Below are 288,358 nucleotides of genomic sequence, written 5' to 3' on the forward strand. Positions count from 1 at the left end.
GTATTTAGAATTTCCAACACCTCTGCAGCAAAAATGCAATTAAACTTCAGTCGAGGATAATATAAACTGAAAGTTGCAAATAAAATTCAACACACAAAATGAGTAACGAGCAGAGATTGCCAATCACCAGAAAGTTTCATGTTTTGTAACTTGAACCAGAACAAAGCCATGACTCAATCCTCTTCGCACAGTGACATTTCTTCTTGCTTTGATTCTGGCTGTCTGATTCACAGTTGTAGTGATAACAAAAGCTGTGCAATTTAAAAGCAATGAAATGCTCAGTTGATAGGACCTGGAAAGCAAGACCCAGCAAATCTGATTGTGCTACAAACAAGTTCACCCTCAAAAAAAGACAGCATGAGAATCAGACGCAGCTGCCCACCAGCCAAGTCACCAAGCCCACATCTGCAAAGATAATTAAACTGTAATTAAATGCTCAGTCCCACTTCAAGCTATGGATCACACAATTTAAGCACTTTTCTGAAAGGCTTCGACAGTCATGTGTCCCAGAAAAAGAAGCAACTGCAGATTGATTTTGCTTCACTGTGTAAACAAGTAAATGAAATAATCCACTTGAGAAGCAAGTGTTTGGAACAACAGGCTTGCTCCTCCCTCCCAACTCAGCCTAAGTGAAATCTGCATTGCTTGTGGCTATTCAACATCACTTCCACCAGTAAAGAAATATAGCAGAGGGAAATCACCCTGGCCAGGGAAAGGTAGAAAGGTTGAAAGGTTGGCCTGGGAACAAGCTTTCAGTTTCTCAAAATACTAAGGATCAAGGAGGAATATTTAGCAAGTAGAACACTTCAAGAGTGTACATGGGGTGGGTGTAGTGACACACAAACCCGCAAGTGGACTTCCTCTGGGCTCACAAAGCACGGGTATTGCTGTGGCTTCTCCTGCCATCACCCTACCCAGTTAGGGAATTCTGGCAATCCCATGTCCACCCAACTTGGTATTTTTGGTAACATCCATGTTCCAACAGCTCTGATTGGTCTCCATTTTGCTCCACAACTCAAGTGTTTGTTCACCGTGAGAATGGATTTGTGTCACTGATTCTCCAAGGACACACTCACAAGCCCACCATGTATGATGCACAGAGGCACTCTTCTGAAGGCTGGGAGGTCAATGAATCCCCTACATTTACAAAGCAGGTTCTGCCTAGGTTTTGCCTAAGCGTATTCTGCTTAGAGAGGTCTTCTTTCCCCACGATCAGACAGCCTACACGTGACACATGAACTTAATATTTCTGAAGAACTTATTATTCAAAATCCTAAGCTCTGCTAGAGAAATAGGATCCTGAAGCTTAAATACACATAAATGCTCTCCAAAGTACTAGAGCCCACAGCAGAGATAGGATCCAAATTTGAGTGTATCTCAATCAGGGCTTGGGTTTTTCCACCGGTATTTGAAAAACCAAAAATTCTCTAAAGACGGGGAAGGCCATATCTGCAAAGTTATACTTTTAATAAACTGGTGTGGAACTCTAGAAACAAGATTTTGAAAGGCCAGAGATCTTAAGTTCTCTACTCATCACGGTCTTGTCAACCTCAGAAGTAGACAGAAGACACACAGGTGAACAGTCAGCCCAGTAAACAACTGACATTCTTTAACCAGCTTCATCATCTGAAATCGTGATTTTGAAGACTAAAAAGCCTACTCCAACTGCAGGATGCCCATCTTTAGACTGTTTAAAGCATGTCTTCTACATGATTAATGAGCACGATGGCTCCTCCGATCACCTGTAGTACACTGACGGGTAACTGTGATAGAAGTATGAAGCCTAAAGTGAGGAGAAAAGAAACAGAACAACACTTAAGATGTGCCAAGAAATTCAGTACTTCAAGAAAGAGAAGGGCTTTTCAACATCACTGAACACACAAGTACTTCAAAACTAGGCTTAAAAAATTTCACTTACAATAAGTAAGTTCTACAGTATGATACATACAGCTAACAACTGTATATTTCAAGCTTGCTGGAGGGTAGATCTTAGGTTAAGAGTTCTTCCCAAGAGGAAAAGCAAAGCAGAACAACCAAGGAAGTGAGCTGAAATTTTGGAATATTACGTTTCAGTTCTCAATGATGATGGCTTCATAGTTGTATACTTATCCTCTAAGTTACTGAGATGTATACAAAGATACAGCTTTGTACATCAATTAAACCTCAAACAGGATGTAGCCTCCATTTGGCAACAACCTTCACCTGATGTAACTTGGCATCATATGCCAACATTTGATCATTCTAACCCTGCAGTTTCCTCTTGACTGCAAATTGTAAGATGTGTGCTCAGGAAATAGCAGAAACCATGAGATGCCCAAGCCAGGTTCTTTGTCTCCACTGTTACAATCTCCTGCTTACCTTGAGGAAAGCAGTGACCGTCTAACTGTGGAAGGGCCATTGTGGCCAGAACTTCAGGTACCTCTGGATCCTGAGAAGACAACCCAAGTCAACAGCCAACAAGAGAAGGATGTTGGTTCAATGCCTGAAGGAAAGTGGGTTCTGCCAGCAGCCTGAGCAACTAGGAAACGGATCCTTCAAGAAGAGTTGAGCCTGGGACTCAAGTCACAGCCTGGAAGATGATTTGTTTGGAACCTTATTTAAAATGTGGGGTGGGGAGGGCAGTGTGTATGTGGGTATGTGTGGGTTTGGAAAGGCAGGTTTACAGAAAGATCCATCTTCCATCCACTGCGTCACTCTTCAAAAGGCCACAACAGCCAGAGCTGCAGAGCTGAGCTCATCTAAAAACCATGAGCTTCTTCTGGGTCTGCTATGCAGGTGCAGAGTCCCAAGGTTTTGAGCCAGCCTCCACTACTTTCCCAGGCCATAAGCTGGGAGGGCCCTGACTAGAGGACATAGTTTCCACTGAGACAGGAATGATCAGAGATAATCAATGGATATTTTCAGTTGTTCTTTGTAAGCTAATTTGTTATGCAACAGAAAAAAACCTTAGGGGCCTCTACTCTGTTAACATGAAATACAAGAACATTACAATGTGTTTGTAGAAGCACCATTCGGAACAGGAAACCAAATTAGAATACACATCAATAGTGGAATGGTCGAAAATGTGATTGATTCATATTGTGGAACATGATTTTTTTAAAAAAATTGACAAGTCATCAATAAGCAATTGACCTAGATGTAAAGTCCATAATGAAATGGTTTAAAAAGAAAATTCAGAATATTTAAGGAAAAATTCATTTGCACAGAGTTAGAGAAGTATTTGACATGTTTTCTTAAGACTCCACCTGTCAATGCTGTTTACTTCACTAGAACGCAGGGAAGCAAATGCCAGTGAAGGGGCCAGCCTGTCAATGTCAGCCTGGCCTGGACTACTCCCTCATCACTTCAGCTCACAGTCACTCAATGTCCACATCCGGGCATCGTCCTGGACTACTCCCTCATCACTTCAGCTCACAGTCACTCAATGTCCACATCCGGGCATCATCCTGGACTACTCCCTCATCACTTCAGCTCACAGTTACTCAATGTCCACATCCGGGCATCGTCCTGGACTACTCCCTCATCACTTCAGCTCACAGTTACTCTGTGTCCACATCCGGGCATCGTCCTAGACACCAATGGTAGCTTTAGTTCATCTTGCCATAGAAGAGTTGGACAAACGAATCAACCAATCGAGATGTTACCTGGTAATAGTGTCTATATAGATTTTTTAAAAATAGCATGAAACAATGATTGATGGGTGTTGTCACCCATTTCAATTCTGTAATTTCTCTAGGACACTTCAAATGTCCAGCAGATATGCCACTTTGTTTCGTGTTTTTAAGTTTATTAGTTGTCATCAGCCCAATGTAGAGCTTCCCAATCAACACATACCAAGAAATGAAAACAGGATCTCATCCTGGACAAAGCTTTCCAGCGTCTTTATTAGCAGACACACACACCATAGATTCAGAAGGCCCATCTTTGGAAGAGATTGTCACTAGCTGTGATAAACATACTTTGTGTGGTTTTTACGAATGGTAATTCATAAGTGCAATGACAAAATTCTTCCCATGGACTGTTTAACCAGCTTTGTCCACCAGAATTTGCAGGACTGATGTGCAAGTCCACCCTCGCTCCCGTTTAGAGTTCAGCATGCCGCAGTCTGGGTGCCTAACACAAGGACTGCCCAGCTCACGGCCTGTGGTGGGCAGAGGCCCATTTTCTCGACCATCCCATTTGTACCACTGGATGTTTCCTACTGCATGGCTTTTCTGGGTCTAGGTTTACCACTCCCTTTATTACCCCCAGAATGCAGGCATACAGCAGAGCAAGCAAGGACCTCAAGGATCATCCTCCAAAGCTGCCTTCTGCAGAAGGCGAAAAACAAGAATCAAAAAGCAAAAATAAATAGATTAACTGCCCAAGTCTGCACTCACCTCCCCTTGACCACCCACTGCCCACACGGCACTGAGCTAGATTAACTGCCCAAGTCTGCGCTCACCTCCCCTTGACCACCCACTGCCCATAGGGCACTGAGCTAGATTAACTGCCCAAGTCTGCGCTCACCTCCCCTTGACCACCCACTGCCCACACGGCACTGAGCTAGATTAAATGCCCAAGTCTGCACTCACCTCCCCTTGACCACCCACTGCCCACACGGCACTGAGCTAGATTAACTGCCCAAGTCTGCGCTCACCTCCCCTTGACCACCCACTGCCCACACGGCACTGAGCTAGATTAACTGCCCAAGTCTGCGCTCACCTCCCCTTGACCACCCACTGCCCATAGGGCACTGAGCTAGATTAACTGCCCAAGTCTGCGCTCACCTCCCCTTGACCACCCACTGCCCATAGGGCACTGAGCTAGATTAACTGCCCAAGTCTGTGCTCACCTCCCCTTGACCACCCACTGCCCATAGGGCATTGAGCTAGATTAACTGCCCAAGTCTGCGCTCACCTCCCCTTGACCACCCACTGCCCATAGGGCACTGAGCCAATTGAGTAGACCAAGAGGACTCGGGCAGACAGGGACTCATCCAAACCACATCAAAGCAGCAGACACTCATGCCACACTGCCCTAAGAAAGGAGTTAAACTGGAGAATAAACACATCTTGCCCTTCATGCAGCTTATAATATGCCTACCACAGTATTCGTCTCTAAAAATTGATACATGGGCAAAGTACTTAAATGAGTATGATTTTGAAAAACTTGTCTCATTGTTGCCACAATAACAGCTATCCTGGGATTATGAAGATAAATTGATTGATGTAAAGTATTTCATAATAAGATACACTGAATAATTTCCGCTTATCTGTTGTCATAGATATATTTCATTTATTGTCACAATTGCTGCTAAAAAGCCAGAGAAGTTGTTACTGGCAGTACAAAGCTGAGAATTCCTACCACCTGTTCATGTGTTTTTATAAACCTCACAGCCCGTGTCACAAACATTTGATTCCTGACCATCACCCTTGGTTAGCCTTGAGCCATCAAGCCAGGTTCTCTGGGCTCAGTTCACCACAGCAGGCCCAAGACTTGCTAACTCTGTTCACTGGGGCCCCAGAATTTCAAGCCTCTAAATAGTGAGTCATTTGTGCAAACATCCTCATTTCACATACTTTCTGGAAGCTTCTGCAATGCCTGATAGCAGCTAGTTATTCTGCGTTTGTTTCAGTGAATATCTGGAGTTGCCTGGTCAACGTTCTGTATATTGCTAATTAAAACATTAGAAAAGAAAAATGCTTTGCTATGAAAGTTTGGGTCAAAAAAAAAGCAGTTGAATCCAAGGGGCTCTGATTGGAGAACCCCTGGGGTTTACTGTAAAGATTTCAAGCAGCAGCATGCTGAGCGTTCAGCACACACAGCTACGATTTCAGCTCAATCCAGTCTCAGTCCATCTCGGCTAACTCTTCCCTGACAATCCATTAAGAGATACAACACCTAGGTGTGCAGGCAGGCTTTAGAATTTTGGCCCAAGATATGGGGGAACTCTTCAGTTTGGACAAAATAGCTTCCACAGCCACTTAGAGAACAAGAATAAAACTACTTGGGTTGCAGAATATGAAAATTGATTAAGATCTTAAAAGAATTTCCAATTTTTTAGTACCACACACACGTACAACATTTTCCCACAGACATCTCATTCTCCATTTTAATCACCTTCATATTCTTCTGAACTCTCCTAAAAGTGCACACAGTACTTCTCATAGCAGCAGAAGGCTCTGGTTTTTTTTAAGAAAAAAAATGAGATTTGGAAGGCAGAATGACGGATAAGGAATAGACAAAGAGAAACCACTAGTTCACTCTCCAATTAAGCACCACCGCCGGGGCTGGACCCGTCAAAGCCAGGATCATTGGTCTGTGTCTCCCACGTGGGTGGCAGGGACTGAAGTGCTTGGGCCAATACCTGCTGCTCTCACAGGCGCATCAGCAAGAAACGGCAGCAGAATCAGCACTCCAGTGTGCAACCCAGCCACCCCAAAGGGCTGATTCAACTGCCTCTCAACACCGCCACCGCAGAAGGCGCCGAGGTATTCAGGCTGTGAAGAACAGTGACGGCCCCCTGCTTTCCCACCCATTCCTCTGATGCAATGTACTTGTCAAGGTAGTAAGGAACTTGCCCTTGTTTCACGTTCTTCAAGGTTCTCCCCCTGTGCCAGGACACTCTGGAGAGCACAGGCCACGGGGGGCTCCTGGGCTCCCATTTGCACTTCACAATAAGCGTTCTATTTTCAGAGCCAAGTTCATTGGGAAACTGGGACCTGTGTGTAGCAAACCTTAATAAAAATAGCTCATAGAAACTGAGGATTTTCAAATTATGTAACATACCTCACTTTATATACGGCTATGTGTGTGCATCTATCCATGTATTGTCTTATTTGTATACACACACCCCACCAACCCCTTTGAAGAGGAGGAACAGGAAGGCGGCTGTTAGAATGCTGAGGTCTTGTTCTAGCACACCTCCACTCAAAGCCTTCCACAAATGTTTGACAGAAATATAAATGCCTTTCTAGGGTCTGCAAGGTCCTCGATATTCACCATAACTCAACATCCTCATCAGATCTGACTTACTAGAAGTTTCTGCCAACTTCATTACAACCACACTGGATCACTTGCTGCTCTTCCAACACATTCCTCCTGGCCTCATCTTGTGCCTTTGCACTTGCTGTTAACTGCCTGCTATATTCCTCCCCCAGAGAAGCACTTGGCTCATCACTTTGGCTCTGCCAAACAGCACTTCCAGCCTACCGGCTTCCCTGGCCAACCTCCCTCCCGTGAGCTTTCCTAACCCTGCTACAACCCGACAAACTCTGGCCATTTGTTGACTGCGTCTGCCCCATTCTCGTGATCTTTAGGATTATAGGAGATTTATTTTTCTCACACCCCAAATGCCCAGAATGGGGAGGTTGCAAATATTCACTTAAGGAATGAGGCTTGTTTGATGCAGTTGGACTAGACTTGACTTGTCACCAAGCTTGGAGTTTGCAAGGTACAAGACAGAGAAGCACAGGCATGGCCCTTGCCAGCAGGAAAAACAGCATCCAATCCGCAGAGCTGACCCCCACCCATCACATTTAACTCCTGAGAAAACCCACGATCTGAGGCGACAGTCCAGGGAAACAGCCACTCGGGCTAAGCGCCATTCCAGACAGCTCATGCCAAGCTTTAGGATGCAGATGGTCACAAAGCAGGTGTGCAGTGTTCTCAGACCAGTACCATAAGCCACTGGGGCCTCAGGGACATGTGCTCTGGGGAACACTGCCTGGTTCTCAGTTTTGTTGTCTTTAAAGGTTATCGAAGCCACCACAAACTAAACCTGCTCATGAAAGGCAATCCAAAGGGGCCAATTCCTGGTGCCATGGTTCAAACTGTTGCTTGGAATGCCTACATTACATATTACCATGTGTTCATGTAAGACCCAGCTCCAATTCCAATGCCAGCTTCCGGCTAATGCCCACAGTGGGAAGTGCAAGGGATGGCTGAACTGGCCCCGTGCCAGTCCTGTACGACCTTGGGTTGAGCCCAGTTTCGCTGGCTTCTGCCTGGCCCAGCCCTGGATGCTGCAGTCATCTGGATAGTCAACTCGGGGGGGGACTGTTTTTGTCTCCCCTTTCCACTCCCTTACTTCATTTCAATTACATGGAAAGCAGCACAGAGCTGATAAACCAAGCAATAGGCTTGCACAGCTCCCTGAAATACCAGGAGCAGTCTTACAGACAGGGTCCACGGTGAAGTTATGTAGTAGGTGGCTAAAGTCGAAGTTCCCAGAGCAGAACGTGACCCAACAGAGGATGCTGGAGCCATCTGGGTACTCTGTCACTTCCCAGCACTTCTTAAAGCAAGAGATAGTAAGCAGACCGCTTGAGCTGTCTCTGCCTGCCTGGTGCTCAGGAGAGGTCACCTGCTGTTTCTTGCTGCCCCACGTCCATTTCGCTGCCTTTCACTCTAGCCAGAGTTCTACATCCAAAAAGCTATTTTCTTCTATGGTGGAAATACAGCAGGTTTGATCCTGCTTTATTGTCATGGGAGATGCAGCAGGTATGCCAGCTGCAGAAGCCCAGCATCACATCACCAAGAGGGATTAGGAGGAGAAGGCGAAGAGGACTCCAGCCAGCAAGGGACCAACAGGGAAGGGCAGAAGATTCCAAGACCAGAGCAACATGTTTCTCTGGAACAGAGGCATGGCAAGCACGCAGGAGGGACAGAGCTGGACAAAGGGGAGGAAGGGGAGGGACAGAACCGGCTGGTTAAAACCAAGGCGCCACCAGACAGGAACGAAGGTCCAGGCGAGTCCAGTGGAATCGGTCAATTGTCTCAGAGCAACGCCTGCTCTCGACACCCCAGGTGAGGATTTGCACCCTGCAGTTTTAGACATAGCATTTCCCAGGTCCCTGCCCTCCTCCTACCATGAGATGTGCGGATGTGTGTCCGGAAGATGAGCTGCACAGCTGGGCCTAAGGAAAAACTCAACTTCCCCTCCAGGAAAGCAGCCCTCTCCCCCTCATCTCTGAGAGCAACCCTGCTCCCTGAGCCTTCTCCCCTCAGCCACGTCCCAGTTTCTATTTTGTGCTGGGGAGAAGAGGTGAGGAAAACAGGTCTGCGAAACCCAAGAGGATGCTCAAGAGCCAAACAGACAATCCACTGCTCACTGCTTCCCAGAGAGGGCCAGACCAGCACCTGCACAGGCAGAACAAACAGGGGACAACAAAAATTCTAAGATGTATTTGAAAGGAAGAGTTAGAGAGGGGCAGACATATTTTCAATTCATTCGTCCACTCCCCAGATGGCCCCAACAACCAGAGCTGGGCCACACCAAAGCTAGAAGCTTCCAGGCCTCCCATGTAGGTGGCCAAAGCCCACAGACATGGGATATCCTCTTCAGCTGGTTTCCCAGGCCCTTAGCCGGGAGCTGGATGAGCAGTGAAGCAGCCAGGACACAAACTGGTGCCCATATGCAATGTCGACATTGCAGGTGACGGCTTCACGCACTCTGCCACAACCCCAGCCCCAGAAGAAACATATTTTTGAAAAGATAAAGGAATCATTGGGACTAGATCTGCTTTTGCAAGAACCACAAGGCTGGACCTGGCATTGTGGCCAGCTGGTCAGCGACCACTCAACACCAGGCTCACCCATCCGAATACTGGCTGTTCAACTCCCATATGCTCCACTTCTTATGCAGCTTCCAGCTCGCCAACTTGGGGAAGCAACAGATGATGGCTCAAACACTTGGGCCCCCGACATTCACTCTGGAGACCTGGCTCGATCCTGCTCCTGTGGCCACGTGGGGAGTAGGTCAGCAGAGGAAGAATTGGTCCTCATTTCCATAACTCTGCCTTTAAGTGTCTCGGTCTGGAGAGACAAAGAGCAATGCCCTAACCTAACATTGTCTTCATCCGAGGTGAAACTGTCCTCCAACTGTCCTCCCAGGAAGCTAACAGCTCTTCACCTCCTCCTGGGCTTTCTGGGCAAGCAGCTTCAGACGGACAGACTGAAAAACCATCTTTTTAAAGTGGTTCCCAGTTCCTTTTTTTATGATGTTTACATAGTTGATCGGGATGGGAAGGATCAGGGGTTAGGAAAAGTGGGTGTGATCATTGTTTACAAATTTTCTATTTCTTCTTCCTGGATCTGGGGAAAAGGAGAATATAAGGGGAGAAGTTATACCCAGCCTCCCTACCACCTCATACCAGGGGAAGGGAACGGCCTCCTGCTAGGAATCCAGGAGCCCCATACGGCCCCTGCTCCGGGGCCCAGCTCTATCCTCCTGCTAGGAATCCAGGAGCCCCATACGGCCCCTGCTCCGGGGCCCAGCTCTATCCTCCTGCTAGGAATCCAGGAGCCCCATACGGCCCCTGCTCCGGGGCCCAGCTCTATCCTTATGCACAGCAGAGGCCAAGATCCCCATTTCTTGGGAACTGGAATGGAAGCTGCCAGACCCAGCGCGTTCACTCCTCGCTCTCGAGTCACAGATGAGCAAGTGTGTGCTTTGCCTCTGCTAGAGAAAGTGCTTGGAATAACACAGATGTTCCCCCGGTTTACAGCAAGCGCAGCAGTCGCTGCAGAAATAAACATTATGGGCTTGGCGTGGCAGGAACTGCAGAGAAAGCCATAAGCCAAATAAGAAGAGGGTAGCATGTAAGCTATTTTGACTTTATTAGCGATAAACCCGGGCTTATGCAGGGATCAGAGAATGCAGTCAACATCTTTAAAACAAGTTGCTCATTCTTTCCTGCCTCCGTTCTTTTCCAAATGAGGAGGTTGCCACCTTGTGGCTAATGTTTCCAACCGCAGTTTCTGAAATAACAAGAGTCAGAATTGAAAGGCTGTCCTGATACAGCCGAGGTCAGCCACGGGCCGATAGAATGGACTATAGCTAATAGAATGAACTTGGATCTCAAAATTACTCACTGACCTTTCAGAATCCCTTATATGTGGTCAGCTCCTAGGAGACAAAGTCAAACAAAGCCACCACTCCTCTGTGGTCTTACATTCTGCCAGGACCACTTATTCCTGCTGGGACTCACTCCAATTTTGTGCATCATTGAATGCCTCCTACGCTACCCTTTCCCAAAGCAGGTCAAGGCCACTATCATGGCACTGATCCGCCTATTCTCTGCTCTCCAGAGGCACCAGGCCTGCCACAAGATGCACACCCAGATATCAAGAACGTCTCTGTACCAAACTCTACCTCTCCATTTCATTGCTCAGGAACTCCGGCAGGTGCTAGGTGCAATTGCCGCGTGACTACCAGGTGGCACCTGACAGGGGGGGTGAGCACTCCCGCATCTCCTAGTCGGTGCCAAGATCTCCGCTGGGATCCCTGGGAGGCAGTGCAACCTGGGGGCCTGGCCTGGCACTTGGGTACTTACTCTACAAAAATAAAGCAGCCTTTGTCTCCAAGTTGGAAAATTTAACAGCAAAGCTTACATCCTCACAGTTGCTAAAAAAAACTTATTATTTGAAGGCCGAGAGATCCTCAGCTTTAATGCATTTCATTGCATGCTGCAGTCCAGCTCAGGCCAACTGACCCCACTATCCAGCCCACACTTATCCTGGCAGGCACTACCACCTGTCCAGCCAGGCACTACCACCTGTCCAGCCACGTACTACCACCTGTCCGGCCACGTACTACCACCTGTCCGGCCAGGCACCACCACCTGTCCGGCCAGGCACCACCACCTGTCCGGCCAGGTCCACTCCCAGCCCTCGTTCTCATGCTCACTGGTGGCAGCTACAGCCCATCAGAAAGGTGCCCAAAGTTTCTCTACGGGGCCAACTCCCAGTCCCAGATCTTATACTCTCCAGGTGGTTCTGTAGTCTAGCTTGGCAAGCCTGGCTCCCAGTCCCAGTATTTGCCAGCTGATGCGATGGCAAAGCCTACACTTACTCCGGCTCAGGTATGCACCAGTAGGTACAGTCATTTAGCCCAACCTGGCTTTTCCTCTAAACCTGCTCACATGTAGACCAACGGGTGTTTTAGCCCTTCCTAGCCTGGTCTGCCCCCATCCCAGTTTTCATGCTTACCAGCAGGAATAACGGCCCAGTAGGGGCATCCTCACGGCCCAACCCCACCCCTGCGCCCATCCGGGTCTTATGTGTACTGGTGGGAGAGATGCGGCCCAGTCTGGCTTGGCCCATGTCACCTTGGCATTAGCCTGGTCCAGCCTGGCCTGGACACACAGACCATTTTTAACATCTCATTCCATGTTTAGAATACGTACTCTTATCCTGTTTTGTAAATGAGAAAACCAGGTTTCACACGGCAATACTAAACAAGTTGATGAAAGTTAAAACTCCTAAGAGATCGACATTTTTCACCTGAAGATTAACACTACCTAGGGGTCTTCGAGCCTAACCAAATTTTTAGGCTTGTAAGATCACTACTGGCCACACTTGGCCCTTCTAGTGCAAAGTCAGCCAACAAGAAAGCCATTGGCATTTTCTTGGGTGGTAGCAGGGGTGCCAAAACAGGGACCTGCCTTCTGACGAAAGCCCTCAGACACAACAGCAACTCAAGTTGTGACTTTCAATCATCAAGTATGGTTCAGCTGTGGCTGCTCCCAGGCCCCTGCAGTGTGTCACTGTGGCCATTTTGCAGTGCCAAGTGTTGCCTGGTAACCACTGGCATGCCATCTTCAGATATCCAGGGGAACAGAGTTAGAACATTAATACCAAGGGACTTTCAAAACATGCACAGAAATGGAATAAGGGTTAAGTTTGTTATTCTGAAGAATAGTTTAAAGCTACGCATACATAGGCTGTTAAGAATGCTAAATGGATATTAAGTAAAACCATGCCTGTATTTCAAAGTGGTTTTTTGTGTGTGTGTGCTCTAGTAATATTTAAGATTTATTTTTCTTGGAAAGTCAGATACACAGAGAAGAGGACAGAAAGATCCTCCATCCGATAATTCACTCCAAGTGGCCACAACAGCTGGAGCTTAGCCGATCCGAAGCCAGGAGCCAGGAGGAGCCAGAAGCCGCCTCCTCCAGGTCTCCTACAAGGGTGTAGGGTCCGAAGGCTTTGGGCCATCCTCCCATCCTCGACTGCTTTTCCAGGCCACAAGCAGGGAACTGGATGGAAGAGGGGCCACCGGGACATGAACCAACCAGCCCCCATATGGGATCCAGTGTGTCCAAGACGAGGACTTTAGCCACTAGGCTGCTGTGCTGGGCTCTGTGCCAATCATCTTTAAATTCCATTTCCCTTAACTTCAGAGCATCCGTCTATGTTCCTTGAAGAAATTTTGTTAGCTCTTTTCCCAAAAATGTTCTTTACCACTACAAAGAAATTCCTGAAGTAATTATTGCCACCTCAGAATATAACAAGTTCAATGAGCAATACTTAAGTTTTGCTTTATACCAGCACCTCCACAAAAGGTCTGACAGGATGAATCTTACAAATTGTTCTTTTAAATATTTTATTTATTATTAGAAAGATACATAGAGAGGAGGAGAGAGGAAGATCTTCTATGCACTGATTTTTTAAAATGATAGCATTTATTCGCAACAAGGAAATGACCAGGGTGATACGCACCCTAGACTCAGTGGTACCCCATCTGGGATTCTTAAACCAAGATGGGCAGGAATGAGTTCTCATTGCAATACAATTTTTTAAAGATTTTGGAAAAGGTTCAAATGTAAAAGTTATCCATTCATATGAATCACGTGTTGAAATTAACAAACCCAATGAAAAGCCCATCTCCCAAGACTCCTTAAATCTAAGCTCTCAGGGCTGGCATGGTGGCACCTAGGCTAGCCCCTGTGATGCCAGCATCCTGTACAGTTTGTGTCCTAGCTGCCGCACTTCTAACCCAGTTCCCTGTGAATAGCACAGGAAAGCAGCCGAGCACGGCCCAAGGCCTGGGGCCGCTGCACCCACGTGAGAGACCCACGGGCTCCTGGCTACCATTTCCATGCCAGCTCAGCTCTAGCTGTCACAGCTATTTGGGGAGTAAACCAGCAGCTGGGAGATCAATCATTCTCCTCTCTGCAACTCTTTAAATCTGTTTATTTTACTTGAAAAACAAAAAGCTAAGTTCTTTCAATGTCATGGACTAAACAATTGTTATTTAACTGGTATAATTTTAGTTTTTTCAACAATGGAAAACATGTATTTTCCTAGTCGCAACAAAGCAAACTGAAACGTTGAGTACAGTAGTTTCAAGTATAGCTTATGATTCCTTATTCTCATCCATGTCTATACTTAAATTTGAACAAATCCATCATTTGAAAAAACTAAAAAGCAAAGAAAAAATCCCAATTCTTTAGCTTTTAAAAACCTCTTTAAAATGCAATTCTACAACTGGCCATGGAAACAAGCAGCCCACAGGCTTACTGGCTGAAGCCATACTGTGCTGATAGAAACAAGCACCCTAAGGAATCATCCGTGGAATGGTCCCTCCAGCAATTCTGTTCCAAACACTTGACAAGAACAGAGAACAGAAGATGAAATAAGTATGTATTTAAGAGGCAAATAAAACAGCAACTCCTGGAAGGTTGAACAGTGAGATTTTCAGCTGAAAGGTACTTAGAGATTATTTGACCTGGAGTCCATGTGGAAAGCAGCTTCAAGTTCATGTCTGCCTACAAGTGCTCTGTGGTGGGCTCTGCTCTGCCGTCGCAGACCTGCCTTAGATCTCTTCAGGAGCTCCCACAGCAACGCAAACTAGCCAGACAAACCTGTGACACCTGAAAATTCAACATATTCAAACGGAAGCGTCCAAATACAAATTCTCAATTTCATGGTTTTCCAGAATATTTAGTCACTGTACTAGTAACAGACACAAGAAGTAAACTTGGGCCAATCTTTCAACCTACATGGGAGTACCAAGTTTGTTTGCTATGCGTACATTCCAAATTCCCTGCACTCCCATGGGAGACCTGGATGAAGCTCCTGGCTTCAGATCAGCTCAACTCCAGCTCTTGTGTCCCCCCTCTCCCCCCCAGGAAGTGAACTACTGAATGGAAGATCTCCTCTCCCTGTAAATCTGCCTTTTATTTAAAAAAAAAAAAAAATCTTGTTCCGGCTCCAGTATGTCTTACTCATTCTGCAGGCATCGTCTCCACCAGAAAGCCATCCCAGCCATCCCAGGCACAATTACAGTCCTCTCCTCCGGGTTTTCCAAACCTTCATGCCTCCCTTGTATTCACAACCTTACTGTCTCCAATTGCCACTCAATTAGCATCTCGGTCCTCTTGAACTCACCCACGTAGTGTTGATTTTTTCCTCAAAAATGGCTCATCCCTCGGGCTCGGCAGCGTGGCCTAGTGGCTAAGGTCCTCGCCTTGATCCCATGTGGCCGCTGGTTCTAATCCCGGCAGCTCCACTTCCTCTCTATCTCTCCTCCTCTCAGTACATCTAACTCTGTAATAAAAATAAAATAAATCTTAAAAAAAAAATGGCTCATCCCTTCAATACAGTTGTTCATACTCCCTGGGCCCCAAGGTAATGCTGGTATCAATGAAGCGGTTAGTCCCCTCAAAAAACAAAGCACACCAATGAATTTGTGCATCACATACCACGTGATTCCAGGTTTGAGAATACAAGTCACTCAAATTAGGACACCCTGCTTCCCTGGGAAAGCCCAGCCTTCAGCCAAAGCAGCAGTTGATGAGAGGAAACGACAGGAGGACATGTGAAAGATGCAAGCAGTCTCCACTGTTCGCTAGCTGCGCCCACCAGTTAGGTATTTAGTGGAAGGTGTGTGGAGCTCCCAACACCCAGACTTCTGAGCCCCAGCGCCCTGGCCACTGTGGGGTGTGCAGAGGCGATCAGGATGGCCAGGCACGAGGAGTCTGAGCAGACTGTGTCCCAGTGCTGTTGCCTCTCCAGCTACTGCATGTTCTCAGAGCATCAGTGTGGGAGAAGTGCTAATGACCATATTCATTCGCTGTGTCCACAGGCAACCTCAACAGAATGACTCCTGCTGGAATGGGACAACTGTAGCAAGTTTCTGGAAGCTGGAATTAAATGCTAGGTGCATGCTAAGAAAATTTTGACATTTATCCTCATTACATATGTGCATTTTCCATCAACATTTTGTACGTGTATTCTCTCCAGCATGTCTTTGGAATTTCTGAGCCAGGAAGGAGACTAACAGGTTAGAACAGACATATCCAACAGCAGGCAGAATGAACTTTTAAGGCTGTCCCCTGCAGAAAAGCAGCACTGGTATTTCTTATATGGAATTTGAATAAGTTGATATAAGAGAAATTTCTTCTTCCCCACTGGCCACCTTGCTCTTATCACAGCAGGATCCATGGCTGTTTGTCTCAATTCATTCGCTATATTTTTCTGCATGCAGTTGAAAAAAAAAGTAACCTTTTGTGTAGGATATTTACATACAAATTTATTTCTGACTTTCATGACATGCTACAAAATCAGTGTACTGTGATGTGCCACTGTATAAATAGGGAAATACAACTTTTTTAAAAAAAAGCAATTGGTTATTAGAAAAGTGAGGTTATAACAGAGTAGAAAGCAAATCTCAGCTAAAAAAATATACCAACCAACTCTGAAAATTCTGACACCGTCTTCCATTGAAAGCTAGTTAAATGGGTCTTTGAATTTATCTGTTTTATGATGGTTGACTGGTCATTCTGCTTAGAAGATGGGTTTTTCTAAACAGTCCTATGGAACAAAGTCATTAAATGAGGGATGCTGGCATGTCACAGGATCGACTTAGGAAAGGCCACACGGGTCTTAGCGAGATTCAAATGAAAGCAACTGCTCTTTTCTCAAAAGAGCGTGAGCTCTACCTGACAGCAGAGAGCTCGTGTTGCTGCAGCACGCTATACAAGAGAAGGCAACAGTGGATGGAACAAGCTTGGGCTGGATGCTTAGACAGCTCGAGGGCACGAACACTTTCAGTGCCAGCCATGTGCCAGACACCGGGCTTCATACCTATCAATTCCCACAGTCCTCTTTAGGACACAACCCCAGAGTCAGTGTTAGGGCACAGCAGGCCAAGTTATGGCTTGAAACACCAGCATCCCAGACCAGAGTGCCAGTTCAAATTCCCACTGCTCCTGCAACGTTCCTGGGAAAGCAGCAGAGGGTAGTCCAACTACCTGAACCCCTGCTACCCATGTCTGACACCAGGATGAAGTTCCAGGGACATAGCTATGTGAAGTACCATGGGCTACATCATTTCAATAGAAGACACAAACAAACTGGCACTCAGAGAAATCAAAGAACTTTCCTAGAATCATGTTGGGGTTCATACCTTATTCTGGTACATGCTAAGGCCTTGCCATGTCCTGCATGAATGGGAACATATATTCGTTTGTCACGGGGACTATAGCAAGAGGATCAAGAAATCAGACCAAGTCCTCCTCGTTAAGATGAGGCAATAGCCCAGGCCACATTAAAATTTTCATGGGCTATAAATACTTTTATCTTCATGTTCGTATTCCTCCATAAAAAGTATTAAAATCTTATTATATGACTGAGTTGGTATGAAGACAAATGCAATCTAAATCAGATTTTTCTTTTGATATTAAGAAACATTTGCATGAACCCCTGAAATTCAGAAGCTGCACCTTCTGCGCCTAGTGGACCAGGGAGCCCTGTCATATCATGGAACTGCCCATCAGCTAGAGATACCATGCACACACATGCCCTGTTCTAAGTCCACGTGTCGCACGTTTTCCAAATACCACTAGCGGCCTTCCTGAAGATCAGTTCTATGGGGAAACAAGATGGCTCCTCTGCCCACAGGCATCCATCCAGAGAGATGGAGGGCACCATGCTAGCAGGAGGGCTTTCTCCTCCAGGAGCTTTGCTCCACGGGGAAGGGAAGGCTTCCACACGGGCGGACAGGCTTCGGCCCAAACTTCACTGCCTGGAGCTGGGGCCCAGAACACCCCAGAGAATCTGGCAAAGGATTTCAATAGGGAGCCACTGCTTCCCCTACACAAAAATCAGGGTTGGCATCAAGCGAAATTCAAATTACAGAGGCAGTCAGCTATAATTTTTTGACTTAAATCGACTCTAATCTTAAATACTACTCAATTTAGCAAAACTTCAGCCCAAAGGAAAACGTGCTTCTTTGGGTTTTACCAGGATTATTGTGATCTCCAGCCTCTGTCAGCCCCGGAGCAGCCGATACCTAGGTGTGACTTACTTGTGCCAACCTGCATGTCCACAGCACCTACTTCCGCACTCCACGTATATTTTTACAAATTATTTTCTAGTACAAGACACTGGAGTTTTCTAGGTCAACCAAAATAGGTGTGTTGTTTGTGTCTGCTTCTGCGGCTAAATCTCATCTGCAGGCTACTTTTGGCCTTGATGTGCTGTTCTGCGAACACAGGGCTGCACGTGCCTCCTTCTCGCCTGGGAAGTGGCACTTGGCCCAGAGGCACACATCTACTCGAGCTTTCAGAACACCTTCTTGCGACCTCTGCATCCTTAGCTAAGGTCCTGGTTCCAGTCCTGGTCTCTCTACTTTAGATCCAACTTGAAGATAGAACACAGGAACCACCTGGTGAGTGTGCTGAAGAACATGATTAAAGATATCAGAGCTTTCAAGTCTCTAAACGGCTGCAGTGGGGAGGAAAGGAAAGGAAAATTACTGAATGATTCAAAGAGCAAAACCATTAAAGGAAAGCCTGCCACCTTACCCTGCCCGGGGAAATCAGTCTACTCATAGGGCTGCCACCTTGTGTCTCTCCCATTTGTAAGCTGATAACAGCAAGGGCTAACATACAATGACCATGATAGCAATCCCTTTTGATTCAGGAGATTTTTCAAACGGCAGGTGTTCTGTGAATTTTGACCCTTTTCGTGCTAGGTATTCAGATAGCCAGATACTCTAAGAAAATCTGCCAATTCTTTAGAACTGGGAAATCGTCAGCTCAAGAAATGGGAAACATCACAAATCTATGTTCTAAATTACTCAAAAAAAGACTAACTTTTGAACCCACATTCCCATGAAGCAACCATCAGCTCATCTGAAGTTGAATTCAGACTCCAGTTTTAAGTATTAGCATTAGTACCTTTCTACCCCTTACCACTGCTCACATCCAGCCCCACTGCCCAGCAAAAGGGCCAGCACCGACCCTCCAGTCTCAGTGGCTGACCTCGGTGAGCCATCAGAATGGTTCACTGTTCCTTTAGGCATGCCAAGGTCAAGGAGAACCATGTGATTCCATGTGTAGAGGGGCCTGCAGGGGTTTTAGGACTCTGGTTCAGTTCCTGGTCATTTCCTGCTTCCTGACTTTGAACACTTTTGTTCTGTGCCAGTTAAACTCAGTAACGTCTCAGTGTTAATATGCTATATCTTTAAATGTGTTTTATAGTTTTTAATAGAGCCAATGCAGGTTGCAGACATAATTGCAAGGATAAAGATATTCCCTTCCTCCCTCCCACTTTCCCTTTGTTCAGCTTTTTCAGAGGCTATCTTAAATTTCTATTATAGTCACCCACTGTAACACTAGAAGGGTAATCAATGGGGAGGGGAGGGAACTTGGGAAGGGAGACAGGAATTCCCAGAGCCCATTAAGATGAATCAATTAAAAAAATATAAATACTATGACATCTTGAAAAAACTCATATTCCAATAAATGCCTTAATGCTCCATGTAAGGGTTCAACAAGTAAAAAGAACCTTAGCGTAGAACAAATACAGGCAAGGACCATCAACATCAGAAATCACCATTTCCCCCAAGGACAGAGAATCCCACGGTAATCATTAACATGTGGTTTAACATTCTTAGCCATTGATTTGACAAAAGTATAAAACAAAGCTTAACAAAACTATACTGCAGCAAGACATATTTTTTGGTTTTGTCTTGAGTTTTTCCATTTGTATGTATAGTATCTGGTTCATTTCACTCAGCTTGATGTCCACCAATTGCATCCATTTTGCTGTAAACGGTAAGCTTTTTATAGCCCAACATTCCATTGTGTATTGTAGCACATTTGCTTTGACCACTAGTCTGATGGATACTCTACTGGAGTCCCTACATCTTTCTCTTACAACCTGGATCTCGTGAGAATCTTTATGTAGAAGTCCACAGTGTTATTTTCTGTACTTTCATGCAGCATTCATGCCATTTTATTGGCACCATTGCATCTGGGCAATTTCCCAAAGTACTTCATATTTTAATCACTTCACTATCTCCAAAGGATTTTCATGAACTGTCAATGACCACAGTAGACCTGATCAGCTCCAGGGATAAAACTGCTACTCCTGCTTTCTACTGGAGACGGTTCATGGAAACAAGCAGGCTTTGGCAAGAGCCCAAGTTTGTACCTAGGGCAGAAGGTGCGCTCTAGGCTGGGAACACACAAGCCCTTGGGAAGTGTAAATAGCCATCTAACTACTGCCCTCACCTATAACAGGCAAATAGAAGCCACAGATTTAAAGACAGTCACCACCAACTGCCCTGTTGCCTTAGTTCAGATTGCAATAAAGGCCCAATGCCTCTTCATATATGCTACATTATGTGTCCTGGACACAAGCCTCAAGGAAATCCAGCACTGAAACTCTGCTTAAGGACAGACTTTCCCCCCAGGAACCTCGAATGGCATCTCGCTAACCTCATTGGGGTGAGACCCTGGCCTGGCCTCAGCCTGATCCCAGGCTCTGGACTGACCAGACGCCTGTCTTTCTACCTTCAGAGTTCGTCCTATTGTTCTGTTCTTTTCTTCTGTCTCCGAGTAAGTCAGAGCACCGGCAGAGCCAGCACAGAAGCCTCCCCAGGACCACACTGTGATCTTGATCTTCAAAGCCGCCCGCCAGGCCTCAGTCTGGAGATTTGCATAACCGCTAAAGGAAAGTAAATTTGGGGGCTGGCTCCCTTTGATAAGCAAATGCTCCTCTGGCTTTGTTCTGAAGGCACCTCTCTGAAAGGAATTCAGTGAGGGGGAAAATAACTAGACTGCATTTAGCACAGTGCAGTCACTGTGACTGGCTTGGGGCCTTTGCTTCAAATGGAAATCGAGTGGCTTCTGTGTTCCACCCAGGTCAACTAAGTGGCTGGACTGGACTTTGGGTGTCAGTCCTGGGAGGGAGCCACCTGCAGAAGCAGGAGAGCTCAACACAAGCCAGTTCCCAACCTCACTCGGCTTTCATCCAGCACAGGGCTGGCTCCATGATCCCGGGAACCAACGCCCAAACAAAAGGAGGGCTCCTTGTTCAACATCTAGAGAAAGCACCCTCCAGAAGGGGAGGAACATGTAAAGCACCTATTCTTTGTCTCCCATTCCCCACCCCTCATATCACCCAGTTTTTGTTTGCTGCTTAACGTCATTGTCTGTATAGAGTTAGAATGTTCTTAAGTCATAAGTTGCACTGTCATCTTTGTATTGCACCACATCCACTGCAAGTGTGAATGTGAGAACACACCATCCTATGGGACACAGGGAACTCAAGGTCTGGGCCCCGAGGCAGAGGGAACTGAGGCTAGTGGGATGCTCATTGTTCCAGAAAGCCCTGCTCCTGGGGACATCCCACACTGCTAAGTCAATTCACTGGGAACTTCACAAAGGAGACTTCTGAATATCCCTACCACCTTCTCAGGGTCCCAGGGGTGCTCTGCACCTTCCTCAACAAGCCATTAAAAGGGACTCTGCTGCTCCAAGGAAGTGAAGCCCTGTTTCATAACCCCTACCCTCTTCTATCTAGACAGGCTCTACCAGCAGCCACACACACTTAATCCCCTTCGCATTCTGTTCTCTCTAAAATAAAGTCAGCTCTAATTAGTTGCCTCATCCCTGTCTTTGAACCCTAAAATCCTAAAGCCTAACACTACCTGTTAGGTTCATACACACATCTTAACAGAACAGACGGTAGCCCACAAAAGTCCATGTTTTCTTTTCTCCCTCCACCTTCGGCCAACCAATGAAAAGAAAATAACGATGGGAATGACACTCTGGTGTGCTGCATCTTTACCATGAGGTCACTTGGAGCCACAATCTGAAGGGTAAGAGTGCCCCTCCGAGCACCTGGGGCACCCTGATATAGTCTGAGGACCAGAAACATACAACTACGTCAATGTCGGAACCCAACTGTTAGGAGCAAGCTGGCTCCTAAGCCCTGGGACGGAGTCTGTTTTATATCCTGCAGGTCAAGGTTAGGAGCCAAGCAGACAGCAGTCACCTGATGGAGACAGGAGTTGCATATTACACAACATGAACGGAAGTTTAACAGGGAAACAGCACTGAAATCCCCAGCACTTCATTTCTCTGCCCTGGTCGTTTGCCATTGAAGCTCTACTGCCTTACACCACAACTTCACACACTCATTGCTTCGTCACTGTCGTTGTGCTCACTTAGGAAATGAGTATCATGGAGCACCTGCCAAGTCGCCTGAGCAGTTGCTAAGTCAAACTGAGTGCCACCCTTAGAGCTTCCAGAAGCCTGAAGAAGGTTCTCACCACACACAATGGTGATTAGGAAGTAACAGGTGCTGTGCATAAAGTGAGCAGAGTTCTTTAAAGGTTAACAGCTGAAGAGACTAAATCAGATGTTCTGAGACAACCTTCATGTAAAATACAAGATCATTAGATTACAGGCATGCATGTATATATACAGACATCCTCATAGGTAACTATACAGTGGAGACCAGCATACGGGGAAGGGACGATATGTTGCAGAATGCACCTCTACTCCCCGCAAGAGGACTTACTGGTGAAGCCATTGACAATAGGACCAGGCTATCTGCCACTGTCTATACCTACAAACCCGTGAAACATTTCCGTGGCAGAATGCTGGACTTGTGACTGATGATGTGTGGAGGAAATGGTTGAAGGAGCAAACGGGGAGGGAGGTTATTCTGTAAAGCCGTATTAGGGAAAACAGTGAATGTCAAAGCTGGCAGCTTCTGCTGGCCTGGGGGTCTCAGGCAGAACCTCTGAGCCCTTGGAATCTAAACTGAAGTCTGAAGCTGTAACACTTCCGGTAGATTGGAGAAAGGCAACGTTTTTCTAGACAACAGCAACAGAAGAAAGCAGCGACTTCTGTGGTGGGCGGCAGCAAGCCTTGCTCACAGCTAAAGCAGCCGGCCCTGGGAGACTACAAATTCCACAGCCAATACCAGCAAGACATGCAACACACTGCAGGAGCCTGCACGAGTCCCGGCCGCCAAACAGTGTCCTCCAGAGCAGGGTACCACCGACCTGCCGCGCAGACAACTAATGGTGTTTGTGGCAGTGAATGACCTCGGCTGCCACAGCACAAAAGCCATCCTAGGCAAGACAAACAGGCAGGACCAACCGTGTGCTGATAAAACATTGCTTACCAAAGCAGGAAGCAGAGTGGTTTCAGCCGCAGGACCAGCCTGAGACGTTCAGGGACTTCCCTGTTGTCTCACTATGGAGTTGGTCTAGAGACGGTGCTTACTTCCTGGGGAAGCCCGCCATTAACTGTGGTCCGGATGGGGTCTAGGCAGGCAGCTAGCTCAGGGTCCTAGTCACAGCTACACCTTCCCTGCCTGTGCAATGTTTTCTGCGCACCTGTGCACCAGGGAGGCCCCTTGGGGTCACGTGCCTCCTCAGTTATTTCTCTGCTCGCCTCCCAGCCATTAGCCTGGGCTCTTGACCGCGCCGGTCCCCACACCACGCACTCGCTTGCCTCCTGCGGACGGACTCTAGCAACAAAATAACAGCAATCTCTCCCTTCTACCCTTTGGCTTTCCATGTTTAGTTCGTGTTCCTCACGCTCTGGAGAAACTTCATCACTTGTTTAAGCTACGTTGGCGCCTTGGCTTAACATGCTTTTTAAGTAGAAGGCAAGAACCTAGGAAATACATATTTGGTCCAAACCTAGCTCGACGCTAGACCACCACAGTCCTACTGCTACGAGTTTTATTGTAAACCAGCGAATATGAACACAACAGGGAGGCCCCAAGCAAGCAGCAGAGATGACCCGTGATGGCCACCCTGCTGAAGCCACTGCCTTCCCAAGCAGACACTCGCATTTCAGCAAGTTTGGAATGCACTGTCGCGACCTAACTTTGTCTCCGTGCAAAAGGCCAGCACCCGCCATGACGATTACCCAAGCTAGTCGGCAAGCGCGTGCGTACAGCAAGGACCGCCCGTGCCACCTCCTCTTCCCCCATCTCCGGGTAAGATGTAGAAAATCCCAGTTCCACACGCTTTAGCCGGCCACCCCGCTATGTGGAAGTGGCTCCCTCCTCTAGGTCTAAGGACCTGGTCCCCAACTTATCTCCTGTTTCGGAAAGGGAGAGAACAGAGCATTTCCCAAGGCCAAAGCTAGTGGAGGTGGCGCTGCAGGGGCTGGGGAAAGCAGCCAGGACGGCAGACCCGCGGCCGGCTCCCCTCAGCATCACCGGCCTCATTAGGCAGTAGCAGCCGGCTCCCTGCTCAGTAGCTCCTGCTGCTTGTCTCTTGGAGACTGTGCTTTACGCTCACAAGCAACTCCTGCCATTAAAAAGAGCAGTGTGCGAAGCCCTTGCACTTCAGGCATCTCTGAGAAACAAGAAGGTCAAACGCAATCTCCTTATTAGTTGTTACAGTAACAACAACAACAAAAATACCTCAGACACACACACACAAAGCCAAGAGAAAACCCACTTTTGGAGCTACAGTCACACACTTTTCACCTCGAGTGTGTAATACGCAGGGTCGCGGTCTTACCTTCGTGCCAGGAAAGCGTCTGCCCCGTCCGTCTGCCGCGAACCCAGGAAGCCGGCCGGCGAGGTGCTTCCGGCCCGCGAGGTGCTTCCGGCCGGCGAGGTGCTTCCGGCCGGCATAGTGCTTCCGGCGGCCTGCCGCAGGTGTCTTATATAGAAATACGTGATGTAGCTCCAGGTGTCAACACTTACCTGAGGGGCAGGCTCCACGCCTGTTACCTCAAGGTTTCTCAGAGCGAGGTTTTGTGCCACCTACCAAACGCATTTTGAATTTACCTAGAGAATCTGATTAAACATGCAGGTCCCGAGCCCCGCCTCAGGTCTGCTGAGACAGGTGCCAACGGCGTCTGAGATCTGCGAGCCGAAGGCTAGAGGGAAGACAATGCTATCTGGCGTAGCACGCACAGGGCCCGGCCTTGGCTGAAGCAAATTAGGGTAGATTACAAGAGTTCACATTAAAAGCATCTGAGGGCTGAACTCCATCAGAAAGAGGCAGTCTGAACCACAATTTAAACTACAGAACGCAAAACTTCAATTGGAAGGGGGAGGTTTCAAATTTGCTGGCTTCACAGAAATCTGGGAACAGTTTTTTCGGGGGGGGGGGGGGGGAGGCATCAAAAGGAAAGATGATTTTCTCAAAAATCGAAACTCTCCCAAGAAGAAATAGTGAAAGCTCTTGGTTGAAGGGAATACCTCTGTTGTCCTCCTCAGCTTTGTGTTCTGGAGCAGTTGGCTGAAATACCTCGAACCTGCAGCCAGCCTTCTGAAAGGCAGGAAGGCTGCTCTTGGCATATCCGTATCTGACATGAAATACTTAGAAAATAACCACTGGGATTTCAGAACTGCAGAGGGCACTTGAGTAGCCGCTGCCCGGTTCTGCCTGGCACTGGGCCGAGATGGCACCTAGGGATATGTCGCGAGTTCATCAGCGCTTCCCAACTCACCCCCAGAGTGTGGCCTCCAGGGTCAGGCGATTTGCAGGGGTGGCACAAACGTTGAGTGTTTGGTTCAAACCATGTACAAAGCCATGGTATCTCTCACACTACGCGAGTGTTTATTGTGGAGGTTGGAGATTTGGAACAAAACATTCAAAATCGTCTCAAATCACCATTCTCTTCATTGAAGGCTGGAGATGGGAGAGCTTCCATTTCTACGTGAGACTAATATACTATTTGAGGTTCATGTAACCTAGAACAAGTATTCTAAAACCCCCCTGTGGAGGAATCCAGACTGCCATGGGTCTCTGTACATAGAGTTTTATTGAAATGTCACACCTGTCTGCTTAGGTTCCATCTGTGGCCACTCTCGTATCCCGGAGGCCACAGGACCCGCAAAGCCTTAAATATTTACATGCCGATCTTTCCACAACAAGCTTACTCTGCCCGGAGCCCTGTGTCTCACAGATTTACAGGGCAAACTGAGGAAACTGCTGCTGCCTGGGTTCAAAGGTGAATTTCCCACACAGTAGGAAACAGATGTTGTGCGTATTAATTATTCAGGGTCCTTCAGGCTGTTTCCCCATCTGTAAAATGGAGATGATACTGATACTCACTCACGGCTCCACTGTGGGAATAATGCAGCTAAAGCCCTTAGAATTGTGCTCCACAATGAACAAAAGCTGTTAGAAAATCTCACAGAACTCTTTTCTGTTATTATCTGTCTTTTCCTTAAACTCCTAAAAGAGGTTCTCACTTGTAGTTATAACTACTTTCAACATTTCTCCGCACACTCATTAGCTTGAGCAATTTTGACTTCATTAACGTTATCATTATTTCTTTAATTCCACTTCTATTTTTTTCTAACTAATCCCCCTTTTGGCTGCAAGGCTCCCAGCAACGAGGGAGCATCTCTTATGAGACAGTTTTAAAAGAGAAAGCAAATAAGAACAAGATCAAGCCTAGAAAGTGAACAGTGAGTGCACTGGCAAGTGTGCGTGGCAGAGCCAATTTCTCAGGATGAAAAGCTGCACACCTGGGGAGGCAGGGCGAATGGGGATGCCGTGAGAGCCGGCCGGGACCAAGGAGAGAAGACCTGTGCCTTGCAGCTAGGAGCGCTAGACCACTTACAAATCCCACTAATTAATTGTTAGCTGAACTTAATCCTCCTTTTTGCAGTGTGTCTCAACCCATGCATAAAAGACCTCTTGACCAACATGGTCTGTGGAATCCCAGAAGACTTGGATCCAAGCAATGGGGCTCGGCACACCTGATTTCAATCAGCTTCCATTCATTAAACACCAGGCTGTCGATCTCCATGATAATGTATGTCTATTTCTTTTTATTTATTTGAGAGGCAGAGAAAGATCTTCCACCTGCTGGTTCACCAAAGACCTAGAGCACCTGCAGCCCCAAGTCAGGAAGTCTCCCCAAGTCTTCCACATGGGTGGCAGGGACCAAAGGACTTGAGCCATTCTCTGCTGCCATCCAGGCCCATTCTGATGCTGTATTTTACCTGGCATGCTTACTGGCGACAGAGATGGACACAGCCCCTGCTCCCCGACATGGCCTTCCAGCAACTCTAACTTCAGAAGCTCACATGATTCAATTCTCATCTACACTCCCACAGTGAGAAAGCCTGGGGAGCAAGTGACCTTCCCTGTAGATATCAGCCCGCTGCCCTCGGGGCCTGTCCAGCAAGTCTCACTCTGTCCTGTAACTGCGACTCTGTCTCCTTGCACTCCTCTGCTAGGAAGGTCCTTGGCAAGCAAGGCCTGTGTCCTTTTATTCTGTGCACCGCTGGCCTCCAGCACAGCCCTGGAACTGGTAGGTGTGCATCACAGCTGGGGCTCAATGAATGAGTGAGCAAACATGGCCAAATGCTGGATTCGTGTTGGACATAATGCAGGGCCCTGCTCACAGCTCCTGAGGGGGACATTTACTCACTCTTCAGAAAGGCAGAGGTTCAGCGGGAAACCACAGTGTCAGAATCCAAAGACTGTGAGGTGAAGAATGGTGCTTTATTTTAAAACGTCTTATGAAGCTTTGTGGAACAAAAGCGCGGCTTTCCAGAGAAGGACGGGGGAGGCGGAGGATGAGGACGGTGGATGAGAGAGAGGCCGGAAGCCAGTGAGCACACCGGGAGGAGACAGGGGTCGTCTGCGGGGAGAGTTGAGAGTATTTACCAGTCAAAGTGAGTCACAGCACTGGGTGAGCTCATTGAGATAGAATCGAGGGTGATTTCTGGTAGTTAACCAGGACCAGGGGACTAATAACTGGAACAGGGTGTAAAGAAATAACCAATAATTAAGAGCCATTTTATTGTCAATACTGACTGTGGTACAGCTGAAACACTCAGAAGGAAAACCGCAAAAATCCACAAAAGGACAGAGTCCGAGCAGTGCGGGGGACACGGCATCTACAACAGAAAATCATTTTGTCGCATTGACTCCTTTCGGCCCAGCTGTAAGAGACGATCACAAAGTCAATATCTATAGAGCACGTTGCAATTACGCTAACACGTAAAAAAAAAAAACACAACAGACTGTATTGCAGTTTCCCGATGACCACACAATTAGCCAGGACTTGAGGCTGCTTCCCTCGGTCGTGGCTTCTCTTGTTGTCGCTCCGTGACCTCCGCACTAGCTGATGCACCCGAGTGCCCTGGCGCTCCTCGGCGCTGTCAGTCCTCAGATCGGTAGGCGGGGAAAGTTTCTGTTCTGTGTAGCTTCAGGGGGCTGCTGACACCTTTCCCAAAAGGAATACAAAAGCAACAGTTAACTTCCAGGAAAACCTACAAATTAGCCAAGAACGTGTTTCTAGAAAACATGGATCATTGACATACACAGGCCTTTGTCCCAAGGTCACTCCTGGAGGCAGGCCAGTGACAGCCCTGGGAACATGACGAACATGCTGTGTGCCGGTGACCGACACCCTGAGCCACGGTCCCTACTCCTTCACTGCACCAACTCCTACATTCAGGGTGTTTGGGGGAAACGAAACTGTGTAACACAAGACTAGGAGATTTTGTGGTTTGGATAGTCTTTGGAAAACGGGTCAGAACTAGGATATGTGCTTCCACTAAGCCATCTTGTTGAAACAGTAGAGGAGGATTCTCTTTCCCAAGCACTTGGGCCAGCCTGTGCTGCCCCACAGGTGTGTTAGCAGGGAGCTGGATGGCAAGCAGATAGATATGGCCTGACTGCTGCATGATGCCCACCCCAACAAGGGCTTGACAAACTCCATTTGGCACTTATTATTTCAGATTTAGCTTCCAAATCAAGCAACATCAAGAAAGTCACAAAGACAACACACAAGGACACTACTGGCCCTTTTGTGATTTAACACAGTGATTGGCAAACATTTTCTATAAGGGCCAGATACCCACTGCCTGAGGCTCAAAGCAGCCACAGGTAGTAAGTGACAAATGGGCAGGACTGTTCCAATAAAATTTTATTCAGAAACACAGCAGGCTGACTCACGCCCACAAGCCACTGTGGGTCCTCTTTGTAGAGCTGCACCGTTGATTTTATGAAACAGAGATGTATGACTGCCATCTGCTGGCTGAGTCCACAGTTGCAGCCTCCTGGATCTAATTCAGGTGGGGACATCAACTGGTCTGGGTTACCATGGCAGCTTTCCGGAGGGACTCTTTTCACTCATATTACCCCGCCCCCATTCTTTCATAACCAAATGCAAAGATCAAAGTGTGGTTGGACCTGGAGAGACACGACTGAAGCCAAGCAGAGCATGCGTGTTGGTCCACCTTCATTCCCAAGCAGGTTATTTTCAATTAGGGGACCTTGGTGGCATGGCCTATGTTGGCCTTCTCTTGTGCTATCACAAACAGCTGTGACCACAGTCCACTCCCACTTGACCTTCCTGACACAAATCAGGAACAGAAAAATGCATTGTTGACCCCTCGCCGGCTTCCACAGGATGGTGAGTAAACAGCAGCTTTCCCCTCCCGCCCTGCTGTTAGAGCCTTCAGACTGGTGTGGTCTCCCGGAAGCTACTCGGGTCCCAGACCCAAAGCAGACCACAGGGTACCCCGGGTTGGGATCGTCACAAGCCTCTAGCCCAAGCCGCAAAAAAAAAAAAAAGGAACCACCAACCGGTCACACAGGTGCCAGGCACAACTGGTCACACAGGTGCCAGGCACAGAAGCGGTGATTAGGGTTAAAAGTCTTCAACATAAAATATTCCAAGTGGCTAAAAATCATCTCTTCCAAGCTCCCAGTTTGAAGATATATCCATTCTCTGTTTAGTACGACATGCTAGTGCGCGCACACGCACACACGCACACACACACACACACACACACACACACACACTATGGGATAGAGTAGAGGTGGGGAGAGTTTTCTGTCAAGGGCCTCTGGCTATTTGAAACAGTTTTCATAGGCAACACAAAATCAACTTAAAAATGAACCTAAGGGCCTGGCGTGGTGGCCTGGCAGCTGAAGTCCTCGACTTGAACGTACTGGGATCCCGTAGGGCGCCAGTTTGTATCTGGCTGCTCCATTTCCCATCCAGCTCCCTGCTTGTGGCCACTGGGGAAGCAGTCAAGGACAGCCCAAAGCCTGGGGACCCTGCGCCCGCCTGGGAGACCTGGAAGTGCGCCTGGCCCCTGGCTTCAGATTGGCTCAGCTCCGGCCGTAGCAGTCACTTGGGGAGTGAATCGTCAGAGGGAAGGTCTTCCTCTGTCTCTCCTCTCTATCTATATCTGACTTTGCAATTATACATATATATATATATATATATATAATCTTAAAAAAACAAAAAGGAAAAGAAATGAACCTAAGTTAGTGGATTTTCCATTCCTGCTGTGATTGCCTTGGGGGCCAGACCAATGATCTTTCCAGCCTTCCACGGCCTACAGGCCAGGCATTCCGCACCCTCATATACAGAATCAGCAGTAATGGGTGGGAGTAGCCTACTAAAAAAATCCGAGCCTTTAATAAAGTTTGGTCAAATTCCCTGCAGGAAACAGAGCACAGTCGTGTCAATGCAAACCCCAAACCTTCCGTCAGGTGTACAGCAGGTGCACAGCCATCACCTGCACTTTTACAATAACTTCTTAAACTCCCCGAGTTTTCAAGAACAGCAGCTGGCTGCATCCATGGGGTGCTGACACCATGGAAACAGCTTCTGCCTTGAGGGCTGGGTGGACGGCTGTGTCGCTGAAGCACAGGACAGTAATGGAAAGACATCCCTCACACAAAGGTCGCAAGCTGGCTCTGGCGTGGGCCACACCTGCACCCTGATACTGTCTGCAAGGAGTAATGTTAGTTTCTCCAAAGTAGTCACCTGCTGCTAGAATCCTCAAACTCAACACGGAGGCTTCATGGCCTAGAGATGGATCCCGGGAGGCATTTCACTGCCAGGCCAGGCACCGTCGGACCACTTCTTGTGGGAGGGCCCAGACTTCCTCTACAGGTAAACTCATCCAATGGACCAAACAGCTCTGCACCTGGAGGCTCCTGCCCGCTGGCCTTGTGACCTTGAGCAGGCATTGCAATTCAAGGGCAACTGCCCAAATCGCTGACAAGAGAACCCATTAAGGCAAGGTGGAAGACTCCAGGCATGCGCACGCGTGCACACACACACACACACACACACACACGGTGCCCTCTCCAATTTCCTAGCTGTTTGGTGACATGGGTGCCCACTTTTCCTTGATTTTGTTTTGAAGCAAGTGATGCTACCTTTCAGAGCAATGCCAGCAGAGGACTGTGAAAGCATTGTAGCAATAGAGCATCCTGGGTAGAGGGCAAAGGTTTCTAAGATGATAACTGCACGACGGACGTCAGGGAATCAGAGCAGAGCAACGTGCTGAGGCCACACACCCAAGCTCACATGAAAAGGCCTGGGGGCTGGCCTCCTGTTCAGCTGCTTGTTCCCTTACAAACACCTGAACTGAAAGATGTCCCCAATCTGCCACTGCCAGGCTTTGGACCCCCTAGGGCTTCCGCTCACACCTCCAGCATCTGAGGCGTCCACCCTAGCTGTCTCCTCACTCCCTGCTACTTCCTCTTTGCTCCGAATGCCTCAGGACACTGCACCTGCTGACACCTCCATGGAAGTATTCCCTTCACTCTCACTACGGCTGCCTGTTCCAGACTTAAGGTCTCCGAGTAACAAGGAAGTTTCCAGCAAATGTCCCATCTAAGGAAATTCCTTTATCATCATTTTCCTAAAACCAACAGCTTGGCCCGACTTCCTCTATTATAAGCCATTTTGTCTCCAATGTTGAAATTAAGCAGATCTGCTTAACAACCGACTACACCTCTCATTCAATTGTAAAGCGTTAGGAGGGAAGAATTGCCTGATGCCTAGTCCTGTGCACGTTGGTCACCTACCAAGAGGCATAGCATAAACACTGGCCAAGAAAATGAATGAGGGGGTGGATGAAAGACAAGAGATGAAAGCGCCTTAGCTCCTTACTAAGGATCATGTAACGTAACATGTAATCAGCCCCTGAAACGTTCAGTTTCTTAGTGCAAATGAGCATGCCAGTTGTCTCAGGTAGCTGCACTGAGATCCACAGAGATCAGATAGGAGGTTCTATGCAAAATATATAGTGCATCCCATGAAAGTAGCATTTAAATGCTGTTTGTATTTAAAATGTGCGATTACTTCTGTATCTTTGAAAGGGAGGGACAGAGGTAAGGGCAGAGGCAGACAGGGAGAGATACCGTCTACTGTGCAGAGTTAAACGGGCTAATAGGTAATGAGGGTCTCTAGGTCCTAGTGAAGTCACCGTTTGAAAATGTAAAGTCTCACTTCTCTCCATTTTTTAGCACGTTGTCATCACTCTGAGTTGTTATGACAAAAACCAGGAGAGAGAGCGCACACCAACCCCAGCTCGGAGTTCCTGTCAAGGAGATGGGGCCATCAGGGGAGGAAGCCGCCAGTCCCACCCTCTGGAATCCCTTTTGTTCTGAACAAGGAGCTACACATTGCTGCCCATGGGGAAGGAGTCCTCACCTGTCACCCCCTTTTGTTTGTTTGTTTGTTTATGCTTTGATTGATTCACTTGTCCCCATCCCTGAGAGGGTGCCTAAGACTCCATGTCCACCATTTTCTCAGGTCAGTTCCTTTGGATACGCCTCCTATCACTATGACAGGAGACCTCTCTCTCTTAAATCAGTTTTGCTTTGCACAATGAAATTGTCCTCATGAAAATTCTTCTTTCCTGTGACACCAGAAATGATTTTGCTGTTTTCTTTCACGGCAAATTCCCAACACTGCCACCCTTCAAATGCCTGCAACAGCTGGGACCAGGCCAGATCAGGATGAGGCATGGCACTCAGGCCTGTCTCCCCCAGCTGGCAGGGACCCATGTACTTGAGCTGTCACTGCTGCCTCCCAGGATGCACTTGAGCAGGAAGCTGGGATCGGGAGCAGAGTTGGGGCACACGATGCCCCCATGGAAGGTATGGCCCGCCTGCAAGAGCGGCTTTATGGCAGACCCTCACTGAAGAGGCCTCCGTTTCCAGAAAGAAGCCAAGGCTCTCAGCACTTCCCCTGGAGCCTGTCATGGCACTTCTACAGAGGATGGAAGGCTCTGGGCCCAAACCAGTGGGAGGTAGACCAGAGGCAAGGCATTCTCTGCTCCAGTCACCCCAGCGCCTGCAGAAAAGATCTGCCCTCTGATTAAGGAGAGGGATTAGCATGTACCACTTCCCCAAACGTGCCTGATACATCTGTTTTCTGAGGGCAAGGAGGACATATTCTAGGAACAGCTCTCCACAGAACATGCGAGAACAACACTCTTGTTAATTTATGCAACGCATGCTGAAAAGCAGGCTATGCATAGGACAGTGTTCAACACAGCTTCCTGAACACCTCTCTGCCATCAGTTCTCCGCTTTCATGACAAATCCCCCTCGTGCTGCGGCTCTGCAGAGGGGCATCTCTATGAAAACTGGAAAGCACAGTAGAGAGATGGTGAAGGAAGATGAATGGATTCGGCAGGATAAAACTCGGCTGTCAGAGAGTGATGCCTTCACCATCAACCAGCAGGTGGCAATCTAGGACTAACTTGGAGGACATAAACTTTTTTTTTCTTTTTAAGATTTATTTTATTGGAAAATCAGATTTACAGAGAGAAGGAGATACAGACAGAAAGATTCCCCATCCACTGACTCACTCCCCAAATGGCCACAATGGCCAGAACTGAACCAATCCGGAGCCAGGAGCCTCTTCCAGGTCTCCCACGCGGGTGCAGGGTCCCAAGGTTTTGGGCCGTCCTCCACTGCTTTCCCAGGCCACAAGTAGGATGCTGGATGGGAAGTGGAGCTGCCGGGATTAGAACCGGTGCCCATATGGGATCCTGGCGTGTTCATGGCGAGGACTTTAGCCGCTAGGCCATGCAGCCAGGCCCAGGAGATACTTTTTCACCAATTAATTCAGACCACGCCTATAAGAGAATCAGTGTCATTTCTGAGGCTAACCTGCAGCACTGCCAAGAAAAGCCAGTGTGGGATCTTTCCTGGTAGTAACAGAGGCAACACCATCCATGGATACCAGCAACACAAGCACAGATCATCCAGTCCCTCCCTCCCTTCCCCGATTTCCCTGTTTCTGGGAGTAAATGAATTCACATTCCCATATTCTGGTTATGCAGACAACCAGCCTTGGTAAGGAAGATGACATTACATAGGTAGCCTGGAAACATCTTCTACCTTCCATGATTATTATTTATGTTACAGTCTATTTAAAAAGTATAACTAGTAATTAAAATAGAAGCAATGAGAAATGTTTGTATTAAACATTAATGGGGGCCATGGCTAAACCTCCGGTAAACACCAGCATCCCATATGGGCGCCGGTTCTAATCCCGGCTGCCCCACTTCCCATCCAGTTCCCTGCCTGTGGCCTGGGAAAGCAGGGGAGGATGGCCCAAAGCCTTGGGAACCTGCATCCACACGGGAGACCCTAATGGGGCTCCTGGCTCCCGGCTTTAGATCAGCTCAACTCCAGCTGGTGCGGTCACTTGGGGGAGCGAACAAACTGTCCTCTCCGCAAATCTGTGTTTCCAGTAAAAATATATAAATCTTTTAAAAGAATAAATATTTAAATAAGAGACTGAACAAAATTGAAAATTATTTAAATAATGAATATGTTATATACCTATTTCTGCAAGTAGTAATTATTACAATGAGAGTCTAAATTCTAAGTATGACAAAAATGCTATTGCAAAAATTACAACATCTTGCCACGTTGAAACAGGAACAAGTTGCATTCACAACAACCCCACCTAACCCAGCTCTTTAAGGGAAAGGTCTCTGTATCACTCATCAACTCAGCCGGGCATGAAGAGGCGTGTGCAGGGTCTGCTGCAGGCCACACGCGAACAGAGGATGGAATCAGAGCAGAATGTAAACACATTGGCACCACAGTAACACAATGCGCTCCCAGTGAACGCCAAGGGACCGGCTTTGTGCAAGGGGCGGATGGATGGCACGAATACAAGGGCCACAGCCCCAGCTCTCCTGCCCTCCTGGCTGTCACTGCTTCCTGGAAGAGCCAGGCCTCTGTGGCCACACGAGTGAGACAGGGTCCTGATCTTCACCTTGGAGGTGAGCATGATCAAGACGGCCACTTGAGAGATGAGCAAGTGTGGAGGCGAGAGGGGGAGGGGGCAGGAGTTCACTGGGCTGGGGGAGGGGGTAGGCAGCGGGCACAGCACTGTGAGCCAAGCCAGAGGAACAGAGGATCAGCAGGGGGACGAAGAGGAGGCTGCTGTGAGCAGCACGGAGGAGGCCCGGAGGCGAGGCCACTGGGTTCTGTGCTGACGCGTGCGTGCTTGTGCTTGTTGATTCAGCAAAGCTCTGCTTACAAAGAGGAGGTGCGGTGGAGTGCAGAGTCTCGACCCCCTCCACGCAAGGCCTCCCCACATGGTGCCTGCTTTATTAGTTACGGACCTATAAAGTATATACACGCTCAAGTGATTCTTTCATCAAAACATCAAAATGCACATTTTAAAAAACGAGGACAGCTTGAAAAATCATCCTCACTGCCTAGTCCTACATCCTCCTTTTGAGACTTTTTTCCTAGGCTCCCAGGGGCTTATTAATGCTTGTCTCATACAGGGAGCCTGAAGCTCAGACCCTGTCATTGAGACACAGCTTCCTAGAGGTGAGCACTCAAAAGAATTCCCTGGGGGTTTCTTCAGGCACTGCTGGCTGCCCCCACTCTCCTGGGTCTAGCTCTATGTGACTGAACAGGAGCCAGCAGGGTTCACCCTTGGCAGGCTTGCAGGTAACCCAGCTTTGACCCAGTGTTGGGTTTGCTGCGAGTGTAGGCTGCTCAGCCATCTCCTCCACGCTATGGCCCAGAATCTCTGTGACGAAGAGCCTAAGAACCTGCCTTTCCAACAACCTCCCTGGATCATGGTGACAGGTGGCTAGGTTTGAGAGTCAGACTCTAGAGAGGAGCCTGGCCTCAGGAGGAGGGGCTTGCCAGCAGGACCAGGACAGCAGCAGTCACCCAAGCTGACCCCATCCCCAGGGCTGTCCCACACTTACCCTGCAGGTGGTAGAGCTGTCCAGTGCTGTGCTGCCGCGTGATGTGCTGCCAGTAGGCACTGCGGGGCAGGGGCACCATGGTGCTCAGTGAGGCGGCTCGCTCACTCATCTTCATCTGCAGCTGCAGGCAAGGGGAAGAGAGTGGTGCATAAGTAACACTGGGCTGAGACCAACCAAGCAGACACTGGAAGAGCACAGGGCCCCAGCACCAGGGAGCTGGCCTGCCCCACAACCTCCCCCCATCCAGAAGCATTTCCAGTGGTGATGCCCAGGGCAGAATCCATTGTACATCCTGCCAGCAAAATGCCTGGAGTTTTGCCTTGGACACACCTCCTCTGATTTGGCTCTGATTTGGGGAGGAGAGGGAAGAGGAGTACTGCCCAGGCCCACAGCAGTGGGTACAGGAACAAGCACACACTGGGCACGGTTAGAATTAGAAACCTGGAGATTCAGAGTAGCAGAGAAACCCAAGATGTGGAATTAAAGCATCACATACTCTTTTACACTATTTTTTTTTTACAATAAATAACTAGAAATTGCTCCCCAGAATTGCAAAGTCAGGGCACTTCTGCTCTACTGGACACTGACCTTCCAGAAATGCCTGCTTCTCTCAAGCCATGGATAAAGTCAGGCTGTGTGAAGCCCACTCAACAAGGATGCCATGTCCACATTCATGGTTACTGTCATTGTAAGGGGTAGCCTAGAGAGCCCAGCAAGGCTGGAGGCTGGCTTGAGGTTCTCAAACAATGCAGGACAACACTTGCCTGCAATGCTGGTGGCAGGCAGGCTGGGAGGCAGAGGCAGAGCAAGGGCTCCCCAACGCACCAGAAGACATGCAGCCACAGGACTAAGCAAGACTAAGCAGGCCCCACAGGTCTGCAGCCGAGGGCCCTCCGAGGCACGTGTGTTGCTTGCCTGCCTGCACTATGGCTGGTTAGGGCCTTTCCTGGACAGAAGCTTACCAAGGGCTTGTTCCTTCCATCTTCAAGTGACTTCAGTTCTGAGAAGGTAGGCTTCCCTGGCCTAGGAAAATCCTTGCATGGGCTAACAACCTCACTGTTATACAGGATGCTCCTTGATATATCGCCTGAACTCAATGGGGGCAGAATGGCGTTATCCTGAAGCAAGCTGCACACCACACATGACCCACAATAATATCCTGCAGATCCAGAGAACAACAGCAATAAAGCTCACACATCAACTGTTTCACCTCCTGCAGGAGTCAAGCAAACCTAATAAACTCACTCATTAGAGTTGAAAGAACCATGGCCATATCAGCCCAGTCTCCTGAGTTAACCAATCAAAGAGCTAAGTATCCTCAGGCAAACAGCCACACTTGTGAGGGGATGCTCCGGCCTATTCCACATCTCAGTGTGACTGTACCACGTGGTGTGGCTGCTTCCACCTGCTCCCTGCCCAAGGACTCTCACTGCTTCTCCCCTGGTTAACACCTACCATCCCTTCAGGAGCGCACTAGGGAAGCTCCTCCTCCATACGCTCCCCTTGGATTGCTCCCTTGTCAGGAACAGGAACATCTCCCCAATACCTCACTGAACATTCTTTCTCAAACCAAGCTATTGTTCTGAGGAAAATCTAAACTAGCTGCCTCCTTACAACAGACCAGGGACTCCTGGAGAGCAGGGAGTAGATTTTTGTTTTCTGTGTCCCCCATAACAGAGCAAGAACCTCGAGAGGCTAAGTAAATATAGGATGAATGGATGAAAGGATGGAAAGAACAATGGAGAGATGGATGGATAGGTGGTTGGATGGATGAGTGGATGGATGGATGGAGGGAGGGAGAGTGGAGGGATGCATGATAGGTGGATAGGTGGTTGGGTGCATGAGTGGATGGATGGAGGGAGGGAGGGAGAGAGGATGGATGGATGGATAGGTGGATGAAAGAATGGATGGGTGGATGGATGGATGGATAGTTCCCTCTGAGAGGAGTGTCACCTCAAGAGCCCACCAAGGTAGCAAGACCAAGCTTCTGCCTTTCAATGTTCCACCTCTCCCAGTAGTAAACAGCAGGGTTACACATAAGCTTCTTTTTAACCAGGCCTACATGAGTTCTAATGCATGATTTTCAGTGGCACAAAATACTAAAAAAAAAAAAAAAATCAACCAACTTGCGTAGCTGATTGGGTTTTGAATAGACAAAAAGCATCTTGCTGCTGTGGAAGAGCAGGGACTCTCTTCATAGAGAGCTGACAGGAAACTAGGAGACCCAAGCCACAGTTTAAACTTGGTTCCACAAGAGCCATGTGCCTTGAAGGTTGTCATGGAATTGAGAGACAATAAAAATCAAGCAAAACACACACCTTTGGCACATAAGATCCATGAACCTGAAAACTGTGTGCCATGTGGAAGAAGCAATTCTACACAAGTGGTCTTGGGAGCATTTCAAGGTTTCTCTCTCACTGACAACCTCCCTTGCCTTCCACAGCCATCTTCTTGTGTGTCCAACTCACAAACAGCACCTATTTGGGGGTTCAGAGTGACCCACAGTTCCAGACATCCACTGGGGACACTGGAATGTGTCGTCCATAGATAAGGAGGAAAGACTGCATTTGGACTGGTAGAAAGAATGAATGTATTGATAAATGGATGTATTTTACATCTCATAAGCGGTCTACACTCCAGGAGGAGGCAAGTTTCTGGGAAAGCATTTCAGAGAATCTAAGCAGGGTCCTTGGGAGAGGCTGGCTTCACAGAGGGCACGCCCAGGCACTGTTAGCATTTTACACCAAGTGCAAATCAGTCTCCTTTGAAGCTCATTTTGAACGAAGCACATCTCATGTTACTATTTCCTCATCCAATGACACACCTTTGCATTCACAGCTTAAAGGCCTTTGGAACTGAGTGCAAAACATTGAGGCAATGTGAAGGATGGTACTTCAATGGGAACAGGTTTGTAACGAGGAACTATCTTCCCCCTACAACAGTTTTACATGCTCTTCCTCCCATCTTCAGTCTAACCTTCCTCCTTTTTTTTAAGACTTATCTCATTTTTGTTGGAAAGTCAGATATACAGAGAGGAGGAGAGACAGAGAGAAAGAGCCTCTGTCTGATGATTCACTCCCCAAGCGGCCATAATGGCCAGAGCTGCACCGATCCGAAGCTAGAAGCCAGGAGCCTCTTCTGGGTCTCCCACAAGGGTTTAGGGTCCCCAGGCTTTGGGCCATCCTCGACTACTTTCCAAGACCACAGGCAGGGAACTGGATGGGAAGCGGGGTCACCAGGATTAGAACCAGTGCTCATATGGGATCCTGGAGCATGCAAGGCGAGGACTTTAGTTGCTAGGCTATTGTGCCAGGCCCAACCTTTCTCCTTTTTAAGGTTTGTTTAAAAAGTAATTGAGAGTCATTCACATGTTATACACCTGCAATGGCTAACTTTGTGCCAGGGCTGAAGCTGAGAGCCAGGAACTCAATCCTGGTCTCTCAGGAGCCATCACTGCGGCTCCCTGGGGTCTGCATTAGTCAGGAACCAGAGGCGGGCATTGAACCAGGCACTCTGCTATGGGACATAACCATCTTAACCAGCAGGCAAAGGGCCAGCCCCAGCCCAAACCCCTCTGGCCTTCTCTAAAGGAAACAAAAAAATAAAAAGCAGAAGAAGTTAACAGGAGACTAGAAAACAACCCTTAAAGAAACAAAAAGAGTCACACAAATCTCTAACTAGAAAGATTTCATGGACAGTAAATATGTTTTGAACTTCACTTTTAAAATGTTAGTTTTATTTTTACAAAATCCAGACCACATGTTTTCTCTTTCAAGACAACATGGTCTGAGACAATACATTTTCCAAGAAAGACTTTTAAAAGCAAGTGTGTGTTTGCATAGCGGGCAATCTATTTCCTGAGTCTAACAAATGTCTCTTTCGGAGAACAAGCACATGGGCTTGTAAAGTTCTCACCAACGCACCTGCACGGCTTGGTAAGGGGCCTAATCTATGAAGATAAGAACGCTCGCCACACTCTCCGGGGCCCTTTCTGTTTGGTAAAGCAGATTGCTACAACCCGCACAAAAGGGTTAAAGTACTAACTGCTATGGAAGCAGCAGCATGAGTCCCTCTGCAGCGGGGCCACAGGTGATGTGGGCCAAGGCATAGTCACCGTGACGCCACTAGGCAGGTTGATGAGAAAGGAGTTACGCCCAGGGCTGTGGGGACCCGCACAGTGGTTCCTACGCACGCTCCCTTCCTCTAGCCTACTTGTTAAAGGCACAATTACTACTTTTCTCTAACAAGACAGCTTAACTTTCCATTTGCTGTTACAAAACACATGGAATCTCATAGCTAGGCCCTGTTGATGCTCTTGTAAAGACTGGCCAGCACCTACTTTGATCAGGAAAGCATGAAACTCTGTCGAAACTGATATTCTGTTCCCAACACAAGGCTGGGTATCTTACTGCAAATCTATGTAAGAATAAAGGGTGTCGATGTGCACGCTGAGCCCGCTCCGGTTCCCGCTCTAGTCCTTGTCATCCTGAGACCCTCACACATTTGGGAGCAGTGATTCCCAGCTCAGCAGCGTCAGCATCCCCTGAGCTCCTATAAAGATGCAAGTTCCTATAAAGATTCCGGTCTGGGTGCCATAGCTCACCTCCATCTCCAGGTGCCAGGATTCCACATGGGTTCATGTTCGTGTCCCTGCTGCTCCACATCCCACCCAGCTTCCTGCTTGTGGCCTGGGACAGCGGGTCCAAATGAGCTGACCTCTTCAATAACTCCCACATCTCATCAACGTGTCACGATAATCTTCATGAAGAATTTTCAGCTGGTATACTAATTTCTTCCTGTCAGTGTCCCAAACGACAGAGTTGTTCAACCCAGGCTAGTCCTTTTGTTTAGTCAGAATTACCTGTTGCTTTTATGGTATAGTCCACTTGTACTGTTAAAATACCCGAGGGCCTGGGATCCTCCACTTCCAAGTACTGGGATCTCATATGGCACTGGTTCGTGTCCTGGCTGTTCCACTTCCCATCCAGTTCCCTACTTGCGGCCTGGGAAAGCAGTAGAAGACGGCCCAAAGCCTTGGGATCCTGCACCCGCGTGGGAGACCTGGAAGAGGCTCCTGGCTCCTAGCTTCGGATCAGCTCAGCTCTAGCCGTTGTGGCCATCTGGGGAGTCAACCAGTGGATGGAGATCTTTCTCTCTCTCTCTCTCTTTTCTTTCTGTAAATTTGACTTTCTAATAAGAACAAAATAAATCTTAAAAAACAAAACATGCAAATTCCAAGGCTTCACCCTAGACCTACTGAGCAATTTGTGGCTTAACAGTCCTAGCAGGAATACACAGCCAGAAACTTTTCCCTTCCCTTTCTGACTCAGCAGCCCCTCCCCCCCACGCACACACATGCACACACACGCACACACACCCCAGGCCCTGGGAGCTCTTTGTGCTTTTGGTGTTGCAAATCTCTCCCTTGTTTCCAATTCCCACTGGGTGCAAGTTAGATTCGACTCCACTTAACTGATAGTGAAGACTTTATTCCTCCATGTAATGTCCCACTACTATCATAAATAAGATAATATCACAAATAAAAAGTACTTCAGAATTCTGGAAGAAAATAATAGTAAAATCTATTACAATAAATAAACAATTACACTCTATTTCAGCAATCCCTTTCTTGAGTTTAAAAACTTAGTTAACTGAAGTTCAGGAGCTAGGTGAGATGAAACTGACGCTGTAGAAGGATGCGGATGCATTCGTGTTTGTAGAGTCTGCTTTATCTTTTAAATCTTGCACCTTTAGAGACAGAGAGACGTAAATTCTGCTGGCTCAATCCCCAAGTACCCCTGCAGCTGGGGCAGGCCAAAGCTGGGGGCTGGGAACTCAATTCAAGTCTCACACATGTTTGGCAGACCCAAACACCAGAGTCATCAGCTGCTGCCTGGCAGGGAGCACACAGGCAGGGAGTCGGGATCCAAACCCGGGACTCAAGTCAGCCACTCCCCAGGGTGTACCCACGCAACCACTGGGCAGCAAGCACACTGTAATGGTATGACTTATTAATGGCAAAATACACCTGAGATTTCCCCCTCGTTGGGCTGAATTATGTTCTAGCAAAGCCCTGGAACGGCACTGGGGCATTACGAAGGCTCATTCAGGTTTCTGTTATGGACCAGCCAGTAAGTGGACTCGTGGATGCGTCTCCATTGGCAGCACTCAACTTCACTGTTTCAATGTGACAACCATAACAAATGTATAAATAAAGCAAGCACAGCTGGCTTCCAATAAAACTCTACTTACCAAAATAGATACAGGCTAGAGTTTGCCGACCCCTAAATTAGAACTATTCTGCATGACTTGGAAGCAGGAGTATTTCCATCAGGAATTGATTGTTGGTTGAGAAAACCAGAGCATAGCTTTGAAAAGTATAAGATGGCCACAGTTTCTTAAACTAAGGGCCCAAACACGTGTGTCTTGTATGTAAGTATGTATGTACACGTATATATACATACAAACATCCGTTTAGGATTATATGTCTACACAGAGAAGACCATGAAAGATACAAACTTCAGGCTGAAGTTGCTAATAAGGGGACAACAGGGGAGAAGAGATGTGTTCAAACAAAAAATCACAAGACCAATGCCACACTAACCACCATCTACATGACCATAATTTTGCAGTTAGTCAAATTTTACCTACATGTGCTTATGTAAAAATAAATAGGATTCCAAAGCCGGGCCTTATCTCTAAGGATAGTTGTGGAAATTAGCTGAAATGAAGCACCCAGACTTTCAGCAAAGAGCCAGATGGAGCTGCTCATTCCAACTGCAATTATCCCTCAATTAGACTAAGCCTCGGAGCTAGGTCTCTGCTCACACGCTCCCTGCCTGTCAAGCCCAGCCCCTTCCCTCATTCCTGCCGCCGAATTCCAAACTCCCTGAGCCTTGCTTGGTTCATGTATTCACTCGCTTCACCCATTTAGCACTCCAGCTACCCTTTGGAAGTCCACACTGTGCTGGACCCTAGAAACTTATAAGTGGGTAAAAGGCAGTAGCTCTGTTCCCCAGGACTTGGCGGTGCCCAGGTAGCTGCCAGTTGAAAGCCCAGCTGTGGTCCCATGGCCTCCTGCCCCCACGGCAGTGGTGCTCCTCTTGCTGTTAGACAGAGCAGACCCCACGGTCAGCAGAATTCCTGCACCAGGGTCAGAACGACTCGCATATGGTCATATGCCCAGTGCACACAGTAGGCACTGATTAAAACTCGACTGAAAGGCTGAATCACCAGAAGGACTCCTGTATAATCCACCTTCCTTCTGCCATCTTATCCTCTCACAGCCCAGGTTGCTTCTGGGCCTAGCAGGTGCCAACGTACGTGCTCAAAAATGGCTTCATCTTGTTCCACCTGTTGAGATATGAATGACTTCATTTCTGTTGGGAAAATAGCAGCAGATGACCAGCGTTTGGTCCCCTGCACTCACCTGGGAGACGAAGAAGAAGCTCCTGGCTCCTATCTTTGGCCTGGTCCAGACCAGCTTTGTAGCCATCTAGCGAGGGAATCACAGAGTGAAATTTCTCTTTCTTTAACTCTATCAAATAAATAAACGGTTTTTAAAAACAAAAGAAGACACCACGCCTGTGTTTAACACCAGGCCTCTGATCCAGGACAGCAGCTGCTAACAAAGCTATGGGTAGTCCACGTGGAAATCCTAAAGATGCGATGAAGACCCCGAAAGATGGGCTGTGTCCGTTCTGTTCACCATGAGACAAGCCCTTGAACTTCACTGCTGAAGCTTACAGAAACAGGAAGTGGCCCAAATCGCAGACTCCAGCAAGCGGGGCATGCTCCAGCATGACAGGGCAGGACATTAGAATGCCTGCCAGGCCCTCACTCTACCCTCCTCCACTCCCAAAGGCCTTCCTTCCAGCGGAAATTAAATATCTGCAAGCACGTGGTCTCTCCTCCAGCTTCTCCAGAAGCCTATCACGTGGGCTGCCTCTTCCCGATCCCAGCTCGGACAGGTGTTTGGCAGCAACCGCCTCAAGCTGTCTCCACTTTCACCAAGTCCTCTCCCCTGTTCTGACATCTGGAGGAACAGGGATGTGTTTTCCTATTATCAACACGTTACCCAGATATCACAAAACATTATTGCATTGTCAAGGAAATCAAACAAGCAGGGGCCTACTTCTCCCATGTTACAAAACAAGAAGGAAGTGGCTAGGGGAAAGACTGCTTTTCAGTAAGGAGAAAACACAGAGACTCCTCCGGGTGAGTAGACCTCTGCCTGAAACAACGCCGCCATTGAGGCTCATGCCCTCCACAAGCAGGCTGTTAGTGAAATCAACCATTTGGGACCAAGTTTCTGAGTGTGGTATTTTGCTAAGCACCAGATGCACTCAAAAGGTTATTTTCATGGGGAATGAAAGTGATTTGCATCCATTTACGCAGAGCCATCTGAATGCTCAGCCCCATGCACAAAACCACATCACTGCTCCCTTTGCTTCTACTGATCCTCTAAGCCTCCTCGCCCAGGGAATCCTCTCCCCACCTGTGCGCTCAAAGACACCCTCGAGAGACTGAGTTTCCCATGCACTTTTCAAGGAGAGTTGCTTTGAAGCTGAACTGGATTTGGTTTCACACAGAAACAAAAGCGAGACATAGAGAGATGGAAAGAGATCCTCCATCTTCTGATTTACCCCCTAGACATCCACGACAGCCAAGGATGGGCTAAACCAAAGCCAAAAGACAGGTCTCCCGTGGGGGTGAGGGGCCCCAGGATTTGAGTAATCATCTGCTGCACTCCAGGGAGCACATCAGCAGAACACCGGAATCAGAACTGAGCTGCCCGGAGAGGAACCAGGCATTCCAATACAGGATGCAGATGTTCCACGCGGTGCCCCAAGCACTGTGCCAGACACAAGTTCTCTGATGCCCATGTTTTGCCCAGAGCTTGCAGTTATGAACAGTCAGGCTGACTCAGGCACCAGGTAGAGGCCTTGACCTTCGTGTTGTTGCTTGCCTGCACTTGGCTTGGCAGAGCACGCATGACCAGCTGTAGATTCATGAAGCTCCTACTGAATGTCAGGCTCCACTCAGTAGGCAGGGACTTTTCTGCATAGCATAGTCTGATGGGACATACTTGGTCCATTATTTGATAATGCACCCATACCGTCAGCCCTATCACCCAAATTCCCAGTACTACCTGCTTCTAGCCTAATCACTTCAGGACAAACCTCTTTCTCCTGGCCCGCTGGGCACCCACTTATGTGAGCAGAAAGGGAAACATCAAAACAGCTTTCAAAGCCTCATACTTACTCTTCCTTATGTACCAGCCCGTGTGACCCACACAGCACTCACATATTGCATATGAAGTATAAAATGATAAAAAGAACCTCCAATCACAGACATACTGACTGACCCATTGCATTGTGGCCCAGTCTAAACAGAACTTTGGTACTTGTGACATTCAGGGCCAGGTTACTTTGTACGGTGAAGACCACCTTGTGTACTGGAGGACGTTAGCAGCACCTTTAGCTTCTGACCAGTGGGTGGTATAGGATCCCCAGTACCGACTACCAACAATGAGGAAAGTAGTACAAAATGCCACGTTGGAAACAACTGCTACCCAGCAAGAACCAACAGTTTGGGGTGTTCACGTTCCAGTCTGCCCGGCAGCATCGCGGTCACAGCTGCTTTCAAAGGCCAACACCCTGAGCAGTCCCACAGGGCCCAAGGATAAGCACGGTCTATGATTGGTTTGAAGATCCTAATAGTTTTGGGATAGCATTTTCATTTATACCCAAGTCTATAAAATGCCACTCAATCGGTTTTCTTCCTCATATCTTCCACTTGAACTCTCTAAGATATCCCTGCTTAGAAAAAAAAAAAAAAGCTGCCCTGAGTCACCCTTCTGATCATAGCTAACACGGCACTGAAGAGCTTCTCACACAGCTTGCACCTTACTGACTGAGATGGCCCGGTCACTGTGCTGCGGCACATGACTCAGCTGGCAGCAGGCCACAGGGACACACACGCGCCGAGCATTTGGACACACCCAGCCTGACGTATTCCTCAGTGAGAGCTGCCTTTGGTACCACCATGACAGCCACACCTTCAGCACAGACAGAAACCTTGAAAATAACACAAATCTAACGGATAGCCGATTATAAGTTGTTGCCCCTCAACCAGGGATTGCAAACTCAAGTGCCCACATGAGTCATAGAGGTAAAATCAAAACCTTGGTTATCCCACAACAAGAAGTGGAGAGAACGTCATACCACAAGAAAAGCAAATGGCAGTTGACATTACATTGTAGCTCAGGCAAGCTGCACGTTGTCAAATATCCTCTTATTTTAAAGCTAGAAATCTTTACTCCACATGGAATAGATCCCATTTTAAACACTGGGAACAAGTTTAACCAAAAAAAAAGCACCATGTAAGCCAATTCCTTAGACCAAACAAAAAACAGCCTGCCTGGGCCAGTTCAGAACCCTTTCCCTCTGATTCGGACAGTTTCATTTCTTTACCCTGGACTGGCCATTTGAGATACTGACTGATGTTTCTTTGCTGCTTGAACTTGAGCCAATGGATAACTTGCCATCTCTCCTTTGATAGCTTCATAATGGAGAAGGTATTGACAAGCAAACACATTCTTGAGCAGGGACCAATTAAGTGTCCAGTTTCCAGCTCTACAGAGACCATCAACTGGACCCCCACACACACCAGCGCACCCCCCTGTCAGATGCTGATCCCTGCCCAGCTGATGTCATCCTGGCTCCACCCTCAAAGCTCTACTCCAGGGAACATTCTGGTTGCCAACTGAAACTCCAAAATCTTGAGAAAGAGAGCCATGCAACATACTCAAGCGTGCATCTACTGGGACAGCCATACCTGGGACCTTTTCTAAATTACATTCATCATCTCTGAAAAGTGCTGATTCTGGTTTTAAAAAATCATAAATGGCTTGTGATTCCACAGATCACTTTTATGATCCTTGCCTTTGCCTTTGGCAGACTGTTGGAGTAGGGGGAGAGAGAGTGAATCCACATGGCTTAGAGGGAAGAGAGGTTTTAAATATGTCCAGTTGTATCTAATTCCCAAGAGAAAGGTTTAGAGCAGGGATTGGGGAACTACGATCTGCAGCCCATATCTTTGTTGAGTGTGGCACAAACTAAAACCAGTTTTTATCATGTTTTAAGTAACGAAGACAGGAGGCACCAACAAAGACACAGCAGCAGGGCTCTCATGGAGCCCACAAAGTCCAAGATACGTGCTACTTGGCCCCTTAGAGAAAACGCCTGCTGTGGAGAGCGGGGCTTTGCCCCAAGATGGCGCTTGTTATTGTCTTCTCAAGGCACAAAGGCAGTAAACAAGTTTTAGGAAGTTGCAGAGGATTGGTTCAAGGTCTCATGCAGTCTGCATGGTGTGCGCGTGATCAGATTTGTGATTGGTGTGTGTGTGCGTGATCAAGGCTGTGATTGGTGTGTTTGATGCATGGCCAAGCAGCCCTGTTGCAATTGGCTGTTGATAGGGTTTTAACCTAAGTTTGAGAGAGAACAAAGAAGAAGAAGAACAAAGAGGAGTAGTGGTAGAGTAGTAGTAGCAGTAGTAGAAGAGGAAGCCTGTAAATATGCTGTAGTTACTGTCCTTCTGTATTATACTTGGATTTCTTGTTTTGTTATGTTATGTAATTAGTTTGTCCTTCAATAAATCCTCATAAGAGCAAGCACCTGTGTCGGAGCTTCACTCGCTGGACGAGGGACCCCGTTAGCCTGCCAACCTCTAAAGGAAATGGATAAATTTCCTATTTCCTGACTTACATTGAGTAGATTCCATCATCCCTCACACCTCATCACTACCCCCTCTCCTCCACCATGACTAACACGGAAATAATCACAATAGTGACCACTGTCCCCGTGACCATCACATTGCCCCGTAATCCTGCGCTGTCGAGTGACAGAGAACCCCCCAGCCAGCCCACTGTTGTGCCATCATCAGACTTTCAAGAGTTGCTGTCTTGCAAAGTCACCATCTGGAACAGCAATATGATTTTTTGAGTTCATAAACAAAGCCACATCATTCATAACAGTCCATTTGTGCAGCGATGAGCTAAGCAACAACCCCAGCATGGTGACAGGAGTACGCAGCCCAGGGGAGGGACTATGTGAGGGAAGGTGACAAGTGACAAGCAGGTAAACTCACCAACGCACAGTGCAAGTTACGATATTGTTCTGAGACGGAAGCGGACGTGCTCAGGAAGTGGGGTTGTTTTCTTAATACACTGGAGCAAATTCATGGCACATTCACCCAAGTCTGAGCTTTGCCGGAACCGATCCTGTCTGAATGAAACTTAGTCTATCTCAGTATTAAGAATTTTCTCCATTTAGCTTCTTTCAGTTTCTAAATATTTCCAGCTGACTGGGACTCAATTTGGTCAATTTAGTGTTAGTGGGTGGCCCTGAAGACACTCGTGTGAGCAGCCACTCTGGTTTAAGTTTTGGCTTCACTGCTTCCTTAGCCTCAAAAATGAGATGACAGCGCCTGCATCCAGAGCGTAACGTTGAAGCTGCAATGGTAACACAGGTGGGACACGTGCGGCATGCCCGGCACCCACGTACACGCTCAGTGAAACCCAAGTGTGTTCTTCTCTTCCTCTGACTCCCCGATGCCTTAGCCCTCCCCTCCCCTCCCTTTCCCTCCCCTTCCCTCCCCTCGTCCTCCTCAGCAGCAGAAGTGCATAGCTACCGCTTAGTTATCCGATATTGAACTCAGACACCACTTCCTCCAAAATGCTCTGGACTTCCGGCACAGCCCCTATGCCTTGCCTTGCAAAGTTCCCTATAATTCTTTTTACCTGCATTTTATGCATTCACAGAGGGAGACCCTGCCCTCTCCTCTCCTCCACCAGTCACATCAGTTCCATTTGCCATATGCTGGAAATTCAACCACCCTTCCCCCCTATTTCTAGAATTATGTCTGTATGGTTTTCCAAAGTGAATTGGAGGAAAGAGACACACTGTGCTTGGATACGTGTGAGATTGCCACAACCTGCCCACTATTCTACCTTGCCTCCATTCATTTTAGGCACTTGATACTCACACACACGACTCTTCCTGCAGTCATAATTACATACAATCCTTCCATTTCTGCCTCACAGAATTCCTCACACATCACGTGCAATCATCAGTCCCCCGTTGGTGGACATGTCACCTCTTGCCAGTTATTTTTGTAAATTTATTTATTTTACTATTCCATGATACAGTCCCATAGGCTCTGGAATTTCCCTTCCTCTGTCCCCAACTCCAGCTCCCCCTCACACACACATACACACACACACACACACACACACACACACACTGATTTCCCCTATGTTATTACAATAGTATAGTCCTTCACAAGCAGTCATAATTCCATCATTGCAGCCTCTTGGGGAGAGAACCATAGGACAGAAGCTCTTCCTCTCTGTCTCTCCTTCTCTCTGTATATCCGCCTTTCCAATAAAAATAAATAAATCTTTTTTTTTAAAGGCAACCACAAAAAAAAAAAAAGCCTGTTCCGCAAAAGAAGAATGGCAGAAGAAAGAAATGGCAATCCCCCTCACCTTAATCTACTGAATATTCATGTGCATTAAACATCTACTAGCATTCATCTTCGCTGGTGCTGGTATATCCTTCTAGGAAGCACTACGGCTGGGTATAAAGATGTGTGTTTGATTTTGAGGAATAAGGACAAATAAGTCTCCAGAAAGAACACAGCAAATTGAACTCATCGAACAGTATTTTGAATGGTATAAATCAGAGCTCCTTATCTAAGCTTTAATCTCCTTTAAATTTGTAAAAGATTTCTTAATGTTATATCGTATTTTCCCCATAAGACCTACTACATCGCTTTGCAAGCAGTGCATCGGTATTCTATGTAAAAGCTGTTCCGGCAGTAGTTAATACGTCAGCATATTTAAAAAGGTTTAATTCAGGAGGGGGAAAAAAGCTCATAATTGCCTTAAGTGTATGTTTAGAAAATCCATAAGTTAACCCAATTGACTAGAAGCCATAAATAGAAGAGGAGGTGCAGACAGAGGTGGGGGGATTCGTGAAGAAAACATAATAAAAATACACCAAGCAGAGGTCAGAGTCAGGGTCTAAATAGCAATGAAATTCATTCCATGATTTCTTTGATGTCCTCTGCATGCTAAAAAAAAATACAGCTGGCAAGCTGCATCTGAAACTAGTTTGAATATAAACTGATTTGATTTCAAGAATTATGGAAGAAAGCTACTTGAATTCTACAAATTCATTAGCAATATCTATTTGTAAAATCCAGTTTAGAAGTAACTCCATCCACTGAGCAAGAGGTGGCACAGATGACACTTCATGTGCAAGTCTGTGTGTCTTCAGGGCCCAGGAGGCTGGGGGAGAATTCCCCATGGGGCCTGCCAGTCACTCCCGGGGGGACCCTCTGCAACCCCAGGAAAAACCTGTGAAATAGCAGCCATTCTTCACCCTGAGGCTCCCGCCTAGAAGGAACTTCTAAAAATGACAGATCGTGGAAGGAGGAACATCCCACACACTGCCACTCCTTGTTCCAAAATTAGACTGTGCTAGACGCTGATCTCAAAGGTGGCAAAAATAGCTGGCTGCTCAAGGGAGGACCCAAGCAGCCTTGTGGTCCCTGCTGCAGGAGCAAAGCTGCTGGCAGCTGGTGAGCAAGCAAGTCCTCTCCCCAGCTCCACCCATGCTGGCTCCTTCCCCTAACTGCACTCCGACTTTCTTCCCACGCCCCCTTTCCACTTCAGAGCAAATTACAGCGAAGCAATGAATTATGAGTCGGAAGGTAAGGGAGGAGGAATTATAAGATTGCTACTTAATACCAAAACCACTAAAAGAAATGGAATTTCTCTTAAGAGTAGTTTTTAGATGCACGCTGGTAGATGTTGCTCATATTCAAGGTGCTGGTGGTTGAGCCTGAAGTCGCCCCAGGACTCTCACAGCTGTTGAAGCTCTAATGCCTTTCTGTCTGGAGGTTGGATGAAAGGTGAAGACTTAGCCTAATTTGGCATCAGAGAGGCTGCGCCCTCTGGGAGGTCTTCGGGTCATGGGGTGTGTCCTCAGTGGACTGGTCTTGGGAGAGGTTTGATTAATAGAGCTCCAGCTCAACTTAGATTCATTCGTTCTCTCTCTCTCTCTTGCTTTCTCACTCTCTTTCCCTGGCTCACAAGAACTATGAGATAATGGACATGTGTTGTAGAATTTACATATCTTTGCTATGCAACAATGGAAAACACTTGTAGTAATACAAGTACTCATGGACCACCAAATGGGCAGCAAGATGCCAGAAGGCCTCCTTGCTGAGTGTGCCTATAGTCAGGGGTAGCGGACTGAAGATGTGCTGTCCGCACAGGGCACTGGGCAGGGCAATGCCAAACCTTTTCAAGACAAGGCAACGATCTCAATGATATAAGAACCTCATGTTCTTCTAAAGGTATTGGCCACTAAGAGAGAGTCTTTAGGGCAGCAGTGAGCTGGTCTCAGGTAGGGCAGAGATGTGTGAGGCCCTGACTTAGATACACGGTAGGAGGGCTTTATCCCTGCACATCTGCTATTTCTAAGCAAAGGCATTAAACCTTCATTCCTCAGGCCACCGTGAAAATTACAAACTGCCCAAATAATCCTTAAAATCCTTAAAATATCATATATTTTAGAGACACATCACAGGTTCTGAAGGTCAGTTTACTGGGCAATGATGCATGGCTGGATCCCTCTGGAGGCCAGGAGAATGATCCAGACAGGCAATTTCCAACTTTGGGAAGCCACTGACTTCTTCCACCTTCCAAGCCAGCCATATGATACCTTCAAGTCCTCTGTCTCGCTCCCCCATCACATCACCCTCCTTCTGACATGGACTATGTCTCATTAGAACATGTGCTGAGGCACTGGACCCACTTGAATAATGCAGGATAATCTCTGCATCTCATGAGCCTTAACTTGGTAAACTTTCGCCAAGTGCCTTTGGCCACATAAGACTGGAAGATGTCTTCGGGGAGCCATCACACCACCTGCCGTAACTGTCAGTATGATTGTCCTTCCCACTGTCTTCCACTTGATGAGCCCTGGCCCTCCAGGTCACAGGGCTGATGCAAATCCATCCATTGCAGGCTGCGACATCAGCCAGGGCAGACCCCCAGGTGCAGCACTGCAGTATGCTGTTTGGAGATGTGGTGCAGGGCGTTCCACAGCAGGAGTGGTTAACAGTGATCAGTGCTCCTGGGAATGAGGGGAAGGCCAGAGGTGAGTGGCACCACCTCTCTCCGGCGACAATTGAGGGCCACAGGGAAGCAAAGCAGCCAGGATATAGCAGGCCTGGGTGGGTCCATTCTCGCCTTGCCAGAAAACTCAAAATGCTAACCTAGGGAGGGAGGCTGGGCCAGCAATGTTGTCTTCACATCTTTCTTTTCACTGTTGTATCTCCTTCCTCCCATGGTTAGGGATTGTTTCAGTACATTGATTTTAAGCCTTGCACGATCCCTGGCTTAACTTCCTGGAGATTCAAATCCCATTTTCAAGTCTACTCATTTAAAAGAGGAAATTGTTGCCTTAAAAAATCGCATCTATTTTTGCACAACTCGTTAAGCATACGGTAAATGAAGAGCAAATGACATTATTTTCTACTTAAATCTGCAACGGGATGATCTGAACGAATTACTCATATTCTTGATTAATTTTAGCAAAAATAATGAGAAGGTAGTAAATGGAAAAACATGCGCATACAGAACCTGCCTTTCAAGCACAAAATAATTTATGCTAATTAGGGCTTTATAAATAAGGTAATCCTAAAAAAACGTCTTAGGTTGCTGAGAGGCATCTACTGGGATAGCTATATGATTCAAATGCAATCATGTGTGGCCCAATAAGTTTTAAATGACTTGAATAATACTCTATAGCTCTCTCTCCCTCTAACTCTCTCTCCTTTCATCTACGCATCAATATCCAGAATTGATAATTATTTGGGGGAAATGGATGTTGAGACTACAGTTGTTTACAAAGGAAGTATTTTCAAAAGGCTACTGGGAAGGGAACTCAAATGCTTAAAAATTAATCATAACCCTGGGGTCAATAATCGGTGTTTAGGCACTTATGCTGGGCCCCGCACGATGGCTCAGTAGCTCAATCCTCCCCTTGCAAGCACCGGGATCCCATATGAGTACCAGTTCATGTCCTGGCTGCTCCACCCCCCACCCAGGCCTCTGTTTATGGCCTAGGAAAGCATGGTAGGGTGGACTGATGCCTTGGGATGCTGCACTAGCGTAGGAGACCCAGAAGAAGATCCTAGCTACTGGCTTCAGATTGGCATTAAGCCTAAAGGTTTTGATACCCACATTGCATTTTAGACTATCTGGGTTCACACCCTTGCTTTGGCTCCTGACTTTGTTTCCTGCCAGGGCAGAAGCAGGGAAGCAGATGGTGGTGTCTCCTGTGGAAGCTCTGGATTGCAGTTGTGGCTCCAGGTGTTGGTGCAGCCCCAACCTGGCTGTTGTGGATACTTGGAGAGGGAACCAGTACACAGGCATACTGTCAGTCCTCTTGTGTCTCAAAGACTCAGAAAAGAAAGAAAAGAAAGGAAGAGAAAAGGAAAAAGAAAAGAGCTTTGCATGTGTGAGCAATGGCTGAGTTCCTGGAGGACAGGTGTATGAATGATTTGCTTTGTCCTGGCTCCATTGTGTTGTCTTCATTTTTCAAAAAAATCTGATTGCTTTTGAAAACAGAAAGTAGCAAATGCATGTTTCCAATCATTTCGTATAATGCTTTCTGATTCTCTAAAATGTGTAAATGACGTCATCCCCAACTCCGTCTTGCCTTTAAGTTTGCTCTACTCAAGAACACAGGGAAAGAAAAGTGGCAAACATGAAAATGGGTTTGATGGAGCCCTTGGTTGCTAGAAAACTCTAGAAAACCCTAGAAAAACAGGGCCATTCTCATCAACCATTGCTGAGATCAATCTGGACCCAACATTCTGCTCAGCTGCTAGTAAGGGCGGTGCTAACAGTTGCCTTCTTTCTTTCACTGCAACTTATTCTATCATAGCCTTTTGGCCGAACATATTACAGGGGCATCTCAGTTCAAGCTCACAAGAACAAGATGAGTCAAATACCCCTGCCTTTCCCATGCCGCAGAGGGGACGAGTGGAGCTTGGGGAAATGCAGAACTCGGCCCTCATACACAGGTTTGAATGTTTCAGGGTTGGCCTTAGACCAAGCTCTGGCTCCGTGGGCAGTGACCCTAAATACAACACGATGGTCATCCCTTCTCTGCTTTGAGTCTACTCCTCAATCTGTCAGATTAGTCAGGGTTTTAAAGAAAGCAGGAGAATGTATTATCCTCTCTCTAAGTGTGTGTGTGTGTGTGTGCGCACGCACACGTTCCTGTGCACATGTAAGTATATACGCATATTTATATGGGGATGGAGAGACAGCAAGGGAACATGTATCACAAGGAACTGGCCCATGCAGTGACGCAGACTGAGAAGTCCTATGGTCACTGGCTGAAGGGCTGAGAACAGAAGAGGGGCAAGTGTGAGTTCTCTCTAGAAGGCAGACGGAGATGGATGCCCCAGTTTGTGACTATCAGGCAAAGCCAGCCACTCTCCCTCACCTCCGTGGATTCTATTCAGGCATTTGGTGAGGCCCCGCCCCCAGAGGGAAAATGCTTGATTCAGCCCAAAGATGTGCTCTCAGACATACCCAAACTAAGGTTTAACCATGGATCTGGGCATCCTGCATCCTGTCAGCTTTGCAGGTGATAGGGTAATTCCAGGTGTTCACAGAAAAAAATGAAATAAAAAGTAGAAGTGCATTGACATATCAAAAGTATTTTGGTGCAAAAAAATTTTTTTTTCATATTTTGTAGGAAATGTGTATTAAACTTTTTGCACTAAAATAAATTCTAATTTTACTTAATTCCAGTCTTCTATGAATGCTGTACGGTGCCCATATGCCTACTAGTTTGCCATTACAACCCCTGACCACAGCCCAGGTCTACACGGCAAACCTATCTCGGCCACCTTGGCAGTCAGGCCTCTGTCAGCAGGTGTGAACACGTAGGCCACTTCTGGCACATGGCAAGCACTTGTTCTATTCCAATACTCAACCCAGACTGTGCCTAGTTTCCAGGGCCCATAGCAAAGGTAAAATGTAAAATAAATATATATATATATATATATATATATATATATATATTTCTAAGTAAGAAGGAAAAATTAGAACCTCGGGATAAGAGAAAAATGTCAAGATTTTGATTTCTGCACATCCACGTGTGTTCGGAGCACAGCTGTGCCCATCTGGACATGTTTGCCATGGCTGCTCCAGCTGCTTTTGTGCTGCAATGGCCTTTAGCGGTTCCAACAGAGCCCACATTAGTGCATACCGACGAAAGCATTTACCATCTGGTCCTTCACGGCGCATTTCCTGACCTTGGCTCCGACACCCAGAAGGCAGGGCAAGCGAGGCCTCAGGCTGATCCGGGGCTGCCTTGGACCAGGCTGCCCTGGCAAGCTTCCCTGCTCCTTTAATCCAGCCATCCCACAGGTTAAATCATAAAGTTTCAAACTACCCAAATTCTACCAGGAAAAACCCGGTTCCCCCCAGGTGTGCAGCTCCATGAAGCTGTTTACAACCACATGTGTGGGATTTGCTTCTTTCACATTTAAAGTTTAATGGATTCATTCTACTTAAAGAAACTTCTGAAGTATACCTCTTTGGGCAGTCCATTGCACAATCCAATTCAAGAAGAGGTGCTCTGGGGGTGGGCTAAAGCATCTTGCACATCAACACATCCGTGACAATGACTGTCAATCAACCCAAGACAGCACATGCATGGCTCTGTGTGGCAGGCAAATTGGTTCTTGTTGTCCTACAAAGTGTCATGTCTTTAATTGGAATTAATTTCCAACTGTTACTAACCAGAAAGTATTACACAGAGACACATACCCATACTTCAAAAAGTTAGTGGAAATGGAATTCAGAGATAAATTTATTGTGGTGCAAAAAAAAAAAAAACATGCATACACTGGTTTTCAAGAAATTCACAGAAATGGGCATTTCTGGGGAAAAACTATGGATGGATCTCCATTTCTACTTCTGAATTTAAAAATTTTTGTTATTTGAGAAACTCAGAGACAGAAAAGAGAGACAGAGAGAGAAATGCTCTCATCTAGTGGTTGACTCCCTAAACGACCACAACAGTTGAGCCTGGGCCAAGTTGAAAGCAGGAGTGAGGAACCCAGTGCAGATTCCCATGTGGACTGCAGAACCCCGAGCACTGAGTCATCAGAGCTGCTGCCCGAGTGTGCAGGACTCATCTGGAATGGAGACAGGAGCCTGCCCTTGAACCCGGACACTCCACATGGGATAAGAGTACCTCAAACACTGGGACGAAGTCCCACCTTCTTAACTCCACTTCCCTGAGGACCTTTTCCAAGTACACACACACACACACACACACACACACACACACACATTGTCGGTTTCCCTTGAAAAGTCCAGAGATCGACCTGTCTGGAGCTCGTAATCTCGTGTCAACAGTCATCTCAGGCGTTTCGTCTGAGTGCGCTTGTCAGCAAGCCCCTCCCCTCCGCCATCTCATTTCTGTTTTCACTCTGGACTCTTGGTATTTGAATTTATTGTCTCTATTATTTCTGATACAGCTACAAATGCACACCCACAGGCAGGTGATACACACAGCTATGTCTACTGATATCCCTACACCCACAAAATAACTTGATGTGGACATACATGCATATTCAAATCATAAAAATGCATAAACAAAGGGTCAGGGATATATATATACATATACACTTATGCTGTTACCAACTGGTCTCTCTGGAATTTCACGGATGGAACTGAATACAAAGAATACATGATTGAGTATAAGAGTAACCATGTGCTCAAATAATGCCGGCCATATTTTAGCCCAAATTTCCCAGATTGCATTCCACAGTGGCATACTCCGGGTCATAAGGAAGAAATTCCAAACATACCATTGAATTTTTCACGCTCTGTAGCAAGCGCTCATGCTGCTCGGCGATAGCCAGGGCAGCAGAGTGGACTTTCTGATAGATGGCCTCCCCGTCTCGCGTCTGAAAGATAAACAGCCCTTCGCCAGTCTCACACATCCTGTGGAAGCAAAAACAAGAGACGTCTGAAAACCCAGCTCCCAGACGTTCGAAGCACAAAGAACCCAGCATACACCAGAGGCTGCTCCCTTTGGGTATATTTTACATTAGGGCTCTAAGCTCGCATCTACTGAACAAAGTTAACTGGAATCAAAATGGTCAGAGTGTCTAGTGAATTGTTGCTAACGTGGGCAGGGAACCCATTCACTCTTCACTAACATGAGCAGACTGTGAGTTGATATTCTTTCTTGTAATTCACAAATCCAAGGAGAAGGCTAATTTTAAAAGCAGGCATCTGAGGTGGCAGTGAACACGCATGTGGGGTCTCCCCACACCCACATCAGAGCGCTCGGTTTGGATTTGGATTCCAGTTTCCTTCCAATGCCACACCCCAGGAGGCAGCAGATGTTGTCCAGGACTGAAGGTCCCTGTCACAGCTTGGGATTTACCTATGGAAGGGACAGCTTTCTCTCTCTGACTCTCTCTTCCAAATAAATGAATAAATAAAAATAAAAATACAAAATCCTAAAAATAAAACCAAGCCAGGTCTGGACAGCCAGCCTCAGGTGCATGGCTCAGAGGCCTGTGTGCAGGTGTAGTACCTGCTGCCACGCAGCACTGCATGCCAGAGAGCAGCCCGGGCCGCTCGGAGGCGGAAGGGAGCCTCCACGCTTCTCTCAGAGTCTAGCCTTCCTCACTGGTGGTGACTTTAAGGATGTTCTCATTTCCAGCATCACAGACCAAATCCTACTTCAGCTTCCATTTGGTGTGAAGAATTAAAGGCAGCTAAGAGCTATAAAAAACAACACAAAAACAGCAAACAAACAACTATGATGGGACAAGTACCATTGCATAGTTGGCTGCCTGTGATGCCAGGACCACACAGGGGTGCCTATTTTAGCCCCAGCTGTTCCAATTCCAACCTAGCTCCCTGCCAGTGCATCTTGGAAAGCGGTGGACTAGCGCACAAGTGCTTTGGCTCCTGCACCCATGTGGGAGACCCAGAAGAAGCTCCTGGCTCCTGCCTTCAGTTTGGCTGAACCTTAGACATTGTAACCATTTGGGAAATGAGCCACCAGATGGAAGATCTCCCTCCTTCTCTCTCTCTCTCTCTCGTTCTGTCTTTCAAATAATTAAAATAAAAAAAGTTTGTTTTTTAAGTTAACTTTGGGGCCAGTGTCACAGCCTAGTGTGTTAGCAACCACCTGTAACATTGGCATCACAGAGTCCCAGCTGCTCCATGCTAAAGACCTAGGAAAAGCAGCAGACTATGGTCCCTGTCACTCTTATGGAAGAACTGGAAGAAACTCCTGGGTCCTGGCTTTGACCTGGCACAACACTGACCGTTACAGGCATCAGGGGAATAAACCAGCAGACAGAAGATCTCTGTTTCTCTCTCTCCTGCTTGCTACGTAACTCTGCCTTTCAAACTAAATCTATAAATTTAAAAAAAAAAAGTTGTTTATTTTGGTGCAAAAAGTATTGAAATTTGTGCATTCTTCAGAATCCACATTTTCGGTGATCTTTATAAAGATCTCTCATATACAGATACATAGGCTATACTAAAATACATCTAATTATTGTCATTTTAAAATAACATTCACAAAATCACATATATGGGGGCTCGGCAGTGTGGCCTAGTGGCTAAGGTCCTCGCCTTGATCCCATATGGCTGCTGGTTCTAATCCCGGCAGCTCTACTTCCTCTCTATCTCTCCTCCTCTCAGTATATCTGACTTTGTAATAAAAATAAAATAAATCTTTTAAAAAAATCACATATACGGCCACTAAAAACTTCTGATTTTGAGTTGTACATATGTCAATGGTAATTTATGCAGCTGTTTTTCTTTTACAAAGCTTAATGACTCTAACACGCAAAGCCATGCTTCCTACTTCTGAATGTCTTGCTGAAAAATTCAATACCAGCTTTACTGCCTGGGCCTTTTGCACATCTCAAAATCTACTAAACATGGCATGGGAACTAAGAAGTTCAGCACTAACCACTGCTATCATATTCTTTTTAAATCTACCCCCGTCCATGAACGTATGCTACAAAACACATTCTGGATTGAGTTTCTGGCTTCCTGCTTGCGTGCTCAGCAGTGAGCCAAACCAGTGAGAGAACCAGGGGCTGGAAGTGTATCTTTCTTCCCGTAAAATAAATGAACATTTTTTTTAAAAATCTACAACAGAAAGACAAAACGCACTAAAGAACTCTACAGAGAACAGACATGAAGATTTTGGTGGTGTTTGCTCAGGGGCCTGGGCCCTTCCTCTGGACAGCGGGACACAGGCAGTTGGTAAGGAAGGAGCGTGACCTCCAGTCTCCCACAAGCTCTCAGCTGCCTCCAGCCCAAAGGCTTTCAGCTTCTTTCCTCCTCCCAGTTCTTTGGTTTGGAACTGTTTCATAAGCAGCTTTACAAAACACTAAAATGCTACTCCAGGGCCTCACTAAGATTATATAATGGCCTACATCCCCAAGGCAGTAAGAACAAAACCTGGGGCAGAGGGGTCAAGAGGATGTAGAGAAAGGGAGGAAGAAAACACATTAAATCAATCAAAAGGCTAATGGTCTTACATAACCTGCCACAGCAGCTGGCTTCGCCTCTCAGGGAAAGGCCCAGCGCCCAGGAAGATGCACTAATGGTCCACCCATAGCAAACAGCAAATCCAATGCTTTGCCTTTTGGGCTCCTTAATTCTTTTCTTCTCTTTTTCCAATGCATTTGTAGCCTGAATGCTTGTCCAGCATCCAAAGTGGTCCCAAATGACCCAATGTCCTTCCTTCAAGGCCTCAAAACTACAGAAACTGGTGGATGAGAAACCCAGAGAAGATAACAGTGTCTCTGCGAGAATAAGGATTCGGACACCAGAACCGCATCACTCTTGTGAGACACTACACTTCTGAACTTCCTAATAATTATTTTACCTACATGACAGGCTACAGACAGGAGCCTATCACTGCAAACCATGGACTGTTGAATTCATCAAGAACCCAGAAGAACTCAACAGCTCAGAAAATATTCCTCTACATAGCAACTATGTATCCAGCAAACAAAGCAAGAAGAGAGTGACTGAGTCAGGCAGCATCCAGCAAGAACTGCCCACTGTGCAGCCCCGGGACCCAACACAGGGTATGCCATCTCTCGGAACTGACTTCACTGGTTAAACTCTCCTAACTACAGCTAGCCAGGACTTACTGCAAGTATTCAATAGAGTATGTACACAATACACAAGTACAGAGTGTGCCACTGTCGCACTGGCATGCAAGCTCCTGTGCACAGGGACTCGCTTTTGATTTATTCACAGCTTTTCCACTCGTACCTAGAGCACAACTTGGCTTATCAACGGGCTATGAGACAGACAGTGCTAGGAAATGCCTCATCAGAGACCTCCCCTATATTTCCTTGACCAGGCTTGACTGTAATTGAGAAATGCTGAATTATCATGGGAGGAGAGTGCTTTGGAAGAGACGGCCAGAAGATCCCTGAGAGAAAAGACTGCGCGTGTCCAGTGTGCAGGTATGACGCAGGTGAGAGGGTGCCTGTCGGGGCAGCCGCTGTGGCCAGGCTGCAGTGGGCCGAGCTTTGGTGTCCTGAGACAATATCTTCTCCTTCAGTAATGACATGTTACACCAACGTACTTCCTAAAAAGAATATGATGAGGATTGAAATTATGAAAATCAAAGCAAATTATCTCATGGTAGATACTATTAAGAGGTAAACTTAGGGGCATAGCGTGGTAGCCTAGCGGCTAAAGTCCTTGCTTTGCACGCACTGGGATTCCATATGGGCACTGGTTCTAATCCTGGAGGCCCCTCTTCCCATCCAGCTCCCTGCTTGTGACTCGGGAAAGCAGTCAAGGACCGCCCAAAGCCTTGGGACCCTGCACCTGTGTAGGAGACCCAGAAGAAGTTCCTGGCTTTGGTTTGGCTCAGTACCAGCCATTGCGGCCACTTGGCGAGTGAATCAACTGACGGAAAATCTTCCTCTCTGTCTCTCCTCCTCTCTGTATATCTGAGTTTTCAATAAAAATAAAATAAATCTTTTTTTTTAAAGAGGTAAACTTAGGAGGAAATGAGTCAATCGAAAAGTGCTATATTGCCTCACTTCCAAGATACATTTTGTGTGTGTGTGCACATAAGTGATTGGGAAATTTGTATGTTGTTAAAAGAAGAATGCATATTGTACACAACATTTATACTTAAGAGTGCTTTTTCTTCTCTCCACACTCCTGGAAAAACAATTGCTAATCCATTGCTGCAATGTACGTTTACAACTACTGATAATAACTGACAGAATAAGGTCCTGGTGTACCTGCCACGAGGCAAAGCCTGACACATGCCGTGCAGGCCGTAAACCATTAACACCAGCATCCATGACATCAGCATGACTGGTGCGGTTACGTCATTCTTTGCTGCAGTCTGCACTTTGAAGAATGCTCACCTTCAGCTCTAGTCACCAGATGCCAGTAGTACCTCCCAGTGTGACAACTGACATGTCTTCAGACATTGACCAGAGTCCTCCCATCAGCTGAGAACTACTGAGAAAGCCCTAAAGCAAGTGAACTTAGTATAAAGATTGCGGAAATAAGGCAGCTTCTGAGTTCAAGGAATCACCGCCCTGCCATACCCCAGGGTGATGGCAATGTCTTGCAGCTGTGTCATCACTTTCTGTCCTGTTCTTGTCATCACAATTATGGGCTGACTGATCTTGGCTCAGGCCGATGCAGCCTAGTGTCCTGGGCGAGCACTGATCTAAGATCCGGGCACCCCAGCCCACTGGCTACTGTGGCTGCTTTCCTGGCCCTTGTGGTGAGCAGTAGAGTCAAAAACTGGAATCAATTGAAGATTCTACATTGTGTCCTGAAGGACCAGCTGGGTTTCTGAGCAAATGCAGCTCAAGTGAGCATCACTCATTTATAAGCACCTTTGGTGATCATCAAACCTTTGTGACACTTGTGTAACACTTTCTTAATCAACTCACATGGTTTTCCTTTAACAAATGCACTGCAAATGCAATCAGCAAGACTGTGCCATAAACCAGTAGGCTCCATTGTGAATTCAAAACAGACACAAAAATAAACAAAACATTACTCTGTCTAGGTCCTCTGTCAAGTATCTGAACAGCAAGTGAGCTCATTCTTGGTAAATGAGAAAGCACTGGAGACGTAGCAAAGACTTGCCAGCAACTAACCATGGTATTTCCCCTATAATTCAACTACAAGGACCAAAGATGCAAGGTGGTTGGATACCATGGACCAACAACACAGTTGGGTGAAGGTAACAGATTCAGGTGTTCTGTGGTACCATGGTGTGATTGTAACTCATGATAATATTTCTATTTTGCATAAAGAACTTGAAGAGTACGTTCCACACACAAACAAAAGGAAATGGAGAGGCTTATTGCCTGGTACAATCAATTAACGCTGTATACACATGCTGAATTATCATATTGTGCCCCACAAAAACACAAAATTATTGCACGTAATCTGTAAACATTCCAAGAGAGTGGAGCAGGTGTTTGGCCTGGTGGTGAAGAGGTCGGTGAAGGTGTCCTGGTCTCAGAGGCCTGGCTCTGGCTCCTCACTCCACCTTCCTGCCCTGCGCCCTGTGAGCAGCAGTAACGACTCAAGTAAGCAGAAGTTCTGATCTCCTGGATTTGGGCTGGCCCAGCCCCGTCTGATGTTGGCTGCAGGGGAATGAACCAGTGGATCCCATTGTTGGGTTCATTTTAGGGATCAAAATGAAAACAGAAGAGAAATAACGTCATCATGTATATTTTAGTTTATGTATGCTGTACTACCTCAAGTTGTCTCCCATTTTGTGAAACACGGATGTACTTCTCAGCGTCTGCACTGGGATGTTTGGGAGCAGGGGTGGAACATGGCAAGCTCCAAGGTCACCTGTGTCACATGGCAGAATCAAACCAAAGGGCAAGTTTTAGAGTCTCCTGATGTTTCATTGGCTTCCCATTTCAAACATAAGAAGTGAGGTCATCTTGATGAAGGCTGGTGCTGCAGCATAGAAGGTAAAGAAAGCCAGCTACTGCGGTGCCAGCATCCCGTATGGGCATTTGTTCCCTTTGTGGTCCAGCTCCCTGGTAACGTACTTGGGAAAGCAGCAGAAGACGGCCCAAATATTTGAGCAACTGCACACATATGGAGAGGAGACCTGGAAGAAGCACCTGGTTCCTGGCTTCAGACTGGCCCAGTTCAGGCCATTACAGCTACTGCAGTAGAAGGAAAAAAATCTCTGTCTACTTTTGCTTTTTCGAATAAATAAATAAAACTTCTTAAAAAATCCCCCAGATCCTTCCGGAGTGGCAGGTATTGTGTTTTATACTCAGCTAAAGATCTGGCTTCACGGCAGTGTTTAAGTAGGATGTGCTGTTATTACTCTAATCTCTGAAAATATCAAGGCCAATGAGGACAGAATTCTCAAGGGAGACTTTGTAAGGGAGTGCTGATTATGTCTTTGTCTTAAAAGGTGGGTGGCTGCATCATGGAACAACGGCAGGGAGCAGACAGCGATCAAGGCACCTGGGCACGGAACAAGTGGGGCTGCAAGCTCCCACGCAAAACTAGAAAAACTTGAGAATGAACATGGAGATTTAGAAATGGGCCGTCCCGTGATGAAAACCATCAGCGTTAATGAGCTAGAAATCAGGCGTACTGCTTCTCGATCTCCAGCTAGGTCGACTGAGTCCACTCCCAAGCTTTGACCACACCTCGCAGCACACAGAAGCATGTATTCTCAGGCTGGACGGGCAGGACTCACTCAGGCCTGTTTGGGTTGTGCCTGCCCCTCTCTGTCCTTGTCCTGCAGACTCACTGCCACAGGTTTCCTAACAGTCAGGGTCCCCAGCAATGCAAAGACCTTCACTCTTGTTTTTTAAGACACAAAATCTAACTCTCACTGTGTGGACATAAAGTCTTGCATGGAAACAATACATGAATTAACTGCCCAAAGTCACAGGACACGACTAATATAAGGCATAGTGGCCGCTTATCAGTCACTGCATCTGTTCTGGCTCACTTAACATGTAAAGTCAAAGAAAGATCTCTCTTCTCTTCCCTTCTCACCCGATGAAATGAGACACGTCTGACTTTTTGTGTCAAGGAAGCATTTTCACATTCTTTCTGCAAGAAAGCATTTGTAAGAAATAGGTGAGAATTGGAACAGTTTTGATCAGTTGCTGAGCCCAAATGTAACGTGCAGCCACGTCACTCCCTGATGGGATCAAAGGTGCAGCCTTGAACTCAACACAGCAGAGCCACCTGCACATCACCGTCAGCCTGGACTCACGCCCCTGCGCTTCTCCTGCACCCTGAGCTGCTCCTGCATGGTCCCCGGCACACCTCCTTGTCCCCTGCCCTCAGGCAATCCGTCAGCAACTGTCCAAATACTTAGATCCCCATCACTGTGAATAAACCTGCTTAGTTCCCCTTCTGCTTCCAGTGAGGACTGCAATTAGAATTAACCCGAGAAGTCCAGCAAGAAAAAAAATCAAAATACAGATCATGTCTTTTTTTATCCTCTGTATGACGAACAAGTCAACCTTGTCACGTGGCCCAGGGATCCTGGAACGCAGGCTTTGCTCACCTCCTTGCCACGTGGAAACATTACTCAAGGGGTGTGGTCAGGCCACACGGGTCATCGGTCATCCCCCACCGCATGGAGCCCCAACAAGCAGTCTGTGTGCTGCTGCTCAGGAGTGCTCCCCAGCCGGCAGTGCTCCGCCTGTCCTCACAGTCACATGCTGAATCCCACGGGAGAAGACAGCAGAAGCACCCCATCCGCTGCTCCCTGACCCCCACCCTGTGCACCTGTCCCCGGCTGACTGTACAGTTTCCTCCTCTACAATAACGAACAGCTGTGAGTCCAGCGGAGTCCAGCGAGTTCCTTCTCAGCAATGTCAATGCCCACATCCTCTCTGTTGAGTAAGTTTCACTAAAGGAAAGCAGTCATGCTTCAAGTTCACTGCTCTGTCTACAACCCTGGCAGCCACACAGGCACCTGACTGCACTGGGCGGAGCTCTGCAGAGGAAGGAATGACGCCTGCGTGCAATTTCTTTGTATAATTCTCAGCTATGACAGCAAGGTGATCACTCACACCAATGGCTCACCTCCTCCTTGAACACAGGGTATGCGGGTGAGTGCTTCATGCTTCCTTAAAGTCATAAGAAATGCATCCTTTCCTTAGGGATGCCCCACCCCACTTCCTCCTTGACGCTGCAGAGGTGCCAAGGTAGATGGGACACAGGATGCTGGCCCCAGTGACCTTCCTACCCCTCACCTGGCACGACAGGCACACAGTGACGACACACTCCGAAGATTACTCTGTGGGGCACAACAGGGACTACTGGAATATTTGTAAGTTTGAATTATTTAAACAAGTATTTTAGGTAAATGTTCATGAAGAATGAATGCCATATAGTTGGTGTACTATAGTTCCTGTTCTCCTGTAAAGGATTCTCCCTCCTGGCAGCCCTGAGTGTGAGCCTCAGCACACTTGTATTGGAATCATTCTACCACTTATCATGGTAGAGAGAATTGAGGCTACTGTATTGCTTATTTACTTTCAATTCTTGAATAAGAATTAGAATATGAATGGCCCAGAGCAGTAGCCTAGCAGCTAAAGTCCTCACCTTTTACATGACAGGATCCCATATGAATGCTGGTTCTAATCCCAGCTGCTCCACTTCCCATCCAGCTCCCTGCTTGTGGCCTGGGAAAGCAGTGGAGGACAGCCCAAAGCCTTGGGACCCTGCACCCATGTGAGAGACCCGGAGGAGGCTCCTGGCTCCTGGCTTCAGATCCGCTCAGCTCCAGCCATTGCAGCCACTTGGGGAGTGAATCAGCAGATGGAAGATTCTCCTCTTTGTCTTGCCACCTTTCTGTACATATGACTTTCCAGTAAAAGTTTTAACATAAATCTTTAAAAAAACAATTAGAATATGCCCTACAAAACATTGAGAAATTAGAAATGCCTAGAGAGCTAAAATAATGAAGGGAAAGAATATTCAAAAATTTCAGAGTACAGATACTCAGAAAATGGAGACTTCAAAACATATCAGAACAACTATCATTTTGCTTGAAAACTCACCAAGTAGAGAAGGAAGCAGTTTTTTTCTCCAATGAAAATCTATTTCAGCAGTTAAGCTTTTTCTAGTCGAAATACGCAAGAAATGAATGCTTCATCTTCCAAGGCTGTTCAGATACCTTTATATGCAAACAACATTTTTGCAATGTGTACACTCCATTTGAGGAAAAGTACCTGAATATGCAATTTGGAATTCACATTTTCTTGGCATAACTAGCATTTCTTTTAAAATGATGTCAAGAACATTAGCAAGAGAGCCCCTCTGGCTGGTAAAGCAAGGCATTCACTTGCGATAATTATTAGGCACATTCCACCAAAGTCACCGAGCTGCTCTTGCTCCTGCAGGTGCAAAGCTGAGCTATCAGTTTGAAGCAGTCTGGATGCAAGGCGGACGCTGACATTGAGGCTTGCTACCTCAGCAGTTGTCTGTAAAATTAACAAGGAAATGTACTGGACACCTGTCACCTTTCTATAAACAACATTTCAAGAATGGTTGCACGAGAATGATGATGCCGTCAGAACCCTGTGTCAGCTGGCTCTTCCTCAAGCACATCAGAGCCCCTGCCAATCTGATGGGCAGAATTAATGCTTTGGGTCTGTGAAGTGGGGAAAACAAACTAGAAAGACCTAAAATAAAACCAGCAGTGTGTCTCTCAATCCTTCCAAACTAATTAAGTGTGCTGGATCTTCAGTAGCAAGCTATTGTGTAACTGCAGCTCACTAAAATTTCATGTTTCAACTCTGAGTTTCCTCGTGGAAAAATATAGAACTCTGGTCAGATCAGCTCCTATCAGGGAAGAGGTGAAATAGCTGGTGCAAGACCCCAATGACCTATGACACATCACTGCCCAGAAAAATGGCCGGTCTTGTCTGCAGGAGCCCCCACTCTAAAGCAAAAGAATACACAAGGGTCTCTAAGACGAAATTCCCTTGAAGAATACTTCTCTCCTAATGCATAGCTTAAGACACATGTACAAATTACCAGGAGCTTGCGAGTCTGTGGCGTACTGCAGAACATCTTCCACAGCAGCCCCAGTGAAAGAGGCTACTATTACGACACAATCATACAACACAGTTGGAGAAAGCTTGGGCTGTGCCAGTGTGTCTTACCTTCCAGAGTTCAGCAAAAGTTAAGATTAATCAATCAATTAAGCCTTCTTGGAAATCAATTTGATGAAGGCAAAGGACACAAAAATGCATCCTGAATCTACCACTTGGTGGCCTTGTGTCATTGGTGTCAAGCCATTGCCCAAGATGTCTTTTTAAATAAATAAATAAATAAACAAACAAACACAGCAATGCCTTGTTTTTAAAATCAGAGAGGTTAAAACAAAAGCTGCATGTGAAATTCCTGGCACAGTGACTTTCCTAGAGCAAGGACTCCACAAATGTTACTGATTATTGTCAGTGACTTCCACACCTGCTGGAGCAGCATGCCTCAGCCACCTACCTGGATGAAGTGACCCTTGTTATAACGCTTGCTCAGGGCAGGCCAGGGTGCCCAGCAGCTCTGGCACACAAGCAGGCACTGCAAGTTGTGAGGAGCAAAAACATCTTTTCAAATGATCAAATTTCTCTTAGCAACAAAACACACTTGAGAGCCACTGTTCTGGAGAGCAAGACCCCAGTGAGTAATACTGTTCATTATGGTCAAACAGCCTTGTTATCCTACTAGAAAACTTGTTAAAAATCTATGTTGTTCATATATTGCTTGCTTTCAAAAGTCTCACATCCAGTCCCTTCCTATGGCCAGAGTGCCAGGCCTTGTGTGAACGATCCATGCTCTGGTTGTACCCTGTGGATTTTGTATAAAGTGCCAAGTACAGAGCCTGAAACATGGCACATTCGGTAGCAATATCTAGTAGTAACTTAGTTCCTTTTTTATGGGCCCATGACAGGAGAGGTCAGCACACAAGAGCTTGAATGAAGCCATTCTAGAAGAGGCTGGACTACAGACTGAAGTCTTGGGTCATTATTTGGGCATTGAATCAAGCCAAGCCTGAAATGAGATCTACTTACTGACTTTTAAAAGCCAATGAATTTCTTGTCTGTGTGTTTGGATCGCTACAGCTACTTGCTCCACAACAGGTATTGTTCCAGATACGTTCCCCTATGTGTTTGTCTAAGTTGAAGACAATTCTATGAGACGGTAATACACCAGTGTTGTTTTCACAGCAAGTTAAGTGGCATACTCCATGTCCCACAAACAGGCTCTGCTGGAGTCTGATCCCCAGCCCAGTTTCTTACACTTGCCCTATTGTCAGCTTGACTGGGAGAACCGAGCCTTTGGACAGGGATAGGACTTCTTCCTAGTTCTCAGAAAAGATGGATGTGAACAGCTTGCCTGTGGTCCCCGGGAAGAAGAATGCCTGTGTTCTAGAACATAGCGTCCTGTGGCCCTTTCACAGGCCCATGTTGGAGATGTGAAAGCCATTTGGTCAGAGAGACTTAGCTTCTGTTTGTTTCTTGATGTGAGAGGAGAAAATTATATTAGTTAAGAGGAAACTGCCTTGTTTTGAACACATCCAAAAACAGAAAAGGAAAAAATTATCTCCACTAATAAAGTAAGGCAGATATAAAACCTTCACGCTTCAGGGAACACAGATGATCTTATTATCCTGCACATCTTGATGGTAACTATAAAAATTCATCTTTATTTGAGTTTCAGCCAAAATATAAGCTAGTAATATTATCTTGCAGTTAACACTCTCTATACCCTGCTAGCCTGAGTTTTGTTCCAAAAGGAAACAGAATAGCAAGGCCACTACTCGGGGTTCTGGCTCTGTCAGCTGTATGACTACTGCTTTGATCTCCAGCAAACAGAGAGAACAGTGAGGCACTCTGTCCAGAGTCAGCGGCGAGGAAAGAGCAGAGACTGGAACTCAAGCTCTTTCTGACACCCACACCAAGATTCCACAATTACACCGTAATGCTCAAGATCTCAGGAAGACCGGAAGAGCACAGTCCCCCTTCATTCTGATCCTTTCATTTCAGGTTTGTGCCAGACCCACAAACCAGGGCCCTGAATAGAACTGCCATTCAAAAATCTCAATACTCTGCATGTTAATAGTATTGGGAGTACAATATTGTATGGCTTGCATTGTAGCCATTATTGTCTTCTAACTGCTGAACTTTCTGGATGAAACACCCAAAAGGACAGACTATAAAGGGGCCATCAAGAGTCACAGGATAAAATGCTTTCATTTCCAAGTCAGCACTTTATAGATTCGGCCAAAGAGCATTGAAATAACTCTGAAATTTATGCCCCCAATACATCCTTACTTGTCATCCACCATTTCTTCCACCTGACCTACTTTTGTATCTTCCCACATCCACACCTGTCCCTTCTGTCCTATTGTCCCATTGTTGTCACAGTGACTTGCACAAAATATGAACTCAGGCATCTCTCTCTCTCTGTCTCTAACCCCCACCGACCCACACCCACACATGCAGCAAGACCAAACTTACAAAACCATATGGTTTTCTACAGTACTTTGGAGAAATATCAGAAATATCCAAGTAATCTTGTAGAACCAGATGTAAGCAAGATAAAATTAATTTCTACCCGACATGAGAAAATGCTGTGAGAAACAGTCACAACTGCAAAAAGCTTCAAGTACATGCTAAAGTTTTGGTTCTCAAATATTACTATGAAAGCCGTACACTTTTTTTCTTCTCTAGCATTTCACATAAACAGCAAATCTAAAAACAGCTGAAATGCTTGAGTAACTACTACCTAAAACAAGCCCCAAGGTCCTAATGTATTGACAGATCTTTCTGTCACATCAGTAGGAATGGGGAATGATATGAGGCTTATAGTCAATAGAGAAGTCCATTTGTATTAGTGGACATCTTCCATATCAAGGTGTCAATGGTTACAAAAAGCACATAAAGAATTTTCAAGATCCAAAGAGAGATGTACTCCAACCTTACCAAACAAAAGCTTAATTTTCTGTAAAGATTTCTCCCTAAGGATAATAAATAAATAACTTACAAAAGAAGAACATCGCTATAAATATTAAAGCTTTGTATTTTTAATGTGATGATCTCGATGTAGTCTAAGAGATTCACCAACTCCTTTATAGACAGCTGAAAATACAACAAACCAGACAGGAACTGCGTGGCAGAGAGGAATTCTAACACCTTCTAAGATCACATGGGGGTCATAGTTCTGAGAAACAAATGTGAAGTAACTGGGCTTTGTTCAAAACAGAATGAACAGATGAAAGTGAGCATGACCAGCCCCAAGTCACGTGAACTGGGTCTTAGCTTGTCCATTGTTGACACTCCCCCTACATCCAACATTCAGCAGAACTTCCACGAACCCTTCTCTAAACGTTACAATCTGATTGTTTTCCACTTGAATGCAATGTCAGATCACATACTGAAGGACTTGTATCTCTGGAAACTGAGTCTTTAAAAAGTTTTAAATATCAAGTTTACCTGTGGTGTTTTATAAGACAGTCTACATTCTAGGGTAAAGGGACAGAGAAAATGAGAAACTGACAAGAAGAAAATGTAGTTACTGATTAACCCAAGTATCATTGGCACCATCTTCTCTCTCTCCCAGATTAATGTGGAAAAGCAGCAAGGGACAGTCCGAGAGTGCTGGTGACAGAGCCACAGTAAACCTCGTCCAGTCTGCATGTCATTTACTACCCTGTGAGCTAACCAGATGGAACCGAATCTGTGTGAGACATCTCATATGATGACCTACCAGGTAGCTCAGATGACTACAAGCACTGTGAATAGCAGCACGTGCACTTTCCACAACCCGGAAGCTGACGTCTGTTCACCCTGACATAGTAAACAGTCCATTTTCAGCATTTCTGCCTAATTCAGCTTCTGTGTGAGGTACGAAACCACGTAGTAATCAGAAATTTTGAAAGCATTAGAACCTGCTCCCCAGAGCAGTTAAAACACAAAAAAAGCATACTGATGGATGAAAAATGTACACCACCTCTCAAAAAATGGCAACTTTATGACTTTCTGTAAGTACACGCCAGGTTGGCTCTTCAGTGTAAACTGAGGTCTCACACTGATGTGTGCTCGGGAAACATTAAAGCAAAGAAATAGGAAAAGAGTCGCTGGAACTCAGAGCACTCACCTCCCCGCCTCAAAAGTGAACCACGTGGTATCGCGTCCATATCGGCGCAGGGCGCTCAGTGGCCAAGAGACCAGTTTGACTCTGGGATTCTGGATGTCCCAAAGACAGATATACTCATATGTTATCTGCAAGGCACATTCGCCATGTACATCTAAGTTAGGAGATGGCATCAAATACACATTGAATCTCTCTGGGAGAAAAACAAGAGGTTAGTCTAAAATCCCCAGGAATAAAACATCAAAGACATTGTAGGAACATAGAAGCATTTAAAACTATTTCTAGTTCACATACAAGATTTAGGTTCAAGAAAATAAATATTTCTCATAAGTGAACAGTTGTAGATAATATTTTATATGCAGAACCTATTAACTAATATAATAATGATACGGTCTGGCTGCCAGCATTACGATAAACACTGTTCACATGAGCAAATACCATATTTAGAATTTCTAAAACCACTTAATAAAAAGATTTATATGCCAATAAGACTACAGCAGTGAAATCATTAAAAGCTATTTTTTTTGTGCCAAACAAAATTAATTACACTCACACTTCTGTGTTCATATAAAAGACTTAGGAACACAATAATTGTCTCGTGGTTTAATGATATTAAATTTACACTGATCAACTTATAATTCCTATAAGTCAGTGAATAAAACTGCACTTCAGGTTATTTAAATTAGATGCCACACCGATTATCTGAACATCACACTAACACTGACTAATTCACCAACAATTTGAAAAATTGCCTGAGATAAACCAATCTTAATGAAAAGCGTTCTTCGGAAAAAAGATTCACTTGGTTACAGTGCAACCACGATTACTCTAAATAAACTCCTTGGCCAATCACAGCAAGGATATTTTTACACCCACAAATATAGCTGTAGTATTTCCATCACATTTCTAGAAAATGCAATACTTAAGGAGGTCAAAGAAACAAACTTTATTTGAAATATGAACAAAACCGCTACTACTATATCAAAAAAATTTCCAGCTGTGCCTAAGGTACATAAATGACATTTGACAAAATATTTTGCCACTAGCAATTTTATAATAGTAGTATTCACAATTGTGAACTGTGCTATAATAAGATAATCATTGGAATTTCCATAGACTTTAGCTGACAATAATAGATACTAATATAAAGATTGTGTCCATGAAATGTACATATGTATCTAACATTCAAATGTTTTAAAATCATTTCAAACTCCCATTTCCAATATATTAGCTGATTTCTACTTTCAAAATATATTCTAATAGGACAAATTTCCCCTACTGAGTGTTCTAGGCCAAGGATGAAAGAATTTCTTCATGAAGGAAAAGGAAAGAGAGGTCTTTTCTTTGATCAATTTATTTTCTCAGAAGTTCTTCTGTAAATCTACCCCACTCAAGGATGACAATGGGAAGAGTGGTGAAAATGACCACTTTAATTAGAAGCCATACAAATTAACATTGTAAGTTCTATAACAACCCCTGGTAGGTACATACCAAAGGTACCCATATCTTCATTTGACAGAAGGGGAAACCAAGGCACAGAAGATTGGCCCAAAGAAAATAACCCCTGGGCTTAGACAATGCTTAAGTTATAACACCATCAGGTCTCCTTTGCAAACAGAGAGCTGTGAGAGGTAAGTGCTAATCTGAGCACTCCACCTTCAAAACCAGAGCAATAATCAAGACCTGTCATGTTCTCCTTGTGATGTCTGGCTCCCAGGCAAACACCCAGAAGGCCCTGGGAGTGCATCCACTCTACCCAGAAGTGTTCTGATGTAGGGAACCCCAGGGGCAGGGGACAACTCAGCCTCTCTGTGGTTCAGTTTCCCAGTCTGCAAGGAGACCCTCGGAATTAGCATCACTTCTGGATCTCCATCAATAACATTGCCCTGGAGATGGGTTATAGAGTGGGTTATAGATATATAGCTGGGTTATCGAGACATAGAGTGTTTCCAGTAGAGTTTCAGATTGTAAATGTGTCATGAAGATACAGTTTGTCCACGAACTTTAGGTAATGTGCGCTCCGGGAAGGCACCACTGCACATCTGTCCAGTCTAGTATCCAAAATGGGTCTCCTAGAGACCCTCGCCTGCCTCCTCTCAGACCCAGTCATCTGCCTCCAGCAGAACTCCGAGGTCCATTCGACCCATACTAAGCTCGGCTGCTTGGAAGTGGACCGGTCAGTGCTGCTTCACCTTCAGGCTCACACTGGAAGCTGACAATGATTTCTGCTAGAGTGTTCATGAATATTTTGGTCATTTTTATTTTCAATGAGTTATTCCTACACTTTTGTCTTGAATGCACATTGTAGTTTTGGCTCAAATTTTCAGAGGGTAAAAAAAACCCACATTTTTAGATGCATTAAAATGTGATGAAATATTCATGACATGTACATTCTAACAAAGCACTGGAAAGCTTTCAATAATATTTTCAGTGAAAAAGACAAGAAAAAGCCACTACACTCTAAAATCTGTACACTGCAATTGCTCATATGGGCCTGGAACGAACCATTTGCTAGTTACTGAAGCTGGAACATGCCATAAGTTCCTCAAAGCTTTAGTTTCCTCTTCTGTAAAATGGATTAAGGAATAATTCTTATGCCACAGGGCTGATGTGCAAATTAAAGAATCTCATATGTGGCAAAGTACCTTCTAACACTAGCAGTAACTTAGATACATCCATATTATGTATTAAATATAATACAAAGGGAAAATACGCTGAAATGTTAACACAGGTTGCAGGCTAGATAACAGGCTACTTTTATACCTTGTTATAACTAAAAAATGTACAGAATATAGATGTCTTTCATTGTATTACAAGGGAACCCCAACAGTTTTAAAAGAGAGATGGGAAGTATTCTCCATACGTACCACTCTGTTCTCGTTCAACTCCAGTAGCCAGTAAGTCGGGCTCCCCGAGGCTAATGTCATTGATTCGTGTCCCTACACACTCCATCTGGAGGACCTTGCACCACTCATCGGCCTCAAGATCTGTAGAAACGCCCAGAAGATTACCCCAGGTGCTCAGCACCTACTCAGAGGCTGAGGGCAACGCCGGCCCCTGCCAAAGACAAACCTGAGTCGCAAGCGAAGGTCTTGGAGGTGTCATCATCGAAGTAAATGCCGATGGCATGTTTCTTTGTGCTCTTCGGCAGCCGAGCTACATTCTTCACATTGTTGAGTTCCGTAACCTGAAAAATGACAGTTGAAAGTTCACCCACACCCACTGAATGAATGCATCCAACATACCACAGTAAAACTGAGGAAGGAAAAAGTGGCAAGGGCTGGTACATGGTGGGTTATGTTGCCACTCGGAACAGTTGCGTTTCAAATCAGAGTGGCAGCTCTGCTTCCAATCCAGCTTCTTGCTAATGTAGCATGGAAGAAAGCAGATGCTGGCTCAGGCACTGGAGTCCCTGCCACCTACATGGAAGGCCTACACGGACTTCTTGGCCTCTGGCTTCAGCCCAGTACAGCTCCAGCTGCTGGGAGCATTTAAGGAGTGAACTGGTAGATGGACTATCTGTCCAACCATCTCTCTCTCTCTCTCTCTCTCTCTCTCTCTCTCTCAATCTCTATTTCAAGCAGATAAAATAAATAAACATTTGTTGTTAAAGAAGCAGTAAGGCGCAGCATCACGGGCTCCTCCGACAGTGATGTGCCTCTGTGCTGGAAAGCTAAGGATTATTTAAGTGAATTTAGCATTATCCTTAACAAAGAGCAAGGGAAGTTAACATAAGATCCTTCCAAAATGTCCAAAAGCCTATGAACTGGCACAGATTCAAACCTCATTACAGGGGTCACTGTAATGACACAGCAAGCTAATCCTCTGCTTGGCAGTGCCAGCACTCCATACAGACATCAGTTCATGTCCTGGCTGCTCCACTTTCAATCCAACCCTTTGCTTATGGACTGAGAAAGCAGCAGAGGATAGCTTGAGCCCTTGGGTCCCTGCACCCATGTGGCAGACCCAGAAGAAGCTCCTGGTCCCTGCACCCATGTGGCAGAATCAGAAGCTCCTGGTTCCCCGCTTAGTAATGGCCCAGTTCTGGCTAGAGAGGACATTGGGATAGTGAACCAGTGGTTGGAAGATTCTCTCTCTCTCTCTCTGTAATTCTGAATTTCAAGAAAAATAAATAAATCTTTTAAAAAAGAACTTTATCACAGATATAAAATTTGCTTTAGTCTTTACTTTCAACTTTGTTCTTCAGAACTCTCCATCTTAACAAGATTTGTCATATTTGTCACCATCACTGTAGACAGCCTTTAATCCAGAGCTGACTGCAAAAGCCTCCACATCCTTTGTCCCTTCTAGGTACCCCAAGTCTCAAGTTCAAGTCATGAGCTGCAGCACTGAGTCCTTACCGCCTTGGCTTCCCAAGGACCCTCTCTCTCTTGGTATCCATATGTGTGAACGCCACAGAGCACCACCTCTTCACCCTCCCACAAAAGTGCTGGTGCCCCGTGGCTCCATGAGGGCTACCCTTCACCAAGTGACCCCCAGGTCCTCAGGTCTTCTGGAGAGTGTGTTATTTGGGTTCTGCTTGAGAGAAGGCCTAGGTAGCTGCAGAGTGCTTGCAAGATAAACAATCCTTTCATACCGACAAGTTGAACTTCCCTTAATTTATCTCTTTGGTGCTGTTGCACAAAAGAACCTGCATCCCATCAATCTTTGCCTACAATAATGCTGCACTATTTCTCCCATCTATTACTCCAAATTCAATAAATGCCTGGCTCAAGGAGTAGGTGGGAAGAGAAAGAAATATCCTCCATGCACACAATCTGCTTATTGCATTGCCCCACTTCTTAACCTCCACTGACCCGATTCACAATGCAGATGCAAATCTCAGCCTGGAAATCACTGTGCACTCTGCAGAGAATTATTTCAAAATGCAAGTGTAATTCCAGTATTTCTTTAAAGAAATAAAGCACGGATCCTTCAGATGAGCCTCTTCCGGAGCTTCTTCCAGGTCTCCCATGTGGGTGCAGGGGCTCAAGAACTTATGCCATCCTCCACTGCTTTCCCAGGCCATAGGAAGAGGGGTGAACTGAAAGTGGAACAGCCAAGACATAAACTGGGATGCGGGCACTGCGAGCAGAGAACTAGCTCGTTCTGCCACCATGCTGGTCCAGTTCTAGCATTTCTGTGTATACACCAGACTTCCCACTGCACTTTGGAACCAAGTCCAGTATCTTACACTGACCACCAAGACCCTCACAGCCAAATCCTGGCTGCCTTGTCAGCATCCTCCTCCCTGCTTCCCCATGCTCTCCATGTCCTGATGACATCAGACTCGTTTCTGTTTCCAGAAGGCACCAGGATGTCCCTACCGTGAACCTTTTCCCTTCCTCCAGCTCTACGCCTACTCACCTCACAGGTCTTCGTTCTTGTATCAGTTACCCACAGAAGTCCAACCAGACACCTCTCACCCTGGACATCTAAACCATGTAGGGCCATACCATCTGGTGACTTCCACTGTTTATATGGGCTGGAAACAAAACTTGTTGAGCCATCAAATTCCACCCTCTGTACTTGGTTATTCACATAGAATGCCTCATTTGATTCTCATGAAATCCAATGACACCGTTGTTCTTACAGCCCACATTCTCCAGAGGAGGAAACTGAGAGTGACAAAGGTTAAATTTACGCAAGTTCCTTGCTGAAAGCCCCAAGAAGAATGAAGCAAACTTGAAACACTAATTCAGCTGAAATGCTAACAACTAGCTCTAAAATCCATCCCCAAGGATCATTAACTCCCCCAAGTCACCTCCCCCTGGAAGACCCCTTTGCTGTTAACATGCAGAGATAAGACACGAGTATGCCAGACTTTATTCTGCTCTTCTATTGAGACAAGACATAAGAGAAGCCCACTGTTGGCTGAACGCAGGGCTGACTTTGAGATATGTCATTCGTTACCCACCCATTGAGGTCCCAGAGGCACAGGTCACCCAACTAGTCAGGAAATGGCAGAGGGAGCAGGAGGAAGACTGAGTTCAGTTCAGTCACCCATTCTGGAAACAGGAAGGCAAGAGAAGGATGAGGTCTCAGAGCTCTGTGTCGCATCTGGGAACAGCGGCTGTCTCCACCTTGGAAGCACACCTAGGTGAGCACCTGCAGGCACACTCATACCACATGCACTCCTGGAAGCACACCCTCACAGGCCTGACTTCTAAGGGAGAGTCTAGACCAGTTCCTGAGACAGCCTTCTTCCTATCATAGCACTGACACAGGCCTCGTAAGTCAGATACAACTTTCCTAAAATGCATTTATTCTTCCCTTCACTCCATTTTGCAAATGACAAAGCCTATGTAGGACTATTTTTAATATTCCTTCTATAAAGAAATATTCTGTCCCAGGAAACATGCCTTTTGATAAGATCTCAGATTTTCACTAATATCGATGTTCCTTACAATGGGGACTCCATGAGGGAAATGAATAATCAACAGTGACTGTTAGATGAAGTTCCATGTCTAAGAGGAGTGTTCGGGGCTTCAGTCCATCATAGCCCTTTTGGCTGACCTTGGTCTAGAACTTCCTGAAGCCCTGTTCTGAGCCTCCGTGACGGTGAACGTATTCATGTTTGCAGCCCGGACAGGCACACTGCCAACTCCACATGGACAATGTCCTCACACATTATTTTGGATCTCCATTAAAGCACCTGGATCTGTATCATATGTCTTTGTGCACACATTCAGAGCGAATGTTCTCCAAGATGAAGGCGTGTTCAGGGGGAGGCCAGGGAAGGATGCTTCTAGCAGTACCACACCCTGAGCCAAGAGTCATCCCTGCATCCACTCACTCATTCCTCAAGAACTGTAATTCTTATACTCCTTCATTCATTGACTTAAAAGAGAGAGAGAGATTTATTTACTTTACTTGAAAGCCAGAGCTGAGAGAGAGAGAGAGCGAGCTTCCATCTGCTGGTTCACTCCTCAAATGGACACAACACCCACAGCTCTGAAGCCAGCAGCCAGAAACTTTCCAGGTCTCCCAAATGGGTGCAGGGGCCCAAGGCCTTGAGCCATCCTGTGTAACTTTCCCAGGCCAATAAGAAGGAGCTGGACTGAAAGTGGAACAGCTGAGTACAGAACCAGCATCCATATGGGATGGCAATGCTGGCGGAGCGTTAACTCACTAAGCCACTACATCAGCCCCCATTCACTTACTTTAAACAACCTGCATTAAGTACTGTTCTATCCATAGGGACCAGTGCATGGAAACAGTTCCCGGCCTCTCTGAGCTTATATTTATGTCAAGGGAGAAAGCAAATTTGCCACCATCCAGGAAGAAGGTGTGCTGATGACAAATAAAGCTGAATAAAGGAACTTAGTGTGGGTTCAGCAGAATTTTACTGTTTTACATAAAGGGCCAAAGAAAGTCTGAACAGAGTATTTGAGCTAGTGTTCCTAAGATCTCACTGAGGAGACCACAGAGCATACCTGGCCCAGGCATTCCAGAGCCAAGCAATGGGAAGTGCAAAGGTCCTGAGATGGCAGGAACTCTGGGGTGCTTGCAGCTTTCAGGAGCCTGTCCCTCCCGCTGACATCTCCATTCTAAAAGAAGCCACCCAGCAGCTGCCTCTGCCTGTCCCCTCCAGCCTCCTCTGAAGGTTGTGCGAAGCACAGAGACACAGGGCGCCATGTGTGAAGTCATCTCTAACGCTTCCCCTCTCATTTTCCCTCCATTCACTCAGAATTCATTTAATAACTTTATTTCAATTTTCACCGAAAAGGCAACACCTGCATATGCAACCACAGTATTCCATAGGCAACTGAAAAATGCAATCATACAAAGAGACCAACCACAGGAAAGTCTGTCCTGAATCTCAGCTTTCCTCACCCATGCTCAAGGTGCATGTGCACTCACACACTGTAAACACAGTAAGCAACAGAAACAAAACCAACACACACCGCAATGATTCCTTGAGACCATTGCTGTTGGAATAGGGACTTCCAGCTAAACTGCCCACTGTGATTTAGGCATCCCATATGGGCCCCAGTTCAAGTCAAGGCTGCTCCATTTATGGTCCAGCTCCCTGCTAATGCACCTTAGGAAAGCAACAGAGAAAAATCTGAGGAACCTTAGAACCAAAATCCTAACCATTCGTTCATGGCTCATTCTACTAAGTTGACTCGTTCTTCATAGCTGATACTTCTCCAAACTGCTTCAGTCGGCAACTAACAAAGTGCTCCTACACTCAAAGTTTAATCTGCTCCCAATATAGTTTTTGCATTAGCAACTTGGAAAATAATTGCAAATTACACAGTTCAATTTTCCAAATGAATTATTTTGTAACTAGACAGAGAAACTGGTGAAATTTCTTCTGGGGTCTCCAAGGGAGATGAATAAAGTCAGAATTTAAAAAGCATGGTCCCTTGAGACATGTGCATTTCCAAGTCAAAATTACACAATTAGTGGACAATCAGTGGCAGTGTGAAGTAGGTCTCCAGTCTGCTGTGGAGGCCAAAGCCATTTTGGAAAACAAGGATTTGATTTCCAATTTTTCCTCTTCTTCTGCTGATGGTAATTCACAGATGATGATTTATTTATGTTTACCAAGTGGAAATGAGACTGCTACCTAAAAGGCAATTTTCTGCCCAGCCTTCGTAGGCTGCATTCTAATTATTTTTTCCCTTGTGGTACTGAATGAATTAAGTGAGCAACTCACTTTGTATATGCAAATTGTCCAGCCCCACAGAAACTTCCAATTACTTGATTCTTAAAAAAGAAAATTAAAGTCATTATCTTGCTGAAAGTGGATGGGCACAAGGCCCTTTAACTTTGGTAGGTTGTCTTTGAAAATAAAAAATAACATAAACACAATCCATTTCTGGGTCCACATTACTTTCTGACATAGCAATAAACAACCAACAAAATTATGAGGATAATGATGTTTGCCTAATAATTTTAACTAAGATTTCAAAGCACGCTAATAAACACTCCACACGCTGTTAAAGACGCTGGGTGCCTGGCCTCTTGGGACTAAGTGTCGACCAGCAGTAAACAACACACACATCTGTACATAAATGGCACCATTGCAACAGTGACAGATATACTGAACCCCAGACACAGGAGAAATGAAACATCCGAGTTAACATCTGAAGGAAGAGAGGAGCCATGGGAGGGAGTAATTCAGAACAATGCAGCAGAAGTGCAAGAGCGCTGTGCTGGGACGAGTGGACGCAAAGCAGCGCAGCGCACTGGCATGTGGCATGGGATAGCCCGAGATGCACGCTGCAGCAGAATTGACATGAGGTCTTGGAATCCAGAGTGACACGAAGTTGTGCAGTGGTGGAGGGCTAGTAGGAAGCTCCCTCCATCACACCAAAGCATCCTTTCAGAGGCACAGCTTTGAAAGCACCTTGTGCCTGAAGCTCCCAGGGAACACATGCTCCTGGGCCGTGATTTAGGAATTAGTAGATGGCGCAACACAGGACCCACACCATCTTCAGTTCTGCTCTAATCATTGGTATGCTTCGTGGCAGACACACCCTTTCCCTTTGACTTTGTTCTTTCCGTCTTGCTTGAAATCTGTCACTCTGGCAAAGAAACACATTCAACGTTACAATCACAATTAGTGCACTCTTGTGGAAGAGGAACAGAAAACAAATGTACCCTTGACAGTCGTAATAGTGTGTCTGACTAAAATAGTACTTGATGAAGCATATGTGTGTCTTTGAGATTAAAGCTGGGCTGTTCATGATGTTTACCGTCCCGATGAATGGATATATATGCAAATTTAGATAAATAACTGAAGGAAAACAAGAGGCTAGGGTCTTATAAAAAAGTATTACGGCAGTTTTGCTCGTAATTTACATCTACAAGAAACCTCAAAAAGTTTGCGCAAACTTGCATTGTCTTTCAATCCCAGTTTTCAGAGACCTTTTTAAAGTGTTCTTAATAGTAGGCCTCCTGAATATAGTGTTACACGTTGACATCTGGCAAAATGGTTTCTGTCCTATTCCTGTTATTAGTTCAAGAGGTAAATAGACAAAACACGAGAGAGAAGAAAGCAGCTTCCAGGACAATATAGACTAGAAAAATGTGCAATGTGGTGTACTTCTGAAGTATTAACTCAGTATTTTTTATTTCTTCCCTTTCTTGAGAAAACAAAAAGAATGTGTGCCAGCCAAGGGCCCCATTTCTGTGGGAAACAATAGCTTGGAACTGGACAATGGGAAAGCCGGGATGAGCTGACAGGTGGAGCAGAGGAACTGATGGAGAGAGGCAACCAAGCCTTCATCACATGAGGCTAACATCAAGAAACAACTCTGCCTTAATGGAGAAAGGCCCTCACTACAGGCATTATCAAATACGGAGACCATTTCTTTAAAAAAGCACGATAATCAAAATGTATTTGGGAGAACGAACACAGGTCGGACATTAGCCAAATCACTGACTTTACAAACTATTTGCCTATTGAGGTGCAGATGAACAAAGTGAAATCACTCCGTGGATGCTCACAGGACCACAGCGTAGGGTGGAAGCCAGAGCTGGAGCTCAGTGCTGGCTGCCCACTGGCGGGGCAGGAACCCGACAGCATGGTGCCTCCCAGGATCCGTACTAGCAGAAAGTTGTAGTCAAGAGCTGTAGGCAGGTGTCGAACCTAAACACTCTGAAACGAACTGTATGTCTTGAGTAAAATGTCTGGCACACAATCTCAGTGTTTAAAGTAGGGGGAACCTGCTGATGAGAGGCAGACACAACAAGAGAGAGCCAGACAAACATGGAAGGCTGAGTTCCAGCAGCAACCTGCAGGAAAGCCAACTCCAGGAATGAAGGTGGTGAAGGTACCAAGAGGCTGTCCAGCTCCCAGGGCTGCACACTGAGCATCTTGAACCACAGACATCATTCTCTCTCAGATCTGGGGCCAATATCCACAACAGGAAGGGAAGGATAAAGCCAGCACAGCACTTTTCACTGTAAGTTCTTCAATATCATTTGATTTAAAAATTTGTTTCTATGTATTATATTGATTTTTGATATGCCAATACACATATCCAAATGTATCATGATTATTTCTACTATTAAATAATCTCTTCCATAGTATAAAGCCAATTCATAAGTCAGATGGCTGAGGATTTTCATGTGATTTACACAGCTCTTTCTATTTCCAATATACCAAAGATTCTCCTGACATTGCACTTTGCAATTGTACTGTAAGTAGGCCACAACTAATTTCCTGGACACCTTAATTTCTTGGGGCAAACCACCTAATTTGTACCAGACTCTATGCAGGGTTCCTAAGATAAAAAGAAAAATAATAAAACACAGTCTATCTTCAAGAGTATCGAGTCCAAAGGGGCTGGTTGTGTTACGATAAAGGCTTAAGCAAGATGGAAGTTTATTCCTCTCATAGAATAGAAATTCAAAGGTAGGTACTGACACAGTTCTCTGGCACCAGGGCACAGATCAGCGTGAATGCCCACCTCTTCACTTTCTTAACTTGATACAATGTCCTAGAAGCCATCCCCAATCCCTGGTCTCTCAGGATTGTTGGCCAAGATGGTCAACACTCACTTCCTATTGAGCAAAACAGAGGAAGAGGTGAGAAAAGACGTGTTCTCCCTGCTCAACTATTTTAAGCCAGGATTCAGTCCCATGACCATGCTTGGCCACTCCCAGTGCACAGTCTTCTCTTTGAGGAGCCTTGTGTCCAAGTAAAACTCAGACTTGCATCATGAGCATTGAGGTACAAAGAAGCCACCCCTGGGATACCCACATTCCATAACAGAGCACCTGGGATGGAGCCCTGTTTTGTCTCTGGTAGCCACTCAGTTTCCTGCCAACATTCTCCAGGAGGTAGTGGATGGCGGCTGAAATATTGGGTCCATACTACCCATGCGGGAGACCCGAATGGAGTTCTTGGCTCTGGGTTTCAACTTGATCCAGCCCTGTGTGCATCAGGCATTTGGGGAGTGAACTACTGGATGGAAGAGTTCTTGTCTCTTTCTCTTTCTGCACTCTATCTTTCTAATAAAAATAAATAAATAAGAAAAGCATCCATGGAGCAAAGCCCTGTGGGTGGAGTAACTCGGGTGGCTCAGGAAGTAGCCCAAGAGAAACGAAGGCAAAGAAGAGATTTTGTGAGATAAGACTGATAAACCATAGCTCCATGGACCAGGAAAGGAAGGGGATCTATTCAGGGGGAAGGAAATAATCACCACAATACTCCCCGCCATCAAAAAGGTCTTTAATTCCTCAAACACATTCATAAACGTTTGGTCACTTGATGCACAGGTTCACTGTTGCATTTCAAGGACGTGGAAAGCTCCAGGCTCAGGGATTCACTGCGGACCAATCACAGGCCAAGTAGAGACAGCTAAAAAATAAAGTAACACCCGAAAGAATGCATCCAAAACTGTGCTCCTTAGAATTAAATTTATTTGTTCCATGGGACAAGAGATTAATGAATAAATCCATAAATGGTGCCATCCATTTTCTGGACCTGTGACTCAAAGTCACACAGACTTCCTCTGACTTCTCTGAGTTCAGCAAGCTACAGAGCTCTGTGGATCTCAAGGGCACGTACATGCTGCCAAATTCCTTCAGTGCCTCAACTCTGTTACCCAGGAAAACCTCTTTTGCCACTGTGTCCAATACATGCTTTGGGAAACACTACACTGCAGGGGTTGTTGGAATTGTCCTTCTGGGCTAAGATTGTGGTGAAGTAGGCGGCTAGTTCAGGGTTACAAGCTTGGAAGTCACTCCCATACCACCTAGGTGTTCCCTCCTGCCCACATGTGATCTCCCCTATCACCTGAGAAAGGGCAGTATTGCACTGTTGGGTAACCACTCCCCTCACAAGATCACGATTAGGAGGGGTTCTCTCTTGGTCGTGTGCTTCCCTTGCTCTGGCACTCAGACTCTTGGCCTCCCCAGTACCTTTGAGGACAGGTGACCCCTGAGCATGGCCCCTGTATTCCTCACCCTCTGTTTACTGCTTGGGTGGGACAATGAAGACAGCAATGCTAAGCTGCTTTGTATTTCTAATGTGTGTACTATCAGGAGTTCCAGGAGAGGTGAGGCCTAGCAGTGATGGAATGTGGGCAGAGAAGCCAGGGAAAGGTGACTGTCTGCAGCTTTGTAAGTGTGCCCAGGTTAATCGTTGCATGTCTCTTAGGATAACTTATACTGCTGGGGAAGCTAGGACATAGGTCTTCAGCTTAATGGATGGACTTGAGGGTAATGACCATTTGTTTCTCTTGGTTTTATGATTGATTGGATTGCCATATGAACTTGTGATTTGTATTTCTACTGGGCCCTGTTATCACTAAGCTTGGTTAATAAAGACTCCTTAGTAAACCTTAGACATGTCTGGTGTGATCTCGCTCGCACTCCGCAACAAGATGAACTGAATTGTGTGTCTTGGCTGTGTGTGATGATGGAGCAGATAACATGAGACCAGCCTCGAGATAGCTCCTGCACAGAGACAGGTAACATGCCAGAGAGACACAGAGGCCAAGAATTCGACCCAGGCTTCCCAACTCCAGGACGGGCATCTTCCAAGCACACCACTGGCCTGGATCTTACACAAGGCAGTGGATGGCTCGTAGTCCACTTAGCTTTCCTTCCAATTGTCAGCTGTATGGAGAAGTTACAAGTGCAAACTCTGAATCCCTTCAAGTAGAGTGAGGTACTTTATTTCCTTAACAAAAACAGGGAACTGCATTGAACAAGGGAGTCATGAATGATATTTAAAGCCACTGGAGTCTTAATATTGTTGCAATTACAATTCATCAAATTCACAGCCATCTCTGACAGCTCCGGGTCCTGCAGGATGCTTCGTGGAAGAGGCAAAGACATGAGAAATGAATTGTTCCCGAGGTGCATTATTCATTCATTTATTTTCCATTTTTTGCATGAGAGCACCTTTAGCTACACTTTCGTTGAGAAATAAACCACGTTTTATAATTATGCAGCCTAATTCCTGTCTTAAACTTCTAAAATGATTCATGTGTGGAAAACGATGTTTTTTCCCTTAATACTATCTTCTAAACAATAAAAAGGAAGGAACACTGCCTTCCTACAAATTCCGTTGGTTTCCTGTGGAGGACACTTCCAGCTACGCTATCTCTGTGTTGATCAAACAGCATCAGGTATGTTCCTTGTCGCTCTTGGAAATTGCTTTATTTATATGAAACTCTAACATCAGGGCCACAGTGTGCTACTTAAAACTCCAGTGTTTTATTATCACGATTCAAAAATTACAGAGCATTTAGATTTAAAAATGCATATCTCAGAAGTACTCCAGCTTTTTATGTTCCCCCAAGAGATTAATACTCGATGTATCAGATCTAACAGAGCAGGGGGACTAGATCAGCCCCAGGAACTCTCTGGGCTCTGAGGCTTCCCGGGGATAATTCTTCCCTTCTTATGCTTTGAACTTTAGTTAATGATTGTAATAGATGAAAGAGAATGTGGCTCACCACGTTCCCTGAAGATTTACATATTAAATTCCAAAGCCTGCAGGTAAGAGTCTGGAGAGGGCAAGTCTGTCCTATACAAGCCCTGGCTCACTTCACATTTCAGGAAGAGCTTTTCAGTGGGTTTTACATTGGAGTTTCTGTTCCTTCAACTTCCCCATCGTGGCTTATTCTGCCCTCATCACCCTCCTCCACATTTCATCCAAATCAGAAGTCTTCTTCCTGGTTTCAGATGCCCCAGCTACAGATTTTTTCAAGTAAGCAAAGAAAAGCAAGAGACTCAAACATTTCTTTGCCTTCCATTTTCTCCACTGAACGCCAAAGAACTGGGGTTCATTCTCCTTCATCCTGCCGCTGTGGCAGGAGGTCTGGAGTTTTCCTCTGGACACATGGAGCCCCCTCCTGCCACCACGACAGGAGCCTTTTTTACCTAAATAAATCCTGTTTTGCAAACTCAACTTTGTCCTCATGAAAATTCTTTCCTGCGAGACAAGGATTGAGGTTGGTGCCATGTTTTTGCGTCCACCGCCCTACAACACAATGAGACCTTTGTAACTTCACCCCTACACAAATAACCTTCTCTCTCTCTTTCAAAAATTCATCCATGCTCAAATGCAGACAATTTCTAATCAAACCTCTGCAGGGATACCAGCCTCTCCTGACCTACCGCTCCTCCCCGGATCACCATGAGACCACCTCATCGACTATGTGGTGCTCCAGTTCAACTCCAAGAAGCTATGGGAGGAATGTAAGGAGTGACCCGGTGACCCAAGACTCACACTACCATCCTGGATGCAGCGACCATCTTGCTTACCGCTTACCCAGAACTACATTAGATTGCCTAGGTCTTGGCCACCTTAAGGCCCACTTACCTACGTAAGCTTAGTGACCTTCAGATTCAGGGGATTGGTGGAGTTCCATTTATCCCTGGTGTCCACCCACAGCTGGGCCTGCCAGTTCCTGACCCCACATTCCCTGTACCCACCTCCAGGCTATAAAGATGCCTCTGCCCTTTGCTCTCTTCTGGTGCTCTCTCTCTCTACTTTGCTTCTCTCTCTTCTCTCTCTCTCTCAGTTCCTGCTTCCTCCCTGCCGAAATAAGGACCTCTCCTGTGGCTTGCTTATTGTGCCTGGCGTCTTGGGTTTGTGGGGGAAAAAGCTAACACTTATAACACTTAGTATCCTGGAAGGAAAGCAAGGAGCCTAGGACTCCTGGAGCAAAGTCAGATGAGGAACACTACGAGACCGGGTTAACCTAGAGCCAGGGGGTCAAGTCGGGTGATCACGTGGGCCACTGGAATGACCTGGCTGGAAGATCTGAAGTGAAGTCATAAAGGTGCTCTGAAGGGATGCTGCAGGATCAAGGATTGGGATTCCAGTGTCTTGCACCACAGTGGGGGCCACGCAGGGAGTGAGGAGTGCTCCATGTGCCCACACACTTGGGACAGACAGCCAACACCATGGTGGACGTACTGAATTGGAAGTAGCAATCTTCTTCACGCATCCCCTTTCTTTTCCTAAGTATCTATGGGTCTACCAGAAAAGCATAGGCTATTTCTTCACTTGTCTACCTTTTGAAAGCAAGGTGGAAGGGAAATGAAAGACTCGGTATTTCTGGAGGGATTTGGAACTCCACCAAAGCAGGAGGGGACTGAAGAGCCACACGCAACAAACAACACGTGGATCTCATGGCGGACTGCACAATTACAGAATGGCTGCATTTCACAAGAGAAAAGCTGCTGAGGCTGGCACTGTGCTGTGGCAGGAAAACTGGCATCCTATGTGGGCCTTGGGGTGGGACCCAGCTGTTCCACTTTCGACCCTGTGTGGGCCCTGGTGTGGGACCCAGCTGTTCCACTTCCGCCCCTGTATGGACCTTGGTGTGGGACCCAGTTGTTCCACTTCCGCCCCTGTATGGGCCTTGGTGTGGGACCCAGCTGTTCCACTTCCGACCCAGTTCCCTGATAACGTGCCTGGGAAAGCAGCAGCTTGGTCTCCTACCACCCAAATGGGACACCAAGGGAAAGCTCCAAACTCCTAGTTTTGGCCTGGCTCAGTGAACCAACACCTGGAAGATTCATTCTCTCTCTCTCTCTCACTCTCTCTCTCTCTATAACCCTGCCTTTCAAATAAATAGAAAAATGAATCTTTTTAAAAGAGAAAAGCGGATGTGGAGCTATCATTTCTGACCACCTAAATTTTGTCTTTGTCCATTAGATAAGCCCAAAAACTTTTTGGGCATTTTCAGCATCCCTCCTCTCAAGAAAAAAAAAAAATCATTCCTATAGCATTGTTTGCATCTTATTATTGGCTAAGATACTGCACACATAGGGAAATGACTGGCACATAATCCAGCCAGAAGTGGTTTAGAATATAATAGAAATGGAAAGCTTGCCTCACGATTATTTGCAAAGGTTGAAAATTATGCTATCATTGCCTTCATGGATCACTGCTCCTAAGTAATAGATCTGCAACTCAATGAAGCCTTCCTGAAGATTAAAAAAAAATCTTAAATCTTATTTGAATATTTGAAATATCTAGCAATAGGAAACAAATAGCAGAAGAGATCTGGTCTCTACCATGGAAAGAAGAAAGGCTGGGCGCAGGGCCGGCCCTGGAGCGGAGGACTGCTTCATTGGCTGGTAGGAAATGTAACGTACAGAAGATGCTTGCGTCAATTCTTTCCTCTTCTGTCTCAAAGCCTTGTCTTGTGTTCTCTCTTCTCTGTTGAATGTGCTCTGTGTCTGAGAGCACAGGATACTCTGTGCTTCTCGAACTGGAGAGGGAATGAAACTCCCCAGCGCATGCCACCCCCGTACAAGTAACTGTGTCAATGAAGACCTTTAGAAAATGCCGGAAAGCCACTTGTTTTAGAGAATTTACATCACTTCCCCTACTTAGCTATGCTTCTGGGCTAATGGATCTACTGGCTTAACGTATGATTTTACATAACAGAGAGTTCAAACTCCAGTGAATGCTTAAGAAATGGGGAGTAAATAATCTTCACTGTGAGAAATAAAAATTAAAATATTACTCTTCAAATAAGCCTAGTCCCTCCATTGACGAAAGAGTGATATTTTCTCAACATGAGAATAATCAGAGCCTTTGGGGAGTGTTTCACACCCTTTCATGAAAAGACAAAATACAGTCTAGACAGTGTCAGGGAACATGAATACAAAACACTGTCACAAAGACTTAACCTAATTTGTGAATCCATATGATAGATCTCCTATTTAATTTTCTATTGCTGAATAGTGTGTTTTAACACACAAGCATTACTGTTAGTAAGGATGCCTCATTGATAGCAAGAAAACGGCAAGTCTGAATTAACTTAGGCATCAAAGTTGGAGCAGCGAGTGGGTGGGACCCTGTCTTCTTCCACCAAGCCTGGTTTTTTCCCACTCCTGATGACCGCCATGCCTCACCCCACTACCCCCCACATCCCCCGAGCCTTGAGTGAGCACCTCTTCAGCATCAGACACCGTCTGCATCAAGGAGATCCTATCTGTGTCTTTAAGAGCCTTCTCTGCTGGGTGTCGGGTCTACTAAACTCAAAACAATTACGAAACAACAACATAGCACACTCTACATTGCAAATTGGCAACTACAAATAATAGGAAGCTAGAAGAATATCTTACCGCAAGTCAATCATTTTGAACAACAGTAGATGTTATTTTACAGATGTTGCTTGTCCTTGGAAAAAGTATAGTTTGTATCTTTATAAAATAAAGAATCTGGTCTCATGAATTTAAATTACCTCCTTGCAAAACAATTTCTGGAAAGCTACCATGACAGAGTCTTACCTTATGATAACACCTAAAATATGCAGCACGTTCATCAGAAAATTTCTCCAGCCTTTTGGGGCCCTTGCTCGAAGCTTTCTTGAACACCAACCAGCATCTCTGATAAATCTAGAAGGAAATACAAAGACTGAGCTCAGCGACGGCAAGGACTCCTCTGTGTCTGAGATTTGCATTTAAATGTTTTCTTCCTGATGTTTTCACCTGCAAAATATTCACAAGCCAGAAATGTGGATGGAGCTTTGGGAACATCAAATCGGAAAAACTAAAACTGTTTGCACAGCAGGCGTATTACGTGGTCGTCCAGACAATTACAACACTCAAAGGAAAATAAGTATGTGAAGGTCAATTTCTTCATATTTTGAGAACAATATCACTAGACACATTTCAAAAAATGTCCCAAAGATAAAAAAATCTCAAGTCAGAACGAATGGCAAGGCCTTCAAGGTGTATGCTCTCATTTCCAATGCAATTAAATCTGAAAGTCAAGAATTCATTAAAGATATCACTGCCAATTCTAGAAGAAGACAGCCAACGTGTGTTGAGTGAAATTCCTCACAATTGAGGGTGAAGAATTGGGATAGATGCTAGACAAACGAATGACTGGAAAACCAACACCAATTCTTTCTGGGAAATACAATTCGAGAGTGAAGTGTGTTGCCGGAGATGCAGCCTTAGCTAGGAGGGCAAAACCACAGCAAGCAGACTGAGGTTGGCTTTGTTGAATCACATGCCAAAGAGAAAAGATGGAGAAACTGCTACAGGGAACCAAACAGTTCCAAGAGGAGGTGATTTCATCTTTCAATGGCTAACCCAGAAGTCCAGCCCTTCCACCCTTTCAAGCTTTAAAATTTTTACTCCCAGAATCTCACCACCGTCAACACCACTAAGACCTTCTATCAAGGTGTGCTAAATACAGATCTGATTCTAGTAACAAGAATTGTGCTGATGGGAAGAATCAACATAAACTGAGTGTATTACAGGATGCACAGTGGCCAAAGAGACAGACAAAGCGGGTACAGGCCAGGCAGTACTGTCCAAAAGAAAAGTAAATCGAGCTGCTTTCTCAAAACTAAAATGAACAAGGATTCAAATAAGTGACATGATTCCCAGACGGAAAGATCTGAGTGGCACTACAGGCAAACGAGAAGAGGTAACCTAAAAGACTAGCGAGCTATCCCAGCAGAAAGTCAAAAAAACACGGAACAATGAAAAAACCACACTAGTTGGGTCTACATGGTGAATATTGTTCAGACATGACTATCCTTGATCCTTAAATCACATTCAAAAAGTAATACCGGGCCCGGCGGCGTGGCCTAGTGGCTAAAGTCCTCGCCTTGAATGTCCCGGGATCCAATATGGGCGCCGGTTCTAATCCCGGCAGCTCCACTTCCCATCCAGCTCCCTGCTTGTGGCCTGGGAAAGCAGTCGAGGATGGCCCAAAGCATTGGGACCCTGCACCCGTGTGGGAGACCCGGAGGAGGTTCCTGGTTCCCGGCATCGGATCGGCACACATCGGCCCATTGCGGCTCACTTGGGGAGTGAATCATCGGACGGAAGATCTTCCTCTCTGTCTCTCCTCCTCTGTGTATATCTGGCTGTAATAAAATGAATAAATCTCAAAAAAAAAAAAAGAAAATAGCCCAGGTAGTACATAAGATAAAATATAGCAAATGACATTGCATCAATAGTGTTTACGTATGTTAGTTATCTACAGGACAACAAAGGTAATTCTTTTGAAATAAGGTTCACAGGAAATTGATAAACATACAGGCAAACATTCATAATAAACAATGTAATAATATGATGTTATGAGAGGCATGATGTAAGACTTTATTCATGTTATGGTCTCCACATGTATTAAAAGCATGTTAAAAACAACAAAAAAATCAAGATATTAACAAATTTTTCTTTGAGTCACGAGAATAGGTTTCACATGTTGTTTGCCTTTATTTTAAACATTAATGTTATCAATTAACTGAAAGCAAACACTGTCATATCTTAAATAATCAGAGGCAGTGGTACAATGAAAGTCAATTCTATTGGCTTTCCTTATGCGTAATTATTTAATCCAATGAGAGAATATTTACACATGGAGACGAGGGGACAAACCCACGTGAGTGAAGGAAGGACCACCTTTTCACCAGGCCATGCTGGAGCAACTAGGCATCCACATGCAAAAAAATATACCCACTTTATGTAAAGGTTAAACAAAAATGACCGGAATACAAGGAAAACTAAATAACTTTTACAAAAAAAAAAAAAACCACTCAGATCAAGACAATTTCTTAGGCTTTGCCAAAAGCATACTCTATAAAAAAGAAAACTTAGATAAATTGACCTCATCAAATTTAAAAACTTTTGCTATGTGGAAAATGCTTATTGAGAAAATGAAGATAGGAGAGAAAGCCTGGAAGCACAACTGTGACCCAGGACTCATGTCTGGGATAAAGAACTCTGAAATGTCAGCGTGAAAAACCAAAGCACAAAATGTGGAAAAAGCATGAACAGGCTTTCCACCAAAAGAGGATACACAGATGGCAGAGAGTGCAAATCCTGACCAACAAGGGAACTGTAAACCACATGAGTTAACGCGATAGATCTGTAAACCGGATCCTCGCTTGTGGCTAGTGAGAACGTAAAATGGCACAGAGCCTCGCAAACACAGGTGCCGATTTCCTCAACAAGTAAACATGCTGCCTGCAACCAGCAGGTGCATATTTAGGAATCGTCCCACAGAAATGTAAACCTATATCTGCAACAAAAAAGGCTGTGTGAAAGGTATTACTCAAAATAGTCCCAACCTGGAAACATCGGTGCGTCTCTCAGAGGTGGATGGTTCCATCCACACCATGGATGCAAGTCATCAACGAGAAGGATGGGCCACTCTCCAGAGAACTATGCTGGCTGGGAATGAAAGAAGCCCAACAGAGTACACACGATTCAACTGCATTCGTACACCCATCTTGATACGACAACATCACAGAAATGGAAAACAGATGAAATGTGTAGGTGCAGGGTGGTCCCAGCAGTATGTTGACTATGACACCCACTGTAGGTTGGGAGGCCTCGTTAACAGAGATACTGAGGAAAGGCCATGAGCTCTTTGCACAATATTCCTCACAACTCAATGTGAATCCCACTTATATACATTAAACATACAAATAGAAGCTCAATGTAACATGAACTAATTTTTTAAAAAGGCATAAAACTAGTTCACTAAGACCTTTAAGATTATGGGCAAATCCAACAACAGTTACCAACATTCTCACTCAGGTCTGTTTTCACACCTACACATCACAGTGTAATTAACTGCTGGCTAAGTAGCTTAAGAAGACCCACTGCTAAGAGTTGAAGCACAACATTCCTCGCAGGGTGTACAGCCACCCACAACAACGACCCTTCTCAGTCCTATGGTTAGCAAAGGGTCTGAGTGTGTCCCAGCCACAGATGAGACCATCGGCTTCCTGTAAGATTTCCAGCAGCACCAGAGGACTGCAATTACAGCGGCAAGGACTGTCACTCAGCTTGGTCACACAAGGATATGTAAAACAGGCTCCTCCCTGCCATCCTGTGGTTGCCAAGCTCCTGCCTCCGCACAGCCCGGGAGGACGCTGTGAGAAACGGAACATACTAAAGGAGTGTGACAAATTGGCCACTGCAAGGAAAAATGCATTCGCACTGAGGGAGATATCTCAGATACGCTAATTACGCCTCCACCTTTAAACTTGATCTTTAACGAGCATTTCTAACTTTCTTTTTTCTAATTTGCCTATTTTCTGCTCTGTTGAGCCAGTCTTTACACCCCTTATTTCCAAATGCTGTTGAACGTTAAGGATTGCTCAAGATTCAGCTGCCCTTCCACACCTCCGTATAACGTAAGCAGAGCTTTCTTCTGTCGCTGTTGTGGCTGTTGCGGTGTTGGTCGTTGTTTAGTAGTACAGGAAAATGTGCAATCTCATAATGAAGTAACAGCAAAAATACACCACAAGCATTCAAAAGTACTTCATGGGGTCAGTGTTTTGGTGGTTAGGCCACTGCCTGTAATGCTGGCATCCCACATTGGAGTACCAGTTCGAATCCCGGTTCTTCCACTTCTGATTCAACTCCCGGCTAGTATGCCTGACACAGGAGAAGACAACCCCAGTGCCTGGGCCCCTGCCGCCCATGTGGAAGAGCTGCATGGAGCTCTTGGTTTGGTCCTGGCCCAGCTCTGGCCATTGTGGTTATTTGGGGATTGAACCAACAGATGGAAGATGTGTGTGTGTGTGTGTGTGTGTGTGTGTGTGTGTGTAATTCTGCCTTTCAAATAGATAAACAAATCTTTTTTTAAAAATTCCTGGATAGGGCCTGGTGGCGTGGCCTAGCGGCTAAAGTCCTCGCCTTGAACACGCCGGGATCCCATATGGGTGCCGGTTCTGGTCCCGGCGGCTCCACTTCCCATCCAGCTCCCTGCTTGTGGCCTGGGAAAGCAGTTGAGGACGGCCCAATGCCCAATGGATTGGGACCCTGCACCCGCGTGGGAGACCTGGAAGAGGTTCCTGGTTCCCGGCTTCGGATCGGCGCACATCAGCCGTTGCGGCTTACTTGGGGAGTGAATCATTGGACGGAAGATCTTCCTCTCTGTCTCTTCTCCTCTGTGTATATCTGGCTATAATAAAATGAATACATCTTTTAAAAAAAAATTCCTGGATAGTCACTGTGGAATCAGCTCCAGCATGTGCCTCCTCAAGAGACAAAGGAAGTAAAGTTGGTTCACGAAAAAGCAGCCTAAGATGCTGCACAGACACTCCCTGCTGCCGTAGGCGGCACAAAGGCTGAGCACGGCCCCCGTCATATGCCCCGCCTTTGTCCAGTCACGTTCACGTTGGCAGGAACGCTCCCAGGGTGTCCAGCCTCACTCAACATAAGGGTCCTAGGCTTGAGCCAGCGTTTCCTGAGTCAGAACCTTTCCTGGAGGGGTCAGGGAACTCTCCTTCATATTTTATTTCTACTTTGCAAGCCAGTACCACAAACATTCACAGGATCGGCATTCAAGGCCTCCCACATGGGACTGCTCATGCAGAATTCCCCCGCTAGCACCTGCGATGACCTCTACATGGCGATTGCCAACAAGAGGTGCAAGGAGGCCTTACCAACAAGGCAGTGCGGAAGACACAGCAAAGGCAAAATATCAACTGTGGTGCCAGAGTACACTGATCATGGCAAGGCACACGGCCAGCCCACACTTTTCTACAAACCTTACAAGAGCCATCCATTGCCCAGGGGCCCCAGGTAAATGATCACTGATGACAGGATACAAAACAGAAAAGCTCATAGAACTCGGCAACATGAGGAAATCAACTGGCTTCAACCCAAAGGAAAATGAAAAATAATCTCTGCTTAATAATGTCAGGAAGCTTGTTTAAATTAATTTACTCAGTAAATTAATTCATTATGCATTATTTTATATAATAAATATATTATATAAAATATTCATTATTTTATGTCTCACTCATTATTTTATATAATAAACCTAATTACCAGCTATAGTATTATGTAGTTAACATTTTTACTTAAATTGACTTCTTTCACTAGCAGATGTTTTAATTTAAAAGTGGAACTTTTTATTCTGAACGAAAAGTCCCTTTCCTAGCCATAAACAGAAACCACACCGTCGGAGACGTCAACACTGGTGTGTCACGTTGGGACACCTTCACCTCCCGTTCCAGGTGTCACTCAGTCTCAGCACTGCTGGCGTCTGGTTTTTCCACAAGGGTTGTGAAACCGTCCTGTACATTGTGGGATGTTTCCTGGCATCTCTGGCCTCCCCCCAGTAATGGCCACAGCCACCCTCCCTTTCCACCTTGATAAGCAACACCATCTCCAGACATGGTGGCAAAACACAGACCACTGCTACGGGTGACTGCTGATCTGGAACTGCGGGTCTGAAGAAGGTGAGGCCCTGTGACTTCCCCAAAGCCGTTTATTGGAACAGGTCAGGCCAAACAGAGCATTACCGAAGCTTACACAGGTAAGCACATCACACCGTTCCAACAACCTGACTCCAAGCAGATTTAGTAGTCGTGTGAAAATCTCATTTGGTGTGTATTTGGTCACTGGTGATGGTTCTTTTATACCTCATTTTCAGCCTTAAGGTATTACCAATCTATATAAAATCTGATTTATTTTTCCATCAACATTTTTTTTGTTGTTTAAAATGTGATATTGTTTTATTGTGATATTGATTGTAGTCAGGCTCAATGGCTCAGTGATTGGCTAAATCCTCACCTTGCATGCTCCAGAATCCCATATGGGCATCAGTTCATTTCCCAGCTGCTCCTCTCCCACTCAGCTCCCTGCTTGTGGTCTTGGAAAGCAGTCAAGGATGGCTCAAGGTCTTGGGATGCTGTACCCCAGGGGAAACCCAGAAGAAACTTCTAGCTCCTGGCTTTGGATCAGCTCAGCTCCAGCCACTGTGGCCACTTGAGGAGTGAAACAGCAGAGGGAAGAGCTTTCTCTCTGTATCACCTTGTTTCTGTAAATCTGCCTTTTCAATAAAAAAAAAAATATAATATAAACTTGATGGGCTGAATAACTGCTTAGCCCTGGCTTAAAATCCCTGATATCTTATTGACTTCTTTGCCAAGCAAAGACTATTCCCACAGGCTCACCAAGACTGCCACAGCTACACAAGCAATTTGGAGCTTGCTTAGATTTCCTATTTCCTTAGCAGTCCGTCTCTTGGTCTTCAACAGCATCACAGTTATTTTTCTGGAGGATGCTTGAACAGTTATGAAGATAACAAAAAGCATGTTTTGGCAGTAAAATTCCTATTAGAAGGAAATAGAAAATCCCTCCATGTAAGTGTAACGAAAGAACAGCCTAATGAGATGTGATCATTTAGGCCTTTAGTAAATGCTCTCTGCAGAGGTCCAAATGGCAAATATTTTAGTATTTCAGGACACTACAATTTTTGCTGCGACCGTTCAACTCTTCAGACAACAGCAGATACAGCCACATGCATGAATGGGTGCGACTATCTCACAATGAAACCTTCTTTGTAAAATCAACCAGTTGGCCACAGTTTGCCAACCTCCAATTCACGATAGTATTTTTCAACTCTCCATCCTTTAGACTCCGGTCACCTTTGATGAACATAAACTTCTGTTTGACAAGTCTCTCTTGGGGATGGCCTCAGGTGGGAATCCTTTTATATTCCACATTCCCTGGCAAGCCAAAATTTTATCTCAACAAAATTATATAAATACATATGCATGAAGAAGCATCTTTACTGCCTCTAGGGGATCCCTGCCCTGTAATGCATGGGGCTGTCCTCTTACAGAGCAGTGTCTCCCCCAGGGACATCACCGTCACCCCCACAGACGTCACGGCCTGCCCAGCTCCACCTGGGGGTGGGGTTAGGTTCCTGCAGTCACTGTATTACAGGGAAGCTGAGTCACTACTATCTCCCATTTACCAGCACTCCTTTTCTGTAAACACGTCAGCTTTCTCTTTCCAGAGCATTCTCTCCAAACTCTAAAGATAGATCCTCAGACACACAACGCTAAATTCGACTCAGTTCTCAAGTCCCACACCTTTCCCCTATTTTCCAAAATGAGTCATTATTTTTTTCATCCAGGAGGCCAACACCAATGCCTGGCATCCGTTGAACACGTTCTCTGTGTACTGCAGGACGCCAAGCCTCTTCTGTGGATTATCTGAATGAAGCTTCCCAACCACCTTCAAGGGCAGGTGTTGATATCTGCCCTTCTTCACAGACGAGGAAATACAGCCTGAGTGAAGCGAAGCATCTCACACTAGGTCATGACCTGGAGAGATAAGCCAGGGTCCACGTTGGAAACCAAGCTCTCCACCACAACTTTAGGGTTTCCTCAAAAAAGTTGGATTCACAAACTCACGCTGAGGGTCGAGTCATCTGTAACAATTTTAATTTCAAGCCTATCATAATGTAAGGAGTGACATTCCGTTGTAATCGTATGCGCTTGCATCTGGATGCCTACTTCACAGCTGATCTTTCAGGCTGACATTTGCATTTGCGATTGTAGCTTCCCTGGCACCACATGCTCACCTACAGGGATGCTGTTCAAGGAGCATCTCTGAAACCAGAGGTTCCGCACCAGGCCAGGACTTGCAGATTGCCTGGTAATCCACAGGAAGTGCTACCTTTCAAAAGGACTCCAAGGTATCTCTCTCCTAAGTGAAAGTTAGTATTTGCAGTGGAAGTCCAGAAACCCCAAGCACAGGGAATATTTCTGGCACACTGGACATGTCTTATGCCAGTCCCAGTTTTCCTAATCCTGTCTCACCTCTCAGGCTCTTGGGTTTCCCTAGTTATGGTGGCAGTAAACTCATGTCCGGGTTCACGGACTGCTTGCTGCTCTGTGCGGCCCACTTACCCCTCGATGAGCCAAGAGCCTCCCTTGAGACTGAAGCTTCCCCCTTGGAATGCAAGACATCTCTGTCATCTGAGAGCGGTTGAAAATTGTCACTAAACAAGGACTCCCCAGCAGCAACAGACAATGGAGTGGATTGAAGCCATCTGGAAGTCAAGGGAAGAACCTTTAACCAAAGAGAAACAAGAGCAAGGAGAAAGGCCATTGGATCTGCTTTCGTCTGCAGACTTCTGTTGCAATACCCAACTTGGGCCGGAATCATCTTTGAGACCAACGGGCTCACTTTGCAGCTTATTTTAATGACTCTGCCATGATAGGATTTTAGAAGTTGGTAAACGGAGAGTACAAAGGAGGCTGTTCTTTGCCATGCTTGAATCATAACATGTAGGATGCTACCAACTCTGTTTAGAAAAATAATGAGCTGGATCGGAATCATATGTACACATCTTTTCTTAATGAGTAAACAACCTCAACCCATGCCTGTTATTTGCATAGCTTTCAATTTTAAGGAAAGAAATACTGACTTGGAGAAGGCTGCACAATGGAAAGAAAGGTATATTTTTAAATTAATGTAAGGAATACCAGCAAAAATGCATGATGAATCATAAAATAAAATACATATGATGGGACTGAAAACATTCAGAGTATCTAAAGACAGTAAGTCGGCAGTGCAAACGTTTACCGATGGCAGAGTGAACTAGCGCAGCCTCCATGGCGGCATTTTCATGACTACACTTTTTTTTAAGTTTATTTATATTTCTTGGAAAGGCAGATATGCAGAAAGAAGAAGAGACACAGAGGAAGATCTTTCTGTTGATTCACTCCCCAAGTGGCTGCAAACAGCCAGAGCTGAGCTGATCCAAAGCTAGGAGCCTGGAGATTCTTCCAGGCCTCCTACATGGGTGCAGGGTCCCAAGGCTTTGGGCCATCCTCCACTGCTTTCCCAGGCCACAATCAGAAAACTGGATAGGAAGTGGGGTTGCCAGGATTAGAAGTGATGCCCATAAGGGATTCCAGCGTGTGCAGGATGAGGACTTAAGCCACTAGGCTACTGTGCCAGGTCCCAGGACTATACTTTTGGGATGATCTAGGCAGCAGCTAGTCAGGGTCACAGAGATTGGAAGCCACACCTCCCTTGCCCAGGTAATTCTTTCTTTCCAGCTGTGAGGCAAAGGAGGCTCACCTATCAGTACCTGGAACCCGAGGGGGTGGGGTTGAGTTGTTAGGGAACCACTTCCCTGCTAAGCTCCCTGAAAACCCCCCAGGGAGGGCACTCCTGCTCTTCCTGGCGCCTCAGTGCAGGCTTCTTCCACTGGGTTCTTGGCCTTTGCATTCCCTCTTCACCCCTTGCTTCGCGCAGACACACTAGAGGACAGATGGTGGCAATCTCTGTCCCTCACCCCTCTGTCTTCCAGCCCACTCTCCCTGAACACGGCCCCCCTATGTCTGGATCCCTCACCCTCTGATTAACTTTACCACCTGCTAAGTCTTGTCGGTGCCTGTGCTTAAAATGCTTTTTAAGCAAGAGGCAAGAACTTTGAAAATAAGTATTTGGACTAAGACCTAGACCACAGCATTTTGACCCAGAAATGCTGCTTCTAGAAACTACCCCCCCCCAAAAAGGGGGGGAAGGAAAAAGCAAATATATGGCAATAAGATCCTTCGGCATAACCAGAAACACTCTAAATGTTCCAGGTGGGCAGTTTAATTAATTGCAGTGAATCCATAAACTTGACAGCTGTCATCATTAAAAATGATGTTGTAAAACAATATTCATAGTATAGAAATGTTATTAGTAAATTATTCAATATAAAAAGAAGGCTACTTTTGCTTTCTTCTTATATTAATTGAAGGAAGAGGGCTCAGTTATTCCTTAAGTTTTATGAACTGGGCCTGGTGCAGTAGCCTAGTGGCTGCAACAGCTCCCATATGGGCGCCAATTCTAATCCCAGCTGCTCCACTTTCCATTCAGCTCCCTGCACGTGGCCTGGGGAAGCAGTCAAGGATGGCCCAAAGCCTTGGGACCCTGTACCCGCGTGAGAGACCTGGAAGAGGCTCCTGGCTCCTGGCTTTGGATCAGCTCAGCTCCGGCTGTTGCAGTCACTTGGGGAGTGAACAGCAGATGGAAGATCTAGCTCTCTGTCTCTCCTCTCTGTATATCTGCCTTTCCAAGAAAAATAAATTTTTTTAAAAAAAGATTATCTGAATTATTCTTTGTCTCTCTCATATACACACATACTTTAAAGGGGGAAAAAAATCTAAGCTTCCGTGGGAAACTGCATTCTCTAGCAAACACTTTAACAGAGTTTTCTGTCTCTAACTTTGTGGAAGTTTTTCTCCAACCCTTTAAGTAGCTGCTAACAGTGCAAAACAGCTTCAGTCCAGAAAGATGCAACTTCTGCTCTGTCCGAAGGAGATTCAGTTGACTGCCTCAGCCCAGGACAAAGCCCCTGGCCTCCTTCGTCCTCTCATTTCCCTACACCGGATGCATTCTGGATTGCCCCTGACCTAATTACAACATTCTGTTCTGTTTCTCCACTCAACTAGTGAGTTAACAGAACCTTGGGCATGTGTTCACTGCTTCTACACATCCTGACTTGCTTTTGGAAATCAGCTTGTAATGCAGTCAGTCATCAAGTCGCCCCAGCTGCAGGGGAACATCTTTACTTTCGTGCAGGGGACCGCCAGCCAAACTTTACACATCAGGTCCTGCACTTCAGAGAGCGCCCGGCTGTCATTCTTGCCACTTTTAATCTATTTCCACAGAACATCGGGGCTGATCTTTGAAACACTAATCCTACCACTCACTCCTCTGCTGAAAGCCTTTTTGTGGCTGCCAGTTGCCTTTGGTAGAATCCAGCCTCCTAACAAGGATTCCAGAACCTGCAAGACCTGGCCACTGCCCAGCTCCTACCCAAACTCTCCTGCTGGCTTCATTTCATAGTCCTTACTTTTAAACTATCTGTCCTGCAGTAAACTTGCATTTTTCAGTATAATCCAAAAACGTAATGTTTTTGAAAAAAAATTCTGCTGGAGTCAGTCTCAGCCATTAATTACTTGTCAGGCAGGAAACCCCTCTGTGGTAAGTACTATCCTGACCACTGTACACAGAGCCAGCACTAAGTACTATCCTGACCTCTGAACCAGAGCCAGCACTAAGTACTATCCTGACCACTGTACACAGAGCCAGCACTAAGTACTATCCTGACCACTGAACCCAGAGCCAGCACTAAGTACTATCCTGACCACTGTACACAGAGCCAGCACTAAGTACTATCCTGACCACTGAACCCAGAGCCAGCACTAAGTACTATCCTGACCACTGTACACAGAGCCAGCACTAAGTACTATCCTGACCACTGAACCCAGAGCCAGCACTAAGTACTATCCTGACCACTGAACCCAGAGCCAGCACTAAGTACTATCCTGACCACTGTACACAGAGCCAGCACTAAGTACTATCCTGACCACTGAACCCAGAGCCAGCACTAAGTACTATCCTGACCACTGAACCCAGAGCCAGCACTAAGTACTATCCTGACCTCTGAACCCAGAGCCAGCACTAAGTACTATCCTGACCACTGAACCCAGAGCCAGCACTAAGTACTATCCTGACCACTGAACACAGAGCCAGCACTAAGTACTATCCTGACCACTGAACCCAGAGCCAGCACTAAGTACTATCCTGACCTCTGAACCAGAGCCAGCACTAAGTACTATCCTGACCACTGTACACAGAGCCAGCACTAAGTACTATCCTGACCACTGAACCCAGAGCCAGCACTAAGTACTATCCTGACCTCTGAACCAGAGCCAGCACTAAGTACTATCCTGACCACTGTACACAGAGCCAGCACTAAGTACTATCCTGACCACTGAACCCAGAGCCAGCACTAAGTACCAGGAAAAGAAAGTTATCTTTCTTTGCCCATCTTTCCAATGCCATCTGCTCTCCACATCCATAAAGTGGGAGCAAGAACTAGGAGTAGAACTGCAGGAAGGAATCATTCCAATCACACTTGTCCAGCTTCTAACCAGCTGATGTTGGTAGTTTGTTTTTGCTATAAAAATGCTAAGGATATGCATGGTGAATGAATATTCTATTTTAAAAATCAGTTAATGATATTCACAGATTCTTTCCACACATACTGATTAAGGGCTACTCTATGCTGGCAACTCTTCAGAAACAAGGGACGCTGCTGTAAAGGAAAGAGCGAAAAACTTCTGCCTTCCTTGGCCTCACGGGCAATCACAATTACATACGCATATAGATGCACAGGTCTCCCACGTGCTTATGCACAATGTATATATCCCAAATACTGCATAAATACTGAAGGTACCTCAGAAAGTGAGTGCATGGAAGATAGACTCAATACACAGCCTTATTTCGGCACAAAGTAATTGAAATCCCTGCATACGGGGGGTTTTCTAATGTGCACGAAAATCCATTTTATTAAAAAAATCAATCCATGGAAATCAGATTTTTTAATAAAGTAAACTTACCTTTTAACTCTACTTTTCCCATGAACTTTTTGATGTGCCCTCATGTCCTAGAAAGTGAAGTACCACAAAGAAAAATAAACCAAAGAAATGGAACAGGAGTTTCTAGTAGTGGGTTGGGAGATTTTCCAATAGGGTAATGAGACAAGTTCTCACATACACAAGGAGATCTAAGCAAAGACCCGCAAGATCCAACCAAGTTAACGTAGTGGATCTAAAGGGGTGGGGGAGGGGGAGGGTCTAGGCAGAAGCAAGGTCAATGGGCTCTGCACCATCCGCCTGCTTGCAATAGTGAGGGAATGAGCAGGACCAGGAGACCAGCAAGGGGAGGAAGTTAGGGTGAGCAGGTAGACCTGGGGACAGAGTGGGGGTCTCAGAGGGGGCAGAATGTGAAAGAGATGTTTAGTAGAACTAATAAAAGCCATCTTTCATGAAGGAGACTATACAGCAGAAAGGAGACTATACAGCAATGCCCCATGTGCAGGGTGAGGGTGACTCAGACCAGGATGCCAGTGGGACAGTGGCAAAACGAGAACTTTGGCTTTAGCTATAGAGATAAAAGAAAAAAAAAAAACAAAGCTTATTCCATGATTTTAACTCAAGCAAGTGGAGCGATAGAGTATTTGTTGAGCTGAGAAAGCCTGGAAGAGTAAGAGGTGTGGGAGGCAGGGGTGGAGCTGGATGGGATATACTGAGTCTGTGATGTCCACTAACCATCTAAGATTACATAAATAGTTCACACATGGTAATTACATACATAATATATATAGAGAGAGACGTCTGCATTTATTTACTTTTGAAGTGAAGTATTAATACTCTCTGTAGGGCTCCTGAGAGAACTGAATGAATGACTGTGTTAAAGCACTTAAAATATCCCTTTGTATACAGGAGGCGTTCCATAGGAATGAGCAGCTCACACTTTCCAGCTAGACAGAGGTTTGCACGCAAACAAGGACAACACATATTATGTCTCCTTCATTTACTCATTCATCCTGCAAGTGCTAACTGAGTAGCTACTACATCCCAGGCATTGTTCCAAACCCTGTAGCGACAGCAAAGTGGGGTTTCAAGGTACAGAGACTGACAGCCATGCATTCCCGGCCATAGCACAGTGCTTGGCACATGGGGATCATGACGACAGACTACCTCTGCAGAATACCCTCCTGGTAGTTGCCACCCAGTAAGTACCTGGCTGGGCTAAACAGCACTGTTCTAGCTAAGCCTTCAAAAGCCATCTTCGAGGACTCACTGAACCAAAAGCACCAATTCCGAGTTCCGTCTTCCCAGCCCTGCTTTGGGCATCTGGCCCTTCCTGCTCAGGCCTTGCCGCCAGCACTTCCTGCTTTGCTCGTAACCTGCCAGCCTCCAATATGCCTTGCTTGCTTTCTGCAAAGGTTGAGAGATGATGCCCAAAGCCCCCTCCCCTGAAGTTCTCATGGCTGACTCCTCTTTTCCATCAAATCTCAGGGGGAACTTCTACACCAGCTAGCCGTTATCAATATCAAACCACATCAAAGCTTAGGAGTGTAAAACAGCAACCATGTATCAGTTGAGTTGAGTGGGCAACAACAGTTGAGTGGGCAGTTTTGCTGAGCTGGCCTGGTTTCATTAATCATGACTGGACTTATCACCATGGTAACAGTCCACCTCTGGGCTGTCCTGAGGTAGCTTGGCATGACATAGCCCCACCGTACACAGTCTCCAACTCTCCAAAAGACTAGTGCAGGCTTATTCTGCAGCAAACAGGAGCCCAAGAAATTGAGCAGAACTTATAAATGCTTGTCCATCTTTGAATTACTCCTTTTACTTGGTTCACTGCCCTAATGGTCACAATGGCCAGGTCTGAGTCCAGGCCAAAGCCAGGAATCACATGTTTCCTTCAGATATCATAAGCAGCTGGGCCATCTTCCACTGCTTTCCCAGCACATCAGCAGGGAGTTGGATGGGAAGTAGGGCAGCAAGGACTCAACGGTGCCCTTACGGGGTGCCCCTTACGGGGTGCGGCAGCTCCGTGTGCTATGGCCCCGCCCCCGTCCCAGAGCACCTTTCTTGAAGGATTAACTTCTTTCTCCAAACCCTTTCACTCATTATATCTTTGAGAACCTTTCTGCTGCTTTTTCTTCTGACTTACTTCCTTTAAGGCTCTAAGAACAAGTTAGATCTTTTGTTACAGTCCCGCTGGTCCTGAAACGTCAGTGAGATTTTTTTGTCTGTTTTCTCTCTGTTTCTCCAATTCAGTAATCTCTATTGTTCTATCTTCCCTCTGTCCTTGTTATTCCACTACTTGGTTCACTGACTAAGCTTTAGTTATTCTATTTTTCAGGGCTAAAATTTGCACCTGGATCTTCTTTATATTTTGGGGAAAATTTTTCTATTTCTTTACTGATATTTCTATTTCTTGACTGATATTTCTATTTTTAACATATTTCAAGCCTGTCTGTAATTGTTCATTAGGACATTCTTATTGTAGCTTCTTTTTTATCTTTGTCACACAACCCTATCATTTTTATTTCAGATCTTACATATCCTTGCTATGAGGAATAATTTTATTGAAACCTGAGCATTTGGGGGATATTATGTAATGAGAGTCTGTATCGCAGCTAAACACGTCCTGTCTGGATTCCTGTAACACAATAAGAGTGGAAGACCCGGCTCCTTACCTGGCCTCTGTCTACCCTGGTGAGACACTGAGACACCTCACAACAGGCTCCCAAGGGCAGAAACCTGGGTTCCTGACTTGGCTTTCACGGATGAGCTTGGGACCACCGTCTTTTTCCCTGATGGTGGCTGGTGTCAACCATTATTACGTAGAAAGTCTCTAACTAGGCTGTCCTCTTTCCTGGCCCTCTGGCTAAAGAGAGGTTGCTACTGTCGAGACATGTTTGTGTACTGTTGGTGTTTCTCCAATGCCAAGTGACTGAGAAGACAGAGTTAGCCAGCCTAATGTCTCTCCACTTTCCCGACACTCCCACGCGTGTTCGTGCTTTGACTGGCTTTTGCTTACGTCAGATTTACTAATACCCCATCACTCATGCTTAATCTCAGACTCTGAGTGCTTGAGTACAGCAAAGTCTCAGAGAAAAAGATTAAGGGAAAAATCAAGTAAAAATGAAGGCCAATATTTCATTCATGATCTACATGATGCCGTCACCTCAAGATAAACTCTCCCACCTATCCATGGTAAAGCACACTCCAGGTCTCCCATATGGACTTCAAATCAATCTCTGAAACTATTTTGATTACTGAGTATTTTATATGTTAAAGTTTTGCCTCCTTAATAATAATTAAAAAAATGTTTTGGGTTCCAGCACAATAGCCTAGTGGCTAAAGTCCTCGCCTTGCACATGCGCCAGGATCACATATGGCCATCAGTTCTAATCCCAGCAGCCCCACTTCCCATTCAGCACCCTGCTTGTGGCCTGGGAAAGCAGTTGAGGACGGCCCAAAGCCTTGGGACCCTGCACCCACGTGGGAGAGCTGGAGGAGGCTCCAGGCTCCTGGCTTTGGATTGGCGCAGCTGTTGCGGCCATTGTGGCCACTTGGGGAGTAAATCATTGGATAGAAGATCTTCCTCTCTGTTTCTCTTCCTCTCTGTATATCCACCTTTCCAATAAAATAAAAAAATAATAAGTCTTTAAAAAATGTTTTAGCTTAACCACTTTGAGACCACAAAGCCTAGGAGGGAACTAAATTCTCATTTCCTTATTTTTGAGTGACTAAGTGAATAAACAAATGAACACATAAATGAATGGGGGAAAGCCAGACTAAGAGCTCAGAGGGTTCTCAAAACTTCATATACGATGATGCCCTTGGACTTGAATATGAAGGATCCTCACAATAACCTTGATATTTCCAAATAAGCCTCAACATTTGTTTAGAAGACCAAAAAAAAAAAAATGTAGAACACAACATGTCAAATTTTTTTCAAGAGGCATTGTTTTAAAATATTCTTTGAAATAATGATGTGCCATATATATTTTTTTAGAAAATTCTATTTCTATAAAATGCTATTTTTTGTACCATGGAGAAAGAGCCCTGGTGGTCATTTGAACATTCATGTTTTCCAGGGTCAGTGAGTTTTGCTCTAAAACCACAGAACCTCAAAATGAATACATTTCCACAAAGGCTAGAACAAATGCATTCCCCCCATGAGAAACAGTCTCCAATAAGGTTACAGAAACATCTATCAGCTGTGGCAAAAACAAAAAAAAATTAAAACTTAAATTAAGGAGTTTCCATTTAAAAATGAATTCCGAGCTGGAATCCAGGTAATGAGTTCAGACGGCAGCATTTCAGCCAGGCGCGGGCCTCCAGACCTCTACATCAGCAGAGCAACGCTCAGGGAAAGGCAGCCCGTGCGAGGGCTCGGTACAGAAAATTAGAATGTCACTCTCTCCAAAAAGAAGAGAAATGAGTTCCATGGTTGAGAAAGCACTCTTAAAATGCACACACACACAGGGAACAGATGATGCCAGAAAAGGGCAGAAGGCTGAGGAATAATGGTCATGTTGTAAAAGTTTTAAGCCAAGAATTTTGAGAGAAGGAAATTCGGGTGGCTAGAGAAAAAATACTTGCTGACTCCCATGGGCCATTTACAAAAAAGAAACATGTTTTCTAAACGAATTCTTGCCGTGAAGAGGTGTCAAACTGACATCTTGTGCAAGGTGGGCTTTTCTGATTTGTTTTGTATTGTTTTTCAAGGACAAGAGACACTAAACACTGACGAAACGTGAGCAATTTATTGCACTGGTACAAGTCTTCACCACAGGGATCCGCATCGCGTCTCTGCCTGAGTACTCACTGAGGGACAGGCCACTTCAAAACGCCTGTGGGGCAACAGGTATTTGCTAGAGCAATGAAGGCGCCTCTTTGAGAGTGCCTGGGTTCGAGTCCCGGCTCCAGCCAGTGCATACCCTGGGAGGCAGCAGATAATTGTTGAAGCAGTCGGTTCTTGCCGCACTCAGGCAAGCAATAAACCTCTGGCTTTAGCTTGACCCAGCACTGAATGCTGCAAGCATTCGAGGAGTGAACTAATGGATGGAAATTTTGTCTTAGTCTATACCTCGGCCTTTCAAGTTAAAAAAATAATTAACTTTTAAAAATTAATAAAGCTTAAGAAAAAGAGGATTAGGGCCAACGCAATGGCTCAACTGGCTAATCCTTCACTTCAAAGCTCAGTATTCCGTATAGGAGATCTGGAAGAAGCTCTTGGCTCCTGGCTTCAGATCAACTCATTTCTGGTTGTTGCAGACTTGGGGAGTGAACCAGCAGACAGAAACTCCCTCTCTCTGTAAATTTACCTTTCCAAAAAGATAAATAAATCTTTTTTAAAATTTTAACCTCTATTTGGCAAATAATCACTTGTGATGTCAAGATATAAACTGATTAAAAACTAAATGTTATTAATTACATCATAAAGTTAATATTAAGAGAAATACGACCTAAATTTTAGAATTGGAAAGCCTAAAAGGAAATGGAATTAAATCAAGTTTACAAAAAAATCATTATCAGTCTGACTGAACAAACGAAGTGCCTTTTTGAGCTTCAGCGTTTTCAACTTTTGGACAGTATAAACAGAATATACTCTACATACGTCCACGCTTAGTTACTGATAAAAGATCAGTTACGTTGTTACTCATGTCTTTCTAACCATATGTCCTATTACTAGTTGAAGAATGGAATTTGCTGGAATGTGTATTGAAATATGTGTTTTACTAAAATGCTGTTATAACCATAAACTGTGGATAATCTCTTGTAAGAAGCTGAACTATTCTCAGAAGCAGCCTTGACCCAGCGGTGCCGAAAACCACAGCGGCAGATGTTAACTCCCCTATCTCAACTCTGAGGGTCTTTGTAACTCCTCTATCTCAACTCTGAGGGTCTTTGTAACTCCCCTATCTGAACTCTGAGGGCAGGTGTTAACTTCGCTATCTCAACTCTGAGGGTCTTTGTAACTCCTCTATCTCAACTCTGAGGGTCTTTGTAACTCCCCTATCTCAACTCTGAGGGTCTTTGTAACTCCCCTATCTCAACTCTGAGGGTCTTTGTAACTTCCCTACCTCAACTCTTCTACTTTGCCCTCCCCAAATGAAAGAACTGTATAAAATCCTGCTTGAAATTTGCTTCGGGGCTCTTGATACTTGGTAGCCTTGAGCCCACACGCGTGTGAATAAAACTTTCTCTTTTGCCTCAGTGAGAGTCATCTGTTTATTGCCGTGTCAGCCGGTAACATAATGAAACTGTAAATAAAGAAAAAAATCAAGAAAAAACAAAGCCTAAATCTGAAATGATTGGGATGCTAAAACAGCACTCTCCCTCTATCACCCACGTCGTCAGGGCAGTCAGCAGTGCCCTTTGTGCCCACTGTTCAGGTGAGAAGAACCCACACCAGCGCTTCTTATGCTTGGGGTCAGGTTCCAAGAGCCCAGCAGACACTTGAACCCACAGGTGGCACTGAGCCCTCCACATGCCATGACTATCCCTTCACATCATACCTCTGACACGAGTTAGTTTATGAATTAAGTCGGGTAAGAACAACAGCAATAACCAACAAGAAAACAACTGTAATAATATAGTATAATAAAAGTTCTCTGAACATAGTAGCATTCTTTCTCCTTCTCATCTTATTGTACTGTACTCATTTTTGCATGTCCAATTGTCAGCACCACTACTCTCAAGCAAAATAAACGTTTTCTTGAACACAAGCCCTGGAGTACCATAATGGCTGACCAAATGGCCACTCGGTGACTCACGTGCAGGTGGCACACAGGGCGACTCTGCTAGACAGGAAGCTCACTCACTGCGCTGCAACCACGCACGGTTGATCATGCGTCGTCAAATGACGCACAGGTAAACACTAGGAAACTGTTTATCTGGGGGATTTTCTATTTAATATTTTTAGAATTTGGTTGAACTCAGGTTACAGAAACCACATAAAAGTGAAATCACAGACAAGAGAAAACTATCATATAACTGAATGATGCCAGGCTGCCAACATAGGTACCGCCTTTGTGTGGGTAGGTCAGCAGCTCACATCTGGGCAGGATCGGAGCCCCCGTGGCATTGAACAATGTAGGGAAACAAATTTGGTTGTCACAGTTAGGAAATGCCAACAGGCACCGCATGGGTTGAGACCAGAGACAGTGTGGGAGAGGAGACAGATCTCCCATCCATTGGTTCAATCTCCAAAGCCCATCGACAGCCAGGGTTGGGCCAGGCCAAGGAGAGATTTTGGAACTCCCAAGTTACCTTGTGTTGCCTTCCGAGAGCCACACGGGCAAGAAGCAGACCCAGCACCTGAACCTAAGCACACTGCTGACAGAAGACGCAGGTATTCCAAGCAACATCTCAGCCCGCGTGCCTAACGCTTACCCTAAAACATGTGTCAATGCACAGAAGAGTCCACACTATAAGCGATTAAAAAAAAAAAAGATGTATTTATTTTTATTGGAAAGTCAGATATACAGAGAGGAGGAGAGACAGAGAGGAAGATCTTCCGTCCGATGATTCACTCCCCAAGTGACCGCAACAGCTGCAATCCAAAGCCAGGAATTTCTTCCAGGTCTCCCACTGGGTTGAAGGGTGGGTCCCAAGGCTTTGGGCCGTCCTTGACTGCTTTCCCAGGCCACAAGCAGAGAGCTGGATGGGAAGCAGGGCCACCAGGATATGAACTGCTTGTGCCCATATGGGATCCTGGCGCATGTGCAAGGCAAGGACTTCAGCCACTAGGCGATTGTGCTGGGCCCAGGATTTTATGATCCAAATGTCAAGAGTGTTGAGGTTGTTCAGAAGAGGAATTTTTTTCTTAAGTAAGAAAAACACTTCTCAAAAATAAAATTGTTGGGCTGGAACTGTGGTGTAGCAAGTTAAGCTGGCACTGCACCAGTTCAAGTCCTGGCTATTCTACTTCCAGTGTGGCTCCCTGCTGACACACCCGATAAAGCCGTGAACGACGGCCCAAGTTCTTGAGGCCCTGCATCCACCTGGGAGACCCAGGAAAGGCTCTGGGTTCCTTATTTTGGGCGGGCCCAGCTCTGGCCATTGCAACCACATGAGGAACGAACCGGCAGATGGAAGACCTCTCTCTGTCTCCCTTTGACTCTGCCTTTCAACTCAACAAGATAATTCTTTTTTTTAAGGATTTGTAAAAATCCAGTTCTTACTCCATTTTTAAAAAGAATACTTGATCAAAGTGAAGTCAACCTGATGAGGAGGCAAAATTCCCACATAAGTGAAGTGTTGCCAGATGCAGGAAAACCAAGGTGTGTTCAGCAGGAGGGCAGGCATCGAGGTGACCCCACCTCTCTGACATCACGCAGAAGCCTATAGGGTCAGGGAGGCACAAACAGCCACCACTTGTTTTTCAAGCTGCGACATGCCTGCTGCTCCAGGAGACTTCTAAGAGGTTTCGGACTCAAGTGGCACTCATTAGTTCTGGCCCAGGAGGTTTGAACAAAACCCCCGGAAATGCCTCTCAGACCACAGGTCTCTGAGCCTCCTGGCACCCAGCCCAAACTTGAGCCTGACCAGCAATGTCCTTGCCAACCACGCAGACATGGAAAACAAGAGGAAGGGGAGGCGAAGAGCATCAGTCAACAGCAAAGGCAGCACACCAAGGCTGCGACCAGCGGCAACCCAGCACACCAGGGCTCTGCGCGGCCTGCAAGCGACAAGACTGCACGAAGACAGAGGGCCACCCACACCTACCGCCCTGGACCACCAGCCTTCCTCCCTCCTGAAGCCATGCCCACTTCCTCACACCTGGAGGCAAGCCCACTCCTGGGAGTAAGCCTTCAATTCCCATCCCTTCACGGTTTCTGTGACTTCCTCTAGGAGCCCCTCCCTCCTCTCGTGCCCACATAAACAGCACGCAGAGAAGTGTGAACAACACCAGGGCCGAGCGGAGCCTCAGGAGGCCCCTGGCAGAGGGACACGCTGCACGGCCTTGAACAGGTTACTCCACATCTTGTCCTGGGGATAGCTACGACAATGCCTACCCCATTGGGCTTTTGATAAACTCAAGAGAGTTATCACGACATTTAAAGCAACTTGGAATAAAGCCTGGCATAGCCTAAACACTTCAATACACGATAGACATTCTAACCAGACTGTACCATTCAGGCCTAGGAGGGTATTGCTGTGTATTCTTCCTGGTTTCTTCCCTAGCTGCAATGCCACGCTCACTGCAAGCTCGGTCCTCGGTATATACTTAATGTGCACATACATTATGTGCAAGGTCTCTCCTACCTACATCCGCAGCATCTCAACCTTCCTCCCTCATAAGACAACTGCACACTTCATGGGAACTGTTTATTGCTGTCTCTTTGGACTGTACGATCTGCAAGGGGCAGAGCCTACAGTACACACTAATCAATCAGGTCATACACAAGAAAACAGCTCCCTGGGCCCAGCGGCGTAGCCTAACGGTTAAAGTCCTCACCTTGAATGTGCCAGGATCCCATATGGGCACCAGTTCTAATCCTGGCGTCCCTGTTTCCCATCCAGCTCTCTGCTTGTGGCCTGGGAAAGCAGTCGAGGATGGCCCAAAGCCTTGGGACCCTACACCCATGTGGGAGACCTGGAAGAAATTCCTGGCTTCTGGCTTCGGATCGGCGCAGCACCAGCCGTTGCGGTCACTTGGGGAGTGAATCATCGGACAGACGATCTTCATCTCCGTCTCTCCTCCTCTCTGTATATCTGACTTTGCAATAAAAATTTAAAATAAATCTTAAAAAAAAAAATGAAAACAGCTTCCCGGTGGAATGAAGAAACAAGTAAATGTATGACAACGCTTCACCAGCAGCGTCCGTAACGCCGACACAACCCCCAGGAACATCTCCTTTGGACTTTGGCTGAAGCCTGCCTCTGTGAGCCTTTCCTGGAACTGCCCTCACTTCTAAAAGGATACGGTGAAAGTGGCAGTGTCCATCCGAAACCAACTGAAACCCCAGCTCCTGAAAAATTATGCTCCAGCCTCAATAAATGAAGACAAATGACTCCACTTTTAACTTCTTGGCAGGAAGCTGCTGAATATTGTCAAACCCAGGAACGGCATCTGCCCCTCATTCACCGTGAAAGGAAGCAGCTCCAGGAAGCTTCTCCCCTTGGGACATCAATTTGTCCCTAGGTGTCCTAGCTACGGTAATTTCCCAAAACTCATCCAAGATTTAAATGCTTCTTTTCATCCTTTGGAGCCAAAGTCATACAACTAGAATTGTTTATTATTCCAGACTTATCTGAGAATTTTAAGTTTCAGCATAATCCTTCAACACCATGTGAAGGGAAAAAAACGAATCAACATAAAAATCCATTACACAACTTCAGATACTTTTCAGTAATGGGCAACAAATTTGGTTCTCAGCAAGTCACATAATACAAACCGGATGAGTTGTAAGTCACATTCTCCACAGGATTAAAAAGCAATCACCAGGCCAAGTCCCAACTCTCCTTCCCACTGGGGCCGCAGAGAAACGTCACAACAGACAGAAAACCGCCGAGGGGAATCACGCTCCCGAAACATGGATATCCTGCGACCAGCAACCCACTTGTAGGAACGCTGCCGACCCTCACGCGGGTGTGCAATAACGGCCGTACAAGGGATGCGCCACAGCACTGTGTGGAGCAGTAAATTCTAAAATGACAGGCAGCAGTGAGGCAAACTACAACTCCTCCAGAAAGGCAAGCACCCATGGGAAGGAAATGGAGGCGGCCCTGCATCTTCCCACAGGAACTAGTGTCCTGCCAAAGAGGCTGGGAAGGCAAGTGAAACACTGAGAATAAATTAAAAACTCACACTCAAATATCACAGCAGCAGGATTCTACGAGTCAAAAAGAGAAACAGCCAAAATGAGCAGCAGCAGGTGAACACACCAACCAGGATGCTGGCAAGGAGCTGGTACTCAGCCTTCCAAGGAAAGCCCCCGGGACGGATGCCGCAGCGGGTGAAGCATTACACTAACCGAAAGGGGCCAGACACCAAACAGCAGGCATCGCGATTTATTTACATGAAATACACCGGAAAGGAAATCCATATTCATGGAAATAGATAAGTGATATTGGATTTGGGGCTAGGAGGACAGAAAGTGGCTTTTTAAAAAAGATTTATTTGTTTTTAATGGAAAGTCAGATTTACAGCGTGAAGGAGAGACAAAGATCTTCCACCTAGTGGTTCACTCCCCAAGTGGCTGCAACAGCTAGAGCTGAGTTGGAAGTGGGACAGCCAGGTTTTGAGCTAATGTCAATATGGGATGCTAGTATTGCTAGTGGTGGTTTAGCTTGTTACACCACAACTCCAGACCCAATAATTTTTTTCAATTCCATCATTCACAGATATGTAAGGAAAACAGAAAGCTCCCTGGCTTGTCAGGATCAGTCAGACCACTAGGCGTCAGTAATTAACCCCTAGCCTGGGGGAATGTTTTACAGCCCTTGCAACACCCTTTGCAGGGATGTTTCAAACCCTGAAAAGCATGCACTGTAACACAGCAGCTGCGCAGGACCCTTAGAGCAGTCAACATTACCCCGGGGACTTTCCAAACTCCTCTAGAGTTACACTCACACCCCCTGCTGGCCAGTAGCTTAACAGGGCCCTCACCTGCTGCCCTGGGTGGGCTGAAAGATTCCTTCAGACCCTACACTGCTGGCTTCTTAAAATAAGTCTTTTTCTGCCTTCACACACTGACTTGCAGCTCAAGCCTGACTCGGCCCCCATCTGCACTCCTAGGGCACACAGGCTGCTACTGAAAGAGTTCCAGAAAGTGGCTCCCCTCTGCCATAGCCGATAGCTGGAAAACCCTGAACAATGCACCCCCTGAGGAGCCCTATTTCTGAGTTTGCTGACACAGCCAGGTAAACTAATGAACAGGCTAAGAGATATAAGCAGTTTTGTGTGTATTTTCCAGCAAGATGCTTTAAAATGGGAAGGGACAAGGTTAGTCTGTTGTTTTGCCTTTCCTTCGTTTTCTAGTCTTTTTTTTTTTTTTTAATTTGTTTGAAAGAGTTACAGAGACAAAAGGAGAGATAGAGCATCTTCCATCAGGTGGTTCGCCTCCCAGGGCTCAGCCAGGTTGAAGGCAGCAGCCAGGAACATCATCTGAGTCATCATGTGGGTCTCCGGAGTACACACACTTAAGCCATCTTTCACTGTTTTCCCAGGACACTAGCAGGCAGTGCATCAGAAACGGAGCAGCCAGGGATGGGAACGGCACCTGAATGAGATGCACTGCAGGTAGGAGCTTTATGCGCTATGCTACAATGCCATCCCCTCTTTCTCTAGTCTTTAAAATACAGGATTCACAGATCTCCAACAGCCATATTAGATCAGAAGGTGGTCTTGAGGCAGAAGATCATTTATGACAATGGTAGGACAAACCAAAGAAACCCAGATTCTTATCCACAAGAATTATCATAATAACACTGACTCCTTTACAGATGTAAACAACCTGAATAAAGTGCTATTATCCTGAAGTCGAGGTATTTTCAGGTAAATGCAGTTCAGTTACATTTCTATCATTTTATTTATAAATCTGTGTATCAAAAGACTACACAGCAAGCATTACGTTCTGTGGAGTTTTTGTTGACTTTTGCACTTGAAAGGTAACCAAAGGCAATTGTCACCCCGACACACACAGCCCTCTTCCTTCTTACTGAATCCAAAACTTTCCAAGGCAGGAAAATAACCATTCTATCCGTATCTCAAAGCCCAAGGGTGGACACAAGCAGTTCCCCTGTTTTTCTTTGCTAGTTTTTAAAAATACTTCCATAAAATGTATCTCTTTGTCAAAAATACATAAAATAAACCATCTTTTCTACCTTCCTAAGGCATCTAGCTTTACTGAGCAAATGTGTTTCTCAGTTCCCATTTGGGGAAATTAACCACAAACCCCAAGGGGTTGGTATTCCCCACAGTGGGTACTGGGGCATAGCCATGGCGGGATACATCAACCTCAGAGCTCTGTTCTGGGCATGAATGCAACTGTGGGTGTCAAGACAACAGCCAGTTAAAGGAAAGGGAGAAGCTGAGGGTACTTTCCAAAAAGCACCTGGGGAATTGCAAGTGTAAAGGAGCCTTTCAAAATGCCACCCACAGGAATATATGCTGAAAACGTCACCTTCTAGCCACACCACAGCTAACTGCCAGCAAAATAAAACGATCAAATATGACAAATCACTCACAAGTGGTTACCCCCAGAGAGAAAGCAAATCCTGAACCAAAGACCCCAAAGTTAGCCACCAGGAGCAGAACTGCAACCCCACGGATTGAACAAATTTCCTCCATCACTCAAAGGCCAAACCCATGCTTTTAAGCAAGTCGCTCAAGTATCCCATTTAAAGAGAAACAGAAATCAAATAAATCCTCTGGGTTGCTGCTGCAGCAAATACAATCATTTTCAGTGTCCTAATCAGACTTCTACAGAAACCTCGACTGTCTCAAATCACCTTCCTGAGACAGGCAAAATGTACAGTTACTGTTGTAGAGGGCAAGAGAGATCACCCCGGGCAAGTGTAGGATGTTCTAAGGCATCTCTTAGCCAAGCTTGGTGATGGTGGGCACTCAACTCTAGGGACCACCAGCTTGTTCAGAGTCACACCTTCCCAACTACTAGCTGAAGGTACTAGGCCACCATTCATCTGGTGATAATGGAAATTGGTAAAAGAAATGTCACAAGTAGAAACAAACAAACAACACACACACACACACAAAAAAAAAAAAAAAGAAATGTCACAAGTGGCAATCCAGTCTGAATTGAAACCCCAGAGGAAGAAACTGTCATTATTATGAAATCTGAAGAAATGGTCATTACTATGAGATCTGTCCCTTAAACTGAAGATCTATCTTCCAGCTTCCCCAGCAATTATCTTAAGAGATGTGGACACATTTACAAAACCTCCAACATTTACCTCTTCCTGGTTGCTCTGCCCACATCCCATCATCGCTAAGCCTCAGCTACCTGGAACTCTTGAAAGCACACAAATTAGAAATACAAAACATCTTAGCATTTGCATCTTCACTGACCCAAGCAGTGATCAGCGGGTGAGGAATACAGATATACAAGGGCCGTGTTCATGGGCTACTTCTGTCCTCGGAGTCTGTGTGTGGAAAGCCAGAGAACAAGCAGCTACTGGGAGCTCAACAGCAGAAGTACAATAGCAATGAAAGCACACAGCAAGGGGGTGAGTCCCTTCCCAGTACCAGCTTTAATGGGACTTCAGTGGGTGTGGTTAAACAACTACCCAACACTGCCTCCCCTACTCCCAGGTCTCAGGTAATTATGGGTACGCACAGCTGGGCAAAAAGTATTACAGAGGCAGGGAGGCATGACTCTGAACTAGCTGCCTGAGATGGAACACTGTAAACAACAACAATAACAAATTTCATTCCTTTATCAGCATTGCCCGTTAGTGATGAGCACCTGATCAAGGAATTGTACTTGTCTCTCCAACTGGGAGTTAGACATGAATAAAAGAAAAAGAGCCTGCTTTCAGGTAACAGCCAGCACTGCTGCTGTCCCTGGAAGTCCAGACACGGCCATGGGTATGCAGAGAGCTCTATTATGGGGAGATGGAGTCACTCCAGTTATTTCTGACAAACACAGTTTAATTTAATTACATGGCTCTAGGGGACGTCTAGCAATTGCAAGTCCTTCTGGTATCTGTGGATTTTTTTTTAACTACAAATACTTGGTTTCTGCCAAGGAAGATCACATTTGGTTCATAATCGAACCCTGAGCTCCTGGCCAGGTCTGAACGCCAAGGGGACAAGCAGGACGCCAAGGTTCTTTAACGGTAAACTTTCCCTTCCCTTGGCAGCTGCGCCCCTGGCGCGTAGCTCTGGATCAAAGGGAACGAGTACATCTCTTTCCTGATTATTCAGGAGTTAGAACTCCCCGGATGATAGCACTACCCTGCCAGAGGAGCCAGGCTTTATGGCCAGACCTGCCACCAGGCAGAGAAAAGAGACCCCTGCCAGGGAAAGTGTTCTTTATTCAACACAGTCAACCAAAGACAGAGACTTGGCCAGCCTGGTAGCAAGCCTGAAATCTGACCTCCCCAGGCTAAAAGAGAGCAAGCAATGCAGGAAATGGTTTAAATCACACACACACACACACACACACACACACACACACACACACACACACACATGCTTGGTTTGGTTTGACTCCAGGGCCAGACATCAGAGAAAAGGGAGCCTTGACCAGGAGAAGCAGCATAATTCAGACAGAAATTTAGGGAAGGAGGGGAGGGAATAACAGGAAGCAACAAAGCCACACACTCAGGCCGGTTTTAAAAGGTTGATTTGTCTCTTGATGTTTGGCCAATCTTCAAAACAAATTGAACCAGGAAATGGGATTGAATCAGAAGGCCTGACTTCCCACAAACCTGATATGATTTCAGTAAAGATGAAGGGACTGCCTAAATCACTATTTAAAAATAACTTAAAATTATAATAACAGGGAACACACACTGTCTGCTTTCCATGGGATTAACGGTCAGCTATGGCCGGAGAGCCCATCTGTGAGCTTCTGCATGAATGTAGACTAAGTCACTGTGCCAACAAGCTGCCCCGGGCTGCCCAAGGAAGGGACACGTTCCGAGAAATGGGCCCATGCACAGTTTCACCATGGAAGACCACAGGGGATACTTTCCCAGACAGAGAGAGGCCCCGGGTCATGAGGCAAGAGGACCTCCTGGGAGCCCCATATTGTCATCTCATTTTTGTCTATGAGGAAAGTTCTAAAGAGTTAAGCAACAGCTTTGAACATCTCCAAGCCACATCTGCTTCTAGATTTTTCCACATTCTCTTTCAACTGCAGCTCTAGGTCTCTCCCACGTATTATTAGCTCTGAAGAAAAAAGTAATAAACCAATAGAAGTATATCTACTCCTGAAGGTACTTCAGCGGGGGAGTTACTCATTGTATATACATGTTCAAAGGATACATATTGGAGAATGAAATAAGAATTTTAATGCTCAAGTCCCAAAGAGAATTCACTGTGACCCTTTGGATAAATTTCTAGGGGTGTACCCCTAATACTCCTCTGTACCCCACAATCCATAGAATGAGCTAGTATCAAGGTTTCCAGCCAACGAAGGGCAGTATGATCACACCTTCTCCAATGCCCACCTTTGGGGAAGCACTTCTTTCAGGGAAAGGACACCCAGGATTAGACACACTAAAAATAGCCCGGCCTTGCAGAGCAATGTCACGGAATAGTCCACAAGCCAACAAGGCAAGAGCTCCAAGCAGCTCGCAAAGCAGCCATGTCTTTTTAAGTCCGACTTTTAATCTGAGGAGGACAGTTGCAGGTGGTTTCAGCTATAAGCTCTGGAGGGTTTGCTAATTGTCTTAATGCAAATTAGTTACGAAGACAGAATAAGACATCAGCGCAGGAATTCTCAAGACCCCAGAAATGCTGTGCATTGTAAATCTGAGCATCAGGGCACACCGGGGTTTTCTACTCTGCGTCCTGAGGCGCAGACTTCCTCAAGACTCTCTCCCCATTTCCCCAGTGAACAAGGAAGGAACCGTCACCCGCATCCTCACTGCCGCCCCCGCAGCATGCTGACAGCTCACACAGACCTCAAACGGTGCTTTCTATGTTAACCAAAGCCAGCAGATTTTCCCCAAAATCAAATCGTGCGGTTAGAAACACAGAACAGGGGTTTGGAAGAGCAAATGCTGCTAATGATCATGCATTCTGTCCAACGCGCCTATCTTTTGCTTAGGAGAGCTTGTGGACCACAGCGGTTCTGTGAGAGCAAGGAGTTGAGGCAAGAAAAATCCCAAGTTAGGGCCTTACTCGAAGCTGAGCTGCCCTTCCCTTGGCCCAGTTCAACCCATCCCGCCTCTGTTTCCCCCCTCCCAGCACACTGGGTCTCTCCCTTCAGCAATCCCCCCACAACCCCCACACCCCATGGCAAAACAGAAAGGCACTGAAGTGTACGGACAGAACTGAGAGGCGAGTGGGGTGAACCCCTGCCTGCCCCCATTGCTGAAATTCTTAGAGCCAATTGCCAAGGCTGGCATGCCTGAGATAAGTTGAATGGCACCCAAAGTCTTCCTTTCTAGGGCCTGAATGGCCAGCAATGCTCCATACAGATATTTAGCTAACTGCTCTAACATTTCTGTTGGAGATTTCAAATTAAGTGCCCACAAAGAGCGTATGGTTGGTGGCTCCTTTCAGCATCTTGAATGAATTTCTGGTGTTCGCACCACCAGTTACCCTGTGGATACACAGGCGCTTTCTCCCACAGGCAACAAGCAAGAGAGCTTTTTCCCTGTGCAGCCATTGTTTAGTCAGGCAACAAATACTTAATGAATATCTGCTGTATGACAAGGACATCTCTTTTACTCTTATAGTCTTAAAAGCATTGCATTAGCCCAGGTACTCTGACGTACAACAGATGGAAAAATCCATTCAACTTTGCCTTTATAAAAGAAAAAAAAGGAATTTAATTTCAAAGCCTTGATAACTTTCCAAGGGGAAAGAAACCAAAATGTCAAAAACGACCAACACTCAGAAAGTTCTTCAGAAAATTACGAGTTCTTTCTTTTTCTCCAAGCTTGGTTGAGCACATCCACGCCCGTGTCTGTCTCTACCTATGGTCTTTCGCCATTCACTGCTGAATTAATTAATTGTGCTTAACTTAATTTCATTAAGTAATTCACTGACAGTATGCCTGTGGTGAATCCAGCACAATGCTGGGGCGGAGGAGGGGCGGGGCAATCAGTGGACTGCAGAGCTGGGATCCAATAGGCAGAGGCAATCAACCCTGCGGACAGCAGGCAGTAGGCTGGCTGATGCGAGGCAATAAGGAATAGATACTTCATCTTTATCCTTGATTCCTGGCAAAGAGCTCCCAAAACCCTCGGGGTTTCCTAAATAACAGGAGTTTCTGGATTATCTTTCCCTAGGCATTTTGCCTCTTTCAACCAGATCCGAGTTAATTCAATGAGACAACCCTCCATCAAAGAAGCCAATCGGGGATTAGACAATCAGAACTGTCAGCAGCTGCCCCTCCCTCATTCCCCTCTACCTCTCTCAGAACGGGAGAGGAGGTGGAGACTGAGTTAAGGATGGCTGGGGGCACAATGGGGCATTGTGTCATAGCAGCTTGAGCTACCACCTGGAACAAGTGTCAGAGTGCCTGGCTGAGCCCCAACTTCCCTGCTTCCCTCCAGACTCCCGGCTGATGTACCCGGGAAGGCAGCAGGATGCCCAAGTGGCCGACCTAGATGGAGTTCCTGCCTCCCGGCTTTGGCCTGGCCCAGACCTGGCTGTTGCTGTCACCTGGAAAATGAACCAGCAGACGGAAGACCTCTCTGTGTCTCTCCTCTTATCTATCACTCTACCTTTCAAATAAATACATGCTTAAAAAACTACCAATGAGCCACGCCTGGTACTGAAAACTCTACAAAATCAGGGCTGGAGAGCCTCAGCACTGATGCACTGAGGTGCCGCGTGGACAGGACCTCCACAGGGTGCATGAGGCTGTTGCCCATGCTGCACCTGGCCCTACACATCTCCATCGGCAGTTCCTCAGTTACATGCTCAGTAGGAGACACAAGCTAATAAAAGACAAGGAAGATGGCAGACACCACAGGCTACTGCAGAGCTTGTTTGTGGGAGAACTGTCCAACAGGTGCCATTCTGCAGTCACAAGGAAGTATCATCAATGCCCCAAGGCAAGGGTACCACCCTGGGCAAGGAGGAACAAAGGTAGGCCATAGCTAAAAGAGGCACAGCAAACAAGATGGGAGCAGCCAGAGGCTCCCGATGGAAAGCATCAGAGGTCATGGGCAGTTTCCACATTTTATCCTAAGTGACATGACATACAAGACATGTAGACTTTTGAGCAGAACAGGGTCTAACTTACAGTCTTATAAATCGCCTTGACCCATGAAGGGAAGATTAGAAGCAACGAAGCAAGTCAGGAGACTGACGCAGCAGCCCAGGGGGCAACCCACAGAGTGACAATGATGCAAGTACTAAAAAGAAAAACCTAGAGGTATTTGAACACAGAGCTAACAGGACTTTCCAGGGAGTGCTAATGAAACATGAGAGCAGAACAGGAGAGGAAGGTGACTCAGGAGGGGCGAAGATGCCCTTGGCTGGAAGGGAAGGACTCACAAGAAGCACATGTGGGGAGCTGGGTTGAAGGTCCAGTGGAAGTGCCTGCGCTCCAGTGAGCCGTGACAAGGGGCAACACGTGCAGTGATGCGGTAGTCAAGGTGCACCTGTGGGCAGGTGCACGCGCCACAGAAGCCAGAACACAGAACGCTCCCCTGCTCACGACATGCTCCATAAGGCCACCTTTCCTGGTGGTTGTTTTGAGCACTTCCCCAAGCTAATGACAGCTACGCAGTATGATTCTCCCCCATGATGCTGGGTAATATCATCCCTGAGCCCCTAAAGAGACACTGCTAAACACACCTTCCACTCCTGAGAGTTTCAACTCAGCAGGGGCTTATCAGACATAATAATCCCATCCTCCATTGAGCTTCTGTTTTTGACAAACATACTAAGACCAACATACTAAGAATGCAATTGGAGGGCTCGGCACAGTGGTCTGATGGCTAAAGTCCTCGCTCGCCTTGCACGCCTGGGATCCCATATGGGCATTGTTTCATGTTCCAGTGGTCCCGCTTCCCATCCAGCTCCCTGCCTGTGGCCTGGGAAAGCAGTCAAGGATGGCCCAAAGCCTTGGGACTCTGCACCCGTGTGGGAGACCTGGAGGAGGCTTCTGGATTTGGATCAGATTGGCTCCAGCCATTGTGGCCACTTGGAAAGTGAACTAGCAAATGGAAGATCTTTCTCTCTATCTCTCCTTCTCTACATATATCTGTCTTTCCAATAAAAATAAATAAATCTTGGGCCCAGCGACGTGGTCTGGCGGCTAAAGTCCTCGCCTTCAAAGCCCCGGGATCCCATATGGGCGCTGGTTCTGGTCCCGGCGGCTCCACTTCCCATCCAGCTCCCTGCTTGTGGCCTAGGAAGGCAGTCGAGGACGGTCCAGTGCATTGGGACATTGCACCCATGTGGGAGACCCGTAGGAGATTCCAGGTTCCCGGCTTCGGATCGGCGCACACCGGCCCGTTGCGGCTCACTTGGGGAGTGGATCATCGGAGGGAAGATCTTCCTCTCTGTCTCTCCTACTCTCTGTATATCTGGCTGTAATAAAATGAATAAATCTTTAAAAAATAAATAAATAAATAAATAAATAAATAAATCTTACCTTTAAAAGGATGATCATTTATGTACAAATTTAAGAAATGAATTTAATATTAATTAAATGTCTGGAATTATTTATATACAAGGGGACAGATGCTAACCATTTAGCATCCATGTCTCGTTTCATCTTCCTGACACCTGATTTCTTGGAAGAATAAAATGCAGTCTAAACCACCAGAGTGAAATAAAAGCATCAAGAGACCCTGTGCGGACTAGGAGTGGTCAATATGCACTGGGGTCCCAGTTGTGCTGATTCCTACCTAGGTGAAAACAGAGATGCTGAAGAGCTCTCCTGGACTCCCCTTTCCTCATTAAAATACAGGAGTATGACTGTTGCCCCAGAGGGGCACTGGAAACATCGCCAGGTGACACAGTATCTGGGAAAAGCAAGGGCTTTGTAACCCTGAGGTTGCCTAAGTCTTCCCTGCCTGCTTTTATCAAAATGCCACAAGCTGGTGGCTTAGCAACAATAAATGCTTATCTCTCACCATTCTGGCAACTGGGCAACAGAATACCAAGGCACTGGTGCCCATTTCCTGGTTCAACATGGCAGTCCTCCAGTTGAGGGCAAGAGGGCACCCCAAGTCTCTGTGGTCAGACCACTGATGCCACCTGTGAACATTCCACCCTCAAGGCCTCACCACCTCCCAGGAGCACAACCCCCTGTCACCACCACCATGGGAGTGAGGACTTCACGGAATCCCAGCAGAGCCCAAACACTGAACAGGGAGCAGAGACTTCATTGCCACGAGCACCATCAATGACCCCGAGTCACATGACCTGTGAATGGCAAAGCAACACTTAAACTCAGCACCTGCCACTCCAAAGACAGTCCAATTCAAACTCAGGTTGTACAACTCCAGCACACCCAGGGATACTTTATTTCACATTAACCAAAACATGATGGTTTCGGAACTTCAACGTGTGATGGTACTGCCTTGGCTTTCCACAACTCTCACCACATAGGACAGAACCCCATGAGAATGCATACTTACACCCGTTCTCCAGGTAAAGAGATGGAGGTCAACTTCACCCAAGTGAAGTTACTCAAATGCTAGTAAGTCTTGACCACTGGCACAGTCATGGGTATAACAACGTGTACAGGGTCAGAGGTTAGACTTAAGTTCACTCTGCAAATTCTTCGGGGGGCAGGGGTTATACTTGGCAGCATTATTTTTAAATTATCAAATAAATAAAATGATATTAAGAGGTTATGACAAAGTGAAAAGTACAAACATGGCTTTCAGAAACCTTGATCATGGCAGCGATTTGGTGTCTAAGGAGACAGTTTGTAGAAACAAAACTGCTTCTGAAAAAAAAAAAAACTGTTTTAAATTCAACATCAGGGAATATATGCAAAGATGTTAACGATGTAATTGCTAGGTTAGAAGTGGGTCTAACACTAGCCTAAACATTCTTTTTTATTATTATGTATTTATTATCATTGGAAAGTCAGATATACAGAGAGGAGGAGAGACAGAGAGGAAGATCTTCCATCCAATGATTCACTCCCCAAGTGGTCACAATGGCCAGAGCAAAGCCAATCCGAAGCCAGAGCCAGGAGCCTCTTCCAGGTCTCCCACATGGGTGCAGGGTTCCAAGGCTTTGGGACGTCCTTGACCACTTTCCCAGGCCACAAGCAGGAAGCTGGGTGGGAAGAGGGGCCACCAGGATTAGAACCAGTGCCCATATGGGATCCTGGCGTGGGCAAGGCGAGGACTTTAGCCGCTAAGCTACCGTGCCTGGCCCAACATTTTTTTTAAAGAAAAAAAATGTTTGAGAAAAAAAATGAGTTACAGAGAGCACAAGGGGAAGTCAGAGGGAGATCTTCCGTCCCCCGAACGGCTGCAATAGCCAGGAGTGGGGCCGGCCAATGGCAGGAAGCAGGAGCACCTTCAGGTCTCCCGCTAAGTGCAGGGCCTAAGCACTCGGGCTACCTTCCTCTGCTTTCCCAAATGCATTAGCAGGGAGTTGGATCAGAGGTGCAACAGCCAGGACTCCAACAGTTGCCCATGTGGGATGCTGGCATCTCAGGCAGCAGCTTTATCCACTATGCCACAATGCTAGCCAATCTATAAATTCTCTAAGGGGAGAAACAGAGTCCCATTTCTGAATTTCCAAGTCTGCTGTGATGCTGACCTTTAGTATCTATCTAGTAATGGAATGAATGAGTGAACACCTTAATCTTTTCATCATTTATTGCCAGGCCAGCTCTTGGGGGTCATTCCAACATGTGGGATGACACTGTTTGAGTGGGAGGCCCACGTCCATCCCCTGGAGGACCCTGAGCAGTGGTGCGGAGGCAGCTCTTAGCACCAGGTACGCCAAGTCAGCAACTGTTTAGACACAATGTCCTTCTCCACCCAGGACACAGGAAGATGAGATGTCCCAGAAAGCAACGTATTTCCACAGGGTTACAATTACTTTCTTCTCAGTTGTGTCTTTGCATTTGCTGTGCAAATGTCTGTAAGTCAGGCAGCGCTACAGAACGCACGCACACATTCCAACATGACTGCTCAGTTCTTTCTAGACTGAGTTAGAATCCCAATTTGAATAAAATCAACCCCCACATCATATTCAAGTTCACCATTTTTCTTACAGTAATTAAATATGTATCTGTAGCTGACAATGAGTTCTCCATATGCATACTTAAATATAGCTCCTTTTCCCATTATAACAGGATTATATAACCAGACACATTTCTGTCCACTTCAGGAATTACAGCCAAGGAAATGAGAACATGGGGGCTGGATTCTGACAGTATCTTTAGCCCAAGGGTGTATGACACACTGCATGTGAACACTCTACTATCACACACACTACTCATGCTGCTCCTCTAGGTCACCTTACAAGTTGGACAGAGATGGATTGTGTCAGCATTTGCTGTCAGCAAATGCATTCTCCAATTGCTGCAGCCTCCCAGACCGGCATCAAGGCACTCATGGGACACACACACTGTGCCCCACAATGCTGGCTGGGAGCCAGCAAACCGCCCCCTCCGCCCCCCGCCCCCGGCTGCGGGACTACCTATAAATGTTGCCAGCATCTCCTCAGGAGACACACAGCCCAGCACTGCTCATGCTCTTGGCTGACTATGGAATTCTTCATTGTCAACCAATAAAAACAATAGTCGGTCCTCTTGCAAATAAGGTCACTTTCTAAAATGGATTGAAAGAGAGAACACAAGCTCAAAACTCTCCCAGCTAGTATCCAAACTGACTCGAGAAGCATGTTCCCAAATCCAAAACATCAACGCTGAAGATTCAGTAATCACTAGCAACGCAGGGTATTACTTTAGTAGACCAAAAAAAATTCCCTCCTAAACGTCTGGGTCCTAATTTGTCCTAATCCCCAGCATAGGTAAAGATGTCACTTAGAGGTCAAGGTTATGGTGCAGCTAGTCAAGTTGGGACTATACCAACATCCCATATGAGCAAGTCCTAGATGCTCCACTTCTTTTTAAATAATAAATTCATTTTACTTTTGATGATGTTTACATAGTTGAAAGGGATGCATGCCCATATGGACCACCAATTAATGTGGAGAAGGTGGAGGGATGGGACAAAGTGGATGATACAACTGCCTCCAATCTCCTTTTGTTCTTCTGGGGAAAGTGGAGAGAGAAGGGGATAGGGCCGCTCCCCACAACTCAACCCCATCAGTACCCGGGAACGGTGGACAACCACCTGGCGCCATCCCAAGGTCCCCGATGCGGAGCATGTCCCGAGGACACTGCGTAAGTGGTTTCCATAGTTCTGACACGCTGTCAATTCCGTTGCTCCGAGGTTGAGGAAACCCTTCCAAGGTTCATTGGCTGACATAGTCCGCCTTAGAGTCTCAATTTGCCCGCATACTTGCCCAGGAGAGCTGTCCAATTTTTTCTACCCTCCATGGTACTTGATGTCCTCTGTAGGCCTCAATGTGCCTAAAAAAGCCGCAGAATATGGCTCAAGGGCTGGGGCCCCTGCTGTACACTACAGAGACCCAGAGAAAATTCCAGGTTCCTGTTTTTGGTCGGGCCCAGCCACTGCTGGTATGGAACAAGTGACTAAGTACACCTGTGTTTCTTTTTGTCTGACTCTGCCATTCAAATAAATACATAAATAATCATTTTATTTTCTTTTAAAGATATTTTTGAAACGCAGAGTTTCAAGGAAAAGACAGAATCTTCTCTACTACATGCACATCACAGCCCAGGACCCAATAAATTAATTCTGATAAAAGGTTCACATAGCAAAAGATACTCTGCAGGTGTGACTAATTGAATTAACGCTCTTGAAATGGGAAGATCATCTAGGATTATCTGGGTGGACCCAAGGGAATCCCAGATCCTTCTACTGGACTGACATAGGACCAAACTGAAGGCAAGTAGATGTGACAAGAGAAACAAGACTGTGATCGACTTTGATGATGAAAGAAGAGACCATGAATCACGGAATGAAAACAGTTTCTAGAATGTGGCTAAGGGATGCCTCCAGAAGAAATACAAGCTCTAAAGATGTTATTCTGTTACACTTCTGCTTGCATAGGTGTATTTCTCTCTAGGTAAGTACATTTTTTTAAAGAGTTATTAATTTTTATTGGAAAGTCAACTTAAAGAGAGAAGGAAAGACAGAAAGATCTTCCACCTGCTGGTTCACTCCCCAAGCAGCCACAACAGCTGGAGATGAGCCAGCTCGAAGCCAGAAGCGAGAAGCTTCTCCTAGGTCTCCCACACAGGTGCAGGGTCTCAAGGCTTTGGGCCGTCCTTGACTGCTTTCCCAGGTCACAAGATGGATGGGAAGTAGAACAGCCTGGACACAAACTGGTGCCTACACAGGATCCCAGTGCATGCAAGGCAAGAACTTTAGCACTAGGCTACCATGCCGGCCAGGTCCAGGTAAGTAAGTTTTTTTAAAAAAGAAAACACCTCACGGACAACTCTTCGCTTAGTTCCATTGGCATTATAAAGATACTGTACAATAATTACATTCCAGGGATGCACAGATTTATGTAAATGCCTAGAAAGCATTCATAATTATGTAAGGAAAATTGAGACCAAGAACTGCTCCATGAAAAAACGAAAGGCAGGAGGACATCCTAGCGTTGGCATAGTTTTGTACTTTTTTACCTTCCCATGGTGAGAATGTGCCATGCACCATATACATAATTAACGCGAATAATAAAAGATCAAAGCACGTATGTTCCCCATCACAGAAAGGAGGCACCAATTGGGAAAAACTCAGCTGCAGTAAAGGAGAGTTGTCTATGACATTAGTTACAAAGGAAGACATGAACAAATCAAAGAAAGCAATGGACAAAGCATCCATCCCATCCAGAGCTGTATTCCCAAAGAGCCTCCATAGAACATTCAGCTCAAAGAAAAAGATTATCATCTCCTCAGAAATGTCTTCTCGCAAACATTGTGTCTCCAGCACAGCCACCACTGCATCCCTGGTATGCTGTTAACTCACCTGATCTTCCTGCAAAAACAACTCTTCCAAGATTCAGTGTTCTTCAACTTCCAGTACATGGAGCTTCGTTGCTTAAGAAGCAGTGAAAACACAGAGAGAGAGAGCAAGCTGCCATGCACTGCTTCACGCCCCCAAAGGCAGGCGAGCCATGATCCTGGAACTCCACCCAGTCTCCCTGCGAGAAGCAGAAGCTCATCACTCACGTGAGCCCCGCTGCCTGCCAGGGTCTGCGCTGTCAGAGGCCAGAGCGAGAGTGAAGCCCCAGCACTGCAGTGGGGGATGTGGGCGTCCCAACCAGCATCGGACCACGAGGCAACATGTGCAGAGCAGCACGCTAAGTCAGTGAGGGGGAGGCGGTCCCAGCAGCACAGAGCTCACTTATTTCACTCAGCCTCGTGTCCCATGCCCCTGTTCCTGCACAGACGTGCCAACTAATGCACAGAAGGTTCCCACGGCGCTCGTTAAATCACGTCACACCTCTCTTCAGCTTCCTTCTTTACAAATCAAAGTGATTTCTTCTAAGACAGAAATAGCACAATTTGTCCTCAAAGGCAGAAAAGTACACTCAACACCCACCAATGGCTCTTAGGCCCCCATGTCCCCCCACAAAGCTATTTAAAACCCAATGTAAAGGCAGCATGGCTTAACAGGCTAATAATCTTCCACCTGTGGTGCCAGCATCCCATACAGGCACCAGCTCATATCCTAGCCGTCCACTTCCTATCCAGCTCCCTGCTAATGGGCTGGCAAAGCAATGGAGAATGGCCCAAATGTTTTAGGCCTTACACCCACATGGGAGACACAGGAGAAGCTCCTGGATTCTAGATTTGAGCCAGCCCAGCTCTGGCCCTTGCAGCCATTTGTGGAGTGAACAAGCAGATGGAAAATCATTCTCTCTCCATGTCTCCTGTGTTTGTAGTTCTGCCTTTCAAATAAAAACAAGTTTTTAAAAATGGGGGGATAGGAGTGTGGGAAATGGAACTGATAGCAATCCAGCTCAAATATAGACTTGGTTAAATAGGCGATGCAACTAACCAGGGTTTATCTTCACCAGCAGTGCTTTCTCACCAAGTTAAAAAAAAATCAGAAAGAAGAAGGAAAATTCAGTAATAAAATCTGCTGTGACTCAAACAAAAGCCTAAAGGGAAGGTCACAGAACACCAATTACTTACATTGCTTTAAATAATGAAAAACGAAGATGTTGAAAGAAAAACTGGGGCTTGAAGGAGGACATTTCCACAATTCAACTCCTTTCAGTTTCCTTCCATTCAGTCACAGTGAGAAGACACCATGCCCCAACCTGCACCTGCTTCTCACTTCCGACAAGGACTGACGTGGAGGCATGCCCACACCGACCTCAACCTGTGACCTCTAGCCCAGTGGGGAGGCATGCCCACACCCACTGCAGCCTGTGACCTCTACCCCAGTGGGGAGGCATGCCCACACCGACCTCGACCTGTGACCTCTACCCCAGTGGGGAGGCATGCCCACACCGACCTCGACCTGTGACCTCTACCCCAGTGGGGAGGCATGCCCACACCGACCTCGACCTGTGACCTCTACCCCAGTGGGGAGGCATGCCCACACCGACCTCGACCTGTGACCTCTACCCCAGTGGGGAGGCATGCCCACACCGACCTCGACCTGTGACCTCTACCCCAGTGAGACACCTTAGTTCCAGTTCATTTCTCAGCAAACCTTGTCCCTCATTTGCACTTCCTTGACTGTCCCTCTGCAGCAGGAAAAATAAACATAAATAAAAGTAACATCTCCTAGCAAGCTAGTGACGTTGCAGTTACTAGGCAACCCTCCATATATTTTAAAATAACTTGAAGTCCTTTGGCAAAGGAAAGAGAATATTCAAGACCCCATTAAACGCTGAATTTTTAAAGCACACCTGAGCCAAGGAAAGCAAGAAGAGAGATCGGCTGCCTCTGCTGGCATCCTTGGAATTCCTTTTCCATCTGAAAACTCTGGTACAACAGTGGGCTTTCAGGAACTCCTGACATCTTTTTGACACATGGGGATGACAAATGTTTGTACTCTGTTCAGAACTGGAGTGATGCGGGCTTTGCAGAGTTATTCAGAATAATGAGGAGAAAAAACGTCAAGTTAGAAACTGTCAGGCAAGTAGATGTGACTTCCCCATAGGGTCCTTCAGGAGGAATCCTGCTCTCCCAGACAGGTGGCTATTAATGGGAGCGCTATAGGCACATGAGGGGCACAAGGCCTTCACCAGCACTCAGAATCCAAAGCCACTGAGCACTCACTATTAGTTAGCACCCTGAGACGAACTCTGCATAAACAGGGTGCGAAAGATGGGGGCACAACAGGTGAACTGTCACAACTTGAGACCGAAGTCATCCCAAGGCCATCCCAAGTATGCAAATTTCCCTGAGAATCCATCCAACTTTGCATACACATCTATAGGATGCAACAGCCTTTGCCCTATTCAATCAAAAAAAAATTCTCAGTGTTTATTCAAAATCCTTCTCCTTTTAAAAGAAAGAATAATGTTTTCCTTTATATTTCAGAAGGAAAAAAATAATTAGTTAACATCTTATGTTTGAAATCTCTCCCTAGGGCTCAGCGTGATGTGTTAGAAGTTACAACGAAGGTGAGGCTACCTGGGCCCCTCCCACAGCGCACCTGCACCCTAGCACGCAGCGGACACCTACGCCAGGTGCATGAGTCTCCATTACCCAAAGACACAGAGCAAGCTCCTGGCTCCAGCTCTGGCTGCTTCAGTCCTGACTGTTGCAAGGATTTAGGGAGTGAAAACAACAGATTAAAGGCGCCTCTCTGCCTTCCAAGTAAATAAATACACATTCAGAAATAAATACAACATCCCTTCCTGGGTTTGAAAGCTGTTAGTCAACTTAGAGTTCATTCTACTTCAGCTTGAATCACCTGAGTTTCTCTTGTCTTTCATCTTAGTTTTCCATCTCCAGCACTTTGGGGACTCACTTATCAATTGCCTTCAATGCCTCCCCATCACTGGATGAACAAAGGAAAGGAACAAAAGATCATAAAGGCAAGGTGGTCACAAGTGGTTTTTTTCTTGTTCAAGAGAGAACTAAAGGCCAGATCTCCAAGTTTGCTTTGAAGAACTGGAAAAACGGACACATCTGGATGCCCAGGCTGGATGTGGGAAGTTGCTTTACTGCAATAGGGCCAGTGCTCTCTATTTTACCACAGTCCCTACACAGATCTCTCATTCATGTGGACAGCCTGCTCTGTCTTTGAGTTTCTGACTCTTTGGAACATAGTCTTCAACAATCACACATCTCCTAAGGCACAGCCAGTCCCCCTGAATCAATACCATCGATGAGGTATCAACTGTCCATTAATTCACACAGGTCTCCACTGTTGACTTAGGGATTGTGGGCACTCTCGTTTTATAGAATGGAGATGGTGAGGTTAGGAAACCGAATGAGAGGTTTCAGCTAGGTTACCTGAAGCACCACCAAGCTTTCCTCCATGATGAGCCATTTCATCCAGGGGAAGTGAAGAATCTGCCAAGGAAGCATATAGAGGTGGAAAGGACAGATTCATAAAGTAAAGGAGTAGCAAGGGAGGGCCCGGTGCACAATGAGAAGGAGCAGTTTAGTTCGTCCCCACGGCTAGTCAATTAGTCCAGCTAGTCAATTAGTCCACAACCAATTAAACAACAGGAACAGCTGAGATCATATTTCCCTGCCCTGGAAGGCATTCCTGACTAGGGATGTTAACTAGTTTTAAGATCTGCAACAGGGATCAATGCAATGGCTCAACTGCCTAATCTTTCACTCTAAGAGCTGGGATCCCTATGGACACTGTTCAGTGTCCCAGCTGCTCCACTTCCGATCTAACTCCCTGCTTGTGGCCCGGGAAAGCATCAGAGGATGGCCCAAAGGGTTGGGACCCTGCACCCACATGGGAGACCCGGAGGAAGCTCCTGGCTTCAGATCAGCTCAGTTCTGGCTGTTTGGGCCATTTGGGGAGTGAACCAGCTGATGGAAGATCTTTCTGTTTCTCCTTCTCTCAGTAAAATACCTGCCTTTCCAATGAAAACAAATAAATTTACATATATAAAGATCTAGGGCAAAATAATTTAACCTAATTACTCTGTTACTTGTCAAATGACATTTATCAGATAGATACCTATCACTTTCACTTCTTATGCTCTTTGGCTTCATTTTTCAGCAAGGTCAGAGGAAATATTTGTTGTATGAGCATGAGTAAGCAAAGAGATTACTTCTGCCCAAATCTGAGCCCTTCTTAGCAAAGCAACGTCCATGACTAAATACTACTGAGCACCTACAATGTAGCAGGCATCCTGGACAGGGTCCTGCTACCATAGCAACCCTCTTACATCTCAGAGATGGGTAAATGTGCGATCTGGGAATTAGGACTTTACTCAAAGTCACAAAGCTAGGAAGTGGCCGACACAGCTTGGATAGCCCCAGAGTGCGTGGCTCCAGTTGCCACTGCCTAGAGGGATGCTACCCACTCATGCGGTTTTGGTAAGTCTATGTGAAGAAGTACAGGAGACTCTTTGGCTCAGCACAGACACATAGAAAACATACTACACATGACGGCTACTGCTGTTGTCGCTGTTGGTGTCAGGTGGCCTTGACTGTCCCCGGATGCAAGCTCCGTTCTGCCTGGTTGTGCCGAGCACAATGGACAGCTGGCATCCAGCAAGACAGCCTTGCTGAGCCCTCTGGCTCATTCCCATTTTAACTGCAGAGGCCCAGGAGTGAAATCAAGTGGAAGCACGTGTGGATGGGATGTGCGCCCAACGGCTGAGCGGGGAGAGGCCTTCTGGCCCACTGAGCGCACGGGGCCAGGCAGTCTTCCAAAGCACCACATCCTGGGGCCATGCAAGTGAACTCAGGCAGAGCAGAGGGGGATGGGCTGACTGAATCACAGATGAGGCCAGAGGAATGCTCTTCCCCAACCTTGGCTGTGGAATTCTCTGTCGAATCCATTTTGAAAGCGTCCATGGTATCTCTCCTAATACCCTCACAATATTGTCAGTTTTTCCAGTTAGTCATTCTTACAAAGTGATTTTTCTGAGTGTACATCTCTGGCTGTGGTTTAAAGAGAATGACAACAAAACAGCTCTCTTACCCGTGATCAGAAATTTAACAAAAGATGGCTTATTCTTTCTAGTAAGAAGCTATATATATATATATATATACATATATATATATATATATATATACAAGTACAAAGTGTAAGACTGGCTGCTTCAAAAGCACTGCATATATTATATATTTTCGGATTAAGTGTGCCTCTTAATCACTGAGCACGAGTGGAGAACTTCCACGGCCAGCATCGCCTGATCCATGGAGGGGGAAGAGAAGCGGCAAAGCCAGAGGCAAAGCGAAGGCCTGGGCACTGCAACAGCGTCTTCCCCGGGAATCTTGACATAAATAAACAAAGAGTGGCAACAAAAGGTGAAGGGGTATTTTGCACAGTGTCTGTGGGGTGGCTGAAAGGTGCCTGTGGCCATTTTCAGCTCTCAGGGTATAACTGGACCACGTGCAGTGGATTGGCCCCAGGCAGCATTTGTCTTTCGGAGCAGTGCAGGCCAGGCTCAGGGTGGGCCAGCTAGCAGCCTGTCCAGAGCAAAATTTCTCTGTGAGCATAAAGCGTGGTTGTTACCAGTTGAGTTTCCAACGTATAGAATCTAATTATAGGAAGTAGATGGTAAGGAAAGGAAAGTCTTTTGGCCAAGAATGAATGCTCCCGTCACCATCTGGCTCCAAACTCTCTCATTTATTCTTGCTTTGCATATACTAATGGCAATTAAGATGAGGAAGGAATGTAAAGCACTTACCAGAATGTAAGAAACCCCTGTCTCTTGCTTAAAACCCGCCCTCAGAATCCCATCATATAGAGACGTGGTCATTCCCCAGCACCCATGGAGGTCTGGTTGCAGGACCCCCCGCAGATATCAAACTCCCCCAATGCCACAGCGCCCTCCCTCAGTGGCAGTCTGTGTACAGCCCGCCCTTGCCTCCTGCGTGCTGGAAGTCATCGCTGGGTGACTCACACTGCCTGATATTACGTAAAGGCTATGTTGTCTTACTGTATTGTCTATGCAACAGCAACAAGGGAAAAACATCTGTGTGTTCAGCAAAGACACACATTTTTTCATAATATTTTCAAACAGCAGTTGGTTGAATCCCTGTCATGGAAGGGCCCAGCAGAACTGCTCCAGAATGCATTTCAATTTTACTTTTTGATGCACTTTGCCCCTTAAGTTGCCGTTGTAGTCAGCTTGCCTCGTTCCCCACCCTAGCAGCCGTGGCCTTCATAAGCCAGGATCTCCTTCTCAGTCACACCACAGCTTCAGCAGCATTCGAACAGCCGGCACAGGGGAGTGCTCAATGAATTTTTTTTCAATGTTTTCTTCTTTAAAGTCAGAGTTATAGGGAGAGAAAGCTTCCATCCACTGGTTCAATGCCCCAGGCCTCTGATGACTGCAATGGTCAGTGCTGAGCCAGGCTGGAGCCAGGACCCAGGAGTTCCCACCACGTGGTGGATGGGACCCGAACACCGGAGTCGTATTCCTTGTTTTGCTCAGGCCATTAGCAGGAAGCTGCGTCAGAAGCAGAGCAGCTGAGACGTGACCAGCGTCCATATGGGAAGCAGGCATCACAGTTTCCTTACCTACTACACCACAGTGCTACCTTGCAAATCAATTATTTTAAAGCATCTTTATATCAATGTTGAGCACTGATATTCCTGTTTCACAGACAAGGGCAAGGAGGCAGACTACAAGTAGGCTGTAGATGGCTAATTTTTTTTTTTTTTTGAAAACCATGATTTGGACCCAGGCAGTCTGTGTGATTCCCCCAAAGTCATATTGCCCTAAAGCAGTGAGTTCTCATAAAAACCTCAGTTTTTAGGATTTCTCAACATGTGGCAGGTACTCAGAAAGGTTTACGGAGTAAGCCCCCAGTCATGACGTCAGTGACAATAAGAGCTAACATTTATTGAATGTTTAACATGTGCCACAGACTGTCGTCGGCAGCTGCTCTGCTACCTAGACATCTTACAGGCATCTCAACATTAATTAGCTCAATTCTGGACTCTTCCCCTTTGCTCCTCCACAATCTCCATCTCCATTGGTTCCACATTTCAGCGTGTGGAAATGCCACTCCTGCTGCTGACAGAGACTGAGTACCAAAGCAGAAAAGCCTCCCCTCGCGCCCCGCCTTCTCCAGGTCCTTCCTCAAGTCCTGGTTTTTATTTCCCAGGGTTTCCGGGGCCTGACTGCGGCGCAGCACTCCGCAGTAATAACCTCACTGAAGCTGCCGCCAGGACTGCCACGGTCGCCAGATGAACTCCCAGCTTGGGCTCTGCGCCCGCAGCCAGCACGGCTCCTTCAAAACAGAATCAAAGGAAGCCACTGCCTGGCTCACCACCATTCAGTGACTTCTCACTCACTGAGAACAAAACACAGTGTTCTCACCGTGGCCGAGGAAGGTCCCCCACACTGCGCGTCACTGCGCAAGCACCGGCCAGTGCGCGTTGGCTGGTCTCGCCGGTCACAACCGCCGCTCACACACACCCCACCAGCGCCCCTTTGCTCCTTTTCCTGTTTTGGCCTGCCGTGCCAGCCAACAATGTGACAGCACATTTCTGTTTTCATTTTTTGTGCTTTATTGTCCATCTCCACTAGTCCTAAGAACTTAGTCCTAAACATTACAGATACTCAATGAAAAGGTACTGAGTCAGTATATGAACGTGTGCAATGCATGCATCCATCAATCAAATATTTCAAACTACACGATGGAGCCAATTGTGTAATAGTTATTAAATTGGTGTCTACTGTTAACATGGTTTCTGATAGTGCCATATACATACCATAAATAGCCAGACTGGCTAAAAAATATCCACTTTCTTGTTACCACCTTTCCCAGCATGCCAGTGACTGGAGCACAACTGACAGAGGGCATGGGCCTCAAAACCATTGAATATGCTCGCCACTGCTACCAATTAGAAGCCACTTCATTGGAGCATTTTTAAATGTATGTATTTATTTGAAAGGCAGAGTGGCAGAGAGAAGGGGAAAGGCAGGGTTCACCCCCCAATGCCCACAACGGCTAGTTGTGCGCCACACTGAAGCCACGAGACAGCAGTTCCACCCCGGTCTCCCGCATGGGTGCCAGAGGAGCACGTGTTGTGCTGCTGCCTTTCCAGGCGTGTGTAGGAAGCTGGGACAACACTGCCATCACTGTGGCATCTGAACTCGTGTGCCACAACACCAGCCCTGCATCCAAAGCAGTTACTGAAGCTGTTGAAAATTCCAGAATTCCAACACAGTGCGTCACTTTTTCAATCTGGAGAAAAATGAAATCAGGATGTTCATTCGGACACGTACTAGGAGCGACTAACGTGCTGAAGGCAGCACGGCTCACCATGGCACAGCGCATATTTCATTTCCTCTGCTTGTAATGAAATTCCTAACTGAATTCAAGAACAGACAGAGGACCCAGGCTGTGGAAGTTGCAGGACACTGCAACTGTTTCCATGGTAAAGACCAGAGCCCAATGGGAAGCCTGCAGTGAGGATTTTCTGTCCTCACTTAGTTTGGGATCCAGAGCCCAGCCCCACGCCCAGAGCAAGGTTGACAGCAGAGTAAATGCCATGTTACCATACGGCCAGTTTCCTAGTCTTAAAAACGGGTCCTTGTGCCCTCACACACCGCTGGCAGCCATGTGCACAGTTGTGACCCACAGGAAAGTTGCTCTATGACACACACCAGGGCCATACGCATTCTCAAACTCTCTGGCCTCATTATCACAGCTATCCCTAGGAGACAATCCAAAACACGGACACGCAACAAGCCCGAGTGCTGCTTGTAAATGAGAAACAAGTTAAATGTTGTGGCTGTCAAGGCAATTGTGTACCTAGTCATACCAGGCTTCAGAACCATGGTTTTACAGACTATGTATTTTTCATTTGGGGAATTGCTTATAACACAATACACATAAAACTTCTGTAGGATATGATATGTAAATATATAACAACTGAAACTAAATGAAATCTTAGGCATTTCATTTGGAACAAGATAAACTAACATGACAATATTTTATGGGATCAATAGATTTACAGGATTTGCTTAAAAGGTAAACTTTGAAAAATCCAGCACCACAAATAGGAGAAGAATAACGTGTATTTGTAGCAATGCTTTGTGTCTGTTACTTAAGCTTAGTTGATTATACTGAGATGATGACGTTAGCGGTAAATCCTTCTAAAGGTTTATTTATGGATTGTAGCTTAAGTCGTTTTTCCCAAGGGCTTCTAGGCCCCTCAAGTGCCCTCAATGTCTCAGCTACTCTGCGCTTCTCGTTTTCTGCAAGTCAGTTTCATGGCATTCGCCTTTGTTTCCTTACAACCCAGTTTTTGGTTCTTTCCCTCATTCACAGCTTTTTGAAGTTTCTTCTCACTTTCATAGAATTAGCTGAACTACTTCAAGATATGATCTAAAAGAGACTCCTAGTGTGTCTGATTACTAATATTGAAACTAAATGCATCGGAAACAGAAACATGCAACAACGAGCAATACGAAGAAAACTGCATCTTCCTTCCTCGTTCTAACTCCGTCAACTGTAAATGAATCAGAAGCCTGAACACGAACCCAGATTTGATCACTGAGCCACTTCAAACAGTTGGTGGACGATGGAATTTAAAGGCAAAGTTATTCTGGTGCAAAAAAAAACATCGAAGTTCATGTCTGAAAGGAATCTTCATAAAGCACATAGAAAAATGCGTTCTATGAGAAAATCGCGCATGCATCTGAAAAACACAGTTTGCAACAAAATAAACGTTTTGGTTCTATTTTCCATGAATGTTTTTGCCACTTGGTCAAGTAATGTGCTTGATCACAAAGTCTTTAGAGTCAGAAGCAAGGCTCTTGTCTGCCTCACACTGTTAAACAGATGTGCACCTATATCTTCCTAACGTACAGAAATCCTTTAGAATCAAAAAGACCTCCCGCTTCCACACTATTTCCTCAACATGGGCTCAACAGCAGAATAGGAAACAGCAGGGCAGACCGTACTCAGTACTGTGAATCCCGCACATCCCCATGCAGACAGCATCCTACAGCAACACACAAACTGGAAGTGCCCAAATTATCAAGATAAATTGCAATGCCAGACCAGCTTGATTTACTCTGAAAATCTGACCCAACTACCTTTTCCCAATGACTCAACATAATACAGCCTCTTTCTGTCCCAAGTAACAACATTTAAATACGTGAGAGCATGGATATCCAAATGTCATCTTTCTCTCCCTGAATAACTCGAACTGCTACTGTTCCCTCGGCAAACACAATACGGACTGTGAAGAGACAACTTAATCTTCTAATTTGTAACAAGGAGAGAGATGTTGGTAAAACTGAGCTATCAGTGTACTTAGTAAAACATTAACAATGGCCGTGAAAGGAACCTTAAGTTTCATCCCAATTTTCCTGATGTCTTACATAATCTTTGACAAAGCCACAATAATTATGCCAAGACACAAAAGTAACATCACCTTACTACCACTCCTGACAAACACATAGATTTACATGCGCAGGAAGCCAGTGTGTCGCTCTCCAAGGTCCCAACAGATACACCGGAAAAAGGGTCAGGAGCCTTCATGCACCAGGTCTTTCTGCACATACAGTATGTGGGTCTACACCCTCATCACCCACAACAGATGCACAATGTATCTGCACATACAATGTGTGGGTCTATGCCCTCATCACCCACAACAGACGTACAGTGTATCTGCACATACAGTATGTGGGTCTATGCCCTCATCACCCACAACAGACGTACAATGTATCTGCACATACAGTATGTGGGTCTATGCCCTCATCACCCACAACAGACGTACAATGTATCTGCACATACAGTATGTGGGTCTATGCCCTCATCACCCACAACAGACGTACAATGTATCTGCACATACAGACACCTGCCCTCGCTTGATGACCCAGCCTACACTCCTTTGTTATAGCAGCACTGTTGAACTCATACAATTTCCTTTACCCAAACCACACAAGTATATACTTTAAGAACTTGGAGATAAATGTTGAAAGAGGGAAGAACCTGCATGTTCTCCGAATACAAGTCTTTTATGCCACCATGAATTAACAACGCCGTTAGCCCTGGTAGGGTACAACACACATTCCCCACTTTCCGGTTTGTGGTGTTCATCCACTGATGCTTGAAGATCCCAGCATTCCTGGTGTGCGAGCAGCTCATGGAACCAGGCTGACAACCAGCCTCGCAGTCTGCTTCTCCAAGCAAAACTCACTACAGCGATTTTTAAAATTAGTTCTCACAACATTTCTAGGAGACAGGAACCATGACTGCTTTTGCTAAGGCCGTTTAACCAAAAGAACTAGAATGCGAAAATATCAAGTAATGGGCTCCAAACTGAAGTAAATAGGTAGCAAAAAGCTGTTTATCACCTCTCACAGGTTTATGCCTTCAGCCCTAGGTCATAAACTTTACAGCTTGAAAATATGGCTTCTGTAATATAAATAAAAAACAAATAGAAAAAAACTCCTATGCCTATAAAATGTATCATGGGTATAATATAAATTTTAAAAAAGGAATGATGGTGTTGGTGAGTACACGTCTAGCCTAGTAGGTAAGATGCACACACTCTCCACAGTCCCTGGCTTCATGTCTGGCTCTGACATCTAATTCAGTTTCATCCTGATGCAGTCTCTAGGATACAATTCTGACTGCTCAGAATTGTAGTTGAGTTCCTGCCGCCCAAGTGGGAGCCTGCCATTGTATTCCCGGTCCTGGTCCAGCCTCAGCAGCTACAAGTGAATCAGAAGACAGTAGTCTGTCTTTTTTCTCAAACAAATATAACACTTTAAAAAATAAAGCCTGGTGTTCAAAACTTACGGCATAGGGCCCAAAGCAGTAGCATAGTAGCTAAAGTCCTCGCCTTGCACACACTGGGATCCCACATGGGCAAAGGTTCATGCCCCAGCAGCTGCTCTTCCCGTCCAGCTCCCTGCCTGGGGCCTGGGAAAGCAGTTAAGGATTGTCCAAAGTCTTGGGATCCTTTACAGCTGTAAAGTGTACGCATGGAAGACCCGGAAGAGGCTCCTGGCTCCTTGGCTTGGATCGGTTCAGCTCCATCCATTGCAGCCACTAGGGAAGTGAACCAGCAGATGGAAGCTCTTTCTCTGTCTCTCCTTCACTCAGTAAATCTGACTTTCCAATTAAAAAAAAAAATACCTTAAGACATAGGTATATGGCTAGAGCCTTCAAGAAGTCATGAAGTCTCCCTCGGCCTGAACCTCCCATTCAGCAGAGTCAGAGGAATCCTGCCCATTGCAGCCAAGGTCCTCACCCGAGGGCACTGGTTCCAGAACTCCACCCCGTTACCCAAACCTACAGACGTTCAAGTCGTAGGAGAAAAAGATGCAGCCTTTGCACATAGCCCATGCCGTTCCTCCTCGCGGATGGGGCACCCCGCATAAGCCACGGTCCCGTTGGTTGGCAATAGAACACTGACAGGGAAAATGGCTGCGGAGGCTCAGCTCACTCCTTCGTCAACTTTTTTTCCAGTCTACAGGTGGCTGAATTCTCAGATGCAACAGAATGCGCATTACGAAGGACCAGCCGTCCTGTCAGATCTCTCTGCACTTGGAATGTTGATTCATGCTGGCCCCTTTCTCCTTGATTTTCAAACCTGAACTAACATTGTTCTTTTCATATTCTATCCTTTAATATAATCTTCACTTATATGCCTCTTTAGGTCAAAGAACAGAAAGAAACATTTTTTAATAACTCTATATTCTCCTTGCTGGCCTTTTCTCCAACTAGTGCACCGATGCCTTTCTCGGTTTAAACCTTTGGGATAGAAAAACGAAAAAAAAAAAAATCTAACAGTATGTCTGACAGCTATCTTAAATCAAGATTACAAATTCCCTAGAACTCATGCAGCACCTCACCTTGTGGAAATCTGACTTAGTCTTCCAGTTAATATTACAGCAATTAATGTAACAAAAGGATTTTTCTCATCTTTGAAATATTCAACTATCTTCAAAAACTAGGCTTCAAAATTAAATTCCAATAAAATGTCCAATCTCCTTCACACACATTTGATCCTGTGTCTCTCTCTCTAAAGTAAATTTAACTTCAGAAATGTATTTCTGTATAATGAAGAACTTCCAGTTCTACATTGTCAGTCTCAAGAGGTCAACCAGCAGCCTAGTAAATATGCTTCCTTCTAATTCTCTAATCCATCTCGACACATCTGCTGGTCAGCACAGCTTTGCAAGTTCACCCATTACAGAAATGTTTCACTGAAAATTACAGAAGCATAAAGAGTCAACAAGGATGAGAAAAAAATCAAATGTAGGTCCCGGTGGCGCACCAGCATCCCCTATGGATGCCGGTTCTGGTCCCGGCAGCCCCACTTCCCATCCAGCTCCCTGCTTGTGGCCTGGGAAAGCAGTCGAGGACAGCCCAAAGCCTTGGGACCCTGCACCCACGTGGGAGATCTGGAGGAGGTTCTTGGCTCCTGGCTCCGGATCGGGGCAGCACCAGCCGTTGCGCTCACTTGGGGAGTGAACCATTGGACAGAAGATCTTCCTCTCTGTCTCTCCTCCTCTCTGTATATCTGACTTTGTAATAAAATAAGTAAATAAATAAATCTTAAAAAAATTAAATGTGTCCTCTAGGTGATGGAATTATTTGGTCAAAAGTCCTGACAGGAGTAAAGAGGGGTCCAAGCCACTGACAACAGCCTTTTTGTCCTCTGGTGACACTGGGGATCCCTCTTTTATGATGGTGCATGGCAATATTCAGAAGAGGGTATGTAATCAGGCCTTTTGACCAAAATAAATCAAATCAGTATGCATAGAACTGTCCCCTACTACTTATCTGAAGTTTTCCTTCACACACTCAGACACACACACACACACACACGAGTTGATAATTTACCCAGTCCAAATTCAATGCATTAAACTACTTACTTTCTTCTTTCTTTTAGTAGATGAATCTGTTGAAGAAACTATATGGCTTAAGTTTTTAGAACAGTGGGTAATCTATGGGAGGAAACCAGGGGCCAAGAAGCAAGTCATATTCCCCCAGTCCTGGGCCCCTTTTTGGAAGCGTTCAGGCTGCAGGTTTCCAACTGTATGAAAAGCTATCACCCATTGAGTTTCCCAGGAAGCAGACGCTGTGGAACAGGTGAGCCTGTGGGATGTTCCCTGGAGAGGGCTCCCTGGGTCAAGGCCTCTGGGCAGCTGAAGGCCTCCTGATGCCTTTCACTCCCTCTCGAGATCTTGGAGGAGGTGCACCTGGCCAAAACTAGGGCAATCATTTGGGAATGGGCTGTCCCCAGGAAGGGGCTCACTTTTTGGTAAGGTGGTGTTCTAGCCACCTTAAGGTCAACCACACTCTTAGCAACTGGGGAAGCAAGGAGCCAGTCTGGAAAAAGGAGGGAGGCAACGTACAGGCCAGTCACCATCACCTCTCCACAGCCAGATAAGGGATACTAGAACATCAAACCTCATCAGTTACTTATTCCTGAAGAGGATGTGAAGGTACTGTCTTGCTCAAGTATCCACCTGGGAGGTAAAAGGGAACATAATTAAAAGTATGGAGATCCAGCCCTTGCCCAGAACTTACACCACACACTAAGAACAGTAACACCACCAAGAGGCAAGAGGAATTCTTAAATTAACTAACTCATCTACTAGCTCATTCACCAAAGAATGGGGAACGTCTACCATGAAGGAAAAAGAAAGATGAAAAATAAACCTTGCCCCGTGCAGGCCACAGCCTAGTGATGCTAAAATCATTGCAATGGTTCTCTCAGCACACACATTTTTAAATGTCCATGAGAGTTCTAAAGAAACAATATAGGGCAACACAGTTCAACAGAATTCTCTACAAAGATGTTATAACTTTGTCCTTCAATATGATAACTAATGACCACTGGTTCTACAGCTATGCAAAATGTGTTTCACATGACCAGGGCATGGAGTCTTTAAGATTTTATTTCAGTTAATTTAAGCCTGAATGTTCACGTGTGGTAAGTGATTATTTCTCCCACGACTTGCATGGGGTTGGGATAGGGTCAGGAGAAGCATCTCCAACTCAGAGATGTCCCAGCTGGGATTTACCAGGATGAGCAGAAATAAGCAATTCTAAGAGCAAAGGGGAAACCTTCCCAGGTCAAGGAAAAGACACACGTAAGGGAAGTGCCACAGGAAAGAGAACCTGGCTGCCAAGGCAGGTGTGTATAATGTGTACACTGACACTGGGCAAGGTGTTGTGAAATGCCAAGTGAGGCTGGCACAGGGTGGATGTCCTAGCACCCTTGCTAGCCTGCAGACACAGGCGAGTAAGAGGCATGGGACAATTTCAGATAAATGCAGGATTAGGTTTCGTCTGTTAGGTGATCAATTTGCAATGAGCAGTATAGATGTGGAGCCAAGAAACGAAAAGCAACAATTTCTTTATGAGTTAAGTACCTGTAGACACACAAGTAGACACACCCGTTGGGGTAGGACGAACTGCAACAAACATTCGCCACACCCTGGACACAGGGTACCTGCCTCAACAGCTTCAAAGGAGATGGAACATTCACCACTCTGCAAGAGTGACATCCTTCAGATTGTCCTGAAATACGATCTTAGGGTGTGTCCAAGGTTGCCACTGCTTTAGTCTTTAAACAGCAAAATGGAAATTACCTAAAAATGTCCATTATCAATAGGCAGAGAAAAAAAAAATCACAGCATAATCCAATGAATATTAAATTTCTTCCTATACAAGCATTTCCCATGAATACTTTTTCTGAAAAAATAAGTCATGGATTTATATCCTGCTAAATGCTTACTTAATAACTACTTTTCAAGTAAATATCACTCTTAAGGGGAAAAGATAACAACACTGAAAAAATGTTCTAATTGTAAAGTGGCCCATAAGCCAGTATTATACTTGAGAAACATTATACACAAATGAGTCCATTTTTCATCTTTCTTGGGCAAAACACTGACAAGCTGTCCAAGCCCGGTGTGACGGGACGAGAGGAAATGGGCTCTCCTACACAGCTGTGCACATCCGTCAATCAGCTTTTCTCAAGGTCCACATGTGACTACTGTGCAGAAGTCCTACTTCTGAGGATTTCTTCACCCGTGGGTGAGAGGGGAAGATCTTACCGTGGGGTGTAACAGAGGGGGAGCACGTGAAATTATCTCAAAGCTCCATAAAGGAGTGCTGCGTGGATTCCAAACCAACTCAACCATGTAGAGATGTGTAACATGGCCAAAATCTCAAGGTTTTTTTTAAAGATTTAATTATTATTTTTTAAATTTTTATTGGAAAGTCATATATGCAGAGAGGAGGAGAGACACAGAAGATCTTCCATCTGATGATTCACTCCCCAAGCAGCTGCAACAGCTGGAGCTGCTCCAATCCAAAGCCAGGAGCCAGGAACCTCCTCCAGGTCTCCCACACGGGTGCAGGGTCCCAAGGCCTTGGGCCGTCCTCGACTGCTTTACCAGGCCACAAGTAGGGAGCTGGGTGGGAAGCAGAGCCTCTGGGATTTGAACCAATGCCCATATGGGATCCCAACGCCTGTGCAAAGCGAGGACTTTAGCTGCTAGGCTACCACACTGAGTCCCCAAAAGTGAAGTTCTTAGCAGCTAAGCACCACGGTTGGGAAAATGGTGAACAAGTTCTTTAGAGACACATTTGATAATAAGTTTAACAAAGGAATGAAGGAAAAAGGAAGGTTACTGTGAATCTAAATGAAGGCAAAGAAAGGAAACCAAATGCGGCCTTTGTCACTTCACACCGCGGAACAGGGAAAGATGCAAGCGAGCTCTCCATGTCAGCACTGTCGCCACGCTCACAGAGACGCCCTGTTGGTACAAGTCAACAACTGCCTTCTTTACGGAGCTTTACGCTGAGCTTCCCACTCACGGGCACCCGTACATGCTCAATGAATGCTAAGGTAACGAAAACAAACAGATCCCTCTAATTCCAGACAGAACAATTCTTTGCAAAATTTGTAAAGTTGTTAAAAATAAAATTTCTGGTCCTCTAGTGAATATGATTAAAAACTCACTAGCAGATGTGGCAGGAATCATCACAGTGGTAATTTGGTTTATGTCTACATACAATGCCACTAAATTGGCCATCGATTGCTTAAATTAATTTGGGAGATGATGATTAAAGGTTGGCTTCATGCATAATTAATTATATTGTCCACATGGACAAATGCATAAAGATGACCAAAATATTAGCTGGAAAGCACTTCTTGACATGGAAAATACACCAGTGAGGCTGATTCCCTCGGAGCTGATGCACCAGCCAGTCCTGGCTTGTGAGTGTGTATAGGCATCTGTCTGGCCTTGCAATTCACAACTGGCGAAGTATATCATTAAATGGGTCCATACAGCTTACTGTCTGCACGTCCATGAACATACGTCCATAAACTTTGCTAACAATGGTAAAGGATGAGAAGATTCTATGATTTTCATATTAGGATTTATCATAACCTGGCCAAGGGACTATAAAAAATACATTGATTCCTGAATGGCTAAGTCTAAACATTCTGAATGAAATATTAAAAACTCTGACCTATGGATGGGGGAGACAGGGAAAGGAGGAGTGAGCAAACTCTTGCTCTGAAAACCTGGCCAATAACTGACCAGTCCTCCAAACCTGTTCTCTGCTGCCCAAGAAAGGTCCCCGATGCACAGCAACATCTCCCCACCCAGTGACTGCACTCAGTTTGGACCTCCACTTCTTACTTGGCACTGCTGGCATTTACACAGAGATGGTGAAAAAGCTTATAAAGGAGACTACTCCTGAACAGCAATGAGAGGGAAGCAGTATTTGTGCTAGTGCACTCATTACTTCATGGATGGTAAGTTTGTTTTCCTAACTGAACCACAAGTTCTTTGAGGATGAGAGCTGTTGTTGTATAAGCTTTGAAAACAATAACCCCTAAGTATCATCAGCCTCTGACAGTGATAGTAGCAGGAGCCGGAGAGCAGAAATAAACATTAATTGGATTCGCATTGCACCGAACACTGTGTTAAGTCCTTCGTGATGATCATCTATTAGGTGGGTATCAACAGTGTTTCCATTTCCACAGAAGGTTGAGGCTTATACATAAATAACCAGCCCAAAAGTCACATAATCAGTTAGTGAGATGGGATTTTAACGTAGTCTTATGCCCAAGCCTAAATTCTCAAACCATTACGTGGTGATGGAGTCATTCATCCACTCCTTCGCTCAACAAATCTTCAGTAAGTGCTCACTCTGTGCTGGGCAAAACCAAATGATCTTTTGGGCCATGCACCACACATTCCCTGCCCCTGCCAAAAGGTTTCCTGATGGGTTGGTTGTGGAGTGAGATACAGGAGAAGAGAGGATGACACCAAGCTTGAGTGCTGGTTTTCTCAGTTAGCATTTAGCTGGGCGACTAAAATGCTGAGACAACTGGTGGCTGGGGTTGAGAGGACCCTGGGGGTTGAGTGGTGGGGAACTGAAGCCGTCAACATCAGATGCACAAAGTTTGAGATTCCATTAGAAGCTGGCCCAGATATGGGGTAATCAGAGAATGTTACTGAGTAGTTCAGAGAGGTCCAAGCTCATACCATCTTGGTAGAGCAGAGAAGAATGATTTAAACACGAATGACTAGGGGAGGGCACTGCAACGCAGCAGGGTAAGTCAGTCCTTGGGATGACCGCGTCCCACATTAGAGAGCCAGTTCAAGCCCCAGCTGCTCTGTTTCCAAATCAGCTTCCTGATCAGGCGGCTGGGAATGCTGTGTCACTCCCACTCATTGCAGAGACCTGGATGGATTTGGGGACCATGTGGCTTTGGTCTAGCACGGCCCTCGCTGCAGGCATCTGGGAAGTGAACCAGCATCACTCTACCTTTTAAACAAACATTTAACAAATTAGCAATGACAAGTAATGGAGGAACTAACTGCAGACAAAGAAAACAGAATAAACCTTGATAAGTTTTCAAAATTTGAAAAATTGTTTGAGAGACAGAGAAGAATAAGACAGAGAGAGGAGTAAGGGGAGATTACACATCTTCTGGTTCACTCTGTAAACACCTACAGTGATGACAGCTGGGGCTTGGCTGAGGCCAGGAGCTAAAAACTCAATCCACATCTCCCAAGAAGATGGCAACCATTCCTTGAGCCATCACCGCTGCCAGCCAGGGTCTGCATTGGCAGGAAGTGGAAGTCAGGAGCCACGGTGCAGCTGGAGACTGAACCCAGGCTCTCCATATGGAATGCTGGCATCTTAACCACTAGGCCAAACACCCATCCCCCATGGCAATTACTGATGCAAAATGTCCCCCCCCACATGATGTCATCAAATCACACATTCAGTAGGTGAGTGATGTGCAAATTGCTTGATTCACTGCTCATCTAAGAAGAAATTGCTAGTGCCTCTGGTAGATGCATCAGATGACTATAAATAGTTCCTGTCCTCCCCAAGCCAGGACCCCCAAGTAGTAACACTGCTATTCCCCTCCAGACACTGCACCCAGAGCGCGGTCTCAGAGCTCTGTAAGCCAATGGGATCATGGAATGTGGAGAAAAAGTTACTAAACCTTCTGAGTTAAAGGAATAAAATTTCATCAAGCTTTTTCAAGTCTACAAAGAGTCTGTACATATCTGGTTGTTTAATCACTAAACAGTTCTGGGCCCGGCGGTGTGGCCTAGTGGCTGAAGTCCTTGCCTTGAACACGCTGGGATCCCATATGGGCGCCGGTTCTAATCCCGGCAGCCCCACTTCCCATCCAGCTCCCTGCTTGTGGCCTGGGAAAGCAGTTGAGGACAGCCCAAAGCTTTGGGACCCTGCACCCGTGCGGGAGACCTGGAAGAGGTTCCTGGCTCCTGGTTCCTGGTTCCTGGCTCCTGGCTCCGGATCGGGGCAGCACCAGCCATTGCGCTCACTTGGGGAGTGAATCATCGGACGGAAGATCTTCCTCTCTGTCTCTCCTCCTCTCTGTATATCTGACTTTGTAATAAAAATAAATCTTTAATAAAAAAAAAAGAAAATGCACCCTTTCTGTTTAAAAAAAATTAACTAAACAGTTCAGGATATCAATTAAAGGTATCTACCTACCTCCACCCCGGGTGGACAGAGATGTTCTTATAAAGCTTTCTGCTTTGGGACAGGCATGGAGCTGCAGCTAAGCTGCCATTAGGAATGCCTGCATACCTTAGCAGAGTGTCTAGATCAAGTCCTGGCTTCTCCACTTCTGGCCCAGCTCCATGCTGATGTGCCCCATGGCAGGCAGCCGGTGATGGCTGGGGTGCTTAAGGGTCCCTATCAGTGTCTGGGGGACCCACACTGAGATCCTGGCTTGAGGCTGGCCCCACACTGATGGTGTGGGCACCTGAGAAATGACGAAGAGGATGGAAGATCTGCCCACCTCTCTGCCCTTTCACATAAAAGTAAACGAGCAACTGATTTTTCAGATTGAAGGAATGCTTTCTTTCAACAGAAAAATCATAAACCACAGCAAAATATACTAATTTGTAGATGAGTCATCTAAGCAAAAAAACAGAGCTTCTTAAACATTTTTTGCCTTTAGATACACACTTCCAAAATAAGAAATGATACAAAATAAGAAATTGATCTCTAGATCGCTCCATCAATTCTAACTCATATTTGAGTTTACCAAATAAAACAATAAACCAATCAACATTCTATAAACATTCTGAGGAACAGCGTTAAATCGTGTTCATTGTACAGACTAGAAAACTGAGACCAAGAAAAAGCCAAGGGCCATGGCACTAACAAGTAATGGACGCAGAAGGTCCTCTTGCTCCTCTTTTTTCAAACCTGAGGGAGCATTCCCCGGCACAACAGCTGCTTACTCTAACATCTTGTTTTCTGGTTTAATTATAAACCCTCCCAAAGATGGTGATAATCCACAGATGCTTGTCTGGATGCCATTAATAAAACCATTGTCCTACTAGTTCATAATGAGGATTATGACTTGCCGGTCAGGCACTCCCTTGGAGTCCAAAGCCTATTTCAACCCGTACCTACTAAGTCCCACTCTGTGCCTTCCTCTCACACAGGGCTCTCCTCTGGAGACTTACAGACTTTTCTAGAACACACCTGTTGAATGCCCCTCTAGGCTACATGCAGCCCAGATTAATATCACTAACATCCCTGATTTTGGACACCAGGTCCTTACGCCACTTTCTAGAAATGCCCTTCTCCATTAATGCAGATTCCATTGGAACTTTATATAGTGCTTTGACAAATATATACTCAGCCCACTCTAAAAATTATGTTTTATGACATTTTAAAAAGTTAACCAGCAGTAAACCAGTTAACAAATAATAAGACCAGATTCATTTTATTATATTTGACCTTACCTCTCCATAAGCAATAAGCATAATTCATTGAATATTCTGAAATCTATTTGGGTGTCAACACAGACAAATGAATATATCTTAAGAAAATACACTGTTTACTGGCTTCTGAAATGCTACAAAATATAAACTGGATCTAGACTGAATGATATTTCATCTCCTTCTGTTTTAAATATTTGTCCATAAATGTTGACAAACACTTAGGACTACACTGTGTTAATGTAATAATATAGAGAAAATAATGTCAATTACGATCAACTAGAAAGTCATGGCAACCAGTCTTTGCAATGAATCACCATGTGTTGCAATTTGGCCCAAACTCTGATTCTTATGAATTATTCATACTGTATCATTAATAATGCATGTATTCTTGCTATTGGAATGCTCTTTAACACAGAATGAATGTCCACTACCAATTCTTTCAATTGGCAGATGAAATAAATCTAACATTGGAATATTTTAATGCTCTCTTTAAAATTGTAATAGTTAGCCAGGACATTGGTTATCAAAAATAAGAAGGCCCTACAATTTCTTGCCTAATATGTATGGCGGTTGCATGGTCAAGAATCCCAACACTGGTTGCCCTCTCAAATGAAAATATTTGCAGATCAGAAAAGAAAAATCAAGAAAACGCTGACAGAGCTGGTTAGGTCTGTTTCATTTCTCCTTAGTTATACATTTATACATCCACAATGACATGGGACATGATTGCTAAGAGTAACCAGGAGTGAGGGACTCAAATCTGCTCAATTTTGTACTGTGAAAATTGTTTTCAATTTTCAGTAAAATTATCAAACACAAAAGCAAAGTTCAAAGCCCAAGTGAAAAAAGCCAAACACCACATACTGCTAGAGAAAGATGCTCGGTGTGCCCTGCCCCTGCAGGGGACCCCTGTACATCATCACAGACAGTAGGATGACTCCTTCCAGCCTTGCTGAAGCAAACTTTACTCTCCCACCCACCTCACCCAGCCCCTTGCTCCAGCAACAGCAACAGCAGGGATACCTGCCCCCAAGGCAAACAGGCAGTCCCCAATTTTAAAAATAAAAGAAAAATCACGCCAGCACCTCCCCCACCCTCAAGAATTCCGGTTCCCTCACTCAAGCCCTAGGAGAAGCAAGCAGAACAGGTTCTCTCCAAGTCACCACCACCACCAAGACAGGTGAGGCGGAAGCCACCCTAGTCCACACTTGCACCTTCAGACTCATTCATGCTTTCGTAACACACAGGACGCGCGCTCTCGGGTTCCTACGTATCCCTGATCCGCACTAACTCATCTTCCAGGGAGACTCCAGTGTGTTTTCCACCCTGGCTAAGCACAAGGAGAAATTGAGATTCAGGCATCTAGCAGAGATTGGCCCTGCATAGGGCCTCCTGTTTCCCCCTCTGCCAACACTTGGGACACGACCACGCGTCCTGCCTAGAGAGCACTCTCTAGGCACCAATCTCTCCCCCGGGGTCATGGGGTCACTGACCTACTTCCCACCAAGAGCACGTGCCCCTTCCTCAACCAGGCGATCCATACCCTGGAAAAGTTAAGTTGGCGACAAAGATGGGGAAAGAGGGGCACCAAGGGGCTGCCGGCAGGTGCAGCGCCCTCCGCCCAGTTTCTTAGCTCCAACTCCCATGGCTACCGAGAAATATTTATTCCTACTGGATGGGCACCAGTGGCCACTGAAGCCGACACACGGCCACCAACGGAAAGCCAAGTCATCCGAGAGATAAAGATAGATCCATTACACAGCCAGACGCCTGCCAGACAGTGCCAGCTCCGGGAGAGTCGGTTTCGGCGGAGAAAACCACAATGCAATTGAGCAGCGAGTGGCCAGGACCTCCTGGGACGCGGGCTAAGGATAAAGATCATTGATCCGGTGAAGATGAAAAACGGAAAGAATCAATACTTACCCCTAGGCGCCTGCTCCGAATCCTCACGTACCCTTGCTTCACTATGTCATTAAAATTGGAAGCCATCCCAGACAGCCAGTACTCAGGCACACGCACCCTAGGTGGCTTTAGGGAGGGTTGAGGGCAGGGTCAACAGAAGGAAGGGGGTTGGGGAGAAAGTTGAGCAGGTGAAGCTGCTTCGGCTGCGGCTCGCTGAGGCTTTATAAGGCGCACATCACTTTCTCTGCTCCCCAAATCCTGGAAGTGGGCAGCCGGTTTGCAGCCACTACAGGGAGCGCAGAGCGCGCGGCGCGAGGAGGCGAGGCTGGAGCGCCGGCGTCAGCTGACTCGTTAGCCTGCCAGGAGGAGGAACGGCGGCTGCTAAGAGATCCAGGCTTGCCTCTATCCCCGTGGAGAAGGAGGAGGAGCGGGAGAGGAAGGTGACGGCAGGGGGAGGGGGCGCCGAGGAGGAGCCGCGCGGGTCCCTGCGCCGCGCCGCGGCCACCCTGGAGCAGACGCACTGGATGGCGCTCGGCCCTCCTCCTCTCTCTGCCCGCCCACCTTCCCCTCCCGCCCGTTGGCTTCCCCTTCAGATCCCGCCCTGGCTTCAGCCTCAGGGTGGGACCCAGCTCGCCCCCAGGCCTCGCCCACAGCCTGCCGAGGTGAAGCTCTCGAGGCTTATTTCTGGAGGGGAGGAAATTTCACTTGTTTCCAGCTGCCGCCTTTCAAGCCTCTCCCAGGGCTGAATTTCTGTGCGCCACCCCAGAAGGTGATGTTGCCCTGATGTGCCTTGACCTTGGCAAACTAAGAGCGGGACGGTGTCACTGCCTCCTCCGGTTTCCTTCACGTAGGGTCCCGCCCTTCGAAGTAAGGCTTTGCCACATTTTTCCCTCTTGGATCCTGCGTTTCTCGGACAGGTGCTCAGTGACTCCATAGTGGGTATCAAGAAGACTCCATGGATGGCAGACTTGTAAAGCCTTTGCTGGGATCACTTACCCAGAGTCCCTGCATCATTTGGGATAGGTAGCACTCAAGTGAAAACCATGTTTAAACCTTATGAGCAGCTATAAATGTAGCCTGTGAAGGTAGAAAAAGGGGGAATCAGATCTGACACTCAAGTGCCCCTGGCAGGTATTACCCACTGGAAACACAGTTGAGCTGCTCACCGTTAGCACTGGGGGAGCACCAGCCTGCTGGGTATATGCTAACCTTGTTAAAGGGATAATGAGTTAGGAGAGAGCATCCACAGGAGACAAAGAAGGGGGAATCACAACAGTTAGTCCCTTGGGACATACCCAGGCCCCACAGCTGGCCACCGGCAGGGCCAGGATGGAAGGACAGGTGTGTGGCGACGGGCTCTGTTCCTAAACAGTACCAGACCTTTTTTTTTTTTTTTTTTTTGGAAACGCACCTGTCAGTTTTCAAGGGCGATTCTTGCCATCCTTTTCCCTGTCCATGAAGGCAAAGCAGAAATCAGAAGTCAGGCAATTCCTGCTCACTGCAGGTGGCTAGTCTGGGTGATGCAAGACCAAAGTTGGTAAGAATTCACTTTTCAAGTGAACTGTTGGACTGAAGACATAACAAGTCCTTTCAGCCCCAAAGCTATGTAACTCTTTTTTCCTTTCTTACTACTGCGACCACAGCTGTTGGTCACTTCAGCCTGGTGGATGTCCAAGAAGAGACTCTTGGGAGAGCTTGGTCTAAAATTCCAACAATTCAGAAGCAGATATTCTGACAAAGAAAGCTTTGTTGTTGTTGTTGTTGTTAAATAAATCATTTGCTTAGTTCATATTACCATTCTAGGAGAATTGATATTTAAGTTTAAAATTCGCACTAAAAGAGGAAGAAATGGTGAAATCATTTGGGAAGAAGTTTTTTATGGGTTAAAACTAAATAATAATAATAATTTCCAAGGTTGCCATGAAATAGAGATGTTCATAGAAGGCGGTTGTGCAACACTCCACTGGTAGACCAAATCGACAGTATCATGGAAATACAGAATGAAGATCTTAAGGCATACAGAGCTAGATATGAACAGCTCACAATAACAGAAATAATTAAGACAAACTCTGAGGCTGAGAAATCAATCCCTTGATGATACTCAGCATTGAGTATAATAGGCACCCATGCATGCAAACTAGATACAAACAGACTAGAAGCAAATAGAAAATTTCAAGCCATATGGGAAAATGCTTTTAAATCACAAGATTGAATTCAGTATGTGGCTTTATTTACCTGATAAATTCAACTTTAAATATATGCAAATTACACAAAATTTATCACTCACAGGATGGCTACCTAACACCTGTGCAAATTGTCATGCCAGAAAAGGAGCAGGAGACAGAGAGACCCGAGGAAGAAGGCTTCTTGAGGTGCGCAGGGCCTCACTGTACAACCATTCGCTGCTCTGCGGTCACGTACAAGTCACTTTCACAGGAAAAAATAATTTGCGGTGTTGGGCCTGGCGGCGTGGCCTAGCGGCTAAAGTCCTTGCCTTGAACGCCCCGGGATCCAATATGGGCGCCAATTCTAATCCCGGCGCTCCACTTCCCATCCAGCTCCCTGCTTGTGGCCTGGGAAAGCAGTTGAGGACGGCCCAAAGCTTTGGGACCCTGCACCCGCGTGGGAGACCCGGAAGAGGTTCCTGGTTCCCGGCTTCGGATCGGCACGCACCGGCCGTTGCAGTCACTTGGGGAGTGAATCATCAGATGGAAGATCTTCCTCTCTGTCTCTCCTCCTCTCTGTATATCCGGCTTTCCAATAATAATAAATCTTAGAAAAAAAAATAATTTGTGGTGTCAATCGCTGTTTTTAATTCAACTTTTCACACTGAGACCTTGCTTGCTGGTGGATTCTCTGTCTTTTGGGAATTTCCATGCTCCCAGTTCTGACTGATTCCCAGGCAGTGGGTGGTCATAGGGCCCAAACATCTCCATAGCACATTTAAACCCATGATCTAGGCTGGCCAGTGGCCACACACCACTTGGGACTGGCCCAGGGATGGGCATGGGACTTGAAGATACAACCAAAAACTCCCTTGGTGGAATAACTGGGAACGTGGAGTGCTGTGCCCCTAACAGGAAGGTCAAGTGTGGCAACAGCTGCCCACACCGTTTTATTTCCAGAAGGAAAGCCTGGCTGAGCGCAAACCCGAAAAAGGAGAAGGAGGGGTTGGAGGCGGACAGATCCAGAGAGGCTTCTCTGCCTGCAGTGACATTGCTGCGGTTTACCTGCATTCAAGCCACTTTGGGCTTTGTCTTGAGTAGGTGAGCCCCCTTGCCTGGGGTTGGAGGTAACACACACCCCTGAGCTGGAACTAGGAGCAGGCAGGGGACACACGGCTGTCAAGGCTGCGTGGACGCTGATGTTTGCTTTGCACAGCACTGCGACTGTCTGTTGTCTTTGGTCTTGCACTCCAGGGCTTCAGTTGATGCTGGTGCCTGCTTCTGATATTGCCCCTATTGAAATGGTTTCAATTAAAGAGAAATGGAGGTATTTTCCAAAGAGAATCCATTTGCTAGGAAGAGCTCCTCCTACACGGGCACTGTTGATCTGCTACCAAACGATGCCATGTACAGAAAAGGGGCCTTCCTGTAACCATAGCATGGCGAAGTCAAATGCCAATCCAGGGTTAACACGGCCTGCTGCATTCAGAGCAGAAGCTCATGCTAAGGGAAACACACACACAACGCTTGCCCTGCCCTCTGCATTCCATCCAGCAATGTCCTTTTATTATCATTGCCGCTAGGGCTCCTTGGCCGCTCGGGACACGAACTTATGTGGTGGAATCCAGAGACCGCTGTCCTCCTCCAAAGCAGTCCGTTCCTAGCCTTTGTTAAGGAAGCTTGCATTCTGGCCAACCAAGTACCACAAAGCACCAAGGCTGGGGCTGCCATGGCACTTGTCCAATGCCCTTCCCAAAAATAACTTGAGCTTTGGCCCTGGTGCCTGCTGCTCTCGGTGGGAGTGTCACAGAAATGTACACAGCCTTGCCTCCAACGGGGTGAGGCTGCACACTAGCCTGATCTGGCTGTTCCCGAGAGGAAGTGACGTGCTCTGTGGCCAGGTCTGTCCTCTGCAGTTCTTAGGAGCTGAAGAAGAATGACTTGGAAAATGACACCAGATCCAATGCGAGAAAACCTAGGACAGGTCTGCTTTAGTTACTCAGTGTTTGCTTCTTCGCTTCCTGCACCCAGCAAGTGTTGAGGACCAACCATGTTGCAGGTATTGTCCTCCTCCAATAGAAGTTGTAGCACAGGAGAGAAAAAATACTTGTACTGAACAGTTACAGGTGGTTGTGGGAAGGAACTCAGCGACTTGCAATGTGGGGAGTTACAAGGAGCCCTACTTTAGAACAGAGTCAGGAAAGCCTTCTTCGACTAGGTGACATTTACGCTACAGTAAGAAGATAAGAAGGGATGAAAGACATCGGGGAAGTGTGGTCCTGCTGTGGAAGACAGCATTCAAAAACACTGGAATGCGAAGAAAGAACCGGGCAAGTTTAAGGAGATAGAGAAATGGAAGACATGGCTGAAGCCCAGAGCAAGGAATGGATGACAGAGGAAGTGCCAGTGAAACCACTGGCCTTGTAGAGCAACTGCATTTTACCAAAAAGATCAAGTTTTGAAGAAGCATCTGATTTGTGTTGTGAAATATTAGGCTGTCTGATGAATTTAAAAAGTTAGGGGCCCAGCACGCTAGCCTAGTGGCCAAAGCCCTCACCTGCATGTGCCAGGATCTCATATGGGTGCCAGTTCTAATCCCGCAGTTCTGCTTTCCACCCAGCTCCCTGCGTGTGGCCTGGGAAAGCAGTCAAGGACTCTGCACCCACGTGGGAGACCCAGAAGAAGCTCCTGGCTCCTGGCTTCAGATAGGCACAGCTCCAGTTGTTGCGGCCACTTGGGGAGTGAATCAACAGATGGAAGATCTTCTGTGTCTCTCCTCCTCTCTGTATATCTGACTTTGTAATACAAATAAATAAATCTTTTTTTAAAAGAGTCATGAAGGACTGAACCGGGAATGGTGAGGTTATGTGAAACCTAAGGTCCTCTCCCCCTGTGCCCTCCGCCTTGGCAGAGGACCTTCTGGCTGATGGTCCTAAAAACTGTTTCCTAGCTTTAACCGATGGGGGAGCGTCCCTCGTCCACCCTCTGTGGAGTGCAGCGGTCTCCTTTCATTGTTTTAGGTTGCAGGGGCAACAGTCCTTAGACATGAAGCAAACAGGTGTGAGTTATTTGCTGTTTGTTTCTGATTTTGGCGAATTCTGCACAGATGGCTCTGCACCTTGCTTGGGGATACTTTCTAAATGACTTTGCTTCCTAGGTCGTTCAGACTTCTGCTATGACGAAGCAACCTTCAGAGCCGCATTCACTGTTCTGTTACAAATCCATACACTCGCCGCCAAAACCTAAGGAAAATCTATCACATATCTGCTCACTCAGCAGCAATTGTTTGAGCTGTTATTTGAGCCATCCAAGCTAAGAGCTGAGGAAGGAGGGGAGTGGATCCAAAGAAACCAGGTGTTCCTCTCTTACGGCAGTGTCAGTCAGTGGGAGGGGGACGTTTAGCGTACAACTATTTATGGCGAAAGTTATTCAAGGGAGAAAAGGACGCAGGGACTGACCCCGTGGAAGGCACAGAAAGACACATCAGGGGACTGACATGGACTGGGAGGGACTGTTACCAGGCAAGGGTGAAAAGGGTGGTGAGCGAGGGCCACGGTGAGCTGCTGCGGGACAGGGCGCGCGAGGGATGGTCAGCACAGAAAGTGGGCATGGCTAGAACTAGAACAGTGGAGGACCGGGGCAGGCACTGAAGCCAGGGAGAGTGCAAATCAGGTGGAATACGCAGCGTCATGTACGCAACAAGGTCTCACTTTTTAGTGATGTGTTTTCGTATACATAAAAACTCCAAATGAATATAGTAAAATTAGCAGTACGTATTTGGCAGCCGAATAATAAAGATTTCCATCTTCACCTGCGTAATTTTTTTTTCTAAAAACAATAAATTTCAAATTCAAATAGCTGTTTCTTTTGCATAAGCAGGTCCCATTCGAGGGTTTTTAACCAGGTCACAAATAGGAACCGACCTCCTGTGACCTTGGCCGGGACACAGGGAACAGCCTGTCATGCTTCACTTCCCTCAGGGATTGTCTGAGGTTCTTTCTGATGAGAAGAGCCCCTGTCTCTGTGGGTGACTGTAAAGCGTTCCATGAAAAACCAGACCAACGTGCGAGAAAACCAGCAGCAAGAACTAAACAGATGACAAAGGCCTTTGGCATTGACAGGGCCAAAAGGAAGCATGGATATTCAGGGTTTGCTGCAAAAAGATTAGAAATCAATACGCCAGAGTCCCTTTAGGGTCATTCCCCTACTTGGTGGGGTGACTTTGGATAAGCCATTAACTTCTCCCTGTCTGAAAACTTGATCTGAAAAACAGAGATAAATGGAGCCAGCCCTGTGGGTTCCCTCTCTGGAGGCCCGTCGATGAAACGTGCGAAGAGGGCAAAGTCTTATGTCCAGAGTGCCCTGCCAATGTTAATTAATCCGCACAGCACCCCATGCCCTGTGATAGGATCCACATTTCAAAGCTGAGACCTGACAGAAGGAATGAATGATTGGTCCGGACTCATGAGAGGCGCCTGCAGCAGGGTCGAAAGAGTTGGCACTCAGCAGCACTGGCATCCAAAATGTAAGCATTTAAAAAAAAAGATTTACCTAATTTTATTGGGAAGTCAGATCTACAGAGAGGAGGATAGACAGAGAGGACGATTTTCTGTCCGATGATTCACTCCCCAAGTGACTGCAATGGCAGGAGCCGGGAGCTCTTCCAGGTCTCCCACACGGGTCCAGGGTCCCAAGGCTTTGGGCCATCCTCGACTGCTTTCCCAGGCCACAAGCAGGGAGCTGGATGGGAAGTGAGGCTGCTGGGATTAGAACTGGTGCCCATATGGGATCCAAGGCGTGCAAGATGAAGACTTTAGCCACTAGGCTATCCTGTTGGGCCCGAGATGTATCAAGATGTATCAATTTTTTTCTCAAGAAACAACTTTGGTCTTCAGTGATTTGCTGTGGTGTTTGTCTTTTTTCTACTTGAATTCCATTTTGCTCTCCATGATTTCCTTCTGCTTATTCTTTCATTTACTGTTCGTTACAGTTTCTTCACATGAAAGGTGAGGTTGCTAACTTTCTACATACTGACAGTGTTGTTAACTTCCCTTTAATGCTTATTAGTAAGACACTTGCTTTTTTTCAAATAATTTCAAAATATTTTGTTTTTAAAATTTATTTCCCCTTTGTTTTATGCATAACTCAGTGCATTATTTGCTTTCAATATTTCCAGATACCTTTCTATTAATGATTTTTTTTAAATTTGAAGTTCAAAAAGATAGATACATAGAGATAGACAAAAATCTCCATTTGCCAGTCCCTTCCTCAACTCCCTGCAAAAGAGCCGGACCACGCCGAAGCAGAAACCGGACACTCAGTCTGGGTCTAACATGTGAACCACCACCTGCTGCTTTCTCAGGTGCACACTGGCAGCATGCGGGGACTGGGAGCAGAGTCGGCCGCAAACCCAGCCTCTCCACAATGGGATGTGCGTGTGCTCAAGTGCCTCTAGTCCTCTGCCAAGCGCCTACGTCTCAGGTGTTGATCTTCCATGTAATGTCATCACTGATCGATTGTTTTACTTGAATCCTTTGGTGGTGCAGAATATTATTCGTCTTGGCAAACATTCCACGTTGATTTGAGAGGACTATGCGTTCTGCTGCTGTTGGGGGCAGATTTATATGAATGCATTAGGTCTCGTTGGTGATTTTCTGTTTATTCTCCGGATTCCTGAGGAAGAGAGCTGGAGCTGTCCCCGATGTGCAGCTGTTTATTCCCTCTTGCTGTTTCTGCTTCGTTCACGTTGGAGTGCAGGAGCACCGAGGGCTCTCGGCTCTCTGGGTGAACGGACCCCTTCTGTGCTCTCCCTGCTAAACTCCTCTGATTTGGTGCATGTCAGTATCATCACCTGAGCTTTGTTTTGAGTAGGGATGACCTGGTATATTTTCCCCATGTTTATTCGAATCTGTCTTTTCTCTTATTTAGAGTGGTTTTCGGAAGCAGGATTGTATTTGATGCCTTTTCTTTACTCACTTATTTCATCCATTCATTTGAAAGGCCGAATGACACACACAGAGGGACAGCAACTGGTGGGGAAGAAGAAAAGAGTGAAATGCTGAGATCCTGTTTCTGCTGGTTCATTTCCAAAACAGATACAACATCGGGCGATTAGGCCAGGAGCCAGGAGCCAGGAGCTCCACTCACGTCCACATATTGGTGGCAGGGGCCAAAGAACTTAGGACAGCCTCTGCTGCTTTTCCAGGCACATTAGCAAGGAACTGGAGTGGAAGTAGAGAGAAGCTGGGACTCCAGTTGTCACCCCATATGGATGCTTGAGTCCTAAGTGACAGCTCCGGGTCTTTCATTTCTGTTCTCTCTCCCTGTACCTGGTGATAGAAAGGCCACTGTGACTCAGCACGATTATCTTGATGTGACACTGAGTTTCTTATCTTCTGTTTATTTTCACTTTATCTCATCTAGCCTTTTCTTTCCATGCCTCTTTTTTTTTCAATTTTTTAAAAACATGATTCCTATTTATTTTCTTTGGTTAATGTACAGCACATGAGGTACTTAATAAATATTTGATAAATCAATGACTACTTGGTCATTGTGTGTGATAAATCAATGACCACATGGTCATGGCTTGGTGTGTGAGTTGGTCTCTTGTTTGCTTGGAATAAATCTCAACATATGGAATTGATGTCAAAAGGCAAGGTAACATCCACAGTTAATATTTTCTTCTTCCCACAAAGATCTTCCCATGGGTTTTTCCTTTTTTCTTTTTAGACAAAATTTACATTCAGTAAAATTCAAAGAAGTTGTGTATGCAGTAGGCAAGATCTGACAAGTGTATACTTAAGTAGCCAGCACCTCAATCAACACTTCCTTCCATGTGTAGGAGATTTCCATTAACTTGTATTCTCCCTTAGGCCTGCCTTCTCCCTCTAGAAGCATCGACAGCTTCTGTTTCTATCTTTTAAATTATGTTCCTCCTGGAACTCCCTATAACTAAGATCAACATAAATGAAATTCATGAAATTCAAAACAAATGAAACAGCTGTTTCTCTTTCTTCAGGCTCTGATTTCCATTTGCTTTGCAGTCAGCATGTTTTTGAGAATTCTCCACGTCACTGTGCAGGTCAGTGTCTAATTGATTGCTATAGGTGCCCCTGGCATGCCGTCACCACAATTATGTGTAGATGTATATTCTTCTGTGATGGCATTTCAATTGTTTCCAGTTTTTAGCTATCAAGAATAAAAGTACCGTGAACATATTTGTAGGGTTTTTCTCTGGACATTTTGCTTTTTCATATCCCTGGCTTAAATCTGATCAAAGGAATTCCTGAGGGCTAAGGCACGCATTGTTTAATCTGCATGAAACTGTCAATTTCCAAAGCAGCCAGCAATGATGAAAATTTCTGTTCTCCCACATCCTTCCCAACGTTTGGTATTTTCACTTATTTTTAATTTTAGTCATTCTCATAGCAATCAAGTACATTTCATCCCAGCTTTAATTTTGGTTTCTTTGATGTTGAAGGATGTTGAGCGCACGGGAATGTGCTTATCAGATATCCCTCAACCACAAGCTCCCTCCAAGGAGGCGCACCAGCTCTTGGCCTGGGGAGCCTTCCGCAGCTCCTTCTCCATAGCTGTGTTAATTGCAGGGTGTTATTACGACTCACGGAAAAAAACGTAAACCAAATGCATACACTAACTAGTACAGTGCAAGATGCAGCAGGCACCCAGACAAGAACTCCTCAGTTCACTAATTTTAGCATTTTTCCTGAGTGCTGAAGAATGCTTTTAATACAAATAAAATATAACCTACTTTGTGTTTCTTTAGTCTATTTTTTTACTTCCAAGCAGAAGCAAACAAACTAAAAAGTTTAAGACCACAGACACCCAACCTCAGGATTCTAAGGAACGTAGGTGCTCCTAAGCTTTTGAAATAAAAGAAATCTAATACTCTATAGACCGTTTGAAGATTGAGTACAATGAAATAATCTGTTTTGTAGAAACTCTGAAGGCAAAACAGAAGCTAAGTGAATATAGTTTAAATATTTCTTTGATTTCCCTTGTAAGCTGAAGACTTTAAAGCTCTCAGTCTATTCAAATAACCAAGACTAGGGGTGATGGGAGGAAAGGCATGCGAGACCTGGCAGAAGCATTTTAGCTGAACAAAAGATTACATTTGATCTTCCTTTTCAAGTGGCCCTCAGAAGGTCATGTTCCATTCACAGGCACAATGAGATTCACAGCCCTCCTGTGGCCTGGATGTCCAACACGCCTTGGTCCTGGTCCAGTGCCCAACTCACTGAGGCCTAGCCTCTGCCCTGCTGCTACCCACAAGAACAAAAGCTGCCTTTCCAGGCCCAAAACACCAAAAACGCTCCTGCAGAAACATCTCAGCTTTCGCTTACTCCCCTCTATCCAAAAAATACTCATTCGTTTTCTATTTATTTGAAAGGCAGACACGCACACACACACACACACACACACACACACACACACACACACACCCCAATTTCACTCTTTGGAAGCCAGCCAACCGTCATGGCTGAGTGCAACTGATGCCTTCCTGGTCTCCAGCCTGGGTGGCAGGGATGCAGCCGTCATCCGCAGGAAGCTGGACCGGAAGCAGATGCAGAGCAAGGACTCAGCCCGAGCACTCTGACGCAGGGTAGAGGAGCCCAGTCGATGCAGAAACGCACCCCTCACCTCTTGTCCTCTTTTCTGCACTCTCTCCTCAGGCTTTTCTCATGACTGACTTCTTGTTCTTTAGGTCTCTGCTTGTTGTCACCTTCCCCATGCAGTCTTCCTTGACCTCTGAACTCATGTTAGCACCCTAAGACCAAGTCACTTGCCTTCCTGGAACTGTTTTATCCTGCTTCTGTTGTTTTTCAACATGCTCATTACAAATTGAAATGATCTTGTTTTCTATCGTGTTAGCATGTCTCTGTGTTCTCCACTCCTATGAGACCAAGTGAGATTAGGGACTTTTCTAAACCCAGCAGCCTCACGGCCCAAGGCACTGCCCAGTACTAATGCAAGGGTGAACAAAAGCACCACAGGCAGAGCCTGCAGCTTGATATTTAACATTGCATTTGCTCTGAGATGTGCAATGAACAGTAACATAAATAATGTGCATATCCTCAGCTCACTCAGAGCTTCCTCTTCAGTTAGTCACTCATACATAAAGACCTGGCCTCGCTTGCACAGCAAGATGACAACCTTAGATGCTCAGGCAGTTTGATTTGTGAATATGTTGACTGGATCTCTGCTGATGGCATTCTTGCCAACTAAGCCCTTAAGTGGGAGAGAGCACCACATGGCAAGCGACAAGGAGTGTGCATGTCTGCCTGTATCTATAGGGTCTTATAAAGCTGCCTGCATTTGATCATGGGGGCTCGACCCTGGCGATCCAGTTGGTCCAGCCCCTCACAGAGCTGCCTCTGGGCACTGTACCTGATGATGCTTCCATGCTCTTGGAGCCAGTAACCTAAGACATCGGGGATTAAGTCCCTAAGCTCCCAGGGACACTCACACACAGAGCCTTGGTCAGGGTCAGTCCTAAAGCTTCCTGTGCCAAATGCAGCCTAAGTTAAAATGCACTTGTTATACCTTTTCTTTCCCTGATATAGGGATGTTAAGCATGACCCTCAAGGGAGACGAGGAAAGACGTTGCTTTTTTACCCATTTTCTTGACCTCCGGAAATGCTCCCCATGCTGTTCTGAAGATCAGTGACCTGTCAGAAATCCAGAGCTCTTGCACTTACTGTCTGTTACAACCACGCCACTCTTAGCAAACAACCTCCCTTTCCTCCTGACTTGGGAGGTATCCCCTACACCCTCTCAGTCCCCCTGCATGTGCTCCTATTCCCTCCAGACCTACCTGGGGGGCGGATATATGGGAGGACTTCCCCACTTGTAGTAGGTGCCACGGCTGACACTCCTATAGCGAAAGGTTAATGAGAGGAAGACATAAAAATATCTACTTAAAGTTGACAATGGAACCTCCGGAAATGAAGACCCTAAGGTCACAGAAACACTTGTTCATTTTTATGCTTAGGTTCCATGACAAGTGGACAGGCTTGCAGAAATACGACCACACAAAAGGTTGTGGCATACTGGTAACAGATAGCAGGCCTACACATTTATGTTCATCTACTGCCTGGAATGGGAGTATTCAGGAGAAAGAAGGGCATGTCCTCTGACTTGGATACGTGGCTTTGGAAAAGTAAGGTTCTATTTTCGAAGAGCTGTTTGGGAGGAGGAAACAGAAGCATGTCAAAGAGAACGTGCTTCTGAGGCTCTTTGAGCCAAGGCACAACACTTGGTGGCATCAGGTCCTGGGTGCCAATGTCTACCCAACATTTCTCCATCTCCATCTCCATTCACTCTGTAACTGACATCTCAATGTCACAGCCCCAACATTCATCCTTAATTTCTCTGTCTCAACATCTACTCTCCTGAGCACTTTTAAAAATCTTATTTGAAGGATAGAGTAATACAGTTCAGGGCGAAAGAGAAAGAAAAGCAGAGAGGGGAGGAGGGCAGGTCAGGGAAGGGTAGTTAAGCCTACTGCCCTCGCCAAATGCACACGGCAGCTGGGATGGAGCCAGGCCAAAACCAGGAACCATGAACTCCTTCCAGAACTACTGTAAGGGACCTGGATCCCAAGCAATCTAGCCGTCATCTGCTGCCTTGCAGCAAGCTGACTGGAAGCGGAGCAGGCAGGACCCCGGCCTGAGCCCCAACATGGAATGAAGGAAAATGGCAGCTAACCTTCTGGGATACAGAACCAGCCCCAGCACTTCCTGATTTATAGATTGTCTATATACTTTGCACATAAAGACACGTGACTATATTTGCTGTGTTGTAAAATATGAAAATAAAATAAATTTTCTCTGTAGAATGAATAATTTTTTTGTGTTGAATTCTACTTTTTAAAATGGATCTAATTTTCCCTGTTCAGGATGCTGTGCTCAGCTCACACATCACTACCCACCCTGCATCTCAGATCTGACCCAGGTAGTTCCACATAGGTGCCAATATCTTAACCAACAGGCTCAATACAGGAAATTCTTGCCTGGAAGGATGAAGTTGCAAATAACTTTACTGTTTGTTTCAGGAACGTTCTGAAAATCCTCTTATCTGATTGCTACTCTGGTCCCCTTATTCCCCAAAGATTAAAACAATAATAATAATAATAATAACCTTTTCTCCCCTAATAAGCTTTGCTTCCATTAAATGGCTGTTTATTCTTCATGGCTCATCCAAATATCTTCATCTCTCCACATCTATCAGTTCCTGCCTACCATAACACAAATGTCAAATCCTAGCCAGGGGTTCAAAGACTCTGCCTAAACAAGACACAGGGAGGTCACCCTCTGTTAGCTTCCCCTTTGGGAGATGCTGCTGAAACTCGGGCCTCCACAGGGTGGGAGTGAGCAGCCTGGACTGTGTTGGACACGCAGGTGTCATCAGGGAGTCAGCTGTCAACAGAACTGTGGGGAGTTGTTGAAAGATTACTTTAGGCTAAAGGCATTTGAGATTCAACACGTTCAAGACTGGGAAGAGTCTTGGAGGAGCTTCTCTGATGTGAGATGCGAATAAGGCAGCAACTCTGGGAGAGACAGGTGCTCTCAATTCCTCTTCTTGGCAGATCCATTTTGAGAAAAAAGAACTCTACCCACACCTCACCCCCAGAGAGATCGTGTCCCTGCAGCAGACGGAAAGCTGCTCACACCTAGATAGACAAACATCATCACAGGCTCTCTTTTCCCCCATCGCTTCTCCTGAAAGACCCATGGATCTTTCTCTCCAAGTCAGTAGTTATTTTCCCCTAAATGCCTGTCTCCCTTTCTTGCAACCCTATTAGGAGGATAAGTAAGTCCATATAAGTTCAAATTTTGAGTTACTTATCACTGAATTAGCGTACATATGCTGTCACACAAATAAACCATTTTTTCTCGTGTTGTTAATCCGTCTTTTGTTAGCTTAATTTGCAGGCCCTAGCAACAGAATCTGCAAGGGAAGAGGAAAAGCTTTTCGCCTCTCTCTCCTGCCCTATCTTCTCTTTACTCCCCAGGCAGTTAGTTAATCTTACAGTTTCATGAGTGTACTTGAATTTATTTCTCCTGTCTCGATGACCCTTTTAAGAGTCTAGCCGTTTGTAGAAGATGAGAAACTAAGCAACTTGTGTTTCCTGTTGATCTCCCTCCCTCCCTTGCTCCTGCTTATGTACTGCAATGTGGATTGTAGTGCAGAGATGTTTGCAGCGTCACCGCTGTCGGGGGCTGGTGATGGCACTGCTTGGGCTGCCTTCAGCATCGCTGGCATCGAGCTGTTCTCTGCCTGTTTCAGCTTCCTGCTCATGCACCAGGCAGGCAGCAGAGGGCCCGAGCTGCCATGTGGTGGCCTGGGTGCAGCTGTAGGTTCCTGACTGCAGCCTGCCTCAATCATAGCATTTGTGGGCTTTGGGGAGTGAACCAGAAGATGGGCTATCTTTTTCTCCAGCTTCCCTTGCTCTGTTGCCTTTCAAATAAACAGAGGAAGATGAATTATTTATTGCTCATTTATTGCTTTTCTATTATTTATAAATATCTGCAGTTTAAATTTAATAAACTGGCTTATGCCAATGCCATCCTATTTCTTCTAGTATCTATTGAAAAGATTTCACCTTTTTATTCTGTAGATCTATTATTTACTTTTGCTTTACTTTGTCATTTAAAATCATTTTAAAATTCATATGTATTATTTTTGGTATTTTAAATAAATCCTACTATTAAATTATACATATCTTAATACACTGCCAGCTTTTCTTTCATTTTCCTCCTCTGAAGTGCTTACCTTTGATGCTCGGATTTATTCTACTTTATCTATTTTCATTGACAAGCAAAGACAGAGTGAGAGAGACAGACAGAGATCTTCCCTCTGCTGTTTCACTCTCCAGATGCCACAACAGCTGGGGCTGGCCCAGCCAAAGCCAGGAGCTGGGAACTCAACCCCAACCTCTCACATGCGTCCCAGGGACTTGAGCCATCACCGCTCACTTCCAGGGTGTGCGCTGGCAAGAAGCTGCATCGAAGCAGAGGAGCCAGGACTCCAGCCACACACTCAGGTGGGAGGCTGGCACTCCAGCCCTGCTTACCTGCTGCGCTGCGGGCCGCCCCAATGCAGCACGATGAACAGCAGGAGGTGCCCTTGCCTTCCATTCAGGAACTGTGCCCACGTTTGTCCTGCCAGTCGAATGGCTTCAGATGCAGGCCATGTGATTTCTACAGAACTCTGCTGGAACTTACTGCAAGTATTTCTTCCGTCAGTTCTTTGAACCTGAGGGTGTGTTACCAATGAGCTCATCAGCTTGATGAATCTTTATCCTCGGCCAGAAGTTACTTCTATGTCTTAAAAATTCCTTCCGATCGATAGCTTGTTAGCAAGGACCAATGGAATGTGCTTCAGGATCCAGAGAAGACAAGCAAGAGGCATGAAAACACCTGGAGTTGTAGCAAGAACCAGATGTTTGTCAAAACATGCTTCAAGGGGGTTGCTAATGTCTGTTGGATTTACAGATGGAATAAGAATCTTACAAATCACACTTGAAGGTTAAGAAACAGCTAAGCTTACTTGTGCGATTTGAACTTAAACAAATGAAATGGTGGTCTTTCTGAAACCTCTGACTGGTGTTTCTTGCATAGATAAGCCATTTGAAGGTGCAGCGTGTGTGCACACACACACACACACACACACACAACCTTCACATAAGTATACTCTTTCTCTCATAGCACTTCAAGCGTTTACCAAATCATTCAATACAGATCTATTAGGTGTCTATATTAGCCCAGGCAACGGGCAGGCATGGGCAGATAGTGAGAGATAAGGTAGGGTTACTAGCAACATGTTCACAGAGACATGTGGCTTCTGTTTGTGTAAGTTTGAACCACAGTTCACTAAACGGACTTTCTTCTTCCACACCCAGTGCGGCTCAGTGTTTCCATTTCTGGGAGATCGTGGTGTGGTGTTTGCGGACTTTGCCTGGGTCTGCCGAAGGAAATGATTCATTTAACGTCTAATGACTTCGGCTTTGGCCTCATCTGTTTTTGTGATCCACAGCTATCGATGTGTGCATTCCAGCCATGTTTGGTAGCTTTGCCGTGGGAACTGGTTCTCCAGAGCTCCTCAGTGCCTGCTGGGTGACCCTCAAAGACACAAGGACACTTGATCTGGACCTACCAATGTGTGCACCAGGGAGTGGACAGGAGTCTGGGAAGGCTTGGAGTCAGACAGTAGAGAATGTGACCACCAAGGCCTCTGTCATGGAGACCCTACTAAGCCACACAGTGACCATGAACGCACCACACATTCTCATTGATCCATTGATGGAAATTGTGAGAAACAGAATTTCAGGATTCCTGAATTCCTAGTTGCACACACCACAAAGAGTGAGGATCAACATACCCTAGGTTACCCAACGCCTTGACCTGAGAACTTCTGTGACTCGAGAAAAGGAACCACCCTCCAAAGAGAAATGACCAATGCTGAATGATCTTCCAATTCTCCTTCTAGAACGTGATGTTATAAATCATTGTCACATGAAGGAAAGATTAAAGGTATGCTCATAAACCATAGATTAAAAGGTGTTGTGCACATATGAGTAATAATTTACCAACATTAAATGACGCTTTCTTTATGACATACATGGTTTTCATCAGTTCTTGAGTAAACTTTCTAGCTTGTATTTATTTGAGAGGCAGAATTACACAGAAAGGTGGAGAGACGAAATGACAGAGATCTCGCAGCCACTGGCCAGGGCTGAGCCTGACTGAAGCCAGGGGCTTTGCCTAGATATCTCCTGCGCAGGCAGGGGCTCATGCACTTCCACTGTCTTCTGCTTCTTTCCCAGGCACATGGCCAGGAGCTGAACTGAAAGTAGAGCAGCCAGGTCTTGAACGTGCACCCTTATGGGCATCACAGGTGGGAGCTCTAACTGCTATGCCACAATGCTGGGTTGCTTAACATAATTGTTGAAGGGCGAATGTTGTAGCATAGTAAGTTAAGCTGCTGCTAGAGACATCCACATTCCTTACCAGTGTGCTGGTTCAAGTCCTACCTACTCCACTTCTGACCTAGTTTCCTACCAACGCATCCTGTGAGGCAGCAGGTGACGGCCCCAGGCACCCACCTGAGGGTCTCAGACAAAGTTGCAGTCTTCTGATTTCAGCATGGCCCCGCCCTGGCCATTATGAACATTTGAGGAATAATTAGCAAATAGAAAATCTCTCTTTTTCTGTATGCTTTTCAAAGAAACAAAATAAACATCTTAAATAATTTTGTGATTTATAATTTTTTGGTAATTTATGCTTTGCTGGTTTATTTATTCTCTGTTTATTCTGTATCTAATTCTTCATTGGTAATTTTATTTGTTCTTTCTTTTTAGCAGAAGTCTAATCATTGTAAAAACTTCAGCCCACAAAAGCAGGATCTGTCCCTGGTGTGGAGTGGATGGCTGATTCCAGAGTTCATGATTTTGCAGTGGGAAGCGATCTATCACTCTTGAGGAATATCAGTGATGTGGTTAAGCCTCAATTCCTACTTTCTTATAATTTGTCCCCCAAAATCTATAGACGAAAGTCCCACTGAATCAGGAGCGCAGTGTTGCAAAAGACAAGCAATGTAAAAAAAGTGAAGATGGCAGAGGCCTGGGTTGTGATGTTGATAGGTTAAACCACTGCCCGCAATGCTGGCATCCCCTATCATGCCAGTTCGAGCCCCATCTACTCCCCTGACAACGTGGCTCCCTGTTAGCAACCTGGTAGAGGGATACCCGAGTCCTCGAGTCCTTGCACCCATGAGGGAGACCCGGATGAGGCTGCTTCCAGGTTCCACCCTCCTTCAGCTCCATCCATTGTGCTCATTTTGGGAGTGAGCCATTGGATGCCTTTTAAAGAAGCAAATAACAATTACAAATAAATCCTTTTTTTAAAGAGAAGACACAAGAGCCATGTATATGAAAGATTTCACACATGGAACACGTGTGTCTGTGAAAGATGGGGCCTTGTGTTTGCAGTTCATCCTAGCACTGCTGCACGGCACATAGAGTTGTGCTGCTTGAGGGCCCCTTACATGGCTAGACTATCTGCCTGAGTCTCTCAAAGAGGTGAAAGAAAATCTTTCTTTTTAAAGATGTGCATATTTATTTGAAAGGCATAGAGATAGAGAGCCTTTTGCCTACTGTTGCACTTCTGCAACGGCTGCAAAGGCAGAGCTGATGGCCGGAGCCGGTGGGTGGCACATGCGTGGGTGCTTGGGCCATCATCCGCACAGAGACACAGAGGAAGATCTTTTATCCACTGATTCACTACCCAAGCCACCTCAATGGATGGAGCTGTGCCAATCTGAAGCCAGGAGCCGAGAGCCTCTACCGGGTCTCCCATGTGGGTGAAGGGTCCCAAGGCTTTGGGCCATCCTTGACTGCTTTCCCAGGTCACAAGCAGGAAGTTGGATGGGAAGCAGGGCTACTGGGATTAGAACTGATGCCCATATGGGATCCTGACATGTGCAAGGTAAGGATTTTAGCTGCTAGGCTACTGCACCAGGTACATGATATGGAAAATTTAAACATAGGGTAGACAACCTCTAAGTAAAGCAAGACAAAAAAATCACCAATGATTATCTTACTGTTTTTTAATTATTTGGCTTAGTGGAATTTGTAAAAGCTACTAAATACTTTTGAAATTGCAATCAACGACCACTTTCCACATGAAAAAAAATTAAGTAATCTTAGACAAAGCCTTAGAGACACTAAAGACCCTAGATTCTTATGATGAATTTATTTGTTTAATGCCTGCTGGATCTATTCTGGTCCATTCTAAGGGTATTATTAGCTTAAATTCCAAGGGTAAATAAAAAATCTGATGTGTAATATGATGTTATTTGGCTCTCAGATTGGTTCTTCAGACAGGCTGAGATTGAAACATGGTCAACAACGCTCATGTGTCTCGCAATGATGCAATTTATAGGATTCTGGGGCTTAGAGGGTCACATATTCAGCGTGCTCAGACTAAGTTTAAATAAGAAGGACGGCTATCTTTAGAAAATTACTGAGATGATTCAAACCTGTTGTTTTCCCCTTCATCTACCCAAGCCATTTTCTTTTTTTATTTATAACTTAAAATTCCTCTTCACAGAAAAAGCAGCCATCTATTTTCTCCTGTAGATCACTTAATGAACAGTCATCCAGGCTGAGCTATGTCAACACCCAGGAACGGCTGGCTCCAGAAGTGTTTTGGAAACACTGCCTTGAACTTGTCTGAGATTCTCTGCTGCCCTCAGAGCTGTTCTTTCTTCTTTTTTTTTAATTGCTAATTTTATGACACAGCTAAATAGACACTGGGGTTTTCCCTCCCTATGCCCACACCCCCCTTTGTTCTCTCCAATCTTTAACTGGGCATGTTTCGAGTACCCTCAGCAGTCCATCCTACTGCCACTGAGGTGTCTCCCAACAATGCAGGGGCTTATCTTCCGTTCTGCTGTGAGACCATCCTTGTATGGCATGTACAGGGATGCACTTCTCTCAGCTTCTGCCTGTGGACATACTTCATTCTGCTGTGCTTCCATGTTTCCCTGCACCTGCACAGGAGACCTGGAAGAAGTGCTCTGGCTGTTGCAGTCACGTGGGGAGTGAACTGGCAGATGAAAGATCTTTCTGTGTCTCCTTCTTTCTGTGGATCTGCCTTTCCAATAAAAATGGGTAAATCTTGGAATATAAATAAATAAAATGCAATTGTGTAAAAATGATATTTAGAAAACTTCCCTTAGGATAAATACAATGTTAATTTTTTTTTAAAGAAGTGATGGGAAAGACACAGGCTTCTCTTGCTAAATGAACAAACATAGCTATCGCGATATTCTAACAACAAAAAAACTGCCAAAGAAAAATATATTGAAGTTATTTCAACATGTGACAAAGACTAAAGGTTGTAATGTGAAACACTAAAAGCCGGATTTAGAGGTTAGAGGTCATCTCAATTCTCATATTTATAGTTTCCTATACTTTGAAATCTATTTAACAACCTCTGGTTAATGGATACAGATGCAAAGTTGTATTACATGAATGACTAAGAGTTCAGACCCTTCAGCACAATGTTAACTATTTGCACAGCGGTGCAGGTTTCGCGTCTCCCCACGCTCATCTTCCCCTCATACGATCCACACCTCACACTGCGTTCACACAGTCAAATGGCACCGAGACCGTTGGCCGAGCCAAGGCATGCACGCCCTACTTCCTGTTTCTGCCAAGGAAAAGCCTCCTTTGATGGCTTTCCACAAATTTTGGAGACACATCTTCAACGTAACGGGTCATTTCTGGGCTCTTGATTGACATTAGTACTCTCCTACTTTCTGTGGGGTCACTTGGGGCACCCATCACCTCCTGTGCCCTCTGCAGCTGCTGAAAGAACGGGTACACGAGCAACAGCGTCCAAGGGATGCTCAGAGGAACCTTCATTTTCCAGCTCCATACAAACTTTACTTTTTGAAACCTGACAAAACTTCCTGCATCCTCCATAAAACTATTGTCCCAACTGACCGCTTTGCTGTGTGTTCAGTGAGAAAGCCGAAGGTGAACTACCTATGTTGACAAAAACCTTCCTTGTTTTCTAGTACAAAACCAAGAAACACTCCTTTTCATCTCCAGGGAGAAACTGGTTTCCTTGTAAGAAGGGGTCCAGCATATAAACAAAGGAAGCAATTTCTGAAACTTGCAGCAGAGTCACATTTGGGTCAGAAATTATCATCTTTTTATGTGTATCTGGCTTATTCTGACGTGACTTACTGTTCTGGGGAAAAAAATACCACCCCCCCCCCATGGGGAGCTTAGCTGCTATGTGAAGGAAGATGTTGAAGTTCGTAATAAAAGATTTCTTGATTTTATAAGGGCCATCCCATGAATATTTTCTCCTTTTCCGAGTTAGCTGGTAGTGGCAGGTTTAATAATACATAGCACTTTTTTCCTTGAAAAACTTACATTTCATTTCCTCCCATGGCACCTGTGCTAAAGGCCATCTTCTCTACATAAAACCAAGGAGGGCCCGGAGTGAAATGAGATCAAATTGTGCCTCCCCAAAAAAGATCCACTGAAATCTTAACCCTTGTACTTTATTTAGAAACATCATTGTGGGTATAATTAGCTCAGATGAGATCATCCCAGCCAGGGGTTGGCCTTCAATCCCACAGCACTGATGGCTTTCTAAGAAAAGGGGACACAGATACCAGGGAAGGTGAGGGTTGGCGCGATGCATCCAAAGCCATGGGACACCACAGATTGGTGGCAGCCACTGGAGGATGAAGGGATGGGGAGGGAACCTGTCCTAGAGCCTTCCTGAGAGTATGACCCTGTGGGTACCTGTAGAACTCAGATCATGAAGTTCTGTTATTTGAGCCACTTGGTTTGTCAAACAGCCAGGTATCAGTGACAGAGATAACATTCTAAGAAAAACACATACAAAGTCCCGTCGTCATTTTACAGCCATCCTACAGTCACACACACAGTTAAACGCTGAAGATGATGACACACCTAGGCTAAAGAGTGTAGCCATCAGCGAGTGTGTGACGTACCATTGACCAAGCAGTTCTGTGCAGGCCATGACTTGACTGTGGCAAGGCAGCCTTGGAAGCCAACACATATGGACAGATGAACTCATTTTCTAGGGTAATAGTTTGTTGCTGAGAAGGGAACATTCATAACTCTCAAGTCGCTATTTCTCCAGTTCTGCTGCAGCTGCTGGTTCTGTTTAGTCCTCTAAGTTGTACAAAACAGAACATAAATTTGCAGAAACATAGGCTTGTCTCTTCTCTTAATTTTCTATTTAACCTTTTGCAAGGTTGGTTTAAGAGTCAAGTACAAACTCAACAGAGTTACACTAGGCTATCATTTTGTATTATCTTTTGTATGGTCATTTATCCACTCTACCCTGATGTATGGTCAAGTCAAGTTTCCTGCTTATTAACCTTTTAGCAAAAGCAAGCCTGACTTTCTGGTTGGAAGCTAAAATATTAGCAACAATGACCTCAATTGGCACTATATTTCGCATCAAGGAATTTGGCGATGGATGTTTGTAAGTGGCCTTTGTTTGCTTGGAAGGAGAAATGAAGAGGAAGACAGATGATGAGCTAGTGAGAACAGAATGGACAGATTTAAACTATGAATTCATTTAAATGTTTGTAAGCAATCGACTTGTGATATTCACATAAAGCAAGTGCTTGGCAGGAAGGCAGACGGTCATGGTTAAGGGGGCAATCAGGGGCCAGGATCTTACCTTAAAAATCCTTGTCCTTAAGAATCCGGATGATTCGCAAAACCTGCATGGGTCTCAGTCTTCCCATGTATCCAATGGACAAGATCACCTCCCCTACAGGATGGTTAGGGCACAAAAGCTGTTAGATTCCAATTCAAGAAAAAGAAAACACTGATTGCATCTAAAATTATTTATTTATTCAAAAGGCAGAGACAGAAAGAGCTGTTTTATCCCAACTCTCTCCTTAAATGCCTGTGATAACCAGCAATGTTTATTTTGATGCAAAAACTTTTAAAAATAGTACCCTTTTTCTTGAAATTCTTGAAATTCTGTCACAGGGGTAGATGATAATGAATAGATAAGATAGAGATAATAAGTGGTAAATCCCTTACACAGTGCAGTAAGCACTCAGTAAATGTCTAACATCCTTACTAAAATCCGCAGTGGGGGCAGTTGTGTGTCCTGGCGGCTAAGAAGCCAGTTGGAACACCAGCATCCCATGTTGGAGTGCCTGGGTTGAGTCCTGGCTTTCATCTCAGTTCCACTCTCCTGCTAATAAACACCAGCCTGGGAGACAACAGGTGGTGGTTCTAATGGCCAGCTCCCTGCCTCCAATTGGGAGGCCTGGACTGAGTTCCCAGCTAGGGCTTCAGCCTGATCCAGGAATGGCTCTTGCAGGCATTGGGAAAGTTAACCAGAGGATGGGAAAAATCTGTCCACCTCTTTAAATAAATCATCCATCCATCAACCACTCAACTGATCAAAAGCTTCAGAGAGCATACCAGAAGGATGGAGTCAAAATCTGGGATTCAGAGATGAGGAGAACCTGAGCGCCAATTCCGGCGGCTGCCTAGCCACAGCAGTGCAGGCCAGTTCCTTGGAGAAAGCAGGCTGGCAAGCAAGGGGAGCTAAGCCCAGCCCACTGCTGTATGAAACAGAACCAGTCTCCTCTGTTTATGTCACATCTGCAACTGCTTTTGGCTACGACAACAGTTTGTGGGTTGTGACAGGAGTCTAAGACCCACAGAACCTAAAATACTTCGCAGCGGGCATTTACAGAGGAAGCAGGTCCTGTTCAAGTTTGGATGCTATAACTGCTGGCCCTGCGTGAAGCTGTGAGTGCTGAAGGACAGACCAAGTGTCAAGTGTACCAGAAGCCCTTGCAGAGCAGACGTGTGCTGAGCCTTAGCACTAGCCAGCCAAGCTGCAGTGCAAGCTACAGTTCTGCTTTTGCCCTGGATTCTGACATGGCTCTGGAGGGTGGCCACAATAGTTCCTTTTCCTTCTTTGCCTTTAGATTGACCTTCACTTGCCTAGCTACTATAGCCATTTAAGGTTGCACTTTCCAGCTGATCCAAGGATCAAGTGTTACTATTTGAATTATTACTTTCTGCTAAGAAATCACCTTAAACCTCATGGATTCTCCCAGGTTCTAAGATTATATGCCTACACATGCTTTTAGAAAGAGAACAGGCACAGCAGAGAAGCATTAGGTATCGGATTATTGCAATCAGGTGCTACATAAACACACTGCAGTTAGTAACAGATCACATAGATGGTGGTGGCGTCATAAGATTATAATAGAGTTGAAAAATTCCTCACCTCTCATGACCTCAGAGCACACTGCATTATTCACGTGTGTGTGTGTGTGTGTGTGTGTGTGTGTGTGTGTGTGTGTGTGATGATTATGGTATAAACATACTGTGCCACCAGGGTGTGCAGTGAAGAACAATATTTTAGGATGTGTTCCTTTTACTCTTAAAAGAAGGAGCATTCTTGTGAAACAGAGTGCCATGTTACGCTGGCAGCAGCCTCAGCTGCTCTGTGTGTGCCATGTATCCTGATTACATCATTTTCTCTTGTGCCTGATTTGATCTCACATTGCTCTGTTTCCCACGGCCCCGGGGGCAGTAGGATACACACACACCGTATAGCCTTGCTCAGCAGGCTGTACCATCTAGGTCTACAGAAGCGCACTCCATGATGCTCACCCAATGACAGCATCCCCCAATGATGCATGTCTCAGAACGTGTCCTGTGGGGAGCCAGGTCTGTAATTGCCAGAACTCTCCTGGATCCTAGAAAATGGTGGGGGAGGGTTCTTTAGAGAGTTGTGGAACAAACTCCCTCTCCCTCCCAAGCTTAGTAGACTTAGCACAATGCTGGCCCCCATTTTATCAACATGTAATTAAACTCTGGAAGTTCTAGCTACAAATAGCCAGGAATATATTCAAATATGCACACATTTCTCGGGTCTAGTTGAAAACAACTGAGAAGACAGTACAATGGTTTCGGCTGCCACTTGGGACACTTGCACCCATTTTAGAGTGCTGATTTGAGTCTCGGCTCCTGTACTTCCAGCACAGCTTCCTGCTGCTATAGTTTGGAAGGCTGTAGACTGTATCTCAAGTACCTGGGTCCCTGCCATCCATGTGACATATCCAGATGGAATTCTGGCTTTGGCGTAGCCCAGCCCTGGCTGCCTTTGCACGCAGGTGGGGAGTGAAATAGAGGATGAAAGATTTTGATTCTCTCTCTGTCTCTCTCTCTCTGTGTATGTATGTCTTCCACCTTACTTCTCCCTCTCCTTTGTCATTTTGCTGTTCAAGTAAATAAATCAATATTAAAGGTGTGTGTGGGGTGCTGTGTTTTGGTTCAGTTGACTAATCTTGTGCCTACAAGCACCAGCAAGCCATGTGGGTGCTGGTTCATGTCCCGACTGCTCCACTTCCCATCCAGCTCCCTGCTTGTGGCCTGGAAAAGCAGCAGAGGATGGACCAAAGCCTTAGAATCCTGCAGCCATGTGGGAGACCCAGAGGAAGCTATTGGTTGCTGGCCTTGAATTGGTTCAGCTCTGGCCGTTGTGGCTACTTGGGGAATGAATCAGCAGATGGAAGATCTTTTTCTCTGTCTGTCCTTCTCTCTGAAAATCCCTTTCCAATAAAAATAAATAAACCATAAAAAGAGAGTGAGAGAAAGAGAGAGAGGAAGAGATTTATTACCATTAATGTATTTTGGAGAATTCAGTCAGGGTAGAATACACTTTGAAAATCATTTTCCTAGAGTCTTGATGTTGCTCCTAAAATTAAATAACTAACACAGACTGAGCTCTTTGGTTACATCTGGATGCATAATTGGTTTGTCCACATCGACTCATCTGTCCACTTCACTCATTCAATTGGTATTAGTTGGACTAACGTATGCTTTAAGATGTTTTTATGTTTGAAGTCCTGCGCTTGGCATATAACATTGCATCTTGTCCAGACAAACCCCTCTAATTACTTGTGTTAGCAACAGTTAACTGAACGAGCTTAAAGAAGAAAGTCCTACCATGTGTGACAATTGAGCAAACTGCAACACTAATTATGCTAAGTTAGGCAGACACAGAGACAAGCACTGCATGATCTCCCTTCTGTGTGGCAGCTAAAGTCAGAGAAGCCCGGAATAGAATGAGGACTGCTGGGCAGGACAGGAGAGCTGATCATCAAGGGGAGGACCAGTTGTCCTGGTTTGGGTTCTATCTCTAAAGTTCACTCAAGTGCCAGATGAGTAGGCTCCAGAGGTCCATGCACAGTCCTGTGACTGCAGCTGATCGGACTCAAGTACAGACCTGAGATCTGTTGAGGGTAGGTCTTCAATGTTCTCATCACACACAAGCAGGAAATAGTAATTGTGTGAGGCACGAGATATGCTAATTAGCTAGTTTACAAGGCATCCACACATCAAAACATCAAGTGGCATACCTTAAGCATGCACATATTTTGCACCAAGTATATTCCAAAAAAGCTGGAGACAAGAGTGGATAACTGAGAAGAGTGTAGGCCAGTGCTGTCACTGAGTGTTAGCTGGTGTCACAGCCATCAGCACCGTTACTGCTCCTGCCATCATTGTCACCACTGCTGGGCAACTGGTAACTCAGTCAATAGATGAAGGAACTAAGGGAGATTACCTCATTTTTTTTCTGATCAAAAAAATAGCGTAAGAATTGGAATCTTGGAGTCACCCTGCAGAGCCACACTCTGTGCCACCAGATTCATCTGGTTTGGAAAGGTATTGCTAGTAGGGCCATATGTTTGAATCAGTTGCCCGTGCGGATCCACACTTAATGCTCCGTAAGAGTTCTTGTGTACAAATACACACGTGTGTATATACACGCTCAGCTGTCCACATTCATTGTCCTGTGCGCTCAGGGCATGTCACAAACTACAACAGGCTCTGTGTGCTAACTGCTGTGCCTGACAAGGAAAAATAAACTAGAAGGGGTTTTTTTTTAAGCCTTTCAAAATACACACTAGGCATAATAATACAAAATAATTGCTAATGAAAAATAGTCTATAATTGTCATCCCATTCGTGGCAGTACGTTCCTTAGTGTCACCAGGGTCATTTCAATAGAGGCAGAATTTTATACACAGGAAACCTGGAGGAAATTCCACAGGCTTCTGATGGACAGAGTTTTCTTCCGTTCTTCCTCTTCTTTTGCTTAGCTCAGGTGGCTGTCTGAGCAAGGTCTCAGGGAAGCCAAAAAGAAGGATTATTCCAGTGGGGGCATAGGTAGAACTGAAAACTTGCAAATTACCATCAAGATGTTAGATATTATTAAAAGGAGGAAAACAGTGCTGACTACACCTGCCAGCAGAATGTGCTGTGTGCCGGGCTGCATCACCCACTGAGACACGGAGCCTGCATTTTGCTTGTTTGGGAGTTCTGTGACAGGTTCCAACAGCGCACACAGCTTTCTCACCACAGCCATCCGCCTTGGGTCCGTTGGCAGCATATGCTCTCTGCTCCCTCCCTCTCTGCTCAGTGACTCAGGAACACACAAGGTTTGAGCTCCATTAAAAATGATTCCCAATTGTCCTCTCTTGGGTTCTATCTCTAAAGTTCACTCAAGTGCAACTCTTGGCCAAATTAATTGGCTGGCTTTGTATTCCTTGCCAAAGCAGGCAGGTGGAAACAGACCTCCCTCCGGGTTAGCCCATCAAGCCGCTGACTGGTGTTGGTGATCGAGGTCCCCCAAGGCCTCAACCCATGCTGGAAGAGTGAGTGGTGTACAAACGTGTAAGGCCAGAAATCAACACGATTTTCCCCCAGTGACAGAAAGCTGCAGTCTGAATGTTCATCCTTGTGTTTGTGTGTTCATTTTTGTTGTTCAGAGCTTGGATGTTGAAATCATGTCACCAATGCAAGGATGTTGGGAAGCAGGGAGATAATTATTTGATGCAAGTGGGGCCCTTGTCCACTTGTCCCCAAGGCTACATTTGCCTCCTCTACCAAGTTGGCCAAGAGCAGACTGTTAACTCTGAGCCAGGAGCTGGGTCCTCCAGACCTCAAACTACCTGATGTTTTGATCCTGTATTTGCTAGTTTTCTGAACCATGAGAAATGAATGTTGGTTGTTTATTATCTATTCTGAGTACGGTATGCTTTTAGGGTATCCTGAAGGTACTGACATGTGGGATTTTGATCTCATTCAGATATCTGACAGAGGGTTCTCGGAAAAAGAATAAACGACATTCTGGAGGGGGTCACAAAACCTGAGTGTGCCAGGAGAGTAGGAAGCAGAGACACCATAGGGGTCCCTGGGAAAGTGAGTCTCCATCCCTGATTAAGAGACAGAGCCGGAAAGGAAAGTCTCCTCTTTGCCTCAGAAGTAGCTGGCTCAGGATGCAGTGTGTGGTAGCCAGGGCCATTTAGGATGATCGACGTTAAGGTTAGGCTCGCTGGCGATCTGAGCTGGAACTGCGCCATCACCTGCATTCACCCCCTTCCAAAGCTGCATTTGTTGTTATTGTTTTGAGAAAACATTCCTTCTTGAGCCCAACAACTGTCTCCTTAGTGCAACCCAAAGCATTTGCTACTGTGACACCAGTATTCTCTCTTCCTCTTGCAGAAACAGTGTGGGCTCAAGTTAGGGCAACTTCCTGGATCCAGCCTGAGGAAGTGGCTCTTGCACGGATGGTTCTGTTTCTACCAGGTTAAGGTGCGGTCTGACGGGAGAGTCATGGGTTTGCACATTCCTGCAAAACTCTCATTTTTTTTTTCAACACGTTCTGGGGTGAGATCATGTCTCCCCTTCAGACCATGAGCACTCTTGCTCCTCACTGCCTCTCAGAAGTGAGTTCCTGCAGTTCAGCACCCTGAAGGGTGAGCCTGGCTCCGTGGGGCTGCCATTTGCATCTTTCCCATTTCCCAGCTCCATAGAATGTGCAGGAGAGCAGGGACTGACATAAACAGAAGGCCACAATACACAGCACCAAAGGCTTTGCTTCTTTTCCCAGAGCCACCCGTGTCCTGAGCAGCTGTGTGACACCAGCCGCAAGCAGGATGAAATCTCTAAGAATCCGGGTCCCAACAGGCCTGTCCTGAAAACTTCCCCCTTCCAGGAGACGCAAATTCACAGCTGGAGGTCTTCCCTCCTGGGGCTGGAAACTCGGCAGCCACTGTTTCCTTGAAGTCCTGGCCATGTTCGTCCAGCACAGAGAGGCCCAACTCGAGTCAAGCATCCCAAGGGGGATGAGAGGCTCCCAAGGGGTGGCTCAAGCTGCGGTGCCACAATGTCTGCCCCCTTTCTTCCTTTGAATATTGTTTTCCTATCTTACAGTCTATCCTCAACTTGAATGGATGAATACAGAAACTTCTAGCATTATGCACATTCTGTGATAAGTTATGCCTGAAACCTTGAGATCTTTCATTTCGTTGTCAAATGTTTGGAAGAAAAGTATACTGTTCTAATTATAGAATGCAGATGGCATTGAAACTTACAAACTATGTCATTTAACAAAATAGAACATGAGAGAATCATGCTTTATCAAATGGCCCTATTTTCTTAAAGGGACTTTTTTTAAAATTCTCACTTTGAAAGACAGAGAAAAGCTGTCCACACATTCTTGTATGGATACCAGGGTAAGTGCATTAAGCATTGGTCACAACATTGCTAACCATCAATTGGAAAAGTGGGTCTTTCTAATTATAGGCAACACTGAACATTTGGGACTGAGATGTTGCTGGTTATATAAATTGCAGCTCTCACTAAAGCCAAATATACCCTAACTGGATTTCACCCCACATTTCTAAATTTCTAATTATATTGTAATGTCATCAGCACTACCTTTTGCAAAAATGTAAAACTGCATGCCTCAAATTAACCTGCAGGGAAACTTTGAGAGGCAAGGGAAAATGTAATTGAGGGCGTGACCCCCGATTCCAAGCCAAACACCCAGAGGCACAAGCTCCAGGGAGCAAAACAGCTTCTCCTGAACCCTAGCTTTACTTCCCCAGGAGGGTTCTAGAAGGGACCCAAAGCTGCTGGACTCGGCCATCCCCTCCGCAGGTTCACAGAACATCCACCCACCCATGGGAAGCCGTAGTAATGAGACACATCGTGCAAGTCCCACTTCTCAGATACAGCGAGAGGGAAAGCAAGGACGCAAAGAGCCAAGCATGAATGGATCCCACTCATTTGCACTGAGCACAGACCAAACACTCCACCTCCGCAGGGTGTGCCTCCTTGTTGTTACAGAAACGAGTACGAAACCCATTAAAGGGGCTTTTAAAACAAGGCTGTAACTTCTCAGACAGAGTGGGAAAGGGTCTCCTGACCAGAGGGCCAATTTATTAGTGTTTTCCAAACTGTTCAATGTGAGCTGTTCGAGTGCTGGGAAGCTCGTCTCTATTAAGACGTATCAAGCACGTACTGTATCTCCACGGAAGCCACCAACAGATCCTGTGTGTATGTCTGTAATGCATCCTGATACACAGCATACACTTACAAGACTTTCCTATTTAAAGCAAAACTTCAAATAAAGAACAGAAATGCAGAAATGCACGGATACGGCAAAAGTTATGAAGCTGACACATAAATGACCCCACAAATTTGCAAATATGAATCTCTTTAGAAGGTGATATTCATGCACGCATAATTCTAAATTGTGGGTGTGCAAATGCTTGATAGTAGCAAGGCTTACTTAACTCCAGACTGCTTAAACAAACACACAAATTCGTTGTATAGGTATATGACAAACCATAGCCATACCTGCAGATACCTGGAATATTGATTAGAGGCTTATTACACTCCTCATCCTGCTCCAAGCATTTTACATCATTTAATCTGCACAGTGACATTTTGAAATAGATAAAATTATTGTTTTCATCTTACAGCGTAAGAAACTGTGGCACATAAAAAAAAGAAGCGTAAGAGGTGAGACTGCCTGTTTTCAGATGGCATATTTACATAGCTGGAAGACATGATCAGATCATGAAAAGCTCTAATAACGAGCTCTCACAATAAAGTGGCAAGTATAAAATCAACATACTAAAACCAACAGCAGTTTATGTATTAGTCCAAAATACAGTGAACCAAAGAACAAATGGTGAAAGCGGAGGAAAAGAAAAATGAACAAACAGATAAAATATATAGGTATAAATTTACAATAAATGTTTAAGAGTTATCAAGAAAACTACATTATTTCAGAGCAAAAAAAAGATAGTTTGAACCAAAGGTAAGACACAAAATCATATGAACATATGGCATCATAAAAATGTCAATTCTTGGTAACAATTTATAAATTGAACATTGCCACCATAGGGGAAAAAACATTTTAATGAAGACAATTTTATTATAAAATTCATTCTATTTAACAAAAGATATAAAAATAGGCAGGTCCTAATAAGTAGAAATAATAGGGGGTGGAATAGCCCAAGCAAATATTAAATCATTCGTAATGCCTATAAAGTGAAATGGTCTGGGATTGGCACCTGAATGGACATAGAAAGAGGCACAGGCAAAGTTAGTGAGCAAAAAATTCGGAATTTCAGTGAAGATCGATATTTTAACAACTAATGTTCCGATAACTAGACCTACATAGAAATAGATCAAATAGATAAAATCCTCACATTGTACACAATAAGGTTTTCCAAGTTGTCCAATATTTGTATGATGTATTTCTTCCTCAAGAAATAAGAAAATGTAAGAGATATTGTTCAGCCATGTATTTATGTGACCTGGCTATTGGGCAGATTCCTTGGGCTTCCACTACACAGAGCTGGGGCCACAGCGGGGACAGTAGGAATAACACAGGTTGGACCAGAAAAAAGGAAAGGCATCAGACTCCTGAAAAGGGCAGGAAGGGGGCAAGCAGACAGGAGGTGAAGTTCAACGGCTGCAGTGCCCTGCAGCCCTGCGCACCTCACACTCAGTCCAGCACCACGGCCTCGGTTGTGACCACTCCAACCGGCCCACGTGACTCTCATCACTGCTCGTGACAATTACACTAACCTGTTGTTTCTTAAACATTTATTTATTTATTTTTATTAGAAAGTCGGATTTACAAAGAGAAGGAGATACAGAGAGAAAGATCTTCCATCCGCTGGTTTACTCTCCAAGTGGCTGCAATGGCCAGAGCCGAGTTGATCCAATGTGAGGCAGTAAATGTGTGTAATAAAAAGTCATTAATGCTGTGACAATCATTCATATCAGCAATAACAAGCGAGACACAACCCTCACTTATTTGCAGCCCCATCATCATTTTCCCAAGAAGTGTGCAGTTGTGTCAGTTAACAATGAGGTGAGTTCCAAGAAATGCATTGTTAGGTGATTTAGTTGTTGTGCAAGCACAAGCAAAAATGGCTGCAATGTTACTGGGAGATACTATCTTATGGGCCCACTGCTTTATACGTGGCCTGGCACTGACCTAAATGTCATTATATGCTGTGTGATGTTACCTGGCTCTGAAATCAATAGGCTGACTCATTTTTTCCCAGTATCAACAGACACAAGCAATGTAACTCTCTCTCATGGTGGCTCTTGTCAAAGTCCACAGTGAGTCAGCAGTGCTCAGCCAGGTTAAAGAAGCACACCCACGTAGTGTGACGTATACCCAGCATCCTCTCAGGATGTGTTCTGCTCCTCCCTACTCCAGAATTAGACAAACTCCAACCCAGGCAATGATCTTGTCCTCTGAATTTAACATTGCAGGAATGACACAGATCAGCACAATATGAAATACTTACGCTGTTGACTAATGAGTAGGTCGTGGCAAAGTTGTAACATTAAAGGATGTGAAGGGATAGCTTTCCTATAAGACAGCAATGAAGGGTAGGGAATTATTCATCTCAAGTCACATTTTAGAAAGAATTGCTAAGTGTTGACGTTGTAGCGTCTCCAGTACTGTGCTTGGAGAGGATTACTCTCCCACATTCGTTCTGCCATTGAGCCACCAGCATGGTTGAAGCCTAAGCCACTACTCTAAACATGAGCAGCCTCTTATCTGGCCTCCTGGCTTTTCTTCTCCTGACCCCAAGTCCGCCCCAACGATAATGTGTTTTTATAATAGCCAGAGCAACAGGGGTGACATGAAAAAAACAAACCAGGCTATATCTGTCTTTGGGTAACTGAGAGCCTGTATTTGGTTTCTCCATTTCAGAGAAATTCAATACCTCCACATGACTTGGAATGCCCACTCAAGTCTTATTGTTGCATGCTTTTAGAACACACATAAATAAAAATAATAAAACAAAAAACCAACTTTGCACAGTGAGCATCTGGCATAGTGCTAAAGGCACCACTTTAGATGCCTGCATCCAATGGCTCCTCCCACAGAGGATCCAGCTTCGTCCTTGTGTGCACTCTGGAAAGTGGCAGGCAACGGTTCAAGTACTTAAGTACCTGTCGCTCATGTTGGATACCTACATTGATCCTTCTGTGTTGTAACATGTATCAGCACTTCACTTCCTTCTGTGAAAGACGTTCCATTTCATGGATAGGACCACATTTCATTGATTCCCCCATTGATAGGCAATTTTAGTTTCTACTTTTTGGCTACTATGCTTAATGCTGCTATGAGCAGCAGGACCAAGTTTTTTTGGTTTGGACATCTGCTTTTGTTTCTCTGAATGTAGAATTCTTATACTCATTCTTATTGACTTTGGGGAACGTGTACACTGTTCACCTACGTCACAGCACCATCTCACAGCTCCAAGGACGTGTACTAGGTCCTCCTCTTGTGCCAGCTCCTGCCAGTTTCTCTTTTGCTTCTAACATCTTAGTGAACATACAGCACTATCTCCTAATAGTTTTTAAAAAAGATTTATTTATAGGGCCCGGCGGCGTGGTCTAGCGGCTAAAGTCCTCGCCTTGAAAGCCCCGGGATCCCATATGGGCGCCGGTTCTAATCCCGGCAGCTCCACTTCCCATCCAGCTCCCTGCTTGTGGCCTGGGAAAGCAGTTGAGGACGGCCCAATGCTTTGGGACACTGCACCCGCGTGGGAGACCCGGAAGAGGTTCCAGGTTCCCGGCATCGGATCGGCGCGCATCGGCCCGTTGCGGCTCACTTGGGGAGTGAATCATCGGATGGAAGATCTTCCTCTCTGTCTCTCCTCCTCTGTGTATATCTGGCTGCAATAAAATGAATAAATCTTTAAAAAAAAAAAAGATTTATTTATAATGAGGGTTCTAATTTTTCCTCCACTGACAGATTATTATGCTGAACATAGTTTAGCGTGATTGCTGGTCCTTTTGTGTATCTTCTTTGGAAAGCATCTGTGCAGCTCCTTTGCTCCTTTTTGAGTTAGATGATCTGTCTTACTACAGTGTGAGTGTTCCCTACAGACGCTACATCTGAGTCCTTTATCACACATATAGAGCTCTACCACTGAGTGACTATTTTCCTTCCTTTATAGCCTTTGAAACAGAAAATGTTAATTTTATCAAGTCCAATTTGGTCCTTTGCATTAGGTTCATGATCCACTTTGAATTAATTTTTGTGTATGGTGACAGTCTGTGAATATTCAGTCCTCCCAGAATCATTTATTGAAGACACTACTACTTCCTTACTGAAGTGTCTCAGAACTCTTAAAAACAGTCATTCGCTGGTGCTGGCATTGCTGCATGGCTGATTAAGCTACCACTGCCTGCAACACCAGAATTCCACGTCAGAGTCGGTTTGAGTACTGGCTGCTCTGATACAACTCCCTGTTAATGCATCTGGGAAGGCACAGAAGACGGTCCAAGTGAATAGGCCCCCTTACCCACTTGGGAGACCCAGAGGAAGCTCCTGGCTTAGGCCTGAAACAACCTTGACGGTGATGGCTGTTTGGGGAGTGAACCAGTCATTAGAAGATCTACATTTCTCTCTCTCTCTCTTTCTTGCTCTTCCCTGTAACCCTACCTTTCAGCTAAATAAATCTCTTAATTTAAATTTTGATTTAATAATCCACTGGTATGTGCAGTGGATTAAACTGCTGCTTGGCACACCTGCCCTCTGCATCCCTTACGGGAATGTCCATTCAAGCACCTGCTTTGAAAGCAGCCTCCTGCTAATGTGTCTTCAAAGGCAATGATGACCAAAATCTACCCACATGGGAGACATGGATGGAATTCCAGGCTCCTGACATCAGTCTTGCCTATCCCTGGCTGTTAATATTTGGGAAGTAAACCAGGAGATGGATCACTTTCTCTGTCTCTTCCAATTTCTCTGTCACTCTGCCTTACAAACACATATATACATATATGTGTAAATAAATAAGCATATTTAAAAATAATGTATCTGGGGAATGGGTTAAATGCCCACTAAATGATCATTGGTGGCTAAGATGCCTGCATGCCACATCATAGTGCTAGGATTCGATTTCCAGCTCCAGCACCTGATTCCAGATCCTTGTCAAAGCACACTGTGGGAAGCAGCGGGTGGTGGCTCACATACCGGATCCATGTGTTCCACACCGGGGACCCAGGATAAGTTCCTTGCTCCTGGCTTTGGTTCAGTCCAACCCCAGCCATTTATAGCCATTTGCGGAGTGAACTACCAAATGGGAGCTCTCTGTTTTCACGCTTCTCAAACAAATAATACATCTAAATATGTTCACTAGAAAATGTAAACGCAAACAGAAAAGCAGCATAAATGCTATGATGAAATGCTACATCCTTACCAAGAAGATGTAATAATGTCATTTTGTCCTGTTTCTTTATGTTACTGAATATTTTGATAAGGCAAATTTGTGATTATGTTGATATTTTGCTTTGGTTGTGTGAGCATGAATGTCAAAGAATTAAGGAAATTTCCTTTATAACCGTAACACACACACAGTCACACTCACAGAGTCACACACACACAGTCACACACACACACACACACACACACACACACACACACACAAATTCCTTATTAGTTAACATCCAGGCCATAATGAAATTTCTCCAGGGGCTTTCAATTCTTGTTTTCCTAACTGATTTGTTAGAACCTGAATCACATCAAGATTTATAAAATGCATTTTGTAATGTCCTTTTACATTTAGAACAGACACATCCCCTCAACTTTTCCTTTTTAAAATAACACTCAGAGATTGGATGCGTTGTTCTAGAATTACCCTGTGCGTTTGCTTGTTTACTTTTGAGAAATCTCATTCACAGGCTGTCACTTCCAGGGAGTGCTGGCTTTGTCTGTCCTGTTCCTTGATGAATCCCCATGCCTGACACAAAGAAGATGTTCAATAACCACTTCCTAATTGAGTAAATGAGCAAGTGAGTGAACAAATGGATTTATATTGTGGAGTTTGGGCAACTGCTGAAACAATTTACTGGGAGTGATTCGTACTTAGAACTTTAAGACCACCATAGGAATACTGCAGGGGTAGGCATTTGGAGTAGTAATTAGGACAGCAATGAGGAGGCCAGCAAGCTATGCCAACATACCTGGATCTGAGGCCTGGCTCTGCTCCTGACCCTACTTTGCTGGGAGGTACCGGGGCGGGGTGGGGGGGTCCAGTAATTTGGTCCTTGCTATCTACTTGGGAGACCTGGTTTGGGTCTCTAGCACTGGCTATTGTGGGCATTGGGGAAATGAGCCAGCAGATGAGAAATGCTTGTCTCTGTTTCTCTCTGCCTTTCACATAAACAAATGAAAATAAATAAATAAAACTTTCACGAAAGGAATATTACAGATTACCAGGAATGCATTTTAAACACATTCTCCTTTGAAGAAGCCTTTCAAAGAGAAAGGCTTCATGCAGAAACGTCCTCTCCGACAACTGATAGCTCTCTGGATCCTTATTTGATTAAAAGATGAGCCACAGCATTACATTTTGGGGTCACTTTCTTCATTGACACTCACTCGGTCTTTTCTCCTGCTCAAACCTCTCCTACTTTTTCATATTCATGTGCCAGGATGAGAGAATTAGAATTCCAGCACCGTGGCATGAACCAAGTCTTTGAGCTCTAAAATAAACCCTTGTGCTTCTGAGGCTCACAGTGTAATAAACCGTACTGGGGCAAGGTGGGTGGGGGAGAGGCAGGGCTGGGCTGCAGTTTTCCTGCTGGAACTGAAACGATCTCCCTCGCATCTTGATGTGACTAATGTAGAATGGTTCCTATAGCATTTAGAAGGAATTTAAAGTCTGAGTGCACTCCTATTACTTTACAACCTGCATAGCCTTATACCTCCTGGCAGAGCCCATTTCCCTAACATTAAAATTTAATATGACCATTTCTGCTCTTCTCAATTTGGTGTTTAAAAATGTAAGCACTCTTATGTTCCAGCTCTTTTAAACAATCCCTTCTAGATTTGAATATGAGCTTTTTTTTTTTTCTGTTTCAAGGTTGGAGCCACTGGTCCTTTCAGTTTTGTCACTGAGAACAAAATGCAAGGAGCTTATCATGGTCTTTAGTATAAACTACGCACAGCATGAAGCTGTAGGAATTCTCTTCCAAGGGAAGAAAGTTGAAAGGGAATTGGGTTCTTCACCAAGACTTGATTCAGTGGTCTTGGAGTGACAATCCCACTAGAGACCCTGCTGTAGAAGACTTGATTCAGTGGTCTTGGAGTCACAGTCCTACTAGAGACCCAGCTGAAGAAAATGCTGAAGATGCCAGTGAAATCTGATGTCACTGCTCAGCCAATTTCTGCTCCAATTTCCAATGTTTTATTAGTTGCTTAGTTTGTTTTGCCACCCATTGTGCGTACTGGTTAGATTTGCTGCTCATTGGCAATAGTCTATCACTCATCTTTCAGAAAGAAATTCTTCTTAAGTTGGCTTGTTTGGTGGATGTACTGCTGGACCTGTTCCCTTAGCCCCAGAACAGCCGCATAACAAGGGCATGACCATTTTCAGCCTCGATTCTACCACTTGTCCAGGAATGCACACAAGTCAGACCATGAGACACAGGCTTCAGAATTGGTGAAATCGTCACAAGGAATAAATTATCTTTGCAGTGGGCTTGCTCACAGACCAGGATGTACTCTTAGAGCTGCCAGAGGCCATTGTGCTACAATGCATCAAAAGCCAAAAGCAAGGACAACAGATGCAGACAAATCGAGAATGAAAAGGCCTGACCACCTAGATTCTGTTACCCAACAAATTATTGCTTATCACAGACAATGTGAGTCAGATTTCTGTCTTTTGGAACTGTCATGATAGCAACGGATATATAATCACGAATGTCTGCTTATCAGTAGCCCAACCTCTGGAATTCAGGACTCGGTCAGGTAATTCTCATAGTAATTACTCAAAGCATAGAATTTTGTGGTATTAATCTAAGGCTAAATGAATTTTCAGGACTATTCATTAAGAATCCAGTCTTTTGAGAAGGATCTAGTTCCATAAAATCCTTTCTCTTGTGGTTGCATGCTTTGTGGATATTCAAAAGAAAAATGGACATCTAGAAGTAGTAGCTCTCATTAGAAACAGTTCATATTCACTTCTATTTATTTTCTTTGCTGAATTTTAGATTCATATTAACTTTGCCAGAAGACCAGATTGAAATATTGATACAGCACAAGGATAGAAAAGCCAACTTTTGCTAGCATGGACAAAATACCATCTGTAGCCAATGAAATCTGATTGCTTTGTACGAAGTCTTCTAGATTGCAGTCATGTATAGGGTAAAAAAGAATCTAGATTCACACCTTTGATTAAATCACACGTTCTTGAGCCAATTGGGAAAAAGAAAGGAGAAGTCCACCTACAAATGGCAAACAATCAAATAGCATATTTGCTAAGTGAGGCTGACTCATTTGCTACTTCTGAAATGATTTCCAGGTTAAAGAGAAAGAACTGTGGGCCTGGCACAATGCCTCACTTAGCTCTTTCTCTCCTGCTAGCATCCCATATGGGTGCCTGTTCATGTCTGGCTGCTCCACTTCCCATCCTTCTCTCTGGTTGTGGCCTGAGAAGGCAGTAGAGGACAGCTGAAAGCCTTGGGACCTTGCACCCATGTGGGAGACACAGAGGCTCCAGGCTCCTGGCTCTGGATCCGCTCAGCTCTGGCCATTGCAGTCACTTGGTGAGTGAACCAGTGGATGGAGGATCTTTCTTTCTGTCTCTCCTTCTCTTTGTAAATGCGCCTTTCCAATTAAAAAAAGAAACTTCAATAAAAAAGAGAATGAATGTATCTGTATTTTGCAGTTGCTAGAACATAAGGCATTGTAATCTGGGCATTCTTCACTGCCCAGTAGTAAGTTTCTCACGTCATCACAGCACTAGCTGAACAGTGATTGGCCAATAAGTGGTTTTGATGGAGACTCCAAGCACGTTTTTCTCAAAGCACATGCCCCTCAAAATGTTTTTATAGCACAAAGACTCAAGGAAATACTCAGTTGGGAGTTCTTGGACTCTGATTTTAGTGGAATAGCAACACTTGATTTATTCAATCACAGCATGTTATTTAAAATTTGTTCAATTTGCATGCTACTGATTCCTTAAGAATCCAAGAAAAGTTACAGTTTATCTTATTTATCTCCATAATTTTCTTGGGCAGACCGACTGGCAAATCCAACCCAAAGTTAGAACTTACGAGTTAGAGCTTCACAGTGTAAGAAGGCACATGGCACACACAAAGGACATCTAAATGATAAAGAATTTATTGGGCTCTTCCCTTGCTGATTCTCAAAGATCCCAAATCAGTAAATGAAGCTTAACTTACTGGTCATGGGTAGTAAGTGAAGCTTAACTTACTGGTCATGGGTAGTAAGTGCCAACTGATAACCCTTCCTTTCTGGCACATATCGATCCTTTCCTTGGGAACTTCCCCACAGTACGGGTGACTGTAATACACACAACTCCCTGTTATCCACAAGACTCCATCTGTGCTCAGCCTGAAGGTTGAAAGATAAGTTTCTGGACTCTTGGTTTCTAGAATCTCTGATGCAAATGGGAGATGGCTAGAAGATACACAAAAATTGTATTTGAACATATTGGAGGTAAAGTTAAATATATAATAGTTTTGAGCCACTGTCAGATGCCTCTCGGGTTACCCTGGGGTACACCTGAACTGGAAGATGGATTCAGAAATGGAGCCAAGACTCCGATCCAAGCACCTGATACGTGAAACATGCATCCCACAAGACGTCCTTAATCAATTTACCAACACGAGACAAAAACAAATCAAGAAGTTCCCAATTCCTATCTACTCTTTTCTAATTCCGGACTCTTAAGCAATAATGTGATCCAACTGGCATGGATCTGTCCTCCCCTTTTTCTGTGCTGGTGCAAATATGTAAACAGATGTGTGCCAACTATGTTTTCCAAATAGAATCACATTGTATGAGAAACACTGCCAATTGCTCTTTCTGGTATAGTAACATCATAGATACTTCTTTTAGCATATTTTTGAAAGGCTAACTTTTTAAATGGCTTTATAATATCTCTATATGGATACCATCCTTAATCCAACTATCTCATAATAACTGACATTCAAGTTATTGTTGTTTATGCTTTTTTCCAGTAATTTTTTCTTCCATTTTCTCTTCATCCAGTTTTTTAAAAAGATCAATCTAAACTAAATTGCAAAAAAACAATTGTACTTTTTTTCATTCTATTTTGTATTTCTGTCAAAAAGATATACAAAAGTGGGATTTTCGCTCTAACACAGTTATTACTTTATCTGATATCTTTCTGTGTTTTTGCTAAGAGTCATTATATTTGTATGTCTTCTCATACTGAGTGATTCTTTGGGAAATAGGTGCATATGGTAGCAGGTCTGGAATGTTGTGGTCTTACAAACAAAGGATGCTAAAACCACAATAGGCCAAGCGATTTGCCATAGGATAGGTTCTGGATGGGTCTTCATTAAGCACCTTCATTAAGCAAGAAGTGGAGCCAGCAACTAGGAGATATATACTTTTGGGGTCAGCTGTTGATTTTGCTACTAATTAGCATCACAACCCAGAGAAGTTAACATTTCTGAGCCTGTTTTCTCATCTTTAAAATAGTTTCTTATAAACGTTGTACCTGAATGAGGCAAAGTTTGCACAGTGTCTGGAATAGAGCTCAATGACTCTGTGGTCCTTGGTCCCCACTATCTTCTTCCTCTCCTTTTTTTTCTCCTTTCTTTGTTTCTCTTATTTCATGTCCAGCATGCAAAATTCCAAAATATTTTTATTCCTCTTTACTCTTTGATTGTATTTCCTTGGTCACAATTCCTGCCCTCAACCTACTGCTCTGCCATTTACAACACACTCAACAATTGAAGATTCAATTTACAAATTCCAGACTAGCATTAAAATCACTCAGAGAATTTTTCTATCGGTGCACATGCACATAAAGAAATGATCTTGCTTCAATCCCAGAGCATTTGTTTAGAATTTTACAGAGCTCACAGGTAATGTACACTCAGAACGGAGAAGCCCCATTGGATGGCAAGATCTGTACTCGCAGCATGATGTATCTGTGGCTCTTTTCCTTGAGCTACTTTGGTCCATTCTTAGAACACCTGCTTGGGACCACATCCTCAGTTACTGACTCAGCAAGTCTGGGGTGGGGCCCAAGGCTAGATTGGTGCCATGTTCCCAGGTGAAGACACTGCTGCCAGTCAGGACACTGCCTTTGAAGAATCAGGGTGCTCACGGTTCTTTGAGAGGTGATGGTTCTGCCTCCCAGAACACCAAGATGAAATTCCAAACTGATCAAGAAGCTATTCTGCTATTCTTTTTTTTTTCTATAGCACTTAATATTTATTTAGGTTTACTTCCATTATAACATGTAGTATATTTATCTGTCCTCAGCATGAATGAATTCTTCTCCAGTATCGAAAGTATAATTAAAAAAATTGTTACAGTACCACAGTGGTGGCCTAGCCCTAAAACAAAGTAGGCATTCATGGGACATTGAATTCATGTAGGATTTCTACCTAGAAGTAGGAAAGATCTTCACTCATCACTAAATAGTATCTCACTTGAATGTAATTGAACTCTTCAAACTTCGTGAGCACAGCTGGCAATGCACGTACAGTATATAGAATAAAAACATACGTTATTGTCCGCCATCCACCCAACCACCAGTTTTGCTGTCATAGTGGTAGAGCCAGATACTTCTGGCTAGAGCTTTTCTACAGTGAAAATCAATTCTCCATCCCTGCAACAGTAATACTCAACTCATCCGTATTCCTGTCTCTCCTGCCCATTCCATTTTAATTTACCAGGTGTTTGATAGCACATAATTATATCTCATCATTGTTTGGAATAGGGAAATTACAAATCTGATTTGCATTTTAGGAATAATATTCAAAGCTGAAAGCTAATTTTCTAAGACCATATTTGGCCAAATAGGAAAAGTTGATCATCGTTTGACAATAAACTCTGGTGTTTATGTGGACAGATCCAAGAATTGAGCAAGAAATGACTTGTCAATTAGCTGCTTTTACCAAATATTCTTAGTAGGAGACATTAATGCAAGTGTTCTTTTCTTCCTTTTCTTTCTCTAATTTTCCTTCCTTCCTCCCTCCCTCCCTCCCTCGCTCCCTCCCGTCTGTCTGTCTTTCTTCCTTTCTTTCTTTTCCTTCCTTCCTTCCTTCCTTCCTTCCTTCCTTCCTTCCTTCCTTCCTTCCTCCCTTCCTCCCTTCCTCCCTTCCTTCCTCCCTCCCTTCCTCCCTTCCTCCCTTCTTTCCTTCCTTCTCCATTGCTATCCCCTATTTTCTTTTGGGGGATCTTCTTACTCCATTTGCTGTGTGTGGTCTTGGTAGTAGGATGATCCTAAGAGTTTCCTCATCCTAGAGAACCAGTGTAAAAAAATTTACTTTATCTTCCTGACACACAATGGGACCCACTTGCGAATCAATATTCACTATTGGGTAGTCTCTCCCTGGATTTTAACATTAGCAGCTGGTAAATGAAGAGAAAATGTTGTTGCTGGCATCTTGAAGCAGGTCATCACAGACATAAGGTGGTTGCTAAGCTGCTTCAACCCTTGGTTCTGGGTCACTCTGAAGCCTGCTACACCAGTTTCCCTTTAATCTTTCTGCACTATGATCCCTCCGTGTTCTAATACATTCTCTTTGGGCTACATAAGTTGTATCTAGTTTCTGTCATTTGCTGTGATAAAACTCCTGCACAAATTGGCTCTGGCACAAATAATCATTTCTAGTATTTGCTGATCACTAACTCCTCTAGTCAAATTCATTTTAGTATTCCCTGGAGCTTTATTTCCAAATCTCTAATTTCGATTTTTAAAAAGGAAAAGAAAAAGAAAATTATAGAAATATGCATTTTCAATTCTTCCATAGCTTTTCTCTTTCAAATGAAATGTTCACTTGAATTTTACACAGCAAAGTTCACATACAATAATTAAAAGTTACATTGAAATTAAGTGACTCATGGTATTTTTGCTCTTACGGTAACTGTTCTATGGCTCAAAGAAAAGTTTATCCTGTGTTCTATGAGAAAATGTTCATGGAAAGACGGGATAAAACATGTGAGGTGAGATACAATAATGAGAGCTAGTAAATGACAGTATTATCATCGTCACAAATAACATGTTATGCTAATATTTGCTACCTCACTAAGTAGCCTGAAGGCCACTGCTACATTCGTCTGAGTGAGAATTTAGGAACTATTTTGTTGATGCACAGATTAGACAGTCCCTCTTAGCAATATTAGCAGTACTTGGAAATAATGGAAATGTTGCATGCCTAAGAAAAACAAAGCGAAGTTTGCAATTTTAAAACAGTGCAACTGGCTGAGTTACTTAAGGAGTGATGGTGGAAGACACAGAGAAAGTTCAGGCAACTGATTAAGTCTGAAGACTGAGTAGATATAAAAGACATGTAGCTTTCCAGTTGGGAGATGGAACTGCCACCTTCTGCTTTGTGGGATCAGCCAAGTAGGAGCAATGACTCAGTCTAGCCTGGCACCTGTTTCTGTAAATACAGTTTTATTGGCACATAAACCCATTCATTAACATGTTGTCAATAACTGCCTTTGTGCTACAATAGCCAGAGTTATAGCAACAGAGACTGCTGACCTAAGAGGGCTACTAATACACTGATGACCCATTGTTGAAAAAGCTTGCAGACCTCTGACCTAGATGACTTGCTCCCCTCATCATTTCCATAATATCGCTATAGCTATAAATCCATTTTCTGCACAGAACTTTGTCACTCTGTTAAAAAAAAAAAGAATTAAGAAGATTTGCTAATGGCAAGCAGAAAATATTTGGGTTTTGGGTATATCTGTAGGAGAAAATGTTACTCGAAGCTTTTGTACACACAAAATACAAATCATGGGAGTGGTGAAAGTCGGATCTCAGAAGAACTGGCCAAAACAGAAAAGCCCATTGGTAATTCCCCCTAGGACGTGCATGTTGCGAAGGTGACGATCGTGGCAGCGACAGGGAGTGTGTGAATGCTAGCCACATGGCATTGCACCCTCCCTACTTCCATATCGTGATCATCCGAATGCAGCAGAAAAGAAGCAAAGGATCGCAAGCTCAGAGACAGGGGTTCGAACGGAAACAGCAGCTTCTGGAATGACAAAGGTGAGGGGGAGGCCAGAAAAGCAAAGATGACAACTGGGACTCAATCCATTGGAAATAAACTCATTAAACACTTCATCTGCTGAATGACTGATCTGCTCACACGAGCTGACGAAGCCACAAACCACTTCACTGAATTCATGGCAGCTGTTTTGATCCAGAGCCCAGAGTGTGAGTCTACCACTCTTCCCATCACTCTTGTGGGCATTGGGGAGCATTCAGAGTCAGGGCTATGTGGCCCCCGTCAGCAAAGCTGCCGGTAGAATGCTCTTCTGACCTCTCCGTCCACCCACTAGCTGTGGCCACAGCAGTCACTTGGCAGACGAGTCCAGCATTTGGTCCAGTGCAGCTTAGGAGCTCTGAAATGAAGTGTGACTGTGAGAGAAACACTACGCTTAGAAGGTGCTCACCTCTAAGAAAAGATGGCAGCCCAAGTCTACTGTGGTGAAATAGACAAAACACACATTAGGGAAAAGTGACGAAAAACTAGGAAAAACTCTTCTGTGTGACGCAGGTTGCAATAAATCACAAAGAGAAAAAGAATTGCTTCCCCAAAGAGTACAGCTATGACCATTCATGAGGAGCTGTGGGATATTCCAGTGACATTTTGGAACCCTCAGGGGGTGTCTTGAAGTGTGATTACAGCAACTCTGCAGGTGGAAACTGACCCCAGGAGTGTCTTGTAAGTGTGCCTGGTTCCTGTGTCTATGATCCTACTGTGCATGTCCATTCTTGCTGACTCACGCAGGAATGAGCTCCTCACAGGCTCTCATCCATCTATCCTGCCTTGGCTAACAGGGACAGTTTTATTCCATTTTCCAGCTGACTGCCTATATGACCACATGCATGTCTATCTGATGGGCTGTATGTTAAATGATTAAAATTACATGCCTAGAAGCTCTAAGCAAACACATTCTCATCCTAACTTGAATTGTGAGTGGAGAGCATCCAATTGAGCCCGCAACAATTTATTTTATCTTAACGTCTCTTAGGGAGATTTCTTTCATCTGTTCTCTTTCAAATGCTTACAACTGACAGACATGAGCCAAGCCAAAGCCACCCGTGAGACTCATCGTGGGTTTCAGGAACCTCAGTACTTAAGCCATCATTTGCTGCCTTTCACAATGTGTGTTAGCAGGGAGCTGCATCAGAAGTCAAGAAGCCTGGCCTAGTGTGATGGTTTAGTGGCTAAAGTCCTCACCTGGCATGCACTGGAATTCTATATGAGAGCCTGTTCATGTTTTGGCTGTTCCACTTCCCATACTTCTCCCTGCTTGTGGTCTGGAAAGGTAGTAGAGGATGGCCCAGAGCCTTGGGACCCTGCACCCACATGGGGGCTCTGGGATAGGCTCCTGGTTCCTGACTTCAGATCAGCTCGGCTGTGGCCATTGCTGCCACTTGAGGAATGGACCAGCAGATGGAAGATCTTTCTGTTTCTCCTATTCTCTGTAAAGCTGCCTTTCAATAAAAATAAATAAATATTTTAAAAAAGTGAAGGAGTCAGGATTCAAAGAAAGCACTCTTAACTAATTTGTCAAACACCCACTCCTTACAATTCATGAAGTACTTAAGCCTAAGAGTCAACCGAGGTAACCTTCAATGGCTTTCTGAACATCTTACATGGGTGAGGCTCAGATGATTCTTACCAATATAGAGTTGCAAATCCCCAGGAAAAGATGCACTCCTCTGTTTCCCAGCGTCTCTCAAACCATCGCCCTCTGAATTTATCCTAGGTGTGTGGGAAATGGAACAGGGTGCACATTAAATTTCGCAAGACAATACGACTCACTACAGACTCATGCCAGAAAATATTTGCCTTACCAGATGTCATCCACGCTTCGTCTACAAGACCTCTTTCTTACCTTCTTCGCACTCAAGCTCAATGTCAACAAACAGCCTGTGGCTCCTCTTCATGAACTCCCACTCTGTGCCAGGTACTATGCTATGATTCTTACATGCGTTATCTTTGTTTAAGATTTCCAACATCCTACAAGTTTGTACTGTGAGCAGTTGCATTTCGCAGATGAGCAAACAGTTTGCTTAGAAAAACAGCTCACCCCAGGACACATAACTTGTAATAGATTTGGCAAGATAACCCCCCCTTGTATTATATAATCATAATGCCTGGCTCTTGGCCATGGTGCTACACAACACTCTGCCTCCTTAATAATTTTTGCCAGAAGAGAACCGATAAATAACAAAATCCTGGAACTGGCAAACCATGACTCATGGCCATCAGAGCTGCCACCTAGTTTGAGGGTACTCCAAAGTTTGTGGAAAATGGAGTCCGAAGATGCTTATTTTGGCAATCTAAAAAATTCAAAATCTATGCATAGCTTTTTCCAGGAGATGCATTTTATTGTAGACTTTCCCATCATTACAGCTCAGGAGATGAGCATGGTTTCTATATTTCAAGACTGGGGCGGGGAGGGAATCAAAAGAAGAATGTGACACAGGTACTGCGGACAACTTCTGCAATATTTCTTTTCTGACTCCTGACAGCACACTTTCTGGTCCCTGCGCTGGCTTGCACTGTGGAGCACAGTTACTCAGCAAAGCTTCAGTGGACAGTTCCCAACAGTCATGATTTGGGGAAATAAAATGTCAAGGTGGATAAGAAACAGTCTGTCTTTGTCTCTCTTAGGCTAGCAACAATCCCAACAGCTGTAGGAACTTATCGTTTGCATCACAGCTAATGTTGTCACTTTCTCACTTCAGTCTTAAAAATATCATTCACTTCTGTTCCAAACCAAGATCAACAGTGAGGCTGTCGTTATGCTCCTGTCTCCCAGGGAGGCTATGTGAGAAGATGACAGAGTTGCATCCCCGCTCATGGAATGAAGCCTAGGCCAACGGCACGATTAGGTGGAAAGCTTAATGAACCGACGCAGTAATGAGAGTGACTCATTCTACAGCACCAGCAACAGCAGCCGCCACCTCCACAAGCACAGCTGCTGGACAAGGTCCTGAGGTTCCTGTTTGGCACATAAAAATACATTCAAAAAACTGTTATGGCCCAGAGTTAAAGTTTTCATTTTTAAAATCTTGTGTTTCCATGGAAAACATGATTAACATGTAAAGCCTTCACCTGTTAAGAAAGTTATTCATTTTTTTTTCTTTTTAAAAATTTTATTTAGAATGTCTACTAGAAGTTAGCATAATTTGACAGGTCATTAGAAAAAGTTCAGTTTTTTTCCTTGCTGCAAACATTTTTTAACAAGAAAGTTATTCATTTAAGAGAGATTTACAATGCAGGTTACCATAATCCATCGGTAGCATCCCTTTTTATTCTCAGTACATCTCCTGTCACGCTCATTAGCACTCTGACTGGCGCTCATTACCTAGGGACTCCCAATGAGAATGGCCGTGGACAAAAGCAGCAAACTGGAGCCCTGGTTTTAATGAGTATGAGCTGATGTGTTACCTCTGCCACATCAGGATTATCACAATTTAATTTGCATTAATTGGATAGTCACAACTCTCCTTGAGTCTTACTTTATTTGATGACACTCTGAAAAGTTCTTTTTCTTTTAAGTTGACCCTTCATTTTTCTTCAACTGATCTCAAGGTATTGGTCTTTTCTTCTTTTTTGTTATGTCACTATCATGAATTACAGTGCAAATATGTTACATTTTCTGACAATCTTTAGCCCATGGGAAATCTATTGCCTTGAACATTCTTTTCCCTGGCGATTTAATCAAGTTTATTGTGATTTTTTTCACTTTAGCTTATACATGCTAATATTCATAAATGCTATTTCTTTTCTGTCATATTATTTCTTTATCTTTATTTCACAGAATTTGATAGTACTGTGTTCTTTCTTTTAAAATAAACTAAATTGGAATAAACTGTGATTCTCAGAGTCATTTTGCCAAAATCATTTCTCATGTGTCAAAGTCTCCAGTTATAAAATGGAAATGAGAATTTGATATTTTATTTTTATGTTTCATTTCACTATTGTATAAATGATACAACGTAATAAATACAGCTTTGCTTAATAAATAGCAAATCGTTAACTTTAGGGGAAAATTGTGTTTGTGTAAATTAAAAGGATGCTCTCCTTCTGATGGAAGGATATCATGTTTTCAGGGATGTCATCTTGATGATGTCCATGTTATTATTGTTGAGTTTTCAATGTCCTCTTACTGAAAAGTTCTGAAATTGATAGTATTTTAATTTCCTTCTCACCAAAGTAATCTTTCCAACAATGTTTTGGGCACATCACTTGCTTGATTCTGCGCAATCACTGGTTTCCCATATAAGCTCCAGGTGAAGACACGTAAGTCACTTACAGAGTTCAATGGAATCATTTCCTCCCTAACACCTTTCAGCCATGATCGTTCTGGCCTCATCTAATGTGCTCTCCCTAAGAGCTGATTGTATTAGATATCTTTTAGATACTCCAAGGGATAACTTATCAGAAATATCAGTCCTCTATTATGCTGTGTGGTGCCTATATATTTCATGACACACATTGAAATAGAGTACAATTATTTTCCATCTTTCATTCTCTGCTTCTAAAGGGTGTGCTTTAAATCAAGGAAAGCACCGTATATGTGTTTAATATTTAGAACTTACTATAATTTCTGACACATGATGTTCAACAATATTTTTTACATGGAAAGATATCTTTATTTTTTAAGATTTATTTATTTTGGAAAGTCAGATCTACAGAGAGGAGAGACAGAGAGAAAGATCCTCCATCTCCTGGTTCACTCCCCAAGTGGCCAAAACAGCTAGAGTTGAGCCAATCTGAAGCCAGGAGCTTCCTCCAGGTCTCCCATGTGGGTACAGGGTCCCAAGGCTTTGGGCCATCCTCCACTGCTTTCCCAGGGCACAAGCAGGGAACTGGAAGGGAAGTGGAGCAGCCAAAATATGAACCAACACCTATATGGGATACCCGCACACGCAAGGCAAGGACTTTAGCCACTAGGCTTCCACGCTGGGCATGAAAGATAGCTCATTGTCTCTGACAATATGCAGAGACTTCTAGACCTGATCAGGACACATCAGGTTGTCTACTTGTCCTTTAATCATAAACATTTCATAAAATGCCTGTAACACTGTATGAAATAAATATTAACAGATCAAACAATGCAAAAGCTATAATTCAAAGTAATTTTATAAGGTCATTTTATTTCATATAATACTAAGTTAGGGCAGACTGATAAGGATACTGATAATTCTTTGATTAATCCTTTGAAAAGTAAAGTGAAAAGTATTGCCAAAAATGCAATAGAAAAGATAAAATCAGCTACAACTAAAAGCATGTGTAAAGAAGAAAGAAAAGAAAAAGTAATAGAAGAAAGTTGGAATAGAAAATTAAGCAAATCTGTCAACTTGAAACTGACCATATTAATAATTACCTTAAATTAATATAAATGAACTAAGCATATCAAATAACAGAGAAAGAAAACTGATTTTTAAAAATTAAGGGCAAGGCTATGGTCTTTATGATGAGACATGTTTAAGTAAGAAATATGAGTAAGAAATATAATATGCAAGCACTAATCTCAGAAATGTTAAAATGGCCACTGTGTTAATATTAAAGTAGACTTCATGTTACAGATTAATACTGGAACTATGGAAGAATATTCCAATCACAGCATTTGAGTGAATAATGAATCCTAACAATCATAATGTATATGCACATAATTACAGAGATTCAAATTACATACAGCAAAAACTAGTGGAAATAAGCAGAATAGACAAATTCAAAGAGCTGAAGATTTTAATATACCTTTCTGAGTAACAGAAAAAAATGCACAGAAAACCCATAAGACCTAAATAATTCAATTGTGGAACACCCACAATAAATCTAGGAGAGACAAATTAAACATTATTGAGATGTTCAACAGAAAGAGCCATACATTGTGTTCTCTTACTTTAAGAACTATAAAAGTTGGCCTGACCACACCATGGTCAATGTGGTCTTCTGGGGAGTGAACCAGTGGATGGGAAATCTTTGGATCTCTTTCTCTCTCTCTTTCAATAGATAAAAATTGCTTAAAGAAGAACTATAAGCAAATCAAGGATGCTTGTGCTTATGCCTTCTACAACAGGTTATCCTGTAGATCTGAACAACTGTAACAAGAGAGAAGAAAGGAAAGCAAAGGAAGCAGTAATGCATCTTTGTAAATGACAATGTGCACGTAAGAAATAGTTACGTATTCAAAGTCGGTGACAAGAACAAATAGGTAAATCAGACAAGCTCTCAGGAAACTATGCCCATCTTCAAAAATCAGTCATATGTCTCATACAAGCTAAGAATTGGAAAATTAAATTTACCACAGTAACTACTGCAGCGACATCAAAAACCACAGAATATGCATCCATGCTATCTACCCAAGACTCGCACCAAAAACACTGAGAGAAATTATGCAAGAGTGAAGTATGGCAGCTTTGTGAAATGAAGATAAACATCACTCCAATTTTGCCTACAGTTAAACACAATCCAAATCCAAATTATGGCATTTTGCTTTGGTAGAAATTCTTGATCTGATCTGAAGAAATTTTCTATAAAAGCAGAAAGAACCTGGAAAATCCCAAAAGCTTAAAAAAAACCCCTGCTCTTCTAGTCTTACAATAAGCCTAGGTTAAGTGTGGTACTTACATGTACAGAGACTGGCATGGGTGTGAAACAGATGACATACATGCATAGCTCACCTATTTTTACAACTGTGCCAATGAAAACTCATTAAGAAAAGAAAATTGACCTCAATAAACTGTGATTGGACCAATTGGATAATGTAAGCAAAAACCAAGAGGAACAAGTATGATAGGTCATTCACATAAATGTGTAGTCCAAAACAATAAGGTTTCTAGAAGAAAACATTGGGGCTTGAGGTAGGCAAAGATTTCTGAAAACATAGGAAGCAGTCTGTGGTCGGCAAAATTTCTAATGACACAACATAAAAATAACAAGTGAGGCTCCACAAACATACAGCTTGTACTTATTAAAAGACGTGATGAAGAGAATGAGGAGAGCAGACACGGGTTGGCAGGAAATTATCTTACAAATAATGATGGACTTGAATCGAAAACCAGTTCTAATCCTGTAAGTCAGTAATAAAATGGTAACCAACCCAAGTAAGATAAAAATATGTCAATAGATTTATAAAAATATGCAAAACATGAATGAATATGGGAAAAAGTGCTCTTTAGTAATCAATATCAAGGGAACAAAAATTGAAATGACATTAGATATCACAACACACAAGCTATGATGACTACAATTCAAAGACTAGCACCATATCTAGAGTTTCTATTCACTGGTTGGGGCTTACAGGAGAGTGGTTTATCATTTTGAAAAAAAACTCTATGTATTTTTCTTAAGTTTTTAGATACACAACCTACCATGTAACCATCGGATCACATTTTGATTATTGAAATACATGGATTTAGTTCTGTGACTATGCCATCACATTGCCTAAGTCTACCAGGCTTCCAGTTGAGCTGTCGGTCAGTTTCACACACTAAAGAAACAACTCCACATTCCTTACAAGACATCAGTAGCATATACAGGCATTGTAGAGCACACAATTTCCATAAAATCAACAGAAATCTGTTTATCTAGCTGTTAACTGGATGGTTCTTCTTAATTTAGTGGCAAATAGATACTATTCTGTATTTTCGTAACACTGGTTCCCGGTTTTTGACACTTATTGAATGAAAGGTCAAGAAGAGGTCAAGCATTGGTTAAGGAAAACTGCAGTGTGTATTTGCAGAGGGTAGGACTGAAAGTCGGGTCTAAACAGCACTTGCTCTCTTGGAATGTGCTAGTTAAACTCAGATGTCAGTATGAAATACTAACAACGTACTCAATAGGGCTTAATATTTCTTCAGTGATTTGAGCAAAACTTAAGATGCTATAGGAAAACAAGCGCATTCTTTTGGTTATCAGTTTCTGGACTAACTAAAAGTGTTTGCATTGTGAACAAGTAAACATTTATTGGCTGTGTATCTAAGCCAAAGTGCCTTTAACTGAGGAAGTACCGACCAAGGGAAAGCCCCCCACCATGTTAGACAGCACTGGGTGTTCCTTTAAGAGATTTCAGGAGGCCCGATTGCAACAACAAGATAAGCATTCTGGCTGTCAAACTGAATCCCTGGACATCACTCTCGGCCTTAATGAGCCTGACTTTATCTGCCACTACAGCAGGAAGAGTTTTCTCAGTCCCCACGTTGGCAACAGTTTGAATTCCAGATGTTGGGTTCTGCTCAGCGGGGCCTGGCAGCTCCACACATTTCTTAGCAGAGAGTTCTACTTTCATTGCCTTGGAAAAAGAAATGAATTGGCAAATCTGCAATGCCATCTTTTCACAGGAAATAACAAAGCAAAGCAATCTGCATATTTACTAAGCAGTTACAATTTTCATCATCTTTTCTCTGTGTTCAAACTATGCCTCCACGGGAAGAGAAGAGAAGAAACGGGCTGAATCTACAAAGACCTAACAAAACATCGAGTGTTGGGTTTCCAGACTGAAGTCATCGCATGCGAAGCTACACCACGTGCTACTCCTCGGGGAGAAGTCAGAGCTGGGCTGCTCAGCCGGGAGACCCACATGCCTACCATAATGATACCTGGCTTATCACAGTGTTTTTTACTTTTCTTTTCAGAAATTTATCCCAGTACAGCACTGGACTTGAGGCACTAAGAAAATCTTTCTTTTTTGTTGTTGTTGTTTTTTTTAATATATATATATATATATATCTTTTTTTATTCATTGATTACATTGTATTATGTGATGCAGTTTCGTTGGAACTGGGAATCACCCCACCCCTGAAAATCTTTCTTCTTCTCCCCTTTTTCCCTCTCCAGCAAGTTGGCTATTTGGAAGTGAAATTACAGGCAACAAACCTTCCTTTCTTCAAACACAGCTTTTCATGGTATTAAGAAGCTGCTAAGTGAACAGATATTCTAATGTTGAAATCCCAGAATGTGAAAGATGATTAAGTAGACTTCTGTACTAGGGTTCTGGTGCAGAAGATAAACACATTCGGGGAACAATCCAGATGGCTACAGATTCTGTTCTGACATTGATACAATGAATGCAAGTCATATTATTCATTCAGATTTAGGGCTCCAGAATTAGTGATGCTGGGATCATAGCCCAGCTCTGCCCTGCCAGCTGATGTGAGCAATGGACAGGTGAATTGGGAAGATGCTGTGCCTGCCTCATAGGATTTCCACAGGGAGGAAGGACCTTGAGAAGCATTTGCACAATGCCTGATGCAGTCAGCGCCAGGTCCACAGTAAGCACTGTTTCTGGAAACTAAGTTAATTCTCCTTTCTTGGTTTCATCTAAGTCTGAATGCCTGTGGATATGGGTGCATGTATGCGTGCATAAAAATGCCAACCTGAGGGTCTCCAAGGACCCTATAGACTCTCCTAGAGGCTAAGAAGTTTGAGGGGATACTGCCTATATGTGTGAAGTTCCCAGGAGTTTCCCACCAAAGCAGCCTCTCTCTTATAGTCCCATCAAACAGTCTTTTGCTCAAGATTTCCTGTGCAGAGTTCTCTGTTGTTTAAAGCTGTGTGTGTGTGTGTGTGTGTGTGTGTGTGTACATGCGATGGGGATGTGAAATTCTTAAAAATCTAGGTGTTTCTCACATCTTTGAAGACTCTTTGGGAGACTTTCTGTGAGCCAGTCTCTTCCTCAGGCATGAGCTGTCATGAGATGCCTGGTGTCTTCCCGCTCTCAAAGCTTTTCATGAGCAGATAAAGGCACAGAGCAGAGTTTGAACACGACTGTTGGGTGAGGTTACAGACACAGGGGTGTACTGATGAGACAGTCCATGACAGCTGCATAAGCCAGGTGGCTGCTATTAACAAGAACAGTAAGCACGGAAGGTTACCACGTGCAAGGTCCATGCATTTATATCTTAAAATGTCCACTGTTTTTCAGTAATTCCTACCACATTTATTTCTTCTTTTACTATAGTTGTAGTATTATAATTATGTATATAGTGATATATATTTTATTCTACTTATGAATTTAAATATTTAACTTAGATATGATTAAGGAAAATGTACAAGTACTAGCTGTAAAAAGGTAGAAAGGGCATGGGATTACACGGGTTAGGAACTATCAGGCAAAATCAAGATTTGGACATTTGGTAAGAATTCAAATTTGAGAGGCAATGGGAAAAAACTAAATATTTTTTTAGGATTTTAAAAGTTTGGAAAATATGGAGAAATGTTAAGAATCCAAGAAGCATCAATGACATGTTATCCATAAATGAGCATTGTTAATTTTTGTCTCTGTTTTCCTATGTAAATGTGTTTCCATTTTAAAAATTGACTATATTGCTTTTCTAAATCTTTGCTTTGCAGGGATCTATACCACTATTTTTTTCTCTAAATGCCTTTTTAGTGACTGCATAACTTTCCATTGAAAGTAATTCTGCTGTTTATTTTCTCATGCAATTAGAAGAGACAGTTAAATCTCCCAATGGTTTTTTAGAGTACACAGTAGCAAAATTGTAGCATTGAAAGGGGCTTTAGAAGTTTCCAGATTAACTTCCATATTACTCAGAAAAGAAAGCAGAGGAAAAAAGAGGAAATGTCACAGGGTTGCTTAGCAGCCTGGCAACAACCAGAATCCTGGCCTCCTTGTGCTCAAATGAATATTTCTTTGTATTGTTCTATAGTTGCCCACCCCAAGCTCCCTCTTTTAGGAATTAACCTGTGACTGTCTCTTCAGGCAGTTTTCATCACTTATTGTAACTATTGATTTGGTTCTCAATGCAGATAAAACTGGACATTCAAAGCTGTGTGCTGCTGCAAGGCAACGCCTTCCACGTTGGGAGCAAACACGTACAGATGAACAAAGAGCATCTCTCTGCCTCAGGCCCAGCAGGCCCAGCATGAGCTCTGCGCGACTGAGGCCCAAGTATTGTATGCTTCCAAGAAAGTTTTATCACCAGAAACATATGGGAGCACCGACTTAATGCCAAATCATTTTGAGTTATAACAAAAATGATAACAGCTTTACTTCAGAATTGATATGGAAGCACATGGCCCTGCAAGAACAGTTGGCTTGTGTGTCCAATATAACATGGGCATTGTGCGTAAAAAGAATGCAGATTCACAACACAGTGCGTCTATCGCACTCAATTTAAATTCAGGAGCTGCACTTATAGCCCATACTGCAATACACAGTCTAAACAGTGTGTTGGTGGTTGAGTGGGGGAAGGGACGAGGAATACGGCCAAAACAGAAGAGCAATGAGTATCTTAACCAGAAGGAAGTCTGAAAGGTATTTTGGAAACATTAGTTTTCTATGAAGCGTTCATCCCTCCACTGTCTCTGCCTAAATGGTTTCAGGGACTTCATTTCTAGTCTTCTCGCTTCTCCTATTTTGTTCTAAAACTGGGTGTATGAGCTTGTCAAAACCTAAGACATGGTCCTCAGACCTGGGTGAGGGTGAGAACAGAAGCGTTGTCACGTGCAGCTGCCACACAGCAAGGTCTCTTCTTCATCCCTCTTCCTCTACCTCAGCAACTTTGGAGACCCGAGAGCCGTGTGGTCAGAGCAGCCTGGCTGGCTGGTAATGCCCCATGGCAGGCACAGCACTGTGCTTGACTGTGCTTAGACATGGAGGTCTGGGATGGACGCTGGGGCTGATGTATACTGTTACATATAGCTTATCTAGACTAATGTAGTGATTCAGCAAAGTCAAAGAAAACATTGACAAATGCTTCCCTGATGACAGCAGCTCACATCCCACACAAAAAGCTGTACTTTACTCTACAGGAAGTCAAATGTATTACACACAGTTGGGAAGGGAGGGCTAGATCCAATTCCCACATCTTCAAATTCCTTGGCTCGTGGTGATTTTGTGGATGCGCATCAAAGCCCCCTTTGGAATTTGGCATTGAAAGATAAGTGATTTGTCTGACTATTCCATCAAATGCTTTCCCCCTCTGGCAAGAGAATCCAAGGATGCACACAGTGAGATGTTTCATTTAATTATTGATGGATGTAGCTGAGGCCTTGATCAAACAAGTTAGCTCTCAGCTCTGCTAAGGGAGCAAATAGCTCCCTGAAAACCTATGCAGAATTTCTCTGCAAATCTTACCTGGTTTGTCTGTGAACATCCTTGGGCTGACCTCAGCTACATGATGAAGACAGCTGCCATGATGAATAAGTGGGAATGATGAGGATTCCCAAGATATGATGATGATGATGATGAAGACGATGGCGATGACAGCCTGCGGACTGAAAAAAGAAAAAAAAAATGTAGGGCCTGGTGTGGTAGCCTAGTGCTTCAAGTCCTTACCTTGCACGTTCCAGAATCCCGTATGGGCTCTGGTTCATATCCTGGCTGCTCCTTTCCAGTTCCTTCCTTATGGCCTGGGAATGCAGTGGAAGACGGTCCAAAGCCTTGGAATATTGCACCTGCATGGGATCTTGCACGTGCATGGGAGACCTGAAAGAAGCTCCTGGCTTCAGATCAGCTCAGCCCCAGCCATGGCAGCCACTTGGGGAGTGAATCAGTGGATGAAAGATCTTTCTGTTTCTTCTTCTCTCTGTAAAGCTAACTTTCCAATAAAATAAATAAATCTTTTAGGGCCTGAAACAATAGCTTAGTGGCTAACGTCCTCGCCTTGAATGTGCCAGGATCCCATATGAGTGCCGGTTTTAACCCCGGTGACCCCGCTTCCCATCCAACTCCCTCCTTGTGGCCTGGAAAGCAGTCAAGGATGGCCCAAAGCTTTGGGACCCTGTATCCATGTGGGAGACCTGGAAGAGTTCCTGGCTCCTGGCTTCAGATTGGCTCAGCTTCAGCCGGTGCAGTCGCTTGAGGAGTGAACCATCAGACCTGGTTCACTCCTGGTTCACTCAGACCTGGTTCACATCAGAGTGAACCATCTCTCCTCCTCCTTGTATATCCGCCTTTCCAATTAAAAAAAAATCTCTAAAAACAATAAAAATAAAAATAAACAAATCTTTTTAAAAAGAAATCTTTTAAAAAATGTAATAAATACAACCACAGTAATGAAATCGGGCAACGTGCTGGGAGGAATTCCCGGAAGGTGAGCACTGTCTTTGGAGACGAAGCCTCTCCCAGGCAGGAATATGAGCTGCCCAGGGAGAATTCCACCAGGAAACGATGGGAACTGAGGAATCAGGAAAGAGAAGAGTGAAGCTCAATGAAGAGCATGCACAAAAGTCTGTTAGAGAAGCCTCACAGCCTCTGCAGAACTCTAACCAAGCATTCAGCAAGTGCCGAGTGAACGGCGGAGGTGGAGTCGGAGCTCTGTGAGGCCGAGGGCGTCCAGGCATGCATGATCCGGGGGTCAGGTCGAGAAATTTGGTTGTTCTAAGAGAACGTAGACTTTTCCTGTGCATCAGACCAGAAGGAATGGGACTGCCTTGAGCACACGGGTGGCTGTGCTGTGACTCAGACTTACATGTTGCATTAAGTGCAGGTGAAGAGGGATAAGAGTACAAACCGGAACATATATTAAGAACATTTCACAAAAATTTTTACTAGAAAGTCAGAGTTACATGGAGAGAGGAAGAGACAGAGGTGGGACTGACTCCCTCTGTGGCTGAGCCCGAACGAAGCCCGGAGGCTGGAGACTCATCGGGGTCTCTCAGGTGCGTGACAGGGGATCAAGCACTCGGACCTTGCTTACTGTCTTCCTGGATCACAATAGGGGATGCAACAAATGGGATGTCGGTGTCACAGGCAGTGGCTTAACCCACTATGCCCTGCCAATCGCTTACATTTAAAACAAAATGTAAGCATCTTTAATTTGAAAGGTAGCAATACAAACATATTGACAGAGAGAGTTCCTGTGTAAGGTTCATTTCCCAAACACCAACAGCATGGCAAAGATCTATATACTTAGCTATCAACCCCCCAGGAACTGAACTATCAGGAAGCTGGAGTCTAGAGTTGCAGGTGGCTGTTGAGCCCAGATGCTGCATCTAACTAGTGTCAGCTCCCAATGCCCATGCCTAACTGCTCTAGTTAAGTTTACTGTGGTTACTTACAAAGGCACATTTGCAATTTCTGCTAATGGAAAATGAGCCCTCCTGATTCTGACTCATTGTAGTAGTGTTTAAAATAAACCCATGCTATCAGAAAATGTATCAATAGATTAAACAGAAACTACGGAGTCAAACCCCACTTACATTTATAGTTTATAACATTGAGAAAGAGTTATCACTGAAGAGAGCTTATCTCCTATTTGCATGCGCTTTTTATCTTTGACTTCAAGGGCAGTACTTCTTGGTCACATTTGTAATATCATCGTGTTTGTGCTTAACTAAAAATCAAAGCTGACAGCGAAGTCCCCTACTGCCCAGATCGCTCCTGGCTCCTCAGAGCCTTCTGCACACTGGGTTTTGTATTGAAAACTGGCAGAGTGGTTGCAAATATGTATGTATGATATATCAGTGAAAGATTTTGGAGTGTGATAGCAGAATTTACCACCGAGCTATAAAAATGGTGCTGTCCCCATTGTAACACTGGAGCAGAAAGGAGGGGAGAAAACTTGGAGTGGGGTCAGGGAGACCCCAATGGCTATAAAACTGTATCATAAAACAATAAAGAATGGTGCTATTAGGGCAAACTGTCAAGAAATGATTAATATTTCTAACTGGTAACCATTCCTTTTAGTCTTCTCACTTCAACCTGCTGCCACAACAAGTGTCACTGGCTCTCTCTCTGTCCATAGGCCCAAGATAACTTCTTAGAAACAGAAAATGCTGCCAGATAGGGACAAACTTCAGTTTTGCCTTAGTTTTGAGGTAATGTGTGTGGTTGCCTGTGCCTGTGCCTGTGTGAACATTTGTGTATCTAGAATGCACGATGGGTGACTAAGATCACTTCTCGGCAACTTAGCAAGGCAACATTTTGTCAGTTCACTCATGGGAATGATCTATCTTTCTTTTTCACCAAAACGAAGATTTGAAAAAATGTTCATACAAGTCAAGACTGGAGTCAGAATGGTATTTTTCAATCCACTGTTGAGTTAGAAAAATAATTAGCTTATCTAACTTTTTGTGCTTGCTTCCATCAAGAATTTTATTAACAAGAACTAGAGGACTCGGCCCAGACATGAAATTAAAAATGCTTGGGACTCTCTTCTCACCTCTCTTGTGTTTCTAATTTATACCCTTCTTTGTGGTGCTCTACTGGGAACTGTAAGCTAGGAACAATCATCATTTACTACTACTAAATGTGTTAGACGCACAACACTCTAGCAGGTGCCATGACCAAAAAGAAACTGGCAGACATGTATGTACCAAGAGAAATGCTGAACTAAAATATTTGTAACCAAATGCAAGGAAATTCAGAAAAAATATTTCTAAGATAAACTAGCTTTTTTATTGAAATATGATCTAAATAATAAAAAGAGCTGCAATAAAATACACTATTATTTTTGTTCTACAACTATGGACTTTGGCTTTCAAAATTTCTGTGCATTTTAATTTCTTCCCAGATATGCAGAAATGAGTAATCATGTAATTCTGATCCAGGACACTTACTGAAAATAATCATATCGAAAGCGTCTCAGTCAGTAGAACCAAACGAAGATTTGATTTAGAAGAGAACAGAATGAAATGATTTGGGGACGGGGTGGATTTTGGAGAGGCTTCTTTTGGAATAATACTTTAGTTAATAAACATACACAGGAGTGATTGCATTAACGTACTCTTCATGCTGCAATGTGGCTACCTGCTTTGGGGAGAGGGAGAAGGGAGATTGATTAGGAGCAGTTTGGTTAAAAACATTCCGCAAGAAGAAAACATGGGAAGAAAGCTTCTTAAATTGGTCTGGGCAATGACAGATTGAACATGACACTGAAAATACAGGTAGTAAAAATAAACAACTGGAATTACAAGAAATTAAAAACAGGATGATCTATAGAGTGAAGAGACAACCCATAATGGGAGGCAGTATTTACAAACAAGAAGTTTGATAAGGGATTAATGCCCACAATGTTTAAGACCTTCATATAACATGAGAGAGGGGTGGAGAAGAAAAGGATTCAATCCAAAAATATGTAAAAGACTTGGGTAGAGATTTCTTAAAAGCAGACTTATCAGTGCTCAGTACCACTGTCTAAGAGAAATACAAGCACAGCTCATGATGAAACACCTGCTCACGGCTGGGAGGAGGTCAGGCATGAAAAACCAAGGAAGAAAAACCACCGTGAAGGAGGGCGAAGGAGGGAACCTCCATGTACCAGGGTGGCAGTGTAAGTTGGTAACATCAGTGTCCATGTGTAATTTACCCTCAGTATGGAGATTCTTCATAAAGTGAAAGAGAACTCTCCTATGATCCAGCAATCATACTCCTGTGAGTAGCCAAAGGAAATAAGTATCTAGAAGCTATAGCTGTATTCCTAAGTTGATTACTATAGTATTCACCATATCCAAGATGGAATCAACCAATGTATCTATAAACTGATGGAGAGTTAAATAAAATGTGCATATGCAAGTGTCTGCATGTGCCATGTGTGCACCTACATGTAATGAAATATTGCACAACTATACAATAGAAGGAAACCCAGCACTTGATAACAACTTGGACAAGACTGGAGAGAATCGTACAAAGTGAACATACCATGTGCACAAAGATCAGTGCTGTAATTGCTCACATTTGTGCGGACGTTTAGAAAATAGGACTCACCGAGGCGGAAGGTAGAATGTGGCTGTCGGTGGCCGGAGGTACTGGGATGTGGAGAAATGTTTCTCAGAAGTATAAAGTTCCCCCTAAGCAGGAATATATTCCAGAAATCAAAGAGTAAGCATAGTTAGCAATGCTGTGTCTCCGATCTGAACTGGTGTTGTGACTTACAATGGACAACAGAATGCAACAGAAGCTGTGACAGGTGAGTACTGAAGGAGCACACAAAGGACATGGACACTCCTGTCCTGTCTAAGAGCCCGAATTCCTATGTTAGAGTAAGCCTGACTCTACTACTGGCAGCTAGGACATCTATGAATGGGAGCCCACTTGTTCTGGACAAGGCTGTTTTGGACCAACCTACAGGCAGCAAACCTCTAAGGATCAAAGACAGCCCATCTGCTCAAGCTGGGCCATCCACCTATGGACTCAATACAACTGGACTCAGTCAGGTCCTGCATGCTGAGCAGAACCATGCAGTTGACAGATGAACTCACAATAGTAGAAACTTATTGAGCAACTGACTTTGAGAAGTGGAGTTGTCACCCAGCAATCACAAATACTAATTTACATGTAACATATAATTGGAAAGACTGAATGCCTTCTATGTACATTAATTTTTATATGCGATATTTACTTAAATCCAATGTTTCCTCAAGCAAGATGAGAAGAGATGACTGGTGCAACAAATCTTCCCAATTATTTTCCTTTCCATGACATTCAATAACATTAACAAATGATGCTTGAAAATTATCTGTGCTTTTCTCCCACTGGCTATTTGCATAGGCTTATAAGCAATCATCCCTGCTTGGGGATTACTGTGACTGACTTGGTGTAAATGTTGCAGAAACCTTCCAAGTTTGGTTCTGGAAACTTGGCATCTTGCATCACAAGCAACACTTCCTAGACTAAGGGTTTCTTTTCTCTGCTTTGTTTTTTTCTGAATAGCAATCCCAGGAAGCGCTCTCACTTGGCTCACGTTACTACGACAACAGTCCCACATGGCTCTTTAGCTCAAGTTCATTCTTTTAATTAGCAGACCGAGATGCATCGTCCTCCCCTAGGAAAACGTCCCAAACAACTCTGGTTCTTCTCTTGCCTTTGGGTGTTTGCATGATGCCAGAAGGAATTTGCTAATGAGAATATCTTTGTGTTTGGTGATGGCTTTTGTAATTTTGAGAGAGCATTTATAGAGCAGATTTTTCCTAAGAGGTATTTTTCCCCCCAAAGGACAAGCCCATGATTTATGTCTATGCAACTACTCTCATTTCTGCAGAAGAGAACGAGCACTGCGTCTCAGATGGTGTGCTAGACAGTCATGCCATCGAGATGGGATTCAGAGTATGAACTCACAGGTGGCTGTTGCATGTGGCAGCTAACCTGCTGCATGGCATGCCTGCATCCCACATCAGAGTGCCTGGCGTTTGTCTAACTCCTCTACTTCCCATTCAGCTTCCTGCTGATGAATAACCTGGGTGGCAGCGGACGATGTCTTAAGTACTTGGGTCCCTGCCACCCACATAAGAGACTCAACGTGAGTTCTGAGCTCCTGGCTTTGACCAAGTCCAGTCCTGCCTATTGTGGACAATATGATAAATAAAATTAAAATACATTTTGAAAGTGTGAAATCATATTGAAGAGAGACCCTTCCCTACTTCTGATGACTTGGATGTGATCTCTATTAATTTGTCTAACAAATATTTTTACCATATTCCAGATGTATCCTCAGATATATGATGAACTGGAGAATGTGATGAAAATCATGCCCTATCTTCACAGCATTTATCTATGATACAGAATGTGATGTGTGTTAGGGAGATGGTTTACACAAAGGAAAATTTCCTATATGCATTTCTTCTTACTAACTTTAAGTTGGTCATAATGTTAGCATCACTATTTAGTGTTATGTGACGTTTGATGAGGAAATTCATGAAAATGTTCATTCGAGTATATTCAGCCATGCATCACAGAAAGCCTAAATGAAAGCCTTGAAGTCATAAGAGGTCTCAAAGTAGTTAACGTCTAGTATAATTTCAATGGACCCACATGAAGAAGATACTCTCAGTACCAAAACACAGCTTCTCTGGTTCCAGCTATTAATCTGTATGCCCACCTGTGAGAAGGGCCATTCCAGTGTGTTCACTTTAGGTATTATGAGCTAGAGTATAATACCAGGTCACCATCCTCCTTAGGACAAGCTGTGAATGTGGGCACATACTGTCTACCCGGGAGAGACAGAAATAGGTGCTGGATCTGCAAATCTAATGGACGGGAAACACGCATTGAATAAGTTGTATGAATTTACAGATAAAGGCAACTGTGCCGGGTGGTTTGGAAAGATGTCGTCTACAAGAGAAGAAATATACTACACACAGACAAACAGTTCAGTAATTGCAGATCATTAACAGAGTGACAGCCTTGATAATATGTTGGGATGCTGAAACCGTCCCCATGTAACTTTTTAAATTTTGTGTTTTTATTTCCAAACAGATATAAAGATATTATGGATTAGGTGGATGATTTCAACATTAGTCAGGTGAGGTCAAGTTACGCTGCTATCACAGACAATTTGTAAATGTCAGTGCTTAACAAGCTGTGGTAGAATTTCTTAGGGCAGGGCCTGGCGTTGGCTCAGTGACAGGCGAGGCCACCACAATGGTGTGGAAATGTCCTCCAAACCTTCATTCCCCAATTGTTGCAGCTGAGAATGAGCACAAGGAGGACCGTGCACTGGGTGCTAACGTTCCCTGCTCATGTCCCGCTGGCCAAGGAGTCCGTTACTCCTCCAAGGGTCATGCAGGCAGAGGCCTGTGCCCCTCCTGCATGGCTCAGGGCAAGTGTGGTACCAATGTCTGTAACAGTTACTGGGTAGTGGAGTGCTGTCACTTCTTCCCAGCAGTAGAGCGTGCATTTGTGATGGAGTTGAGGTCAAGTTATTTTAACTGTTTAGGAAAAGTAGAAGTGGATATAATATGAAAGTGGTCCACTCATATCAATGGATGGTATAAAATGCCATCGTACACCAAGGAAACAAGCAATGCAAACACAAAAATGAAAGCTGGAAAACTGCCTGCATCTTGAACTAGAATCACGCTACATTCAGAAAAATGTTAGTTCTAAGTTGTTACTGCATTTACGTTTATGAGCAGAAATTTGGGTTCAGTAACATAACACCATCTAAGCTAATGTTTTTATAGTCTGATTTGATACTAACTTGTAAATTTAGTGTGCTCCTATGGTTGCATATGAGATATAAAAAGATTACTACAGATTGGCTTGTTTATTAAGTAAGAATGTGATAAGCAAGAATGTCTCCTCTACAGCTGGCATTGTGGCACAGCGGATCAGGTGAGTCCCTGTTGCTCCACCTTGATCCAGCTCCTTGCTAATGTGCCTGAGAGAACAACAGAAGAAGGCCAGGTCGCTAAGTCCCCACATCCATAGGAAGACACGAATGAACCCTGCCTTGCAAATAAAATAAATAAATCTCAAAAAAGAATGTTTCATACCTTTATCTTATAAAAGTTGGAGACACATTGTATAAATTATTAGATCACACAAAGTTGCCCAGTTCAACAAACACATGGAAGTCCTTGTCTTACTGCACCAAGCACAGGGTGAAGGCTCTAGAGAGACCATGTCACATGTGAAAACCTATTCATCAGTGCCAAGTGTTAAAACTTCTCCTTGCATGTATCTCTGCCAGTCTAAAATGTGTCAACACGCTTGCCGTAGTACCTATTTCATAGGCAATGGCCGGGATTCAGGGAGCTGGAGCATGGTGAAGTGGGTGTTGGAAACCGCAACTAAGATCGCCACTGCTGTGGCTGCTCTGAGTCTGGGGGGTGAATGGGGTGAAGCCTTTCAGTGAGCTCTGACTGGGAGCAGCAGCCTTTCAGCGGATGACTCAAGCCTGCTCCCAATCCACACACCAGCTAGCTCATCGGCGTACACCCCAGATGGATCCATTTGGCTCAAACTGCCACGGAACTCTGGCAATGTTTGGAGGTACTTCATTAAAGCAGTGAGTCAAGTCAGATCATTAGCATACAACATTCACAAGCAATAATCATCACAGGAGTAGAGCTCTGAGCCTTGGAAATTATAGACAACCTGAGAATCCTTTGGACATTTCTGAATCAGCCTTCTGTAACTCCACATTTGATTTAGTACTGAGCGAAACCATGCTAGCTGAAGACTCTGATCTCTCCGCTTGCTTAAAGCCTGTTTTGTCCTTGCCTTCTGGGGGTTTTGTGGAGCTGTGAGAGGAAATCCACAAGGGGGGAAAACCAGACTCCAAGCACTTACTCAGGATAACCAGAGAGGAGCTTTGCTGCTGTTTCCTCCTGCTGCAAGCATTCTTCTATAGATCTACCTCATGGAGCCGCTAAGAGTTGTAACTCCACTTAGGTACATACATATTTATAACCTAATGTGCAGAACACTGCAATAATAAAATGTAGGAACATTTTTTTCAAACATCAATGACTTTAATTTGGTGTTGGCAATTAGGATTTTCAAAACACAGAGGCTATGAATATATGAGTGTCTAAATTGATCTCCAACGAGCCATCTTTCATAAGCATATGCATCGTTTATGCTTTGTAAACATCAAAGGCTTTCAAAAGCACTTGCTCAACTAATATTATTTTAATACCACCTTCTCATTACAACAGCCCCAAATCATAAGGTAATAGTCAACTAATGAATTTCTTTCTCAGGTTAGAATTTTAAATGGAACTTTCCATGTCAGGAATTTTGTTCACGACCATGCTGAAATTCAAATAATTTTATGCATAAATACAACCTTCAAACTGTAATTGGTAATAAACGTAGCAAAGGCATTGCATTATTCCCAACCTAATTTTCAAATTTGATTTTGTAATGTAAAACTCAAGGCAAAACAATAACCAATCATCCAGCTAATTGCTGGGAACTACTAAGGTGTCTTTTCACTGGTTTACCTTATAAGACGGTCTGCTTTTATTCACCTCTGATGCACTCAAAATGTTACAACTCCTCTATTCTTATGGAAATGAGCAGTAAACAAAACCTTAATCTGGGACTCAGAGAATATGACTTCTTTGGGCTTTGTTTGCAGGGTGATCTTCTCCCGTGCCTCCTCCTCCCCAACCCCAGCACCAAATACAATGCTCACGGCCTGAAAGCAGGCTGGCACAACGTCCAACATAAGGAGCCAACATGCCAACCCGAACGAGCCGGAGGCCCCGTTCCACTTGCATTTTCAAGTTTAAGAAGAGATAAATGGCTTTGGCTTAGTATTTCTGTTTCTCCCTAGAAACTGATGACATTTAACCAACTAGGTATTCCAATGTTACTACGTCTTAAAAAACAAACAAAACCCTTTCTTTTCCCTCGTCATATGTTTAGACTCCAAATTCCTTTTTTCTTTAAGATTTATTTGGAAAGATCTGTTGCCAGCCAGAAAAAAAAAAAAAAAAAAAAAACAGGAGTCAAATTCTGCTGGCCTTTGTAAATGCAAACAAGAAAAAAATTCATTTTAAATTCTATCCAATTTTAAGCATTTTCGGTTAAGCATTTGGTGCAGCAGTTAAGCGGCTGCTTGACATGTTAAAGTCCTTGAGTTTGAGTCCTGGCTCCGTTCCTGATTCAGCTTCCCTCTAAGATCACGCTGGGAAGCAGCAACCTCTGTGGGAGACCCAGACTGAGTCGCTAGCTCCTGGCTTCACCCTGGCTCAGCCCCGGCAACTGAGGAGTGAACCAGCAGATGGAAGGCCTTTCCCTGTCTTCCTTTGCCTCTCTTTTTCTCCTTCAAATGATAAATGACAAATAAATGAATTTATTTTGAGAGGCAGGGAAACAGAGACATAAAAGCTTGTTCACCACGTAGATACCCACAGTGGCTGAGATGGGTTCGAGGCCCAAGCCAGGAACTCAGTCTGGATCTCTCATGTGGTGGAAGGGGCCGATACCTTGGAGCGCCACCTATCACCGTGTAAGCTCGCAGCAGCAGCTAGAGCGAGGAATTCCACTAGGCACTTTGGTGTGGGACATGCTGGGTTAAACCCCATCCCAGAAATCCTGCGAATCAAGCAAGTACTTCAGCGTTCTAGGTTTCAGGCCACATTTGTGTCCATAAACATATCTAATTTTAAAATCTTCGGAAACCCCCACAGCAGGCCATGCGCTCATGAACATTTATTTGCATTGAAATCCTGGAAGCCAGTCCGTTAAATAGCATCTTCTATGCTGTGGGGTGAAGGTGGGCTTGACAGATTGATGACCCCATTGTGTTAGAGACTGCGTATGTTTTTGAAGGAGGGACAGAATTCATCAGCATGTTATGAACGCTTTGGGAACGCAACGCGCTTATTAATCCCGATATTCTTGATTCTCACCCAGAGCCTGGAGCAGAATGGGTGTGCAAAATGGCTATCAGTGGGCATTGTTCTAGGAACCCAGGGGACAGCGGGGAAGAGAGGGCTTCCGACTCCCAGAGCAGCATTCCACTAGGATGACAGGCAGCAGACAGACACTTAGATGGAGAAGCAAAACACTTCAGACAGAGCTAAGTGGCTTCCTGAGATGGAGACAGGATAAGGCAGAAGAGCAATGGTTTTCAAAGAATGATCTCCAGGCAGCGAACAGGGGCACCTGGCAGGCGGCTAGACATGCAAATTCCAGAGCCCCACCCACAGCCCACTGGGTGTAACTGGGCCCACTTTGCTCTAACACATTCCCCAGGGATGGCATTGTCTGCTCAGATGATGACCTGTGACAGCCCCTGTGCCCAGGGGCTCCTGCAGATCCCCAGGGAGACCTCTTAGTGGAGGCAATACTGGGGGTGAGCGCAGGAAAAGTAGGGTGAGGGGAAAAGGAGCCCATGGAAAAATAGGAGGGAGGACCTCCCAAACAGAGGGACCAAGTTAAACAAATCCTGAAAACAAAAAGATCACAAGTTGCATTTGAGAGAAAAGAAAGAACTCCTTTTCTGGTCTTTGATTCTCACAGGATGATCTAGCATGGAGGACATGAAGTAGGGGAATAGGGTGGGCTGAAAATACTGCACAAAGAACTGTATGCAAACAACTTACACACACACATTTGCATATATTTGACATACCCTCCTCCAAAACAAATGAATTTTGGTTAGAGTTTTGAAAATGTTTTGCTGGCTACAACTTTCCACGTCCCCAGAAGTGAACCTGCTTTGGAGTGGAAGCTATTCTGGGGTCAGAGTTGATTTCTTAGCTTTTACAGACTCATAAACATGGGGACTGCCTCCCACAGCACTGCTGATACACCATCAGCAACACAGGGGAGAAAGAGGAACGGGTGTCGCTGAACAGGAAGATCAGGATCTCCTGCCGCCATTCATGTGACATCATGGGGTTTCTGTAACAAATCCTACATCTTGAGGTGCCAGGGTAAACAAGATAGGACAGAGTGCCATTGGAGAGACAAAATACTTGGGTCTCTAATGAACAAATATCAAGCTCACCCTCTTACTACCACTGCACTAGAGAGCTTCACGCCACGGAAGAACGACCTAGCTCTCTCCAAATGTGTTTATTTACCAAGAACGAACTTATAATACCAATCAATGCCATTATCTTCTAGCATCTTTGCTATTTGAAACGCAGCATCTTCAACACCACAGCAGGCCAAAGGCAGGAACAATTTATGAATCTAGGAATTCTAATTTTATTCTGATAGTTGCATTAATGAATAATTTACATAGTAATGTTAATCAGTTGAAATAATAATTTCTCTCATGTGGCAAGATTATTATTAAAATAGTTTATCCTAAGGACATTAGCCCATTTCTTTGCAGTTCTAACCAGCAGTGAACTTTAGATACCATCACTTTCAACCTCTTGTCTGCTTTCTAGAACTGCCATCCATTAAAACCAATTCTAGCATACGTTTTCTTTCTTCCATGCATTTGCATGCAAGTTAAAGCTTCTTTTTAGTGGAAAATCTCTTTCTTTTTATCCTAGTTTACTGGCCTGCCAATAGGTTCTCACACTGTTGTTTTCCAATTCACAGCTCTACTCATTAAAATAAAATCTTCTGAATGCTATTTGGTTAGAGATAATGTGAGAAATTCATAAAAGACTTTTTAAAGGATTGTTTATTTTGATTGAGAGAAGCACATGGGACCTCCCATTTTAAAATAAAACTTCAAAAGTGAAAATTAAAGGCTATTTATTTGGCAAAGAAATGGGTTTTTTCTTTGCTTACCTTTTGCTTACGATTTCATGAATTAATATTTTAGACGGTCCCACTGAGCTAAGTCACAAAGAGCTTATCTCATTTAAACTCTTGCATGCATCAATCTTTGTTTTATTAACAATAAATGATGTATTGAATACCTCCTATGGTAAGACAACAGTAATTATATTGACCCTGTTATTCACAAGGTCATCAGAAAAATGTGATAATTTCCATGAACATGATGAAGTGGGTAGGAAAGTATGCTAGCTGTTGGATAAACAAAGTCTCTGGATATTGACTTCTGAGCAAGACTGACTATTTGGAATCAACTGGATAGCTTCTAGAAAGAGATTCCCAAGCAAGCACACTGGTTAGCTTTCTACTGCTATAACAAACCACCCGAAGCTGAGCCCACAGAGGAAAGAGGTTCATTTACTCCACAGTTCTGGAAGTTCAAGGGCATGATGTCAGCTGCTGCTTCACTCAGGTGAGGGCCTTGTGCCTACAGCACCACATGGAAGATCGCATCGTGCTGCAGGGAATAGGAGAGGAGGAAGGTCATGCAGAGAAATAGGAAACCAGAAGGATTCAGGAGCCAGGCTCACTTTTAAATAATAACTCACTACTGTGGGAACCACTACAATCCCTTCCAAGAATGATGTCTCCAGTAACCTGACCACCTTCCCCCAGACCCCACTTCTCCAAGGTTCCATACCTCAACCATGCCACACTGCGAACCAAGCTTCTAGCACATTCACTCAAATGGTACCCCAATTACAGCACCAATCCTACTCTTGTCCTTGAAATGCTGCTCTGGAATTTCAAACAAAAAGAAATCACTTGTCCATCAACAATGATCAAAAAAGTTTCTATTTAGGGTCTGGTATGGTGACATAACAGACTGATATTCAGCCTGCAGTGCCAGCCTCCCATATTTGTTTCCTGGCCACTCTACCTCCCATCCAGCTTCATGCTTATGACCTGGAAAGGCAGAGGAGGATGGCCCAAGTCCTTGGGCCTCAATACCCATGTGGGAAACCCCCCCCCCAAAAATCTCCTCGTTCCTGGCTTTGGATTGGGTCACTCTGGCCACTGAATCCTTTTGGAGAGTGAACCAACAGAGGCAAGACCTCTATCTCTGTCTACTCTCTCTGTAAAATCTTCCCTTCAAATAAAACTAAACAAACTTTTTTTTAAAAAAAAGTTTCTACAGATAATATTAGATCAGAGTCTTGAAGAAAAGAACAAGGCAGAGAGAAACAAGGGCCAGGGTAGGCAGGGCAACCTTTTCAAGCAAAGCCAATGATGGCTATAGACATGGGGGAGGACAGATGTAGGCACTTTGCTGGCCTTGGCTATGGAAACAAACCAGCCAGCAGGGGCCTGGGCAATGCCTTGAGATAGACATTGTATGTGAGAAGCTAGAAAATATCTAAATTAAATTACTATAAATTTTGATTTACAAATTGAAAATTTTGATTACTCTCACTTGTTATCAAGCTGACTCCCTATTTTTTTTTAAAAAAAAAAATCATGCACTCTTCTCCATTAAACAACAAAGCTGAAACATTTGCTTGTAAGTTAAATATTGGCTTTTTACCACTCAAGGGTTTCAAAGACCTCTCAAAAGGATTTAGCTCTAAATGAAAAAGGAACACCAGTGGCTATGGTTCCTAAATCTTGATATTCTCCCACAACCCTTTTTTGTCAAGGACTTATTTTCTTTTTATTAGAAAGGCAGATCCACAGAGAGAAGGAGATACAGAGACAAAGATCCTTGATCCGCTGGTTCACCCCCTAAGCAGCTGCAACGGCCAGAGCTGAGCCGATCTGAAGCCAGGAGCCAGGAGTTTCTTCCGGATTTCCCACGCAGGTACTGGATCCCAACCCTTTGGGCTGTCCTTAGCTACTTTCCCAAGCCACAAGCAAGGAGCTGGAAGGAAGTAGGACAGTCGGGACACAAACCTGTGCCCATTTGGGATCCCAGCACGTATAAGGTGAGGATTTAGCCACTGAGCCATTGTACCAGGGTCCCATAAAATCAATTTTAAATGCAGGCACTCCAATGTTATTGTCTTCACAAATCACTTCAATATCCACTTCACAAATGCATTTGTTAAAAAGTTAAATTTGAATCATTCCTGATATCAACTATTTTTTTTAATTAAATAAAAGATGTCTTCTCATTTCTAAACTACTAGGCTCGAGAACCCATGGAAATTCTTTTTCTGGAAGATTGTTTTCCTGGGTTAGATATATCATGTTTTATTTTTTAAGAGTGGATAGATTCCTCTACTCATTTACCCCCACGTTTTATTTTTAAAAGACTCAGCGACATGTTTCTCACCATTAAATCAACTGCACCAAGAATCAACACTTTAAACTTACCCACACTCCCTACAAACTTGACTCCAGGCAGAATTTTTGGCCATGTTTCCTTTAACTATGGAATGTGGCTGGGGCTACAGCTGATACTTAGAGCAAGAGCAATACTGCCTTGACATTTGCTTCCTATGGGGACACATACATTTATGTCATTTCTATGATTTTTACTTTGTATCTTCTTTTCTGGAATCTCATGAAGTCTTCTACATTTTGGAGAGGGTATGTTTACCCACAGCGAGCTTGGTCTGTGTGCTCACTGCAGGGTGCATACGTTACCTGTGGTGTCCTGGGCAGCAAGGGGTTCGGATGCAGCAGCAGACTACTCTGCATTAAGCATTTGAGCTCTTCCTTCCCTTGCCTAGGGACTACTGGAACAATGATCCCTGGGCCAAGAACGAAGTGAAAATATCAATGTTGATGTACACACTGTTGATTGGTAGAGGTTAGTTATGTTCCTGCAAACTGCACAAGTGGGTTCCCTACTTCTTTGGCTCTCTAGAGCCATGAGGATGCACCTGTCCTCTGTGGTGGAGGCCACTGAACCTGGCTGATACAATATTCAGGGAAAACAAAATGCAGCAGCAAAGCTCACAGAACAAGATGATGGTGGCCGGGGTTGGGTATCAGGGTGTGGCTCTCTTTCTAGGGTCTGAATTCCAAAAACCTCCGCCCTGAGGGAACGGAAAAAGCACTGAGTATGAGGCTCATGGTTAGAGAAACAGGTGATGAATAAAAACACTGCTTCCCTTCCGCTCAGACCTCAAGACATCTCTTTAGATGAGAGGGAAAGAGAAAAGAGGGAAAATAAATGAGGGGGGAGAGATCAGAAGCTCCTCCAACGGAAATCCTGGGTATTGCTTGTAACGGAGATTCGTGGGATCCTAGAGAAAACAGTATTGGGGCCCTGGGAAACATGATTTTCACTTGAGGCATGGACTTTAGAGCATGATCTCTGGACTCTAATGTACATACTATACATTGTGCTATTTGCACACTTCAAAAAAATTCTTGTTTTATTTGAAAGGGAAAAAGACAGAGGCAGAAATATCTCCCATTTGCTGACTCATTTCCCAAATCCTTGCAACAGCTGGGTCTGGTCTAGGCTGTCGTCAGAAACCTGAGATTCAAACCAAGTCTCCTTGAGGAAGGCGGCGGACCCAACTCTTTGAGTCACCACCTGATGCTGCTCTCCAAGGGGTGCATTAGCGGGGAGATAGTGAGGACTTGAACCCAATTCTCCAATGCGTAGTGAGACCCCCGTGGTGGTTTGGGACAAATCTACTGCTTCCAGCATATTTTAAAACATTTCTTGAAGCTTCCTATAAGTGTGCATTGGAATGTAGCTTTAAACTCCTTCAATGCTGTCACACAGAATTCCATAATTTGGAAAGTGCACACTGGAATCAAGCGACTGATTATTCAGAAGATCTGTAACAAGGAAAACACCCAATAGAATGGCCTTTCCATGGCAGGTGAAAAACTGAGCAGGCACATCCTCACTTACATTGAGTTGAATCCTGTCTTTAAACTCGTAACAAAAATGAAAGTGATGGGAGTTGAACTGAGGTCTTTAGTACAAACTTTCCAACTATAAAAAGGAACAAGATGAACAGTCTGCCCATTGTTTTTTTAGGACATTTTAGAAATGCTACTTGCCTTACAATCCAATTTTCCTTACTATTCTTAGTTGTGTCCTTGGCCGTGTAGTTAAAGTGCCTGTTGACACAGGTAATCACTAGGCTCACTTAGGTAAACTGCAGATTAACTGGCTTCTGTCCTTTGCATGAACAACTTACTCAACATGAGGAAGGATGTGACTACAGAACTAAAAGCATTCCACTCTACAGAAATTAATGGGTACACGGGGAAATGTTCTTCCTCCAAAGCGTCCATATTGCAAAGACAAATGGTAGACAGTGAGAAATCTTTAAAATAGCTTGCATAATTGGCATGACCTCGCTGCAGAGATGTCTTCTGATGGTTGGTGCCCAGCAGACTCAGAGAACTCCAGCAATACTCTGCGAAAGCACACCACAGAGGGAAGATGAACACCATCTGGCCCATGTTCCAGAACAGTTGGTCAGCACAGCCGTGGAGCCGCTGACACTCGCTTCCTCTACACTGGGAGGGGCTGCCTGCGCGGGTCTCCGCCAACAGCCTGCAGCCTCAACCCTGAACCCTCCAGAGGAGTTTTCTATCGCTGCTAATGTTAATTTTGTTAAAATTAGGATTTAACTTTAGCATATTTGTAATCACAAAATAACTCATATTCATAATTTTTAAAATCTGGACAACTATAGTTGTATAAAGAGAAGTATAAAGAAATGGGTATGTTGTCTCCGTAATCCCAAAACTCAAGAATAACAACTCCTAAAGCTTTGATTGATTAAAAACTGCACATACTGCTTTTTGCTTCTTTTTGCACAATATCAAACATTGTGGTTATTTTTCAGCTCAGTGAAATTACCGTATCAATAATTGTTACAATTGTATTATATACATATTACATTATATATGTTATAATATATAAAATATGGTCCAGAAGTACTAACAATTTCAAACCAATAAACCTTAGGCAATGTTAATTTAGACATTTTTAAAAAATCAGTCTATGGAGATACATTAACACAACATAAGGTCCACTCATTGTAAATGCAGAATTGAGAAAGTTTTGAAATATAAGTAAATATTCTCATATATAAACATTTTACATATGAAAAATTATTTCCTTTGCCTAAGTTTCTAGAAATAAAGCCACTATATTAAAGAGCATATGTATTCAAGATTTCTTACACAATTTGCCAAAATGCCATCAAAAGAGAGCACCAGGAAATAGTCTGATTCCTACATTATTAAAAATATACACTCTTTGTTATTTGCTAAGGCAATCTTGGAATGAGCTGCAACACAAGCCTGCCAATACCTGCCTGATCTGGCCTCTGGTGTGTAAGCCACACTGTGTAAGTTCTGGTAGAAGCTCCTTGCTGCCTTTGCATACTCTCCCTGCAGCAGCGTCCTGGCCATCCGCAAGGCGGATCTTTACGTCACTAAGTCTCAGCTTCAGCATCACCTCTCAGACTGCCTTCTTGCAAGCAACCCTTCCGACACTCATTCATCCAGTGTCTCTAGGTCTGTGCCTCATCTGTTTTCCAAGAAGCTGGCACAACTTACAACTCTTTTTTTTTTCTTTGCTTATGTACCTGGATTTAATCTTGCTCAATAGAGTATTGACTCCACAAGCGCAGGGGAACTCTTTCACCTCTATGATTCTAAACACAGCCCACAGAGCCTTATTAGTAGACATATTTGTCTACTTTCTGTTGCTGTATTAAAACTGTAACCTTTACTGTGTCACTCCTCTGGTAACGATTACCATAAATAACTCTCAATCCTTACTTAATTACTTAATCCTTACTTATTAAGGCATACACATACTCCTTAAATAAAGAGCGTAAAGAACTTACAGGTAGGAACAAGGGAACAGTAGCTGACATTTCTATTCAGAAAACGAAGGGATGAATGACATATGAATAATTCATGGTCCATATAAATCCTAAAGTCCAGGAGGATTACAGGTTGTTGGGTTTCTCACTCAAAAGATTGCGTGATTCTTGATTAGGTTCCAATAATGTGCTCCAGACATGGCTCTTTATGCATCATTCTAACTTTGATTGATAAGCCTCTTTCAAATGCATATATGTAACCTTAGGACCTGCCATCATGATTCAATATTTTCCTTGAAATATGTTCATCTGTGAACCTGCCTTGTGAACAGGGACTGTAATTCGTTCCCATATTCCGCACTGAGCATGGAACTGACAGACTCCAGTAAAGCACGCATCTAATAACACTTTTTGCTGAACACCATTTTCACAGTTCTACAAACATCAGAAAGATCTGCTTTAACTTGGAAGATTCACAGCAGATTGTAAGTTAGCACTTAGGAAAAGCTAAGCTTCAAATTTTCATGAATACAACAGTAAGCCATCTTTCTGTGCAGAAAATCCTGAAACTTTCTCAGTGCTAAAATGAATTACTTCAATTTAACGCCAGAAAGGTGGTCTCTGTTGACCAACTGGTAGACAGTTATAACTTGCTGATCTGAGTATAGAAAGCATTTACAATAGACCTGTGCAACCTGACTCTCTAGTCAAGAGGTTTTTTTCATTATATGCTGATGTGATCATCAAATAATACTGAGACCTTTATAATGGTAATCACTCACACAGATTTCCCACATGCTACAGGCGGTACTCACTTAAAGTTCCTAAGTTCAGGCTCTAATCTTCAATTGATGAGAATTTGGAGTCAGGCCTTCTAGAGACCATAAAGGCTGTGTAAGATCAAGAAAGGTGAGCTGTAGTTTGAATGTCCCCACCAAAACCCAAGCTGTGATTCAATTTTCAATGTGAAGTATTAGAAGGATGGAAACCGTATGACTAGGCAAGCCTTTGAGATACGAATGGTATTCTGGTCAGGCTAAGTGGAGCTTTCATGACTGAATGCTGGTGGTTTTATATGGAGTGAGCAGGAGGGCAGACGGCATGTACACACTCTGGCTCTTGCAATGTGATGCTCCAAGCATCCTGCAGACCCTGTCATTGAGAGGGACACCATCACTGCCCATCAGCCTTGGAGGACCAAACTAAGCATCTGCTCTGTTATTTATAACTTGCCCAGTCAAGAAAAAAATAGAGGAAGATAGCCTGGGCTCCTCATGATGGGATCAGTATACCTGTAAGAAGAGGGAGCAAGAGTTGCAGGCCAGAGAGAGAGAGAGAGAGAGAGAGAGGCTTCATTGGAAACTCACTACACAGGCACGCTGATCTTGGTATTAGGGTGTGGCCATCCCAGTTAACAAATATCTTTCACATGACTTCATTTGATCTGAAGTTACCTGCATGAACAGATGTTACTACTGTCATCATAGATATATGTTATAAATTGAGAGTCAACAGAATTCAGCAGCTTTCCAGGTTTAGTCGGTTTTTGCGGTCTCAGCAGTACCGTGGGACAGGTGGGATGGGACAGGTGGTAAGGAGGGCCCGTTCACTGAGGAGTGTTGGACAGCATCCAGAATCTGCAACCACTAGATTGCAGCTGCATTACCCACTCCTGAGTTATGACAATAATAATAATAATAAAACTGTTTCCAGGGTAAATGTTTAGCCTACCTGATAAGAGACAGATTAAGATGACTGCATAGGTTGGCATCTCAGCTCTGACGCCCAACTCCAGCTTCCTGTTATGCAGGCCCTAGGAGGCAGTGGTGATGGCTCCAAAGACTGAATGTCTACCCTCTGCTAGAGGAGACATGGATGGAGTTCCTAGCTTGCAATTTAGTCCTTTGTCCAGTCCCTGCCAGTGTGGTCTTTCGGTAAATGCACCACTGAATGGGAGCTCTTTTCTATCTTTCTGCTTCTCAAATAAATAAATATATATTTTTGATGTCTCATGGAATTGTAGTCAGATCAAGCAGCCTCTGGGGACTCTGGCATATTGAGGCTTGTCTCCTCTGCTTCCCATCCAGCTTCCTGCTAAGGACCTGGGAAAGCAGCAAAGGATGACCCAAAAGCTGCAAGAGACCTGGAAGGAACTCCAAGCTCCTGCTTGCAGCCTGACCCAGCCCAGTTTCCGCGGGAATTTAGCAAGTGAACCAGTGGATAGAAAATCTCTCTCTCTATCTCCTCTTAAATAAATAATTAAATCTTAATGAAACAAATATTTGTACAATGCCACACAGTGCCACACTTCCTGCATGGGCCAAAAACTGTGTCAGACTGAGAACTACTGATTTACAGTTTTTCCTGGCACCACCTTCTTTGAGTAGCACCAACATAGTTTATGTCTTTTGTAGAACTCATGCTGCTCGATGTTCCAATCTGTAAAAATCTATAAGTGGCAAAAAAAAAAGGAAAAAAAAACTCACAGTGACTGAATGCTTGGAGTTTGGGGCAGACCCCATTTTAACAGAAGGTACCACTCAAGAGCGATATTTCCCATAGTTTGGCTTCTTCCAGTCTGATGCAGCGAATCTGCAGGTGGCCCTCTCTTTGTTGGTGGCAAACTTCCAAACTCAAAGAATCCATATGTTGCTGTATTAGCAGGCCTTGTCACCAGTGCCCTTAAACAAAGGAAGCTTCGACTGCTGGTATATTTTGACACTCTCCAGAATATCCGATTTCACAGACTTTTTTTTTAAAGTGACTCAGGCACAGTTAAGTAAAAATTAGCGAATAATTATATGGAAAGTGTTGCTGCTGCTGAGAAAAAAAACAAGGACTGGCATTATATGCATAATCTCATAATCTTTGGCTACTGAGAAGCTCTACATAACAGAATGGTAGCTATTTTTGGCAATTTCACATTAAGAAAAAGCCAAATATCAATCCCAGATCTGCAGTTGTATATTATATATTTTTCTAAAATTATGTTATCAAAAGCCTCTCTTCTTGATATAGACAAGATTTTATGTGAGATTTGATCATTTGGTTTCGGTGGAGCTGTCTGTCATACGTCCATTTATTAATTCATCAGTAGTGACTATGTCATGGGAAAACCTGGAAGACTTAAATAACACCTGAAAAGGTCCACTTCCCTCTTAGACAGCATCCAATACACGCGAGAATAATTTCTGATTTGGAGAGCAGTGACAACCTCTGGAAAGGTTTCATCTTGCCCTCTAATTCGGACCACCAGTCAGTGGATGAGTTAGCAGGACTTGCCCCCCTGAAGGATTGGACTTTGACTGCAAGTCAGCAACTGCCAATTCCATTGTCAGTGTCCACCGAGGGACCGCAAGGAAAAGTTCTGATCCAAACACAGATACAAGTGATTATGTTCCCCTAACCATTTCGTAATTGGCAAGCATAAGCCAAATTTTGAACCATACTTCAACAATGAAAACACACGTCTGTTGAAAATATGTGTCTATTCAATGAGCTACAGAGTTTATTGGGTCTTTATGAAAATGTCTTTGTAAGCTTTATAAGAAATGACTAATCCTTTCTTTAAAAAGCTATAAAGTAAGGTGAAATTTAAAATCACCCTTTCACGTGCCATGTGCAATTACCCTTCTCTGAGGAAATTACTTGTAAATTTGATAGGCTCAGATTTCTTTAAAAGGTTGAAAAGTGTGTATATGAATGCATGTTTTATAACCAGAAATTTCACTAGCCTATTGCTATTCATCCTGATGTTTTCATGCAATTGTATACTACAGGATTATCTTTATAGCTTTATCTCATTACCTTCTCAAAGAGTGTGTGGAAATTTGTCACATAATATCGGAGCTCCAGAAATGCCAGGGAGCTGCCAGTCCTGGAAAGCCAGTGGAGTAAGTGAGCCTGAGCCTGAAGGTCTGGGAGCCAGGCTAGCTGGCTCTTCAGCCTGATGTCTGACTCCAAAAGGCTCCAGGAAGCAGGAACAACAGAACCTGAGGGCCTTGGAGGCCCCAGAGAGAGACAGAGAGCAAACCGTCCCCCCTCTGCCTTTCTGCTCTGCTCAGGCCCTCAGCTCAGACGATCTTCACCCACACGGCTGAGGCCAGTCTGCTCTGTCCAGGCTGCTGGAGGAAGCACCTATCTGGGCTGGAAATGCTCTCAAAGTTACATGCAGAGCATTCCTTAGCGCAGACTCTAAGCAACTTGTTTGTAACTTGTTTAAAATCAAACACCCTCCAGACGGATGGACACTCGGGTGTTTATGAGCCTGTTGTATTCCCTTGTACACAGATCTATGACTGCTTCTGTCCTGCATCCTAGCCAAGCTGCCAGGGTGTCTTCTGCTGCTTGCCTCCCCTGGCCTTCTCCATGCTCTTTCAGCAGGGGTCTCCGTTCCCCACGATCTATTCCCCACTCGGCAGCAAGAATGATCTCACTAGAGCAGAAAGCAGATCTCACTTCTCTGCTGAGCCACAACATGTTTCCTCATTTTGCTCCGAGCAAAAGCCAAAATCGTCTCAATGATCACACAGCCCTTACTTTCTCTGTTCTCTGTTACCCCTGTCACCTCTCTAACCTCACTGCTTCATCCCAACTGCACAGGCCTCCCAAATGTTTCTCCGACATTCCTGGCTCTGTCTGCCGCGTGATCACACCTGCTGCACACACTCTACTTGGATCTTCTTTCTCTCCAAATTTCCTCCCCCTCCGCCAGGTACACATTCCTACCCATCAGGTCCCTTTTCTTGGTCTTCACTCAAATCTTTCTTGACAATCTCCAGGGCCAACACCATGGCATAGGAAGTGAGGCGTCTATCTGCAGTGTTAGCATTGCATACAGAACTAACTGGTTCACGTCCCAGCTACTTCGCCTCTGATGCAGCTCCCTACCAACGTGTCTGGGAAGTGACAGAAATGGTTCAAGTCACTGGGAGACACAGAAGCCCCAGGCTGCTGGCTGGATGGCTCGGCTCACTGCAGCTCTCTGCCGAGCGATCCAGCAGACAGAAGATTTCTGTCTCTTCTACTCTCTCTCTGTAAATCTACCTTCAAAATAAAAATCAATAATTCTTTTTAATAAAATCCCCATAAACTCTAGCAAATTTCCTATTCTTACATCATAGTTTAATATCTTTGATTTTCACTCTTCTTTGTTTTTAGACTTTCCCAACAGATACATAAACTCTGTGAAGGAGAGAAAAGTAAATTCAAACATTTGTTAACAACCAATTCGCCAAAACCTTGGCCATTATAAGTGCTCAGAAACTGTGTATGAACAAATACAAGCAGTGGCAAAATGAACATTTTATCAATTTTTCGATCAAGCCCAAAAATTGTAAAACCGATTCTTAGAAAATAACAAAAGGTCAACAGTGGCACGTTTATGTAGTGCTAAGTCTCCAAGGGGTCACTATCAGAGACAGGAGAAATAGTTCAAAACAGACTACCTGAGAAGCCTTCTTGCTGGCGGGCAGTTTAACAAGCAGTGGTTGGTGAGGGGATCAAGCTACACTCAGCCTGGGCAACTGAATCAGACGAAGCAAGAAGGTCGAGCCACAGCTTAGAAGGATGACAAGAGTCATCTCAGTGTGTGTTTCCTGAGATCCATACAGCAACAGAGGACTGGGTTAGATAATAATTCTGAAAAAAAGATCAGGTGATTGGGAGAAAAGGAAATGCAAAGGAGGAAACAGAGGCCAGGCAGGCCTGAGCCCAAGACCAGCCCAGCCCAGCGCGGCTGGGACCTCTGAGGCCTCTGCGCGCACACGGCCAGCCTTCACAGCAAGTAGCATGTTTATCAGCTCCTGTTTACACCTCAGTCTTGTCACGCTGGGAAAAAGCATTCAACCCACCACAGCATCTATTTCAAAGCAGACCCAATGTCAAATTCAGACTAGTGCAATTAAATATAATTAGGGGGAGCTCAAGTCCAACTCATTCCCACAATTCCAATCTCAAACTCATCAAATGCCATTACATCTGCCAGTGTAATGACATGATGAAAGTCACTTTGGCACTATGACCAAAGTGCACACACACACACACACACACACACAGAGTCTCTCTCTCTCTCCATATGATTTTCCCACAGTCTCTAGGCACCACACAGCTTTGTGTCTCTCTGTCAAGGCCGCTTCTAGTGAATATTTGCAGAAAGCTACAACAGTAGCAGCAGGAATGCCATCAGGGCAGAAGGGTTCCACTGATGAGTTGTTTTGTGCAAGAGTTAAATTATTGTAAAGATACTGATGTAAACTTTATAGGTGGCAGTTCTATTATTGGGACATTTTAAAAACCCAGGGAGGTCTTGAGAACCTAAAGGTACCTTCCACCATCAGCAACATTCTTGGGAGTTGAGAATGGAAGTAGAACAAGCAGGGCCTGGAGTAGTGGCATAACAGGCTAACCTGCTGCCTGCAGTGCCAGCAGCTCATTGGGTGCAAATTCAAGTTCAAACATCTGAATTAGCTCTCTGCTTGTGACCTGGGAAAGCAGTGAAGGATGGCTCTAGTCCTTGGGACCCTGCACCCATGTGGGAGACCCAGAGAGAAGTTCCTGGCTTCAGAGCAGGTCAGCTCTGACCCTTGCGGCCACATGGGGACTGAACCAGCACATGGAAGATCTCTGTCTCTCTTCTCTTTCTGTAAAATCTGCCTAAAAAGTAAAATAAACAGGGCAGCGTTAGCTTAAAATGTGGATTTCCCAGAATATATATGGGAGAACATCTCTCTACTCCATTAGTTAAGCGGGGTCAGCACCCCAAAATACACCACTAAAACAGAAGGATTATTTTGAATTATTATCTGTGTGGGTGTGGGTGAGGGAGGAGCTTCTCCTGCCTTTTTGCCCTAAAAAGTATGAATTCATCAATTTCTCCTTGGCAGGAGTGCTCGAAGGGCCCCAGTCCCCAGAGGATCCTGGCTCTTCCCAGCTCAGAGACAACTCCTAAAGGAATCCACATGACGCTGTCACTAAAATCACCATCATTTTCCCTGGCTTCCTCAAGGCACACCTCCCACAGAACATCACCCAGACAGGCTCTTTCGTGGTCGTCTCACTTTGCCACCTACGTAGTGCATCTGTTAGCAGAGTACATGAGCGTCTGTGTCACTATGCCTCTCTGGGATTTTCATTTCACTTTTCTGAGACCTCTCATGTGTAAATGAAATAAACTTCCCCTCCCCCTGTTAATCTGCTATTGGTAATATTAATTTCTAGGGTTCCAGCTACAGAGCCAAAGAGAGTAGAGGAGGAGTTTCCTCAACTCCAGGTATTTATTCTGTTCTAATATCTGCCAACGTTTACCATGTGTGCTTTGGAATTCAATTCTTTTTTTACTTGTGGGTACATGAACAACCTACTTAAACCTTTTCTTAAGTTTCTGGTTAAGAAAACTCAGCTTTCTTTGTAGCTGTTGTTGCTTTATTTATTATTATTATTATTTGTATTTTAGTTACCACATATAAGGGAGAATATGCAATATTTATCTTTCTATGCCTAGCTTATTTAAGTCAATGTGACACTTTCCAGTTACATTCACATTGACACAGATTTTAGAATTCCATTCTTTCCTATAGCGAAAATGTTTATGGGTACCAGTACTGCTGCACATATATTTTTATTAAACCTTCATAGTTATGTCAAACCAGCAGTTAAGAATGTTATACTACCACAGTTTTAATGATTTGTGCTTATTTTTAAATTTATTGCATATGGGGGCCCGGTGCAGCAGCGTATTGGCTAAAGTCCTTGCTTTGCACACACTGGGATCCCATATGGGAACCAGTTCTAATCCTGGCAGCCCTGCTTCTAATCCAGGTCCCTGCTGTGGCCTGGGAAAGCAGTGGAGGACGGCCCAAAGCCTTGGGACCCTGCATCCATGTGGGAGACCCAAAGGAGGCTCCAGTCTCCTGGCTTCGGATCAGTTCAGCTGCAGCTGTTGCGGCCACTTGGGGAGTGAATCAGCGGATGGAAGATCTTCCTCTCTGTATCTCCTCCTCTCTGTACACCTGACCTTCCAATAAAAATAAAATAAATCTTTTAAAAAAATGTACTGCATATGGGTGAAATGATCATTTTTCTCTTTGGTTATTTTTTATGACCCTTTTCTAGACTATGGCTGAACTAGAGTTTTCTTTATTTTTTACTTGTTGACATCTTCCATTAGTGGAATATTAAGCCCTTGACTGCAATGTTACTTTAAAATAGGCTATCTCAAAATTAAATTAGGAAAGAAGGCAGGAAAGTGAATGGGAGCAGAAAGAACAGGGAGGGAGGATTGAAGGGAGGAAGGAGTATAATTACGCTCTTAGAATTGTGTTTCTGAACTACAAAATAAATAGTCATTATCTACAAACACACAAAAAAAGAAAATTCAGCTTTCTCATCCCTAAATGTCTTCATCATTAACTATCTCCCTTCTACAGTTTCTGTGAAATGTTCCTAATTATTATTGATGTACATTTGCGCTCGCTCTGCTCAATCTCTGGAGACTTCTCCATTTTATTTTTCACAACAGTCCTACGAGGCAGGCATTACTACTATTCTCACTTTAGCGTTACATCAGAAGATACAGAAAAGCAAAATCAACAGCCCAGACTTGCACCAAACCCTACATTTGTCTTCATTTTGTTCTCCTGCCAGTATTTAACATGGTGCTCGTGGCTAACAAATAACACTCTGGCTGCTATCATTATAATTATTATTATTTTTCTCTGGAATTTATTTTCTCTGCCTACCTTGCATGATTGTTTTGCTGATTTAATGTGTGAATTCTGCATAAATGCATTGGGTTCTTCCTATTTTTATTAGAATCTGAGTTAATTAGGGTCTTTGTCACTAGTCAGTGTATTTCGGTTTTTGAAAACAGCTCATTAAGAACATGCCTAAACAGGCTGTTTGCTTGAGGCATTTCAGCACACTGCAATCCCTTACCATGCTCCACAGCTCCACAAAGGCATTCCAGGAAGAGCGTCTGGTTCCTAGAGACAATTTCTGTTTCCCAGCTCTCACAGTCAAAAGAGTCACTTATGCCAGGTACCATGCAAAGGGCTTTATATATATGGCCCTAACCAGTTCTCATCACCCTCACTGTAGTGATAAGAAGAGTGAGTCTTAGACAATTCACCAAATTCCACAAAGCCCCCCGGAGAGTAAAGAAGTGCGAGTAAGCTTAACCCGGAAGGTTCTGCAACTCCAAGGCCCTTAACCCTTTAGTGTGGCCTTACTCTGCCATGACACGGGATTCCAAAGAGAAATGGACAAGCCTGATGTCTCTTAGAGAGGCAAGCAACCATCAAGCACCTGTTAGATATTATCCATTCTCCTGGGCACTAGAAGGATCATGATGGACAAGGCAGAGGGGAAGGCATGCTGCAGTGCGGAACTGGCTTCTCTGGCACCTCCATGGTCTACACTGTGTCCTGACTGATTCCATTCAACAAAGCTGTAATTACTCCCATGCATCCAAAGACAAGACTGCTTTGTGCCTTACTACTCATTGCTAGTGGTATCCTACAAATATGCATGTTGTTATTCGGCCTAAGAAAGTACAAGCGAAAAAAGAAAACCTTGATCAAGCAGGCAACATGCATGTGTTAGAAAGCGGTGTTCCTTGATCATAAATGCAAGCTTGGAGAAACGTTTCACTATTTTCCATGAGAAATCATTTTTCTTTCTATTCAACTTCACCCTTGGATTGGAAAATTCCTGAACTTTTAATGCTGATCTCCAGAATGTTTTTCGTCAAGAATTCACTTGGGCACAGAAGCCTGGAGGAAACCAGAGAGTTTCATAGCTGCAGAAATGGCTCTCATTCTTCCACAGGCAGCCCTTTCACATTCATGTCAATGGGAGGCTGGGAACAAAAGAGTAAACCATGGAGAGCAAATTTCAGGTAATTACCTAGCCAATAGCACAGAATGAGACAGTCTTTGTGCTTGGCATACAGATTATTAAAGGAGTCTTAATTGGCCCAACCAGTGACAGAACTGCCAAGGAAAAAGAAATAAGCCAAGGGGGAGTGACAGGAAAGGACAGCGCCACAGAGGGAGGAGGAACTAAGTGAGGAGGGTACAGGGAGGGAGGAGGAGAGTGAGAGATGAAGAGGGGCAGAGGAGGAGGTGCTGTCCAGGCCTCCACGCTCCTTGGGGACGTGGTTAACAGATCGCCAGCAACAAAGACAAAGTCAGCCCTGCAGCCTTGGAGAGCTGTGTCGACAGATTCAAACCTGCTCAGGGACTTGGAGGTGGTAAACGGGGAGAATGATGCCCTAACAAGATCTGGAGAAAGTGCATATTTGCATATTTATTGCTGCAGAAATTCAAATGTCTTTTTATGGTATTCCCTAACATTTGCAGATGGAGCAGTAGTGTGAGCAGTAGGGAGGCAATTTGTTTCCTCCTCATAAGCTACAACTCAACTCAGGAGGAAAAAAAAAAATGAAGCTTTCAGGAGCCAGCAGATTAACTTGCCAACTGTGGTCTGGGAAAGTTCCATTGTCTGCTGTGGTCATTTCTGGTGCCACTTGGCAAGGAGCTGCTGAAAAATAGCCCTATCATCACTTCTTCACACCTTAACCCAACATGATTCAAAACATTAGAAAACTCTGCTTTGTTGGCCTCTGGAAAGGCACAATGTATGCTGGTGGGTCAAGCCTCTGAAAGTCCTGCAGTCACTCAGTAATTTGACTTAGCTACTCAAGATTTCCCCATTCTTAATGTAGGGCACACCCTCCTCCCACTTTCCCTCATTGAATATATAGTGTAGTTGTTTAGTAATTAGATATATTTGATTGCAAGCAACAGAAAATTACTCTGGTCAACCCAAGCTGAACAACACACAGCAGGGTTCTACATCACAGATTAAACTTACATTGGATAGGAAATGTATATTTTTTTCAAATGTCTTTATTGATCATATAAATTGCTTCCTTCCATTATTCCATGAACAATACATCGTAAAAATTACATTTTACACAGCATTTGTACTGTCCTAGGCACTGTAAGTCATCCACAGATGATGTACAGTACACGGGAGACTCTGCAAACACTATGTAAAAATATCCTATTGTTTGATAGAAGGCATTTGCACAGTCTCAGGTTTTGGTACATGACGAGGTCCTGCATCAATTCCCCATGAATACTAAAAGACAACTGTATATTAGAAGCTATTGGAAAATTAAATTGAAATACACTATGATAAAAATTAAGGAACAAGAAAGAGAAAGGAAGGCAGGCAGGAAGAGAAGAAGGAAGGGAGACTGAGCATGGGAGGGAAATATGAGTCTTCTCAGATTGTGTTTATGAAATCTGTTCTCTTCCTAGTAAAACATTTTTGTTTTTTAAAAGAAGCTTTTGGGAACTTATTCCTTTCAGGAAGTTGGACGACGTGGGTGGGACTCTACAAAAGTAAAGGCAGTTCTGAAGGGTTAAGAATTACAAGGAACTTCTTTCCGTTACAACCCACATAAAATCTACAGGAAACCTTGTTGGCCCTACAGTCAAACATCATGAGAAAGACAAGTTCGCACCACCTGACGCCCAGATCTGAGCACTCTATCTAACTAGAATGGATGCCTAACTGATCTTTCTGCTCCACATTTAAACAAAGAAAAAGCAAATTAATTAGTTTTTAATTTCTTTGAAAGGCAGGGAGACAAAATGGGTGGAGAAGAAAGGCAAATTTTTTCACCACTTGCTTACTCCCTGAATGCATTTAACCAATACCCAGGTCTCAGTCAGGCTCAAGTCCATAGCTGGGAACTCAGTCTTGGGTCTACTGTGTTGTGGTCAGGGACTTAACCACGTGAACCACTGCCTGCTGTTTCCCAAGGTTTACTTTAGTGAAAACCAGAGTGGGAAGTAGAATTAGGACCAGAACTTGGGCACTCCGATAGTGAATGCAGGCATCTCAGGAGGCGTCTTAGTGTCACACCAAACGTCAACCTCTGCTTACAACATAAAGTCTCATCAACACTTTGTAATGATTTTTAAAGATCTGTTTATTCTTTTTTTTTTTTTTAGAAGGCAGAAAGGCAGAACAAGCCCAAAATTTTGGTTCACATCCTAAGTGTCCACAATATCCAGGCAGGCAGAAACTCAGTCTGAGTCACCAGTGGTGATGGCAAGAACCCAACTTAATTCACCTCTCTTGTTTATTGATTTTGTTTTTGCCCAATATCGTACATCAATAAAGGTTCTGAAAGGAAATGTGTTTCTTCAGCTTCTATTTTGTTCACTCTTGCAATAATATTCAAAGAGTTCATGAAAAATGTATGTCATGAAAAAACCATTCATGTATTACAAAATTCGGAGGCAGAAAAATAGTCCTTTCATTCTATTTTGGAAGCCCCCTCACACATCCCACATGTTTAGGAAAATGCTTGTCACAAGTATAGCTGTTCACTATTGTTTGTTCAGTGAATGATTCTGAAAGGCCTAGAATCCTCCCTTAAAGAATTTACAATTGGTTCTCCTAAAAAATTATCTTTAGGTAGTAATGAATTTCCATTTTTATGCAAGCTTACCCATGCCTTACACACCAAGTAAAGGAATTGCTCAAGGTCATTTGAAGTAGAAGACAGGAAACAACTATTTCTTTTACTAAAAGGAGATCCGTACACCAATCAAGGCCTCTTTTCTGAAAACAGGAGCCTTGGCACCTCCTTTATTTATATTGGCACGTAAAAGTAACTGATCTCAGGAGAAACTGGATAATGACCTGTAACACGATCCCCAGCACACTGTGTCTCTAACACAGAGAGGATGCGCTTGCAGTTTATGAGCCTGAATCCTCACCCATTTCATGACCTCCCATCTGTTTCCATCTGTGGAATATTTCAAACGACCAAATAACGTTAAAATCACCTAGAAGAGTTTCTTTATTAGTTATAAACTTTTACAATTCAATTTAAAAAGTTTATAGTCCTTAACGCTGCAAGAACTGCCACTTCCCAAAGCACCGTCCCACTCTTTATCACTGGATCTGACAGCAGCTCTGGCCTTTTCTCACATCTTTACTGGAAGAAGATTTGAAAAATAGATAATAAGTGACCAAGACTTTATTGATACTATAATGTGTAATAGTTAAAACAGGTTATGGTTATTAGACCATGTGAAATGACTCCTTATTATACAATTAACTGTCCCCTGTGTGCTGGCTGACAAGACAGTTTTTATGACTTTTAAAACTTGTAGAGCCAATAAAAATGTAAAGGAACAAACTGGACTGCTTTCTGTTCAGCACATCCTCATCAGAATAGTCAGTCAATTTCATATGCTAGAACTGTGGGACTGCTGCTGAGCTCAGAGAAGAGAGAGCACAGCAGGGTCCTGGACACAAAGAAGTACTTCTGGGGTGAAGATGCCAAGCAACTGCCATTGCCTGTTGGTGATGACAAACTGACACTAACAAAGGTTTGTTCAAGGTCACATTTATTTATTCAAAGTCATAAGTCAAGAAACAGAAGGCCCTTCCTCCCTCCCAGCACATAGCAAATCCAACTGATACTAACAATGGTACTCTAGGCTGGTCTTATACATCCAGGGACTGACGCCATGCGTGAGGGTTCTTCAGAAAGCTCACACAAAATATCCATTCTGAAAAGCTCACTCACAGATATCAAAATGTTTTGCAACAAGACAAATTTACCTTTTAGATTAAAAAAATGAGTATTTGTGTTTATTTTATTTCAAAGCCAGAGAGACAGAAAGAGACAGAAGGTTCTCTCTTATCTACGGGTTCATTCCCCAACGCCTGGGCAAGGTGGGAGCCAGGAGCAGTGACTCCATCCAGCTCTTGCAGCTGCACGGTGGAGACCCAGCACTGATCCATCACCAGTCCCCTCCTGACTGCAGGAGACAGAAATCAAAACTGATGCTGGGATTGACTCCATGACTGTAGATACAGCATGTGGACCGCCTAAAAGGCATATTAACTGCCACATAAATATTTGCCCTTTTTATCCTCTTAAGTTTTATTCGTACATTTGGGAGAAAGAGATGCAAACCAAGAGACAAGCGGCAGCTAGAGAGAAAGTACTCTTGGCTACTGATTCACTGCACCAAACACCTGCAGCAGGCCAGATCGGGCTCAGTGGAAGCCAGAAGTGAGAAATTCAACCAAGCCACAAAAATTTAAGTCTTTGAGCCACTAGGATCCCCCAAACCTCCTGGCTCCCAGAATCTGTACTAACAGGAAACTGGAGTCAAGGGTTGGTGCCAGCAGCTGGAGTGAGATACCAAAGCCAAATAATCTAATATGGTACCTGGTTGGCTGGTTGGTTGGTTGGTTGGTTAGTTTTCCACAATCCAGTTTTGTAGGCATAAGGATTCATCCTTCCTCTTCCCCTTCCTTCTTCCTTATCTATCCACCCTTGCCATTTCTGGTCTTTATTAACTGGTCTTCCAGTCTCCTTTGTACAGTTCATTTGTATGAATATATGCATTTATGTTTCTTTATAGGTACATACCATCTTAACTGCAAACAGAATTGCTAGGCCAGAAGCCTACCCAAACTTATCATTAATTCCATTTTCCCATATTTCCTGATCTAATCATGCCCATGCCATCTCTTTCGATTCCTTGCAGCACCTGAGCCATAAAATAGACTCACAAACTATTTTGGAAAGTTTGATCATGAAGCTATTGGATTTAACAATTTATTTGTTATTCCCTGGGCAAGTGTTGATATTGAGTAAGGGAAAGTCTCCCACTCCCATCTTCATGAAAATTGTTTGGAATGGGGTTTTTATTCTTCTAAATAAATTTAATGACACATGAGTTAGGTTCACTGAAAGATTTTATAATTTACTCAGTGTGATTCCAACCATAATCGGATGAGAACTGGCATCTTAACAATATTGTGTCTTCTCTACAAAAGTGGTCTCTCCATTAAGTTCAAGTGGATATTGCTAACAATGATCCTATGTCACCTAATAATTAACTCTTATTATCCAAAATTTAAGAAATATTATCAAGAAACAAGAATGGAATCAATAGAGTATCGTTATAAATGGTTTTCGTAGACATGATTTGTTTCTTCAGGGCTAGAAGAGCAATGAGCTGCAATAATGCAGCTTCCCCTTCCACAAAGTTTATTATGTGGGATTGCCAGGCTTCAGCATTGAATACAAACGTCAATACATGCTTGACAACTCTTATTTAAGAGAAAAGAGGCTGTGTGGCCAAGGGGAGATAACAGCTGTATTCTTTTTACCCGAAGGTGGATCTAGATCCTACACACAGCAAGGTTCTCTGTGGATGCAGAGCCATTCTGGTTAATTTGCTGAAAGTATTAACTTCAGGCTCCCTTGTTAATCTTACTGCCTACTGGAGTCGTATTTCTAAAAGCACCAGCCAGTTTGTTTCTTGGTGCAAGCTTTGTGTCCATGGTGAGAAGAAATTTACACCCTGCATCTCCACAAAGTTTATTAGCCTGAATAATCTCTGAAGCCGATCTCCAATCCCAGAACCTCATAAGAGTTGATTTATATTGTGTGGGTCAACAGACAATGGCATTTCCATTTTGTTTCATTATCAGTTAAAGGAGGAGAGCACACAAAATTGAATTTTGGAGATGGCCCAGAGATTTTTTAAATAAACAAAAATCCTAAAGTTATAAAACAGTTGATGAATAAATGTAGATTATTCATATATTTGTGTTTATAAATATACTTTACAACAAGAAATAGCACAAATAATTAGGTTTTTAAAACATGTTTTTAAAACATGTTTTTCATTATGTTTTTCTGAATCCCATGAAAGTATTCTGTAATAAGTGGTATGCCATAATATGTGTGTATGTATGTATTCTTGTATATCTATATATACATATGGAGAGAGATGTGGGCATCATTATAGACAGATGCATAGATATACAGAAAGATGGGTAGGTAAATGGACAAATAATAACAGGATTTAGAAAATATCTTAATAAAACTGGTTGAGAACGGAAGCATATCCAGTTGATTCTATTTGTTTGGAGAATGCTAACTATATTTTGCTGCAGTTATTCCAGATATTATTGCATAAAAGATATAGTCAAACTTTGCAAACTTTCTTCCATATACACACCTTCACACAGTGACTCGTGCCTGCTCTAATCTACTGTTTCTTTCCATCACATCAGGAGGCCTTACTTCAAAGTTAATTCCCTGAAAAGTTCTGAATCCACTTCCAAAGGAGCTCCCTCCAGTCCTGCGCCAGGCCTACTCAATCCTGTCAAGCCATTTTACTTCCCCCCCTTTCATTTATACTGTGCTGAAATTTTGGTATGAATACATGTGCATCCTTTCACATATACCACTGAATGGAAATCTCCATAAGGCCAGGGAGCTGATGGTTTATTCAACAGGTGCATAGCAGGCACATGATACACGAGGAGTGTGGCTAGTATGAAGGCTGTGTTCATGTTACTTGGCTGGCCTGTCTTAACAGACTGAATTTGAGGGCCCGGCGGCGTGGCCTAGCGGCTAAAGTCCTCGCCTTGAAAGCCACGGGATCCCATATGGGCGCCGGTTCTAATCCTGGCAGCTTCACTTCCCATCCAGCTCCCTGCTTGTGGCCTGGGAAAGCAGTTGAGGACCGCCCAAAGCTTTGGGACACTGCACCCGCGTGGGAGACCTGGAAGAGGTTCCTGGTCCTGGCATCAGATTGGCGCACACCGGCCCGTTGCGGCGCACTTGGGGAGTGAATCATCGGATGGAAGATCTTCCTCTCTGTCTCTCCTCCTCTCTGTATATCCGGCTTTCCAATAATAATAAAATCTTAAAAAAAAAAAAAAAAACAGACTGAATTTGAGAACATCATCCCTGAATAAATCTCTACGATGTCAGGCAAGGAACATGTGCAACCATTGTTGAAACAAGCAGGTTGACAACACGCTGTAGGGGAAACAGAGCAAAATGAAAATGTGGGCCCTGCTGAGCATGAAGTTCTGTGTGACTGCCCAGCTGGACACACATGAAGACAAGCCTGAGAAGGACAAGTCTATCCCACATGAAGTCCATGTGGGAATGCTGGTCAGAAATAGAGGAACAGACTTTCCAGTGTCCTTCAAATTCTAGAATACTGAGATGCGGTGTTTGAGAAGCAGAGAAGCAGAGAAAAAAAAAGAGAGAGGGTAGGAGAGACCAAGAAGAGGGAGAGAGAGAGAGAGAGAGAGAGAGAGAGAGAGCGCTGCCATGCACTGCTTCACGCCCCCAAAGGCAGGCGAGCCATGATCCTGGAACTCCACCCAGTCTCCCTGCGAGAAGCAGAAGCCTCATCACTCACGTGAGCCCGCTGCCAGCCAGGGTCTGCGCTGTCAGAGGCCAGAGCGAGAGTGAAGCCCCAGCACTGCAGTGGGGGATGTGGGCGTCCCAACCAGCATCGGCCCACGAGGCAACATGTGCAGAGCAGCACGCTAAGTCAGTGAGGGGAAGGCGGTCCCAGCGGCACAGAGCTCACTTATTTCACTCAGCCTCGTGTCCCATGCCCCTGTTCCTGCACAGACGTGCCAACTAATGCACAGAAGGTTCCCACGGCGCTCGTTAACTCACATCACACAAGAACTGCCTTTCTAAGAACACTTGACACTGTGTTCTCCCCAGCACTACAGCCATGTTGGTTCACAAAGATTTCAGACAGCAGCGTTCTGGTGGCAATTCAGTAATTTCATTTTGTTTCCAATTTGTAACAGGATGTAAGGAAATTTGATTGTGGCTCCTCTAGCCCGAGCAGGTGTCAGAATAGCTTTTCTAAGCCAGAAGGTAAAAACCTCCTGACAGTCTGGCTTTCTCAGCAACTCTGTGCTAAAACTCCTGGCTGCTGAGATGTTTTCTGCCTGTTCATACAGAAGCTCTAGACTTGTGTTGAAATGACAGATGTGAGTGTATAGATTTGTCCCACCGTCCCTCCTTCTCTGTATACCCTTGTGCGTTACTGTTTGCAAGAACGCCTTCCACAGCCCCGTTCCCTACAGCTGTCACCCACATACTCTCAACCCCATTTATCTAATTTTTGGAACTCTCCATTTCGTGTCCCTCAGGAACCCGAAAACAGAAACACCTCCCTAGTTCCTCCTATCTCTGGGTTGCATTGGATCCTCCATGGAATGTTTCTACAATCTCAAAACTCCTACTCTCTTGGACTTTGTCCCTCCTGGATTCAACACATTTGTCAGTTTCTCACGTGACATTGTAATGCCCCCAACAAAGGAACATTCAGTCACCTGAAACCTACATATGTGACTTTATTTATACAGAGTCTTTCCATATAAAAGTAAGTTAAAGATCCCAAGATCAACCTGATTCAGGATAACATCTGAAAGATAAATAACAGGTGTCCTTAAGAAATAAAGAAAGGCAAAAGACACAGAGACAGAGAAAACACTTAAGGTGGGGGTCGGGGGTGGCCAGGAGCCAAGGACTGCTGGAAGGGGAGGGTAGAATCTTTGAACAGAAAATCTGAATTTCTGAAACCTCAATTTTTTAAAGATTTATTTATTTTTATTAGGAAGTCAGATATACAGAGAGGAGGAGAGACAGGGAGGAAGATCATCCAAGTGGCCACAACAGCCAGAGCTGAGCCAATCTGAAGCCAGGAGCCAGGAGCTCCTTCCAGGTCTCCCACAAAGGTGCAGGGTCCCAAGGCTTCGGGCCGTCCTTGACTGCTTTCCCAGGCCACAAGCAAGGAGCTGGAAGGGAAGTGGGCCACCAGGACAAGAACCGGGGCCCATATGGGATCCTGTCAAGTGTAAGGCGAGCACTTTAGCCATTAAACTATTGCCCCAGGCCCGAAACCCTAATTTCTAACTTCTGGCTTTCAGATCAGTGAGAAAATAAATTTTTGTTATCTAAATCACCAAGTTTGCAATAATTTTTGTAGTACTCTTAACAAACTAATACAGCCATATTCTGTTAGGACGAGATCATTAATATAATAAATACGCAAATTATATACTGTAATGTCTGGAGGCTCCAAATATTATGACTAAGAGTACCAGATAAAATGAAAAATAAGCAGTTAAATATGAATGTTGTATAAACAAATACATTTTGAAGTAACTATAACCCAAACATTGTGTGGGGTACATTTATCTTCTAACAAAATTTCTGTTCATTGTCTGAAATTCAAAGCTAGCCAAGTGTCTTAATATTGTATTTGTTAAATCCATTAACCTTGGCCATGAAGAAAGATAGAGCAGGAGTGAAGTCCTAGGCAGGGTGAATGGGAAGAAATCATTTGAAATGCGGATGGTTAAGGAAGGTGTCTTGGATGTCTGGATGTTTAAATAAACACCTGAACAAAGCAAAGGGGTAAGCCATGACATGATACTGTCAGGGTCACAGTGTTCCAGGCTCGGGGAAATCAAGAGCAGAGCTGTAGGGCAGAACTGTGCAAGCTCCACGGGGCTTGGTGCAAAGAAACAGTGAGAGGAAAAAATCCCATTCTCAAGTAAAACCTGACATATTCCTAAACGAAATGGAAGACATTTATAGCAAAGGAGTTACCAACCTACTGATCTCAGCTTGTAATGAGCTGGACTTGGGTTATCGAGATGTCAGGAATGTCTGACATGCAAAGTTTCTTATCCTTTAAATAACCAGCAAGTCATAACGCAGCACAACACACCATGTAGTTGCCATGGTGGGAAATGTTGGCATATGGTTAATACAAAGGCCAGCGTCTATATATTTTTCTCGATAACTGATTCATCAACAGTGTCTTAAGCTATTTTACGGACTCTTAAATTTCTGATGTTCTTGGAATTCATTCAGAGTGAGAGGTTCTATATAATTTCTTAACGTTTTTGCAAGTTTTATAGTTCCTTTTCTTCCTCCCGCCTCCCCTCTTTCCCTGTACTTTCACTTCCGTTTGCTTCTTCCTTCTTGACTTTTCAAACCAAACCTTAATGAACACTCTCATGCATAGATTAAAAGGAGCTACTCGGAATTAGTCAGAGATTCCAGAATGAATAAAAAATGTCAAGATACTGAACAACCATTAAAGGTCAAAATCTTTTCCTCCCGTTGATATTGCCCTCTTAGGCGAATTTAGACTTCACACCAAATGATGAAAAGGTTAAATTATGCAACTGTCATCATAAGCATTTGTTCCTCACTTGAACACAAATGTGCATTTGCAGTCTGGATGCCAAATGAGACATGTCCCCCAAATGTAACAAGCATATACTGAGCAGTCTGAGGTTTTGAGATACAAGAGTAACTGGTTGGAGCCCTCAGTTTTTCACAAGAGAGGAATAAAAAGAGCAACAGAAGATGTAGAGGAAGTAACAAATTTCTATCACATCTCTGTGTACACACCTAAACACCTGGAGAACACTACTGCATTACAAATGATGATGGAATTTATCACAAATAGACAGTTCACAGGGTTTGCTGTGCCAGCTTCCCAGAGGAAGAAAGAATGCAGTGGAGCCTTCCAATCTGTTGTTCTTACATCCTGGATTCAACCAGCCACAGGCAGCGTGCCGTGCACTTGGCCTATGAGGTTTGAACATGCACACTTTGCATTGTCATGACTCCCAAAAGTAATGAGGTACAGCTACTATTTAGAAGGCATTTGCATAGTGGAAGGCATTTGAGGTGGTATAGACACATGATTTAAAGCATATAGGAATATTGAGTGAGTTATATACAAATACTGTGCCATTCGAGATAGAGGACTTGAACACCTGTGTATTTCAAATCAATCTCTATGGCCTCAAAGGCTGTTTGTGGAGTATTGCTCAATAGAAGCAGGGTCAGAACACAGGCTCTGAACAGCTTGCTTTCAGTGACCTTATATCAACCCTTCATGGGAGAAATATTTTGGATAAATATTTCTCACGATCTATACTGCCCAAGGATGCAGCGAGACTATAGACATACCAACTAAAACAGAACATAGTTCTACAACCTCCCCACCCTGAAACAGAGACTAGTAGGGAAAGCAGGCATACCCCACAAAAGTCGCCACTGGTGCAAAAAGGCCAGAGTGATGACAAGGTGTCTGACTACGAAGGTTCCAACCTACACCATCTGAGAAGCTCCTAAAGAGACTTCTGGCTTTTGTTTTGAAAGTTCAATCTACATGCAATGGGAGAATAAAGCATAGATTTCCGGCGGAGGAAGCCGTGTGAAAAAAGTGTCAGAAGCCAGAAGCATCCTCAAGGGCTAGAGGAATGAGACAGGAAGGTGATAGGTGGGGGAAGCCAGTGGGTTGGAGAGGCAGGTGCTGGTGAATTGCGTGGATGCACTCAGCTGCAAAGAAGAGGAAAGCTATCCAAATAATGGGGTTCCACAGTAAAGAAGCATTACCGAGCAACACGTCTGTAGGAAGGGCAGCTGCCTGCCTGACCAATGCGAAATTCCAACACTGCATTGAAGCACTTTGCCTCTTACTGTCTTTCTGCCTTACCATCCTTAGGATATAGGCTCTGGCTCTCTTCAGCTTTGGGAATTCCTTCCTTCATGACTGTATCCAGTAGAAACTAGGGAAACTTTCCTAAATTGATAAAAAAAAAAAAAAGGAAGAGAAGAAAGCCAGGAAATAAATAAATACATACATACATCATTAAGGTGCACGAACTCTTTAAGCCCTTTGCATAAAATTGAGTGACATGCTGCTGCCTAAACCAGGCATCCACCGAGAAGGGAGATCACTGTGTCACATTCGGTTTGGACCAACTGAGATTCACCCAATTTCCCTTAAGGTACATGAAGAATTAGTGATGGGGACAAGTGGGTTTCTGTTACTGAGGTAGGGGTAGGTCATGGCTCTGCAGCAGTTTTTTGTTGGGAACAGAACAAAAACATTAAGGACAGAGCAGCTCAGATAACACCTACAGTCCCAGTTGTCCCACATATGGGTCATATGGAGACTAGTCTTCGACTTCTTGGTATATTCAAGAATGACTACTTTTAACTTCATGTTTATATTACTTTTTACAAAAGTTATGCAACATTATATTAAGATTATATAAAAGATATAAAATTATATTTTTAAAAGTTCTACAAAATATACATATTTTATAAAATATATAAAAGTTTATAGGGCCCGGCGGCGTGGCCTAGCGGCTAAAGTCCTCGCCTTCAAAGCCCCGGGATCCCATATGGGCTCCGGTTCTGGTCCCGGCAGCTCCACTTCCCATCCAGCTCCCTGCTTGTGGCCTGGGAAAGCAGTTGAGGACCGCCCAATGCATTGGGACCCTGCACCCGCGTGGGAGACCCGGAGGAGGTTCCAGGTTCCCGGCATCGGATTGGCGCGCATCGGCCCATTGCGGTCACTTGGGGAGTGAAACATTGGACGGAAGATCTTCCTGTCTGTCTCTCCTCCTCTGTGTATATCTGGCTGTAATAAAATGAATAAATCTTTAAAAAAAAGTTTATAAAATTTTTGCCATGTCTCTGAACTAACTTAAATTGCTTATTTGGTATTTCTTCACAAAATTGTCACATTTTACACATAATATAAATTGTGTGAGCTAAAAAGGGTGTCAGCAGGAAAACAACTTTATATCATTCCTCAGATGGAAAGCCAGCATATCCAGCATACCCTTCCATAAGTTAGATGACATAGATATGACTCTGATCATGGTTATTGCTCCCATTGAGTTAAAGAGAGAGAGGGCAGGTGTTAAACCTAAGAGTTAAGATGTCCCTGCTCCACGCTGGCATGCCTGGCTTTACTTTTCCACCTCAGCTGCTAACTCCAGCTTGCTGCAAATGCAAGGAAGTCAAAACAATGGGAGACCTCAGCTGAGCCCCCAACTCTTCCTGGCGCTGACTCTGGCACAGTCCCGGCCATTTAGGGTGTCCCGGGAATGACTTAGAAGATGAGAGCTCAAAGTCAGTCTCAATCCCTCTTTCTCTCTTAAGCTTAACAATTCCTTTTGTTAAAGGTGATTGTTTTTCATAAACTGCATGAAAATAGGGAGATAAGTAAAGTGAAATGAATGTTGGCACTGTATTAAGAGCAAACTAAGCCTTTCAGTGTATCTGATTGCACAGCATGAGCAGGATACCACAAAGGAACAGCTTTCTCAGCATATAAACTGATGGTGCTCAAAGCCGTGTCCACCCAAAGAAATCCTGCGTATCTCTCACATTTGGGGACACTGGCCTTCTTGACAGTTATTGACTGTACAGAAGTAAGTGTGACTTCTCAACTTGGGACACAGGTGTCTCCCCTGGGTTACAGGGTACAGGACAGATTACAGCACGGAGGAGTGAGGCTGGGGATGCTCCAGAGGTTGCTACAGCTGTTCCAGGGGGAACAGCACACATGAGGCCTGCAGAGTGAAAAGCCAGAGCCAAGATGCCCTGAGAAATTTTCCAGTAATAACTCCCGAAATCATTCTTTGAAAGGTCATGATCGCAGTGGCGGACTTGAGTCCACAGAGACAGCCTCCATCCACCCCAGGTCACGATTTTTGTCTTCTATCACTGAAATCAACACCATCGGCAGAATCGGGGATGAAATACATTTTTGAAGGAATGCTTGTATTTGCGATCTTGAAGAGAATTGCTTAACTTCAGAAATATTTTTAAAATAGCCATCTATCAGTCTGTTCATTTTCTAAATGCAGACTCTTTCCAAAAACACAATATCACACAGGAAGAAGTCTATTAAAATGTCTTCTTTGTACCTACTGCTCAATAACTGCAATATTGGATTATTCCAATGAGGAAAAAGCCATAAAACACCTGAAGAGCTAATCTTCAATAAACCCAAGATTTAATCAAGTAGCAAGTTTGTAGGAAAAATAGTAGACCCTGACCTTATGCCTACACAACTGATCTATGAGGTCCCTGACTGTTTTCTCCCGCTTCTGAAAATGCCTATGAAACAATGTTTCCTGCTTTGTCTCAAAGGTATGAAAAACTATGAATCACTCCTACATAAGCTGGCACATAAAATATGCATCATCTTCGCTCTCTTTTTGTGATTTGATATAAATTTTAATCAAGAGAGCCGGCGGCACGGCAAAGCAGCTAAAGTCCTCGCCTTGAATGCGCCAGGATCCCATATGGGTGCTGGCTCTAATTCTGGCAGCTCCATTTCCCATCCAGCTCCCTGCTTGTGGCCTGGAAAAACAGTCGAGGACGGCCCAATGCTTTGGGATCCTGCACCCGCATGGGAGACCTGAAAGAAGTTCCTGGCTCCTGGCTCCAGATTGGCACAGCACCGGACGTTGCGGTCACTTGGGGAGTGAATCATCGGACGGAAGATCTTTCTCTCTGTCTCTCCTCTTCTCTGTATATCTGACTTTGTAATAAAAAATAAATAAATAAATCTTTAAAAAAAATTGTTTTAATCAGGAGCCAAATGGACTGTTGTTCTTGGTTTGGTCTTTTTAAGCTAAGGGACCATGTGAATGCTTTAATTCCACATAACCTTGACTAATCTTCTCATCCATACCACAATGTGGACATCTTGTTTAATTTATTCAGTATTGAGCTTCTAGGTGTCCTGCTTAGCACAGTTTTCATCTCCTTGTGTTTATTTCAACATTTGTTTTTCCTGAATAGCTCTCTGGGTTAAAAACTAAACTAATTAACACCGCAAACCAACCCTTCATTTCCTGCTGAGATGACATCCCCTTTAATAACAATTAATTCTATGTAATAATACGTAATTACCTGCTCCGTGTAAAATTGTGGAGTAAATAATTGACAATAACAGATTCTACAAGAAATTTACCATTCTGCAGACCACTGGAACTTAGGAAAACATCAGAAGGTAAGCCAACCCGCCAAGTTAACATGCTGTATATGTAAAAGCATATAGCTGACTCAAAGCTTTACTCTCCAGTGGAATTAACCACAGAACTTTGGTTTCTATTTCTCTCTTGGGGAAATATTCTCACATCTTAGAAGCCAGAGCTTTCTTATTATAGATGCTGAAAATGTCAAATACTTACTTTCCAGCATTCTGTTGCAGCTAAGACATACTAGGGTGGATATCTTAAGTTCTCCCTTGCAGACATATGTACTTCCAGATTTTGAATCAAAATAGAAGTTTAGCAATACTGTTGGTGACAGAAGGAAGGCACGTGGGGCTAAGAGTTGTAGTTGCCTCCCTTCTGCAGGGTGCAGCAGATAATAACTGTGGCAACATACCCACAAGGCCACAGTGATGGCATGGTTGCACAACCTATGGCACCCATGTCCAAGAAGTATGGCCTAAGGTATCCTTGTCCAAGTCCTGCCCATGGTGTCTGTGTCCAAACACTAATTTGGAGCAGTATTTCTGGTTGCATAACCTCTAAACCTGTTTCATCAACCTGCCCAGGAATCTATGACCTACCCTTAATCTTTTAATATATCCATTTCTGTTTAAATAAGTGATAGTGTGTTTTGCTTACAACTACCAATCCTGATCTGTTGTACCAAATCTGTAACTGACGTACCCTGAACCATCTACAACGTGTTCTCTGAACAAAAGATCCCGTCAACCCGTGTGACTTCTGTGCTGCTTGTCTCAGAATGGGTCACCGTCCTGGACTCACCAGGGTTTCCAGGACTTGCTTGGACTAATTCACTGACTTCATCTCTTACTCCTCACTTTTCTCTCTCACTCTGCAGTGCCACTGGCCGCAGCAGCCTGCTTCCCCTCCTCGCCTGTGGTGTGCCTTCTGCTCTCCATTCCAGGACAACTCTCCTGAGGTGACAGAAAGATCAGGGGGTTGGGAGTCATCTGCAACACTGATTCCATGTTTCCCTTGACCTTAAAATACTACCTCCCCCTGCATTTACCCTCTGCATGCTGGAGTGGAGAAGTGTCTGACTCCCAGGGCTGCTGTGAAGATGAAACAAAAAAATGAACAGGGTGCCCGCTGCACAAGGAACTGGTTGGTTTCACTCTCCTTTCGACATCTCGGATGCCAACAATGTGTGAGTGATTGCATCTGATTCAGATTAAGTTAGTTTATTTGAGAATACGTTGATCTAATCTCATGTGCTCTTAACAGGAAACCTCTCTCGACAGCATGTGGCTGCCAAGGTGTGGGAACGAGCAGTCTATTTGAGCGCAGCGTGGAATATTTTTCTTCATGTCCTCTTATCCGCTTCTTCCCTCCCATCTTCATTCTCTTCCTTCTGCTTCCTTATTTTTTCCTTTTTTCTTTTGTCTTTTTCTTCCTTTTTATGACTTTCCAGATTTGGGTTTGACTGATTACATTATATTTTCTTTGGTAATTCAATACAAAGAAATAAGTCACTGTGAAAGCCTCCTTGTTATTACAGTGCAAGACAAAATTCATTTTTTGTGACTTATTATTCATATATATGTCTTTTGCCAGCAGCTGGTTGAGAAAATTTAGCCATCTGATATTTGGGAGAAAAATGAAAATCACTGAAAATAGTTTTCAATAGTTTGCGGCCAATACATCCTTATTAGCAGATTCTCTGACTAATATTTCTGATAACAGAAACAGTCATTGAATCATGATCTGTAATCATTAATTTAAAAAATATGAGTCAGATCAAAACCAGGGTCAAATTGCTGAGCAATTTCTGTCTCCTGTACCTACATTCTAGAAGGCATGTGGCATGGTTTGTACCAAAATCAAGATAACTGACGACACCTCAGGTGGTCTAGACTGGCTGAGGAGGCTTGCATGACCAGCACTTGCAGATTGCCTACAAGCAGCATTTTTAATAAAGCAGATCTAACTGCTGCAGGTATACTGCGTGAGTTGCCAAGGAAGAAAAATCACACCCCTACTTTTGCCATGGAACTGAAAATCTATCTGATACATTGTTGGGTAATACCTTCTTAAAGCTGTGAGAATGCACCCATCCTTTCGATTTTATTTTATGTAATAGGATTAAGAAAACGAGCCATTTTCCTAGTGCCAGGCACTATTTTATGGAGGCAGCAGGGGACATGGCAAACAAGGTCCCTATATATTTGTTTTTTAAATTATCATAATGCTTAAGATGGTAGCCAAAGATAAACTGACCATTTGGCTCAAATATTTATCTATAAAGATATACTCAGCCACAATAAATTAAATAAAATATAAACATATGATTCTCTGAAGATATAGAAACATTAAGTTTTTTACTGCAATATAAACTTAAAATATGTTATCTCAAAAACCAAAAAAAGAAAAGAAAAAGAAAAGGAGAGGCAAGGATATTTGGAGAAGGGAAAGGAGAGGGGTGTGGAGGAGACCATCGCTGTATTCTTGGAACTGCATCTGTGGCTTCATCGGCCAAATCCTTGCCTTGCACATGCCAGAATCCCATAAGGGGCACCAGCTGGTATCTCAGTTGGTTCCACTTCCCATCCAGTTCCCTGCTGTGGCCTGGGAAAGCAGCAAAGGATGACCCAAAGCCTTTGGGACTCTGTGCCCGTACGGGAAACATGCTGGAAGAAGCTCCTGGCTCCCAGCTTCAGATCAGTTCAGCTCTGGCCACTATGGTCACTTACAGAGTGAACCAGTGGACAGAAGATCTCTCTGTCTCTTCTCCCCTCTGTAAATCTGCCTTTCCGATAAAATAAATAAATATTTTTTAAAAAGAACTGCATCTATGAACCGTATTGAATTTGTTAACAAAACTAATTAAAATATGTAAATACATTATTTTAGATATGTAAAACTGCTAAGTGTGGTGTACACAGATAATGCATGTATAATATACATATATAATGTATGTGTTATATATTTTATAGATATTAGAGATATTCTCAAAGTTCTGGAGGTGGAAAACCCAAGGTATATATATATGAAAATCTAAAGAAGGCCAAAACACCCAAATCCATAATAGAAAACTCATAAACAACCCAATATACATCCATAAGAGGAAATATTGTGGCATTAAAAATTATAGTAGAATTTAAAATGACAGAGAAAGACTTAAGCAGATTTTGTAAAAGAAATAAACCACAATATAAATTTTATTTTTTCAGTTTGTCGCTATGACTAGTTTCCTTGAGCTGTCATCAAAAATTGCCACAAACCAGGTGGCTGAAAACAGCAGACTTGGGGCCAGCCTTGGGATGTGGCTGCTTAAGCCACCACCACCTGCAACCCTGGCAGGTCAGCTCAAATTCCAGTCATCTGCTCGGGAACTGTCTCCCTGTACTGTGCCTGGGAAGGCAGCAGACCATGGCCCAAGTGCTTGGGCCCCCACCATCCACGTGGGAGACCTGAATGGATAGCTGACCCAGCCCCAGCACCATGGGCATCTGGGGAGTGAACCAGTGGATAGAAACCATAGTGTCTCTCTCTCTTTCCTTCCTCCCTCCTTTTTTATCTCCTCCTTCCCTGCAGTTGGCCCTCTCCCCACTCCACTGTCTTTTCTTCTCTTTCTGCCTTTTAAGTAAACAGACACGGAAATCTTTTAAAAAAAAATACAACAAAGATGTATTCTTTCACACCTCTTGGGGCTGGGAGTCTGACGTCAAGGCACTGGTAGCACTACTTTGCACAGGACCCTGTGGGGAGAATCTGCTCCACACATTTGTGCAAGCTTCTCATGGCGGCAGCAGTTCCTGGCAAACTTGGCTTGTGCACAAGCCACTCTGGTCTCTGCCTTCATTTCACACATGTGAACACAGCCTCTGTGTGTTCTTAGAAGGCCAACAGCCACTGGACTCAGAACAGAATCTAATCTGGTAGAATCTCATTTTAACTTCTTCCATCTGCAAAGATCCATTTCCAGAGAAGGTCACTGGGGGATCCTAATGAGCATGAGCCCTGGTGTACAGTAATCATCCCAGAATTAGCAGACAGATTGAGAAAAAGACAAAATAAAGTGAAAGATGTAGTGGCCTGAATCTGACCTTCTGGGTTCTGTGTAGGACATCTAATCCTTACTGCAAGTGCTGGGAGGTGGGGCCTAATGGGTGGGGCTTCGCTTCCATAGGCAGGCTGCTATAAAAGGCCTGCTGGGAGATGGTTGGGGGTCTTGTGACCATCCCTGGCTGGGCCTCCCACCTTTTGTTGCATGAGGATGCAGCAAGCCTCTGCCAGATACCTGTGCGTGCCTTCATCTTGGACTTCCCAGTACTGAGACATAATGTCTTGTTCTTTTACTAGTTGGACTGTGGCATTAAATTTTACAATCACACAAAATGGACAAAGACAAGAAGGTTACTTCTAAAATGTTCACCCTGCTTAATTTTTGAAGATGATCTTATCGGTAATTTTGATTTCTTCTTCTTGCCTCCTTACGTTTCCTGACTTTCTAAGAATTAACACATGTTCATTTCCCTTAAGTAATTCCATTTTAGAAGTGATTCTCATGAAGGATGAAAGGTCAGAATCATTTTAAGTACCTTGATCTTATTTATAATGGAAATTTTGAGTCACCACCATAAAGGGAAAGCAAATGTCCCTGCCCATAAGGAGATTTTAGATGTATTCAAATTAGAAATTCCACCTAAAAATCGTTTTATAAACCATCAATCAGATACCTACTAAGTTATTACATAGGAACTACTGTTTTTACCATTTTATAGATGAGAAAAAGATACAGAGATTCATAACAGCATCTCCAAAGTTATACATACTAAATGAACAAATACTGACAATCAGAAGTAACTTCAAACCTATGCCCTGAATCACTTCATAATCAATGTGATATTTGAGAAAAATCCACTTTGTAGCCTACTACATGGATGGGAAGACTAAGAAACAGGAGCAAGAGAGAACACAGTTTAAGGTGAGTGGCAGGATGAAGACGAGAGAAGAATCTACAGGCTGAGTCAACCCCTTCCAAGTCCTTCCTTCCAGTCAATCCGCTGCCTCCCAGGCCCTGCGGTTCTGTTGGAGACGAGGTCTCCCAAGAAATCACTGCCAACGAGGCTGTTGGGAAAGGCCCCAGTCCAGGGACTGATGTTATTCCAACAAGAGCAGGTGAGGACAGAGAAGGAAGATCATGCGAAGACACAGAGCAAAGCGGGCTCCTCAAAAACCATGGAGAGGGACCTCAGAAAGAATCAACTCCAGCGACATCTTGTTCCTAGGCTTAGAGTTTACACAATTACGAGAAAATAAACCTGGTGGATCTGTTCACCCAGTGTGCAATAATTTATCCTTGCAGCCCTAGGAAATGAAGTCTCCGGGGAACAAGCCGATCTAATGCCACAACACGACGCAGATGTGCGGGGATCAGGCCGCATACTGAAGCAGGGCTGAAGGAAGAAGCTGTCCAGCAAAACCCGAAGACTCAGGGACGGCCAACACTAGACAGAGCTTTCCACCAAACAATAGGAGAGAGAACTTTCAGACTTTCAGCTGCCTTTCTTTATGATTAGTCCTAATCTCTAATCCCTGCTGGGCCAGAAAGTGTTACTGTAATTGCAACAAAATTCAATAACTTATAGAATGTTCTCTCATTTTATAAATGTAATGATTATTGAGTCTGAGAGTGAACTGCTTACTTTCTAGAGATTTCTGAAACGACAGCAAGTTCAACATTCACAAACATTCTTGGAAAATATATGTCCCTTTTAAAAGCTTTAATTATAAAAATGTTAATCTGTCAGAAAATATACAACTATATAAACATTACAAATTGTTTATGATGATTTTTAATGTAGTTTATAATTCTCTAACAATGTATTAATATATTTTCCTTTGATCTTTTATTTTTAAAGAAAGTAAATTGGACCTACTCAGATTTTCCCTGCTTTCTTTCCAGGTGATAAACAATACACATATTTTAAGACTTTGTTAGACACACATATAAATGAGAAAACTTAAATTTCTTGGAAAAAAAATCAAAAGAGAAGTTTATTGTGTCAAAAATTTTGAAACCTATGCATATGAGGAGATTCTAAAAGTTCAAGAAAATGCATGTTAGGGAAAATATGCATAGATTTTAAAAATTTTGGACCAGAATACATGTATCTTTTGGTTCCATTTCCATGAACATCTTGCAGTATGCTGGAGTATCCTTAAGCAATGCCTACCACAGTTGCTTTTCATGTACATTTCTGAGAGACAGAGGGCAACGTACAGAGTTACCACCTGCATGACGACTCCCAGCTCTGGCCTTAGATCCTCCAGCCAGGTAGCTTATGTAGAGCTTTCAAACTTGCCAGCTCCTAAATGTTATTCCATTTTGTGCTGCTGTTACAGATGCCTGAGGCGGGATCATTTGTTAAGAGAAGAGCTGTAAGTGACTCACCTTTCTGGTGTCTGCAAGGTCTGGCCAGGAAGGATGATGTTAGCATCCCGAGGGGCACCCACTGGGTGTGTCAGAACCTGGGGGAGAAGTAGAATGCGAATCAATCATGTGCAGCCAAGGCCAAGGTGAGAACCAATGCATTCACGGTCTGTGCCACTCCCTCAGGCGCAGCACTGATCCACTTGTGGGGATGGCCTCCCGTGATGCAATGCCCTTTCAACAGGGCTCATTTCTTACAGTTTCTTTCACATTGACCTTGCCATACTGGGGTCAAAGGTTCAAGCTCATAAAGCCATACAGTATCCCAACCACAACTTCTTAGGACCATAGAAACCAATTTTGTGAAATAAATCTGTATTCATCTACCCATACACCCAACCCATAAATCCACCCTCTTCCATCCAGCCAGCCAGCCATCCATTGATCATCTTCTACCAGTTCTGTTTCTCTGGTAAATCTATACTAATTCTACTTTTAAAAAAATACTAGAAAATAGAAACTGAATAATTCACTCTGGACCTAAATGATCTGCATGCAAGCTAACGTACTCCAAATAAAGACTGTGAGAAAACTATCTTCATTAAGACAACTATCTATTTTTTTCTGAATTTAACAAGAGATCATGCAGAAGCAGAGAGGCAGGGAAGGCAACACGACTCAAAACATAGTGTGCGGTAGCAAGAGTTGGGAAGTACACTGTATTTTTGAGGGTCCTTGATAAATTTCTAGTGCTAGAAAACTGTTCTTAAAAAAAATAGTAAAAAATACCTCTGCTTTCCCCCAGCACATGGGAAACGTCATCACACAAATGCTCTAACTACATGTAACTATTCATGAGAAACACACGCACACAGAGTTCATGAGAGCCGCTGACACTGTGAGCAATCTGATGGCCTTGGCGGATTACGGATCAATTCTACATCTCTGTCATACTTCAGGCATCACTGAGTTATACAACTCTTCATCTTCAAAAAAATGCCATGGAGTGGACTGCACTCTGCTGTGATGGCTGAGTTACAGGGGCTTCATTTCAAAGACATGGATAGGACCTGCATTTGATTAAATTCAAACACTATGTTTGACCCATAATACTACAGTGACCTTAGTATGTAGACCTATGCTTTAACTTATGGATTTCAGATTCCAAAAGGAAACTTCCCAAGCCCACAGGATCTGATTGAATGGGGCCCAGTGCGGTAGCCTAGTGGCTGAAATCCTCACCTTAAATGCATCGGGATCCCATATGGGCACCAATTCTAATCCCTGTGGCCTCCTTCCCATCCAGCTTCCCACTCGTGGCCTGGGAAAGCAATCAAGGATGGCCCAAAGCCTTGGAACCCTGTACCCATGTGGGAGATCTGGAAGAGGTTCCTGGCTCCTGGCTTCAGATTGGCACAGCTCCTGCCATTGCAGTCATTTAGGGAGTGAATCATCGGACAGATCTTCCTCTCTGTCTGTCCTCCTCTCTGTGTATCTGATTTCCAAATAAAAATAAATATTTTTTTTAAAAAAGGGTATGGCTGAAGGGACACATTATTTTGCTGCCAACATGCATGGGCATAAATCATGTCTCTCACTAATTGAAGTTTATGAGGTTGACATTAAGCTAGTTATTGCCCCATAATTCAATGTTGCCCAAGCACCTTGAGGGAGGAGACACAGGTGAATACTGCATGTTGTTTTTGAGTGATAGGGCCTTCTAGCTTTTCTCTATGTGGTGGGGGATTTAAGAAGTTAGGAATCTTTTATCTGCCAAGGATCATTTGTATATTTATAACATCACTCATGAGCCACACAAAATGATCCACTGAAAAATAAGCCTGCTATAGTGAGTCCTGCCTGCAGTTGCATTGGTAAGGTCACACCAAATGATTTTCCAGGTTTTATCCAGCCCATGGGCAGGCCATTCTCCACCCCTGAGAGCATCATTGAACTAACAGTGAAAACCACATCTGAGAAAAACTTGTCTTATTAATGACTTGTTAAAACTCCAAAAGTTAAAACTTAAATTGAGCTTTGAAAGATTAAGACTCACTCATTCTCCACTGCCCCTACATACTTTGCTCTCTGCCCCTGGGATCCTATTTAGACATCCATAATAAAAATTTAATATATTCAATTTTAAAATTAAAAATCAATCAGTGAGAAGCATTATAAACTTCACTAAGTGTACACAGGAGAAGACTGCCACTGTTTGCATGTAATTATCTAACCATTAGGCAATAAATGAAAACTGCTCTCTGATTTATCAACAACATTAGAACGAAGAGGTGTTTGCTTTTTGAGGAGATAGCTGGTTAGACAATCTGAAATTGGTTTTTGAAAAGAAGATGGTTAGATAGTTCTAAATTAGCTTTTGAGATAAGACTGACACTTAATATGTATGCTAATTGATGTCAGATATTTCATAAGTATTTACCATCATTTCCTGATTTGACACCCAAGGACTGCTTCCTGCTTGGACCCTGTTGAGTGGTGTGAGGCCGGAGGATTAGATCATCTTTGGGAATCCCTGGGCAGCACACATCTCTTCATTCAGAAAGACCCTGACTCCTAACAAGAGGTGAACAAAACCCCCATTAGCTGGCTAAGGGAGCAAAGCAAGTTTGCTTTCCTTCTAGCTCCACCGTTCTCCTGGGCCCACTATCCTGAATACAACTATTGCAGCTGTAAAACATGCACAGATGTGGGCGGTGACCGTCATTCCAATGTGACACTTGTAGCTATCCATCTCAAGTATAGAAGACAACAACATTCTCTCGACTGTCACAAACTTTGAATGGTTTTATCTTTCTGTTTAAAACTTTGTTTTTCATTTTCCTCCTATCTCAGAACCTTACTGTAGGGCAAGATGTATTTACACTGCAAACAACGCTCCATTGGAGGTTAGCACCGCGGCACAGCCGGGGAAGGCCCTGCCGACAACGCTCCCTCTTAATGACCTGAGAGAGCACCACGGGAGGGCCCTGGGTGGAGTCCCAGCAGCAGCTTCAGCCGCTGAGCCATCTAGAGAGAGAACCTGCAGGTCAAAGACCTTTTCTCTTCATGAGCATCTCTCTTCTCTGTCACTCAGCCTTCCATACAAATTTTTTTAAAAAAATTTAAAAGAACCTACTTCTCTGACCAAAAACATGTAAGCAAACTGACACTTGTTTAGTTTCCATAGCTTCTCAGTGTTCAAATGTCTCACATAATTGATTCATAATTACCATATGACTAAGCAGGATAATATGCATCTTTAGCAAATGTTGTTATAAATGGGTCTCTTTAATGAGGCTGAAGGAAGTTTGTCATGAATTGATTAAAGTCTGCTTGCCTTACACCAACTCTAGTTCTTCCTATTGAATATTCTCAAACATTTCTGTCTTCAGTCAAAGCACAGGAGTAGGACTCTGGATGGGCAGGGCTTCCCCTGGCAAACTGGGAAGAGAGCAGGGGAGGAGAGCAAAGAGGGTGCTGGAGCCAAAGCGCCATGGTCAGGTGTAGAAAAAGGACCCAGGGGAAGCTCAGGTTCTCCAACAGATTCTCTTCAAATCCAGCCATGCCCAGAATGCCCTGCGGATTGTGTGGGACCCCTCAGCCATGCCCAGACACCCTGAGGTGTGGGACCCCTCAGTCATTCCCGGACACTCCTGCGGAAGGTGTGGGACCCCTCAGCCATTCCCGGACACCCTTGTGGAAGGTGTGGGACATGCCCAGACACCCCTGCAGAAGGTGTGGGACATGCCCAGACACCCCTGCGGAAGGTGTGGGGCCCCTATTCGGTGACTTTGGCTTAAAACTCTTTACAAGCCTTTTAACACAATCTACCACCAAGCTCCCCTGGAGAACTAACCAAACCCTGCTCTCTGACCTCCTTCTGGCTCCAGGGTCCTGGTCAAGAGATCAGAGGTAGGTCCCTGGCTTGTTATTACAGAAATTTCCAGATGATTTGAGAGGGGACAACCTCCCTCTCCCTTGAACCAACTTCTTAGATGCTCTCTGCACAGCGGTAGCACGGAATCCGCATGGCTGCTGTGCAGGGGAACTGTGGCTCTGCTGATCTCAGAAGTGACACAGAATAAAATACAAACCAGATTCCAACGGCTTAGGAAAAAAAGGCAAAGTATCTCATGAAACAATTTTTATATTGATTACATGTTAAAAGCATATTTTAAAAACACTATATTAATTGAAACATATCATTAGAATATTTTTTCCTATCTCTTGACATTTTAGGAAGGGTCTGCATTGATCTTTCTTATTGGGACTTTTTGGATAATGCTGGGCTAGCACACACAACACGATCATTGTAAGTTAGCCTAGCAATCACATACAAGCCTGCAGTACTCTTCCTCATCCAGTAATCCTCATGCTCAAAAACAAGAGGCAACTTCTGATGTCTGGATGCCTACATATATTCTGCCTAACTTAAGATAAGCAGACATTTCTTGGGTAAAACAAGGAGGAGTGTAAAATCAAAATTATCTGCATTTTTAACCAGGTTTGTACATTTGATTCAACAAGCTGACTACATATTAGTAGTTTACAATAGTTTTGATACAAATTAAATGGGTCAAATGAAGAGGAGTAGGGATTGTTTTCAAAAGGAACCCAGATACTGTCATTTCTTCCTTCTGTGTCCGCTGGTAATACATACAGAGCACTTGCCTGTTCCATCTCTTAACCAACTGAATCCTTTCCCACTAGATTGCTAATTATCCATGGGGATCCTTTTTGTAAAGTTTCTTTCTCTATAGGAGCTGGTGTTGCGGTATAGCAAGTTAAGCTGTCATCTGAAACAATACCGGCATCTCATGTGGACACTGGTTCAAGTTCAGGCTGTATAACTTCCCATCCAGCTCCTTGCTAATGATGGCCCCAAATATTTGGGACATTGGAACCTATTTGGGAAACCAAGATAGAGTTCCAGGTTACTGGCTCCAGCCTTGCCCAGACCATTACAGTCGTTTGAAAAACGAACCAATGGTTTGAAGAGATCTCTTCCTTTTTCTATTACTATGACTTTCAAATAAATAGAATAAAGACCCAAAAGAAAAGTTTGTTTACATGTATTTGAAAGAGAGGAGGAAGAGAGAAGGAAGGCAGAAGGAAAGGTGACAGAGCCGAGAGAAGGGAAGGGAAGGGCAGGAGAGAAGGATTCTGTGTCCTGGCTCATTTCTCCCATGTCTGTGACGGTCAAGAGTGGACCAGGCCAAAGTCAGCAGCCTGGAACTCAAGCTGATTCTCCCAGGTGGGCAGCTGGGTTCTACCAGAGTGTGTTATCAGGAGGCTGGCTGAGAAGCAGATGTGGGACTAGATCTAGGCACTCCGACATGGGATGCAGGCATCCCAAGCAGGGTGTCACCTGCTGTGTCACCACAGCTGCCCCCACAGTGATCTTGTGAAAACCTAAGACAGATCACGTTGCTTTGCTGCTGAGTTCTCCTCAGGCAGGGCGGAACACATGGGGTAGTAATTCAGGCCCCCACATCCAATATCCGAGTGTCTGGACTCTCATCTTGTCTCTGCCCGATCCCAGCTCCCTGCCAGTGCACACACCGGGAGGCTTCAGGCGATGGCTCAAGTGGTTGGGCCCCTGCCACCCACATGGGGGACTGTTTTGGGTTCCCAGCTTCTAGTTTTGGCCTTGCTCAGCTTCTGCTGTTGCAGGCATCTGGTGAGTAATCCACAGACAGCCCTGTGCGTCTTTCTGCTTTTTTGTCTTTCCATCTTTCAATTAAATCATTTCTTTAAAAAAAATAATCCTGTATCAACTTCCTATGTCACTCAGAATGAATCCCAAGGTCCTGAGACAAAGCAGAAAGCCCTGGTTATTACATAGCCCCTTACCCCATCCTATTTCTTCCCACACCTCTGGACTTGAGCCACACTGGTTCTTCTGTTCCCAAAGCACAGTTGACACGCCCAGGCCATGCTTTTGTGTTCACTTCTCCATGGTTTTGCCCTCTTCCTCCAAGTTTTGGCATGATCCAAGCCTCCTGTTTCCTTCATGGGAGTGTTCCCAGCAGAGCAGAGCTTCTGAGGCGTTCATGCAAAATTTTACTCCATGTTCCTTTAAGTCTTGCCTCTTAGCATCCTCTGCCTCTTAGCACAGTGATGTATTTGTTTTGCTTCCCTCACTAAAACGTAACGGCTGTGAGAGCAGCGGTCTCTCCTGTTCATCCCTGTTCCCACCTTCTAACACAGCAAGCAGCACAAAGACAGCAGTAAGTATCTGTCAAATGCATGTGCACGAATGTCCATTCCACATGAGAAAACAGACTTGGAGAGGATGAAATAATTGGAATAATTCGGAAGAAATATCTTAAGATCCTAAGTTCAATTAATCTATGAGAAACTAGAGAATTTATTAGAGCATCAAATGGGAAAATGAATCACGTCTTCTGATCTTATCTACACATGCTCGTTCCATGGACACAGCACACAAGTCACAGTAGCCTTGTGTTAAATCCTCACCTTGCGTCTGCTGGGATCCTATCTGGGTGGCAGTTCATGTCCCAGCTGTTCCACTTCCCATCCAGCTCCCTGCTTGTGGCCTGGAAAAGCAATAGAGGATGGCCCAATGCCTGGAACTCTGTATCCATGTGGGATACTGGGAAGAAGCTCCTGGCTTCAAATCGACCCAGCTGCAGTCATTGTGGCCACTTGGGGAGTGAAGCAGTGGACAGAAGATCTTTCTGTCTGTACTTCCTTCTTTCTGTACATAAGACTTCCCATTAAAAAAACAAGTGCATTCGCAGCTTTGGAGAAGATATGCAAAATGGTATATGTAGGATACTTCGAGGGTAATGTGGTAACAGAGTTGAGAACTAAATTCTAGCAGTAATTGGCCACTGTTCTAGAAAACCAGACAGCTCTTGGAGGCTCACCAAGTGAGCGTGCAGAAAGGTGCACACCCGACCCTGTGTCCGACAGAACACCGCAGCGTGGTGATTTTTTGTTTCACTCTCCCTGCCACAATTAGACACATTTCTTCTGAGCTAGCACATTAATTATTGAGAGCCAGTAATTGTTTCTATTAAGTCCCTGAATTGCTTTATGAGGATACTTCAAGAAGTTCATAAAAATGGAATTAAAAAATAAATGTATTTGGATATAAAAATTTTTAAACTATGCGTAGTTTATTCAGAATATGCACTTAGCAAGAACCCTTCAAAGGTACCACTTTAGACATACAGGGAGACAGCCAGGTTGCAATTTAGGCGTCCTGTGGAGAGGCTTGCACACTGAGAAACCAATACCTCTTGTAAACAGCTGGGCCCAAGTAATACCTACCATCTGAGAATTGCATCCCCAGCCCTCTGCAGCCTGCAGATGACACAGTCCAGCCAAACCTTGGAGGGCAACCTCAAGAAAGACCTCAAGCAGAACTGCCCAGCCCTGCTGCTCCCGAGTTCCTGACTCAACAATGAATTGACTCTCAGCAGCTTACACCAGAGGACACACACTATCATCCCGTCCGTGCCAAATGCTTCCTGCTAACTGCAAAACAGCTGTAACCGCAACAAGGCATAATTACAGTCTTTAAAAACATGTTTTTTCAAAACATTTCAAGACAAACCCAGAAATGATAGGCTACACGGATTCTCAAAAAAAAAAAAAGAAAAAAAAAAGGGTCTTGGCTGGGTTATCCTGTTGCTTCTCAAGCAGGGTTTGAGTAAAAGAAATCATTCTCTAGACTGATAAATTCAATAATCTATTAAATCCAGGAGGCAGAAGACAGTAGTTCACTAAGCCAAAGAACTACCCACATCTCGCTTTCAGTGGTTTACATGGAAGAACCGGCTCTCTCCTAGATAATTTTGATCTTCAAGGCCGATTCTATTACTGGATTTTGAAAAGAATTGTTTGCCTTGGTGTGACTCCTTTTTTTACTATACTCTTCAAATTGTAAGGTGTTAAAATTATATTGTTGGGAGAACAAGTTAATGCCTGATTGTATTTTCTTACTGTGAGTTATATGTTAATTTGTCACTGGAGAGCTATATTCAGTAGATTGATATATTTTCCCTTGGAGGATAGAATATCCTACAGAAATTGAAATTGATTAGGTTAATATGTTCTTAATGGCAACCTTGTGACTTACATCTGTCTGTCTAAACAGACATTTTAAAAAAATCAAAAGAAGCCATCCGATTGTATCATCATTCTCCAAGGAAAATCTAACGACATTTGTGTCTATAAAATTCACTTAAGTTAAAGCAAGTATTTGTATCTCATAGATTGAAGAATAATTAAAGAGTTAAGAGTCTGCAAATAGGAAGGAGAATGCAATTGAGACAGTTTTTGTTTAAAAGTTCAATCTTGGGCTCGGCAGTGTGGCCTGGTGGCTAAGGTCCTCGCCTTGATCCCATATGGCCGCTGGTTCTAATCCCGGCAGCTCCACTTTCTCTCTGTCTCTCCTCCTCTCAGTATATCTGACTTTGTAATAAAAATAAAATAAATCTCTAAAAAAAAAAGTGTCTATAAAAGTTCAATCTTGCTTTAAACATCTTTCACAAATGTAATAGTTGATTTCAGCTCTTAGAGGCACCATCTGCTTTTATCTGATGTATTCCTGCTTTCAAATTCACTCAGCTATATTTATTTTCAGATTGCCTTTTTAGGTCTTGTTTGATAACATTTATTTCCAAATATTAGCATTCAACTTCTTGTCCCATGTTCCTTTGACGTTTCAGCCTGGTGTAGCCCTCTTCTTTGTGAAGTGCCTGAAACAACTTACCCTTTGCTTATAAAAGTTGTAATTCCACAAGTATTCATTTGCTCACCTGCTGTGTTCCTTCCTCCAGTGCTTTGCCTGGCACATGGTCTTTTCTTTCCAAATCCATGGCCAGAACAGAATTCTCACCCTGGCATAGAGGTAGGCACGGCTACATCACAGAACTGGCCAACAGAATGAGGAAGGACTGGAGTCAGCTGTTTCAAGGTCTGCACGTTGGCTTTCTCAAGCTACTCCCTTCTTTGACTCATCTACAATAGCAAGTCTTCTCTGAGTCTATCAAACTAATAGTGTACTACACCAAAAGGTTATTTAAAATACATGTTTGAAATACACTAATGATTATAGAAGAGCCAGAGTCATCTCAAGAATTCCTGGGATACAGCAGGGACAATGGGACAAACGCACTGTTCTAAAGGAGAGGCTGGGCAACATGTAAAGCTACAATTTGTAAAATGATACAAAGCTACTTGTGATAACTACTATGAAGTAGATGAAGTAGGATTATATGAGAGCAAACAGATCCCTCTGGTAGCCAGAAAAAGATGTGTCTGCAAAGGTGATCCTGGAGCTGCAGCCTGTACCTCGAGCAGAGTTGCTCAATTCAGAGCCTGCAGTACTCAGACGCTCGCCTCCAGGAGCTTTCAGGCATGGGGGGGGGGGAGGGTGAGAAAGAAAGGCAAGTAAGTGGGAGGTGGCAAAGTGGATTTCTGAGAACATCAGGGAAACAGGAAGTGCCTGCATCCTGAGGAATTTGTGGCTATGCTAAGGAGCTGGGATTTTATTCTGTCCATGCGGGGAAGCCAAAAATTTCCCATGAAAGATTCATCTTATCCTGAGATATTGTAGTGAAAATGTGTTTAATATTTAAAAAAAATTTGTAAATGATTAGCAGGTGCCCCGTCTGGAACACACACTGGGGTCCTCTCCCATTTTCATTGTCCTTTGAGCCAAAACCTCCAAGGATCAGCAAGGTTCCTTACCCACACAATCTCCCATTGTTTCGGGGACTACAAGTTGACTCTTGCCCTGTTGCTAATGACCAGTTTCACATCTATTAAGCAAACTCCATTTCGGATTTGGTGGCTTTTGTAGTTATCTGCACTTTGGGTTCTCTTTTGAACCACTTGTATTGTCCTATTGTTTCCTCCATTCACTAATAAGTGAAATAAAATCATTAATGAAACCTCATTTTATTTCTATTTGTATGGGAGTCAAGATTTTTGCCTTTTTAAAACTTGTTCATCTAATAGCATAAACACTCCCATAGTTGAACCACATGCTACCAATCAACAAACCACCAAACTCCAGCTCCCATCTATAGTGTTTAATTAAATGAGTCACCCCCAAGCAGCCATGTGTGGAGGCTTGGACTAGACAGCAAAGACCCACAGCCCTCCCTTTGTACCGACACTTTATGCCTCTCTGCCGCCTTAGCTCACCCCTCACCATTCACATTCGGAAACGCATCTCCCTCCACTCTCCTCTCGTCTAAAGAACCATAGCAGGGTTTAAAAAAAAAAAAGCAGGGCCCAGTGCAGTGGCCTGGCAGCTAAAGTCCGCACCTTGAATGCACCAGGAGCCCATAGGAATACCGGTTTTCTAATCCCAGCAGCCCTGCTTCCCATCCAACTCCTTGCTTGTGGCCTGGGAAAGCAGTCAAGGACAGCCCAAAGCCTTGGGACCCTGTACCCATGTGGGAGACCTGGAAGAAGTTCCTGGCTCCTGGCTTCGAAATGGCTCAGCGCCAGCTGTTGCGGTCACTTGGGGAGTGAATCATTGGATGGAAGATCTTCCTCTCTGTCTGTCCTTCTCTCTGTATATATGACTTTCCAGTAGAAATAAAATAAATCTTTTTTAAAAAATAAAAAGCATAATGAGCATGGATGTGTAGAAGCTCCTAGAAGGCAGCACAGGTTGAACATGAGTCATGCTGAGGTTATTTACAAACACTTGAGTTTCACTTTCTCCATTGTTAAAGAAAAAAGAATGAATAAAATACGTAAAGTACATTTTGATGACTTGACTCCACCGGCTGAAATAGAATGGCTTGGAAGACAAAGCCAATCTAGAGAGATGTGGTCCAGCCTTCAGGAACATGGAAATTCTCATGAGAACTTCCTAGTGTGATCTGAAACTATGGGATCTTTGTCAAACCTCTTAGCATGAGTGATCTCTATAACTTCCCAAGAAATATGGAATATATTCAATTACAAATCAAATATTTATTAAAAATATGATAATGGAAGAGTATGCTTGATTCACAACTTGACCCATTGGCTCTTGCAGGTATTTTTAAGGCTTTCTGGATCAAATCAGAACAGCTAACGTCATGTGACCACAACACCTACCATTCTTTATTCCTTCATCACACCCACCCCAAACTACACACAGGACTTATAATATCATAAAATTGCTTTTACTTTTAAGAAGAACCACAGGAAAGTGAAATTTTCTATATTCCCATACTATCAGAACAGATGTAAAATTTTTGCAATATGAGATAACATGAATGAACCTGAATTATATCATGCTTGATGCAGCAAACTGGTCACAGAGAAACCAATATTTACACCATAACAGTTAAAGTCACAGAAGCCAAGAGTGGACTGTTGGGTACCACTAGCTGGAAGTAAAAGGAAATGGGCAGTTTTCAAGCCATAATCACAAAGTTGCAGTTTAGTAAGATTTGCTCTCCAACACTCCACTGAGAGTCAGCCACAATAGTAATACTCCATGTAAAGATATCTTCTTAACAGGGCAGAGCTCACATTAAAAGCAAAGTGCTAAGTAAAACGTGTAGAATCACCAAATAAACTAGCAAAACCACCGGTCCTATGAGACCATGACCTGGATTCCGCATGTACTATTGCTAGTTTTTCAAAAGAAACAACAATTATTTTAGATATTAATGAAAACTAGGTATCCATGTTCAAACTGAAACTTTAGCTGGGTACTTTTAAATGGGGGCACGCATCTCCAACATCCTTTTCTTGGATTTCTTACTTTTCACACTAGATTATACAATTTATATGTTTAAAAATAACAAGAGCAGATTATACATTGGGCAAATACATTAATCAGAAATTTCAATGGCCAGAAACAGTGGTAGCAAACCCTAGAATGCAGAGGTTTATGCAACAACTAGAAGCAGGCTGAGGCAGGGAGCCCAGAGCACCAGGTATCACGGATCTGTATGTTCTGCATCCTTTGGGTTTCCCTGGAAGGAGTCTCCTTCTGCAAAGAGCCGCACCTGCCGTGTAGCAGGTTTGCTCAGCATTCATGACTTTAACGTTCCCACCCAGAAGCAGCTAACTCTAGGATTGGGACAGATTGAAGGAACCCCCACACTTGAAGCAAACCTGTAGAAGAATATCACGGTTGTCATTAAACATGGCCTCGATTGTTAACTTGAATGTTTAGCAGATTAACAGATTTTTAAAAAAGAAGAAGAGGAATGTAGAATATACTTTCCTAAACAGAAATCTCAAGAAAGACTTCTTTTGGAAAGTGAACAACCGCTGCCAAAGTTCTCCAAAAGTTAGATAGTATTTCATTTTTCCTTAACGCAGTTTCATTTAACCTTTAAGGCATTCAACCACTTCTCTGCAATCAGGGCTTTTGTTTTGCTCCATTTAAACACAGAAATCACTGAGCCAAAGTCTGTGATGCATGACCATTCTCTGACTTCCTGACTTCAACTTTTTGTAGATAAAGAATACTAGGATTTACAGTGGATATAACTAAAATATTATAGGAAAGCACATTATATAAGCAGGGCCAGTGAGTTCTGGCAATAAAAGGGGTGAAACAATTTGGAAAATTCATTGGATCTGGCTGGGAAGTACTTGACTCCTAGTAAGCCATGACTGCTAGGCTAAATCAGGGCATTCTTGGCAATGCATTTGCAATGTCAAAGTTAGTTTCAATCCACAGAATACAATCTGGAAATATGCACATTGCCCTGATATGGTAGGTTAAACTTCCACCTGCATTGCCAGTTTGAGTTACTGCTGCTTGCTCTAACTCCAATCCAGGCGGTAACAGAGCTGAGAAAGCAACAAGAGAGTCCAAGTGCTTTGGCTCCTGCACCCACATGGCGGACCTGGAACAAGTTCCGGACTCCTGAGTCTGGACCAGCCAGGCCTTTGTGGCCATTTAGACAGTGAACCAGTGGATGGAGGATCTCTCTCCTTCTCTTTCTCTCTCTCACAAATTAAGCATAGTAAAAGATGAACAACCATTACAAGTGGAAATATTTACTGTGAAGATTATGTGAATGTGGTAGGTCTCTCTCTCCCCTCCCTCCAACTATCTTGTCTTCTTGTACTGTTGATCTTACAGTCCACAGCATGCAAATTTTTTCTTTGCTAAGTCAAAATTTATTTTCTTCACTAAAGGAAGTTCTTCTCTTGGGAATATTCAAATTGCCAGTATCACTACTCTTGCACTTTGAAGCTTTTTAGGTCAAATAAGGCCTGGCTGAATACAACCATTATTAAACTCTGGCAACTGAGATGGCTGAGAAGTAACTGATGGATAGCATAGAAGCATGACTATTTGGCACAAAGACATGATTCGTGACCCTAGCAGCACTGAGCAGCACATCACAAGATTTCCTCATTCTGCTAAGAACGGCAAGCAATTTAAAATCTATGAATTGCTTCTTTCTGGAATGTTTCACCTACTATGCTTGAACTGCCACTGACTGCAGGTAACTGAATTGAGAAAAAGTAAAACGGAAGATAAGGAGAGGGCCTCTGATGCCTTCTGTCGTGGAGCTATATAGGCTGTGCTGTGCTCAGCTTCCCAGAGTCCTTCCATGCTAACAGAGATAGGACTCCGGGAAAGCCCCTCACGCTGCAGTGGTCTCAGACACGCTGGCTGTGCAAGACTTTGGTGACAGCCACTGCCTGACTTCCTTGTCCTGGGTTGGTCTATTTTGGATCACTGAGAATGTCCTATAAGATACCATGGAAATACACCATTATGTATCACAGAAAACTCCAAAGGGTCTTCCAACATGGAGCTGTTGATGTCTGTTCCCACCACCAGGGTATAAGATCTGTTTCCCAAACCCCCATCAACACAGCAATTGTTATCTCCCAAGAGAATAAACTGGAAGCTATAAGAATTCAGTCCCTGCTTTTCACATCTTAATTTTTTTCAGCTCATCTGGCAAATAAATCTGTTTTTCCCTGGAATAAACATGACAATTAAAAATTAACCCAGCCACCTGCCAAACCGCTGCTCATGTGTCTTTCTGACAAGCACAGATTAGTAATTTCAACCAAGAAGAAAAACAGTGCAGCTTGTAAGGAAGAAGTTCCACATAACAGGCTATGAAGACAAGGGAGACTCTACCCCCTATTCCACCATGATGACATCTAAGTGGAACTGAGTTTTGGCTTTAAGACAAGCCTAACTAACCAAATTATAACCAACCTATAGATCCATTGATTTGGTCAGAAAACAGAATAGCACATGCCACAACAGATTCTTTTCACCCAAACATGGAGTCTGTTGCTGTACCTTCTTGAACATGCTTATCTTGTTATCTGCTTTTTGCAAGACGAAGCAGTGGATTGGACATCTTCTGACTTCTGAGGCTAAGCCCCCAGGAAGCCTATGGCTTTAGTTTTGTTTTCAGTGACTTAGGTGAGAATAAAGGAGGTCCATAGAAGGGCCCAAATGAGAAAGCAGCCCTGGTGAAGTACATAGCTCCTCGTTGGCCAAAGGAAGGCAAATGCCCCAGTGAGGCAAGCCAGCACTACAAGGAGCAAAGAAGCCACACTAGACTGAGTCAGCCATCGCTGCTAATCTACACAATAGAGTGTGTGTGCGCGCAAGTATGTAGGAGGGGCTGGGGTGCTATCTTAAGTCACCAAGTTTTGGCATTGCTTTTTGTGCAGCATAAGATAATGGATAAAAAGTACACTTTTCAACTGAATCCTACCACAAATTATCCTACGTGAGGTCTCAAATCCTACTCTATCACTACAGAAATGTTTCCAAATTTCACACTGACCACTCAATTCATTGTCTGGAATTCTGAGCTTTTGCAACTGACTTTTATGAATGACTTAGAAAAAGAGTGCTCATTTCAATACAATTTTTTCCTTTAGTTATATCCACATTGATGTCAAATTCTGATATTTTTCCTGAAAAGTTTCAACCAAGGCTCTCCACACAGAACTTCCACTGAATTCTTAGACTACTACAATATACAGATTTTCTTCCTGCTGTGTGTACTGATGTGATCACAACACCTCCAACAGTACCTAGCACATAGTTGCTAGGCAATAAATATGTGAGAGAGGCTGTAACATGAGTATTTGAACAGAGAATGTGGCATTATCATAATTTTCACAGTAAATCCAGTCAATGCTTTGTGTGTCTGGGTGGAATGATAAAATTATATTAAATCTGTGAAAGCAAATATATTGGTTTCACGAGAGAGTGATGATAAATTCTTCCACAGCTAGTTATGCAGCTAATAACCTGAGGAGTTAAGTGTAATTAAGGCATATCACCCTGGGGGAGAAAGTTAATTCCTTTGTCTGCCTCTGCATTTATGTTCCTTCCATTAAAATCTCCCAGTTCATTAGCTCATTAATAATCACAGAATGTAGTAAGGATGATGTATAGGTGACTCAGTGTTTCATGTCACTTCACTGGCGAAAGCATTTAGTTATCCGAGTGACAAAATATTCAGCAAGTGCCGCTGCAGACTTCTCAAAAAGAACGCAATCCCAATCAAATTGCCCAAAACATTCTTCATGGAACTGGAAACAATGATCCAAAGGTTCATCTGGAAGCACAAAAAACCACGGATAGCTAGAACTATCCTGAAGAACAGGAAGTTAGCAGGGGGAATCACAGTTCCGGACCTCTGGACATACTATAGGACAGTGGTTATCAAAACAGCGTGGTACTGGCACAAAGATAGAGAGGAAGACCAATGGAGCAGAATAGAAATGCCAGAAGGAAACCCACACAGATACAGCCAAATAATCTTTGACAAAAAGACAAACGACAACCCAGGCAAATGGGAAGGTCTGTTCAATAAATGCTGTTGGGACAACTGGTTGATAGCCTGCAGAAACAAAAAAATAGATCCACATCTCTCACCATACACTAAGATCAGATCTAAATGGATAACAGATCTAAACCTACATCCAGAAACCTTCAAACTTTTGGAAGAAAATGTTGGAAACACACTGGAACACTTAGGGGTAGGCCCTCACTTCCTAAAAAAGACTCCAGATGCAGTAGAAATCAAGACCAAAATAAACAATTGGGACCTCATCAAACTAAGAAGCTTCTGTACAGCTAGAGAAACAATCAACAAAGTAAAAAGGCAACCCACAGAATGGGAGAAGATCTTCGCGCACGACTTAGGTGATAGAGGGCTGATCTCCAGAATATACAAAGAGCTACAAAACAACCAAAATGTCAAAACAAACAAGCCACTCAAGAAATGGGCACGGGAAATGGGCAAACACTTCACAAAGGAACAAACCCAAATGGCAAATAAACATATGAAAAAATGCTCAAGTTCCCTGGCAATAAGGGAAATCCAAATTAAAACATCAATGAGGTACCACCTAACGCCAGTAAGACTGGCCCACATGAATAAAAGCACCAACGACACTTGTTGGCTAGGTTGCGGGGAAAAGGGAACCCTACTCCACTGCTGGTGGGGCTGCAGGCTGGTACAGCCTCTATGGAAATCAGTATGGAGAATATTCAAACAACTCAAATTCAACATACCGTATGATCCAGCAATAGCACTCCTAGGAATATATCCAGAACACTTGTTCTATGAGAAACCAACATGCACTCCTATGTTCATAGCAGCACAATCAGTAATTGCAAAAACATGGAAACAACCAAAATGCCCATCAACAGAGGACTGGATAAGAAAGCTATGGTTCATCTACTCCATGGAATACTACTCAGCTATTAAAAAAAACAAAATGCAGTTCTTTGTGGCCAAATGGGCCAAACTGGAAACCATAATGCTAAGGGAAATGAGCCAATCCCAAAAGGTTAAATACCACATGTTTGCCTTAATTTAAGATGATATGATGTTAAGTATAACATGTTATGTTTTGAATGTTATATGTTGTGTATAAACTAAAATTGAAGTATAGGTGAGGTGGTCACAGAAGGTGGCTGGGAACCCGCATTTACTTTTAACATATTGGTTACTCATTACTATGTCAATTAATTCCATAATGATGTAAATTTTTGCTGATGGTATGTTGGAGCTTTCAATTGATTGGGATGATGCTCTGCTGGCTCTGTCATCAGACCAGAGAGGGTATACCTAAGAAGCCGTTGAACTTGACGGGACAATAAGATGCTGGACTCTATGTTTGGTATACGCTTGCAATGGGGAAATCTCAACTGAACTTGAGCTGTGGTTATGCAACAAGGTGGAGGAATCCACCATGGTGGGAGGGTTTGGGGAGGGGTGGGGAGAACCCAAGTATCTATGTAATTGTGTCACATAATACAATGTAATTACTGAAGTTAAACAATAAATAATTAAAAAAAAAAAAAAAAAGAAACTCAAAAAGTAGGTGTAATGTTGGTAACTTATTATTTGCATGCCGCTGTACTCTGCAAATGAATAACACATAATCAAAAGATGGAGCCAGGACCTCAAACACAATTTTGTAATTTGTTATGTAATTATTGCTTCATTAAATGCTAAGATGCAAGAAACAGTCCAGGCAGCACACAGTTTTGAATTGTTAGGGGGATATGTCACAGGTTAATTTGTAGAGATACAACTTTTGGACATTTTTAGTTTTAATAGCTAATGCTGGTTTCCATCCCTGTGGGCGGTATATACTTACAGGTGCTGTTGGATAAGACACAATTGTCTAAAAGATTGACAACTTATACAAATACATGCTATTAAGTGAAAAACAAAACTATACATAATTATGAAAAATACATTATAATGCTTATAAAAGGTAGAAACTTAATAATATGTCTAAAAAAGAAGAAAAAAAAGAGGGCATATATAGCAAAATACTGAAGATTTTCTGTGGAATTTATACACAAGATATTACTTGCATTCTTCAGTATGATTTCGGTAATGTTTGAATTCTTGCGCTACGCATTAGTAGCTTTGCTTTGATTGCTAAATTTTATTCTTTATGCTTTTCATATTTAAAATATCTGAATCTTGTCTAATAATCCACTTGTTTCAGCTAAGATGCTTTCATGAAACAGCAAATATGCAACCATTTTTTAAATAAGAAGAGATAATCAACTTCCCATTCCTCCTCTCCATCTGTCATCTGTGTAACAGAGAGTTACAATAGGAAGTCTGCTGTGAGGTGGGTTCTAAGATTTATTGAGAAGGCGGGAAGAGTCTAAAACATCCTCAGGCACCCCAGATCCCTCACTCTGTACCTCTGCCATCCTTGGCTTTCTGAATGTTCAGCCTTAAACATGCTTCCTTATACACCTGAGATGGCTGTCCTAGCTCTGTGCTTCAAAACTGGCATGAGCAAGTTCAAAAGCAGACATAGCAGGGGATACGAATCAATTCCTCCTCATGTTTATTTTTCCTTATTCCAGGAAGAAAAATATTCTTAGGAGGTCCTCCCCTTCCAGCCTTGGGATGTGTGATATCTCAGCGAATCGGCTATAGACGAAAGGGGACAGGCTTCGCAAGGCCTCATCCACTCCCCAGTGCAGGCATCACTTATGGAGAAGTAGGATTGGCTGGGTCAGCCTGTGAATTGCTGCCTGCCATTCCTCTGCTCATTCCAAGAATATGATTCTCCTTTTATGCCTCTGCTGATTAAAAGCTCATTTATATTAATACGTCTCTTTAAATTGAGCCCTATTTCTACCTCCTCGCTGTGCAACTCTTGATGATCTTTTTTCATGATGTAATTTCTCATGTTCATTGCAACAGTTACTTGGAGCTTATCTTCCCAATGTAGTTTTCTCCAAGACAATTTCTTTGTCAGCCTTCGAATGGTCCTGCGCCCTGTCCTTGTCCCCACCTCTACCAAAGAGGCTTTGTGGTTGCCCAAGGTCCGCTTCTTTTCTTGGTAGGAAACAAAGGAACTTGCATGTCACCGTGCACGGAGTTGACTGAAAACCCATGTGCTTCCCACAGCCTGAGGCTTGCTCTTGAAATGGCAGTGTGAGTGAGTGGCTGAAGGTCAGGCTGCTGTGGATTGGGAGAGAGAAGAGGTAAGAAGGAACGGGGAATGCAATCATGTGCCCCTTGCTCCATGGCTGGCACCAGGAAGACCATGCTAAATGGTGGTTTGGGCACAGCAGTTTATGCTGCAGTGTGCAATGCTGGCATCCCTTATCAGAGCACTAGCTTGAGTCCTAGCTGCTCTGCTCCTGATCCAGCTTGCTGCTAATGCTCTGGGGAACACAGTGGAAGACGTCCCAAGAGCCTGAGTCTCTGCCACCCTAGTGAGACACCAGAGAGGACTTTCTAGCTCCTGACTTCAGCCTGGCCCAGCAAGTAAATGAAAGACCTCTCTCTCTCTCTCTCTCTCAAATAAAGAAATAAACAGAAATTATCTGAAGTCTTATCAAATATATACCAGGGCTTCTACTATATCTTCCTATCATGGCATACACAGAAAAGAATTTTTGCGTAGCACATTGAGGACAATGAGATAAACTGCTGTGGCTGGATTTGATCACTCCAGCAGCTCAGCCACCCCAGACTTTCCCCAGCCTCCGCAACAGCCATACCCACTGCAGAGGGCACCATCCAGAAAGTTCTACAGAGCTCCCCCCCTTTCTGCTTTGAGCAGTTTCACAGAGTCCCAGTTTCCTCATCTATAGAATGAGAATCATAGAAACAAGTCCAGGAGGTTGTTGAGATCAAACAACCTGTGTTGGAAAAACCATCAGTACTCTGTTTATCTCTCTATATCCTGGAAAGTCATAATCAGCATATCTGTACTGCCCGTGACAAGGGGGCTCTAAAAGAATGACTGCAGGGTTGCATTCTGACCACCTACAAACCAGAGCTTCCAGGTAGATTTCAGCACACACTTGGCCTCTTTCTCAAGCAATTTTTTCCTCACACCACTGGAGAGATTGTTCTAGAAGAGCTGAGCTCCAGGGCTGTGAGGTAGGATCCTGATCAGGAATTAGACCCCGGGGACCTCATCTGAGACACCAAGAACAGCAAAGAGAAGGAGAAGCCTGCCACGTGTTCTGGAAAAGAAGCTTTGACGTGGGGTAACTCCCAGTGAACATGCAGAGACGCCCAGGGTGCCAGGGGAGACTAAGTGAAGACACAAGAAAACAAGCCAAACGCACAGACAGAAGAACAGAGAGGGAGACAATGATGCTCATGTTAGACACACCCCTAAATCCAGTCGTCTTCAAGGCCTGGCCAGATCACTCAATGGAGTTTGTATAGCATGCTTCAAAATCGCTAATTGTAAATGTCTCTTTGGGCTCAAGCTTCTTTGTGGTTTCTTTCTATTACTTATAAGCACAAGAGACATCCCAGCTAAACGAATCTCAGCCCTGTTCTCTCCTATTAAATACAGCTCTGTGTCAGGGTGCTCCCCTCTCTTCTGAGAGGAACGGCAGCCTCCAGCTGCCAGCAATCATGTGTTCTAGGCAGTGTGTGAAAAAGAAAGAAAATGATCTGAATAACTCCATAAACATCACTCGCCAAACCAGCTGCTCTGCCCCAGACACACCTGGGCACTGGTACGTACGTGCTTGAGTTCAGCTGGTGGAAAATCCGGGGGCAGCAGTATGTAATGTCACTCTGTGTGGTGTGTGTGTGTGGTGTGTGTGTAGTGTGTGTGGTGTGTGTAGTGTGTGTGGTGTGTGTGTGTGGTGCGTGTGTAGTGTGTGTGGTGTGTGTGTGTAGTGTGTGTGGTGTGTGTGGTGTGTGTGCTGCATGGTGTGCGTGGTGTGCGTGTAGTTTGTGTGTAATGTTACTGTGGTTTGTTTGTAATGTTACTCTGTGTGGTGTGTGTGTATGTGGGGGGGTTTGCATGGGGGGTGTGTGTGTGTGTAGTGTGTGATACATGCGGTATATGTGGTATGGTGGCATGGGGGGTGTGTGTTGTGTGTATGTATGTGGTGTGTGTGGTGCTTGTGTGTAGTGTGTGATATATGCGGTATATGTGGTATGGTGGTATGGGGTGTGTGTGTATGTATGTGGTGTGTGGTGTGTGGTTTGTGTGGTAGTGTATGGTATATGTGGTATGGTGGTATGGTGTGTGTGTGTGTGTTGTGTGTATGTACCGTGTGGTATATGTGGTATGGTGGTATGGGGGTGTGGTGTGTGTAGTGTGTATGTAGTATGTGGTGTGTGTGTGTGTGTGTGTGTGTGTGTTACAAGAAGTGTGGGGTACAAGAAGTAACCAATGCAATGCAATGTCCAGCTCACTGATGGTGCAGAGGAAGGCTCCCCCATGGGAGATAAAGTAACTCAGACTCCATTCTCTCTAACTCCACACAGTCACTCAGTAACTGTCTAAACTGATCATCTCAGCTGCTCTGCTGATCTTAGGTACATCCACAGCCTCCTTTGAGCAAACATTTGTTGACCATTTTCGTGTGAAGATGACATACCAGCAGCTCTGGAGGGTGCGGTGAAGGAGGCTGTGGAGGCCGAGGTTCTGAGGCCTTTGCATCGCTCAGGCGCGTATCCCAGCAGCTCCCCCGCCTGGTGAAAAGCTGGAGCAAGGAAGCACAGGCTGCGAGCTGCTCTGAGGCTCTCCCGGCAGGAGCTGAGCACCTGGCCTGCTGCTTACAGCAACTCACAGCTGTCCTGGTGACAGACGCGTCAGCCCTCTGCTCTGGAGCGAGTGACATCACTGCTCCGTGCCACCATCTCCTCGTCAGTGAAGTGGAGATCGCCTGGAGTCAACCGCACAAGGCAAGAGCCACAAAAGCAAATAGAAGCTCACCGAGAATGTCGCCAGCACTTTAAAGGATATGTGTGCTGACGATTTATTTTTGTTGCTACAGTGAGAAACAGAGCCAGGCACGGTGCCGATCAACACACACCGTCTCATTTCATCTGAACAACCTGGAAGGGGTGACACCAATCTCTGCCGTGAGCTTCTGAGTTGTCCAACATCATCCAAAGGCAAGTGGAAGGCAAACATGCAAACAAGACCACCAAAAACCCAAAGAGTGTGCTTACGCTTCCCTGTGTCAACACAACTCATCAGAGAAGCAAACCAACAGGCAAAACAATGAAATAACTTGTTATACAGCCTCAGAGAGGGTCCACATCGCCGAGGACACAAAATCAGAATTCCTAATCCCTACACAAATACCTGAGCTGGAAGATGTTGAGTAAGGTATGCAAATCTACAAGTCATGATGAGATTGCTCCGGGTTCAATGTGAGGTTCTGTGTTGAGTAATGCCCCTTAGGCTTGACAGAAGTAGTGGAGAAGAAAGAGTAACAGGCTTGGTGTACGCTGAATAGTTTCAACAGGACCCCATCACCTGAGTGACAGCAAAAAATGCGAACACTGGACCCATGTGTGCGAAGTGAACTGTATCCCCTTTAGTAGCAGGAAGTAGTGATAGAGAATGCTGGAAAAGACGAGTGGTCAGACTGGAAGGGCTCCCGCCTCAACAAGGTGTAGGCAGTGAGATCATCAGGCCTGGGCTCCACAGAGCATTCCGTGTAGGACGCCTGCACCATTCATTATTGTAATAACTTGCTGGCTTCCCACATCACCTTCCCACTTTGTTTCCTGATCTCTTCCCCCTGACAATAGAGCCAAACTCAACTTAAATAGCATAAATCGAGTCATATCCCCTTCCCATCAAATGGTACCCCCATTGCTCTAGAAGAGAAATCCCGACTCTTCATCATCATCATCCACACAGAACGACACCTGCTACTAGGTCACACCGTCTTTCAGCACCTGCCCCTGATCAACAGGCTCTAGCTTTGGTCTGATGTTTTTCTTGCCATTCCTTAACACTGCCAAGTGCTGCCTTCATCTCACCATTCAGATTGCCTCTGAGTTGGCATTTGTCTGCCCAACCTAAGTTCATGCATGTACCTCTCATATCTCCTTCATCATATCATCTGACTTTTTTTTCTTCCTAACATTTGTTACCACTATGTTAATCTGTTCATCTATCTTAGAGTTTGGCTCCCAGCACTGATTGAATGTACCCCCGGAGGAAGGGCCTTGAGTACTTTCCGCATAGCTGGCTAGAATCAAATGTCTGTGCCTCCCCCAAATTTGTCTGTTATCAATTCCAGGGTGATCTTCAGGGCAATGCCCATGAGATGAAATCTTCATGGGCAGGAGAGAGCTCTGCCCAAATTGTGAGAGCACAGTAGGCACTGACAGTCACCCAGCGGGCCTTTCCAGTCACCAAATCTGCAAGTACCTTCATCTCGGACTTATCAGTTTCCAGAATCATGAGAAGTAAATTTTTGTTGTTTATATGCCATCCGGGTATGGATTTTAAAGATTTATTTAATTGTTTACTTGAAAAGGAGAGGGAGAGAAACAGACGAGAACACCTGCACTTGCTGGTTCATTCCCCCAAAACCCACAACGGTCAGAGCTGGTCCAGGCTGATGCTGGGAGCCAGGAGCCCTATCCCGGCCCACGGTCTCCCTAGGCACCTTCGCAAGGTGCTGAATTGGGAATGAAGAAGCTGGGATGCCAAGCAGCACATGCAAGGTTGCCTCAACCGTGTCAGCCCCTAGGCTGTGGTATTCTGTGACATCATCCCACATGGACTCAGACACATACTCTCCAGGGCTAGAACAATCCCTAAAAGCTAACATATGCACAACAGGTGTTTGTTGCAAGAGCAAATGATGATGGAATTGACATATGCCCTGGAGAAGTAGTGGAGGTGGTAGGGTTGGGAGGGGTGATGGTTAAAAGGGAACTTAACCATCTCCTATTGCTACAGTAACCAAGATGATACAAGATGCTACAGTAGCCAATCCTCCCTGTTAGGATTTTCTTTAATATTGAAGACACTAACTTTGCTTTTGTTATTTTAATGGGATTTAATTAAGCTAATGATGTCTGACTTCCAATGATCTCAGGCCAGTCTACTAACCTTTTCCCAGAAGTTCAAATAGCTCTGAAATATGAGAGCACATTTACAATTATTCTGGCAAAAGGAGTTAATTAACAGTGTACTTAATCACAGTTCTGAGCTCTAATATATCAGGCACTGTATGTCATTTTCATTAATAAGCTCCAATATTTATATTTCTTCAGATGGAAAGAATGTTGCTAATAGGGTGGAGAGGAAGAGATCATTTTCTTGCTGAACAATGGCTGTATGATGAAGTACCCAGACTGTGGTAAAAAAAATGAATGCAGCAACCTTTAAATCCTTTCTGTATAGACAAATGAGTGTATTTCTCACAATAACACTGCTGCAGCTGAAGGCAGTGGAGTGGATCATGGGGTCTTTGCCTGTGAGTGTCAGATTTACAATGCAATGCACCAAGAACAGAGAGATGCTTTGACACACTGATAAACAAGCAAAAATAATATCATTTGCACTACGTCATTTGGGTACCAGCAGTCTACAGATCATTTCAAAAATTACCCAAAATAAATCCATTTAAATCTGAAGGGATTACTATCAGTCCCCGGAGTTGTGGTCTCATCTTGTTCCGGTCAGGAACGTGTGATGGATGGTTTTTCAGACTCAAACTAAGAGAGGAAAATCCTCTATTTGATTTCCATCAAAGGTGCTGACATTTCAATCTGTCACCAGCCTTGCAGCCTTATCCCAACCACAAAAGTCCCTGTGCATTTTTAATCACAGGAATCACAAAACCACTCACGATCAGGCAGACAGAAAACACTCAATGTGTTCAAGAGGATGATCGAAAATCAATCACTTCTTTAGAGATGTAGAGAGACTGAAAACTCAGAATCAAACCTGGGGGAGTCACTGGTGTTTGCATTCCACTCCCAGCTGGATTACTGCCATTCTTCTACAGGGCTCTGGTCAAGACACTCCTGAACCGACACTGTGTATGAACGAAGTCAAATTCAAGCAAAAGCTGTTTAAAGCAGAAGGCTATTTGTTTCATCTACCTCTCTTCCAGGAAACAAACTTTTACCAAATTGTATAACCATCTAGAAAAGGAAATTTGGTTTTTAACTTATATTTTTTTTTAAATCCCTCAAACTGAATAAATTTTAGCTGAGCTCTCCGACCCTAGTCATTTAAATGCTCCAAGTCTACAGTAAGCCTAAGCTCGGGCAAAAGCACAAACAACACGCAAACAAGTATATAGAAGATGGAATTTTCTTCTAAACCACCTGTAGCGCAGTCGGTTTCGTTTCTCTGAGTTTATGTGAGTTTGTTTCTTCCTACCTGCCAGGTACTGAAGATCTTGCAGTTCACATGGAGCAAAGCCTCTCTATCTTTGTAAAACTCATATTTTAGCCATAGAAAAGTGGACAATAAGTGTAATTAATGGATTTAAAAATCAGAAAATGCTAAGTGCTATAGAATGGGAATTGGAGTGAGTGAGAATGAATATAGGGATGTCTGGAGCAAAGGCAAGGTGCCACTTTTAACTGGCATCTACCACTAGGTAACCGCTTCACGTAAAATGCAGCCACTCAAGACAAGTTCAGATTACTCCTGCTGCACAAATTGTGAAGAGTCAGAAAGCTAAATTTAGCTAGGTGCCTCTGACCAGGTCTCTCAAACAAGACCAGATGATCGGCTTTCAAACGCACTCATGGTATCGTCAACCGCTTGCAGTAGTTGCCTTCACTCCTTGTTGCATAGGTGGGTTGTTGGGTTTTGTTTTGTTTTGTTGTTTGCCTTCTTAGATTATCTTTTTTAGCCAAGGCTTCATAATGTCAAATTGGGCTTCCCATTGTGAAGCATGTTGACTTCTGGGCAGTGTGCAGCCCACGTGCACAGTGCAAACCAGGAATGGTGGCACTTGCTTTTGACTGAGGACCTACATTTGGATAAACACTGTACCAACCCTGGACTCATGCCAACCAACTCAGGCACAGACGCTTTCTAAGAGGAGCAACTCTTTCTCTTTATTTTGGGCAAATTGAATCTTACATATGTGGAAGCTTGGCAGATGTCGTGGGATGGGTTGGCATCAGCATTCCAAAAGCATACTCAACTATACTCCCAAGTGCTTTCAGCCATTTCTAGCTTGCCAATGATACCGAAAACAATGCAATGCTGTAAAAACAGCTGTTAGACTAGATTGTATAGGGCATGAGAACAAAGGGGAAAGTCTGTACCTGCCAGTATAAACACATTCCTTTCCCAAATATTTGCAATCTGTGGTTAGCTGAACAACAGTGGCAGCACAAAAGGGAATGGACAACTGAATGTACACACACATATTCAGTGTAACTGTATAAGAGTACTTTGAAAAGTTAGGGACACAGAGTTCACAGAGAAGTTCATTTTCTTACCAAAAATACCCTTTGAAAACTATGAATTATTTGTCATAATATATATTTTCCACAAAATTCTTAAATGCATGGATTTCAAAAATTCTTTGTAACAAAATAAGTGTTATCTTTTACTTCCAGTTTCCTTTAACCTTTTAAGTGCCTCTGTGTGTGTGTGCGTGTGCATGCATGCTTGTGCTAAGATGTGTTTACATAAAATTAAGCAAAGATTCAAGCAGATAAAGCAGGCATTAGAATATGATTTAAAAGAAGTCCTGCAACAAGAATTTCCAATTTAAAAAACCGGGCTCAAGCTCAAAAGAAATTGAGCTCATAATTCATTGTGAAAGAAGAGATATGAAACCTTGTAGCATTTCCAAAGAATGCTTTCCTGGTGACAAGCACAATTTACAGGATCTTATCAATGATAAATTATTCTTATCGATGATAAAGCCCAACTTTCTAAACAGTTGGCTGGGACATGGCACCCACGTTCTATCATGAATTTGATTCTGACGCTTCTCTGGGCTCGATGTGGTAAAAAGGGAACACAAAATGGACCTGACTTCAGAGACATCTTATTTCTCTTCTTTCCTGAAACCTTTCCTTAAATCACTCATAACTGCACCCCATTCCAGCACTCCTGAGTGGGGAGGGAATCAATAGCTCCCACTTGTGACATAACTTCTATTGTATATTTTATGCTTTTGAAATAAAAGCTGAAGATGAAGGGTTCAACTTGCTGAAAGAGCTTCTCCTTCCAGTCATTTCTCAGTAGTTATGAATTACGACTTCAGTCTATCGCAATGCAGAGGTAGCAACAGTCAGCCCTGACTTCACAGGAAGGCAGTTCCTGGAACCCCGTGGCTTCCTTGAGGATCCACAGATGACGTGGCACTCTCCGGCCACACATCTAACAAGGCCTAGACCTGATCTTGGGGAAGACATGGATGTTAAGCTAGCAAAATGCCAAGAGCCAAAGCTTTCTCAGCTATGTACTAGGAGAGACTAGCTTTAGTCTCTTTGATTTGGTGTCTTCTTCATCTGTAAAGATTGCAGAATATCTGTGAGAATTGGGACAAGTTAGGAAAAGACGGGTGGAGCTAGCCTACAGGATACCTGCCACTGCGGCGCTCCTTGTCACGGTCTTCATCATCCACATTCCCATTATCCACAGTCCACATTTAGGTACTTATCAGATATTTGTTGCATATCTATACTGTCCAAGCAGCGATCTACATTCTGTACGGAATGAACAGAATGAGAAATAAGTTAAGAAAGGGAAATGAGATCACAGAGAAATACAAGAACGACTATTACATAGCAGGGACTGTACTTGAGGCTGGACCATGAGGTCAAGGTTCCGCGTTTTATTGCTGCTCAGACATCCATTGCTTAAGCATCACATTCATGTATTGTGTCAGTGTGGCACTTGGCAAACAGCCATGCATATATTAACGCTAAATCAATGATACCTCTGTTGTTGTGGAAAAACTCTTTACATGTAAATAGCATTTTATAATTTATGGTGGAGTCAACTCCCAGAAGGGTTATAAACAAGAAACTCTTTCTCCTATAGTGATTTCTTATCTCCAGCTGGTCAACAAGCTCTTTCCCAATCTCTCAACTCTTTTTTTTTTTTTTTAATTTTTATTGGAAAGGCAGATATACTGAGAGGAGAGACAGAGAGGAAGATCTTCCATCCATTGATTCATTCCCCAAGTGGCCGCAACAGCTGGAGCTGTGCAAATCCGAAGCCAGGAACCTGGAGCCTCCTGTGGGTCTCCCATGCAGATGCAGGATCCCAAGGCTATGGATTGTCCTCCACTGTTTTCCCAGGCCACAAGCAGGGAATTGGATGGGAAGCAGGGCTGGCGGGATTAGAAATGATGCCCATATGGGATTCCAGTGCATGCAAGGCAAGGACTTTAGCTTCTAGGCTACCACGCCAGGCCCCAATCTCTCAACTCCCAGGAGATTTTGTGTAAATCCAAGAATTCTTAATCATTTTTGGCTGCTAGATTAGACCAAAACATTTCAAAACTTCAGTCTCACATCTAACTCAAAGTTTGCTTACCCACAACTAGCTACCCTTGCAAGCAGAGGTAGCTGCAGGAGAACAGAGGAGCATGGCACACGGAGCTCCTTGGGCACCTCCTTGCCCGCACTGCCCTGGGTGTTGGGGTCTGGGACAACAGCAAGAAGGGAAACGTCTCCTTCCTCAACCCACAGAGCCTCCATCTCTTTGCTATTCATCGTGCAGATTCTCCATCTTTAAGCATGCCCAGATAAACCGGACCACATTCTGCTAATGGATATTTTTCAAAAAATGGAAAACAAGGGAGAAGTAGTACCACGATTCATGAACCTATATTTAAGATAACTCATATATAGGGATGGCTTGGCAATATATAATTTGCTATGGAAGTGAAATAAAAACATGTGTGTCACTTTTTATCCTAAAAGCAATCTTCCCCTTTAGTGAAACAGCATATTCAATTATCTCATTCAACAGATAAAAAAAATGATTTCCACCTTGAAAATAAATATTTGCTTCTGAAGATCACATTATAGAAAATCAAATTACATGCTTGTTTTATTAGTAACATGAATTAGTTTCAAAAGCCTGGATATGCTGTACTTGCTACTTTCCATATCCTACAATCAAATTTCCCTTGAAATCTCATAAAATAAAAACCCTCCCAAAGTCATTGAAGAGGCAATAAATGACACACTGTTCAGAGAGCTGTGTCTTTCATATATCTTTAAGCGGTTATTAATCTCTGAATTAATTTAGAATACATTAACCTTCAGGGTAAATTAGATCAATCAGGAAAATGATTCATAAGAGCTCAACTTTTTTTTTTTTGATGTTGTTTTTCCGGCCAGCGATGGTTCACCATGCACCGAGCAGAGGCACAGCTCTGCCAACCGCCACCATGCCACCATGTCAAGGGCTCCGAGTTAGAGAGGGGGGACTGTGGTGTTGTAAGTGCATTTTTCCTGGAAGGTTGCTGACCTAGGCGAGGAGACAGAATGACGTCATCGCATCTCCTTGGTAGCGCAGGATGATCTAACTGTTGTCTCGCCATGGGGAAAGAGCACATCCGGGTGTTTCATCCTTCTGACTCATTTGAGAATCTTCTGTATGTAACCATACGACAAAAGCAAGCAAGAAATTATATCCTTACCAAAAAAAAAAAAAAAGGTAACTGCTTTGAAAGTCCTAAAGTATGTGGATAGCAAATGCATACTCTTCAATTTTTACATGTAAAAGACACAAGTGAGAGAGCCACTTCAGAATGTAATTATCATTATAGAAAACCAATCAAAACTCCGCACCACCCTTCTCAATACAATAGGAGCTTAATGATGGTGATAATCACTTAAAAATTCAATCTGAAGTTTCCTCAGTGGGTCCTGGTTCACCATACTGCAGAATCCTTAATTACATTGTTCAGGAAGTGAAACATGATGAGAAATGCCAAACCTGGGCCTGGGGACAAGGGAAGGCGGGGTCTCAGCTCTGAATCATTGGAAGGACCCCTCAGCAAAGACGGGCGCCTGCCATTATGGGGGTTTCCTCTTGGAGTCCTGCAGTTGGCTGTCCTTGATTCAGAATAGACTGAACTCTAACAAACATGAGGGCACTCCAAAAATTTTATGGAAAAGGGAATTAGGAGACACATTTGTTTGCATACAAAATGGAAAAAAAAAAAGACCCCACCTGGAAATCCAGGCATGTAAGTAATTTTCAAAAATTTCATGGAAAACACATATTGTGAAAAACTACACATGGATTTTGAAATATTTCACACCATGACAAACTCATCTCACAATTCTGCTTCCCGTGAACACTTCCAAGTACTTCGGTGGTAGATGTCATGTCTTCTGTTGTTCACTCCAAACATCCTAACTTAGACATATATTGAGAAGCAATTCACAGTATTTCCTTCCAATAGCTTTTTCCCCTTTCCTATAAAATCACTATAGATAAAAATAAAATATCAAAAGCTGGGAAACCACTGGATGGAAATTTGTTGATATTTTTCTAGGTTAGAAACAAAACTCTTTGACCAGTGCTTCAAAAAGACAACAAAGTGTTAGTTAAATAAACGTCAGATTCATTAAGTTACATAAATTTTGGGAGCAGATTTTTGGAAATGTGAAGATGTTGACACTGGGCTGGAACCCTCAAAAAAGAACTATCACTGAGATTAAGTAATAGTAAAAATTTTTAAAATAAGAAAGAAGAACTGTAGGTGATTCTCGGGGTGGATTTTTGAAAGAATTGTCACCTTTTACACCCTATGCTGTTCTGCCTGAAAGAATTATACAATTCTAATAGCCAGTTGAGGGAAGAGCCTGGAGACGAGTCTCAAATGGGAAGAGAGAACAGTTGGTCTTTCAGGAATCTCCTCATGAAGTTTCTTTGCCCTTTGAATAAAGGAAGCACCAGTCCACAAAAAATGACAGCAATTCAAGCAGCCGTATCTTAAATGAACCTCCACTTTCTAAAAGACAGAATATCCCATTATTTTCTTTTCTTCCAAGTCCTCTCAAATTAGAGGAAGCTGTGAGTTAGGGCTTTGCCTTATTTAACAACGTATAAGACAGATAATCCTTTAACGATCTGGTTTCCATCAAAATATAGTGACTCGCAGAACCTACCATAATTAAAAATAAGTAAGGCATTTACTTGAAATAAATTGTGTTTTAATTGACATTTTCATTGAAGGGATGTTAAATATAATGACAGTATATTATTGCAGATTGTACATGCTAGGCAGAATTTCCATACCACTGTTTGCTGTCTGTTTTAACAACTGAGCTGTTGAAGATGTCTC

At 44.3% G+C, this 288,358-nt stretch overlaps 1 protein-coding gene across 1 annotated transcript; it reads right to left on the minus strand.

Annotated features, from left to right (window-relative positions):
* Positions 1–28,032: 28,032 nt before the first annotated feature.
* On the minus strand, positions 28,033–151,927 carry DOK5 (docking protein 5). The gene is made up of 8 exons (XM_012927208.3): positions 151,438–151,927; positions 89,560–89,667; positions 74,407–74,521; positions 74,202–74,321; positions 71,338–71,527; positions 56,994–57,129; positions 36,018–36,138; positions 28,033–28,232 (listed from the first exon to the last, which is right to left on the minus strand). The coding sequence occupies exons 1-8, from the start codon at positions 151,501–151,503 to the stop codon at positions 28,168–28,170; spliced, it is 921 nt and encodes a 306-aa protein (XP_012782662.2). The 5' UTR covers positions 151,504–151,927; the 3' UTR covers positions 28,033–28,167.
* Positions 151,928–288,358: the final 136,431 nt, after the last annotated feature.

The sequence above is a fragment of the Ochotona princeps genome, chromosome 22, assembly GCF_030435755.1.
Source record: "Ochotona princeps isolate mOchPri1 chromosome 22, mOchPri1.hap1, whole genome shotgun sequence".
In the NCBI taxonomy this organism is placed as follows: Eukaryota; Metazoa; Chordata; class Mammalia; order Lagomorpha; family Ochotonidae; genus Ochotona; species Ochotona princeps.

Coding starts and splice junctions, on each gene's coding strand:
- DOK5 (XM_012927208.3), bottom strand. CDS start 151,503: ATGGCTTCCAATTTTAATGACATAGTGAAGCAAGGGTACGTGAGGATT. Junction 89,668..151,437: donor TTCGGAGCAGGCGCCTAGGG/GTAAGTATTGAT, acceptor ATTTCCTTCTAG/ATTTATCAGAGATGCTGGTT. Junction 74,522..89,559: donor ATTTTAGGTGTTATCATAAG/GTAAGACTCTGT, acceptor GTCATTTTTCAG/GTTACGGAACTCAACAATGT.